A 263,164-nucleotide genomic window follows, 5' to 3' on the forward strand; every position below is an offset into this window, starting at 1 on the left:
GACTGGGATCCATCTTGGGCAGGCTGGCTGAAGGCAGGCTGGGAGAGATGCCTTGGACTCCAGTGCTGCACTGCTGTGGGGGAACGAGCCCCACTTGAGATGACCATGCTGTAAGATCTGGACTCCCTCCATGCAGACTGAAAGTGTAAATGTGTGTAATTAAACCATATTTCTTAAAGCTCCAACAGCCTCCGCCGTGTCTCAATTCTCCAAAGGAGCACAGGCCCTGGTTGAGGGCCAAGACCTCTGGAATCCTGTGCAACAGCTTGGCAGGGATATCAATATCAAACCAGAGCGGAATAAAGTGTCCCTCCCCTCCCCTTGTTTACTTCTCTGTGTACTCTTCCCCTTTCTGTTTTAACAGTACAAATTCTGCAAACACCTTCCGTATCTCCTCAAAATCATTTCTCCTGTGTATTCCCCATCTGCGCAACCACTGAGCCTAGGGCTTTGCTGATCAGAAGGTCGGCGGTTCGAATCCCTGTGACGGGGTGAGCTCCCGTTGCTTGGTCCCAGCTCCTGCCAACCTAGCAGTTTGAAAGCACGTCAAAATGCAAGTAGATAAATAGGAACCGCTACAGCGGGAAGGTAAACGGCGTTTCCATGTGCTGCTCTGGTTCACCAGAAGCGGCTTTGTCATGCTGGCCACATGACCTGGAAGCTGTACGCCGGCTCCCTCGGCCAATAATGCGAGATGAGCGCCGCAACCCCAGAGTCAGTCACGACTGGACCTAATGGTCAGGGGTCCCTTTACCTTTACCTTAATGGCACACGCTAACTTATCATTAATAGCTATATTTCACACCTCTTTATACCAGCGTTTCTCAACCGCTGTTCTGGTGTGCCACGACGTGTGGCGACGAGAAGGGCGATTTGCATTGTCACATGCCTGGCGGCCGCCAATACACAACACTAACCCGCCAGAAAGCAATATTTCTCCTCCTCTTTCCCAAAGCTCACTGTAAACGAGCCTGGCGGCCGCCAATACACAACACTAACCCGCCGGAAAGCAATATTTGGCAAGTGTTTCTTACAGTCATAATTATAATATAGGGCGGCACAGAGTTAAATTTTTAAACTTTTTTAATGGTGGTGTGCCTCACGGAACAAGTGTGCCGTGGCCCAAAAAAGGTTGAGAAACACTGCTTTATACCATTCTTCCATTTTATATTCACCTTGCCCCTTCCACTTCCTAGCTACAGTGGTGCCTCGCTTAACGAATGCCCTGCTTAACGAAATTTCCGCTTAACGAAAGGATTTTTCGAGCGGAGCTTGCCTCGCTAGACGAATGCGTTTTACGAAAAATTCGTCTAGCGAATAGCGGTTTCCCATAGGAATGCATTGAAATTCAATTAATGCGTTCCTATGGGCAAAAAAAAATTCAAAAAAAAAAATTCAATGCATTCCTATGGGATTTGCTAGACGAATTTTTCGCTATAAGAAAAGACCCGTGGAACGAATTAATTTCGTCTAGCGAGGCACCACTGTATCCTAATTCATGCAGCTGTCGATAAAGTGGTGAGGAAGTCCTTCATAGCCTGCGAACCTTCCACCCCATCGTAAATTGATAATAATGCTACCTCTGGACTTTCGGTCAGCTTTAACCCAGTGGTTTCTGTTATCTCCTTAAACACCCTTTGCCAGAAAAAATTGTACATATTTACACCTCCACCACATGTGAAGATAATTCCCGGTTTCCTGGCATCCCCTCCAACACCGTATATTCCTTGTTTATTTGATTTAATCTGACTGGGTGTTAAATACCATCTCCAAACTAATTTATAATGATTTTCTTTTATTCTTATAGACAACATTTTCAACGTATGATTCTCCCATATTTTCCCATGCCTGTATTCCAAGAGATTTTCGCAGTCAGCCTCTCCTAGTGATGGCCCTGCAGGTTTCCACAGCATGGGGTCAACATTCTTGATGGAAAAACACAGCAGAATGACTCATTCTCAGAGGAAGTGGCAGATAGTACCTTTCTACATGAGTTACTGTACTTCTCTGTGGGCTGCTAGTTCCTGCTGCTGCGAACTTTAAAAAAGTAAACGTTTTCGACTGTTAAGATGGACGACGTTTTTTATGTCAGAAATCTGAAACTGAAATCTTCCACAGAGATAAAGAAAACCGGGAAATACTGCGCCCCATAGCTTGTGGTATTTCTAATTACAGTGCAACAGAATATGTAAGAGGCAAAAAATAAAATAAAATTAGGGACACAAACCACTTTAGATCTTAATGAGAAAATAATCATAGAGAACGTTAGTTTATCACCAGTAGGCAAACATTTATCTCAACGCGACCACTCCCTTTCTGATACCTTGTCTCCTGCCCTGATCTAGACAACACCGGAAAGGGTGTGTCCCTAGGAACTAAAAGACTTTTAACTCTTGTTACTGGCATGAGACAATTGGTTTAAAAAAGATACCATTCCGCTTCTGAAGTCATTGTAATAGTTTGTAGCCCCCTGCTGGTCAATGTATTTTGTACAGTATCTGAAATGTTGCCTGATTGACACCCAGACATGTCATGGCATTTGCTCGCTTACCTGATTTGCCTTCCTTTACAGTTGCTGCGAAGCTCAGGGAAAGGACGCAATGAGGTGTGTCTAACCATTTTCCTCCCATGCTTACCCTATATATGCCAACTTGACTGCTTCAGTCCAGCTATGCTGCTTCAGACCTTGCACTTTTAAAGGTGCTATACAGTGGTACCTCAGGTTAAGTACAGTACTTAATTGGTTCCAGAAGTCCATACTTAACCTGAAGCGAACTTTCCCATTGAAAGTAATGGAAAGTGGATTAATCCGTTCCAGACGATGAAAAACACCCCTAAAACAGCAATTTAACATGAAATTTACTGTCTAACAAGACCATTGATCCATGAAATAAAGGCAATAATCAATGTACTGTACTATAAAATAAATAAGACAGTATTGTAGATGAAAAAAAATAACATTTACAATGGTACCCCGGGTTAAGTACTTAATTGGTTCCGGGGTGCCATTTGCACCCCGAAAAGTACTTAACTCAAGTGGCGATAGTGCGTGAAGCGCTGATAGAGCGCTTCTGCGCATGTGCAAAGCGAGCAGACCGTTTCTGCACATGCACGAAGCATGCAGATCACTTCTGCACATGCACACGCGGCGGAACCTGGAAGTAAACACTTCCTGGTCTGTGGAGTACTTAACCTGAAAGTACTCAACCTGAAGCATACTTAACCCGAGGTATAGTTTGTGTTCTGCATTTGCTAGAAATCTGCTAGTCTTTTAGCGTGCTCTGGAATCCCTCACCTTTGCTGTTCTGCTTTCGACACCTGCTAATATTTTGTTTTGTTTAGGCAAGCCTACACAGACATATAATTTACTTATGTCTACAGTACTTGTTTTTAAATTCTGATTTTTATCTATAATTATGATAACCTTGTTATCTCTACTTGTTTTTAAAGTTCCTTGATCTTGCCAGTATTTTTTTAATAAATATTTTACACTATTTTTTATATTAAGGGGTCTGGTCTATAAATTCTCTTAAATATAAAATGACATGCTATTTTCATTCCTACCTCCCCTGGCTGGCAGCTTCACCTTTTGGGGGGCATGCATAAATAACTATTTCTGTATCTGTGTGTGCATCTTCAAGACATATTTTTCACAGAAAGTGCACAGAGCAAAATTTATCAGCCCCTGCCTATCACACTTCTATATGGGCAAATGGAGCTTTTAAGGGCAGAAGGCAGCAACATCCATTTACATTTGGTGCTTTAAAAAAATTATACAGAGCTTTTGTGCAAGACTGATATTTAGCTATACTTACATGCTGGTAAAGAGGTCTTGCACAAGACTTCTATGGTTGGTTTTTTGTTTTTTTGTTTTGTACTTCAGGTCTTTCACACTTTCGCTTGCCCCAAATTTTGTTCGCATTGTATACCAATTAATTTCCCCCAGGTCTGAGAGCTTTCCTTGCTGTTCCGCAGTTGTGCCTTGGGAGAATCCAGTCTTACCTGCTGAATCAGAAGCTCGGTAAGCAAACTCTCTCTTTGGATTTTCCGTGCATGGAAAGTTCCAATTCAGCAGGTAAAACCCAATTTTTGCAAGGTGCAGCCGCAGAGAAGCTCTTAGACCTGGAGGAATTAGTCAGTACACAATACAAGCAAAATACAGGTCAAGCAAAAGTATAGATGAGCCCTCAGTTACAATCTCCAATCTCCCATGCATGTTACAATCTTGAGAGAATAGTCCTTCCGAACAAAATTCAAACATACTCTCAGCATGCAGCACTTGGATAAAAGAAGTACAATATGCTCATAATACTTGGGCTCATGGAAACAAAATGGCCAGATCACGCTCAGGTGAGGAGCAAGAGGAAGCAGTGTGACAATTGACGATAGGGACCACCCGCAAAAACATTGTTTGTGACTAACTGCCCACCCAGAAAAAGTGTGTTAACAGACTTTTACATCAGCAATGACTGTGGATGTATAGTCTCTTGTTTTTACTTAATGGGTTCTTCACAGGAAGAAGTAACCTGGATTAAATGTAAAAAATAATAAGTATGGGCAGGCATTTTGATTTTCCATTCTGACTGATGAAGATTTATGTGTAACTCAAAAGCCTTCTTTCTCCTGTATCAATAAGGCGTTGTTCTGTCTTGCTACCTATTTTGTGTCTTTTCAGAACTTCAGTCTTAAAATGTTACACATACCTACAAAGTGGATAGCCATGAATTTGTTTTTGTCCCTCCCACAAGCCCCCTGTGAAATGGACAACTTCCCCTCTTGCTTTGCTGCTTCTACACTGAGGTCCACCTCCGAGGGCCTTCCGGTGGTTCCCTCACTGCGAGAAGTGAGGTTACAGGGAACCAGGCAGAGGGCCTTCTTGGCAGTGGCGTCCGCCCTGTGGAACGCCCTCCCATCAGATGTCAAGGAAAGAGACAACAATCTGACTTTTAGGTGTCTGAAAACAGCCCTGTTTAGGGAAGTTTTTAATGTTTGATCTTTTATCGTGTTTTTAATATTCTGTTGGGAGCTGCCCAGAGTGGCTGGGGAAACCCAGCCAGATGGACAGGGTATAAATACTGTATTTTTCCGTGTATAAGACTATGCTCCCCCCCCAATTTTTTAAAGTTTAAAATTGGGGGTCATCTTATACATGGAATGTTGCAATTAATTATTTCTTAATTTGGGGCTCAAAAATAGGCGTCGTCTTATACACGGAAAAATATGGTAATAAATAAATAATATATATATAAATAATAATGCCGCCTCAGAGATTACTTTTGCTCCAGCCAATGTGGAACTGATTCTCCAGACTGGCATGAAAACATGGCTTCCTGTGTTATTTATTTCCTTAAACTAGATTCATTGAGCTTGCTCTACAACTGATCTGCAAGCCTAAATTAACACAGAATAAATTTGTTCAGCAGAGGTGGCAAATACATGCTTAGAGGTCGGAAATTTGTATGTTTCATCTTATCCAGCCACACATTCGTGTGAGAACATTGCGCTGAAGAATGAATGGTAACTGACCAGCGTAGCTACTGGTACTGAATGGTTGGTTCAAGAAACCAGTATTAACTTCAGATCAGTGTATGTGTGATCAGGCTGGTGTACTGTGTAATTTATTTGTAATATTAGCTATGCTCGACTATGCCAGAATGGACATTGTACAAATAATCAGGTACTGCTTTATCTCCAGGGCATGAGAATTTCAGCCCTGGTTGGATGTGTTCCTGGAGGTTTCATGGCATGATGTCATGGCTTTAGATTTCATGCATTCCTGGGGAATCTGTAGTCTCGTTGGCTTTGGAAAAACAAAGACATGGAGAGAACTAAGAAAGAGCCAATAACACCAATAATTCCTGGATTATTCCTCTGTGATGTCCCCCCTCTCCCCCGCCCTGGTTATTTGCAGCGCAAATATGTCCTGGAAAGATGTCTACCATTCTTGGGAGACTTCAGAACAGTAGAAAAACGATTTATCCACCTTTCAGGATCAAAGGGATTAGATTATAATGAAGCAGTTAATGGGATAGGGGAGAGATACACATAGCCTTTGGTGACTTAAAGTCACATTAGTCTGCACAGCATGACATGCAGCAGCCGTGGTCAGGATCGGTTTCCTTGTAAGCAGCATACTAAGGGCTTCCAGACAGTTGCTGTTTTGGACAGGATTCTGTCACATAACTAGCAAATTCAAGTTGCGCAACTGTAGCTCGTTGGAAGGTCTTGTGCAACAAGCCAGCTTCCCCCAAAGATCAGTTTTGTTTTGTTTTGTTGTGCTAAGTAAAATGATTAGAAAGCGTACTGCGAATCATAGGATAATGCTTGCTTTGGTGCAAATGTCATCTGGCTTCCCCCTCAAACAAATCGGAGTGGATGCTCATTAAATAGCAAACGTCGTATACTCTCCCTGCAAGCCAATCAGGATGAATGCTCCTTATACAGATTCCCCGGAAGTGCCCTAACTTATGCAAAAACGCATAAAGCTTAACAAATGTTAAACGCAAACAAACCACACAAAGCAATCTCAAAGCAACTATGAAAGTGGACAGTTTAAAACAGCTGCAGAATCGAAAGGCTGAGAAAGCAGCAGAGTAAGGCTCCTTCCCAATGGAAGGTTTAACACAAATGGGTCATTTCAGACTTTCTACAAATCCCCGTTTTAACTGTCACTGTGCTGCTTGCTGTCCACATCAGGGGGCAGAGCTTGGTGGCATATGCCTCTGGATGTGCCAGGTATACAACTATTTCTACACCTGTGTCTGCACATCTTTTTCTTTTTAACATTATGCAATTGGCAAAATGGAGGCTTGCACATTTTCCAAGGTGGCTGAGCAACATCCATGCCTTTTTGGGTTTTTAACAGAAGTTAAACACTTGTCTTGAACAAGTGATATTTGTGTAAGACTTACACGACACAAGAGTGATAAAGAGGCCTTGAACAAGACCTGTGTGTGTGTGTGTGTGTGTGTGTGTGTTTCCAACCCAATGTATGCACTACAATTACAAACTCCGAGGCAATTCCCCATTTGTGTTTTGTGGTGAACGTGAGAGAAGAGGTCCTGAAGCTTCGGCTGTTGAAATTCAAACATGCCTTCAGCCTGTCGTGATTGGTAGAAATAGACATTTGAGCTGTCTGAAAAAAAACAGCTGGGTTGTGCTCTGGTGAGGAGCAGACAGGAGTCGGTGTGTGTGGCATGCCCACTGAAACATCACATATATGATGAACCACCCTAAAAAAAATTTAAAAGTCCCAACCCACCACAAACAATATTCCACATCAGCAGTGACTGCAGATCTACAATGGGTGGTGCTTGCTTTTTGAATTTTCCACAGAAAGGGGGAATTCAGATTAAATGCTTACAAATATGGCATTTCGCTGACAGAGATTGTGGCACAGCTGCAAAAAACTTGTGTGTGAGCGGCACTCCTTCCACAACAAACTCCCACCCAAGTTCAGTTCTCCACTGCCTCGCAACCACTGTCTCCTTCAGGAACAATGCCCCTCCTCAGCGCACCACTGGCTACCTCTGAGACTCAGGTGGACAGATCTGCTCTGACCACTTCAGTCAGCCAGGATGGGAAAGGCCAGAACCTCAAAGCAGCCTGTGCACATCCTCAGGGAGAACAAACCGAAATATAGCCATTGCAACATGGACAGATGGTGCCTTAGCAGCTCCCACCTCTGACCGTGCCCCCAAAGTGGAACCCAGGCATTTTTAGAGCATTTCTGTGCAACATCTGCTTCCGTCGGGACACACAGGCAGGAATATTCGGAATTGTGCGGGGCTGCCCCATGTGGCAGGCTGCTGAACTGCATGTTGCAGCAACTGCATAAGCAGTTTGATATGCTCATAACCCACTAACACGGCTTCCCGATCCTTAGCATCAAGACTTCTCTGAGCTCTTGTTTCTGCATCCTTTGATTGCTCTTTGCTTCCGTCTTGTTTCTGCCTTGTTCTTCTCTACCTTTATTTCTGGTCCTGGCTTTAGTCCTGATTGGCTCTGTCCCATGGTTCCTGGCCCATGGCCCAGCCCCATCGGGTTCCTTACAAATATACGAGTTGAGCATTGGCACAGGTAAGCATCCAGACAAAACGCTAGCTTTAAAACCACATCAGTGCCCCTAAAAGCAATCAGCATCCCAGCACTGTTTGGCGGAATGGAAGGATACAAACAGAAGAAGCAAATATACAAAATGACTTGGCCATGTGAACTGCCAAAGAGTCTCCATCATCTGCCCTGGCCCTGAATGTCGTGTGTGAAGTAGCTAGTAGCCACCAGCCCACAAATGACATTGAGCAAGCACCTCCTAGCCTTTAGTGCCTATTGAAGAATCACAGTTGGCTCTTGCACTTGACACAACATAATACATTTATCTGGTGCTGTGCCTAGTTTCAGGGCTGTGGTTGGATGGTTCAATGCAGCTGTGCTCTGCATGTAGTGAAAGTTGTGAGGTAGGAGAGTTGGAAAAAAAGTTCACATCTGGCAACCTTGGGTTTCAGAAAGTATATAGGTCAGGGGTCAGCAAACTTTTTCAGCAGGGGGCCGGTCCACTGTCCCTCAGACCTTGGGGGGGCAGACTATATTTTTTTGGGGGGTGGAATTAATTCCTATGCCCCACAAATAACCCAGAGATGCATTTTAAATAAAAGGACACATTCTACTCATGTAAAAACACACTGATTCCCGGACTGTCCGCGGGCCGGATTTAGGTGGCGATTGGGCCACATCCGGCCCCTGGACCTTAGTTTGGGGACCCCTGATATAGGTAGATGAGTCTAAAAAGCCTGGGACACAAATTTTGACAGCCCTCTAGCAGCAATCCAACCATCTGGTAATTTCAAACTTGCTTGCTCAGGATTCCAGCGAATTGGGAGGTGATGACAGATTTGTAACCTTGCCTTGACCTCGAAGCAGATGGGCAGTCTCCATAATATGTACATGGGACAAAATCTTGCAGCTACGTCACAAATGGCAGCAGCCCTCAAGTGTGGCAACCTCTCACCATAAAGCACAAGAAAGGATGAACTGAAATTTTAAATGTCCCATAAACAGAGAATAAATCTGAACCACTCTCCCGATGTGGGAGAGACATGTTTTGTTGTAGCTGAGGCAGATGTTGTGCTGCTGCAGATCCACCGTGCCGTTTCTTCTCCTTGAGCTCCTCCCAGCACACTGGGAGTAGGATTTTTAAAAATCTGGCATTATTTCGGCTATGGCTTCAGATAAAACCTGAACTGGCTCAAACACAGGAAGGAAATCCTTGCTCAGCAATAGTGCCCCTGATTATTATTAAAGCTGACATCGGCTGGAACTGTGGCCCAGGGTTAAGAATGTGTCTGTGCAGAAGATCATGCACTTTTCCCAATGGTTGTATACAGACTCCAGTGTCAGAGGGAGGAAGACTAAGAATTGCAGGAGCTGGGGGGGGGAGAATATGAGTGGCAACCTTGCTATGGTGCTCAGGTCTTCCTTGCATGCAGGACTAGATGAGCCCTTGATCTGATCCAGCAGAACTCGTCTTATGTTTGTATGTCATAAGAACACAGGTGAACTCACTTGTCCATCTAGCCGAGACTGGCTATCCTGTCTGGCGGCGACTCAACAAAATCTTAGATTTGTTGTTGGCTGGATTGATCCTGGGACCTGCCAAAATATGTGCTCTGCTGCTGAGCTACCTAAGCCACACATACCCCACAGCTCTGTTCAGTGCTGCACCCCCCCCCCCAAGCTTTTTGCAGTTTGGCAATGGGAGAAGGAGGAACTTAAGAAGCTCCGTTCTCATTGCTGTGATTAAAACAGTATTTGGGCTGTACCGCTCGTTCTTAAACAGGGGCGTAGCCAGGATCAAAACTGGGGGGGGGGGGCAAGCCATGGTCGTTCAGGGGCGGAGCCAAGGCACGGGAGGGGCCACGAAGTGGGAATGTGGGCGGGGCTACAGGGCCAGTGGGCCCAATGACATTGTGGCGGCGGCGGCAGCGGCCACCTTGTGCTTCTGGGGCTGGCAGCGTTGGCAGCTACCCTGCTTGGCTGGAGAGGATGGGAGGGTCGGGCAGGCAAGAGGGGGTGGCAGGGCGGGCGAGGGCGAGGCAAGGCACGGCCGCAGCCACGACGGCTCCAAGGCGTTGCTGCATATCAGCATAATATTTCAACCATGTCGTGGGTTCAAGCCCCACCTTAGGAAAAAATTCCTGCATTGCAGGGGGTTGGACTAGATGACCCTTGTGGTCCCTTCCGACTACAATTCTATGATTCTATTGATATATTACCATAGCATATGCATCATTCTGCTTTCTTGAATTGTCCTACTCCTAGGCATAGCAGCCAACTCCTAGAGGCCTAGGTGCCTCTCCCCTCCCCCCCCCAATTACTGGTAAATACCGTATTTGAAAGAGTCACCCCCCCATGTTGATGGGCTTTCTATGTGGGGCTTATCTGCCCCCCCCCCAGTATTTTATTAAGAATGGAAGAGGGAGGGAAGGAAGGAAGAAATAGAGAGAGGGATAACTCATATTTACGGGTGTCTCTGGGTGACGCTGTGATGCTGGAACTCTGCAGCAAGAGGACGGGAGGGTCGGGCAGGCGAGAGAGGGTGGCAGGGCGGGCGAGGGCGAGGCAAGGCATGGCCGCAGTCACGACAGCTCCGAGGCATTGCTGCATATCAGCATAATATTTCAACCATGTCTTGGGTTCAAGCCCCACCTTAGGAAAAAATTCCTGCATTGCAGGGGGTTGGACTAGATGACCCTTGTGGTCCCTTCTGACTACAATTCTATGATTCTATTGATATATTACCATAGCATATGCATCATTCTGCTTTCTTGAATTGTCCTACTCCTAGGCATAGCAGCCAACTCCTAGAGGCCTAGGTGCCTCTCCCCTCCCCCCCCCAATTACTGGTAAATACCGTATTTGAAAGAGTCACCCCCCATGTTGATGGGCTTTCTATGTGGGGCTTATCTGCCCCCCCAGTATTTTATTAAGGATGGAAGAGGGAGGGAAGGAAGGAAGAAATAGAGAGAGGGATAACTCATATTTTTGGGTGCCTCTGGGTGACGCTGTGATGCTGGAACTCTGCAGCAAGAGGAGTCTTGTAAGCAGCTTTCTCTCTGCTTGATTTACAGCAGGCACGTCCAACAGGTAGATTGTGATCTACCAGTAGATCACTGGATGTCTGTGGTAGATCACTGGTAGGTCACTGGCACCCCTAAAAAAAGCTCACCCAAAATTTTCCTCCTCCCTAAAAAAAAGTTGAACTATGACCTGAAGCCCTAAACAAAAATGGGCCTCCCTCCCTCCTAAAAGAAGCTCAACAAGTTTGACCTAAACCCCCAAAAACAGGGCTTCCCTTCCTTAAAAAAACTCAACAGCTTTGACCTGAACCCCCCAAAAGGGGGTAGATCACTCCCAGTTTTTAACTCTGTGAGTAGATCAGAGTCTCTTGGGAGGTGGCCACCCCTGATTTACAGTATACAGATGCAGGAGGAGGGGCAGGCTGGAACACCTGTGTTTTTTATAAACATCACTGTGTCTGTCAAAGCTACAGCCCCCCCTTTCTTATTCACTTCCTTTTAGCCTTGCAGAGCCACCTTAGTCAAATTGAATCCTCTGCACCCTCATTAAATCATCAATAGAACTCTTAATGTGATTCCTGAATGCTCATTAACAACTCCCACTCAAGAACAATAGGGTGAATTGGTCAGCTATCGAAACTTGCCTGGGGATATCTGCTCCATTGTCTTAACTGCTTAACTACTGGTAGCCACTTTGCTTTATTTATTTGATGTGTTTTTGTTACAGCTACAGGTGTATCTGAAGAAGTGTGCATGCACACGAAAGCTCATACCAAAATATAAACTTAGTTGGTCTTTAAGGTGCTACTGAAGGAATTTTTTATTTTGTTACAGCTGTGTGTCCCCCCCCCCCAGCAAGCGGAGACTTAGCTGCTCTTGCTAAAGCAAAGCCCTTTCCACTTCAGTTTTTGGAGGGGAAAAGTGCTGGTTATGGTCTGTAAAATACATTAATTTTTTGCTTCTAGGGGGGGCAGCTGCCCCCTCCTGCCCCCCCTGCCTACGCCCATGTTCTTAAATGCACCTTCAGAACAAAAATAATAAAATGAAATGGGCATGTTAAGGAGTTAAGCTAGGACACTTCTTCCTGGCAAGGAGCTTTCAATGGGGAAGGATCCCATTGGAAACAGAACAAAGTCCGCACTAAGGTTGTGGGTCGACTAGTATCCAGAGATAAAATGCATCTCCCACCCGAACTCCCAACACCACTTGGGGGCTCCAATTGCTCAACATCATGCCTGCTAGCAGAGCAGTAACAGTTGTATTTGTAAGCTTTGGAAATGTTTGGTTTGTTGACCTTTATTCACCAGATGTCTCTCTCCAGCTATCATCATTGGAATAGCAATGCTCATTAAGGGGGGGGGGGGTGGCTCCTATGGTCTAGGGCAGGCATAGGCAACCTTGGCTCTCCAGATGTTTTGGAACTACAACTCCCATGATCCCTAGCTAACAGGGCCAGTGGTCAGGGATCATGGGAGTTGTAGTTCCAAAACATCCGAAGAACCAAGTTTGCCTATGCCTGGTCTAGGGCAATCACAACCCTGCTGGGGGATCTGTGAAAGGGCGTTGTGAGGCAGCCATGCGCACCTGATGGCAAGTGGGTTCTGGTCCAGGCAAGACTCTGCCCCAATATATCTGTCAGTGTTTCAGGGTGCCTCTTTCGCCTCCCCCCACCCCGCCCCTGCAAGAGACTAACTGGGCTGCTGTCTCTCTGGCATTGGGCCTGCAGGCCCCATCACCCCCACCCACCCACGTGGAGAGATAAGGGCTGCCGGCGGGTCTCCCGCGCGTTCCCCGAAGATCAGGTCGCCGGAGGAGGGGCACCTTTGGACCGGATCGACAGCGGGGAGCTGCTCTGGTCGTCCCGGTAGCTCGCTCCTCCCTACCCGTCCCGGCTGGCTGCCGCCCTCCTTCAAGCTCTACGTCAGATCTGCCTGCTGGTTCCTGGCTCTCGAGCGCGCGCCGGGGATCCCCTCCTTCGCGCCCCGCCACTACCCCCGGCCTCCCCGTCTGGCAAGGGCAGGAACCCCCCTCGCACGCGCTGCAGACAATGCGATGGATGCTGCCGCGCCGTCCACTGCGGGTGTGGTGCGTGCTCGGAGGCGCCGCTGCACTTCCCGGCGGCGGACGCGAGGAGGCTCCGGCGCACGCGCCTCCTTCTGGGTCAGAGGCGCAGAGCCCGAAAGCGCCACCAAAAGAAAAAAGCGGCCCCAGCTCTCTATCCCTCCCCGTGCGCCTTCTGTCTGCCCGGGGCAAAGGGGGTTTGCCAGGGGTGCCAACTTGAAAAAAATAATTGGAGAGGGGGGCAGGTAAGCCCCGCCTCGCATAATCGATCGTTTGGTGCGATGCACGCACACTATTTCAATGGCAATGCCCGTCAGCTCTTGGGGGGGGGGAAATAAAATATTTGAGAGGGCTGCCTTCCCCCAAGTTGACAGGCATTGCCATTCAAATAGTGCGCGTGCACCCCACGTGATCTAGTATGGGGGCGGGGCTTGCCCACTTCACCAATATTTCATTCAAGTGGGCACCCCTACTCGCCAATATTTTATTGGGGGTTACTCGGCCCCTAGGAGCTGGCTGCTGTGGCTATGGGGCTTGGGATGCCCGGGAGCTGGCATCGCCCATCCCTCTCGCGCGCTCTGTCCCGATGGGCCTCGCTGTTCTTCTCCTGCAGCGCCCCCCTGCGCACGTCGACTCGCGTTAGGCGCGGGCTTCCTCCCTGGCGAAGGCCGAAGACGACTGCAGTCGTAGCCGCTCTTCGCCGGCTGCCCTTCTGTGCGCAGTGCCCTCTCCCGGGAGCCAGGTGGGCGAACGCACAGGCTTGGCAGCCGCAGCCAACCAGCGGCGGCTCTGCTTCTGAACAGGTGCGGATTACAATAAAAAAAATTCCTTCAGTAGCACCTTAAAGACCAACTAAGTTTTTATTTTGGTATGAGCTTTCGTGTGCATGCACACTTCTTCAGATACCAGGTGCGGATTACGACACCCGCCGGACTCTCCTCCCCGACCCTTGACCCGAGGCGGCGACCCCGGCGTCTGAACCCCCGCCACGATGCCACCTATAGGATCCAAGAACTGTAGAGTTGGACGGGACCTCCAGGGTCATCTAGCCCAACCCTCTGCAACGCAGGAATCTCGACTAAAGCATCCGTGGCAGATGGCCACACCACCTCCTAGGGACAACCGCAACAACCCGTGTGAACACTCACGGCTAGCTGGCTGGCTTTCTCCACCCACCCACCCGCCCCGTTTGCTCCTCGGTGCCGTTTCGTACGGCGTCGGCAGCATGCCTCAAAATGGCCCCCTGGTAAAGAGCGGAGACCTGCTCTGCTTTCTCGTGTGAACGTGCCGACACGCTGCTTTGCAGCTTCTCCTCCTCACCAGCCACCCGCCCCCCTGGCATGGCAGGGCGTGTACCAGGCCGGCTGCTCGCTCGCAGGCAGCCCCCCAGCAGCAGCAGCAGAGCGCGTCTCCTTGCCGCCTTGCGCTCCTCGCCCGCTCCCTCCTTCCTCCCGCCGCGGCTCCGGCTCAGCCAATGGCAGCGCCGCGCCGGGCTCGGGAGCTGTTTACCCAATAAACTGAGCCCTCCTCGCCTCCCTCCCTCGTGAGCCCCGGGAGCATCTTCCTTCCACCGAGCCGGGCAGAGAGAGAGGGAGACGGCAGGCAGGCAGGCAGGCAGGAGGCGGGTCTGGCTGCTCGTCGGGGAAGCGTCTCGCACGGCTCCCTCGGGGCGCCTCGGCCTGCCGGGCTCGCGCGCGCCTTCACCCCTAGGCGCGGTGATGAGCAGCCTTGCGGGGGCCCCGGCGGGCCGCCCTGGGGACTCGCCGTGACGGAGCCCCCGCTCCGCAGCCCCGCCGCCGCCTCCTGCTTCGGTGCGCACAGGCTGCGGCGGCCGCTTCCCCCGCCGCCTCCTGCTGCACCTGCTCCTGCGCGCCCTCCCCGACGAGGGAGCCCCGCGGGCCGGAGGAAGGATGGGTTGCATCGGCTCCAGGACTGTCGGTAAGGAGAGGCGGAGAAGCGAGGCGGGGAAGAAGGGGCCTTAGGCTGGAAGGGCCGTCTCCCACCGCCCCCACCCCTGTCTGGGTGGAAGAATGGGCCGCTTCACTGTGCCTGAGTGGGGAGGGGGTCTCGCTGGCTGGCCCCACGTCTGGAGTGCGTGGTCTCCCCTTTGCAGCCCGGGCTGGCTCTCAGCTGCTGCCAGGATGAGAGCCCCCCATCCCCAAGGGAGGGGAGCTGAGCGGGGTTGGCAGCGGCAGGCGCACTGGGAGGCAGGAGGCGTGCTTCCCCTGTGACAAGGGGAGACAGAAAGAGAGGAGAGTCACCGCCTCCGTCTTCCCCCAGGAATGCCCATAGCTTGCTGGCCTAGGTGCCTTTGGCGTGGAGATGGATGGAGAAACCCTTCAGGTAAAGAATAAGGAATGGCAGTGGCGAGACGATTCCACCACTCCTTGAGTGAGTTTCCGACCAGCGCCTGGGTTGCCAGCTGATCCCTTCCCCTCCCCTTCGTGGTTATTGTTATCAGATTCTCCATATCACTGCAGTGATGGCTGCTCATCCCTCTCTCCCTCCCTCCCTGTGGCTGCCCACGCCTCAACACAAGGAGCAGCCACTGGATCCCTCCCACAAGACTGGAGTGCCTTGCCAAGGGCACCCCCCCCCCCCGCTTGCCTCGCATCCCTCTAGAATCTCTAATGGCACCCGCCCACCACGGTCTCCAGCCGGGTTTACATCCTGCAGCCTCAGGCATTTCCAAAGAATTGCAAAACGAAAAGGACATTTTCGGGGATGAGTCTTTCCAAAGGCCCTTCCAAGCACGAGGCGTATCAGGGGGGTGGGGGGTGGGCACCACTTCAGAGGCGTCCAGGCTGGGCTTTTGACCCATGTGCCACAATCTTCCGGGCAGGCTCAGTGCAAAAGGGAGGAAGGTCAGGAAATCTGTTGGATGAGTATTGCCTAGGAAACCCGTCCCAGTGGATTGTGCCCCACCCACATTGTCCATTAGTGGTGGTGCTGCCATTTAGCTTTTCCAACCCTGGCACTGAAATGCTTTGGGGCGAGCTCTGCCTCTTTCCCCCCCTGTGCGATGTTTGGCATATCGGTTAAATTACTCTTTCGCGTTTGTTTAACATTCCTTCCCTGCCGGGGCTCGTGGTGCATTGCAATATAGATCCTGTTTCACCCTCACAGTGCAAGAGTAAATTAGACGGAGGCAGCAATTGCAACTGCACTTGCCAGTCCCTTCACCGACTCTTGTTATTTCCAAGCAAACATGCTCAGGAATAACAGTGGCTTGCCCGTTGCGTTGCCCACCCAGTGAACTTGGTGGCTTGGCAGAGATTTGAAGGTGTCCTGACTGAGTCTCTTCCTTCTTCCCAGTAACCAATACATCTCCTTCCCCCTTTCACTTCAGAAAGCATAGCAGTCGTCAGCAGGGAATTGGTGCTTTATTGAATATGGTGTCATTATAGGTAGCAATTTGTTTGGAGGCTATGGAAGCCTTGCTTCTCCCTGATTCATGGCACCTGCTTAATAGGTACCGGTAGTACCTGTGGCCTCAGTATGGGGCAGTGAGACCTGAGAACCCTCACCCCTTAAATGTGCTATATAGGAACATAGGAAGCTGACTTACACTAAGTCAGATCATTTATCTAGCTCAGGGTTGCCGGCTAACTGGCAGTGCCTCTCCAGGGTTTCAGGTGGGTCTATCCCAGCCGTACCTTGAGATGCCAGGGGTAGAACACGGCACCTTCTGTGCATGAAGTAGGTGTTCCACTGATGAGCTTCCACAACATAGTGTGGTGTGCCACGTACTAAGGATGTGGTCCTCCTGCGTTGCTGAAATGGAGTTGTACCCCTGAAATGAGTTGTACCCTAATTTTTTATCTAATGTCGGAGTTTTCTTCTAGCCATGCTAGTGTTGGTAGTCTGCTATACCCTTCCTTGGAAGTGAGATCTCATGACTTTGCCTGTGTAGGGAATCTGGTGACTCTTACTGGTGGCCCTAACCTTTGGTGGCAGAGCGGGAGATCCATAAGCCCCAGGTAGGAGCCATTCATTAATGTCGGTCTTGCCTAGCTTCTGTTTCCTTCAGTGAGGCTTATGTAGGAGAGCTTTCAGTGCTGCATGCCCGTGAATGGCGTCTAGGTATTTTCTGCCTCCGTCACTCAAATGCTTAGACTGACCTTTACTCTAAAATTTCAATATTTTGTAAAATGACTGTTGTAGTGTTTGTTGTTGTTTAGCCGTTTAGTCGTGTCCGACTCTTCGTGACCCCATGGACCATAGCACGCCAGGCACTCCTGTCTTCCACTGCCTCCCGCAGTTTGGTCAAACTCATGTTCGTAGCTTCGAGAACACTGTTAAATGTATGCATTTGACAGCTACATAACAGAATGTTGAGCTGTAGGGATTGAAGTATTTTGGACTTAGTTTTAAGGTGTTCCACCAGACCTCAAGGAAACATCTTGCACATTGGGTGAACCCTTGCTTATTAGCATGTTAGGATCCCCTTGAAAAGTTGCCCGTGCACCTGATAAGGCAGCATCTTTTGCACACACACACACACACACACACACACACACACAAAACCACCCCAAAAGAACCACCCAGTTGCCATCATAAAGGCATCAGACTTCCAAGTTGACATAGGATTTTTTACTGGTTTTGCTGTGACACACTAAAGGCAAGCATATATTAAAGTCAACTGGTTGCTGCTTCTGATTGAAACTACTTGTGAAAATTGGGGGAGGGCGTTATTTGCAGCAGAAAAGTGACAGGGAGGAATGCTTGCAGTGATATCTTACCCATGGCTATTCAGAAGTATGTCTCATTTGAGTTCAATGGAGCTTTCCCCCAGAAGTGTATAGGATTGCAGCCCTAACCCTTTCCCCCATGCACTGCTTTCCCCATGTTTGCAAGGGTTTAGAAGGGCTGATAAGGCAGGTAGGCGAAAACATCTGGACTGCTCCAAGTTGGCGAGGACTCTCTTAAAGGCTGAAGACTGAGCTTTCACAATGCACTGGTAGCTATTGGTCTGTGCTGTGCACATCTGTGCCACGGTTGCCTTTAGATAAATAGATCTGATAGGTTTTTAGAGTGCTTCGATCATTCTGTCACACTATATCCCGCAACCAATGGGTATAGTTGGAGTACGCTGCTTTTGTTTATTTGTCTTTCAGATTCTAATCTGTTAAGCTGAAAATAACAACATATTTATGGGAGATGATATACAACCGGTTTGAGCCAGGGGGTGGTCGAACAAAGGAATGAATGTTAACACACCATGGGTAATAATGACTCTGTCATTCACATAGGTATAAACAAAATCTGGAATATAGGCTAACCCAGTGTTCCCCAGCCTTGTGTCCTCTGGGTGTTTTGGACAACAATTCCCATCAGCCCCAGCCAGCATTACCAGTGGTCAAGGATGATGGGTGCTGTAGTCCATAAAGGTCTATATAGAGCACTTCATTGGGTAAGGTCAAGTGGTCAAGGATGATGGGTGCTGTAGTCCATAAAGGTCTATATAGAGCACTTCATTGGGTAAGGCTGGACTAACCTGTGGCCCTGCAGGTGATGTTAGGCTGCAACCAGTAATCCCTGGTCATAGGCTGTGCTGACTGATTGAAGTTGGAATCCAACAATGTCTGGAGAGTCACCAGTTAGCCACTCCGGGCCTCAAATGAGATGTAGTCTGTAGTTCTGGTAAGAATGGAATGCCACCATTAGCTATGGTTTCCCTTGGTAGCATTGCTCTGTTTCTTGGGAAATCTCTGTGGTGCAAACCACTTATTCTTTGCACTGGGTGCGAGAGTGTGGAGAACAAGTTGATTCTCCACCAAAATTTCCAATAAGGACTGTGACAGTAGTCATTGTGTATGACTCTATATCTTCTAGATCGCTGGTAGTGATGGGCAGCCTGTGGCTCGAGGGACCATATGCACCCTAGATCTAATGTGATTCATGTGGAAAGTGAATCATGTAGCTTGGTACCACTGACCACCAGCTGCAGCACACATCCCCAGAGGTATAACCCCTGACGGAATGTGTCCTTGAGGGGTGAAGGAAGGCTCTCCATCTTCGAACTACTCTCATCATGCTAACTTCATCTCTCAAAAATCTTGCTTGTCTCTGTCCCTATATACTTTCTGTCCTGTTGTCAGGTGAGCAATAAATTACACAGAGCAAGTGAAGTTAACTTTATAGTAGAAGAAACAAGGTAATGCCAGGCCTAAAGAGCACAGCAACTCTTCCCAGTAGGTCTTGCCCCATGAGGCAGTTGTGGGGATCCCAGGTGCTTCCCAAGCAACCTGAAACTTAGCCGGCACTCCTGTCTCTGCTCTTCCCTCTCTTCATACCTCTTCTGGTCCTGGGAGACCAATGGGGGAGGGAGAGCTTGTCGCAGCAGGAGTGGGAGACATCCTGGTTTCTTCACCAGGTAGACTCATCTCTGCCTCTTGGCTTCCCTCCTCTTCTGCTTCAGCTTCTGCCTCTGATTCTGGTCCCTAAGCCCTGTTAGCTCTTCAGCTTCCTCACCTCCTTCTCTCCCAGTCTTCTCCCTCTGACCACTTCATCTTCCCTTGGTGGTTTCACAGCTGGTTCCTCCCACCATTCCTCTGAGTCTACCCAGTCCATGACACATGGACATATGCTTCTGTTTACTAAGATGAATTGATAATGTCACCTTTTAGTTCCCCCTTCCTGAGTTCTTAAAAGGTGCTAGCTTCCGACACCTCCTCTTCCCAGTCTTCTCCCTTGGACCACTCATTGCTGTCTCACCGCCACTCCCCAGGCTCTGAGCCTTCTTCCCTTGGGGGTTCCCCAGCTGGTGCCTCCTCCCACTCCTCTGCGCCCAGCCTGTCACTGACACCTGTTGAGGCCTTTTCCTTATAACATTTCAGCACATAGTCCAAGATGGCATAGTTCAGGTATATTACCCATTAATCTAAATCAAAACCAATCTCATCCGTCTCCCCAAACATACCGCACTCTTTCTCTTGCGTACGAATCCACAGCATCTGATGATCTTCCTTTCCGTATCACCCACGCATTCTCCTAAAATAACAAGCGCCCTCCCCGGTGACACCCACTCTTGGTTGGCCAAGCATTTATCCGAGCTGCTCGTAATTATCCGTTTAGGAGACTTTTAAGGCAAATTAGGACCGAGTGCCTGAAGCAAACAATATTGTGAAGGGTCAAGTTTATGCATATTCCCACAAGGGTTCTCCTGCTGAATTTGTGTAGAAGAAAGTGGCAGTCATGGTTGGTGATGGCGGTGGAGAAATCCCCACTTAAAATCTCACCTCTGTCGTGAGCTCACTCACCTCCTCCTCTGCCTGCCATCTGAAGACCATAATGCTCCCATAAATTTGTTCATGGCTGTGCTGTTGCTGACTTGGCTGCTGTCTCTTTCCTCCCCCCTTCCAAACCGACTGCACAACATTACTGAGTCTGGGTAGAGGTGGAAGCATTGCAATGCCCTTGCCTTGCTCAACCTGCCACTGTGAAGCATTCTCATCTCTGTGGGGGAAGCACAAATCTCTCTGCTGATGCGTCTTCGAAATGCCAAGCTGGTCGGGGGGTTTAACAGGCTCTGAGCAATGTGAACAAGGCTCCTGGTAACATGGGATATGATTCAGAGCTTGCTGTGAGTATGTGGTTCTCTGCCATTGCAGTCTCATCATCTGGGAAGCACAGCGGCTGTGAAATGTGAGGGTGGTAGAACTGATCATAACCAGGGATGCCAATTTCATGCTTTAGTGTGTGTGTGTGAGAGAGAGAGAGGGGGGGGGGGATCTTCTTGAAACAAGGTACTACATGGTGCTGTTTTCTTCAAAGTAAGTCTTGTTGTCTTCAGGTAGGTGTGCACAGGATTGCAGCCTCGATCAGATTCCTTTTCCTGTTAGGTTTTTTTTTAAAATAAATAAATAAAAGGAACATAAAATGAAATAAGCAAGAGCAACATGGAACAAAATGACAGTGGGAAGCGTAGCATAGAAATAAAACCAAAAACAACATTGTTATAAAACTGATGGAAAGAGAAGAAAGCAAATCAAATAATTATTACAGCTTGTTCATAAAGACAAGGTTAGTTTAAGAAACGGAGAGGGCACCTCCTAAATAATGAGCAACAGATCTGCTGGTTTTCAAGCGCTAATACAGTAATATAGAGCCTTTCTACCCTGATCATTTAACTGAGGCTGCAGTGGCACACACGGGAATAAGTCCCACTGAACTGAGTAAACATGTATAGCATGTCACGAGGTCCATTGCTTTTCTAATCCATTTCATTTTTTTGCTTTCCTGTCCTTTGCGTGTGTCAACCTGGCAACAAGATGTGTAAGAAAATATTGCTGATAAAAAATTTTTATTGAGAAATGCTGCCATATAACTTGCCGGTAACACTGCATTAAGAAGGGATATTATAGGCGATTCGCTGTATTGTGAAGATCTCATGAGGCACATGAATTCAATGTGTGTGTGTGTAAAAAAAATAAATCACCTTTGTGTGCTGAATCAACACCTGTAACATGGATCTCAGTTCTGTATTGTCAAATGACGATTGCATTGGTAATTGCCTCCTAATATTTGTTGCATGTAAGTGAATAAAAAGTGCTAAAGTTTCGAAATATTTTCTGGTCTCTATTCTATCTAAACATCTACTACTTTATTTGCTCTTCCAGTAAGGTAGGGTGCACTTCAGATATTTTGTAAGATTCCTCTGGGGATACCTTTTTAGTAAAATTCAAACTCTTGTCTTTTGTCCAGGTAATATAGGCTTGGATCCAGAGATCCTGCGGCCCACACAGGCGGTACTTTCATTCTTGCAGGGTGGGTTGCTGTTACACCACAACAACACTACACAAATGTCCCTTAAGTAGCTAATCTAAAGGATTTCCGAATCCTCTGGAGCTAGTTTTCGTTAGGAGAGAGAGCAGACAGGAGGACATCAGTGAATCCCCTAAATGAGAGGAACTGACTCCAGCTGCTTCTTTGCATCTAGCCCACTAAACCTCTGCTATAAAAAAAACAAAAACAAAATATTTGGAAGTATTGGTAGAAAGGGATGGGTCTTGAACTCACTTTATTCATGTATTGTAGGAATTAAGACTCTGGTCTCTGAAGGCTTTCATAGATGCTTGTAGTACTTGCAACAAGAAACAATGAAAGAAAACATTAAAGCCAGCAGAGCAGCCGTAAAAGCAGGGGAGAATGTTCATTTTTAATAATTATTCTCCCAATGAAAGATCTATTGAAATCAGACCATAACCATATCATTCTGGACCCCTTTCCAGTCATTGGGTATAATTTTTAAGCACTCTGATTGTCATTATAATAAAATTAAGTGGTATATCAGGGCTTTCAGTCGGGGTTGTTTAAAAGCAAGGCTCCTGTGTCTTTTAACCAGAAAGGCAGCGAGGTGGGGAAATAGAATGGAAATCTACTAATGAAAATAGTTTGGAAGTTATTTAGAAATAGCTTTCGAGGAGGCTATTGAACCCTTGCTCTGCCTCCCTGCGAAGATAGTAGTTTGATGACAAATTATGTGGGTCTCCAGTATGTTAAAAGATGCCGCGCCGGTGATACATAACTTCTCCCCTTCCCCATACACAGATAAAGGAGGCTGGAAATTTGATCTTGGGATGAACGATTGGATACGATTAGTGTCTGCTATTTGATTTTTGACAGTCTGCACATCACCCGTTCCTTCTATCCTTGCTTGGAAGAAGTAGAGCTGGAGCAAAGGGTAATATTCCAGCACATTTTACTCAGAGTAGACCTACCGTACTGCAATTAATGGGCCTAACTTAGCCATGTACATTCATTTCAGTGGGGTCTGTTCTTGGTGAAAGTTAGTTGAATACCACCTGGAGAGCTAAAATGTCCTATTCTGTCTGCAAGGCACTCTTGAGTCTATACTGGGTCAGACTCTTTCTTGACCATGTGCAGGAAATATATTATTTTATCTGGGGCTCAGTCACAGATGGCCTCAGCACTGGAAGCATGTCTGCTTTCTTGAGATCAATTATAAGATGGAAATAAACATCAGATGCTGAACATTCATTACGAAGTAGTAATATGTCCAGCTCTGCCTTGAGAGTTCTTACAACAAGCATTTGGTTAGCCTTGTACTGAGGAGGGCCTGTCATTCTTGTGTGTAGAAGCTGTGTTTAGATGTCACACCATAGCAGGGTTTCCCAAACTTGGGTCTACAAGTGTATTTTTGGACTACTGTTCCCATCATCCCTGAGCACTGGTCCTGCTAGCTAGGGATGATGGGAGTTGTAGTCCAAAAACAGCTAGAAACCCAGGTTTAGGAAACCCTGCACTATAGTTTAGTGACACCTGAATAAGCCTAGCCTCTTCTTAGGGTGACACATTCCGCCAATGTGTTCAGATGCTTCTGCTTTTAGTTAAACATAGCTTGCCCTGTCACCCAGACCCAGAATTATTGATAACTTAAAACAAGCCATCTTCGGAAACCATGACTTGAAGCTGGTTTGTTTTAAAACTAACCATAGTTTGTCAGTTTGGGTGACATGGCAAACCATGGTTTGCCAAAAGTGGAAGCAAACACTTCCAATCGCCTTCTTGAAATGATTCAGAAGGAAGAGGGGCGAGGTATTAGTGTGGGAGCACAAAGGGAGTGTACACTTGTTCATGTCTTGTTAAGCCACGTTTTTTGTATAGCATCTGAACACATCCAATCTGTCTCTGCGCAGAACCCCAAGAGACCCATTGCCTCCTGGTTCCAGGTTCCTCACCATATAGAATTTCACTGTTCCTCCTGCTGTACTCCATATGCCCCTCAAATAAATGCTCTGAAATATATTCTAATTTTCAGGAGCTGATCATCAGGGGTGGGAGCACTGAAGTTGATCAGTGAACCCTACATGAAGATGTGCCTGAAAGGATCTTTGGATCCAGCTTACGGATACTCTGTTCAGCATGTTAAACAAGATTTTATTTATTTTAAATATTTGTAGGTGAATGGAGTATTGGTCTGGTCACTTGCTTGGGTTTGGGTTTATAGCCAGGTTTAGATAGAGCTGCACTTCTCTTGGAATTTTAGGTCCATGGCTTGGGGTGTTGCTTTATCTGCTGCTAGGGAAGTGGGTGGCACTGTGATCTAAACCACCGAGCCTCTTGGGCTTTGCCGATCGGAAGGTTGACGGTCCGAATCCCCGCGACAGAGTGAGCTCCCGTTGCTCTGTCCCAGCTCCTGCCAACCTAGCTGTTCAAAAGCATGCCAGTGCAAGTAGATAAATAGGTACCGCTGCGGCGGGAAGGTAAACAGTGTTTCCATGCACTCTGGTTTCTTTCACAGTGTTCTGTTGCATCAGAAGCGGTTTAGTCATGCTGGCCACATGACCTGGAAAGCTGTCTGTGGACAAACGCCGGCTCCCTCAGCTTGAAAGCGAGATGAGCGCCGCAACCCCATAGTCGCCTTTGACTGGACTTAACCGTCCAGGGGTCCTTTCCCTTTACCTTTTACCTGCTGCTCCTGCTTGATGTGTGGCCAACATTGGTAGTGAAGGTTGCTTGGTGCCAGCTACAGCTCTTCCAGACGACCTTGGACTTTTCAGCAACCATTCACATTCCAGTAGCTAGACTACTGGAAGACACTTTACACAGGACTGCCCTTGGAAGCTGCAGTGTGGAAACTGCAACAAGTTCAAAATTATGCTGCCAGAATGTCTTGGGATGCTAAGAGGGTTTTATTCCATTATGCCAGTTTTGCATGATATATATTGGTCACAGTTATTTAACTGGGGCAAAGAACTCCTGACTCGTGACATATTTTAACATGGTGCAATGTTTTTGATTTGTTACCCGGTAGCTGCCTGGAGTCTCTTTTGAAAATTAGGCGGGATTTAAAATAAATAAATAAAGTATGTGTAATTAGTTCTGGTTCTCAGTGTAGTTACATGACCCTTTTGAGGATCATCCAAAACAAAATTGTTTTTCAAACTTCGTGCCTTCAAGGGACTGTTTTCCAACCAGTGTGTCTACTGAGGTACTCCGTGTCTTCCATGAACTTCTACGGATTGTTGAAGTTTGCGGTGTGATGGTAGGGTGCATTGTCAGTTCGGATGGAGTGCTGGCAACGTCTTGGCCCTCACTGTTGGCACTGCCTGAACTATGAGATCACCGCAGAGCCCATCCAACACTCTCCAACAGCTGCAGATTAACAGGAGAAGATCAACAACGGTAGACAAACTATCTTTCAAGAAAGGATTGCTGAGATAAGGCAAGCAAAGTGCCCAAAGTACAGTATAAACACAAAGTAATTTGCTGCTGTTTATCATAATCAGTCTACCAAGTCATGTGGTATTCATTTGGGAGTGGTTTCCTGCTTCTAGGAAATAAGTAAGGCATTGCTTAATCTTAAGATGTGTGTTTTGGAGGTCTGATTGAAGGACTGCATTTGGACAATCATATATTGGCTTATTAAGATGAAATACACATGAGCCGATACAGCTGCTTCTCTTCTCCGTTTGTGCTGCATAACAATAAAACCAGGAAGGCTCTAATTAACTCTAGTTTGTCTGAACAGGGAAAACCATGGTTTATCAGTTTCTGAACGAGCCAAGATCTCAAACCACAGTTTGAAGTGGCTTTTTGTTTGTTTGTTTTTGTTTTGCAATCCTAGCTTATACTAAAGGTTTTAAGTATAGTTTTCCAGGTTGGACTAAATGAGAAACTATGGTTTAATTAGAGACTTTCCTAGTTTAATCATGTGAAGGGAAGAGTGTTGGGGTTGCGTGCACAGGGAACAGGCCAACCAAATGAGAGATGATTATGTAAACCAGGCCAGTGGAAAGGACAGCGGGGCAGGAAGGATGGAGGCCCTTGAAAGAGAAAGAGCTAATCAAATTTGGCATTATTAAGAGACCAGAGCTGGGTGGTGATAGCTCCATAATGCATTAAAGCTGATTGGGGAGGCAGTGCCAAACCACAGCGTGCCTTCAAGCAGCGAGGAAGGGGAGGGCAAATGGAAGAAAAGAATACAGCGGACCAGGGGGATCTATCATTAAAAAGGAAAGGTTAGCTGTGTTGGGCTATAATCCTAACTCACTTTACCTGGAAGTAATCCCAGTTGAATTCAATATGGCCTACTTCTGAGGAGACATGGCTAGAATTGCATTGTTAGTCTTGTCATGGTAAGAAAGCAAAAAGCGCAGGCCAGAATCTAACTGAATTACCTCTGGCATGAGTTTTCCATCTAAGGCAGCAGCCTTTTTCATCAAACCCAGGGCATTTTCCCACTAGGACTCAGTTCCGGCATCTCTCAGGTGGGCACCATTGCCATTATAAGGGAGGCGTTCATGGAGAGTTCCAACACTTCTTTGTCTATAAAAACAGCACTGATCAAACCTGGAATCGAACAAGAAGTAGGTGGTGACTTTAACATGAGGTTTTTGAATGTGTAGACACCGCCCTGGGGCAGGAACTAACTTGTTTTATAGCTCTGTAAGCCATTGCAGCAAGATGAACACATACTTAAACAAAGGTCAGCTTATCTGTCTGACTGAAAACCATGCTTTTACATGTGGCAACTGCATATTTTCTGTTTTGCTTCATGTTCATTCACTAGGAAGCACAATCGTAGCTTCCTGGTGGTGCCTGTTACCTGCATGCACACAGCAAAACATGTGTGCTGTCATCATGCTATCATTTACATGTGTTTTCCCAACACACAATAACTGTGTGCAAGAGTTTCTTAATGTTTGAAGCTGCCTGTCCATAGAGAGAAGGCAAATGACCGTGGAGCTGAGTATACTATGTGAACTTGTAACTTGGGTAGCAGCAGCAGCAGGTCACCAACAGCTTGCACTGAGTTATTCCCTGCCTTGTGAGTCCTGGAGCCACTTTGTCATCCTGGCTAGGGCTGATGGGAGTTGCACTCCAACAACATCTGGAGGGCTCTTGGATGGGAAAGGTTGATCTAAGGCAGTGTTTCTCAAACTTGGGCCTCCAGCTGGTTTTGGACTACAGTTCCAATGATCGATGACCATGGGTCCTGCTAGCTAGGGATTAAAGGTAAAGGGACCCCTGACCATTAGGTCCAGTTGTGACCGACTCTGGGGTTGTGGCGCTCATCTCGCGTTATTGGCCGAGGGAGCCGGCGTACAGCTTCCAGGTCATGTGGCCAGCATGACAAAGCCGCTTCTGGTGAACCAGAGCAGCACACGGAAACGGCGTTTACCTTCCCGCTGTAGCGGTGCCTATTTTTCTACTTGCACTCTGATGTGCTTTCAAACTGCTAGGTTGGCCGGAGCTGGGACTGAGCAACAGGAGCTCACCTTGTCACGGGGATTCAAACTGCCAACCTTCTGATCGGCAAGCCCTAGGGATTATGGTAGTCAAAAAACAGTGGGAGACCCAAGTTTGGGAAACACTGGTCTAAAGTATTGTACTACTCTTGCTTATGTGTTGGTTCAGTCGTTGGCACTTTATTTTCTCCCCCTCCTGTTTCTCCTCAGTTTGCCTTCATGCTGCCAAAGCACTGTCAATCTGCAAATACATTTGTTCATCTGTTTTCCTTCCCCAAACAATGCTGCTACCCTCCATTGTTTAGTCTCATCGACTGTTTTCCAGATCCCACGAAACTGAAACTGTCCCGTCTAATTTCTCTAGAATGGTTTCCGCTTAGCGGTCATACAATGCTGTTTAGCTTGTATAAATCCAGTTCTTGCGCGGTGACATCATTCCAGCACATCAAGAGATGCTATTACACGTAATGGTATTAATATAACATTGGACCCCCACCCTTTCCTCCAGCTAGCTTCATTCCCTGGGCTAGCTAAGCTCTTTCTGATTTAGTGTGGTGAGAGAGAGAGACAGAGAGAAACAGACTCTTGTTTTTCACTACAGGAAGCAATGTTTATTATTATTATTATTATTTTATTTATTGCAAGAATTTAATATATCACGGTTCAGTTTAAGTGACTTACAAAATGTAAAACAATAAAATAAAAATTATTGAAACCAGCAGAGTACCTTGAATTCAGAATAATAAAAGAGTGAAAAATAAAAAGCGAAATTCTGCACCCGGCACAAAAAAATAACAAGGCTTATTATGCCAGGCAAGCCTCCCTTGGGGGAAGCTTTCCAAAACTCAGGTGCTGAAGTGGAAAAGGCTTTAACCCTGCTCACCGCCTGCCTCACACCTAAAGCTTATGGGGGACCCAGAGAAGGCCCTCTGAGGTCAGTCTTAATACTCTGGCAGGTTCATAAATGAGTCCCTAGAGTACTGGCTTTAAAGGTAAGATCAGCATTTCAAATGACCAGCAGCCCAGAGCAGTTGTTTCAAGCCTGGTGTGATGTAATCCATATGACCATTCCCTGTCGGCGACCTACGGTAGCTGCTGCATCTTGTGCCAGCTGAAACTCCCGAGCAGTCTTCAAAGGCAGCCCTTGTGTAGAGTGGATTACAATAGTCTAAACAAGATGTTGCCAGCCAGAATGCTAATGATTTTGGCTAGGCTATCTCTGCCTAGGAAGGCTTGCACCCGGTGAAAGTTACTTTCATGCCAGAGTTGCAGGGATTTCCAATACTGAAGCTGTGGACCGGACTCTTTAGGGCAACGGTTGCCTTTCGGGACCTGTGGGCACGTTTTGAATTCTGAGAATGTGCTGTGGACGCCAGTCATAAAATGGCTGGCAAGAGCAGCATCCTCCTCCCAGTTCTGCAAAATAGAAAATTTTAAAAACTTAAAAAGAAGTCTCTTGACACCCTCCCACATACGAAACTATAATAAGCCATAGCAACCTACCTGAACTCAGCAACCACCACTTGGTCTGTGCATCATGTTGTCCCATCCAGAATGGGAAGGATGGAGGCTAGCATCCAATCAGAGTTGCCCTCGGAAAGGGTGTGTGGTCAGTCTACATGTGGCCTAGCCTAGCAAAGAACTTTGAAACCTGGTTTCTAGACAAGTTTTCAAATGCGGTTATGGTGGTTAGTGGGTGTCGAAGCAAGTGCTCGCACAGATGCCGTTCTACCTGTGGGTGTCACTTTGATAATCTCTGCTTTAGGCAATGGAGTGCAACCCTATTTAGAACATCACCTCCCCAAATCTGGTAAACCATACCCAGCATTTTGTGGATTCAGTTTATGCTGCCCTTCATTCAGTTCTTTACTCACTCCATATTTCAGCAGAGCCTCGCCTGAATCGGAGGAGAAGTAGATATGGGTGTCACCAGCATGTTGAAGACACCTCCCTGAAATTCTGAATTCCCTCATTCAATGGATTCATGTGGATGCTGAAACAGCCTAGAAAGAGTACAAAATGCACACAATTCCATGGGGGAGAACAATCGCTACCTAGAGAGCCTGATTCCCATCCTGGACAGACAGTCCAGAAGTTGACTGAGCGGGTTGTGGACAGAGTCAAATGGATCTAGATAGCTGAGATAATCTAAGAATGCCAGGCCTCATGTGGCAATTGGAATGCCCATGGTGTCCAAGGGAAAAGTCACCATGTGAGAGGACAGTGAGTGGCCATGGCTGTTAAACATCTCAATCTCTGACACTTCACGCGTAGGGAAAAGTTCCACTGAAATTAGTAGGGCAGTTCTATGTACCAGCTGCATAAAGGAACAAGTGAATGAGTACCATTGGCACATGAGGGGCTTTCCCCGTGAAATATTTTAATCTGGTATTTACGGTTCTTCATCTTCCCAGCTGACACTTGGGCCTAACAGTTCAGTCTTCCAAGCTGTGTTTACATTGCAAATTGTCTCCTGTGCCTTTATAAAAATGTTGGCTAGATCACTTATGTTGCATTTTTGTCTTGCTCTTTCCCAGGCATCCCCAAACTTCAGCCCTCCAGATGTTTTGGACTACAATTCCCATCATCCCTGTCCACTGGTCCTCTTAGCTAGGGATCATGGAAGTTGTAGGCCAAAACATCTGGAGGGCTGCAGTTTGGGGATGCCTGCTCTTTCCTATCCTCCCATAGCTATGTGTAATGGTGTTGTTGCGGCTACTCTTGAGTAGGGACGCCCAAAACCGTGCTTGTCTTTAAAGGTTTTATTGTGCATAGTATTTACAGTGCAGAGATAGCAGAAAACATAACCTCCTAGTCACTTGCAGAATCCGGGAGTAGACGTTTCCTGTTGCGTGACCAGCATAAGAGTTTGGGCACCCCGAAACGCCTCTTCCCGACCTTACGTTTAGTGGCGCGCCTTAATTTGGGCGCCGGAAGGGGCTGCCTGTTCCCCTCCACCTCTTGGTCAAGGCTGTCCAACATCACTGAGCCTTACCACCTATGTACCGCTAACTTCCTCATTCCCCCCACCTGACCTACTGCTGCTGCTCTCACTGGGCGAAGAGCTGGTCAACAGGATGGGGGGAGGTTCCCTGTAGGAAGGTCCCCTGACACTATGGCATTTTTGAACTACCTCTTTTTTTAAAAGTATCTTTCACAGGGTTTTTTATTGCAGCTTGTGTGCCCTTGTGCCTTCCTTGTAGTAGTAAAGGGCGGGGGGGGGGACTTGGCACAATTTTTCTGTCCATGTATACCACTTAAGATCACCCAAATGCCGGGCTAAGTCTTAAGACATTTGTCTTCTGGTGCAAATTGAGCCACCTCCAGTTGTTTTATAGGGCTACCTTGGATAGATACTGGAAGCCAGTCCTGTGTTAAGTTGGTTTTAACTCAAGACAGCTGGGCAAGCTGACCTCGTAAGTGGAAGACATTAAAGTGGAATGAACTTGTGCAGGTCACTTTTCGGGGCCGAGGTCATACCATGGCTCTGCATATTTGCTTGCCATGGTGAGTATTCCACCCCCCAAGATCAGGAAAATGCTTGAAGTTTGCAATGTTCACCAGTGATGCAAGGAACTCCCAACATGAGACTTGGTGGGTGAACCGCAGGGCATGAAGACACAGATTGGTCAGAATTGCACTAGAGGCTTTTCATTAGTACTGAATTCTAATCTTCAAGTACATTTCCACCTTTCTGGAAACGGGGGTTGTTTTGTGGAAAGGAGAGACAGACATGGGACAGTTCTTCCTCAAAAATTCCAGGCACTTAAAGCCGGAAGGCAGGAAGTTTGCTAGTAGTATGATCTACAAAGATACTAGATAGAAGAAAAACTAAAAGGACTGGGATGGATTTTCGTGGAAACAACCAAATATAGAACATGGAAGCACTTTTTTTGCTATATGAAAGGATGCTGTTATAAAAGGAAGAGCCCAATTTCCTACAAGCAGTGAGGGGAGCACAAGAATTATGGGCTCATGTTGCAGCCAACCAGATTTAGGGTAGATACCTGGGATTGCTTTCTAATCGTAAGGACATTTGGACAATGGAACAAGAGGCATAGAAACTTGTGGCAAACTGAATAAGCTTGTGTTTGGAGTAGTTAAGATCCAGGGGACACTGCCATTGAAGACCAGGCTGTGGAGTTGAGCCCCCTTGTTATAAGCTCCAATTTCGGTGACCTTCTAGTTGCAATAGAAGCCTGAGTAGGGATCTCTAGTCCAGCTTTGTGTTTAAAGAGTTGTCCACTTACATGCTATATTCAGCAGTAAGGGCACAAAATAGGTTTATTCAAAACCTTGTGAAATTCTAGCTTACAAAGCTTTGGAAAAAGAGACAGAGCCTTAGCTTTGTAGAACACTGTGAAACTGAGCAGGCTGTAAGTTCGAAGAGAACTGAAGACTTGCAGAGGAGAGAATTGCCTCTGAATTAAATACCAAGTGAATTTCTGCCTGCCCCATAAGCCGGATTATTTGCATTATGTGGCTCTAACCTACTTATATTTGTAATATGATATTGGGGGGGGGGGGGCAGAGACCAGCAGGTCAAAATGCATCCGGCAAGTGTAGCTGTTTTTAAAATCATGTTTGTGATGAGAATGTTATGCTGGCCATTTTATCTCTATTCACTTGTACACTGACAAATGTGCATAATGTTATTCCTGGATAAGTAGAGCTGTCATTTCTCAGTGCAAAGAAAATATACTTTTAGCAACATAAGCGGCTGCCATATAGCAAGCCAGATCATGTGTATTGCCTACCCCAGGGGTGGAAAATCTGTGGCCATCCAGATGTTATTGGAGCTCCATCAGCCATCAACCTTGAGCATGGTCAGTGGTCAGGGATGGGGGGAGCTGGAGTTCAAAAACATCTGGAGAACCACTGGTTAGCTAATCCTGATTTACAAAAGAACTAGCAATGGCTCTCCAGGGTTTCAGGCAAGAATCTTCCCTAGCTGTACTGCAGATAAAACCCGGGACATTTTTGCATGCAAGGCATGTGTTTTACCATTGATCTGTGTTATTTCCCAGCTTTTAGCAACTTGCAGCATGCCTATATATATATATATATATATATATATATATATATATATATATCCTGTTCTTCAGAAACGTACTCTCAAGGCAGCTGGCTATGAGAACAATTAAAACACAATAACCAAAATAGCAAAACAAACATATTAAAACAGTATGGGGAGATGAAAAGGTTTTCAGCTGGCACCAAATGGTCAAGAAAGCCAAACACCTGACTTCAGAGACCTGCGGCACCTGCAGAAGAGTCTTTGATGGAGACATCTGTACACAAGACAGGTTCGGGTGGAAGAAAGCAGTTGTTCAGGTTCCAAGCTTTAAAGCAGAAGCGGCTAACCTTTGGTCTTCATATGTTGTTGGACTCCCAACTCCCTTCAGCTACAGCCATTATGGCCCAATATTCAGGGATGGTAGGAGTTGTAATCCAGCAACATTGGAAGGGCAGCCATTCCAGCTTTAAAGGTGAGCACCAACTCTCTGAGGTGCCCCACTCAAAAACAGAATGGCAGCTGAAATAATTTAAAAAATTAAAATTGTCCAGTAGCACCTTAGAGACCAACTAAGTTTGTTCTGGGTATAAGCTTTCGTGTGCATGCACACTTCTTCAGATGCACTGAAAAAGAAGTCACCAGACCCTTATATATAGTGGGAGGGTGGGGTGGGGTTTTCCTCAGGAGGGTTGTAGGAGATGGCAGCTATTGCAGTTGAATCAAAATTGGCCAGTCTTGGAAGTGCAGCAGCTAAACTAACTAAACAAAGTTAAGAGTTCTGTATTTTATGGACCGCTTTAAGTAAATAACATGCTGTGATTTTGAATAAATAGTCATATCATTTTGAACCCCAAGACCTGAATATAATGCAGATTTTTTGTAAAAAAAGAGTATTGCCATAGGGCACATACCCTTTTTAGCTAATGCACAAGCCTCTATGCATATTGGCTGTGCATACTGAGTTTGTAGAAGGTTGCACATGGACTAAACACCTTTCAAATGTGATGCAGACCTGCAGTGGACCCTATACCATACCATGCCACCTCCCCATTTTAAGCGGGACACCCTGGGTTTAGAGAAGCCACCCCAACTTCTGATCCCAAACTTGGATCCCCTCCCCCATCCTGCACTGTGGTGCAAGTCAGCTGCCCCTGCGTGCCTCTACTCTTCTTCTTCCTCCTCCTGCTGCAGCTTTCCAGCCAACATACTTCCAAAAGCTTCTGGAAGTATGGCGGAGGCAGAGGCTGTGTGATGGTTCTGGCTGCTGCCACTGTAAAGGCGGTGGATAAAGGAGTGAAGGGGGGAGGCAATCGAGGGTGAGTGAGATGGGTTGCAGCCTCTGTTAAAGCTGTTTCCCAATTTCCTTCACCCAAGTATTGGAAGGTATGCTATATGAGCTGGTGCTTTTAGCACAACTCATTTAAATTAGACCTACTTACTGAGAGGCAGACTAGAGGTGAGGCAGTGCCATGTGCTTTAAACATAATAATGCTCCAGTTGTGCTGATGGCACTATATAAAGTAAAGGTAAAGGGACCCCTGACCATTAGGTCCAGTCATGACCATAGCTGCCAAGTTTTCCCTTTTCTCGCGAGGAAGCCTATTCAGCATAAGGGAAAATCCCTGTAAAAAAGGGATAACTTGGCAGCTATGGTCGTGACCGACTCTAGGGTTGCGCGCTCATCTCGCATTATTGGCCGAGGGAGCCGGCGTATAGCTTCCAGGTCATGTGGCCAGCATGACAAAGCCGCTTCTGGCAAACCAGAGCAGCACATGGAAACACCGTTTACCTTCCCGCTGTAGTGGTTCCTATTTATCTACTTGCATTTTGACATGCTTTCGAACTGCTAGGTTGGCAGGAGCTGGGACCAAGCAACGGGAGCTCACCCCGTCACAGGGATTTGAACCGCCGACCTTCTGATCAGCAAGCCCTAGGCTCAGTGGTTTAACCACAGCGCCATCTGGCACTATATAACTGATGATAAATTAGGGAACAAGTTTCAGCGTGGAGTGCTCCAGGCAGTCAGCCTTGCCAGCCTCCACCATCTTCCATTTCATTCCCCCCCACACCTCATTTCCCACAGATGTTGGATACTCTTTGATATGATTTTCTGACGTTGATTTAAAACCGAGCTTCCAAAACTTTGATTTATCTGAAGAAGCCAGATATCTGGGTTTGCCCGTTACACTTTCCATCCTTCCTTCAAGGAGCTCAGAGTGGCAAACGTGGCCGCTTCCCATTTTAGCTTTACAACCTCTCTTGGAGTTAGGCCGAGATAATGATTTGCCTAAGGCTGCTGCCCAGGAAACTTGATGACAGGCTGACCAGATGCAGTGCAAAGTATCATATAGAAATTGAAAAAGACAAATGCCGCCTATTGAACCAAAGGGAACCAAACAGAGATGATAAGTTTAAATACATAGGTTTTGGTTCGACCAAGTATGTGTGGCGAGGCATCGAGCCATACTTCAGTATCACTGTATTTTGTAGGGAGAAAATTCTTGGTGTGTACACACATTTATCAGAAAGTTGGAGCTGCAAAGTTTTCTCTGTAATCTGGTACTTTTTTTAAAAGCACCAATAGATCGTGCCTGTGACCTTTCCCATAAATTTCCTGCACTGATGTGCCAGTGAGCTGCATCTTGTAGTATGTTAAGTGTAGAGCAATAGCACATTAAGGCACCCATGCAGATGAACCTTCAAAACTTACTAGCTGCCAGAAATGTTTCCACATGTACCAATTTTAGTCCTTTTGGGGGTTGTAAACTCATTCCCAGTTCACAACAGCTTCCTTTCGGGGTTGAAAGGAAGCAATTCTCACTTGCCACAGATGACCAAATTAGTAGCTATACACAAGCCTGCTATCTTTAGTGAAACAAATCTATGGGGCAGGAGAGAGCACCTCTCCTTTCTTAGACCACATATTAAAAACCACCAGGCTTGTAGCAATTAATTTTCGTTCTGATTTTGTTGATGGAAAAACTTGTGTTTTGTGCAAATCTTCCAAACCACACAAGATTTCTATCAAAAAAATAAACTTTAAGGAACTACAGCAGGTCCATGAAAGCCCTGTGTTAACAGTGGCCAAAGCTGAGCAAATAAATTAAACCAACACAATGTTTAAGAACAACTGATGTGTGTGTTAATTAAATACTCCATGGAAACCCGTTCTTTTCCAGAGTGACAGTGGCACAGTTAGGAAATTTTATACGCCGGGTTTATTAGCCTTTTGAGCTCCTCCTCCTTAGATGGTAATATATATATTTTACTTCACTTGTTTCCAACCCTGGTACATTTTCAGGGCCATACTATTTGGGCTGCTATCTTGCCAACTTAAGTTCACACCAAAAGGCGAGGCAAAAATTGTACACTCCCCACCCCTGGAGCGCCTTGCTTTCACTAGGGGGCACCCAAAAAGCAACAACAAAAGCGGGAGGCAGCCTTAGTGCAGCCCAAATGGGGCAACTCCTCCCCTTTGGCCCACCACAATGCAGCTGCACTGGTTATAGGTCCATTGGCTGAAAGGGTCCCTAAAAAGCCCCAGGTATCTTCCTGCATCTCCTCCAAGTTCCACCAGGCTTGTTGCTTCCTGGCTAGTCCAATGTGCAATGCTATCAGTGGCAAATTGCTTGGACTCTGGAGGGATGTTGCTTCTGCTGATCCACAGCTCCCTTTGTCCACTGCTTGTTAGTGGGGCAGGAGAGCTGAAAATAATGCCAATGTATTTCACATCTGGCAACCCTTTTGTTTTAGATAGTACTGTACATGGATAGACGAGTCTAAAAAGCACGGGACACAAATTTTCACAGCCCTCTAGCAGCTATGTCGACTCATTTACCAGAAGCAATGTCTTTATTGTTAACTCTGGAAGTGTGTACTCCTAGAAGACTAAGTCTGGTCAGAATCGAGCATACACTTTCAGAATTAACACTCAATACATTACAGTCATACCTTGGTTTGCGACCGCAATTCGTTCCGGGGAGCCGGTTGCTCCCCAAGTTCGTCGTAAACCAAGGGACTCTTCTGCGTGTGCGTGAAGCGCCAATAGAGCACTTCTCGTATGCACACGCTGTATAGATCGCTTATGCGCATCCGCGCGCCGCGGAACCCGGATGTAAACACTTCCGGGTCCACGGCAGTCGCAAATCAATCGGTTGCAAACAGAGGTATTACTGTACTTCTGGTAAATGAGCCACCATAGAGGGATGTGAAAATTTGCATCCCAGGCTTTTTAGACTCATCTACCCATGTACTATCTGAAACCAAAGGGGCACATTGGTTGCCAGATATGAAATATATTGGCATTGTTTTCAGTTCTCCTACGCCATGATGTGGCAGATGGTGAGTTGCTGGGTTTGGGGAGCATGTGCCACCGCCGTCTGATTCTTGGGAGGCAGGTATACCTGGCGCTGAATTCTTTGGCTGCCAGGTACTTCTCAGCCTGCATCAGGCTGGCACTGGAAGCAAAGGGAGAGAGAAATCTGTCTCTTTCCAGTCCTCCCGCTGCTATTTCAAGAGAGATCAGGAGTGATGGCCTTGTAGGCAAGTTACTAGTTCTAATGCCTTTTTCTACTCTGTCAGCCAGTTCCACAAATAACCCCTGTCATCTTTCTTTTAATATACTTACTTTTTAAAAAAATCAGAGGGAAATGGGAGCTGTAAGGAAGCCTCTAATAATGAAGAAAAAGCATATGTATATATATGGTGATAGTTTTAAGAAAACACCAAAGACTGGGGACAGAGCCAATAAAACAAATTATGGCTTAGTGGAACAGAATCTCTTGGCATTCACCTTTTAAAGTAGGTAGACATAATTGTATATTGCATACTGTTTATTATATTTACTGTATGTGGGCATAATTTAATTAGTTGGCTTTTAAAAAACTACTTTTAGATGTGTTTCTACGGCCTTTGTTAATTTCTGCTTATATCTGCTTCCTGTTGCTATGGTTGTACTATTTTAAGGAGTGTGTACAGGTTTGATGCTGTGAAAATGGTAGAGGCAGTTTTGCTGCTTTTGTAAAACAAGCGTGCTACTTCTGTTTTGAGGCAAGTTTTGGGGGTTTTTTTAAGTTCCATAACATGGTAGAACTTAAATATCAAACGATCTGCCTAGAGGCGGTGTCTTGTGGCACAATGAATTTACCACTCTTCACAATCTCCACAGCAATTTTTCAACGTTGTACGTTTTAGGGGAAAGGAGGAACATGGCTGAACACTTGATTGAATAGTTTGCAACACTAGAATAAAAAAATAAATCTGACTAGCAGCCACTTGCTCAGGGTGTTGAAAATGTATTTCACAAAGAATAGATGGAGAAAGGAGATGGTAGTTGACAATTGACAGTTGGAAATTGGCAGTTGGCTGTTGGAAATTGGCACTTGGCAGTTGGTTGGTTTTTTCTGTTAGTTCTATTTTGACTGTGAAGGTGAGGGGAATGGAGACTTCGATCAGACCATGTCTGGAGGGGTTTGTAAATAATACTGTTGCCAGCCTGACAAGTAAAAATTAAAAATGTATTCAACTATTTGTATAAGATATACTTTTTTTTTCATCACAAATAGCCAACATGAGCTACTGTCAAGCAATGTGGTATTGAAGCTGGGGACTCTGCAGGTAGCAAGTCCCTTAGCTTTGAGCAGCCAGGATTGTGAGTTGAAGGAGGGAGCTATGGCCACATTATAATTATTATTATTATTATTATTATTATTATTATTATTATTATTATTATTATACCGCTCTTCATCCTAAGATCTCAGGGTGGTTCACAGGATAAAAGAACAAGTTAAAAGAACAAATAAATACTTTAAAACCAAACAAACCAAACCCTTAACCTGCCCTCCCACAAACACATTTAATAGGCTGTATAATATTCATCAGCCAAAGGCATGGTTGAAGAGAAACGTTTTCTCCTAAAGATATAAAAGGAAGGCACCAAATGAACCTCCCTGAGGAGAGCATTCCACAAATGGGGAGCCACTGCAAAAAAGGCCTGTTCTCATGTTGCCACCCTCTGGACCTCTCATGGAAGAGGCACATGAATGGCCTCAGATTATGAACGCTGAGTCCAGGGCAGTTTATATGGGGAGAGACAGTCCTTGAGGTATTACAGTCCTGAGCCATTTCCCATCAGGCAACAGGCAGTATTGGCCAAAATCCTCCTGATTTCAGAAGTCAGGTGACCTAGGAGAGCCAATCCTATATGCCTTTGCCATATATATAGCACCAACGTCTGCTGCACTTCTCATTCAGGATGAGTTGCTGGCTCTCCGTGCTACTAGAGTCTTCCTGTGCCTGTTTTTTTATGACTCTCTTAGGTTTCTCTCTTAGGGACGCGGGTAGCACTGTGGTCTAAACCACAGAGCCTAGGGCTCGCCGATCAGAAGGTCGGCGGTTCGAATCCCCACAACGGGGTGAGCTCCCATTGCTCGGTCCCTGCTCCTGCCAACCTAGCACTTCAAAAGCACGTCAAAGTGCAAGTAGATAAATAGGTACCACTCCAGTGGGAAGGTAAACGACATTTCCGTGTGCTGCTCTGGTTCACCAGAAGCAGCTTAGTTATGATGGCCACATGACCCGGAAGCTGCACGCTGGCTCCCTCGGCCAATAAAGCGAGATGAGCGCCGCAAGCCCAGAGTTGTCCGCGACTGGACCTAATGGTCAGGGGTCCCTTTACCCTTTAGGTTTCTTGGCCTATCCATCCTCCCAGATGCTGCAAACACAGGAATCACGTCAGTGGCTTTGCCACCTTCATCTGAGCTATGGACTCTACAACCCTGGCAGGCCTCATCTGCTTTGAAAGCCTGACTAGATCACCAAAGCAACCCTGCCTGAAACAAATTGCCTAGACTTGAAAAATCAAGGTGGGCTCCAGGCACCATGTGTACAGCAGCCCTTTGAAAGGAGTAGGTGTGAAGCTAAGTGGGGAAAGAGAGATCTACCTAGGTTCCTTCATAGCGAGGCACAATTAGGGCTGGATTTTTTTTTCCTTTCACCCAACCCCCTGCTGTGGTGCTTTTAGCAGCCGCTTTGACCTGTAGGAATTAGCAAGTGAGATTGTAAAATCCCTCATGCTGCAAAAAGCTTCACCTGCTGATTCCTAAAGATCAAGCCATTCTAACAAAGAAACAAGAAGCAATTCACCACTTTGGACTGCATGGATCGGAGATGGGTTAGGAGCAATTTGGGGACATGCACAGACTTTGTGTGATGGGTTTCCCTACTTCCTCAAACTGCTGGCTGCTGGGAGGATGACAAGTGAAAGTAGGGTGCTGTGGGTGGGCCCTAACCCAAGCAGTGGAATGCAAGGAGGCTGATCTAATCCCTCTCCCAACACTGCATAGTCAGCCATGAATGTTGAGTGTTGTAATATTATGAAAGTGGTATAGAGGAAGGGATCAAAACTCTCTCGCTAGTGCTATGTTGGCAGGTTCAGAACCAGGTGTGCAGCAAGCTGTGTTGCATTGTTGTAGATTGTTGTTGTTTAGTCATGTCTGACTCTTCATGACCCCATGGACCAGAGCACGCCAAGCATTCCTGTCTTCCACTGCTTCCCGCAGGCCGCAGTTTGGTCAAACTCATGTTCGTAGCTTCGAGAACACTGTCCAACCATCTCATCCTCTGTCGTCCCCTTCTCCTTGTGCCCTCAATCTTTCCCAACAATCAGGGTCTTTTCCAGAGAGTCTTCTCTTCTCATGAGGTGGCCAAAGTATTGGAGCCTCAGCTTCACAATCTGTCCTTCCAGTGAGCACTCAGGGCTGCTTTCCTTAAGAATGGATAGGTTTGATCTTCTTGCAGTCCATGGGACTCTCAAGAGTCTCCTCCAGCACCATAATTCAAATGCATCAATTCTTCAGCGATCAGCCTTCTTTATGGTCCAGCTCTCACTTCCATACATCACTACTGGGAAAACCATAGCTTTAACTATACGGACCTTTGTTGGCAAGGTGATGTCTCTGCTTTTTAAGATGCTGTCTAGGTTTGTCATTGCTTTTCTCCCAAGAAGCAGGCGTCTTTTAATTTTGTGACTGCTGTCACCACCTGCAGTGATCATGGAACCCAAGAAAGTAAAATCTTTCACTGCCTCCATTTCTTCCCCTTCTATTTGCCAGGAGGTGATGGGACCAGTGCCCATGATCTTGGTTTTTTTTTTGATGTTGAGCTTCAGACCATATTTTGCACTCTCCTCTTTCACCCTCATTAAAAGGTTCTTTAATTTCTCCTCACTTTCTGCCATCGAGGTTGTGTCATCAGCATAGCTGAGGTTGTTGATATTTCTTCCGGCAATCCTGTTGTAGATTAGGGGAGGGGAAGAGAATTTGGAGGTAGTTGTGCAGTAAACTGTTCAACCAGCTCCCAACCTGAGAGTAATCTGATGTGGAAGAGAGCTCTACCCACTCCTCTCCACACAGGGGCAGAGTGTGAGGGAAGGGAATCTTCTCTTTCAGGTCTAGCCTCTCTTCCCCTGCTTTCACCACTGCCAGAACTTTGAAACTGTTCTCCAATGTTCTTCTTGTATAGGAGCAATTTGAGCACGTACAGCCCTCTTAACAGGGGTGCATTCTCTCTCTTAGCAGAATAGTATTTTCCCGCATGCCTGACAAATCCTCTAGCATGCAGAACAAAACAAAAAGCCTAGTATGTATCACTGTCCCACTGTTTGGCTGGCATGCATTCACTAATTTGAAAAGGGAGGAGATGATTTTCAGGTGCGTGTGGTTCCTCCCACCAGGCCCTTGCAGAGCTAGGCAGAGGCCTGTGCCAGGTAGATAATTTGGCCCCTTTTTTTACCCTGGGGATCACTGAAGTCTTATAAATAAATAAGTATACAATTAACTAGCTGGCCCTGCCACGCGTTGCTGTGGCTAATCCCTGTGACTGCCCCCACCCTGTCCTGACCCATGCCGTATCCCATTCCCCTCCCCCGGCCTTATCCTTCTGATTCCCCCCACCCTGTCCCGACCCATGACATATCACACCCCCTCTTCCCCCTACCCTCCAAGCGGTTTTGGTGAAACATGGATACTAGCGGACATGGCCAGTTTACATTTTTATAGATATAGATTTTCACAAAAGTTATGCTGACCAATAATTTTATTTCAAGGCTTGAACCGTATCTGCATATAAAGACAAAATGGAAAAGATTTCATTTTACAGATTGTGAATATCCTGACCGAGGCCCCCTTTGGAATCGGAGGCCCGGGCCAAGTGGCCCATATGCCCCCCCCCCGTCTGGGCCTGCCTCCCACCCCTTTGGTTGCATTTATACAGTTTATGTCAACCGACTCGTCCTGAAGTGAAGGTTGGTGTTGTGGGGGGGAGTTGCTCCCATTTGGATTTTGCAAATCACGTTTCTGCAGCCTAATGCTACCAGAACTTCCTACGGGAGCTTTAAAGGATGTAGCTACAGTCGTGGGTAAGTGTATGTCATCCTACAAGGGGAGGAATCTTCTTTTTTATGTGCCACCACCTCTTTGAATCTTTGTGGATGTTTTGGCTCTGGCTGCAAAGCAGAAGGCCAGCATATTATTTAAGTAGCTGGGCTCCTTCCCTTTGAGGAAATCTGTCTGGGTGGGCTGCTGCCTGCTACCTCAGGCAGAATCTGCTCCAGATCCGCTTCAGCTCTCCTCCCATAGGGAACATTTACTAATGGATCATTTTTCTGACAGGGGTGGAGCTCCATCTTGCCGTTTAAAACCCTCCCGGTTGACAGATCTACCTGATAAATGGCTGCAGCAGATCTGTCGGAGCTGGGCTCCGTTTCAAGCCATAAATGGGAGTCCTTCTCAGTTGGCAGGTCTGATGGTCCCGTTATGTGTGTGTTCTAGGGCTTTTGCCCAATTTGAAGAAATGGTGTAGCCTAGTGGCAAAGAGACTGACCTTGCAGATCAGAAGGTTGCTGGTTTGAATCTCGTGTCTGCCATGAACGCACTAGGTGGCCTTGGATGACTCACTCTCCCTGCCCCAGTTGGTAATATGGGAGATAAAGACACTTGTCGTGCCTCACAGGATGCTGTAAGAATTACATCTAGATAATGCATGTGAAGGGTTTCGAGCACTGCATATCACTATGCAAATGTTATTATTAATTGATTGATTAGCTTATTAAAGCTGCATATATTTGCATATGATTAAAACAGAGATCAAGAAGCAAAAACAACAACAACAGTAGAGTACTGCATGTGTCACACTAGACACTGTGTATGTATGAGAGAGAAGAAGATAGGATGCTTCTTCTGAGATGGTACCACCGTGCCAAGTTTGTTGTATACAGTACTTGTAATAAATATAATTTAACACATTTAAAATGTAAAAATCTGCCTCATTTATCACATAGGTCTTTTAAAATTTATCAGCAGGTTTCTTGATGTTTAACTGGTTTGCTGATTTTTTTTTTAAGTTGCAATGCTAGTTTTTTGTGCCTCTATAAACAGCCTCCTTACAATCTGGAGTGGCCCTTCCTTGTCACACCCAACTTTGGGTTTTACATTTTCCGTTCTCACCGGCAGCCTAATTGCAGAAGCTGCTTTCCCTGTGCGACTTTTAAAATGTCAGTAATCCTCTTCAATTTTCTGATTCTGCCCAGCTTCACTAATGGCTGATGCACCGAATGAGTCAGACACTCTTGTCTAATCAGTAGCATCTATGCACAGAGGCAACCTGTACCGCTTGCTTCTGTGCCATAATTCAGAGCCAACTTGAAAATTATCTAAATATTATCTAAATGACACTTCTGTTTCCAGTGTATCTGAAGAAGTGTGCATGCACACGAAAGCTCATACCAAAATAAAAACTTAGTTGGTCTTTAAGGTGCTACTGAAGGAATTTTTTTATTTATCTAAATATTGTAATTGCTTTTCTCCTATATTAAAAAATAAGAATTTTTTGTCGTTTAGCAGGGTGCAGAATGATGCATGTTGACTCTGAGAGTCCACTCCTAGCGTATCTGGCCAATGATGGCTTCATCTTATATGAAGCAAATGAGCTGAGTTATTCCGTATGTTGAAAGCCAGCTGGGTAAGACTCGGGTTAGAAAGGCAGGACGCTCTTTGTCACTTGAGGCAAAACAGATAATGCCGTCCCGGTCCCACCCTCCAATGCCGCCTCCTCCTCTTCCGCAACCCCCTGCCCCCAGTGCTGAAGGCAGCAGGGGAGTTAATAAGTCTGGAGAGGAGCAAGCGACAAGCATTGCACTCCTCAGAGGCTGGATCTGCTGCCTGAAGCAACTGCCTCACCTCGTCTCATGGTTGGGCCCAGTGCTTTTTTTCCAGACAGAGTGCAGTCTCAGCACCTCTCAGGCGGGCGCCATTGCAGGCCAACACTCCTCCCACCCGCTTCTTGCCTTGGCATACTTCCAGGAAGCCCAAAGCAAACATTTCAACTCAAAACGGAAGCCGGCCAGCATATGCAAATCTACACTTTTTAAAAATAATAATCCATGACTTCACCTAGCTTCTAGCTGCTGCTAGCTGTAATTGGTTAGGCTACGAGGTGGGGCCATGTCACACTTCCTTTTCTCCCATGTGGTAGCAGCAGGCTTTAAGCTTTCCACCCAAGCCTCTAACATTGCACATGTGTATGTTTGCACGAGGGCCCTTCCAGGCTACCCTAGCCATCCGCCTCAATCTAAGAGAACAAGGGAGGTGGGGTGCATTTATTCGACCTGCGCCAGAACCAGGGGCAACTCCCAAACCTGTTAGGGACAGAGTTTGCCGTCGTTTTTAGCAGCTCTGTGGGTGGTGAATGTGGCTGTTGTCAGATTGGCATCTGTTCAGGGCTGCCCCACGGTGAGTTCCGGCCCACCTATTTTTCTTTTTAAAAAGCACTGGGCAGGTCAGCCCTGTAGGTAACTTGCAGAATACTAAAGGTGCAATATCCTGCGAAGTTCTCCAGTAGTAGCCACATGGTAAGCAATGAGCTTTTGCACAACTCCCACCAACTTTCATAGGGATTGCGCTAGAGAATATCCCTGGGCACTGATCCCCCAGAGGTGCTTCTAGAATTTCTTGGGCATTAAATGGGCACATAGATGCACTGCCCACCTGCGAAAGACAAGTCCAAGTCCTTTGCGGGTCCAAATGACTCTGGGCTACGAAGTGGCTGGATCTGGATGTGACACTGGTTGCCCCTGAATGGCAGAGAGGTTTGGTTGCCTAGCTATGGTAAATAAGTTCCTGCTAGAAAATGAGAGCAGCTGCAGGAAAGCCACATTGCTGCCTTTTCCATAGTGATGGGCTTCAAGCCAGATTCAAGGGGAACCCTGTTTTAACCGCAGGTGCCGCACACTTCAAAGTCAAGATTATCCTGGTATCTATAGAGACCTCATGCTCCTGTCCTGACTATTCCCTGCTGAATTCTACATTTGCTAGTGTTTAATATCTGATGCCGATGGGCGATACACAGAAAGAACTCAGTTGTAATCCTGTCCACAGGTTGCTGTACTTGTGTTTGCAGAAGCACATTTTTGGAATAATATATAAAATACAGGATTTGTAAGCATCCGGGAGGGAAAAAAATACTAGAGGTTTTTTTTTAGCAGCCAACAAATAATTCCAAGCCAGTCTAGTTATTCTCATGCACTTATATCTGACTTTTCTTCCATCATGGAATCATTGGCTATGTTCTACCTCCACTGTTGGAGGCAGTGGGCCTGTGGATACTAGTTGCTGGGAATCCCGAGAGTTGCATTCAAGTTCTGCTTGTGGTCTTCCCATAGGCATCTTGGTTGTGAGTCCTGGAAGACCTGCTCCATGTCTTACAGGCCTCTTTCCACCTGACCTGGGAGGATGGGGCCTTGACTGACTCCATCTGCAAAAGCGGAGGCTTCTGAACAGACACTTGGGCTGGGGTGTTGTTTAGGGGGTTTTGGTGTGCAGGGATTGTTGCCGTTATTGGTATTAACTTTTGTGTATCCTTATTTTAGATGCTGTTGTGATTTATGTGGAAATTGCTTCAACTTGGTTTTGTACTTTTGGATGTTTTATTTATTGGTTATGACTACTTTTGTTATGTTTGTAATTATGTATTTTTCATGTTGTAAGCCGCCTTGAGCATGGTTTTAACAATGCAAAGGCTGGAAAGGCAGCATACAAATAGAATTATGTATGTACTGTATCTCACAGGACGCTGAACTAGATGGGTCTTTGACCTGATGCAGCAGAGGTTCTCTTATGTCCTTAAGGTGGAATACATGTGATTTCCAGGAGGTCTCCTGTGAAAGAAGCTGACCAGGACAAGACCTGCTTAGCTTCAGCAAGATGATGGTCGTGTGCCTTCAGTTCACACCATATCTTGAGAGTTTAAATCCTTTAGGTAGGACAACTGGTTTGCTGTACAAAGGCAACACACTTTTACTTGCAATACGGGCAATGCACTTTTACTTGATTATAGAGAATGGCAAACGCTAAAGTCGTGTGGGCAGAGAAGCTGTGATTAATGCACAGGTAGAAAATTAGGCTTATAAAAATGCACTTGAAAATATGAGCTAATGGACCATCGCTGAGCAGGAAATGGACTTACTTGGATGGGAAATAAAATATAACATCTGTTGCTGCAAAACATTATGCACTCAGAGCCATGAAATAAAATTAACATTTTAGAAGGTAAAGTTCTTAGGGATCTGGGTCACTTTCTCTTTCAAGCTAGTAATGGGAATCTCTGTGTCTATATTATTGTCATCAAGTCTCACAGGTGCTTTGTGTGACTGAAGTTTCTTTTGGTTTATCATCGTCTCTCACCTCAGGATCAGATGTTCTGCTTTCTCAGTTTCAAACCTTCTTTCAAGGCTACCTATACATGCATCCTCAGTCTGAATCAAATGTGATCTTTGAATAGTTGGTCTCATGGTCCCTCTCGCAGGCTTCTACATTCCTTCTTAACGGATGAGAACTGGCTTTATTGCATTCAAAGGAATGAACACAAGACAACACGATATGTGGCATTCAAGCTGTTTTTCTTTTAAAACCACCTCTCTTGTTTGAACTCTCCTTTCAGCCTTAAGAATGATGGTTAAGGAATTAGACATTTGCAAATTCCTAAATGAAATGACCTGATCCACACCTCTTGGACTAATGTGCAGGTCAAAATTTGTCTATCCTTCACATTTCACACTCCTCCAAAATCTTCTGGTGCAGTTCAGACAGACTCTTGAGTAAGCTTAGCAGTCATGGAATATGAGGAGATCTCTAGATGTGGATGAGTAACTGCTTAAGAAACAGGAAGCAGAGGTTAAGAATAAATGGACAGTTATCTCAATGGAAGAATGTAGAAAGTTGAGTGCACCAAGGATCTGTATTGCATCCTATTTTTGTTCTCGAAACAAAATTAAAAAATTCCTTCCAGTAGCACCTTAGAGACCAACTAAGTTTGTCATTGGTATGAGCTTTCGTGTGCATGCACACTTCTTCAGATATTTTTGTTCTAATATTTTTCTGTTTAATTATTTTATACCAAATTTAAATTTATCTTTGTAGATTCAGTAAGGATTGCAGGTAGGCTGTTTCTGTTTCTGTTTGGCATTTGATATTTGATATTTAAGGGTGTGTACAGTCCTACATTATTTGAGCAGTTGAGTTGCTGTGGAACATGGCTCAGAATACTACAAACATATAAGGCTCCCTGTTCAGGATGAAGCTCAGGTGGGAAACCGGTTAAGCCAGTTTGTAGCTGAAGCTGGTTGTGAACTGTACTAGTTGACCAGCATATGGGGTAACACTAATCCTTCTCCCTAGAAATGTTTTGCAGCTCACTTAAGATGGATTTTGCTTTAACAGCAACAAAAACAAGAACACATTCATGTTTAATGTATAGACATACTTTAAAAAATAAATAGGGTAAACGGCCAGCCTGATGAAGGAGTGAGGAGCAAGAAATATGCTTGATATTGCGGTCTGAATTGCTAGTAAGGAGGACATCTGTCAAACGCATTTTGAAAGCCAAGGGAGCTGAGTTACCTTATGAGAGGTAAAAAAGTAGAAAGCCCTCCACTAAAGGTCTGTCTGAACACATCCTATTTGAAGCTTGCCTTCAAGCAATACTGAATAACCTATGTTTTATCATCAGTCACATTTAATAATCTGTACTGTATTTTAAAACAGAATTATATTTTATGTATTCCTTATTTGATTGATGATATTGGTTCATAGCTGCCAAGTTTTCCCTTTTCACGCAAGGAAGCCTATTCAGCATAAGGGAAAATCCCTTAAAAAAAGGGATAACTTGGCAGCTATGTATTGGTTGTTGATAACCAATATTTGAACTTAATATTTAGAGTTTGTGCTGATTTCATTGCACCTGGAGCAAAGTTGTTTTACCTCTCCGCTTGACTAGTATTCTGCATTGAAATACATCCGTTGTCTTTAGTGGATAGTGAGCCCGGGGATTTTTTTTGAAAAAGAGCCTTTCCTGGACCTCACAGGTATATCTCCCGTTGCTGCCTTGTAAGATTGCAAAGTAAAATTGTGGTCTTTGACTTGTTAACCCATAAAACAACTCCCCATCCTCTCCTTAATTTTAACAAGAGCGTGAGTTATTGACCCAACGAATGGCTTGGATAAACACAGTGGATGTTCCAGTTTTGGAATGAAATGTGTATGATGGAAGCAGCAGCAAGCTCTGACGCAGTTTCTGTGCGATTGCAGGAAACGAGGTGATTGCCGTGGACTGGAAAGGGCTAAAAGATGTTGACCAGATCAATATGGACAGCACCAGCTCACTCCATGGCAGCAGCATCCACCGGCCGTCCACCGAGGTAAGAATCCGTTCCGTGTCCTCTTAAGAAGACAGAGTATCAGGATCAAGTTTGGAGAGCATAAAGTGTGCTTCTTTGTTTGCATTAGAGAATGAGTCCCAGACGTACTTTGTTTTATTCATTTTCTGCACAATTGAATTTTGAGTTGCAGCAGACTACTTGATTAGAGCCAAATGAGATTGATTCCAGGTACATGAAACTTTGGAACATCTCAGATGTTCTTCATGAAGTGGGTGTCTGGGACAGTTTCTAATCTAAACAATTTGCCCAACGGTCTGGATGTGTGTTGGCAATACTGTGATATTTTCTATACTGTGGGCCAGATCATTATCTCCCCTACCCCTCATGGGCCGAGTATGACAGGTGTGACCCACCTGTCATCATCTGATGTTGCAATGATGTTGATTGTCCTGTTCTGCCTGCATGGTTCTTAAGGAGCACTTTGCAGAGTGCTTCACAAGATAGCCACTTTCAAAGTGCCACTGGTGGCTGCCCAGTTGGCAGTGTGACAGGGCCTTTTCAGTGGTGCTTCCCCTTTTGCAGAATACCCTCCCTCATTATTGACTTTTGGAAGGAATTTAAAAACATTCCTGTTAACAGAGGCATCAGGTGGCTGAAAGCCACTGTTCCTGGCAACTCTGAGATCTCTTGTTGATAATGTTTGCAATGTTTTTTTTAAGAATGCTTGCAACTGTTTGTTGTTGTTGTTGTTGTTGTTGTTGTTGTTGTTGTTGTTGTGTTTTTAATGTTTTACTATGTTTTATAAATACCTTGTGGGGCACTTTATAAGACCTGGCAGAGACGTGTGCACAGCACTTCATATAGGGATATGCAGGCATCACCTTTTGGCTAAACCAGGTTATTTACCTGCTCCATACCTGATGTCATAGACAACTGATAACAAGTTGGCATGGCTTAGCCAGCATAATTAGGCCCGTCCTTGATATAGAGCGGGGGTGGCCAACTCCGAAGAGACTGCGATCTACTAACAGTGTTAAGAACTGGCAGTGATCTACTCCCTTTTGGGGTGTTCAGGTCAAAGTTGTTAAGCTTTTTAGGGAGGAGGAAAGCCCCATTTTTAGGGGTTCAGGTCAAAGTTGTTGAGATTTTTTAGGAAGGAGGAAGTCCCATTTTAGGGGTTCAGGTCAGAGTTGTTATGGGGAGCCAAAGTTGTTGAGCTTCTTTGGGGGGGAGCCAGTGATCTACCAGTGATCTGCCACAGACGTCCAGTGATCTACCAGTAGATCACAATCTACCTGTTGGACGTACCTGGTATAGAGGCAGGGATCTGATAGCGAATTTTCAACAAAAAGAGGAGAAGATTCCTTGGATGGCTGCAGCAATGCAAAAGGATGCTACAGAATCTATAGCATATTCTTGCCTTGCTGTTGCCAAACAGAGAAGAATCTCCACTTTTTGCTCAAAATTTGCTGTCAGATATCTGCTGTTTGATAACCAGGCAGTGGTTTCTGTAGACGGTGTTATTTTTGTTGTTTGGCAGCCGCTGCGCCATCTGTAATTTTTATGCATGTGAGTTATCTATGTAATAAGCTTCAGTGAATACAATCTGATGAGACCTTTGGTCTTTTCAAAAGATGAATACTATTTTTATTCAAACAGGCCACTTTAGCTGTATGAATCTCTCACCATTGCAAAATGCAATGAGGTTGAGAGTTTCATTTCAATACATCTCTGCTAAGCTGTAGGGGATGACTCCAGAAACCCCTCTCTTTGTGCGATGATGGTGTCAGTGAGTTACCTCAGGATGCCACCTAACCCGCTGGAACTAGAGTGGCTCAAGTGGGGACTCATTCGGTGCCATCTTGCTGATCTTGTGAACTTTCCATCTCATTGCCCATTGTTGGAGAGCAACTGCTGGACCAGAGAGACCCTTGATGTGATCCAGCATAGGTGCTGTCTACTTTGACTGGCAGCACCTCCCAAGGTCTATGTTTAATATTAAAGACTTCTCTTTAGAATAACTAGCTAGACAAGCTCCCTCCCTCAGCTAAGGAGATCCATGCATATAAGCAGGCCTGTGAGCACACATCTACTGCCTGGATTTGGATAAATTGGATGTGCATTCAGAGGCGCACTATGCATGAATTTGAATGGTGGGCACATTTCAAATGCGCATCCTCATTCCCCTTTACATGCAACTAGCTGCGCATTATCGTCATGTTTATTCACGACGAGCTGGATTGTGCATAGGGGGTGTGTCACAGTTTTTGCCTGCAAGTTTGTAATTTGAAGAAAACGGGACAAAGCACGAAAGAAACTGAAGAGGGGAATTGAAGGGCTGAGATGGGGAGGGAAGAGAAATAGTCCAGTCAGGGCAGGGGTTGTTAGCTTGTGGCTCTCTAGGTGCTGCGGGACTACAACTCTCATCAGACACAGCCAGCAAAACCAACCATTGGAGTTGATGGGATTTATATCCCAACAGCACCTGATTTGGGGACAGAAGCATGTGAGAAAAGCTAAATGTTAATGTGCGTATAGCCAATGCAGAACATATATTTGCAGTGAAAGAGAATTCTGAAAGTAAGATAGCACAATAGAAAATGGAGGGCTAAAGGAAAGAACAAAAGGAAGACAGGGCTATGAAGAGAAGTTGGAAGCAGCAGAACCAAAGGAGCTTGAATGAATGTAGAAAAACAGGGGGGGAAATTGGGCAGCATGCAGGGGAGCAGAAGAAAGCCTCTAGCCTCAAGGTACAGAGAGCTCCATATTGTTGTATAAATCTATATGCACTTAATCATCCGTTACTGTTGTGAATAAGCTTTTAATCTTGCACATTCATCCCCTTTGAATGTACGTCTGCTGGTGCCAGAGATCTGGTGTTCAGCCATAAAAGACTGAAGGTGTTTGATCGCCATGGGATTCCCAATCCCAGAAGAGTTTTATCTATATTTTCCGCATGTCTGTGGTTCTCTCTCCCTTTCTCCCAGCCCGCTTCTTTTCTTCTCTTTGTCTGTTCATCTTTCTTATTCTTTATGTAGCACATGATGGCTGCACACGTACATTTGTGGCCATCAGGAGCAAATTGGGCTGGGATGCTCTCTGCCAAGCTTCCACCCTGGAAGTGAAGGAGTAACACCCTTTTTCAATAAGTGATTAAGTAGTACATAGCTGTCAAGTTTCCCCTTTTCTCGTGAGGAAGCCTATTCAGCATAAGGGAATTTCCCTTGAAAAAAGGGATAACTTGGCAGCTATGGTAGTAGGTTGTTCATAGTAACCAGTAGGATCATCTGGTAGAGGAAGCAATGTGTGTTATATGCAGAGAACTCACATGTGACATTAACTTGGCCTCTTCTTTCTCCATAGCAAACACGGACAGATTTCTCCTGGGATGGCATTAACGTGAGTACCGTCCCCATTCCCTAAGACAGAGGTTGGCCCTCTGGGAATTGCTGGAGAAGAGAAGGTTAAGGGGTGATATGATAGCCATGTTCAAATATATAAAAGGATGTCATATAGAAGAGGGAGAAAGGTTGTTTTCTGCTGCTCCAGAGAAGCGGACACGGAGCAATGGATTCAAACTCCAAGAAAGAAGATTCCACCTAAACATTAGGAAGAACTTCCTGACTGTAAGAGCTGTTCGACAGTGGAATTTGCTGCCAAGGAGTGTGGTGGAGTCTCCTTCTTTGGAGGTCTTTAAGCGGAGGCTTGACAGCCATCTGTCAGGAATGCTTTGATGGTGTTTCCTGCTTGGCAGGGGGTTGGACTGGATGGCCCTTGTGGTCTCTTCCAACTCTATGATTCTACATCTCCCATCATCCTTGAGCACTGGCTGTGCTGACTAGGACTGATAGGAGCTTCAGTCGAACCACAGATTTTCTTGCATAGACTCCATGTGTCTTTGTGGGAGCCTATCTTGCTACTGGTGGGTTTTGGATTATATCTCAAGATGGGTGTATTGCTGCTTCCAGTCTGACCCATAGTGATTACATGGGTGCCTGCTGAACATTTAGGAATCACATCAAATAAAAATTGGCCCTCAGCGGGCATGTGAATGGCCCTCCACATCTCCCTGCAGTCATTCCACTGAGGCCTGGCACCTCCTTGCCACCCACTCCTGCTTTGCATTAGTTACCCAGAGGCAGGGAAGCAGCAGCAGGGGTCAGTACTTTTGAATTAGGTGGATGGATAAATGAATATTTATTTTGCTAAACATTTTAATTATGCTTTCCTGCGTTTAAGGATTTCGGTTATGAGGGCATCTCTGTGGCACACAAGCACTATAATTTGAAACTTTTCTCTGTTGTGAATGGATCCAGTAATAGAAGTCGTGATTTGCCTCATACATTTTAGTTTAACTCTTCATATTGCACTCTTTCTAAACATAGGAGGTGCTCCCATTTATTTTGAAATTTTGTCACTCTCTTTTAGTCAGTTTGGACATCATGCCAAGCTATGGTTTGCACTACGTATAGTTCAGAACAAAAGCCATGGGCTTCTCCTTCGGAAAGGCAAGCACAGAGTTAAAGCCATAGTTGTGTAGTGGTTAGAGTACTGCCCTAGGACTGGGGAGACCAAGGTCCAAATTCGCACTCTGCCATGAAGCTCACTGGGTGACCTTGAGCCAGTCACTGTCTCTTGACCTAACCCCTGTAGGGTTCCTGTGAGGATAAAAATGGGGTGTCACCTTGAGCTGATTTAAAAGAAAAGTGGGATACCAATGAAATAAATACATAAATAATGTTCACAGGAACCCTGTGCAGTAGGTTCGACCAAGTGACTGGCCCAAACTCACACAGTGGCTAAATGTTGATCAGAATCCTTGTACACGGAACTTCCATTCTTAGCTATCTTAGCTAATAGCTGCTGGTGAATCTACCCTCTGTGAATTTGTGCCTCTAACCCCTTTTAAAAACAACCCAAGCCAGATTCAAATAGGAAATAATAATAATAATAATAATAATAATAATAATAATAATAATAATAATAATTTATTATTTATACCCCGCCCATCTGGCTGGATTCCCCCAGCCACTCTGGGCGGCTTCCAACAAAATATTAAAATACAGAAATCCATCAAACATTAAAAGCTTCCCTAAACAGGGCTGCCTTCCTTGAGATGCCTTCTAAAGGTCTGGTAATTGTTGTTCTCTTTGACCTCTGGTGCGAGGGCATTCCACAGGGTGGGTGCCACTACCGAGAAGGCCCTCTGCCTGGTTCCCTGTAACTTGGCTTCTCGTAGCGAGGGAACCGCCAGAAGGCCCTCGGCGCTGGACCTCAGTGTCCGGGCAGAACGATGGGGGTGGAGACGCTCCTTCAGGTATACTGGAGCAGGAAATGCAAGTAAAGCTTTCCTTCATTTTTTTTAAATGAACAAATCCCTTCCATTTTTATACAAGAATAATAAATTCCTGCTGAAGCAGGGCTGGCTCTAGGTAGACCCCTGGTGGCGTGGTGAGTCAGGGCGCCGGGCCGATAGGCCGGGCGCCGCGCGGCAAAGCTGCGCAGAAACCATGCTGCGCCCGGCGGGGGCGCTGGAGCGATCTCCGCCCCTCAGCGCCAGGGCGGCCAACCTGCTCGAGACTGCCCTGTGCTGAAGTGAACTTGATTGTGTTTGGAGAAATTAGCTTTATTCTGTTGGGCAGAGCCTGGAGTTGCAGAGCTGGGATGGCCTGGAGCTTATTGCCACATACACCTGTACACATGCTGACCTAAGATCAATAGTTGCAAACAGCTTTGCTAGATAGCATGGCGAGCATCCTCAGGAATGGCCAATTCAGACACCTATCAGGCGAGGACATGGATACAATGGCATGAGTGGAGCATGCTGGCATGGCCTGAGACTCACCTGCCCGGTATCGCTCACCCTTGTGATTCATTTTTTTAATCCCTCTTTTTCACAAAGAGATTTGTGCTTCTCCGAAGAGGCGCTAACCTTTCAACAATTACTTTGTACATCCCCTCCCCCCCCACACACATCCAGAGGGGTAGCTGTATTAGTCACTTCCACAAAAGCTTCTGCCATAGAATACATTTGTCAAATCTTTTAAATTGCCACAAGATCCTGGCCCGTTTATTAACACAATGTTCCTCACCCCAGCCATTATTCTAGTCTTCTTCATTAGCAAAGCCTTTTTTATTTAGGGAGGGAGGTGGAAATAGAGAGAGATTTTCTTTTGTACAGATCGACTGATTCACCATCAACACAGCGCTTAAGATTCTGTAATGGTTTTGTTCAAGGGCAGGAAAGGAAAAGGTTGGATTTTTTTTTACCCCAGCGTCACATTCCCATGGAGACATCTCCAGGTGATAGAAATCCTTATACAGAAGGCTTTGAATACTCAGCAGAACTATACTATAAATGCAGCCCCACAACCTCAAGAATAAGAAGCATGTAAGCTTGGGAAGAGTATGAAAATGAGGGCCACCATATAGATAAACACAAAGCATCCCCTTTCAGGTTATCTCCTTTCCCTTTGTAACATTCAGTTCCATTTGCCCCATGGCCCATGCCAATTGCACTGAGTGTTGCCCCTCCAGTGATAGCCAATGTTTTGGGGGCAGAGGCAAGGAAACGAAGAGCACAGTGACGTCAGAATGTTAAGTACGTTATGCCACATGTTGCTGAACTTAAGACCGGGCTGCAGTTTTCAACAGCAGTCCTCTGTTTATTGTAATTTTAAAGCCCTGCTCTAAACATGGGGCAAACTGAAATGAAAAATGTGTGGCACCAGGGACACTGGCCTGGACACCTGCTTAGTTACATTTTTAAAAATACCTTTCTGACCTCCTTTCCTCAGTAATATCTTCATCCAGTCAGTATTAATCTTCTACTCCCATTCTTCTCCTTTCGCTCCAGTGCTGTGTATACAGAACAATCTTACTTTAGGGTTGTCGTTGTTGCTGCTTGTTGTTGTCTTCATCTTTTCATAAATACTTCACTTGAACAAATTTCTGGCCAAAAAAGCACACCCGACTAGTCGTGAGATGCATCTCAGCACACCAGGGCTGGCCCAAGACAGGAATATCCAAAGTGGCATACACAATCCAATAATTCCCTCCCATGGGCAGTTCCTGACCGAGCTCCATGCAGGTTTTCAGTCTAGTTACTAATTTCCCCATCTTTATTTGTCCCTTCTCCTTTGGTTTCTTCCCAGTTCCTTGTGTTCTTAGAAGTCCAGACCCAGACTGGAATGTCTCCTCCCCCCCCCCCTCTTACCTTTTCATTCCTTTTACATGATCTCTCTTTACAGCTCTCCATGGAAGACACAACCTCCATCCTCCCCAAGCTGAAGCGAAACTCCAATGCATATGGGATCGGAGCTCTGGCAAAGTCTTCCTTCTCTGGTGAGGATCTCATCCCAGTGGCTCTCAAGCCATCTATCTCACTTTTTACCAATCTTGGCTTTATCCTGCGCATCTATATATGGTTCGGTGTAAAGTAAGGGATATATATATACTCCTGCGTATAAGACTACTTTTTAACCCAGGAAAATCTTCTCAAAAGTCAGGGGTCGTCTTATACGCCGGGTCATATTTCTTATACGGCAAGTAAATCCCAAACTCTATATTTTAACTGGAAAAGTTGGGGGTCGTCTTATACGCCCAGTCGTCTTATACGCCAGAATATACGGGGTATATATATATATAGAGAGAGAGTGTGTGTGTGTGTGTCCCATGGACTGCAGGAAGATCAAACCTACCCATTCTTAAGGAAATCAGCCCCGAGTGCTCACTGGAAGGATAGATCCTGAAGCTGAGGCTCCAATACTTTGGCCACCTCATGAGAAGAGAAGACTCCCTGGAAAAGACCCTGATGTTGGGAAAGATGGAGGGCACAAGGAGAAGGGGAAGACAGAGGACGAGATGGTTGGACAGTGTTCTCAAAGCCACCAACATGAGTCTGACCAAACTGCGGGAGGCAGTGCAAGACAGGAGTGCCTGGCGTGCTCTGGTCCATGGGGTCACGAAGAGTCGAACACGACTAAACAACTAAACAACAACAACTACCGTGTTTCCCCCTTTTTAAGGCGTAGTCATAAAATAAGCCATAGCAGCATTTCTAAGCATTTGAGAAATATAAACCGTACCCCGAAAATAAGCCATAGTGATAGGCGCTGTGCGGAAGAGATCACTGAGCTCCCCGAGTCAGCAGCAGCAACGCCGGCCGCAGCAGTGTTTGCTGAGTCCTTTCTTGCTTTTGGGACTTGGTTACTGTGCTGGCTTGGGATGGTGTGTGTGCAATTGCTGTTGCTGCTTCGTGTTTTTCAGCTGGATTCTCTGGGTTCTAAGCACTTTCCCCCGTTTGTTTGTGAAGCAGCACTCGGCTGCAGCCCCTGCCTCTCCCGACGGCTGCATGAATGCGAGGCTGGATTTGATCGCTATCTCCTTTTCCATTTCTTTTGTCTTTGAGCACCCGGCCCCGCCCCCTCTCCCCTTCGTGGAATGAAGAACGGAGTTTTAGCAGCATTTCCTCATTATAAAAAAAAGGTCAGGAACTTTTACTTTAACCTCAAAAATGGGATATTTCCTCTCTCTAAAAACAACTCTGACCTGAACACCAATATAACGGGGGTAGATCACCTCCAGTTTATAAATCCGCAAGTAGATCGCAGTCTCCTAGAAGTTGGGCTCTATACTTTGGCTGATTGCAAGCCTTTGCATCTTTAAAAAACAAAAACCATGCGCTTCTCAGTCTTAATTTTCCTTTAATTCATCCCCCTATACCCTCCTCCAACCATTGCCTCCTTCCATTCCTTACCCCCCTCCCTCTCTCCCCACTTCCCTCACTCCTGTGCGATCTCATTTAGTCATATACTTGCTTTTTCTGTTGTGTTGTCTATTTTATATTTAATATTATTACCCTTTATGATGTTATTTTTCCCCTTGCGATAATTATTTATTTTTTATCTTTAACTAACTTTCCTTTCCATATTTTTCCATATATAACTCAACACTTTCCCATTCCTTCTTAACTCTTTGGATAGAGTGCCCCCCCATTATTGTTGTTAATTTTACAATTCCTGGATTTTTTATGGAACCGAACAGCTCGGGTGCTTCAGAATGTGCCTTCTGTTGCTACAGGGCTATGGGGCTTCACTATTTGACCCCCCCCCCCAGGTTGGGATTTTTAAAGTAGTTCTGTGGGTCCCAGGGCACAGAATCACCCCCGATCCTTTCCTTTGTCTAAACAGACCTATTCCCCCCTGACTTTGGAAGGCTGTGCTTCAAGGGTGATACCAGGGGTTTTTTAAGACCTGCGCCTCTTAAGGATTGTTACAGTCCATAACTTCCATTGCTTTCTACAGGGTTGGGGGTTTAAAGCACTGCCACCCCCACCCCACCCTGCAGGCGCTCGGAACTGGCAGCGCCAACAACGCGCCCAGCAATGTGCAGAAGAGAGCACCGAGCATCCTGAGCCAGTGGGTCCCAGTTGTACCAGCACTTTTTTTTTTAAAAAAAGACACCCCCTGAAAATAAGCCACTGTGTGTTTTTTTGAGGGAAAAAAGTTATAAGACGGTGTCTTAAAAAAGGGGAAACACGGTATATATATATACCTTACTTTACACTGAACCACACATACCCTTTTTAAACCTGAAGTGACTTCATTACCCACTCAAATTCCAGGCTTGTGTGTCAATATACTCACCAGTTCCATTAAGACTTGCACTACTACTTCCTATGACAAATTTCCATTGTGGAACAAGTGAGTACTGTATGTCAAAATGTGTGAATAGCAGAACACCTGCCCCCACCTCCAAAAGACATTGTGACAACTCAAATGCCTTTAGTAGCATATGGCTTAATTGCATTTCATATGCATGCATTAGCGAAAGAAATTGGATACAGGCCACCACGGACCCATGGAGATTTGTGAAATGATGTGTTTGCATAAAATTTCTCTCCAAAAATATCCAATTGCTTATATGTTGTCAATTAATGGAGAGTGCTTAAGATGTGGGGAGGGGCTCCTTTATATTTGCTTATGCCTGCTTAATGTTATATAAAATCAGTAAACTTTTTTTTGAAAAAGAAGGAAATTGACTAATATTGTTTTGATGTGAATGATCTTTAGACCACGGGGAGGTTGAGGTTTTGTTTATTTGTTCATTAGTGGGTCTGAGTATTGCTTTGTTCACTATTTGAGTATTTTTAATGGATTTTATATGAAATACTAATGTATTATATGACTCCCCTCTCTTCCCCCCCTATGGTAATCTTTTTTCTCTTTTTTTGCTGTAAGTCGCTTGGAGGCCCTTGGGTGACAAGCAACTAATAATGAAAATGAAATAAATATCAGTGATTACACTGTGGCCCCCAATAGCCAGATGCCCAGTTCATTTTCCCCTTTGGTATGATAAAAGGCTGCAGTATCCACACTTTGTCAGATTAAAACATGGCAACTAAGTTCATTATGGGGCCCCGTGTCTTAGGACTTTTATGTGTTTCCTTACTTAAACCAGTATATAGATAGAGTTTTGGAAGCAGGCGTGAAGGAGGAATGGGAGAACTGGGTGAAAATGGGCCCACCCTAGGTTGACGATCAATGTCTCTGGAGCTGTATGATAGCCCCTTTTTGTTTTCCTAATGTCTGGCGCCTTAGGGATATCCCGCACCATGAAGGATCACGTCACCAAGCCCACTGCCATGGGGTCGGGTCGCGTCGCACACATGATTGAGTGGCAAGGTTGGGGCAACGGCAACAACCAGCAGCAGCACCACACTCACGAAACGGTGCGCAAGGACGCCGACGCTTACTCTGACCTGAGTGATGGGGAGAAGGAGGCCCGATTCCTTGCAGGTAGGCTGCTACTGTTTGGCCGCCAATCAGTGGATGGTTTGTGGTGGAGCAGGAGGGTATGGGGGGAACAGTTCAACTGGACTGGATTACTTGAGCCACCCGGATCCGTTTTCTCTGAATGCATCTTCTCTCTGGATTGCATAAACATTAACCCACTTGATGTTGTGGGTGCAGGGGAAACTTAGAAGGAATGACCTTTCGATCCCTTCCAGCTTTCTGGGAGCAAAGTGGAAATAGCCCAGGAGGCATTTCAAAGGAGAACATGCATGCTGAGGAAATGGTTGTTGTTAAAATTAATATGCTGCCCTTCATCAACAGATCTCAGGGAGGTTCACAGAATAAAATAAAATAAAAACAAGTAAGTAATTAAACCAAAACAGCAAAGCAATACCTGCCACCCCTCTTCTCACAGACACTTTAAAAAGGCTATAGGATATTAATCAGCCACAGGTCTGGTTGAAGAGGAACGTTTTCGCCTGGCGTCTAAAAAATATAATGAAGGTGTCAGGAAAGACTCAGCGCACTTATTGGGCCAGATTTAACTCACCATCCTCACCAGCGAAAGCTTGCATGACGTCTTCCACTAACACAAAAGGGCTTCTTCCCCCCCACTCATGTGCCCACGGTATTGACTTGGGGGGGGTGTTAGGAGAGCCCCCTAGCGGGGAAGGAGAGGGGAGATCGTTTCACCAAGCAAGCCAAAACGCTTGTGCTGATGGAGCGATCTCCTTAGTGCTATACCGAATTCCTTTGGTTATCTGGCTGTGAGATACACTGGGCACTTCCCAGTCCCATTCCATATTGCTGGCCTGCCACTGGTGGCGGGGGGGGGGGTAGGGGAATTCTCTAATAACATCAATACATGGGGTAAGTACTACGCACTGTAGAGCAGGGAGGGGGGAGCTCAGCACAGGGCTGCCGTTTGCCACTCTCTGCCCTGCGTTCCCTATTAAGGTGCAGTTGCAACAGGATGCTTACAAGGGTTACATTTCTTCCACGGCCCTTTGCAGGCATGCTTGTGTGTGCAGTGGGAATTAGTGAAACCAGGGTAACGGCAGCTATTGTGGATTATGGTTCTGAACCCTTCAGAAAACCAAATCCTGGTACTTGGGTTGGGAGCCTGGGCAATTGCACGGAAGATCAGGCTACTCCATATTGCTAAGTTAGGATCCCAGCCAGAGTTTCTCAGGAACTGGCACGAACTGGGCAATGGGACCCAAGAGGCAGGATCTGTGGCTATTGGCTGGGGGAGACGAATGGGGCAATTCCATGTACCGCTATCCTTCTCTCTTCTTTGCTCAACACAGGGGTAATGGAGCAGTTTGCTATCTCAGAAGCCACCCTCATGGCCTGGTCTTCCATGGATGGTGAGGATGTGAGCGTTAATTCTAACCAGGAGAACCAAGCTGGCAACTACAACGAGAACTACCAGGAGATGATGGAGAACCAGGGTGAGCATTGGCTTTTCCTTCTGGATTGGTTGAAGTGAGCACAGGTCCACAGAGAATTATTCAGCACAGCCCATTGGTGTAGGCAGCTTGACTTCCCTGAGTTGGCTAAGGCTATACAGCGGTACCTCGGGTTACAGACGCTTCAGGTTACAGACGCTTCAGGTTACAGACGCTTCAGGTTACAGACTCCACTAACCCAGAAATAGTACCTCGAGTTAAGAACTTTACTTCAGGATGAAAACAGAAATTGTGTGGTGGCAGCATGGCAGCAGAGGGAGGCCCCATTAGCTAAAGTGGTACCTCAGCTTAAGAACAGTTTCAGGTTAAGAGCAGACCTCCAGAACTAATTAAGTTCTTAACCTGAGGTACCACTGCATTGCATTTTTTGGGGTGGGGAGGGAGAAGCCTTCATTTCCCAAACCTGCCCACTGTTTACACTTTTCCTTTTAGGACATCCATCTGCCCCATTCTAGCCATTGCTAGTATAGTATCGTAGCTGAGAAGGGTGAACTGTGCTCTTAACACCAGCAGGGAACATAATAGGTGGTCTTAAGGAAGCTGCTCTCCTCCGTCAGGCGCACAACCCTGCCTGTCCCCATCTGCAATTCGGGGTGGGTGGGGGTTAATGATAAGGACCTAGATTATATGGATATTGTAAGAATTGTTGAGATAATGCCTTGGCAATAAGCATTCTGAGATAATTCTGATAAAATAACACAAGCCTTCTCCACAACAATTCAGGGCAAGTCTTTCATTGTAGCTGCCCCTTTTCTGTAGAACTGCATCTCCTCTTGAGATACAATAGACCAGTTGTTTCCAATTGGTGGTCTACGGACCCCAGGGGGGTCTGCGGTGCCTTTCACATAACAAAAACTATGGTAGAGATACCAAAATTTTCAAAAGTACTGGGTCCATTGGCTAGGCTTTTGAAAAACCAGGAGTCTGTGCAGTACTTAGCTATTTGGGAGCCACTGTGGTGCCTCTCTATACTTCCCAGAAGGCACTTTTGTTTCCACAAGTTTTTCCTCTCTGCCTTGTGTGTTTATTCTGTACTGTTTTAAAGCCTGCATTTAATTTGCTTATTTTGCACCATTTCAAAAGCTGCTTTTAGTTGTTTTGTACGTAAATCACCTAGAGATTCAAGTGGATGAAGATTCGTAAATTAATAATGTATCTAAACACTAAAGCACTAAATAAATGCTAGATATTTGTTTATTTATATTTATATTCATATTTATAAACCTCTTTCCCCCAACCCTTTCTGGGATCTGTGAGTCTCAATCCTCTCACTAAGAGGAATTTTGGCCCATTAAAAAACCCTTTAAAGAGGCACGGGAGCCTCCATAGAAGCAAAAGAGCTCTCTGTAAGAGTTAGAAGGCTAATAAAAATGGTTGAAGGGTAGAGCTAGCACATTTGTTCCCATTACACATACACACACACACAGGGTGTTTTATTAACCCTATTTGTAACGTCTGGAGATGACTGGACTCTTATTTCCTTTCTTCTCTTTTTTAAAAATGTATTTTTATTAAATATTTTCTTGGTTTACAACTTTCTTCCATTTTTAAATTGTGTCCCCCCCCAATTCCCTCCCTGCAGAGCATCTGGCCCAGGCACAGTATGACAGTTGGCCTCACTCCTACGTCTCGCAAGGCATGTACTGCCTAGGTTCCTCCGACGCCTGGGAGACCAGCGACCAGTCACTCATTGCGTCCCCAGCAACTGGCTCCTATCAGGGCCAGAACTTTGAAGAGTCCCAGCCCAGCTTGCAGGAAAGCGTTCTGATCCAGAACAACCTTCTTCAGCAGCATCAGTTGTTGCAGCTACAGCAGCAGCAGCAACAGCAACTACAACAACAACAACAACAACAACAACAGCCACAACAGCAGCAGCAGCAACTGCTCTCTAATACTAGCCTTGTGGATGTATGGCCTGCTCAGACAGTTCCTAGTGGCGGCGGCAGCAGCACAGATTCCAGCACCTTTGTGGGAATCCACACAGAGGAGGAGGAAGGCAACCCCTTGCTGGAGAAGGCTCCCTTACTGAACAAGAAGCCCTCGCCCGAGGAGGACGATGCTGTCTGCCGGGACCTGGAGTCCCTGTCCCCCCGGGAGGAGCCGGAGCCTGCCGCCCTCAGCCGCAAGGTCTCCGATGTTACCTCGTCCGGGGTGCAGTCTTTTGACGAAGAGGAAGGTGAAGCCAACAACTGATGCTGCCATGGAGGAACCCTTTGCTCTTATGCATGGGAAACACACGGGTGGGGTGGGGGAAAGGGATAGGAAAACCCCCTCTCCAGCTCCTGAAGTCCCCAAGCGCACACGAGCACACTTGTTTGTTTGTTTTTAGTTTCATGGCAAGGTAAGCCGAGGACCAAAAGTGCTGGGCAATGCTAAGTCTCCCCCACCCACCCAACCCTTCTTCTTGCACATGTGGGGCTGAGCCTTCAAGACCTACTGCCTTGGACACCCAAACACAGAGAGCTCAGGGAATGCAAGACGGTGGCCTCCACTGGCTGTGTGGTGGATACAGGTTGTGCTTTTAGCAGAGATGTGGGTTTTTCTTTGAGGGGAGGCACACATTCGTCCTTAATTCAGCGACGCAGAAGATGCTGCTACAATCTGCCTTGGCTCTTGGGACTGGAGGGTCAAGAGTTTCAAACGACAGTGTTGTGGAGCAGGAACAGCGAGGGCGTGCGGCTTTGTAGACAAAAACGTACCGCAGCAAAAATTGCAACCCCAGGGCCCGTCCTAAAGTGAGGTGCTACCTGGAGAGGCACTCTGGACTTGAGTCCGGGAAGAGAGTGATGTGTGGAGAGACTCTGTGGATGTGCAGGCCATGCACCAGAATGAGGCTCTGTGGGTACCAACTATCTTTGATGTGGACAGAGCTGCTCTATGAGTCCAGCCCAAACCTCATTCTCCAGCACGTGTGCGTTGTTGGCCTCTGCAGAAAGCTTCCTTGTTAACCCCCCGTTACCTCTGCCTACCTGGGAGCTGGAGAGAGGGGTTTCTCCCCCTATTTAATATTGGATACTGCATGCAGGGGAGGGGGGGAGGGGGGTCATCTGCCAGTTTTCTACTTTATGCAGCTGTGGAGTCCTCTCCTTCCAGCAGTGTGCAGGTGCAGAAACCAAGGGAAGCAAGCATGTGTGGCTTCAGCACCACCCTTTTCCAGTTTATGTTAGAAGTTCTGTCGCTGTTCCCCTCTCCCTGACTTTTTTTTTTGTATTTCCAAGTAACAGTTTTTGAAGCAGAAGCTAACGGAGAGGGAATAGCCTGGGTGCCACTTAGTGTGAGGTCATATTCCTTTCCTAGCACCACTAGATCTTCTGTAGTGCCAAAATATTGATGAAGCAGAGACTGGGGAAAGGGCGATTTCCCTCTTTCCGTTGAAATCTCTCTGTCTCCTTTTTTATGTTGACAATGTAAATATTTCTCAGGCTTCATCTTGGTTAGGAACGAGGAAAGGGTGAGTTGGGGGGGGGGGGTTCTTAAGTTTTGCAGGGCAATTATTTCTTTTGACCGGGAGTGATTTTGTGAATGAGAAGTCATGGCTTATGGGACATACTTTTTAGTCTAAAGCCTACCCTCAATTGCTGCTTTGCTGAAAAAGACAAGAGGCGTAGTGTTTTATCAGCATAAAAACCACATTTTTATCCTCCTGCAAGTCTCCAGAAAATTATTTTTAAAAAAATGGAAGAAAGGGGTGAACAGCTACATTTTGCTGGGCAAAACCACACATTTGTTATTGAAGCGGTGGAAGCTTATTTCTGATGAGGAAAGTCTTGCCAAAGGTGACTGTAGGGCTATCTGATGAAGGGAATCCTTCAGGAAAGAGCCCGGTCTCTCCTCCTCTCTGGAGGCACTTCTTCAAGCCTGACCTGTTCTGAGGCTTGCCACTAATTACTTCCGGCAGACTATCAGTTGCACAACCGAGGAGTGAACCAAGATTGAGGGGTGCTTTGCTTACCCATTTGGGGCGCTTCGTGCAGATAAAGAAGATGAGTGTTCAGCCCAGAAGGTAACCTCTGGTTTGCATCCAGAAGTTGTGAACAGAAGGTGAACAGGACACTATTGTTCATGCACTTTTGACGGAGAGAATAGAGGGAGGTTTTTCAGTTCATGGATTTCAAAAGCTAAGAGGGGCCCAGTCTTCCCTTTCCACTGCACTTTCCTTGAAAAAGCCGTCACGACCACGGACACGTGCTCAGGCAGAAGTAAGCGAAGCAGAATGAGAAGCCTCTTGGCGACCCTTCCCCACCTTCTCTCCTTTCCCTTCCTCTTCCTGGCTCCTCCAGTGGAGAGGCGGCTCGGATTCTGAGCTCTGGGGAAACCACCTCTCTCTTTTAAAAATATGTTTACATGCTACAGTGCCAACCTCTGAGGGCTAAGAGGATTGGATACAGCACTGCTCTGAATATGAGGGCGAACCCTCGTGTTCCTGCATTTATATTAATTGCTGCGTTCTGGCTGGCTGTCAGTTTTTTGAGGGGGAGGGGGGATTGTGCTGGTGATCATGTAGAAGCAAGAAAGCGCAGAGCAAAACTTCTCTGCAAGTGAAGAATGGATGAAATTCCAGTTGCCCCAACATTTTAGAGCCTTCAGGTTCTCCAGAAAGCTTTGAGATGTCCTCAGTATTGGGGTCGGGGCGGGGGGGGGGGCGTGAGTCAGGCAGCCTGCTACTTCTTTCCTCCAAACCATTATTGCTCCACGTGCCTATCCAGGACCAGGACTAAACCTGGATGTTTACGGTAATTCTGTTTCAATGTAAATGTACCCTGCTGTCATCTTGGCACTCACCGGACTCGAGACAAGTGGGTTCATCTTGTCCAAACCTGTTCTTTTATTGTCTGTCTTTTTTAAAAAACAAAAATGCAAGCAACTTATGTGCATTTGGTAATATTACGTGACACTAATGTTTTGGGAGACCTATATTTCATTTTTTCCTCTGTCTGAGATATGGTGCATAGAGAGAGCAGCTTCCCCCACCCTTGGGTCTCCCAGGCGTTGTTGGGCGCTACAACATCCGTTGTCCTTTAACCAGCATGGCTCAGCCCCCTGGATATTGAGGGAGGAGGCTGAATCGCCGAGCTGAGCATGGCACAGCATCAAAAGCAGGCTCCTCCTGAGTGTGAGACAGGAGGAGCTGCAGCCATTGAAGTGGACGCTAGGCAAGGCGTGACATCACAAGCATGTGACATGCAAGTGATGTCACACATGTGACGCGTCGCTGGGGCCCCCCGATCTTCAGCCACAAGCGGCGTTTCTATTGTAGTCTAACAACATATGGGGACAAAAGGTTTGGGAAGGCTGCTATGGAGGAGCACACGGCTTGGCATCTAGCAAAGAAACAACAGGAGAAAGAGAGAAGGAGGCTAATTTTGTGTTTTGGGGGAACCGTACTGAACATTTCTGTAGAGTGGAATAGAGAATCACAACTCTGCTGTAGCCTTCTACAGCCTGCCACTAGAAAGTCCTACTAAAAACAGAGACTGCATTCTCTATTAAACTGTGCAATTCCTGGAGAAGGTTTCTAAATAAACATTATTTCAGGACCACTCAACTCAATTTTAACTTATTTTTTAAATAAGGGGGGTCTTGCCTTGCCATTCTGAAATTCTCCTGACATTTAAGGCAGTGTGTGTATGTTTCTAACTGTCCTCAACCCACTACCGAAACCTAGCAAGAATCCCCCCCCCCATTTTATACTTCTTAATACAGTATATTCTTAAACTTCTGCCCTCTGTTGGTGTTGCCTTCCAGGCTCTCAAGAGGTAAGGGACTCGATTTGTTGAGCCAAATTCAGAGAGAATAGTCAGTGAAATCACTGCAAGATTGCCTTGTGGCCTCCTAAAGACTAAGCCACGTGTCTCGTGGCATCAGCTGAAATGGATGATGGCAGCTCAAAAGCAATTCCCGATGGATCGGATCGTCATTAGCAGCAGATGTCCAGAAGGAGCTGCTAAGATAAACCCGGGACTCCATGTGGCAAGGTTAGATCGGTGTCCTCGAAACGTAAGCAAGCCGCAGTAAAGTGGTAGGTAGAAAACTTGCTCTCAGCACTAACAGAGAAGCGGCAGATAGGAGAGTGTAATGAACCCCACCTCCGCCACTCCCCTCCCCTGGCCTCACTACCTCCCCCCAGGATGCTTTCTCCATTACCTCAGTTTATTTCTGAACATGAAGCATTGCTGAGAGAGAAGGGGCAGAGTTTTGCAAGGAGAAAGTGGCAGCAGTGTTCCTGTGTTTGAATCCCCCAAGCCTGAAGTTTAGTTCTTGTAGAAAGCTCAACGAGTGAGAAAAACTGAAGCTTTGCTTGTTTGGAAAGCAACCATCTAGGTCGAAGGGTGCCATGTTTCTTGACTCTCACTGATTATAAATTAATATCTGCATGTGCAGTAATGGGTCCCAGTCCGTCCCCGCCCCGCCCCCCGTATTTTGCTATGGTACCTGAGTAATGTACATGCAGCACATCTGAACTGCGCATGCATTTATTTATTTTTAGTTGCTTGGTCTCTCCAAATACACGTGAGCAGTGAAGAGGATCTGGTCTCCAAGGCCAGCTTGGAATCCACACAGTTCAAATATATGGTCCATGGCAAATGTATTTTGTACTCCCATATGGCTTCTGTAAATCTATCAGCAATGGGCTTTAAGCAGTGGGTGTTAAACACGCTGAGTGACTGGTCTTTGGTTTGTAGAGTAACATCAGTAGAATTAACCATTGCACATGCACAAGACGTTACAAGGTGTCTGGAGGCTAATGCCCAAAATTATCTGATTTATATCCCTTTTCCACATAGAGGGACTATCTTTGAAATAATTAGAAATAGCCAGTTGTTGATGAGGTGAAATCTGGCACAGCTGTTTGTTTTCAGCCCATTAGAAGCCTTTAAAAAAAATTCTGTCGCTTAGTCCCTTCGTAGGAATGCAACAGTACCATTCAGCAGAGCCTAGAAAGCAAAGACTAGCATATCTGTATGACTACATAATCCACTCTGCTGCAATATCATAATGCTCACTTTGCTACATAGGCTATATAGTTTTATTTCAATTTTTTGCTTCAGTTTTAGAAAAAATTGCTTGAATGGGTAGTAAAAGCATTGCCAGAGCATTGTGGCATTGTGGAAGGGTAGCTTTGTAAAATGTCTGTTACTGAGAGCCCTGGTGCCTTCAGGGTTTGGGGACCCAGGTTAGAGACCTATGGCACTCCCCCAACCCTGCAGCCAAGAGATGTATCCTTTTCACAGCAGGAAAACATGGCTTGCTCACTCCACGAACCTTATCCCACCATCCTCATTGCTGGAAGAACAGGAAAGCAGACTAGGAGTGGAGCATGGGTTTCAGATCACACCCAGCCTCTTGTGGGCTCTTAAAGCAGCCACAGATATCAGGCACCTATTTAGCCTTGCTGCATGCTGGCACTGGGCATAGTAAACTAAGAAATTTAGGAATAAATCCCTTTTAAAAAGAACCAGTTTTTGTCCTTTGAAGCCTGAGGGTCAAATTAGAGGTGATGTTTCTTTAGGTTCCTTGAATTTGATGAGGCTGCTGCTGGGAGAGGTACTTAGCCTTTCAAATTGACCCAGCTATGAGGGGAGAAATATGTCGAGTCTTTTCCCTTGTGAGGGGAGAGAAGCAGATGGGAGTGTTTTGTTTTTGGAAAGCTAGACGCATGCAGAGAAAGGGTTAAGCCAACTCCCTCCACCCTATAGCTCAAATAAAAGTTTGGAGCTCTCTGCAGCTGCACTAAAGGAAATAAACAAGATGAAGGTGTTTTATTATGCCTCCTTCATCAAGCCTAGTTTAGGCCTGAGTGCAGTGCATCCATCATTCATGATTCTCCATTTCTTATCTGGTAGCGTGTTGTTAAGCAGCACCTGCTGTCTCTGTTTTCTTCCTTAGCAAGGCATGTAGTTAAACCAACATAGTCATACATCCTGCTACCAATGGGCAGGAACACCCAAGGTGGCTTGGAAACCTTAGGAATTCTACTTCAGTTTGTAGAATATGTAAGACTTTCCCCAAGCGCTCTGAATAATTCATGTACAACCTCTGCTTTGTAAGACTTCAACAAATTATCAGGGTGGCTTGCACAAGGTGACTTGTGCAGTTAGAATACCAAGTAGCCAAAGTGCATAATAAAGAATGCATACCTTAGTATAGGCAGCATACAGCAGAGTTAAAAGAAAATCAAATTAGAAGAAAAATACAACAAAAGGCTGGAAAAACAGAAAAAGAACTGGCTTGAAGCTAGAATGACATTAAGGCAGGAGCCAGCCGAGCCTCTCTAAGGAGAACATTTTCAACCGCCATCATGACAAACCTATAAGTTAGACAAGTATGTCTTGGCCTCATTTCATCACTGGAGCAGATGATGCTGGGGGGGTAGCAGTTCACCCAAATGCTGTTGAACATAAAAAGCTGCCTTACACAGAGTCATACCGTTGGTCCATTTTACTCCATATCGTCTGCACTCACAGTGGTCCTCTTAAGATTGCATCCTCGCCCTGCTTGGAGATGCTGAAAATGGAACCCAGGGCCTTCTACCGCCTAAGCTATGGCCCGCCCCAGGATTTCATGGCAGAGATACTTCAACCCAGAACTTCCCAACTCGCAGCACATTCTCTTCACCAGTAAATTGCACTAGTTTCTTTGACAGCTTGCCCTCGGTAGAGCAGACTGAGGCTGTGGTAATTTCCATGTGTGATTGACGAGCTCGGAAATGGAATGGCTTAGACAGAGAGATTTCAGGCTAATATGTGTGGCTTTAGTTTCAGTGTGTTTGGCAGGATAGCCTGGGTTTAATAGGCTTTGATAACCCTGTTCAGGCATTCACCCCACATGTGGGTCAAATTGCAGGGGGAGCGGAGGGGCCCTTGTTGGCCTTGCTGCCTTCTGCCACATTTGTGTTGCTCCGCTTCCCCTCGGTGAGCTAGAGAGGTGACTTCAATGACAGGGAGCCTGCCCTAGCCATGCGTGTGGCATAAATGCCTCAACAGAGGGCTTTGTTAGCTGCTTGAGTGGCTCTGAGCACAAGCAGGTGCTGCGATTGTGTGTTTCCTCTCTTGATCCAGCTTACAGGGCTGCATGTATTTAGTCTCAAACATAGTGCCCAAAGGGGAGGGAGGGCTAAGATGACTCCACCTCTTCAACAGACACACTCAAGTTTGGCCTGATCTGAAATGAAACCATCCCACTTCCACTTCCGGGACTGTTCATCCAGCAGTTGCTAATGATGCTATTCAGCAGTGTTTCCCAAACTTGGGTCTCCAGCTGTTGTTGGACTACAACTCCCACGAGCCCTAGCTAGCAGGACCAGTGTTCGGGATGATGGGAATTGTAGTCCAAAAACAGCTAGAGGCCCAAGTTTGGGAAACACTGCTATTCAGGACGGAGAGGGTGGCATCTTGGTTTATTTCCCCCTTACCAAACAGCTGATCAGGGTGGTTTCTGGGAAGCTTTTCTGCATAAGTTCCATCAAAATGAGCCAGTGCATAATGGATCCTCTTCATTTCAATGGAACTTGTGTTGTTCTGTTTTAACGAATTGCACTTTATGGGTTTCCAGGTATGGTCTGAAAGCACATGAAGCCGCCACCTTGTTGAAGCTAAACAGGTCTGGCTCTGAGCAATGCCGGCATGCCAGGCTATCTGGGAACCACAAATATAATGCCTTGTGTTCAACGATGAACACAAGAAAAATGGGATATAGATGTAAGAAAAGAAATAAATAAGATACGTTAGTGGGAGGGTGTCATTTGGGGGTTTTTTTCCAACGCAGTCCTATCTTAGACTGGCCTAGAGTGAAAATAATTTTCTGTAGTTGTTGGACAGCCTCTAAAACAAGAAGTGTTGTACAACCAGCCATTGTGGCCCACAAACCAGCGTGCGGTGGAAGGCAAAGTTGGACGTTGACTATTGCCTCTGTTTACCATCCTTTCTCTGGCTCCTTTGATAAGATTGAAGTCTGAGTCTCAGGTAGCTAAGCCGTGGCTGAGCTGGTGCCCTCGTTTCAGGGTTTTGTGGTCATGTAACAAATAGGTGGCAAGACGTCATATGGAGGTGGGTGATTTGGTTGCAAAAGGAGTGGAATTCTGTAGCCGATTTCCACCTGAATGTCACCTTTTCATGCATCAAATCAGCTCCGGCACCAGAGGTTTTGCTGCAGCCTTGCTCTGGGTCTTCCTTTGATTTCATATGCAGGAGGGAGGGATACTTATTCTGGAACATCCACTTACCCAAGACCTTATTTCTGTTTTCTTTTTTTTTAAAAAAAGCATGAAATGCTTAGGAGAAGTTTTTATTGTAGCTATACAAGAATAGAGCTCTTTATTTAATGGTGGCACAACCCTTGGCTGAGACCAATTCATATAAAAGCCATGGGAGTGGGAAGTGAGAAGGAAACATGCAAGTACGGTATTTCCACCCTCTCCTCCCCAAACTGGTTTCCCCCCAGTTGTTTTCTCCTTGCAGTGCTTGCACGGTCTCAAGCCCCTGTAGGGAGTGACATGGCAGAGTAAAAAATTTTAGTGGAGGAAAGAGAAAGAGAGAGAGAAGCACTGGAAGTGTTTACTCCACTCTTGTCTGAACGCTCCTCCAGACAAAATAGAGGGTTCTAACTTAGACTTCTCCCCAAAATAGTTTTTCCATGTGCAAGGAAGTTTTTGTATGGAAGAGTGTTCAGTCACGTGGACCCCCAGTTGTAGCCTGAAGTGGTACAGTCCGTATGCAGACTTATCACTTCAGTGCTAAAAAGAAAGAAAAAGGGCTTCCGTGTTCTCTGAAATGGGTTCAACTTTCTTTCCACATGTTCCAGGTCAAGCTTACCCAAACCCTTTTTCCACAGCCATCTCTTCAGATCCAGAATGCCTTTTCCCTAAAGTCAACAACCGTTTATGTCTGGGTTTTGTTCAGAATTCCATTTGAGCAACTTTTGCTCCGATTCCTTCTGTTGTTTCCAGAAACCATGCTATGTGTGAGACAGAAACAATTTTGTGAATATAAGCTACTATCCTTTAATATTTATCTGGTTTATTTGGTGCTGTGCATGAAGTGGTGGAATCCTTGGGGTCCTCCCAGCTACAAAATGAGCCTCAAAAATAATTTTGCAATGAGCAAATTCTCTTTTTTTAAACAGCTCTTTTCAGGGGTGGGCAGGGGGGTACTACAGATTACAGGGGTTGTGTGCAAGGGAGCAATGGGGACTGATCTATTTAAGCACGTTTAAAAGTTACCAAAGGTTTGGGGCTTAAGTTTGGGTGGTTTCTTTTTTAAAAAAAACAAACAATATATGAATTGCATCAGGAGATTACGAGGAGGGGGGGGGGCAGCTCTAAGTCCTTTTCCTGCTCTGAATTTCTGAACAAGGGGTGAAGCATAGAATTTTCCCATCCTTTACGGATGACATTTATTGAGGTCTGTGACTTTTCAGGGAGAAAGGAGGGTAATAGGAAAGAGCAGGACAAGACGTGGGTCTACAGTTGTAACCCTCTCACCACTACCGACACCCCTTCTGTCTAGGGGAGGGGGAAGCCCCCTACCAGACAGACAAACAAACAAACAAAAAAACAGATTTGCCTTTGGTCTTCCAGCTCCAAAATGTCTTCGCTTGAAACTTTTTCGCTGGTTATTCTGCGCATGTTTTGATAATGTGACTTATGAGAATTATATCTTCTATAAATATATATTATATATATACCATATATATAAATATATATATGTAACTATACAAATAGATATAAAAAACTATACGGCGCCCATGCCTGGTTGTGGTTCACACCCACTGAGGTTGAGGGAACATGGCCTGGAAGGGCATGTATGAACCTCGTGAAGTTATTGTTATTAAACAGCACGTGGTTTTGCCATTGTGGTTGGTGGAAGTGTGTTTTATTTCTGTGCGGGAGGTCTTACCAGATGCACTGTGCGTATTCTGAAAGGGAAGGGGTGGGGAGCAGGAGAAAAGGATGGAAAAATGTGGCCGGGCTGAAAAAGCACCAAAGATGTAAAACCCACCCACCCACACTTCCACAAAATCTCTCCTTTTGCGTAGACAAAGGATTGCTTTTCTCCATCGAGTTAGAAAAATGGCACTGTGGTATTCTCAGTTCATGTCTGGCAGACATTACTACCTTTTTGACTTGCAGAATACTGGCCATTTCTAGGTCACCGAATGGCCGTAAACACCATCCAAAAGGGCAACCATGTTTCTCCCCTCCTCCATAAGGTCTGTAAAACTTGCCTTAGTTCATGTCACAATAGCACACATTTCCCTGCCAGTAGAGCACGAGACTCTTAATCCCAGGGTCGTGGGTTCAAGCCCCATGTTCGGTGAAAGAGTCCTGCATTGCGAGGGGTTGGACTAGATGGCCCTCATGGCACCTTCCGACTCTACGATTCTATGAAAAGCCAATTGCAGGGTTAGGGGTGGTAGGAAAGATAGCGAGGACATAACGATGGCATAACCTGAGGTAGTGCCCACTAGACCTTTTTGGAGGGGAATGGGCTGGGAAATGGACCCACGGTTGCGATTTCTGACTGTTCCCATCCTGGTGCCCTCCAGCTGCTTGAGACTACAAATCCCATCAGCACCAGGTCGGGAAAGGTTGGTTTATAGTGATGTTGTTTGGGGGGCTTAGGTTGTGTCTTTGCATTGGCCAAGCTCCCAAGCAACTAAAAGATGTAGTATATTTAGCCAAACGACGCGGTGTATATTTTAAAATAAGACAAAGTTTAATGTTTCTGTTCTTTAACTTTACATACATTGTTAGACGTTAGGATTTTCATTTTTGGGCTCCCCCTTCAATCGATGGAGATGATGCTCAGACACTGCCTGATACTAATGAAAGGTAATATGACCTGTTGCCAGAAAACAGCCTTTTTGACAGTGGAGATCCTGGCCTGGCCCAACGAGCCTTGTAACTTCCTTGCCCTGTCCCCTCCCCTGCCTCAGAATGACATTCCATTACAGTCACATTGTATATGAAACATTGGGGATGGGGGAATCGATCCATGAAATAATGCAGCATGACCCAGAAGAGGAGTACAGTTCTAAGAGGCAAGATCAAGAGGCAAACAAACAGAGCGGAGCAACTTCCAAGAAGCACACTTCTCCTGCATGCTAACCAAGGCCTGTGCTGTCAATGAAGACACTTCCGTCCATACATGTGAGCAAGACCATTATCAGAAGAATTCCCCCCCCCCCAACTCCGAGAAGTGCACCTTGACAGGTACTCGACATTTTATGTATCCCCTGCATAATAATAATAATAATAATAATAATAATAATAATAATAATAATAATAATAATAATATACCACCTGTTGAGATTGTTGGCCTAGAAACCAATAACCCAACCTGAAAAGCTAATGGGTACATCCCAGACCCTTCAAAACATAGGGAAGACATCTGAAGGCAGCCCTGTTTAGGGAAGTTTTTAATGTGTGACATTTTAATGTATTTTAATCTTTGTTGGCAGCTGCCCAGAGTGGCTGGGGAAACCCAGCCAGATGGGTGGGGTACAAATAATATATTATTATTATTATTATTATTATTATTATTGACACACACAAAATACGAGTAACATACATAACATTCTTGCAGTTGTGTTGTGGTTTCTTTTTTAATCCTACTTTATACCTTATTGGCCTACGTCTGGGCTGTACAATTTCACACTGCTGACACTGCAGAAAGGGGTGCTCGGTAGCTTTACCTATGAAATCCTATATGGAGGTGCATTCAGTTCTATAAGTCCCCACCCACTCCTGCTCCCGAAAGCAGTGGGACACAGACATGGGCTGATGCTTTCCATGAGAACCAGGCCATATTCTGTTTGGGTTCTGTTTGTTTTCTTAAGTAAAACGTCCAAGTGCTGTCACTGTGTTCACAGAATGTGTATCTTAACATTTGTATGTATTAATAAAAATATTTTCTATGTGTCATTGTAACTTGGATGCATATTTTGACATATTTATTTATTGTATGGATTTGTGTGCTGCTGCAAAAAAACCCAGGTGGCTCACATTAGTTAAGCCAAAATTGTTACTATTCTCCAAGGTGTGCACATATGCAGCTGCCTGTGAGTTTGCCTTAGCTTTCCACTAGGAGCTTGCAAAAGCTTGCAAAATCCCCAGAGGACTCAGCGTTTGAGATGCTGGCCTAATTCTTACAGCGGCAGTAGCCCCGCATCTGGACTGTAACACCCGCCTGATGCTGAGTTTTCTATGCGAGAAGAACTTTGGGGTGGAGAATTCAAACATGTGAACTTCCACATACAGTCTGAAAGGGTGCTTGCCCAGAAGCAGGCTTCCTGCTTCAAGAACTAGGCATCTAAAGGCAGGTTTGCAGGGCGCTGATGGTAGGGCTACAGGTGCAGCAGACATGAGAGGCAAGTACAAGAGGAATAAAAACAGTTTTTGCTGTTGACTCCCTGTGCCATGTTTACTGCTTGGCAGGCACTATGCAGTTCTTGCCTTCCATATCCACAGCTGGAAACTGCAGAGCACTGAAGTGCATGCAGATGGCAAACAAACTAGGCACGTTTGGTAGCAGACCTCTCTATTTTTGCTTCCCTTTCCCCACAGATTTTGGAATCTGCCTAGAGCTCAGAACTGTCTAACCTTGAAATCTGCCCAGAATCACGTTTAAATAACTGGGTTATTTTTTTATTACTAAAAAAATCACTATCCCCTTTGTGATGTATGCATATGTCAGAATCCCCATTCCACGCACACTCCTCTTTAACAGCAGTGAATGTGTCACCAACAGGTTGCTTAAATGTTAAGATGCAGCTGACCTGTCATTAATCCTGCGCATACACCCTTGGGCCTGACCACATGGGGATTTTGTCTGCAACCGAGCATACTGATTTGCCACAAGCTCCCTGGGAACTGAGATGCTGCTCATATACTAGAACAGGTGAATTGCTGGCAAAGGACAGCGAGCTGTACCAAAACGCTGTCCAAAATGGTTCTGATGGAGTTGGGGTAGGTAGACAACTGATGTCAAGCCCAGTACAGACAGGATTGCCACCATCGATCTCTCTCCCAGAAGGGCTCCTAACAACTGCATGGCAGACAAACTCAGTAGGTTATTTGTTTCCTAGCGGTTACTGAATTTCCAAGTAGCATGCAGCTGTTGAAAACATGCCCACGCACACCCAAATGTGCCATTTCTGAGCCTAAGAAACTACCATCACATGAGTGTATTCATAAATGTCCTTTCCAGTGTTTTCTCCATGTGTATGAGACAGCTTTCGGGCTGGTGATTTCTGCTTGTAATAACTTTGTTTTTATTTCCCCATGGAACTGTCCAAGAGGGCTGGAGAATTCTAAAAACGGTAAACATTGCATGTTATCCATTTCACATAGGCAGGCCAGGCACTTTACTCCTCCAGGTGGTATTCACCTGCATGTGCAAGAAATGCCAATGCAGATCCTCCTCTCTAGTAAGCCAAGGCTTGCTCAGGAGTAGGAGCATGCATAACTGAGACCACTTCACAGCCAGTGGCTGAGGAGCTTGGTGAAGCTGTGTGGAGGCATTGGGGGTTGAGCAAAGGCAGATCTAGTTGAACTTTTGGGGCGTCGCAGCTGCAAAGTCCAACGGATGGTGCCGGATGTTAGCGTTGCACAGAGAGCATATATACTGGTGTAGAAGAGTGCACAAAAATGCTAAACCTAACATACAAAATGCATTACATTAGGGATAATTGCATACAAAAATGTGTGTATTAGAAATTGGCCCTAAAGTGTTGGTGAATTTTAATGAGGGCTTTTTTATTTTTATTTTTTAAAAAAGCAAACAGATGCGGTGAACTGAAATTAGTGCAGGAAAAATGAGGAACCGAGAGGAACCAAAAGTGACTGATTCACCCACCCTAACTGAGCAGCGAGGGAACTGGAGTGCAGGATTGGAGGACACAGCTAAGACTTTGGGGAGGATCAAACTGTGTTTGTAATGGCTAGCTCAAGAGGCAGGCATTTCCCCCCCTTTTAGATACTACCCACTTAAAACAGGGTCAGCCGTCATTCTCTCTCGGGAAATGTCATTGCAGATTGTTCATAATAGAATGTTCAGCACCTTTGCCAAACTTCAAGTTTTGGGGAGAAGCCATGGCTGTTAAACTGGTGGAAAGCCTATAGGCAACTGTAATAGAGATGTGCTCACGGAAGCAGCAACTGTTTCTTCTTCCACTTGCCACACCTCTTGTCACATCCGTTTCTTCACAGGAATTCTAGTTATTAAGACAACTGCTTTGCGTAAGTGTCCATCATGTCGTGATAAAAACGTAAAAAAACACAAAACCATTTAAGACTGTGTGCTACCTTGCTCAAACTTTTGCCTTGCTAATGATCAGAATACTTCAGAATACTACCCTTTCTAGTTGTATCATTTGGCTTACAACCTTCAGATAAAGCTGGAGCCATTAGGTTTGCCAGAGATGGCTTCTGCATAGGTCTCCCTACCTGGGTGGGAAGCTATATGGGAACAATGCGCTGTGCATATTCTCATTTCTCTATTCCAACAGATGTGGTGGTGGTGGTGGTTGAATTTGTTTTTATTAATAGATTTCCTGGGGTTGAGGTGGGGGGCACTAATTGATTGGCTTGCAGGGAGTCAGATTAATTCCCCTTCTTCCCTCTCAGCAATCCAAAGCAGGATTTTAAAAGACTTCTGCAAACAGAGCCCTGGTTGTGTTACCTTTCCTACAGTGAGTCAGGGCACTGCGTTTTTCCTTCATTTAATTTTCACATCTCCAAGAAATATACAAAACAAGTGATCAGGCTGAGCAACTGCCTTCCTACTGCTGCCTTCTGTTTCTCCAGTGGGCGGGGCAGAGATTGAGCTTGGCTTTTAAATTCCATAACAACCCCTGACCTGAACCACACACTTGAGTGGGATACTGTACAGTATATTGGAAAAATGATGTGATTTCCGGATGGGAACATTGGACAAGGATGGGTCCGGAAAAGCAGCAGAAAAAAACACAAGTGGCTTCAAGTTGCAATTCTCAGGAGAGGGGCTTCTGAGATGTGCAAAGTGGTAAAGGCGAGGCAGTTTCACACCGGGAGCACGAAGGGAAGGGCACCATCGCATAAATTATCCAATTATGGGCCTGTTGACAACCTGGGTTGCATTCTTTCCACAGCCAGTCTAGGTTAAATCCTTTGTCTACTTCCTCTCTAAGCTAAGTATTTAATCAAGCAAGGCGAGGAAAATGTTGGTGGCCATGTCATTTAGTCTGAAGAGAGGTTTCTGCACTGCCTGCCGTGACCATCTCTCCACAGGGGATGGAGCCCTATGGAATGCCTAACACAGCATGGTAATCAAAGTACACCCCACCCCATTGATAGTGGCAGAAGGAAGAGTCAGCCCACGGAGCCAAGGCTCTCCAGTGCGAATTGCCATCCATTAGTGCCAGAGAAGCTGCCCACAGGCCCTTCCTCGAAGCGCAAGTATGGCAGGAGTAGCTTGGGTGAAGGGGCAAGATGGGCGCCTCCTCTGTACAATTATAGTGGCACGTCGTCGTCGTCGTCATCCTCAGACACGTCTCTGGGGCGCAGGTTGAGGTCCTTCAGGATGCCTGAGATGTTCTCAGCAGCTGGGCCAGAAAGCTCCATTTCCTCCAGTTCCATATCAGCAGCTGAGGCAGAGCGTACCACCGCCTTCCCTCCACTGGGGGCAGGAGAGGGTGGCGGGAAGGGAGAGCTAGGGGCCACCGGGCTCTCTGTCCCTGAGTCTGCTGCGGTACTGCTGGGAGCTGCTGCTGCCGCCGCAGCCGCCGCCGCTGCCACATCACTGTCCCGCTTGCTCCACATCTGTGCAGTCCACTTGGCCTGCTCCTTGCCACCCGCCGTCTGGGTAGTGTCACGGAAGCTGGCCAGGGGAGGACGAAGGTGAACACCAGAGCTTGTGGTGCCCTCAATCGCTTTCTGGAGCTGAGAGTTACAGAGACAGGGAATGAACAGATGCCCCACCACCACCAAATAAACAAGTCTGCAGTTGTTCAGGAGACCTGGAAAACTCCAACATTCATTGAGTGCTTGGCACCTCCTTGGCAGATGGAGGTGGGTATGGCTATAAATGAGTCCATCTCGAATCAAAAGATCAGAAAATATCAATGCAAAGGATGCTGGGTCTCAATTTGTGGAAATTGTACTTGGCCATATCTACACCACAGATATCAGTGGTTTGAGCAGATTTTGTGTCATCCCAGGGAACCCTGACAATGACAGTTCTAGAAGCCTTTAATAAACAATCATAAGCACCGTCACTAAGCTAACATCCCAGTAGTGGGGCAACTGAGACAAAACAAGCAGGAACTCACTGGAACTAAGTTCCGGCACCTCTTTCTAGAAAGATAGGACTGGATAAAACCAGTGTTAATGTACAAACATGGCAAGACTGCATTGATCATACCTCTCTTTAAAACTATTTGTCTGCCTTGAATTGTAGTGGGTGAAACTTTTACTCCTCTAGGCAAGAGCCAACTGGCATTGGACAATGCAATGGCTATCTGAGACTGATCAAAGGAATACAAAGGTAGCAAAGTTAAATTTACCTCTTCCAGGGCAATCACGCCTCTCAGCTTCCCCATACTGGTTACATAGGCATGGCTGAGTCCCAGCAATGAAAACAAGGTGTGTGTCTGTGAGAGGGGAGAGATAAGACAGTTTCTATCAGTGAGAAAAGAGAACAGGCCGGTCATTGTAGATTCATGGGGAATCTGAATCGGACGTGGTGGATTTTGTTGCACCCAAGTCCAGAAGAGAAAATTCAGCAAAGCCAAGAGATGAAATCTTTGTGCTTGGACTTGAACCATTAATGGTGCAGATCCCACCTACTTTAATGTTTTGTTGGTGTTGAGAAGAAATTGTGGCAAGCCAGCTGGTATTAAGCATAACATAATTACTGGTAATGTAGCATAAGAACCATAACTACAGAAACTGAATTACAGATTATGTTTTTGTCTGAATCTGATGAGCACTTCTGTACTAAATGTGACCCTCCAAGCTCAACCCAGGTCACTGCCAGGTGTGTTGACTTGTCAGGTGCTTGAGAACCTTTTGTGTCTGCCCCTCCTCCCCCATAAGTCCAGGCAAGCAGCATAAACAGACGAATGGCACCACATAAGTTGGGTGACCCACCAAAGGTTCAACAAACCCAGGGCTTTTTTTCAGGGGGAACTCATTGGCACTCTCAGGTGGGTGCCATTGCCATTCTGTGAGAAAGGGAGAGGCGTTCATGGTGAGTTCCGGCACCTGAATGGCACTGAACAATCCTCTTGTTTATGGAGCTCACCTGAAACTAAAAAACCCTAAAGTTCTCAAATACCTGGCAGCTCACAGTAGACTGTTGGTGATGGCTGTGCTCCACTTGGGAATCACAAGTCATCCAGCTTATGGTCAGGAATGGCTGTGCATTCCAGGGGAGGTGGAAAGGGAGGAGAGGTGATGAGGCATGGATGCATGTCTTTGTGTCTGTAAAATCATGGCATGGCCCCTACAACAGGAAGGTCTGAGAGTTCTGTCTTTGGCTGTTTGTCTCTTGCATATGTGAAAAAGGAGCACCAAGTAACCCCAATGCCAGCAATTCTTGGCTTTGTGACTATGAAATACAATTTTGACCAAGAGTTGTTAAAAAAAAAGTAGACAAGATTGGAAAGCAAGAGGAGGGCTGGGGACTGTGGGGGCTGGCCAAAGAGGGCGGTGGAGGACGGAAAGGGACAGGGCAGCGACACTCACCTTGTGCAGGGATGTCCTCTCCACCAGCTGAAAGGGCGAGGGGTCTATGCGGCAGCTGTTGAAGCACACGTTTTTCTCTAGCTCCTCCTGCTCCCAAGCTTCTATCTGACACAGGAAAGATGCATTCACACACAGAGGTTGCACTCCTATCTTTTCCCAGGCTGCTGCTGCTGCCCATATCTCATATAGACCATATATCCTCTACCTTCCTTGGGTCATTTCAGGCAGGCTCCTCAGACAACGTTTCCTGCACTTAGTGCCCTGGAAGCCTGCCTGAAGCCATTTCTAATGGGGATGAAGTTCTCCTTATTTCCTGTCTTCCTTGCAAGTCTCTCCTACCCCTTTCACCCTTGTTGCCTGTTGTGCTTGGAACTCCTTGTCAGAACAACTTCCCCTCTTCCCAGCCGACCTTTTCCACAAAGCCTATGGGTTTAACTCATTAGTCCTCATCCCCACTACGGAAACTAATTCTTCTTTGGAGATCACTCATAGCCGAGTAAAATTGTCTTCCATAAACACAGTCTTAACAGTGAGTCCGTAAGTGACTGTGGAGGCCAATTCTGGTCCCACATGTCCTTCCACAGTGGGGACATAGGTTTCCGGGTGGGAGTTGATCATGGTGAGGGTTTGCCAAGCGTGCCTTCCTCTTAGCATGTTTCTTCTTTTCGTCCTGAGTTTGAGTGTCTTCAAAGCCCATGACACCTTTGGTAAAGGCTGCTCTCCAGTTGGAGCACTCTCAGGCCAGTGTTTCCCAGTTGTCGGTGCTTATACTGCATTTTTTAAAGATTTGCCTTAAGAGAGTCTTCACTGAAACTAATAAGTTTCATATCTGAAGCATTTTCCCTGCCTTGAATTCTGAGCACTGCAATTTGTTATGGATTACTGGGAATTGCAGCTCTATGAGGGGTAAACTACAGTTCCCACCAGAATTCTTTGGAGGGGGAAAATGTTCTTTGAAGGTATAGCGTGTACACAGCTCAAGTTTGTCCTGGGTCAGACTAGACATCAAAGTAGCAATTTAGACCTTGTGTCCTCACCAATATGCCACCTGAGCAAATAATGAGAGAAGGTATAAACCCTATGGCTATGCTGGTTTATGACCGTGATAAAGAATTGATTTCATTTGTTATGGACCCTTCTCTCAGGACATTATAGGCACACTAACGAAGAGTTAATGATCTAGGCTGCAGTCCTGTTCATGGCTATGTGGGGCTGATGGGGTATAAGAAGCAAGACAGATTAAAATAGTTTCATTTCCTTTTTTGCAAATTAAATTTGAAAGGAGCTGTCTCCCTAAACCTTGCTGACAATCTTTATTAGAATCCACTCACCCAAAAATATCTGAGACGGTTCTCTTAGTTCACATCTAGGGCCGTGTATGCAGTTTACCTTTTTTATTTTATTTTAAATAATTTTTATTAAATTTTACATAATTTTATCATCAATGTATCATTCACAAAACAGAAAAGAAAAAATACTATTCCCAAATCTCCCCCCCCCTCGCGACTTCCCTCAACTTCCTCTTCTGTTTGTTGTTGGTTTTTTACATATTAATTTCTCCTGCTTCTAACTTTAAATGTCTTTAAAATAGTTATTATTGTCCTCTTGGTATTTTAACATCATTGTTATATTTTCTGTATCTATTTTGGTAATTGTAAGTGTTTAATCAAAACCTACTAGTGAGTCCATTTCACAGCATTGTTTCCGTAGGTATGACATAAATGGTTCCCAATCTTTCTTAAAGTTTCAGCATATTCCATCATTTACGCAACTTACCTTTAAAACACATTTCCTGCCTCAAAGAATTCTGCTTTAGAGGCAGAGCAGAAGCTTCAATATGTGTAGCTGACCTGAATGCATATATGTGTCGTCCTACTTTTCCCTCCATCTTCCTCCCTCTAGGTTAAATTTTAGATTGTAATAATAATAATAATAATTTGTTATTTATACCCCGCCCATCTGGCTGGGTTTCCCCAGCCACTCTGGGCGGCTTCCAACAGAAAAATAAAACACAGTATTAAACATTAAAAGCCTCCCTGAACAGGGCTGCCTTCAGATGTCTTCTAAAAGTCTGGTAGTTGTTTTCCTCTTTGACATCTGTTGGGAGGGCGTTCTACAGGGCAGGCGCCACCACCGAGAAGGCCCTCTGCCTAGTTCCCTGCAACTTGGCTTCTCGCAACGAGGGAACCGCCAGAAGGCCCTCGGTGCTGGACCTCAGTGTCCGGGCAGAATGATGGAGGTGGAGACGCTCCTTCAGGTATACTGGACCGAGGCCATTTGGGGCTTTAAAGGGCGCTGCTTACTGTTCATTGTTATGCAAAGCACAAAAGCCCCAACTTCTTGCCAACTGAGAAAGGGGGCAAATCTTGCAATTTCTTTCCAAAGCAATCCCATGATTGGTCCATGGCATCTCCTGACATGGGGATGGCAGCCTGGTCCCCACCCCTCTGCCCCCTCTCTTATGCTTCAAAACATACCTCTTCTGGCTTCATTGGGTCTTCAAACTCTGGGGACTCCTGATGGGAACAGAAAATAAATCCCAAGATAAGATCAAGTATTAAATGCACATCATATTCTCAGGACAGGAGAAATACAGTATCTTCCTTAATAAGCCTCCGGGTTTTCTAATTTTTATTCATTTTCTTTACATAGTACAAATATGCAGAATGTTGATGTGAATTTTCATCTGGTTTTAGGTCATCGAGGATTTCTTTTTTTAAAAAAGAAAAGTTTTCAATGTTTTTACTGATCGTTTTATTGTTACGTTCTTTTATTTTATTTTATGAAATAACAAAAAAATAAATAGTGCCCTGGATATAACGGCACAAGGGCCCCGACATAGACAGATGGCTGTTGTTATAAAGCCCAAAATGCAAATTATATACCTGTGAGGTGAAATTGTCTGCAATCCAATAGTACAAAAGCAAAACAAAAGAAACACAATAGGGACCAAAAGGCAGTTTTATGTCAATCAAATGTTTTAAAAGGCTCCCCCCACTGCCATGGCCGCCATTTTGGTCACACGCCTGGACCAACCAGTTCATCATTTTGAGGTGTCATCTCTCTCATTACATTACTTTACTTCTCTATTTTCAACCCAACAAATGCTCCTGTCTTAGAAGGCAGCAGCCCCTGCCTTCTGGTCAGGCACAAAGGCACTCCTTCTGGCCTCCTCACCTGCTCAGCCATCTCTTGCTGATGTGAAGGGTGGTAAAGGCACAGGAGGAACCGCACCAGTCTCCTCAAGCGCCAGAATCTCCGTCCTGTGGGAAGTAAGACCAGAGGAAGGAATGTGTGGTCCCATCACCTACTCCATAATCTAGACCAGGCACCCCCAAACTGCGGCCCTCCAGATGTTTTGGCCTACAACTCCCATGATCCCTAGCTAACAGGACCAGTGGTCAGGGATGATGGGAATTGTAGTACATAACATCTGGAGGGCCAAAGTTTGGGGATGCCTGATCTAGACCAACAAACAAATGTACTGAATGCTAACTGAAGAGAGCTTGGCCAATTCTCTTTTATTTCTGAAGGGGCAAAGAAGTTGCACAAACCATTGCAGAAAACAATGTCAGATGTTCTCTACCGTAGGACAATAAAGGCTAAGAAACACCTCAGCTAAGAAAGGAGATGGGAAGCAACGTGACTGAATTTGTGAAACAACAGAAATCGTGTAGCAGCATGAAGGGAAGCCTTGGCAGGAGAGGTGACCAAACTATAGGGCTTCCTGTAACTTCAGTCCACATGTCCCAGTTTTCCTCCAAGTGAGCAAAGATGAGTTGATGACGGGACTCATGATCCACTCTGTAGCATCACACTTGCGGTCTCTATTCCCCTCCCATTTCCCACAGAACAGACGGGCAAGGGCAGTCAAGCTTCCAAGTGCTGACTGGGATGGCCACCAGCTTTGATGGCTTTAAAAGAAGATGAGACAAAGTCGTGGAGCAATACCAGTTGCTGAAAACCACAGAAGAGGAGAGTGCTCTTGTGCTTGGCTCTGGCTTGCTTGGTTTCCCATAGCTATCTGGTTGGTCCCTGTGAGAACAGGATGCTGGACTAGATGGGCCACTGGCCTCATCCAGCAGACTCCTCTTACACTCTTCTGTCCCACCCCAAGACAACAGGGCATGTATTTCTGTACCTGGAGTTTCCTGAGGGGTTGGTGACTCTGGCAATGGCTTGTGAGGAGCCACTGGGCCATTGGGTGGTTCTGAGAAACTGCTGATGAAAGCAGGCTGTTGTGGAAGCTGCAGGAGAAAGACGAGCAAAACAAGGACCAGGATTTAACTTTAAATATTTTTCATCTATTTTGCAACTTTCCCAAATACCCTTCGCCTACATTATTGAAGCAATCTTTGAATTAATCTCTCCAAACATACATTACAAACAAAGTAGGACTTACGTTGAATGAGAGGGTTCCCCACGAGTGAATTCTCAACAGGTGAGATTTTAACCAGGGACCCAATCTTATCTACACTTGTTTTCTCCCCCTTTCCTTCTTCCCACTCCTGCTCCTCCTTTCACTCTCCTCTTGGGCTCTGTTCCTCACCTTTTCCTTCACTACCTCGGGCTTCTCCTCTTCATCCTCATCCTCATCCACAAAAGCAAAGGATTCGTGCTTCCACCTGTGCCCATCATATGGTGTCTCGGCCAGTTTCTGCTGCTGCGTTTCCCTGCCCAAGCGCAGGCGGCGCTCAGTGCTGAGGTGCCTGAGCAGAAGGGCCTGGAGCTCTGGCCGCTCCACGGAGCCCAGCAGGATCATGGACTCTACAGCAGGAGAGGGAAAGAACGAAAGCAAGTAAGGCCAAGTAGGGCTTTCTTCCCTTTTCCCAGGGACTCAGCTACACTTGTCAATTATATCATTACAACTATGTTATAAACAAGTACACCAAATGGCTCTGTAGAGCAGTGATCTGTCACCAATGGAATTTTGCATTGAGAGCTTTTATAGCGTTTTTTTCTATAGCGTTTTTTTAACCAGTACAGATCCAGCCCAGCACACATGTGGCCTGGCAGCTAGTTGTTTAAACCACAGGGATTATCACAAGAAGAAGGCCCCAAGTGGGCTGCTGAGTCAACTGGACCATCAAATGGGTGGAGAAAGGGGGTGCGGGGGGTGCGGTGTGCCCCAGGTGTCACCATTGAGGGGGGTGACAAAATGCCAGGCGGCACTCACCACGGGGCCTGCAGCGCGCCCGAGCCACGCGTCTCTTCTGGGGGAGATGTGGTGGCTTGGGCTCACGCAGGCTCTGCGCTGCCCAAACGGTCCGCCCACTACCTCTCCCCAGTTGTAGGGCGGCTGAGTGGGAGGAGGCAGGCAGACTCCAGAGGCCCCACGGTGCACCCCGCCCCTATGCGCAGCTCACCCTGCCTCTATGAGCGGCTTGCCCCATCCCTGGGCATGCCGCCCCAGGCGCCCGAGTGGTCTCCTCTGCCGCTGATATCAAACCCATATGAGGAAGACAAGGTCTCTATAGAATCACCCATGGGTCCTGACATGCATTTTGTCTAGAACGAGCCAAGAACCAGGCTCTAGCCATGCAGCAAACAAGGTGCCACTGAAGCAGAGATTGCCAGCATGGTCAAAACTGCCAGTCTCATCAGCCCCACCAAGTACAACTAGGGATAGTGAAAACTTTAGTCGAACATGGGGAGAGCTCAATGTTGGCTGCTACTGCTCTGAAGGCTGGACCACCCTCTAGTCCCTCCGCAACAGCCCAGTTCTGTGTAGTCCCAAAGGCAGAGAAGTGTCCACTTAGTATCTCTAGGAATGCCACTTCAAGGAGGGTGACCACCTCCGCAAGTTCTAGAGCACTAGTCTTTTTGAAAAAAGAAAACAGTGTTCAGAGGAGCTCTGGTGTCTCTTGGAAGCTTATGTTTGGCTCCTCAATGAGAAAACCAGTAATAGTAGACATGTTTTCATAAAAGACAACTTCCCTATCTTTACTAGCTTTCATCCTTTGCAACATGTGGTGTCAGAGAAGTGTTGGTTGCATTCTAGGCCTCTGGGGCTCATTCTCCATTCATGTGGGGTAAAAGTTAAGACTCAACAGGGTCTATTTTCAAAATAGTTTCACCCTGGAGGCATAGAGCGTACAAACTAGACTTGGGGAAGTCTTGGCCCTTTAGGACTAGCTTGAGAAACCATTCATGAGAAAATACAGAAAAGACTTTGGAGAATTAGTAGAACATCAACAGGAAGAGGTGGAAGAGGGTGAAAGAGAAGAAAGTGCAGAAGGAGAGGAGACAGGTAGATAAAGGAAGAAGTAGGGAGGAAGGGAGAAGGAGGAAGGGGGGGAGAAGAGAAGAAGAAATAAAAGTAAAGAGGGTAAAAAGTTAAAGTTAAAATATAGGAGGAGAGTAGGGGAAGAGTAAAGAGAAGGAGAAAGGATGGGTTTGAAAGTACTATCATGGAATGTAAATGGTTTGAATATTAAAAGCAAAGAAACAAAATAGCACATACTTTAACAAAAACTAGATATAATTTGTCTACAGGAAACACATGTAAAAAGACAAGACAGGCGTTTATTGGTAAACAAAGGGTTGAGCCAAGAATTCATTTCATCTTCTTCAGGCCATGTCCCCCCAAATAAATAAAATACTAACAGGGGATAAAAAAAATCCAATGAAAACCAGAGTTGTGTTTAAACAAAAAGTGAGAATGAACAGTTTGGCTTAGTACTAATTGAGTTTTCCTCTGCCCACCAACAATATGTTACCATGCCAAGGAACTGACCAGGAATTAAGTTCTTAGAGTTTGCTGAGCACCAAAGTGCTTGGAAACTTTTTGGGTGGGCGGGACGGATGTGAGCTAACTCTGAATTCATCAGTAGGTCTGGTCCCTCGCCCATCTCACCTGGTGAATCCACAAGAGGAAAGGTCTTGACAGTGGTGTGTTCAAGTGCATCCTGCAGGTCCCGGTATTTGCAGTTGGAGGAGATGAATTTCACATCACACACCATAATATCCTCCACAAAGATATTGTATTTGCTTAAGTGGCCGGAAGTTAAAATCAAAGGGAAGAAAATGAGTAAGTTAAAGAAAAAGGAGGGGTTGACTTAATTAACTAATTTGTCAGCTAGTTAGTTAATAGCCCTCCACCCACCCACCCACCCACCAACAACAACAACTGTATTCTGCTCGAAGAATCCTCAGAGCAGCTGCTACATATAAGATTGTAGTAAAATTCAGACAATGAAAATATAGATGGCTATGAGAGATAAAATAGTAGTAAAATCCATAGGAGGAGAAATTCCACTTAAAATAACTTCAAATGTCTGCCAGAATTATATATAGGAGATGGTTACAGGTAGGTAGCCGTGTTGGTCTGGATCGAAGTAAAATAAAAAAATTCCTTCAGTAGCACCTTAAAGACCAGATCTGAAGAAGTGTGCATGCACACGAAAGCTCATACCAAAATAAAAACTTAGTTGGTCTTTAAGGTGCTACTGAAGGAATTTTTTTATATATAGGAGACTTATTGAAACAGGGAATTCCCTAAACATGGGTCCCCCTCCTGAGAAAACACTGCCTCACACCAGTTTAATGCTGCTGCCACTTGGAGCAGGACCCTATCTGATGACTGAAGAACCCGGGGAAGCCCATATGGGAGAAGGGAATTCCTTGAGGTAGCCTGGACGCAGGCTATTTGCTTCAGGAAGAAGAGGAGTTAAGGTCATAGAGAAACAGAAGCAATGCAAAGAAGTTCACCTCAGATGGAGGCAGGAAATAAGACTGTGGGCTTATCCACACTTCCTCTTGTCCTGCTGCTCTCCCCCAGGGAACACCACTCTTTATTTTTATTTTCAAATAATTTTTATTAATTTTACAATAAAAAACAAAACATACATATCATATTCAACCACCCTCTTCCACCACCCCCTCACGAGCCCCCTCCTGCCACGAGAGAGTCCCATGCAGGGCGAATAGTCGAAGGTGTTCCATTTTATAGCTGGCTTTATCCCCTCCCCCTTCCTCCCCCCCCCAGAGCCCACTTCTGCCACCAGTGGGCCCCCGGATACGAGGGAAGACAGAGAAGGGTGTCCAGCCAACCCTCTTTCCTTACAAAAGAAGAACCAGGGAACACCATTCTTTAGCACTCAATTGGAGCAAACAGAAAATTGATTTTTCCTCAGATCACCATTTGATGTGCTCTATTGCTAAAGAACAGGATTTCCCTCGGAAAGAGGCGGGACAAAAAGGGGAAACCACTCGGACAAGGGTGGTTGCCCCGGACATGAAACAGGGCACAAAATTTCAACACCCAGCACTGCCTCAATACAGTCGTGTGCTTCCACCACTGGGCTCCATTGATAATAGCTTCTCCATGCAAACTAGGAAGTGACCTCTCCAGACAACGTAAATGAATCTTCTTATCACTGCGGCTGCAATCTCCTGGGTGACGCAGATACTGTTAGGCAGCTGAATGTGCATGCATACCCCTGTCAGTTTTCCTCCCCTGCTCTGTGCTGTCCTGGGCAACATGCAACCAGCCAAGTGGCACCCCCCCCAGAGTGGAATCCGGGGCAGACCACCCCCATCGCCCCCCCCACGCTACACCACTAGGTGGACTCATCCGCATCCCCTTCTCATCATCTCATCATTTAATTCCGTTCCCTCCCTCTCATCTCCTCTTATTATTATAATACCTTATTTGATTCCATCCCAAGTCCGGCAAATAGGGCAATTTCTTAACTTGGATGATGCTGTCGTAGAGACTTGGCTGCAAACTCTGGGCCACCATGTTGGCAAGGATGACGGCCACCATCATGGGCAGGATGTGGGAGATCTGGCCTGTCAGCTCAAAGCAAATCACTGCTGTGGACACCGTGTGGCTCACTGCACCAGTCAAAGCAGCGGCTCCTTTTCCCAATTGCAGAACATGGAGAAAAAGCGGGGAAATTAGCAACGTATGGACCATCTGTAGCTTAGATTGAGATTTCAACCTAAGGAAAAAGGGATGTGGACTTACCAATCACGGCATAACCCCCAGGTAAGATTTTGTAAACAATGTCATCAAAGAGAATCCCATCAGGAAAAAACCAGGCCATGATTTCACCAACCAGGCGTCCAAAGGCAGCCCCTATAAGCCATCATGAGATGACTGGTTAATACAAGATCAATAAAAATTCTTTCCCCTCCCTGCCTTCGTAGCTGTTCTGTGTCTAAGTGTGTTCTGCTAACAATGTACAAGAAAATATTGGGCACTGGATTCAGTTAACTGGATTCAGAGTCCCACTAGCAGAAGGCAGCAGGTCTTCCATCAGCACAATCGAGCTTTTCTCTCCTCCTCCCCCTGTGCCTCCCTCCCACCACCACCAATTAGCCCTGGGGTATTGGGGAGAACCCCCAGAACAGCCAGGGGGTGGTTCTCTAATACCCCAGAAGAAGAAGAGAGGAGATAATTCCATCTGGCAAGCTGAGAGACTTGCGCTGACAGAATGATCTTCTAAGTCCTGTGTTGAATTTCCCCCTCTGCCTCAGGATTTGCTAGCAGGCGGCATAATTGATACTTGTGTAATATAATAGATGCACACAGGGCTTGAGCAAACTAACCCACACTTTAAAACTGTATGTCTGCAGAGGAAGAACAATGAGCTTACTGCCGCTCCTTTGGCTCAAGAGGTCTATGCTTCAGCTCAAAGGAAGAGCTACGGTAGCTTTTCATTTCTATCTTCCTATTCTGACCACTAGTAAGTTTTCTTATCGAAGGAAGGTATTGTGTTGGAGCCACATGGACAGGAGTGGTGCAGTCCAGCGTTTGTGAGTTGTAGGAAGTGGCTAGTGAGTGAGAAGGAGCAGGGAGTGAGAAGCCGTCTACTAGCTGAAATGTCAAGGGATTCCCTAATGGGGACCGGGGGGGGGAGGAGAACCAGGGTCCCAATCATTTAAAAGAAGCGCCATCCAACATGAATTTGCATCTCCAAGCAGATCAACACCATACATTTAAAGCACATTCAAGTGCACCTTTAAAGCATTCTTCTTCTTCTTTGGCGATCACTCGTAGCCGAGTAAGATTGTCTTCCATAAACACGATTTTAACAATGGGTCTGTAAGTGACTGTGGAGGCCAATTCTGGATCCGCACATCCTTCCACAGTGGGGACATTGGTTTCCATGTGGGAGTTCATCACGGTGCGAATTTGCCAAGCGTGCCTTCCTCTTAGCATGTTTCTCCCTTGCGTCCTGAGATCGAGTTTCTTCAAAGCCCATGACACGAGTTTCTTCAAAGCCCAACTGGAGCGCTCGCAGGCCAGTGTTTCCCAGTTGTCAGTGTTTACACTACATTTTTAAAGATTTGCCTTGAGACAGTCTTTAAACCTCTTTTGTTGACCACCAGCATTACGCTTTCCATTTTTAAGTTCAGAATAGAGCAGTTGCTTTGGAAGACGATCACCAGGCATCCGCACAACATGACCAGTCCAACGAAGTTGATGTTGAAGAATCATTGCTTCAACACTGGTGATCTTTGCTTCTTCCAGTACACTGATATTAGTTCGCCTGTCTTCCCAAGTGATGTGTAAAAATTTTCACCTTTAAAGCATAGTTTCCCCCTCACAGACCTACAGTTCCCAGCATGCACCTTTAACAAACTACAGTTCCAAGCATTCTTTTTTTGGGTGTGTGTGTGTGAAGTCACGTGTGTCAGAGGTGCTTTAAACATGTGGTGTGGATCTACCTTCGTTCAGTTCTCCCCTCTCTCACAATCCCAGTGGCCAGAAGGAGTACTGCAGTTAACTTAATACATAACACCCAGCCTCTGAAAAATTCCCCTCTGAGGAAAATACAGAAACTCACCCAGCACAAACACAGGCATGAAACCTCCGCAAGGTATCGGCATGGTCGTGGCAATGACAGACATCCAGAACTAGGACAGAGGTGACAGGCGGCAATAGTTAGTGTGCGGCACTGGTGGGGCCTCTCTCACAGCTCCGCTGAACTTACTCAGAAATGGACCAAGAAGATGACAGATGTGGGGAAGGAGAAAAGGAGTTGCAGGTTTGGGGGAGCATAAAAGCAACAAGGGCAGTTCAAGCAAGCCAGCCGCGTACCCTGGGGTGGCTGACTGCCCAGGACAGGGATGGCCAATCTGGCTCATCACTACCACATTCCCTGTCCCTTCTCAGTCTCAGTCTCTAGTCTGGTTAAAAAGGAAGTAAGTGTTCATAAAGGTATTCTGGGATCAGACCTGTGTACAGTGGTGCCTCGCTAGACGAATTTAATTCGTTCCACAGGTCTTTTCTTATAACGAAAAATTCGTCTAGCGAATCCCATAGGAATGCATTGAAAAAATTTTGAATTTTTTTTGCCCATAGGAACGCATTAATTGAATTTCAATGCATTCCTATGGGAAACCGTGATTCGCTAGACGAATTTTTCATAAAATGAATTCTTCTAGCGAGGCAACCTCCGCTCGAAAAATCCTTTCGTTAAGTGGAAATTTCGTTAAGCAGGGCATTCGTTAAGCGACACACCACTGTATATGAGCGCACAGAGAATAAGCTTGTTAATTTTTTAGTTGTTTCGAGTATGTTGAGCCAGTCTCTCTTGCTGGAAGTATCACATTTTGACACCTGTTTTCTCCACCCCACCCCCCGCCATGTGTAGATCCACCCTGGGGCTGGTGCAGAGGTGCAGGGAAAGAAATAAAGGAGGCTCGATTTTGGAAAGAGGGTGATGGGGAGTGGGAGGGGAGAGTCAAGTGTTTATAGTTATTTGACCCTTGCAGGGTGCTGCAACTGTGGCTCTCTGGGAGTCTGTGGCATTGTTGATGCATTAGCTGCCTGCAGTAGCAGTTCTTTTTGCCCCCTCTTATACTCTGTTTGTTGCTGAGTTGTAAACAAATAAAATATTACAAAGGCACCCTAAGGGTTCTGTGCTCTCTCTCATCTAAACAAAACCCCATAAGCACTCCCCCCGGAATTTCCCACTGCTCCGAAGTAGGAAACATGTACTGTAACTACATTTTTTCCTAGAGGCCTTTCATTAAGCTATGGAGGAGGAAGGACTTCACAGAATTGCAGGCATCCCAAAAGACATATTTAGGTTAATGCTAGCAAAGTGATTTCTAGTTGATGGTACAAAAGCAGTGCACCTAATGGAGAGTATTCACCATTAAAATTCATAGAGGATAACTTCGTGGCGCAGGGAATAATTTTGCCTCTGCACGAAGCCCATCTCATTCAGTAAGCCTCCCTAATATGTGTAGGTTGGAAAATATTGGTGCCCATTGTGTAGTTTGCTCGATACTTTCGACTTCAACACAAGAGGTTATTTTCTGTCACCCAGAAGATGGAGCAGACTTTTCCTGCAGGACTGGAACTCCCAGGGAGACAGGTTTTGGCTAAACATCAAGAGTGAAATCAGCAGTGGAATGATTGCCTTGGGAGGAGGTAGGCTATCTCTCCATCGCCAGAGATGTTTTAGCAGAGGTGGCAGACCATGTCTATGATTCTGTGAGCCAGCTGATAAATCTCCAATAAGGCAAATAAAACCTGAAACACTCTCCGTGAACACTTTGCAGAATATCTGTCTTCATGGCTGTTGCCAGCCATGTAAAAGCAGGGTCCCCCGGTGCTTATTGTCTATGGCTCCCAGTTCTACCTACAATGGTGGTTTCCCCAGCCACTCTGGGCGGCTTCCAACAGAAGTATTAAAATACAATAATTTATTAAACATTAAACGCTTCCCTAAACAGGGCTGCCTTCAGATGTCCTCTAAAAGTCTGGTCTTGTTTTTCTCTTTGACATCTGGTGGGAGGACGTTCCACAGGGCGGGTGCCACTACCGAGAAGGCCCTCTGCCTGGTTCCCTGTAACTTAACTTCTCGCAGTGAGGGAACCGCCAGAAGGCCCTCGGTGCTGGACCTCAGTGTCCGGGCAGAACAATGGAGGTGGAGATGCTCCTTCAGGTATACCAGACCGAAGCCATTTAGGGCTTTAAAGGTCAGCACCAACACTTTGAATTGTGCTCGGAAACGTACTGGGAGCCAATGTAGGTCTTTCAAGACTGGTATAGTGTTTGGTGTGCTTGTGCATCCAACACAGCCACATGGGTGGGGAAGTATAGTTCCCCTGAGCTTTTGAACCACTTATTTCATTTGCACAATAGCACCTTTTAATGCAATTCCAAAGGGAGGATCATATCCTACCAATTACCACGCCCATCTTCTTCCCCTACTCTGGCTGCAGGACAGATTGAATAGAGGACACGGTGTATTCAGGTTATTTCCACACCAGGGCCCCTTAGTGCCCCTGATGCGTTGCTTTTAAACAACCACATGGAAGCAGAATTAACCTAGTGATTATACACAGCACTTTATACTGGACTATATTCTCCATGACAATCTCGGAATGCCCCTCCCCATACGGGCAAGTTCTCCTTACGTATAGTCAGAAATAAGTTATGTTCAGCTAAGCTCCCGCATCCTTTAATTAGTGGTTTCCCACTTTCTTTTGAATGGTTATGATAAAAGATTAATTGGAGTCATTAATGTTTCAGGAAGGGACCAGTTAAAGGGCAATGGCTGCAAATGAACAGGAAGCAACTAATTAACTACTTTAAAATAAAGGGCTACCAAAAAAACAGCTACTAATTAAAGGGGTAATAGCCTGAAAAGCTTCCATAGCACTTGAAAAGTCCACACTCAATAAGGCTAGCACTGCAATTGTACTTTAAAAAGAAAAAAAAGAGCCTGAAAAGAAAGACAGAAGGATATCACAGAACACACTGGGGTGCAATTATTTGACAGTGACACTATCTGGATTGTCCATAGCAGCTAAGTGAACAGACATTATCCCTATTCCAGACTAAGTGGCTGATGTGAAAGAAACCCCCATTATCCCTGAATGTTCTCCTGCATGATCTGGGGTGAATCAGGGTATCTCATCCACTACATTAAACTCTCTCCAATAAAACCTCTTCAGCTGGCCTGGTCCAAAAGAACATACCAATTGCCTCAGAAAATAATGAGCGACTTTACAGCTCACTGCTCCTGCTAAAGGAAAATAGCTGCAAGGGACCAGGAGGAAGCGATCCACATTCAGCGTAATCGGGTGGGCTCCCTACCTTCATGACGAAGAAGAGAAGAATGATGACAAACACGCTGACTTTGGGATGGATCCAGACTGCAGACCTTCCCAGGATCTGGGGGTCCCCTGTATGCTTTACCCAGGTGAAGTTATCAAAGAGGCTGCTAATGGCTTCTCTGGGCATCAACTGCAAGGAGAGACAAAGGAATGAGGGACTAGGCTTTCGCCATAAAGGGAACAATATTCTGTTTGGAACTGTGTGTATTAGGTGCTGAGAAACCGTGTGTGTGTGTGCGTGTGTAGGCTCTTTGTGACAAGGTAAAACAAAATTCAGCAAGGACTGATATTTGTGACCTGTACAAGTTATACAAACTGAACAAATAGGCTTGCCTGGCCTTATTTTTGCTTCCTCTCGCCTCTGAGGTTTCATGAGAAATTGCCTGTACACTTTCAAGCATATCTTCACAACCATTAAGAGCTAGGAAAACACTGCATTGGCTTCTGAGTTTTTGTCTTTTCTAATGAAACCTGAGAGACTCGGGAAGCTGGTTTCTGTCGCCAGTACCACACTCGGCAGGTCTCTGTACTCCAATGAAACCATGGCATACACAAAGCCCTGCTTATATCTGGATGTGAATTGCAGAGGCTCTTTCTGCACTTTCAGAAACAATTCTATCTTCGACATTCTCCTGTTCAGTTTGTTCTTATAAATACCTCGTCATGCAGCTGAGAGGTAACAATTGTTCAGAAACCAAAAGGTTTCCAAGGAGGAAATCCAAGATGTGTACACTCACTAATTCTGCTTCCATTGTGCCCCCACCAATGGTTTGGGCAGTGGTGTACACGCACCATACTCTGTGTATTGCCTGTTGTTTCTTATGAAATACTGTGCTTTGATGACATTGCCCCCAAACTAGCTTCGAATTGACAAAAAGAATGACGTAGTTATGTTTTAAGCCAGTAGCATGTACAGAGTCCCATATTTTGCAATATAATTGTGAGCAGATCACAGTTCACAGAACCACTGTGTATGTGCTAATTCAATGATTCCCAAACTTTTCACCACGCACCACTTGGAAATTGCTGAGGATCAACAAATTTTCTGTTGTGGGAGCAATTTCAATGTACTGTAAAAGGGTAAAGGACCCCTGACAGTTAAGTCCAGTCGCGAATGACTCTGGGGTCATGGCACACATCTCGCTTTACTGGCCGAGGGAGCCAACGTTTGTCCGCAGACAGTTTTTCCGGGTCATGTGGCCAGCATGACTAAGCCGCTTCTGGTGAAATCAGAGCAGCACACAGAAACACTGTTTACCTTCCCACCGGAGTGGTACTTATTTATCTACTTGAACTTTGACATGCTTTCGAACTGCTAAGTTGGCAGGAGCTAGGACACCCCGGCGTGGATATTCAAACCACTGACCTTCCGAATGGCAAGCCCTAGGCTCAGTGGTTTAGACCAGAGTGCCACCTGCGCCCCTCAATGTACTGTACTAGTACTGTACTAGATGCTATATAACTTTAATTGCATTTTTTCTATTTATTCTATATAATGTACTTTACTGTATTGTGATTTGAATTCCACATAAATTCAAACTAATAATATAAATATAGTATGAGAAATAAAAGAAGCAATAAAAGAAGAAGAGGAGGAGGAGTTTGGATTTGATATCCTGCTTTATCACTACCCGAAGGAGTCTCAAAGCGGCTAACATTCTCCTTTCCCTTCCTCCCCCACAACAGACACTCTGTGAGGTGAGTGGGGCTGAGAGACTTCAAAGAAGTGTGACTAGCCCAAGGTCACCCAGCAGCTGCATGTGGAGGAGCGAAGACTCGAACCCGGTTCACCAGATGCGTCATCAAGGGCACATTTCACCCACAGCAAAGTGCTCTGGGGACTGTGCCAGTGGGAGGTGGGGGAGGGGAGGTGACTTGAGGGCCAGACATATAGGTCCTGAGGGCCATATTTGACTCCCGGGCCTGAGGTCCCTAACCTGTCTTAGTCAATGCAAGGTAGAATGGGATTACTACTACAGTACTTTCCTTCTTAGCATGCACACAAAACAGAGAGGGATGGTGCTTGTTCACTCCCCAATGGAGTGATAGCACAATCAGTAGAGAAGTGTGTGTGTCCCCCCGCCCAGCTGATGGAAGCTACTGCTGTTGGAAAAGGAGGCACAGACAAATTCTAGGTTGAGAAAACTGTACCCCTCATTCTGTGAAATAGGCTTTAGGCATTTATGGACCTATAACAATACTCTCACCTCTCCAGCCATAAACTGCCCGAAGCCTGGGGGGAATGTCAAGGACGCTATCACAAAGGTTATAACCCCTGGATATATAAGGCGGCTAGAATAGAAAAGAAGCAGAAGTTAAGTGCCAATTCATACATCAAACCCAGAAAAAAAACTGCTGCAAAAGCCCCTCTCCCTTGTTTAAATTGAGCCAGAGAGCAACTCTGCCCTCGCCCCTCCTAAGCCCAATGAACTCTGCCAGGGTCTCTAGCCTGACTTCAACAATATCTGCTTTCTGCAAAACAAGAAGGCATTGTGATATTTCAGTTGGCAGCCTCCCTTAAGCTTATTTCAAAAGAAAAAGCGACACTCATGAAAGACTATTGTTTACTTTCTACATTTAAGAGCATTTCCTGTGTCATGTTTTGCCCGACCAATACAGTTTGCATTAAAATGAACATCCCAATAATCTTCCCAATAAAATAACCTGAGATCAATGCAGCACAGGGTATTTTCAGATGCTGCTGCTGAACATTTACTTCACACAGCGGCTCCTACTGGCTGGGATTCAGAGCAGGGTCATTATTACAGTGGCTGGGTAGGTCCTGCTGCCGCCATCATTGAGCAAAGGAAGAGAATAACTCTATAAAAGCATACTCACTATTTGGTTAGGAATTGACTTAGGGCCGTATGTCGACGTACACACAAAACCACCTGCCGGTTGAAGTAAACAAAAAACGCTCCAAGGAACCCAGAACAGATCCTAAAGCAAAGGAAATTTTTAAAAATTAATAAATGTGGGCATTGCCAACTTTTAAAAATGGTTTATGTATGAATTTACAGGTTCAGGGTCCATATGAACCCTAGGACCCTCTCCCCCAAAGCCTAACTTTATTCTTTAAGCAGGGATAAGCATCAAAGGGATGCAGGTGGCGCTGTGGGTTAAACCACAGAGCCTAGGGCTTGTTGATCAGAAAGTCGGTGGTTCGAATCCCTGTGACGGGGTGAGCTCCCGTTGCTCAGTCCCAGCTCCTGCCAACCTAGCAGTTCGAAAGCACGTCAAAGTGCAAGTAGATAAATAGGGACCGCTACAGCGGGAAGGTAAACGGCGTTTCCGTGTGCTGCTCTGGTTGGCCAGAAGCGGCTTTCTCATGCTGGCCACATGACCTGGAAGCTGTACACCGGCTCCCTCGGCCAATAATGCAAGATGAGAGCCACAACCCCAGAGTTGGTCATGACTGGACCTAATGGTCAGGGGTCCCTTTACCTTTACCTTTAAGCATCAAAGTAGGCAGCTGTCAGGGACTGGGCAGAGGAGGAATGGTGGAGACCATCTCCCCAGCCTGACCCTTCCAGAGAAGAGGAAGACAGTTTGGAATTACAGCAGGGGTTTGAGGGAGGTCACAGCTCAGAGGCTGATGAGGGGAAAAGTTGGGAAATAATGGGAGAGGAGGAGGAGGAAGAAGCACTAGGAGGGCGACAGCTGACAAACACAGTGTCTTTACAAAGCATTCCAGACTCCCCCCCTCTCCCAGAACCTGGCGAGCCTTGAAAGTAGGAGAGCAAAGAGCTCAAAAGCAGAGGGCGCTTGTCAGCACCCGTAGGGATGATGCATGAGGGAGTAGGAGAGAAGGAAGGGGTGGAGATTCACTTGGGACAACGCCATTATCTAAGAGGCTGTGTTCCAAAGCCTCTCACTGAATAAAAAGCGAATGGTAAGGAACTTTTCCTTGTCTTTGTACATTCCTGGGCAACCGGCCGTGGGAGTTGCTTGCAGCTGCCTGACAGCAGCATATCCAGAAACTATATACAGTATGAGTAACCAAAAAACAAACAAACCCTAGAGCCTGGTCTGTACAAATCCAGCAGAATGAGATGGGTCTTGTCCACTTCAAGCTGCAGCTGGTTAATACTATTTTGAATGCTCCTCCATGTAAACACAAACTATTTCTCTCTTGCTTGCTCTCATTAAAAAAATACCAAGCCACATCAGTGAGCTCAGACCGCTTTGTGTACCCCTAATTTTCTATTTGCAGTAAGGATTATTTTAAAAAAATCAAAAATCAGGAGAGCTCTTTAAAAATGTGAGCCACTTTACAGGCCATTCTACCACCTCAGGATGCCACAACCTCATTCCCACCCCACAGCCCTTGGGCAAGCCCTATTATTTTGTCCATGGGGAAGATAATAAAATAGAGGATTGTTTCTTTCAGCTCAACAAGCATCTAACACCATTTGCAACTGGTGAACTTGTTTTTAAATGGCTTTTTTTAAAAATAAAAAGGCCCCTTTTCCTCAACCCAGCCCTGATAACTGAACGAAAGCAAGTTCCAGGGCTGATTTAGGGGGGAAATGAAATCCATTCTTTCCTGTAGTGGCCAGGAGCAAGCAGGATCCCAGAGTGCCTTTGAAAGTCGTGTGCAAGTGGGAATTTTGCCAGGCGCAGCTTTTCTCAACCCTTTGCAACAGCAAGCTGCATCCGCAAAAAAACCCACCTAGATGCCATTCAGGGGCGCTGTTCTTTTCCTTTGCATCTGGCCACCTTGCAGCCACAATTTCTCATGAGAAAAACATGACAATGTTTCTGTTCCGAACTGAGTCATTCAGTGGAGGACTCTAAGCAAGCAGTAGCTCCGCTTTATACAGAGAGTTTTCAAGTGGGGGGGGGGGGCAGCCTTACATCGTTTTGCATCACAATTAGCCATGTCCCTTTGGGCTTACCCTATTACGGCAAAAGCTGGCAGCTCCTGAAGGTCGAAGGGGAAATCCATGCGGAAGTTTGTTCTGAAGAGGGCTGTGATGGTGACTGCGAAGCGGGGGTGAAAAAGGCAGGAAGAATTACGACCGTGGAAAAATAGAATGTGAGAGAATTTTAAATGTGTACTACAGAAAGCAGGAGCCCCGGGGGTGGCGGAAAGCCTAGAAAAAATATGAGATATCGATGCGCAAGCACAAGGGACAGCAAGGCAGCATCGCAGAAGCCTTCTTGCAGCAACTGCCACAGTTCTTAGCACCTCACTTGAAAAGACTTGGTAATGTGGATGTTATTTTGATATGTTTTGGGACGGGCCTGGAATACTTCTAGCCTCAAGAACACTTCATTAAGAAAAGGTTTTGCTGTTGCTGTCATCAGGAAGTAGTTCTGGCTCACAAGCAGCACCAAATGGTATATAGTATTTTGATTTGGCATCCTTTCGCATTTTTCTCTTTCAGTTTAATAGAACAGGAAGAGGGAAGCAGTTGCCCTGTCAAAAAAATTTCATCTTGTTTGCTGTTGTTTTGGTTTGAATTCCTGCATCATGCCAGAAAAGTCCAATACTGAATCCCCTTTAAAATCCCCTCTTGAAAGTAGCCTGCCATTTATATGGATATCAAACTAGTAGAAAAATCTCTGTGGCCTCCTAAAACACCACAGCACAGCAATGAGAAAATTGGAGGCAGGTTGAATAGGGCTGACAATGTTTTAACAGTGGGGCCAGTGATGGTTTCATACTACTGTTCCTGCTTGTAATGTGAACTAATGTTCTAGCCAATGCAGGTTTCGCAATTGTTTAGCAAAGCGGTCAAAGCAATTGGCTCCATATATGCATTAAACCAGGGGTAGGCAACCTACAGCCTCTGGGCCGGATGCGGCCCAACCGCCTTCTCAATCCGGCCCGTGAATGGTCCAGGAATCAGCGTGTTTTTACATGAGTAGAATGTGTGCTGGGTTATTTGTAGGGCATAGGAATTTGTTCATTTCCCCCCTCAAAATATAGTCCGGCCCACCACATGGTCTGAGGGACGGTGGACCTGCCCACGGCTGAAAAAGGTTGCTGACCCCTGCATTAAACTATCCTGAGGATGATGTTTCTGACCAGGGGTGCCAACTTGAATAAAATTTTGGGGAGGGGGCAAGTAAACCCCACCCCATGTAATCGATCACACAATGCAGTGTGCACACACCATTCAAATATTTTATTGGGGGTGACGAAGCTCCCTCAGCCCCTAGGAGTTGGCTCCTATGCTTCTGCCTGTGGTGTAGATCAGGGGTCAGCAAACATTTTCAGCAGAGGGCCGGTCCACTGTCCCTCAGACCTTGTGGGGGGGCCGGACTATATTTTTTGGGGGAAATGAACGAATTCCTATGTCCCACAAATAACCCAGAGATGCATTTTAAATAAAAGCACACATTCTACTCATGTAAAAACACCAGGCAGGCCCCATAACTCTGGGTTGAGATGCATTTTAAATAAAAGGACACATTCTACTCATGTAAAAACATGCTGATTCCTGGACCATCTGCGGGCCGGATTTAGAAGGCTATTGGGCCGGATCCGGCCTCCGGGCCTTAGTTTGGGGACCCCTGGTGTAGATGAATTTAAGAACTGGAACAAGGAGTGGGTAGCAACTCACAGCACTAGAACAGCATGCAAAAAGAGTTCACCTGGCTCTCTCCCTCCAACCCTCCAACCTTGAAGAAGTCGCTTGTGCAGTGACACCCTTGGGATGGGGGAGGACATACAGTCAGAGCAGACTAGGAAGGAAGTCAATTATGGAATCCTACCTGCATCTTTGTTCCAAACAGCAAAGACTCGGAAAACAAAGGCACTGAACGTAGCCGCAAAAAATCCGCGCCAGTAGTTGCGAACTGCAAAGTAGGTGGAAGTTACTTCGATGCTGAAGAGCACACCTATGGGGAAGAAGGATGTTCTCAGCAATGCATAAGAGCTCCTCTCCCCAACCACAAACCTGCTCCCAAAGTCACTTGAGAATACCTTGAATTCTATCCCCCCAGGGCATGAATTAACAGGAATTTGCAAAAGTAGTAGAGAGAAAATTATAGGAGGGTTGTGGTGTTTGAATTGTTTCACCTTAACATGGTTTCCTTCAGCTAAGGCTAAGCATGAGCGAAAAGAAACAATGCCCTTGATTCTGCGGTACTGTGGGGAAGGTATGGGGGTGTACCATACACCCAGAGAACTTGTCATTGTGCCATGGGCGTGGTTGAGTCCACCGAACATATTCTCCTAACTTGCCCTTTTTACACAGAGCTTAGGCAAAATCTTATAGCTCCACTTCTACCCCAATTTAGCTTTCTACCCAGAGCAAATCAGGTTTTATACTTGCTGAACAATGCTACTAGGAATACAGCCTCATTGGTGGCCAAATCTCTTTTTTTAGCTTTCAAGCGTTGTAAGACTAAAATCGACACTATTGATTTGGGGCTATCCGTTTAGCCCTTTTTTTAGTGTTGGCTGTGTTACAAACCCTTTCAGATGTTTTAACTTTGTATGAATAATTGTATCTTTTTTCTGACTGATGGTCAAATAAAAAGAATGATGATGATGAAACAATTCCCTATTTCAACAGCACAGGGGTTTCCAAACTTTCTGCTTTGAGGAAACCATCTCTACCTCTGCTGAAGGGAACCCTGTGCATTGCAGAGGATTTGTGGATCATATTCTGTGCATCACTTCACATGAAATTATGGATGGTGTTAGTCTTTACTGTGTGAACTGAAAACTTTATAATAGCGAAACAAGCTGTTTTCCAGGGAAGCTCGTCCACCATTACGGATTGTCTCACTGAGGAACTATCGATAAACTTCCAAGAAAACGGCAGAGTTCCCCAGAAAGAAGGTTGGAAACCGCTAGCTCAGTGGAGTGGGAACTGCTTCCCAACTGGTTTCTTTCCATACTGCTACACTAATGGGTGCTTCTCTGAATCACAGCATCAGTCCTGGACACATGATTCCAAGATAAGTGCTTTTTTGCTGGAATGGTATGAGAAGAAGCCAATATGGAAACAGCTTCTGTGCTGGCCAGTTATCCAAAACCAAATGCTTTAAAAAAATCAAAAAAGAGGAGGACAAATAGCTAGAGAAGAAGGTACGTAGATTGGAATCTACCAGTAGATCTCTGGGTGATTTGCTGTAGATCAGCAGTGGTTTCTGACTTCCAACCGTTTAATAATGGCAGGAACAAAATGGCTTTCCCCACATAAATTAGGTTGCTGAAATGAAGAAAGCGAACCAGGAGCAGTCTTTTGTGTTCAGTTCCAGTACTAAAAAGCAAAATCCTACGTTCAGAGGCACCCTGGTTTTTTTATTCACTTGCGTGTCTCTCGCACTTAGCTCCGGTTGGTATATTGTGGGTTTCTAGTTTAACAAAACAACAAACCAAGAGTCCTAACAAGCCTGGAATCTGCCTGCCTGCCTGCCTGCATTAGAAAAAGGAACTTAGAGGATGGCTTATAATTTGGGGTGGGTGGGGAGGAGGAAGGATGTGATGTTTCAAGCAAAAGTTAGACGACAGTCAGCATTCACTTGCCTCCCAGTGGTGTCCCGAAACAGCAGCCAACCCCTACTGCACATCCCACAGTCAGGACATCTGTGTAATAATATGGCTGCTACTGGTGGAAGAGACATGAGCGAGAGAGAGAGACAAAGACACACACGGACACACAAAGTGAGACACAGAAGCAGAGAAAGGGAAGAATGAGTGGCAGAATTGGTAGCTAGTGTCAAAGAATGATCAATACCGTAGATGTTATCTAACAACGCACACTGAACCCATTGGAAGATCCTGTACAGTATATGCCAAGAGTTCCTGCCTCATTTCTCACCAACACACAAGCTTGGGTGCACTTAGCAAGAAGGTGATGTAATACCAAAAGGGATTCATGCAAGAGACAAGGCCTCAGCTCTTGTAAATGCAGAATTATCCCATCTTTCCAGAGTCACATGGGAATAATGTATTCAGGTGTCAATTGTTCAAGGGGTTAAGAGATGTAGTGTATGTTACAAATTTCACAAATCACACAGCTCCAACCCAGAAGTGTGGGAAACTGCAATGATTTATCAAGTAGATGGTCATGCGTGAAAATTCGGGGCATGTGTCAATGGCTGCATGTAAACGTGCTAGGAAGCTACAATAGGCAGCATCTTCCCAGTGCAGCACTTGGCACATGTGTAGGATATCCACAGTTTCCTGCAATAAAACGAGAGATGAGCAGTTCGGAGACATTCGATGGAAAATGTCGGAATAGGTATACAACATTTTCCTTGCTTTGTTGAAGTTTGGACAAGGAAAGATGGGGAAGTTAGAGCCACACTCCATGTGCAAAAATATAATATGGTTATGGAATTGTGCTGCTACAGAAGGGAAGTGTGAATATGGAAATACTGTAAAGCTCCCACTCATTTCTATCTGGGAGAAGAATGACAGAGAAGGTGCTGCTGTATCCATGCTTAACAATGTTATTTTAAAAGCACCTCAGATTTTCCCCCCAAGATGCAAAAGAATAGGGGTAAGGGGAAGAGAAACAGTGATTTACGAGAGAGAGAGAGAGAGAGAGAGAGAGAGAGAGAGAGAGAGAGAGATGGAAAATAGGGACTGTCCCTGAAAAATAGAGGCAGCTAGATCATTGGCATATGTGATTTATACTTACCTTCCAAGTCCCAGACTGCAGAATCCGGGACTGGCAGCCGCGTGACACTGGAAGTTGTGTCGACACAACTTCCGGTGTCACTTTGCCCTTCTATGGGCACCAAAAATGGCTGCCGCCGGCTTCAAAAGTCATGTCTACGCATGTCCGGAAGTGCGTAGACGCAACTTCCGGTGTCGCTCTGCCCATCTATGGGCACCAAAAATGGCCGCCGCCGACACTGGAAGTCGTGTCTATGCACTTCCGGACATGCGTAGACGTGACTTTCAAAGCCGGCGGCGGCCATTTTCTGTGCCCATAGAAGGGCAAATCAGGAAAAAAATGGCAGGAGAAAATAACGGAGAAAAACGGGAGATGAAATGATATGGGTGACAGCCGGGAAAAGGTAAGTAAAAACGGGGGTTTCCCGGGGGAAACAGGGTACTTGGCAGCTATGGATTTATGTCATTCCCTGGAGGAGCGTCTCCACCCCCATCATTCAGTACGAACACTGAGCATAGCTGTCAACCCTTCCTTTTTCTGCAGGAAACTCCCTTATTCCAAGACACAGCTGTCAGCCCCCCCTCCCCTTTTGCTAGAAATTCCCTTATTCCAGCGCTGTTTCCCGCTGCTATCCTGGATTGTTAGATATACAGCATAGACTGTCCCCGGGACAGGTGAGGCTGCTGCTGATCCCTTATTTTCAAATCCAAAAGTTGACAGCTATGACACTGAGGTCCAGCACCAAGGGCCTTCTGGAGGTTCCCTCTCTGCGTGAAGTGAGCTTACAGGGAACCAGGCAGAGGGTCTTCTCGATAGTGGAGCCCGCTATGTGGAACACCCATCTGATGTCCAGGAAATAAAGAACTGCCTGACTTTTAGAAGACATCTGAAGGCAGCCCTGCTTAGGGAAGTTTTTAATGTTTGATGTTTTATCGTGTTTTTTAAATATTTTGTTGGGAGCTGCCCAGGTTGGCTGGGGAAACCCAGCCAGATGGGCAGGGTATAAGTAATATATTATTATTATTATTATTATTATTATTATTATTATTATTCCCTGCCCAATGCATCCTTCCACCAAAGTCACTTTCTATTTCCCTTAGTTGCATTTTCTGTTTCTCTGTTGGGTTACGCGAGGTAAAAGAACCACACCGCAGCGCCACGACGGTTATCAGTTGAGCAGAAAACACGGCTTCCATTCCAGAAACTTCCTCAGTCGGGAGCAGGTGGGGTGGGGTGGGTAAACACCTGGTATAAATACGGGAATTGCACTTGCCTCCAAGAGGAGCGCCGAAGCAACATCCAACTCCAACTGCGCAAGCCGCCACCAGGAGGTCGAGCTGCCTGTGCACATTCTGGAATAGAGAGCCCGGCCAGAGAGAAGCATGCCAGGGTTAGGAGGGAGCACGGCCAGGTTAGTCCTCTCCTCCCTCCCCCTCCTCCTCCGGCACAAAGCAACAGCGAGCAGCAAAATCAGACTTCTCTCATAGAGGAATTGAGCAGTGAGCCACACAGCCAGCACCTACGGCGACCCCATTCCTTTCTATGCACCACCAAATACTATATAGCCTATGTGCCAGTTCTCCATACTAGCCTGGCAGTTGTTACCAGCTATTTGGAACGGTATTGCGCAGCCAGTCACCAAGCCAGCCACTGCTACACAGCTCGAGCCTCTTTAGTCGTTCAGCCAGCGTTGTGTGCAATAAGCTTCCGGAGCCACGCCAGCCTCAAGACACAACTGCTTACAACAACCACGTTTCTTAGTGTAATGTTTATGTGTTGTTATTTATTTATTTTTAAAAGGTCCCACCACCCCACTGGATGCCTCGATGCCTGCTGCTAATGCACTAGCCTCGATGAAATCATTCGTGATTATTTACAGCTGCTCAACCACAGAGTATATCCCGTATATATGGGTAGTAGTGACCAACATTTGCACCTTGTGCACCAAAATACAAAACACTATTTCTGGGCAAAAGAAAGTGAAATTCCGCAAGCGGAATAAGTTGTGCCAGTGTACGCTGTTTTACATACATTCCACCCGTTTTGCAATATTTCGCTTCCAAGATTCAGGCTTGCGAGAATGCGGATATATGTTTTTACAAGGTCAGGTGTTGAACAGGACAAGTAGAGCCATGGGTGAGGAATAGGAGGACGTGCAGATTATCAAAGGCTCGTCCCCGGCTATCAGCAGGCCTGTTCAAACCCTCTTTGTTTTCTGATCCTTTGACAGAAGTCCTTTTAACTTTTTCAGCAAATGGTCTAGAAACCGGCAATTTGGTTTACAAAGAAGCTATGGTTTTCAGGGAGCCAAGCTTTGCTTCCGATATTTTAGAATTGGTTCTTTGTTTTTGTTTTTTAAAGAAGAAAAATAGGGTGACCCTAACTCTGACTACAATCAGGCATGGAGTGGTTTTAGCTTCCAAAGCATTTTTGGTTCATGGTTCTTGGAGGGTTCCTCTGTATTTTATATTATTGTAACGGACAGCTAAACCTGCCACTTGCTGTCATTTCCCTCTTGCCAGCTAGTCTAGAATTATTCTGTTTTTATTCATTCTGGTCCTGCCTTCAATATTCTGGGCCTCTGAGGCTCCCCCCCCCCTTGACAGCCTCCATCACAGACCAGATGGAGCATGCAGAACACTTACCTCATACACACCGCAAAAGATGGACATGAACTTGCTCAGGACGGCAGCACAGATGCTGGCAATATGCACAAAGGGGCCCTGCGGAAGGAAGGAAGGAAGGAAGGAAGGAAGGAAGGAAGGAAGGAAGGAAGGAAGGAAGGAAGGTTGAGGAGCATCGCTCAATTCAGTTTTATGCCAAAAAAGTAGCAAAGATTCTGCCTCTCCTATCTGTTTTTATCACTCCCATCACCCACCAACATCTTTGTCAGACTCTCTCATGCCACTGAAAAAGCACACTTTCTAAATCTACCTTTAGGCAACCCATGCATGGTTGGCAAGATCATAAATGTAATCAGAATGACACGGTGAGTTAAAGGGTCCTTAACAGGAGAGGAAGAAGGTCCTGCCCTGTTCTTTCTCCCCAGCCCTCCTCCTCACCCTGTCCTCATTAGGACTGCTCCATCTTCCAACCTTACCTTCTACCAGCCTCCTTCCCCAGGATTCCTGCATCGTAGGGGGTTGGACTAGATGACCCTTGTGGTTCCCTTCCAATCCTATGGGTCTGCCTACTGATCCTGCAGCCACTACACCCATAATTCCCTATGCCCCTTCCTAGGAGCTCAACCAATGGCAACTCTTGTGCCTGAACTGTCCCTCTAAGAAATTAGAGTGGCTAAGTTAGCCACCATCAACCTCCTAAGGCAATATGAAACAGACGGCCACAAGTGGAAACTGCAACAAAATGTTGCAGTGTGGGTTGCCGCTGTTCTGTATCCCCGCTGTTTCATTCTATTCTCTCTTCCTCAACAGCTGAACAGCACTCCATGGCCACTAAGCACCCTCAGTCCTCAATGGGCTGTTTTGGGTTCCCCTAACAGAACATCTTTCACTTTAAATACATTCGTACCTTGGTTTTCCCTCGCTGTTCCCTCGCTGTGAGAAGCCAAGTTACAGGGAACCAGGCAGAGGGCCTTCTCGGAAGTGGCACCCGCCCTGTGGAACACCCTCCCACCAGATGTCAAAGAGAAAAACAACTACCAGACTTTTAGAAGACATTGAAGGCAGCCCTGTTTAGGGAAGCTTTTAATGTTTAATAGATTATTGTATTTTAATATTCTGTTGGAAGCCGCCCAGAGTGGCTGGGGAAACCCAGCCAGATGGGCGGGGTATAAATAAATCATCATCATCATCATCATCATCATCATCATCATCGAACAACTTAGTTCATGAACAACTTGGAACTCGAATGCTGCAAACCCGGAAGTAGGTGTTCCAGTTTGCAAATTGGATGTCTGGAAGCTGAATGTCCGGGGGGATGGCTTCCGCAGCTTCCGAATGGCTGTAGGGCACTCCTGCAGCCAATCGGAAGCCGCGACTTGGTTTCCAAATGTTTCGGAAGTCGAACGGACTTCTGGAATGCATTCTGTTCGAAAACCAAGGTACAACTGTATATGTTTCTATTTTTGCAAACCTCAGGGTTACCCCAAGCCAGTGAATAATTCCCTTATGTGTAGGTGGTTCTGTTTGAGCTGCATTAGCAACAGCACCCATAGCCTGAACATCAGAAATAGAGGTGATGGGGATGAAATATGCCTCCCCAGCACTAATAATAATAATAATAATAATAATAATAATAATAATAATAATAATTGCATACCGCCATATACCTGAAGGTCTCAGGGCAGTTACAACATAAAATCACAACATACAATCACAAAATACATACAGTCATACCTCGGTTTAAGTATGCCTCGGTTTGAGTATTTTCAGTTTAAGTACTCCACGGACCTGTCTGGAATGGATTAATCCACTTTCCATTACTTTCAATGGTAAATTTCGCTTCAGGTTAAGTACGCTTCAGGTTAAGTACGGACTTCCGGAACCAATTACACTCATACCTCGGGTTAAGTACGCTTCAGGTTGAGTACTCCGCGGACCCGTCTGGAACGGATTAATCCACTTTCCATTACTTTCAATGGGAAAGTTTGCTTCAGATTAAGTACGCTTCAGGTTAAGTACAGACTTCCGGAACCAATTGTGTTTGTAAACCGAGGTACCACTGTAATAAAAACAAAATCAAAAACAACCCAGTAACCTCTCCCCTCCCCAACACATTTTTAAAAGGCATTGGACGTCAATCAGCAAAAGGTCTGGTTAACGAGGAACATTTTTGCCTGGCACCTAAAGGTGCATAATTAAGCGTATAATGAAACCACACACCCTGCCTTCTGCGACTTGCCCTTCTCCCCTCCCTGTGCCCCGGCGGTGCTCACCTCTTTCCCGACAGGTATCCCACTTCCTAGGCCAGCTGTCAGGCTTACAACTTTGGCCACGAAAGCTTTAGGTGTGAGGTATTCCTTGAGGACGACTCCCCGCATAATGGTTTTCAGCTCAGGGATCCCGGAGCCTGAACAAAGGAGAAAGGGCAGGTGAGCAATGGTGCCACAAAATGGACCCTGTGCAGAGAGACTGTGGCTCAAGCTACAGGTGACAAACACCTGTTAGCTGAAAAAAAAGGTTGGCTCCTATTGCAAAGAAAGTAGGGGGTTCTGAACAAATGGGGTATGTGGGGAGCCAAATTCTTCCTCCTCTCTGCAGCTCATCTCCCCCCATTGTCCCTCTCCTGATGTCTCCCACCCCCCCCCCAATCCCGGGAGGAAAGCGCCTAAGGGAATTAAGAGGCAAGAGCAGAAAAGATCAGCTCCCTCTGACTATGCTCTCTTCTTGCTCTATAAATGGGAGGAGGGGGAGCCTAAATACATGACTGGGTCAAGCCTAGGCTTAAAAGAAATGGATTTGTTGCTGCTGAATAATTGTTGCAGATTATAATCTAAGGGCCCCTCCAAACTGGTGTTTCATTGCAAGTATATTTTCTGCAACATGTTCTTAACACAGTAACAGTGCATTGGCGGTGGGTTTATTCTGCTTTATAGTATAATAATAATAATAATAATAATAATAATAATAATAATAATAATAATAAGGGACCCAGGTGGCGCTGTGGTTAAACCACTGAGCCTAAGGCTTGCTGATCAGAAGGTCGGCGGTTCGAATCCCTGTGACGGGGTGAGCTCCCGTTACTTGGTCCCAGCTCCTGCCAACCTAGCAGTTCAAAAGCATGTCAAAATGCAAGTATATAAATAGGAACCGCTACAGCGGGAAGGTAAACGGCGTTTCCATGTGCTGCTCTGGTTCGCCAGAAGCGGCTTTGTCATGCTGGCCACATGACCTGGAAGCTATACGCCGGCTCCCTCGGCCAATAATGCGAGATGAGCGCGCAACCCCAGAGTCGGTCACGACTGGACCTAATGGTCAGGGGTCCTTTACCTTAATAATAATAATAATAATAATAATAATAATAATAATAATAATAATACCCCACCCATCTGGCTGGGTTTTTCAATGCTTCCCCTATGCTACCACATTATTGCTTTCTGGAGGAGCAATAGACAACAAAGAAGCGACAAAAAATAAACTAGAACGTTTGTGATGTGGAAAGTGACGGAATTCCAGCAGGAAGTTAAAGTTATATCCTGACTAGAAATGAAGCAGTGCACACCGTCCAACTTTTTCAGATTAAAAAACGGGACACGCGTCTTCAAGGACGAACTCCCGGGCAAGTCACGTGATTCACGCCGCAATCACGACCCCCGAAGTGCTTGGGGGTGGGTGGGCGAGATTGCAGCGTGAGAGTACGTAGCACCCTAAATGGCCGCCATGATCTTGTGCAATAAAATAGGATTTCCCATTTTTCCCAGGACACTGGACGGGTATGGCAGTGTGACGGCCACCAAACTTTTGCAGGTACAAACTGCACTGAAAGAGGGGCTGTTTGTGACCTCCCCGGCAGCATCACGAGCACAAATTGTCACAAATGCATAACGAAAAGGAGGCATCCTTAGCCTTAGACAGACAGGCAAGTCTTCCCATCCCTTGCTCTCTCTCTCTCACCCACAGCCTGCGGAGAGACAAGTTGGCAGAAGAGGGCAGCAAAGAGGATCAGGACGAGGGGGTAGGTCACCCAGGCCAAGTACTGCATAGGGATACTTGGGTGCAGCGAGTTGTACATCCACTTGTAAGCTGTAGTGGGGGCATAAAAACAAACACCAGCAGCTTCAGAACCTGGAAAGAATCCCGTGAACAGCAAACTAAACCAATTTCCCCAACCTGGCACCCTCCAAATGTCGAGGATTACAATTCCTATCAGCCACAGTGCTGGAGAGAAATGTTCATTGCGTGCTTCGTAATTGATTGGAGTGTTATGGGCCACCCAATCTCTTAGTATGTGTCCCCTGCCTCCCTGAAATACAGCAGGGGGGGGGGTTAAGTTGACTGTAGCAGTAGGGACGCGGGTGGCGCTGTGGGTTAAACCACTGAGCCTAGGGCTTGCCGATCAGAAGGTCGGCGGTTTGAATCCCCGTGACGGGGTGAGCTCCTGTTGCTCAGTCCCAGCTCCTGCCAACCTAGCAGTTCGAAAGCACGTCAAAGTGCTAGTAGATAAATAGGTACCGCTACAGTGGGAAGGTAAATGGTGTTTCCATGTGCGGCTCTGGTTCACCAGAAGCGGCTTAGTCACTGTACACTGGCTCCCTCGGCCAGTAAAGTGAGATGCACCGCAACCCCAGAGTCCCTTTACCTAGCAGCAGTATACAAACAGGGGTGACTGGTTGCTTTCCTACCCGGGGCGGGGAATGTGGGGGTTCTTGAGAGTGAGTTGATACTGCAGATAAAACACTTAAATGCTTTTGTTGTTGTTGTTGTTGCAAGGGCACCAAGTCCATGCTGAGTGGAGATTTCAAATCCTATTTGCACAGAAATGAAAAATGAAATTTTTTTTGCTGTGCTTATTCTGTAGTATTAATAAACCACTACGACAAATGAATAGGGTGCCTGTTGTTTAACTATTCATCCAAGCAATGAGCATCTAAACAAAACTACCCTAAATTTAAAATCACTTTTGACCCCCTGCACCTGAAATGCCATGCCTGGTCTTGCACTGAATGTAGCATTGCCAGCTGAAGATGAGCTGGTGAAAGACCTATGGCAGTAACATAACTTATTTTACAGCTCATGAAACTTGAGTTCTTTGCATGGTTTTAGGGTTGGCATTGGGGGAGAGCAGGGCTCTTGTGCTTTTAACAGCTATGTGGCAGCAGATATTAAATATAGAAAGCCTTTTGTAATATGGAACTCCAATTAGGAGGAAAACTTCACCTGCTAATATTCTGAGTACTTAAAGGTAAAGGTAAAGGTACCCCTGACAGTTAGGTCCAGTCGCTCTATAGGCCGAGGGAGCCGGCGTTTGTCCGCAGGCAGCTTCCAGGTCATGTGGCCAGCATGACAAAAAGCTGCTTCTGGCGAACCAGAGCAGTGCACAGAAACGCCATTTACCTTCCCACCAGAGCGGTACCTATTTATCTACCTGCACTTTGACATGCTTTCAAACTGCTAGGTGGGCAGGAGCTGGGACTGAACAACGGGAGCTCACCCCATTGCAGGGATTCGAACTACCGACCTTCCGATCGGCAAGCCCTAGGCTCTGTGGTTTACAATTCACAGAAACCAGCAACAAAATACAGAGCCCAGAATTCTCTGAGGGGAAAGAAGCTGCTTCCAATGTGCTTTAAAGGTATAGGGTGTGCACAGTCACAGTGGGAGATGGAGGAATAGCAATCGTCAGATATATGCAGAACAATGGGTTACAAAAGTTGGGTGCCTCCTCTTCTCTCTGTCGAACGGGGGGCAAGAGCCCATGAGGTTCCAGGCCCTCACCCAGGGGACGGAAAACTGAGACACAGCAAAGACTGCCATAGCTTTAAAAAATATGGTTTGTTCACCTATTTACACCTTCAGTCTGCATGGAAGGAGTCTAGCATGGTCATTTCAAGAGGGGCTTGTCCCTCACAGCAGTGCAGCCCTGGAGCACGAGGCATCTCTCCCAGCCAGCCTGCAGCCAACCTACCCAAGATGGATCCCAGTCTTTTTTCTTCCCTCTTCCTTTTCCCAGACCATCTTGCTCAAAAACTCTTCCTTGTCACCTCAAACACACACCCCATCACCTTGGCAACACCTGTCTCCCCAGGCCAAAGGATTCCTCTCCGATGGCCCATCAACCCCTTTTATCATGTCAACAGATTTGCTCTTTGCTAGGCCAGCCAGGCTGGTTTGCATAAGCCAGCCCAGGTATTCCTTGTCTGGCACAGTTCTGCAGCTTGTACTTTCATTCATACCCCAATTTATCGAAATCCTACAATGTATTAATTTCTAGGGTTTAGGGGTGGGGGTCCACCAATCTATAACACCTGCTTATGCAGGAGGTACCCAAAGCCTGCCATAGCTGTTTGCCTGTGTCACTGTCACCCGCACCCCATCCCCCTAATTCTCTCGTGACTGCTTCAGCTCTGAGTTCGTATTGCGCACCTCAGCAGGGGTTGGGGATTCCCCTCAGGGGTCACTGAGGCTGGAGCCACATGCAGACTGAATGCTGCTCTCCGACTCTGTGTAAGGTAAAGGCAGCCATGATAGCTACCGGTATTACTAAAAGCCTGGATTCAGGAACAGGGATCTGGATGCATTTTCTTCAAATTTGCAGGTGAGAATTGGTGTAGATTGGTGAGGAGACACCCTCCGTCTGCTCATAGTTGTCTACACAAGAGTACATATATGCTTTTGCAAACCTGGTCTGTTTTTTTTTACACAAACTTCACGCAGATCTCCTCCCTTTTTATTGCTCTTCCCAGCAGCCTGTAGCATGGATTCAGTGTGTGTGTGTGTGTGTGTGTGTGTATTCAAGTTGTGTTTTCTACAGATCAGTTTCATTTGTTGTGAGACATTAGTGTTACATGCACCAATTACATGCCCTCTTAAACAATCCAGTAGTAAAATCAGCAGCAACTAGACCCTTGACAACCTTCGGAAACCTCCTCCTAACAACAAAGGGACATGGCAAAGGGATGGTATCCACAATAGACAAAATACTGCTCCAAAATCCCACAAACCCCCTCGACGTAATAAAAAAACAATGGGAGGATGACATAGGCTTATGAGGTTGACCCCACCCAATGGACTAGAATGTGGTCTAAACCTCCCTTTAAATACATATCAGTAAAAAGAACTCACTCTGAAAGTCACTTACAGATGGTACCAAACACCACATAAACTAGCGCTGATACGCCCAGGAGCCTCACCAAAATGCTGGAGAGGATGCACCTCCACAGGCACATACTTCCACATGTGGTGGGAATGTCCTAAAATCCCCAACTCTTCTAGATTTGTGTTATTAATGGAGGGTTTTTGGTGCAAACAATGTACCCCGTGAACAACCACTGAGTTTGGGGAGGGATCGCAAAGGATCAGTCCACCTACCTTGCAGGCTCTTGGCACTGGAGTAATCCACCCCCCAGCTCACCAGTGCCATGACAAGACCCAGGAGGATCAAGAAGATCCAGTCTTCTCCCATCTTCTTGGTAACATAGTTCTGGATTCTTTTAGCACAGGCTGTGGAGGATAAAGAAATGTCAGACCATAACAGTGCGAGGTGACGAAAAGCTCCTGGACACGAACCAGCCGAAGTTCAGTATTTCATAGTCCTATTTATTTCATTGGGAGAGTTGGCATGTGCCACTGAAAAGAGCCAAACTGACACCAGGCTATGCTCTTTTCTTCTCGTGCAGATGATGGTGCACCTTAAACTGTCTGGTGGTCCACTTCATAACTCAGGTAAAGCTGCAGTACGGTGGTACCTGGCAAGACGAATGCCCTGCAAGACGAATTTTTCGCAAAACGCATTCGTCTTGCGATCTGATGGCGACTTGCAAGACGAATTCGTTTTGCGAAAAATTCGTCTTGCGAATCGCGGTTTCCCATAGGAATGCATTGAAATGTAATTAATGTGTTCCTATGGGAAACCGCAATTCGCAAGACGAATTTTTCGCAAAATGAATTGACTCGCGGAGCGAATTAAATTCGTCTTGCGAGGCACCACTGTACTCGAATATCAGTTCAATCAGCTTCAATGAATTCAACAGGATCAAATCAGCTTCGATCCATGTACTTCATCAAATATTGACTGTGCATTTGGCTGAAAATCAGCAAACAGTAGGCGTAAAACAAACAAGGAAAAAAATAAGAAATGTTTCCCACTTCACCTAACCTTTGAAAATTGTAAAACTGGCAGACCTGAGCAGTCCATCTAAAAAGGACATTACATGTTGTGTATTCAAGAACAATATAATTAAAGCCACATCATGGTGTCATTCCCTGGTCTCCTTCCATGAACTCCTACTTTCCAGAGCTCAAAAATACGAGAGGCACTTTGAAGAGTAAGTTAGCATTTCTGAATTATCTCATTCTGTATATTAATGGCCCTGAACACCCTTACACTCGCCCAATCCTTTTCTTGAGCCAATTTATTCCACTGTCTTCCTACTGCTATGGCCAGTCATTCCTGGTGATAGCTTCCTTTTGACTGTAAGAGCATTTAAGCTCTGTTTCTACCTGCGTTCAAGGTGCTGGGAAACGAGTAGCACAATTTAACCAGTTAGTCACTTGTGAAAAGTTCCTCAACTCTTATCTCAAGCCTGTTTCTGGAAACCTAACCCTATCCTCTGTAACCCATGCAGCAGATGTGGGGAAACTCTGGCCTTCCAAATGTTGTTGTGGTACAGTACGTCTCCCATCAGCCTAGGCCAGGCATCCCCAAACTGCGGCCCTCCAGATGTTTTGGCCTACAACTCCCATGATCCCTAGCTAACAGGACCAGTGGTCTGGGAAGATGGAAATTGTAGTCCAAAACATTTGGAGGGCCGAAATTTGGGGATGCCTGGCCTAGACTATTGTCTATGCTGGCTGGGGTTGATGGGATATGTAGTTCAGCAGCATCTAAAGGGGCAGAGGTTCCCCACCCCTGCCACAGTTATTTGATGGACAATGTGCAGCTCCTCAGTACACAGCGGTGTAGTAGGAAGGTTCTCCTGAAGGTAGATAGCTTCCAGAACATGGAATGAAAATTCTGTTCACCTCTGGGATTTGTTTCATTGCATCCACACAAACACACACACCCTGACACAATTAGCTCCATCCATTTTCACGCTGGATAGTGTACCAGTGTGGAAAGCCCATTGGAAAAGCAGGGCTTCACTGGGGCCTACCATGGCACTTGGAGTAGCGTTCTGCTTTCACTTCAGCCTGGCTGACTCGCTTCAGGGGCCCCTGGCCATTGCGTTGGGGCCTCTTCTCCCCCAGGAGTTCATCTTCTTCCTTCCGGGAAAGACTGCAGAGGTTGTCTGTGTACTGGCCATAGAGCTGAGGACAGAGGAGTGGGCAGTTAGCACAACCAAGTCACTCATAAGACAACAAGAAGAGGCCAAGGGGGACTTGATAGCAGCAAGACCCCATAGGTGGTTTCCCTAGATCTGTGCAGCCTTTAATTTACATCTACTTTAATGATGTGTAACTAGCATGCAGACCGTAACCACCTGATGAATATGCATGTGTGGATCAAGCCATATCTCTGGAGAAATGTTTGGTCCAAACTAGACAGGGCCGTCTCAAGCCGGTCGGGCGCCCTGGCGCCCTGGTGCGGAGATCGCTCCGGCGCCCCCGCCCTGGTGGGCAGGCGCAGCGCACAGCGCACAGCACGCAGCACAGCTTCGTCACACAGCGCTCTCCTGCCGGCCCGGCGCCCTGGCACCCCACGCCACCAAGACTACCCCTAGAGTCGGGCCTGAAACTAGGTACCTAACAGTCTCCAAACTTGTGCTTGTACTTTAAAAAATGAAAAACTGTATTGGGGTGTATAGCCCTTTCCTGTGGACCATTTTTCCAATTACGTATGATGCTTTTCCATCTGTAAGGGAAAAGATATGAACAAAGCCTGTGTGTGTTCTGTGTATACACAGATCCTGCTTTCTGAACAGAATGCATTCCCAGGAAAATCATTCATTAGGTGAGCATTCGCATAATGAGCTGGCGATTTCCATTATTTCCCACGGAAACATTTCTAAACCGTGATTTGTCTCCCTCTGTCCCTGGTTTCTGCCCGAAAAAGACAAACAAAGGTGACTTGTCTGATCTCTCCTGCTCCCTGATCTTGCTAATCTCCCTCCTTCCCTCCATGGTTTCTGCCTGAAATGACTGCCAGTGACCAGCAAAACACAAACAACTAAGGAAGTGGGCAAACTCTGAACATTTGGATATCTGAATCAACCATTTGTGTAGCAGAGTATAATTCTTTGTGTTCAGATAACTGAAATTTTGCATGATAAGTATTCCGATAGCCGGACCTACGTGTACAATCCCTGTAACCCACGTGATCATATCATTATCATTTACCACTGTGTAATTAGTTCTTTGGCATTAAAATCAACAGACCAGCCAGACACAGGAAATGTGCTGCAGCCAGTGCTGCAGAGCAACAGGAAGAAAATAAGATCCCTTATTTTAAAAATGACTATGATCAACAATAAATGGAAGATGCCGAGACTGCCATTTTAAAATAAATAATAAACAATAATAAATAATAAGACAGCCCATCAAATGGAGCCATCATACCCAAAAGGCAATTGTTCCTCATACTTCTGCAGAAGAAGCTCGGAAAATTATCGTTCCAACTTTCTGTGTAAACACTTCTGTCCATGTAGTCTTTCCACCGCCCATGCCAGCGAAACAAAATATAGCTGCCCTCACAGAGTGGCACGGGGTTGAGCCGCAGGGGTGGCATGAGGATGCAACAGGCAACCCCCCCCCCAAAAAAAAATGCCTTTAAAAATGTGCCAAGGGCTTCTGCCCTGGCTGCCCCAGCCATGATATGCCACTGGGATAGCCAGCCACCCACACCCCACAAAGACTAACAGATCCAACAGATTTCCAAAATATCAAAGGATGATGCTATGACACCACCTCTGTCGCTGCCCTGGTGGAGATGTGGAACGGAAGACGATCTGGAGCAGGCATCCCCAACCTGCGGCCCTCCAGATGTTTTGGCCTACAACTCCCATGATCCCTAGCTAACAGGACCAGTGGTCGGGGAAGATGGGAATTGTAGTCCAAAACATCTGGAGGGCTGAAGTTTGGGGATGCCTGATCTGGAGCAATTTGACAAGGTTGCTTCTCAGCATCCTCTCACCAAACCTCTCCATGACCAGGGCAGGGAGGAAGCTTTATGTGAGTTTGCTGGTCTATGAGGCGGCAGGAGGGATGGCAATGAAGAAATATTTATCTGCTGCTGCCATGTACCCAGAGGCGGAGCTAGCTGCTCTGGTACCCGGAGCGGCGCACATGCTGTGCACGCGGGAGCAGGGCACAGGGGCGGCACTCGCAGCAAGCATCCCAGGGGGCGGTGTGGCAATGTCACACACCCCTCAGGGATGACACCTGGGGCAGGCCGCACCCCCTGCACCCCTGTCCTCCGCCAGTCCATGTACCCAGTGAAGCTCATCCTTTCAGTCTTCCAGTGGAATTATCAGCTTTCTACTACTAATATTGCACCTTCAGCTGGTACTGAGAATGCCCTGCCACTATTATGTAGTGCAGGCATCCCCAACCTGCAGCCCTCCAGATGTTTTGGCCTACAACTCCCATCATCCCTAGCTAACAGGACCAGTGGTCAGGGATGATGGTAATTGTAGTCCAAAACATCTGGAGGTCCGAAGGTTGGGGATGCCTGATGTAGTGAATGCTTTGGGACCAATTTTAGGGCCCGGATAAAGGGGTGCGACTATTATGAGGTGGTGACGATGATGCGGTGGAATACGGTATTTTGTTCCAGCCCCGGTCTTTCTGCCTAACCTGCCTCACAGGGTTGTTGTGTGGATGCATCCAGGCAGCCCTGACCTCACCCCTCCCAACTCCTGTTGGAAGTCCATTTTGGAGGCTTCTCCCCACTGAGCAAACCACTCCTGGTGCTAATTTAAACGTGGCCGTCGTTTGAAATTGCACTTCTGTGAATTATGCAATGCAGTTCTCCAACTAAATAGATGTGTACAAAAACATGCCTATCATATCACAAAGCACAGGCAGAATACTTTAGCACTGAACCCCAGAAGGAAGTACTACCATACTATTTTCAGCCACCCAAGAGACCAAGCCTCTCCTGGTGGGAAATAACAGAGTCTTCTAGCCCATGCCTGCAATATATTTTATAATGGGGCTCAGTGAGGAACTCTGAAGTGGCTGTGTCTTGTGCGTGATCTTACCCCTAGTGGTTTTAGGTGAGTTTTGAGTTGCAATAAAATATAGGAGGAGTAAAAGAGGATTTTCCACTGCAGCCAAAAAAAAAAGTAATCAAAAGGTTAGTTTCTTCCTGTTCTCCCTCTTGCTTCTTTTCTCCAATTTAACTTCTGATCATGAATGCCCCAGGGGATTGCAGGCAAGATTGTGGAGTCTAGGTGCGGTAGAGTTCAGAGTTCAAGGTGCTCTTCTGCTCTTGAAGTAGTGCTGTGGATCAACAGGGCTTTGAGCTAGCTGAAGATGCTGTCTTACACACCGAGTAGATTTCTGAATCCCGTTTCTCCCTTTCTTTTTGCATGTTCCCCCAGTTCTCAGTGAGTGGCCTGGGGAAGGATTTCTTTGAGAACATGCAGCTCTTTTGTCACATGCCCTTCAATAACCCAGCAGTGGCTAGAACGCTCACTCGGAGGCTCCTGTTCCCCCACTAGCAAATGTCCTGAGCTCTTGGCAATTCACACCTCGCAGAACACGGCCCTCCTCCCCATCTTCTGCACACACACACACACACGCAAACACACACATGCTCCAAGTGCCAGGAGGAGGATGGGCGATGCTTGAATCAGCAGAACAAGAGACACTGCCCTTGTCACTATTGCTGGGGAGGGGCAGAGAGCACTGAGCCAAATAAAACTCAGCTTCCCTGCTCTGCATCTCCTATAAAAGGATGGTGGGGGTTGGTTGGTTAGGGGTAACCACACGTTGACAAATGTGACGCTGTGATTCTTACAGGGAGAGGGGGAGAGCCATTGGATTTGCAGCAGAAAGGGTTAAGAATACATAAATCGTCTGCTGCTTATTTGCTCCAAATGTCCTCCTCCTTGCTTTTATTAAAAAATAAACCATGATGTTGGGGCTTTAAAACACAGATCCGAGCATAATGCGCAGTGAGACTCCCTGTTTGGGACATCTTCATAACTAGTGATGGTTTTCACCACTCCTAAATGTACCAATTATTTCCTCAACCATCTTGTCCTAAGGACCTAAACAATTTTTTGGGGGTGGGGGCATGGAATTGTTTCTTTCTGATGCTGTTGGTCTCCCCTCAGCCCCATCCAGCAAAGGACAAATGGTCTGGGATTGTGCAAACTGTAATCCAAGATATACCTCCTTCTTGTCTGGATGGAGAACAGAGAGTCGTGTATACAGGTGTGTGCAGAAACAAGCTTACTATACAAAAGTAAAATTAATACCTGTTGTTCCACCTGCTTTGGGCCTGCCCCACACACCGCTGATGAATGGCCCACAGATAGTTGCCCTGAAGGGTCCTTGGGCTGAAGAAGGTTCCTCCCTCTTGGAATAAACCATCATTTATCAAAAGGGTGGGCAATCTCCCCCCCCCCACTTTTCTTCTTTTGAGAGTTCCATTTCCTCATCGGGGGACATTCCCATGCCACCAATGTGTGGAGCCCTCCTCATATAACCATAGAGTTCAAAGGGACCGCGAGGGTCATCTAAGTCCAACCCCCAGCAATGCAGAAATCTTTTGCCCAACGTGGGGCTCGAACCCACAACCCTGAGGTTAAGATTCTCATGCTCCATCGACTGAGCTCTACTAACAGTTGGTGGGGTGTTTGCATGCCAGTAAGGGGCAGTTTGCCTAGCAGTTTGAAAGCTTGTCAAAGTACAAGTAGATACAGCTGGAAGGTAAACAGCGTTTCCGTGTGCTGCTCTGGTTCGCCAGAAGTGGCTTTGTCATGCTGGCCACATGACCTGAAAGCTGTATGCCGGCTCCCTTGGCCAATAACACGAGATGAGTGCCGCAACCCCAGAGCCGGTCACAACTGGACCTAATGGTCAGGGGTCCCTTTACATTTACCTTTAAGGGGCACAGCCAAAGCCAAGGACGGGCAGAACTAACCTGGAATAAATACCACAGTGCATTAATTTTCACTGTGGCTACCTCAGTGAACGATTCTGAATCCTCTGTAGATTTATTCAAAAGTAAGCCCTACTGTATTTGACAGAGTTACTCTCAAGGACTGCCCACACTCTTGATCGTCCCATGCGTAGAAGGCATGGGTCCAAGCAGTTTTTCATCTATCCCGTGCTTTCTAGACACAGGTCTGAACGGTTTTTCACCTGTCTCACCACTTTCGCAGAGAAAACAGGCTCTTTAGTGCTGAATTGGAGCCAACGTCCATCTGCGAAAAACCTGGTTGCTGTTTGTTCCGATCCAGCACTAAAGAGCAGGTTTTCTTGGGGGAAAGCAGCAGGACAAACAAAAGCCTGGATGAGCCTTCAAATAAGTATACAGAGATTTTATTTTTATTATTTTAGTAGAATGGACCAATACAACTATTGTTCTGGAAAGCAAGTGAAAATAGTTCCTTTCTGACTTTACTGTGCCACAAATACACAAACGCACATGGCGGAAGCCTACCAATTCATTCCCAGAGAGCTTGGAAACAATTATGTCTTTTCCCCAAGTCAATCAGGAATAAAGTAAAAAGCCATCAATATATCAAATAATACCCTTCTGATTGTTTTTAAACTGCATAGAAAGAGGAGAAAAACACTCTTTAAAGCCAAGAAATATAGCGGAAACAAAGAGGGAGGGAGGAAATATGATGGGGTAGAATAACAGAGCAGCTTCAGAAAGCATTGCAGACGGCATAGAATGTAACTACCTATGATGTTGACCTACCTATGATGATGCAGCAATAAACAACTTTAAAACAAAAAAACAAAGTCCTTATACTTATACACTGTAATCTATTGTGTCTTATTTCTATTCAACCATGCCTGTTTAGGCGAAAGTTAGCTCCAGCTACCCTAGAAAGCAGCAGGTACACCCCAAATTCCCATTTGCACTTATGGTAATTTATTCCTCTTTCCCCATCCCCCTCCTTGTTCACTTGCACCATAATGCTAATATACAATTGCTGTATATTATTCTAGTTGCTGTAGGATAAATACTGTATGTGATAATATTGGAAGATGCTGTGGTGCAACAGAAATGCTATGATAGGCATTGATGGTGTCTTAAAACATATGGACTAAAGCATGCTTAGCTGAGGACTAAACCGTACTCCTACAGCTGCGTACACACTATAGCTTTAAAGCACAACTGAAGCACATTCTTTCCCCTCTAAGAATTCTGGGCACTGTAGTTTGTTAAGGGTTGCTGGGAACTCTTTTCTCTGTGTGGGGTAAACTACAGTACCCAGAATTCTTTGCAGGGGGAAATGTGTTTTGAATGTGCTTTAAAGGGACAGTGTGTGTACACTAAGGTAACCAGATGTTTTTCAATGAATCCAGGGAGACTTTTCAACTTCAATGGATTTTGTATGGGGACTGATTTGTAAAGCTGCACTGGCTCCCAGTGGAGTACAGGACCAGGTTTAAGGTGCTGGTTTTGACCTTTAAAACCTTATGCGGCTTAGGACCCTCGTACCTAAGGGACGGCCTCTCCCAGTATGTCCCGCAGAGGACATTAAGGTCCACAAATAATAACATACTGGAGATCCCGAGTCACAAGGTGGTTAAGCTGGCCTCGACCAGGACCAGGGCCTTCTCAGTACTGGCCCCGACCTGGTGGAACGCTCTGTTTCAGGAGACTAGGGCCCTGCGGGATTTGTCATCTTTTCGTAGGGCCTGCAAGACAGAGCTGTTCCACTTGGCCTTTGGACTGACGCAGTCTGACCCCAGGGTTACCCTCCCCTAAGGTTTTATCTTATAATGGTTTTATAAACAAATTATTGCATGTATGCCCAAATTGGACCTCAGGTTTCTGGATTTTATGACGGATGAGTAAGTACTAATTGAGGGGAGGGTGACAACAAGACAAAGCACCAATATCCTCAAGCATTAAAAGGGCAAAAATGTAAAGGACCCCTGGACAGTTAAGTCCAGTCAAAGGTGACTCTGGGGTTGCGGCATTCATCTTGCTTTCAGGCTGAGGGAGCCGGCATTTGTCCACAGACAGCTTTCCAGGTCATGTGGCCAGCATGACTAAACCGCTTCTGGCACAACGGAACACAGTGATGGAAGCCAGAGCGCATGGAATCGCCTTTTACCTTCCCGCCACAGAGGTACCTATTTATCTACTTGCACTTTGACGTGCTTTCGAACTGGTAGGTTGGCAGGAGCTGGGACCTTCTGATCGGCAAGCCCAAGAGGCTCAGTGGTTTAGACCACAGTGTCACCCCCATCCCCCATCAAGCATTAACCCACTAGTGTGGAAGGGAAACATGGAGGTGGATTTTGGAGGAATGAAACTCAAAGCACTCATGTGGGGATGAAGACACTTAAACCCATGCACATGGAAACAGCAACCCATGTATGTGTGGATATGCCCTGGTAAATGCCCTATTCTGAAACTCTCTAACACAGGCACCCCCAAACTTTGGCCCTCCAGATGTTTTGGACTACAATTCCCATCATCCCTGACCACTGGTCCTGTTAGCTAGGGATCATGGGAGTTGTAGGCCAAAACATTCGGAGGGCCGCAGTTTGGGGATGCCTGCTCTAACACTTACACTGGAATAAATCCAGTAGGACTTGCATACAAATAAATCTGGATAGACCACTGTTTGTCTCTATTTGTCTTACTTGCTGAATTGAAAGGGAGAATATGCTGGACCTGGAATTGTGCCTAGAAACAGGCTGGGGCATCCATCAAGGAGACCAAGCAAGCTTTTATGCCAAAAAACCAGGTCTGAAACATGATGTAGATAATTGGTCTCATCCAGGAGCAACTGGACTTGAACTGCAACCAAGCACCTTGCCCAGGAAGGCAACATTTGCAATTTGCCAATATTTATTACAATCTTCTGTGTCTCTGAAGGGCTTTATCATTCCCCACTTATGAGGTTATTCACTATCTCCCTGGTCCAGCTGATCAAAGTCCCTCTAGACTTGGTGTTATATGCCAGGAAGGGCGAAGGTAGGGCACCTGTCCAGACTGGTTCTATACCACATTAGGTTCAATAACAAGCTTTCATCCGTGTTTGGCGAGACACACTGTGAGTCATCTACCACCTTGTGTTCACGCCACCTCCCAAACTGCTTCATAGCTTAGAGCGTTCCAGTGAAGTAGGGAGCCAGCTGGACCTTTTTCAGTGGGAGAGGATATTTGGATCAAGTACACCTATTGCCCAAACTTCACAGGGAGACCAAGGCATCGGCAGTACTGTATTGGAAATCCTGCAAGAGCTCCCAGAAGCCTCTGAGATTCCATTATCTTCCAGGGTCCAGCAGCCCTTCAGAACAGAATAGTCGTGCAAAAGAGAGAGCGCAAAATTTCAAAGATGCTAAGAAGAACAGGAGGTCCTTTAGTTATGCAATATGCCCAATGTGTTTTGCCTTTTGCCAAGGGCTTATCTTAAAAGATTAAAAAAAGTAACATTTATTGGACAATTGTTAAAACCACACTTAACAATTAAAAAATTAAATTCTATGTCAATCCAACGTCCAATGAAAAAACTATTTTAAACTAAAAAACAGCTGTAAAACACACAGACTTAGCTTTTTTTTCTTACTTCTTAACCAGTCAGTCTCAAAAGTTTCCAGAACTGGCCCTATTGAATATTTTCCAAGACAATAAAGCATACTCACGCTACGAAGAACTCATAAGTCACCTACTCTTAGCAGCCAGGAGCATCATAACTAGACTCTGGAGGGACCTATCAGGAGGAAACGTGGACCACTGGTACCAAACCATATGGGAAACAGCCCTACTAGAAAAGCTAACCAACAGATTGAAACTAGAAACTCATCTGAACATAATAAAGGAATCAACAAAACACCCTTTACCACCAAGAGTGTGGCCAGGATTTTTGCTAGGGGGAGCAGGCAGGGGGGGGCAGAACCTCAGTTAGCTATTTTAAATTATTTTTATTGATTTGGGGTGGCAGCTGCCACTCCCTGCCCCCCTTGGCTATGCCCATTACTACAGGTCAATTCTGTGTCCAGGGCAGCTATCTATCAGCTCCATCTGGTACGCAGGCTGAGACCCTACCTGCCGGTGGACTGTCTCGCCAGAGTGGTGCATGCTCTGGTTATCTCCTGCTTGGACTACTGCAATGCACTCTACATGGGGCTACCTTTGAAGGTGACCCGGAAACTGCAATTAATCTAGAATGCGGCAGCTAGACTGGTGACAGGGAGCGGCCGCCGGGACCACATAACACCGGTCCTGAGAGATCTACACTGGCTCCCAGTACGTTTCCGATCACAATTCAAAGTGTTGGTGTTGACCTTTAAAGCCCTAAATGGCCTTGGTCCAGTATACCTGAAGGAACGTCTCCACCCCCATCGTTCAGCCAGGACACTGAGATCCAGCGCCGAGGGCCTTCTGGCGGTTCCCTCGCAACGAGAAGCCAAGTTACAGGGAACCACGTAGAGGGCCTTCTCGGTAGTGGCACCACCCGGTGGAATGCCCTCCCACCAGAGTTCAAAGAGAACAACAATTACCAGACCTTTATAAGGCATCTCAAGTCAGCCCTGTTTAGGGAAGCTTTTAATGTTTGATGGATTTCTATATTTTAGTATTTTGTTGGAAGCCGCCCAAAGTGGCTGGGGAAACCCGGCCAGATGGGCGGGGTATAATATATTATTATTATTATTATTATTATTATTATTATTATTATTATTATCACCACCACACCACCCTTTTCTGAACCAGATGAGACCAATTTAAGAATGTGATCTCCTGCATGTGTTAGAGACTGATGAACAGCACCTTGGTTGTCTTGGCTTCCAGGAAATCTGGAGCCTTCCAAACAAGGCAGTGATGACATAAATTTTGAAGGTCCAATGAAAAATACAGACTGTAATATGTGGTTGGTAACACCCAACCACATATTACACCCATTAGCTCAGGTAGGTAGTTTGTTAAGAGTACAGCTTTTCCTATTTGAGGATCATGCAGCAATAATCATATGAAGGAGGAAAGCTGGACCCTGTATACTCGCCCCACCCCCTCCACTGGTGCCTCCCAAAATTTCCTATGTGCATTCGGGGCATGCCCCCCAATATGTAGAAAGAGCTGGTGAGATGTCCAAGGTGCATGTGTGCTGTATTATCTCCTTTTTGTGCGATCTTGAACACCTGGATAGGGCTAAAGGGAACCCCCAATCTGTTTTGTGAGATCAAGCATTCAAAACTGGAACTCATCTGGACCAGAAAACAGGTGAGGAAAGGCCTCTGTCTGTACCAGCCTTCCCCAAACTGCTGCCCTCCTGATGTTTTAGACCAGGCACCCCCCAACTTCAGCCCTCCAGATGTTTTGGACTACAGTTCCCATCTTCCCTGACCACTGGTCCTGTTAGCCAGGGATCATGGGAGTTGTAGGCCAAAACATCTGGAGGGCCGCAGTTTGGGGATGCCTGTTTTAGACTATTGCTCCCATTCGCAGGTGGCACTGTGGTCTAAACCACTGAGCCTCTTGGGCTTGGCAATCAGAAGGTCGGCGGTTCGAATCCCTGCAACGGAGTGAGCTCCCATTGCTCTGTCCCAGCTCCTGCCAACCTAGCAGTTCAAAAGCACACCAGTGCAAGTAGACAAATAGGTACTGCTGTGGCAGGAAGGTAAACAGCATTTCCATGCGCTCTGGTTTCTGTCACAGTGTCCCGTTGCACCAGAAGCAGTTTAGTCATGCTGGCCACATGACCCAGAAAGCTGTCTGCGGACAAATGCTGGCTCCCTCGGCCTGAAAGCGAGATGAGCACCACAACCCCATAGTCGCCTTTGACTGGACCTAACCGTCCAGGGGTCCTTTACCTGTTTACCTTTATTACTCCCATTATCCCTGGACATATCTTATAGCAAAAAAACCAAGCAAACCCACCATCCCTCAGTGGCTATTTTCTCCCTCCAATGATGGAGACAGTATGCCTCTGAATACTGAATGCTGGGGACCACAAATGTGGAGAGTGCTGTTGCACTCAAGTGTCCTGTCTGCAAGTTTCCCATAGGCATTGTGGTCGGCCATGGGGAGAACAAAATGGTGATCTAGATGGGGCCTGTGGCCTGACCCAGCATACTCCTCTTACATTCTCAAGCCTAGAAAGCCATAGAAATACTCTTTTTGGGGGGAGGGATGACAACTAAATTCATTATTTTAAAGCTATAGAAAATTATATGGCTTTGACGAAGATTGACTTTACATCCATGTTTCCCAACCTTGATTCTCCAACTGTTTTTGGACTACAACTCCCATCACCCTTGACCACTGGCCCTGCTAGCTAGGGATGATGGGAGCAGAGAAAGGGTGGGTTTTTTTGTTGTTTTGTTCCATATTGATTGATAAGCCCCACTTGGTCACAAATATATCATTAAGTTCTCCACCACAAAAATCCTGGGTACAGCCTGGAAAGGATGTGACTCAAAAACAAACAAACAAACAAACAAACCAAAAACCAACCCTCTTCTGATCAATATTGAAAATCAGTCCAACTGCTTCTCCCACATGAGAGCTCTATAATATTGTGCTTGCAAGTTCTAAAGAGAGCTTTTGCAGTATGTTGTTATGCCATGGCGTGGGCACAGGGCCAGAAAAGGCCTGCAAAAATTGCAGGAGATCCTTGGACAGCAGCTGGTGAGACTGACCTGAGGAGAAAGATTAAAAGAGCTGGCTAAACGATGACTAAGAAGCAATATGATAACAGCCCACAAATATCTGAAGGGTGTAAACACCAAGCAGGGAGAAGCTGAAATTATGAGTAAAAATGCAAAAAGAAAATAAGGATAAAGGCACACATTGCCACCTGGTATTTTAAATAACCAATTCTTAACACCAGAGGCTGCTGAACTGCAGGACGTAGTTACACTGGAACTGGGGAAACCCAAGCACTTGAGATGACTCCGGTGCAGCCTGAAGCTGTAAGTGCTGTGGATGGTGATGACCTCAGAAGGTTTTTCATTTACTATTCTCATCTTGGGCTCCACAGATAGCAGCGGGTACACAAAGTTCAGACCCCTTTCCATTATTCTCAGCCTAATCCGTGAGCTCATTTTCTCTCCTGAACTCCTCCTCACCCCTTGCAGTGGCTCTCCCAGAGCACATCAGGCCAATGTTTATCGCTACACAACCTTGCCGATTGCTATTTCTGTCCTGGGCTCCCCCCATACCTCTGCCATTGCTCTTGGCCTTTTATTGCTTAACCCTTCATTAGCAATGCACACACTTCCTCTTGGGACTTTGAACTGGGAGTCAAAGCAGCCAAGGCGGGGGTGGATCATCATTATTTTTCTCCAGTATCCTTAAATACTAAGTCAAGTCTGCAAACTGAGTAGCTGAATAATAGTGATATTGCTTTCTTCATTTTTCCCACTGTAGTTTCCTACACCTCCATTCAGCAGTTCTCTTCTCCTAGCTGAGAAAATTCTCCATTTTTCATCTCTAGAATCAATTTTAGAGGTACATCAAATACGCTCAGGTTTACTTTTTAAAAAAAGCAGAAATACTAAGTGGAATCAGGGGCAAAGCTTCATGCTCCGCCACCGGGGGCAGAGAGCAGGCGCGCTGCCCCCAGGGATGTGGCGCACGTTCTGGGGGTGGGGGGCACCGCACGCAGGGGCATGATGCGCGTTTTGGGGCAGGGCATGCCACGCACAGGGGGGACGTGCGATTTGGGGGTGGGGCGCGCTTTGGGGGGCAGTGGCGGGAAGCTGTGATGGCGCCCCTGGGATCGCGCTGCCCAGGGAGCCCCGCCCCCACCGCCCCTAACTTTCTACGCCCCTGAGTGGAATAGCATCACCCCACCCCCACTGCACTGATATTTAATTAAACTGTGTGAATATTCACACATTCACCCAATTTACAGGAGGTGGGCAGGCAGAGTACTTCTTCCACTTGCATCTCGCATATGCTCCAAGTGTCCCTATATTCCAGAGGCTGTCCCGGAAATTACAAAAGCCATCCCGGCTTCTGATTTGATCCAAGAGTGTCCCTATTTCCCCTGCCAGTGCCATCACCACCACCATCTTGCAAATGAGCCAGCGCTTGCCCTGAGTGGCGATGGCTGCAGCAGTGGAGCCTGCGAGGGAGCATCCCGTTGCCTCTACCTGGCCACCACTGCCAGCCTCCTCCCTTGGGCAGCTTGAAGCGGCTGCTGGAGAGTGAACGAGCAGGAGGGGAGGTTGTGGCCACCGAGGCCCAGCCCTGTGTGATGTGCTGGCTCCATAGCTGCCAAGTTTTCCCTTTTCTCGCGAGGAAGCCTATTCAGCATAAGGGAATTTCCCTTTAAAAAAGGGAGAACTTGGCAGCTATGGCTGGCTCAGAGGGGCAGGCAAAGAGCAGGCCCACCCTGGCCAGGAAGAATGGCTGAGGGAGCCGACGTTTGTCCGCAGACAGTTTTCCCAGATCATGTGGCCAGCATGACTAAGCCGCTTCTGGCAAAACCAGAGCAGCGCACGGAAACACCATATACCTTCCCGCCGGAGCGGTACCTATTTATCTACTTGCACTTTGATGTGCTTTTGAACTGCTAGGTTGGCAGGCGCTGGGACCGAGCAACTGGAGCTCACCCCGTCGCAGGGATTTGAACTGCCGACCTTCCAATCGGCAAGCCCAAGGCTCAGTGGTTTAGACCACAGCGCCACCCGCGTCTCATATATATATATAGTACATCCACATCTAATCTTGCCCCTTCCTAAAATTTATTTATTGGTGTGTTTTTCTTTTTATAAATCTACCAAAGAATAGAATAAATCTGGATTAAGGGGTTTTCTCAGGATGGTGGAGGGTGTCTGTGCTGTGTCCCGTTGATGTATTGGTGGTGGAAATGCTCGGGGTGGGGAGGGGAATGGGGGGGTCAATGAGGGTCAGTGGAGAGTAAGAAATGTCCCTATTTTCATCTGAGGAATGTTGGAGGGTTGCCCAATCAGGGATCATAGAGTGAATGGAATTACTGTATGTGATAACACTGCATAACGAATCAGATCTGGTTTGGTTAACAATGGTTAATGAATGTGAACATTTTCACAAGGCGTGCTGGAAAATCACTTTTTAAAGAAGAGGGGGGGGTTGTCACTGCTGATTACCTGGAGTATGATTTCTGACATAAAAATATTTTAGCATCAAAATGATGCTTCAATAAGGCATATGAAATTTTTGACTTGTGCACGTACTTGCCCAGGGGTCCCCAGACTACGGCCCGGGGGCCGGATGCGGCCCAATTGGCCTGCCAATCCGGCCCGCGACGACCCCCGCTGCCCGCCGCCACCCGCTCTTACGGCGCGCAGCGCAGCAGCGCTCTTCCAAGTCGGGAAAAAAGCGCCGAAAATCCTTTGTGCGCATGCGTATGGGCCTCTCCCGACCCGGAAGAGGTCATTTCTGGTGCACTTCCGGGTCGGGGGAGGCCCATACGCATGCGCACAACAGATTTTCGGTGCTTTTTCCACCCTGGAAGCGCACCGCCGCGCCAGGAAGCGCGATCGGCGCGGTGGGAACCAGCCCAAACGCCGGTAAGTCTGGGGACCCCTGTACTTGCCTATCTGCAAATATGTAAATAGTGTAAAATGTATTTGATATGTATTACAAAGGTGTACAAAGAGACCTGTTTCTGCACACAGAACTCATGCCTGGTGCTGTTTCTTTGGATTCTGTTGGGTTTAATTCTGATGAAGTATCAGTTTCCTTATTCGCATGCCAATGGGTTCTCAATGAGTTGGCTGATGAATGTAAGTCAGTGAAGGAAGAAGGCCCTTGATTATCAAAGGGATGTTGTCAAGACTCTTCTCAGCTGCACTCAGATCCCAATGCCTGCAAGAACTGCCACATTCAGTTACCAAAAAAATGAATGAATGATTACCAATTCCCACTTCAAACAAAATATTCCCAGGAAACCAGCCTAAGTAATTTATGCGAGCTTCATCTAATCTGCATTCATCCATGATGCTTTTACACAGGGCACCAGTTTGCAAAGCCCCAGAATATGTGAATTCTAGTTGCAAAACTTGCCTATGTCCAAAATGCACCTAAGGCCCATATGTGAAGCAACCGTGATATTCTTGGCCAAACCGTGCCTTCCATCCTCCTAGAGCCGCTTTCCCCCCTTCAACATATACCAGGTACACCTCATCTAAGTCATTAAAAAAAACAGAGCCATTCTCATGGACCAGTGTAGCCCGCTTTGGGCATTAAAAATTCAGAGCATATATATTCACCCTGACTTTGCTGTGATGAGCAAGCTCTAAAGGGAGGCTTACAAACATGTTCACCTGAATGCCCTTCCAACCTGATTAAGAACCCCTTATGCAGGGATCACATGGAAGCATGTTTGTGCACACAGGCAAATACATTTATTAATCCCCCTTTAGACTTGGCTGCTAAGCATGGCAGATGCAGGGTTGGCAAACGTGCCTCTTATTTTGAATATTGCAATCCCTGAAGAGGACTTGTAGAATTATGGGTTTGAATATGGGGGGGGGGGGAGAGAAGTTCCAAATCCCTCCTACTTTCTGGGTAGCTTGGGGATAGGCCCTATTTCTCAGTCTAGCCAAGCCATGTCCCAATACAGTTTCTGTGGGCAGAACTGTGTCACTGAGCACTTTCCTTGGTGCCTGCAAAGCTTCCAAGTTCCTAAGGAGATGAAGGGGGCTATCTGATTCTCCCTTGAAAAGAACATGGAGATAAAAGAGGAAGTGGTAAGGATGGTACTTGTTCCCACTTCCTCTTTCAGCTCCATATGCTTTTCAAGGCCCAGATAACCATCGTGGAAGCTGAGCAGAGAGTGGAACGACCAAGTGGGTTGGAAGAAATGAGGAAAAGGAGAGAAATCTGGGAGACTAGGGGGAGGAAAAGCGAGTGACACAGGAGTCAGGAAAGAGAGAACAGACTGCAAGACACTCTTTATTGCCCCCCACACAAGTTGAGCCCAGTAAAATCAATCCTCTAGAAATTGTGGGATTTTTTTAATGGGTCTCTCCCCTCACACACACACCCAACCACCACCGCAGACCATAAAAATCATGGATCTAGCGCTTTCCAGGTTTGCCTTGGTATAAAACCATGGGTCCAAGGAAGATCCTTATGAATCAATGTAACTTTGAAGGGAGTCTTTCAAAGTCACCATAAAATCATAACTCGCCTCTTTGTACACAGATGCAGCCTTTGATTTGTTGGAAATTTTGCTGCTATCCAGCCAAGAGAATCCATACCAAATGCTGGATCTGTGCTGTCTACTGTGCTGTCTACCAATGTAAGCTTTAATTTGACAGTAGGGTTTTTTTGGGGGGGGGCTGTAAAATTAAAAAAACCTCAAGGGATTCTATTTAAATTATACAGGATCCAAATTTTACCCATGCACCTCGGAAAAGCATGGTGTGTGCTTTGTGTGTCTACGTCTATTCTTTCATTCTTTTTCTCCAAGGCAGTGAGAGGCTGACCCTTGGGATGGCAGAGAGAACTGACCAGAAGAGGTGGCATCCATGGCACTTGTTCAAAAATCCAAATATGCAATAGGCCCAAATTGGTTGGAGACCCCTGGCCTAATCTATCGCACAGGATTGTTATAAGACAACAGCATCACTCTGTGCTTGTTGGACTGAGCTACAGATAACACGCTAACCAGATCCTCAGAAGCAAAATACATCCATTTGATATAGAAAGGCGAAAGGACTAAACAGGCTGATCTTTGCTGTGCATAACACCTATAGATCTTCCTTAGAAGTATCCCATCATTGACTACTTTATACTACGTTTTATTTTTGCATCTCAAGGCCAGATTGTTACTTTCCACACCGAGAACTCCAGTGTGGCCTGGTTCCCCTGACCAGCTCCTAAAACCACTGCAGAGGACTGGCCATTTCAACCACACCCCGTGTTAAAACAAAACCCCAAAGTCTTCTATATAACAAACTTCCAAGTTCATAAACAACCTTTCCAAAATTCTAACACTGAATATATGTATGTAGAAAGAGTCTGGTGAAAGGCGGGAAATAATAATAATAATAATAATAATAATAATAATAATAATAATAATAATAATGGTCCCTGTACCAGATAAGATTGAACTGTGGCCCAGATGTTCAGGTCTAGACTTTTCCTTCTGCATCATCTCCAAGGAATCCATTTGATTGCTGTGGGCGTCGTGGTAGAAGTTACAGTGGCACCTCTGGATGCGAACGGGTTCCGTTCTGGAGCCCCGTTCACATCCAGAGCAGTATGCAGCCTGAAGCGCCAAATCTGCGCATGCTCGTCGCGCGATACAGCACTTCTGCGCATGCGCATGACGTCATTCGGCACGTCTGCGCATGCGTGAATCGCCAAACCCGGAAGTAACCCGTTCCAGCAGTTCCGGGTTCAGCGCGTTCGTAACCCATGATGTACGCAACCCGCAGCGAACGTAACTAGAGGTATGACTGTACTAACACTTTCATTCACTATATTACAGTGAGACAGCCATCTTTCCCACATTATACATACATGTCTCCTGGTCCACTTGGTGCTCAGCAAATTTTTAGGAAACTGAGAGGCCTGCCATCAGGACCAGCATGCATGTGACGGGCTCCATTCTGACACATCCGCCTTTTATTATTCCATACCATCCACCCTACCTTCTCCTGGTACTGCACGCCGTCCCCAGTTGCCCCGGTCTCGTGCCCTGCCTCGGATGGGATCCCATAACTGGTGCAATTTTCATAGTGCATATAGTCGTACTGGGGGGCACCGCCCCACAACGCTGGGCCCTTCTTGGCGCCATCCGCCTTGTGCTCTGAATGCTCCATTGCGCTATACTCGACTTCTTCTGAGCTGGGACACAGTTGCTGCAGGGCGAACGCCGAGCCCCGCAAGCTGTTTGGCCCAAGGCATGGCCTCTTGTCTGCCGCCCGCTCCTTCCCTATCCCTTATGTCTTTCTCACTTTCTTCTCTTCCTAGCCCCCAAAGGCGTCTGGGGTAGTGATAGCTGGGTTTAACTATATTTAGAACAACCTTCTTCTGTCACATGACCCCCACCCCCCCCACCAAAGCCACATCTGATCTGAGCAAGAGGCATTAACTCGGCCTGGATTGAATATCAGGTGTGTGACAGGAGGGAATCCTGAAGGAGCGGGGGTGGGGAGCAGAAGGCAGCAGCGAGGGAGATAGGAAGAAGCGGCCAGGCAATTCAAAGACGGCAGGATGGGAGTGAAGCACACAGAGTTCTCCTCTTGCTCAGAGTCTTCCCCTCTGCATATTTACGTATTCATATGCTATGATATGCATTGTTATTGGCAGTTCATTACGTCAGCTCCTAAAGTCCAAATCACAGCACAACTAAACGCATACCTTCCAGCATTTTTCCAATGAAAATAGGGAAACTCTATTCTATCATCATCATCATTATCATCATCATACCCCACCATCTGACTGGGTTCCCCCAGCCACTCTGGGCAATTTCAAACATCTATAAAAATATTAAAAACCTTCCCTATACAAGGTTGCCTTCAAATATCTTCTAAAGCATGGGTAGGCAAACTAAGGCCCAGGGGCCGGATCCGGCCCAATTGCCTTCTAAATCCGGCCCGCGGACGGTCTGGGAATCAGCGTGTTTTTACATGAGTAGAATGTGTCCTTTTATTTAAAATGCATCTCTGGGTTATTTGTGGGGCCTGCCTGGTGTTTTAAAATGAGTAGAATGTGTGTTTTTATTTAACGTGCATCTCTGGGTTATTTGTGGGGCATAGGAATTCGTTCACCCCCCCCCCAAAAAAATATAGTCCGGCCCCCCACAAGGTTTGAGGGACAGTGGACCGACCCCCTGGAAAAGTTTGCTGACCCCTGTTCTAAAGGTTGCATAGTTACTTCATCTCCTTGGCTCAGGGGTTGCATGACTCCATACCCTCCAACATTTCTCTGGTGAAAATAAGGACATCCTAAGGGAAAGCAGGACGTTGCAGGATCCAATCAGAAACATGGAAGGCTTCTGTAAAGCTGGGACTGTCCCTGGAAAATAGGGACACCTGGAAGGTCTGCTAACGCCACCTTCACACAATCATACCCACTTGAACTGGTCATGGCTCCCCCCCCCCCCAAAAAAATATGGGAGCTGTGGTCTACAGCAAGGGTGCTGAGAGTTGCTAGGAGACCCCTAGGGACCTCCCTGAACTACAGTTTCCAGAATGATGTAACAACAATCAACCCCTCTTCACAGGGAACTCTCGGAAGTGTAGCTCTGTGCTTCAAATGTACAGGGGTGGATTCAACTAACTTGTGCAAGTCAGCTCAAGGTTTCCAGCTAGAGGAGGAACAGGGCTTTCTCTCCGCCCCGCCCCCCCATCCCCATGCTTCCTCTAAATCTGCTCTGGAGGGTCATGAGAACCCCCGCAAAACTGCACGGCGGGAGGAGAGGGAACATTGTTTTATCTAACAAGCAGAAATGTTTGTGCTTATGAAACTATTGAATCAGAGCAGGGTTGAATTCCATGCATGGTGTGTACGCAACTCTAGTTCCTGCAAAAAGAACAACTAAACTGAACTGTCATGACAGGACCCTCAAGGATGCATTTTTGAAAGTGAGGTTACCTGGATTTTGCTTGGCGTTATTAAAACCCGTCGGCACTTCGCATCCTGAGTTTGCTAATGAAGCAATGACTGTGCTACTGCCATTTGGTAGCACATGCATTTTGCAAAACAGGCTTTTCAGCAATGACTGCTAAGAAGAGAAAATGCAACAGCCGGCCGTACATCAATAATGATCTGAGACCATGTCTGACACCCATCAAACCTCACATTGACCTACTCATTGGCAAAATGCAAGCTGTTCCACCGATGCTTGCCCATATTTGTGTAGCTGTATGTTCTTAGAAGAAATGTTTATCGCTTATGAAGAAATATCATGCAATAAGATCATTGGTGTTCTTACACACACAGCCTCAAACAACTGTGATTAACTTTGAAAGTACTATAAATACATCATTGAATTCCACATATAAAAGGGGTGTTAAGGAACTTTTTGCTTGCAAACCTCAAGTAATGTTTATCCCTTTCTTTGCTTTTTAATTGTTCTTAACTTGTTTACACTATTTTGTAGTTTTTTTAAATGTTGTAAACAACTTTAGATACATTTTTATGATCTAGAAGTATATAAATATTTTTATGAATAAATAAAAGAAAAACAATATTAATGGTTATAAAATAGCCAGTTAAAACGTACGAAACTGATGGCTGCCAAGGATGTAAGGTCCACAATTCACATGGCAACAAATTGATGGGTCATCATACCAAAGAGGCTGGGAAACACTGAGGTCGAGTGTCTACTGACAGTCAGAATGCCACCTTCCACCCAATCCCCAGACTCTATGGTTCTCTGCTTAGAGAAGCACATGTTTCTTGCTGCTTCTTTAAACCCATAGGTGTACCGCTATGGGTGCAACTGACCCCAGTGCTGTTGTCTAGTGGCTGGCTTCCCCAACATAGACTTTCCCCCTTTCTCACTCTGTTTTCTACTATATACAAGTTCTATCTGCAGCAGCTGGGAAGGGACCAGCTCACTTATTTGCTTAGCTGTGAGAAGAATGAAGGGCACATTTTTTCCACCCTGATGGCTCACTGACAGCTCTTGAACCTGCTGACGACTTGGCCTGTCTGTAAACAACACAGCTCTTAGAAGAGCAATTAATAGGAAGAAAAGAGGAAGTGAGTGTGGGACCCCCAGATCATATTCCAAGCAGGAATTGTGTGCAGGGAAAGAAGACTTCTCTGCCAATGAGCAATTTTCAGCACCTCTTTTTTATCTCTCGATCCCAAAGAGAGTAGGACAAAAAGATAGCGGTGACAGAAGAAGGCTGGGGGGATGTGGAAGGGGAACAGGAGGAGAAAAATACATTTTTGTGCCAGTGAACTTAGTCCCCACTTGTTCAGTGGAGGGATAAAAAATTGGGGGCATTTTCCTGCAGGAATACCTGTCTCCTGCTGATTCTCCCCTACTTGCCCCTCTATGCATAAACAGTAAAACCTCCAACTACTGGTTGGAGGTTGATTTACACTAAAGTGTAAAGTGTCAGTACAGTAATTTCTGCTTCCCGGTTTGCTAGCAGCAGCAGAAACAAAATACCCTCCCCACCATAGCTGTCAACTTTTCCCTTTTCTCACAAGGAATCTTATTCAGAATAAGGGAATTTCCCTTAAAAGGGGGGGAAAGTTGACAGCTATGCTCCCCACCCCTCAAAAAAAAAAAACTCTGAAATGAAGAAAACTTGGAGCAACCTGTGGATTTTTTTGCATGGAAGGAACATGGACTCCATTCAATTCCAGTACAGTCATACCTCTGGATACAAATGCTGCGGGTTGCGTACAACACGGGTTACGAACACACCAAACCTGGAAGTACCAGAACGGGTTACTTCCGGGTTCAGCGGTTTGCGCATGCGCAGAAGCATCGAATGGTGTCATGCGCATGCGTAGAAGCGCCAAATCGCAACCCACGTGTGCACAGAAGTGCTGACACGGGTTGTGTACTGCTCATGTTGGGGATTGGGGGTGGGGTTTGGGAATCACCAAATAGGGAGGTCATCTTTCACAGTGGACAAAAATGTTCACCAGACATTGCTCACTTTTCCTTTTGGCACACCACTAATACACACACACACACACTGTGTGTGTGTGTGTGTGTGTGTGTGTGTGTGTGTGTGTGTGCAAATTTGCATTTCAAAGCATTGTAGAGTTGGAAGGGACCTGAGGATCGTCTGGTCCAACCCTCTGCAATGCAGAAATATGCCATATTTCTAGAATCTTTCTTTTATAATGAAACTCAAAGTTGTTGAGATTTTTTAAGGAAATGAAGCTCAATATCAGTTATATTAAAGCACTTAAAACACTTCCATATAATCTAGAAAGCTGAAATGTTTTATGCATGTGGCCCAAAGTGCTCCGATTACTGGTAAAATCTGAAAACGGGAGTGATTGCAGACAGGGGCTTAATACCACATTGTTGCGATATCACACACTGGCCATTGAGATATCGGGATTTTTCAATTTATAACGTTTTCTTGATAAACAGAAACAGAATATGAATGGGGGACATGGATTGACTGGCATATTGGTGCCACTAATGTCATGTGGATGCTGGGGGGAAAAACTTCTATGTATGAGCAGCACTGATCTCACAATATCAATCAAATTTACCCCTTGCCTTTGACACCTGAAATGCATATCTTAGGACCCACCCTATTCTCTTGACTGCAGCTTGTTTTTAAACAATACTAACAACCCCTCATATAGAACTAACTTGGTATTCTTGTGCATGTCTCCCTCAAAATTAGGATGGTCCTGTGTCTTCCTTTAGAGAGGGCTCTCAGAGGACAGCCATCTATCTGAAAGTGTCCTTAGTCTGAGGGCTCTCCAATTCAAGTCTGGTTTGAAGATAAGGAACCAAAAAACAGGACGAGAGGAGACTTGATGTTGCTCAGTGACAGTTGGCAGATTCTAGTCATCAGAGCAAGCATACAAGTCGCCTGGTGTTTTCCCCACTGGGATCCGATGTACAGTCATACAGTACCTCGGTTTAAGTACGCTTCGGTTTGAGTACTTTCAGTTTAAATACTCCGCGGACCTGTCTGGAATGGATTAATCCACTTTCCATTACTTTCAATGGGAAAGTTTGCTTCAGGTTAAGTACGGACTTCCAGAACCAATTACACTCATACTTCGGGTTAAGTACGCTTCAGTTAAGTACTCCGCGGACCCGTCTGGAACGGATTAATCCACTTTCCATTACTTTCAATGGGAAAGTTCACTTCAGGTTAAGTACGCTTCAGGTTAAGTACAGACTTCTGGAACCAATTGTGTACTTAAACCGAGGTACCACTGTATTATATTTCTATTCAAATTGTGGTAATTATTTCAAAAACATGCATCTATACATATACATTTCCATATGCATATGTTATGCATATTTGTGTTGCAAATCCTCTTCATGACTGGCCACCTCACTCAACATGACTGTTAAAAGTCCTTCCATACGACCAAGAAACACGGAATTGGTCCTCAGATAACCCATGTGTGCATGTGATTAAAGAATGGGAGAGCCTTGAAAGGAAAGGAAAGCGGGGTGGGGGGTGGAGCTCACCTGAGGTGGATGTTTCTTCCGGGCAGCCATATCTGTACCTACCACTGAAGCCCAATTCTCCTTCCTTTCGCCTGTTTCACAGGCTGATATTCAGGCTGCTCTAATATAGTGCCCGGCCTCTTACTCCTCCCCACCTTCAGGTCATCTGTTTCAGCATTATGAGGAAAACCCTGAGACTTCCCCTGGCAACCCCTGGCTCAGTGAGGAAGAAGAAAAAAATATACAGGTTGACCTTGGGTGCCAATGCCTCTCCCATAGTTCTGCCAAAGGGGAGATTTATCACCTCATAGGCTACCACTATCTATCACTTGGGGGAAGGATTAATTTTATGTTCTCCCCCTCACTTAACACCTATTTGTTTTCCTACTCATTGGGTTAGTAAGTGCCTCTTGTTCCCATCTAGAAGCTGCAGAATTAAAAGGTCTGTGATTTCCCAGGTATTCCTCTCCCTGAAGGATACCAAGGTGTTTGCTTGGGGTGGAAAAGATGGAAGTTTTATTATAGCATTGCAGCAGAGGTTTTGCATGGTGAGGGTGAAGGCAGTGAAATCTGGCTGAGGCACAGAAAACAGCCATTATTATTATCAGTGTTTTTTTTCCCTGGGGTGATGCAGGGGTACGCATACCCCTAAACATTTTGTAAATCTAAGTTTGGCCTCATGGAGGGGCAGTATTTTTAAAGAAAAAAAGCACTGATGATGATGGTAACAAGTAGGGCACAGAACAGGGCCTTCTCAGCACAGCTGTCAAGTTTTCCCTTTTCTCGCGAGGAAGCCTATTCAGCATAAGGGAATTTCCCGTAAAAAAAAGGGAGAACTTGACAGCTATGCTTCTCAGTGGAGGTCCAAACTCGACAACTTCCACAAAACTGAGGTATTTTCGTATAAGAAGGCCCCCGACTTGTTACTGCCTGATTATTATGAACAGACCACCAATGGAGTTGTATGTTTTGTTTACACAGCTCACATTTCCCCCTCATTGACCATTTTATTTTAAAACCTTTTCACTTTATTGGTTGCTTGTTTTGCTGCTGGTGTGGCTGCTTTTGCTAAGATTGGGTGGTGAGACACAGCCTGAAGTCCTGTTACACCACCTTGAACAGGGAGGCCACTGGATTGTCTTCGGCTGTTTTTACATGAACTGACTGCAATGCAAGTTAAAGGATAAATCCAGCTTCCTTCTTGTCACAGAGGGCACGTTGTGGCTACTCTAGAGTAATGACTCTCCAAACCGTTGCCTTTTCATGCTTTTATTGTGTGCAAACTATTTACAGTGCTAGAGCTGTACAGGATACATGTTCTCAGTCTGGGTCAGAACCCTGGAATGGGGATTCCCGCGTTTTCTTCCAACATAGAAGTCTGGGAATCCCAAATCTCCTCCCTCGTTTCTTTCTGCGCAATTCCGGAACGGGAGGGAAAGGTCTTCTTTCCGTGCTTTCCCTCCTCCCCTTTTCCCTCTCCCTTTCTTCCTCTCCCAAGCGGAGCAGGGGCTCTGCGACCCTGCCAGAGCCATGTCCTCTACTTCCTGCTTCCCCGCTGGACTCTTCTCCCTCTCCGCTGCACCTGGTACTCAGGGAGGAACTGCTTCTCAGGATGGGAGGGGGCTGTCTGTAGTCCCTGTCCCTTACACTTCTTGAGGAGGCCTGGGAGCCTGCACAGAGTAGTAACTAAAAGCCTCCAGCTAGGCCACACCTTGGAGGACTTGTCCACTGCATTTTCTCTGAGGAGGTTTCTCGTTTGCCCGGTCACTTTTCTGCTGAATCGGAACAAACGTCAATCGGGTTTTTTCTGCGGATTGACATTTGTTCTGAATCAGCAACAAACAGCTTTCCCTGGGAAGGTGGTGTGGCAAACGAAAGATCGCTCGAATCCATGTTTAGAAAACAGGGGCAAGGGGAAAACCTTTCGGACACAACCTTTCTAGGCATGGGGAGAAGTGTAGTTTCGGAAGAGTCCTGAATCAACTACAGTCATATACCTCGGTTTAAGTACGCTTCGGTTTGAGTACTTTCAGTTTAAGTACTCCGCAGACCCATCTGGAACGGATTAATCCACTTTCCATTATTTCAATGGGAAAGTTCGCTTCAGGTTAAGTACGCTTCAGGTTAAATACGGACTTCCAGAACCAATTACACTCATACTTCGGGTTAAGTACGCTTCAGGTTGAGTACTCCGCGGACCGTCTGGAACGGATTAATCCACTTTCCATTACTTTCAATGGGAAAGTTTGCTTCAGGTTAAGTACACTTCAGGTTAAGTACAGACTTCCAGAACCAATTGTGTACTTAAACCGAGGTACCACTGTATGAAGAAAAGATGCCCTCCTGGGTCACAGCTGTTTGTCTCAAAAGAGCCATGTGCCAGATATTTAGTTGCTAATACATACATTGCACAGCCACCACAGGTCTGGATAGGCACAGCGCATCATGGGAGGTGAATTGGACCTTCCTAAATCCACAGGTCTGAATCTCTGACCACGTTGCCCACATCCTAGTTCCAGCTATGAAGGTTTCAGTCCTGACAGCTTTATTAATACTGACGTCCAGGGCACTTTCCCATGTCTTTTCAAAATAGATTTATCATGCCCAGGGCTTGCTTTCTTTTTTCAGGTGGGCGCCATTGCCATTCTAAGAGAACAAGGGAGAGGTTCATAGTGAGCTCCAGCGCCTCTTTTTCTAGAAAAATAGCACGGATTATGTCTGTATTGATGTTTACCTCACAGTCTCTTTGTCTGGCAGCTATAAAAACACTGAAGTGGAAGAACATGCCCTGAATATTGGCTGGGTTATGCTCTGAAATGGGAGTAAAAAGGTGCGAATGAGCCCTACGGAAAAACTAAGATCCATCCTTCCTTTGAGGCCGTTTACCTCTGTATTCCTATCTATTTACCTGGAACTAAGTGGGTCTTCCTTCTGAGTAGGCATGCATAGGATTTTGCCATAAGATTCTGAGATTTTGGCTCAAACTCCAACACCTGTCAACCCTAGCTACATCTAAATTTATATGCAATATGTTTCCAGTGCCCAGAATAGCAGATGTAATAATGTGGGTTCTGCTGATAATGTTAGAGGAAAGACAGAGCAAAAGGAGAGAGAGAGAGAGAGAGAGAGAGAGAGAGAGAGAGAGAGAGAGAGAGAGAGAGAGAGAGAGAGAGAGATCCTGTATGTGGAGGAGAGAGAAAAATATCAGGATTGTTAATTAGGGTAGAAAGAGGAGGAGGAGGAGAGTTAATGTGGCTCGATATTTTGATGTGGCAGCCTGCCTGGGATGCCAGAAAGATATGTGAGAGATTATTTGAGAAGCAATAATCTGGGGCTGGGCTGTGTGGGAGGCTGCAGATTTGCAAAATGTTCTTTTTGCAAGGGCCGGTTGGAATGGTGGACTGGATGAGGTCAGTGGGAGAAGAAAAAAATACTGAGGGAAAGTATGAGGAATAGCATATACTGGGATATCCACAGGGAAGAAGGGCTGGGATTGGGAGGAGGTGAGAAAAGACAGGTTGGGAGGTTTGCAGACAAAGGAATCGGTGGAAATGAGAAAGCAAAGAAGATGGAAACGCTAGAGGCATGTTAGAGAAAGAGGCCCATGTGACAAATACCAGAACACAGACTGAATTAATACAAAAGCTAGCAAAATGCCTTGTCTGTTTATGAGTCACGATTACAACATTTTGTGAATATGAATGGTTCTAATAATGGAGACAGAAGACACAAATGATATAAAGGGTAAAAAAAACCCAACTTAAAACAATTCATACAAAATAATTTATTAAACACCCATTTGGTCTTTATGTTATATGACTTTGATATCGGAAATATTCCATACCAGTTGCAAAATTCAGTATATTTAGAATATCTTATATTTATTTTCTAGTCCTTATGCCTGTCAAGGCGTGTTTAAAGTGTGGGGGCATTGACAGGTGAAAGGGATGTCTGGGTGGTGTTTTCCCAATAGGGCAAAGCTCCAGTGCCTCCCAGCTTTTTGCCAAGACCCATTGACCTATAAACATAAATGGCACTCCAGTCCTCTATAGAGCTAGGCATGCCTTAACTGAACCTTACCCAACATTGGGAGGGCATCAGGTTAAATAAGTTTGCCTTAGCCCACTGAAATCTAGGGGCTTAGAACAGGGGTAGGCAACCTAAGGCCCGTGGGCCTTCTCAATGTGGCCAGCAGATGGTCTGGGAATCAGCGTGTTTTTACATGAGTAGAATGTGTCCTTTTATTTAAAATGCAACTCTGGGTAATTTGTGGGGCCTGCCTGGTGTTTTTACATGAGTAGAATGTGTCCTTTTATTTAAAATGCATCTCTGGGTTGTTTGTGGGGCATAGGAATTCATTCATTCCCCCCCCCCCAAAAAAAATATAGTCCGGCCCACCACATGGCTGAAAAAGGTTGCTGACCCCTGGCTTAGTAGTACTTTACCCTTAAGAGAACTGGGCTGACCATATATGCATAGTTGCTTGGTTCTGAATACCCTATGGAGACCATAGAGCCCAACTTTCCATGGCATAGAATTTTATTAATATTTCATGTTAATAAACATAGGGAAACATGTAGCAGCTTCCAGAATTCATGTGCCATATTAAAATACATAGAAAAAATCCAGTTTGATTTTCCCCCATTTCATTTTGGCAATTCCAACATGATTTCTTCCTAAGGGTTGTTAACTTAATACAGGCAGCAATGCATGGGTGTAGCCAAGGGGGAGGGGCAGGGAGGGGCAGCTGCCCCCCATCAATAAAAAAACATAGCAGAGGTTCTGCCCCCCCCCCACAAAAATCATGGCTATGCTATGCCCATGCAGCAATGCTACATGAAATGTATCATTTAGGACCCCCAAGATGACTAATTGATTGAACAATCATCCTGATTTGCTTCCACAAAACTTACATGGAGGTTAAAGGTCAAGGTAAAGGGACAGTTAAGTCCAGTCGCAGACGACTCTGGGGTTGCAGCGCTCATCTCGCTTTACAGGCCAAGGGAGCCGGCGTTTCTCCACAGACAGTTCTTCCGGGTCATGTGGCCAGCATGACTAAGCCGCTTCTGGTGCAACGGAACACTGACACCAGAGTAGTGCATGGAAATGCTGTTTACCTTCCCGCCGGAGCAGTACCTATTTATCTACTTGCACTTTTTGCGTGCTTTCGAACTGCTAGGTTGGCAGGAGCTGGGACCAAACAACGGGAGCTCACCCCATCACAGGGATTCAAACCGCCGACCTTTTGATCGGCAAGTCCAAGGCTCAGTGTTTCGTAGACCACAGCGCCACCCGCGTCCCTACATGGAGGTTAGATCATGCCTAATCTGTTGTGATAATGAGCATTCATCCTGATTTGTTTGTGGGGTGTTTACATGTCTTCCCATCAGCTGTTCGTTCATCCCATACTTTTCAATGCATTCCTCTGTCACTTTCCAAACTGCAAACAGTCTCTGTATTGTCGTTTTTAAATAGATTTGCTGCGCTAGAATGAAAGAGCTCTGTTAATCCACTTTAAGTGTGCAAACCTAAAGTTCTGCTCTGTGCTTGAATCCTGCAAAATAGTGACAGTCTGGAGATGCTCTGCCTCTTGTAAATAAAGCACATGGAATTAAACCATAAATGTTTCCCTGAGTAATTAATCAAGGTTTTGAGTTTTGAGTCATCTGAAGGTAGCAGGTGTTCTGTCTGTTTTGTAACCAGAACAATCCACTCCAGAAAAGCATATATCCTGAAGACAGGTCCCCTCCTAGTGCTCATTCTCAGGAATCTCAGTAAGGGTACCTTTTAAAAACGGTGCCAGGACTCTGAGGTTGCTACAACCTTAAAATAACAGCTGCCTCCTGGAAGAGGGATCAGTTTCAACAGCTCTCCAATGAAAAGAAGAGGCAATTCCTGAACAGTATCTTGCTATCCGCACAGCAAATCACAAACACAATCTGTTAGAATTTGTCTGTATCCTGCCACTGTGACAGCTCCAAGCTGTCCTTCCTCACCTGAGAGCGTTTGGCTGTGTGGGCAGGCACATCTTGACACAGAGAGCTTGGCTGTGGGCACCTTACAGCTTACTTTGCATTCAGTGCACTCCCCCTGCTAGTTTTTGAAGCCACGTACATACAGCGTATTGATCCTATAGTTTCTTGAGAAATACTGTCGCTTGATGCATTCCTCCCCCCCTCTCAACCAGCTTCAACCCAAGAAGAAAAAGTAAACCTTGTCGACTTCATACTTAAGTGTGTACATTTGATGCAGCATTTGCACATACACACGGGAAAGCTCACTGGGTTGGGGAAACCAAAGAGATTGTGCACTCTCTAGTGTGTACAGCAATGTGCAAATGAGACTTGGGTGAAAGGTCTGCACTGCATTTTAAGCTGCTAACATGTACAGAGCCTTAATCTCTTAAGTGCTTATAGCTAAGGATGACATTGAGACATTATACCCTCATGTGCATACTGTCAGGAAGGCCAATGTGATTCGCAGAAAAGTCTGATTCTGGAAAGGAAAATTCATGCTTTTTAATGCAGAGATTCCGCTCCGCTTTTAATGCAATATTCACCCACCCCTACCTTCCATATTCTGGCCCAGGACACCCATTCAGGCCCTATCAAGTGTCTCTCTGTCCTTCCCACCTGCCCCTTGGCTCTGCAGAGGAAAGAGCGTGCCAGCTTCAGTGCCCAGCAGGTGGCTCCCCTCGGCCCTTGCCGGCTGTCCCTCACCCTCAGGTCTCACTGCAGCAGCCACAGTTTTCCAGCTGCATAATCTTCGCCAGCTTTTGGTTTTACGAGCTTTGCAGACAAAGTGCCTGATGTGCCAAGCAATAAATTCAGCGCCAGCCGGAGCTCCCTGCTCTACCACAGTTTCAGCACAGCCTCACAACACACGTCCTAAATGCTTCACTGCCCCTGCTATGAAACTATTCGCTGAAATCTCTCTCTCTCCTCTCTCTCTCTCTCTCTCTCTCACACACACACACACACACAAAATCCCAAGCTCCACAAGTGTCACAGTGTGTTTTGCTATCATCCCCTTATCAGAGGCCGGTGACAGTTGTTTTACAAGATGAGTAGATTGCTTTGGCCTTGCCTGTGTGGGATTTATTACATTTGGCAGACTTGGAAGTTGCTTCCCCCCTCCCTCATTTCTCACTTGCTGTGACATGATCGTTGGTAATTCCAACGTGGGAAGCAGCACAGACTTTTTTTTTATTAAAAAAAATAGCCCACTGGAGGCTAACCAATTTCAGACCTTTTGAGTGTCCCTATTTTCCAGAGAGTTTGACCAAACTGCGGGATGCAGTGGAAGACAGGAGTGCCTGGCGTGCTCTGGTCCATGGGGTCACGAAGAGTTGGACATGACTAAACAACAACATTTTCCAGAGACCCCCCCCCTGATTTACAGAAGCCGTCCCGGTTTCTGATTTGATCCCGGAATGTCTCACTTTTCCTTAAAGGTAAAGGGACCCCTGACCATTAGGTCCAGTCGTGACCGACTCTGGGGTTGCGCGCTCATCTCACATTATTGGCTGAGGGAGCCGGCGTATAGTTTCCAGGTCATGTGGCCAGCATGACAAAGCCACTTCTGGCAAACCAGAGCAGCACACGGAAACGCCGTTTACCTTCCCGCTATAGCAGTTCCTATTTATCTACTTGCATTTTGATGTGCTTTCGAACTGCTAGGTTGGCAGGAGCTGGGACCGAGCAACGGGAGCTCACCCCGTCACAGGGATTCGAACCGCCGACCTTCTGATCAGCAAGCCCTAGGCTCAGTGGTTTAACCCACAGAGCCACCTGGGTCCCTCACTTTTCCTTAGGATGCCCCTATTTTCATTGGAGAAATGTTGGAGGGCGTGCAATTTGGGCGAGTGAGATTGCAGGGCCAGTCTGGTCCTTAAAGAAGGCCAAACTCGGCTTGGTGGTAGAAAATCTGTTTAAATATGGAGATGCCCCAAACACATCAAAATTGTGTGTGACCATTTTAACAGCAAAGAAGCGTTTGTTGGTGAGGGGTGCATAAACTTCCCCAATCCACTGCTTACTTCCCCACAGCCTTTCCTTCAAAGTCCTTTTCTCTCACTTGAATACCTGTGAGGGATAAGAGCTTAAGTGAGGAGAATGGCACTTTGGAGGGCAGGCTGCAGAAGAGATATGCTGCTGTTGTTTGGGGTTCTGCCTTCCTTACCTTCCTATTAACTTTGCTATTAAAAACTGGCCCCACTCCCTCTTTTTATGCGGCTGGGTCAGATTTTAGAATTCTTTTCAGTTTTGGCCAGGTTTGGGAAGTGTGTACCTGCTGGTTTTGCTGGAACAATGGCATTCACATGCCCTCCAACATTTCTTCAAAGAAATTAGGGATGTCCTATTCCATTATTATTATTATTATTATTATTATTATTATTATTATTATTATTATTCCCCACTCTTTCTGATTGGTTTGCCCCAGCCACTCTGGGCAGCTTCCAACATACAGTGGGACCTCGACTTACGAGCTATTCGACATCCGACGTTTTTGAGTTACGAGCGGAAAAAGTGGCCACACGCTTATGATTTTTTCGACATCCGAACGGAAAACCCGTTCGCAGCTAGATGCGGTTTCCTCGACTTACGAGTTTTTAAATGCGGTTTCCTCGACTTACAAATTTTTCCGTTTCCAATGCATTCCTATGGGAAACTCGACTTACAAAGTTTTCGACCTATGAGTGTGCATTCGGAACGGATTAAATTCACAAGTCGAGGTCCCACTGTATATAAAAACATAATAAAACATCAAACCTTTTAAAACCTCCCTATACAGGACTGCCTTAAAATGTCTTCTAAAGGTTGTATTGTTACTGTACTTATCTCCTTGGCTTGGGGGGGTCACATAAGTCCATACCCTCCAACATTTCTTCAATGAAATTAGGTGTATTCTAAAGAAAAGCAAGTCGTTCTGGGATCAAATCAGAAGCTAGGGCAGCATTTGTATATTTGGGACTATCCATGGAAAATAGGGACGCTTGGAAGTTCTGCATTCAATACCAATGACCATAATATCTTCCTGGGTCATTTGGTTGACATGGGCTGTGGAGCATTGTATTATGGTGGTTCTCGTCATCCTTAAATGAATATTCCCAGGTGGTGCTGAGGGACTTATTCTCGGCCCCCTGGGCACTGGTCTGTGAGGTTCCTCAGGTCTTTATTTTGTCCCACATGCAGTTGCTGGGAAACGACACCTGCAGTTTTAAAGTTAGGTATCGCCAGTCTAGACAGGGCAGAGGTCCTGATGGTCAGTAGACAAAGTGATCCAAAACTGTACAATGTTCTCTGAATGTGGTGGCACACCCTCTAAAGGGATCAGGTTTGCAATTTTGGGATGCTTTTGAATACAACATTGATTTTGGATGCCCAGGCCACTGCTGTGGTCAGAAGTGCCTTTGCTTAGCTTCAACTGCTGTGCCAACTGAGCCCCTTCCTGGAGAAGATGGTTTTGGTCACAGTGACATTTATGGAACACCCTCCCATCAGATGCCAAGGAATTAGACTGAAGATATATGAAGGCAGCCCTGTATAGGGAAGTTTTTAATGTTTGATGTTTAATTGTGTTTTTAATATTTTGTTGGGAGCCACCCAGAGTGGCTGGGGCAACCTATTCAGATGGGCAGCTTGTTTGTTTGTTTATATTAATATTTCTATAATAGATTATATTACTGCAACATGCTCTACCTTGCATCTACCCAGTTTGGAAACTGCAGCTTATGCAAAACATTGTGGCCCGTATGCTCCCTGGTGTTCAGCTTTTAGGCGCTGTGGGTTAAACCACGGAGCCTAGGACTTGCCGATCAGAAGGTTGGCGGTTCGAATCCCCGCGACAGCCGTTGTTCGGTCTCAGCTCCTGCCAACCTAGCAGTTCGAAAGCACATCAAAGTGCAAGTAGATAAATAGGTACCACTCTGGTGGGAAGGTAAACAGCGTTTCTATGCACTACTCTGGTGTCGGTGTTCCGTTGTGCCAGAAACGGCTTAGTCATGCTGGCCACATGACCTGGAAGCTGTACGCCGGATCCCTCAGCCAATAATGCGAGATGAGCGCCACAACCCCAGAGTCGGTCATGGCTGGACCTAACGGTCAGAGGTTGCTTTACCTTCATGCTAGACTTGCATCTGGAGCATGCTCACTCCACAGCTTCCTACCAGTTGCACTTCCTGAAATGCCCTGGAAGCTTGTGCAGTGCAATGCAATGTGACATGACATCACTCCTAAAGCATTATGGGAAGTATAGCCAGCAGACTATTGCAAAGACACGACTCATGCTGTTGCAGGCAGTGTGGGGCTTAATTCTCATTCTCTCTCTCTCTCTCTCTCTCTCTCTCTCACACACACACACACACACACACCTTCCCCCCAACTGACAGCCAACTTGCAAGGTTAAGCAAATGGCAACATCACCGTCACCCCCTTAAAATACCCCACTCCAAAGAAAGCAGTAGAAAATCAGACCCCATTTTCAGGAGTGGGTGATGACGACAGTGTTTTTGAGGAACATGGGCAGAGGGGATTTCAGCCCAGCCTTAATTCTCAACCACAACAAAACCTGAGAGTTTTCTTTTTCATTCATGAGGCATAAACACATCTATACCTCACAAATAAAATGCCTGAACATTATACAAACAGAGGAAAAGGCAGAATAGAGTAATTTGTCATGCAGATGAGCATTCTGGGCAATAGCCTGCCAAACCCTCTGGCTCTGGATCATGTCTGACCTTGCAGGGGGAAATGATACTCTAGTACAAACAGGAAGGTGATATAAAAAGCCATTTAAACACATTTATGATAGATCAAGGCCACTGTGATGAAGAGGCCGTTCTGGTGGGACGTTACAGTGCGAATTAGCTGTACAGTACTGTATATTTTAAGTTAGGTCAGTTAAATTGCCCAACTCCATGTTTCTGTGTGTGGCCTAAAAATCTCATCCGAGAACAACCTCCTTGCTCAGACGTGTGTGCGCGCACGCGCAAGAGGGCACACAATTCCCCTTTGTGTGTGGGAGCAAACGCCTCCCAGATCTTTCCCCATCTTTCATCCTGTGAGATGTGTGCTGTTTGACTAATGTGCTTAATTACAGGAATGTCTGGCTTCATGGCTGGATAAGGATTACCCGTTGTGAAGTTCAAGTGGGTGAGAGAAAGGCTGTTGTCGCGTCACCCCTGTGGCGATTGCTCAACACTTTGCACAGAACTAATTCACTTTCCCCATCCACTATCAGGAGACGGAGGGATGCAGCCAAAGACCACCTCAGAGCCTGCACTGTCTAGATTGCTTCTTGTACATCATAGGCCCTTTCTGCCCCCAACTGCTCTGTGAGAAGCAGCTGTGTTTGTTTTTTTTAAAAAAACAACCGTTTATGTTAATAGTATAGTGGTGCTTTTAAATTCTTATTTATTTATTTATTTATTTATTTATTTATTTATTATTAAATTAAGAACATAAGGAAAGCCCTGCTACGTCAGGCCAAAGACCCCGTTTTCAGGCCAGCACCCTGTTTTCTCATAGTGGCCAACCAGATACCATGTGGAAGTAAGCAAGACTTGTGTGCAGCATCACATTCCCTGCTTGTAAATTCCTAGCACCAGGGAGAGGGTAGCACTGTGGTCTAAACCACTGAGCCTCTTGGGCTGGTCGATTGGAAGGTTGGCGGCTCGAATCCACACGACAGTGTGGGCTCCCGTTGCTCCGTCCCAGGTCCTGCCAACTTAGCAGTTTGAAAGCACACCAGCGCAAGTAGATAAATAGGTACCGCTCCGGTGGGAAGGTAAATGGCGTTTCCGTGCCCTCTGGTTTCCGTCATGGTGTCCTATTGCGCCAGAAGCGGTTTAGTCATGCTGGCCACATGACCTGGAAAGCTGCCTGTGGAGAAACGCCATCTCCCTCGGCCTGAAAGTGAGATGAGCGCCACAACCCCAGTGTTGCCTTTGACTGGACTTAACCATCCTGGGGTCCCTTACCTTTACCTTAGTTTCTAGCAAGTGGCATTCAGAAGCACACGGCCTCTGACAGCCAAGTAATTTCATGTTACTGGTAAGCTGCCTTAGAAGGATTTGTATCCTGAAAGGTAGGGTGTAAATAATTGCAATAAGTGCATAAATAAATACAGTGGTACCTCGGTTTTCCGGGACGCAGGTGGCGCTGTGGGTTAAACCACAGAGCCTAGGGCTTGCTGATCAGAAGGTCGGCAGTTCGAATCCCTGCGACGGGATGAGCTCCTGTTGCTCGGTCCCAGCTCCTGCCAACCTCGCAGTTCGAAAGCACATCAAAGTGCAAGTAGATAAATAGGTACCGCTCCAAGCGGGAAGGTAAAACGGTGTTTCCGTACGCTGCTCTGGTTCGCCAGAAGCGGCTTTGTCATGCTGGCCACATGACCTGGAAGCTCCCTTGGCCAATAATGCGAGATGAGCGCCGCAACCCTAGAGTCGGTCACGACTGGACCTGATGGTCAGGGGTCCCTTTACCTTTACCTACCTCGGTTTTCAAACATAATCAGTTCCGGAAGACCCTGAAACGTTTGAAAACTGAAAACTCAATACGGAAGCCGTGTGGCATGTTCGACTTCCGAGTCATGTTCAAAAACCGAAGCATTTACTTCCGGGTTTACGGTGTTTGAAAACCAAAATGTTTGTCAACAGAGACATTTGAAAACCGAGGTACCGCTGTATTTGGTAGCTTAACACCATGCAGAATTGAAATCAACAGGCTTACTAACTAACTTTGCACTGGTCTTTGTCCATAATGCCAAAGGAAGGAAAGCAGACACAAATATCCAGTACTTCTGGAAATCAGCTGATTATATAGAGAGTGCTGTCTCACACGAACACATTAACAGTCTCCCCAGAAGAACTGAATTTTTTCTCCAAGTAATGTTTCTGAGCACCGTGTTAAAAAAAAATTAAAAAATAGGCGGGGTAATGAATAACATTTGGATTTAGTTAGCAGTTATCTCTGGCCAAGTGCCCCTGTAACAATAAAAGAGATTTTTTTTGTTTATTGGGATTAAGCCGTATGCTGGTGCCACATGCTGCGCCTATTTCCAACCCCTGGCGCGAGTGGAATAAACAAACCAGCAAGCCTTGTCTTCCTTTTATATTTGAACTAAGGATCCTGGTTTGTTGCTGCCCAAGAATCAGCAAGCCATGGCTTCAGATTAGATAGCGATCATGGTTTTCTTGGGTAAAGCAAACCACAAACCCTAATTTGGATATAAGGAGAAACCAAGGCTTCCTAATTTGCCCCCTACACACTTGCACCAGGGAAGGAGTTTCTGATAAATCACCGTAAACCAACAAAAGTTGGCTTATCATTATGCATGAGTTTTCTTTGCCTAATGCTTTCCCGCTTGAGATTTTAAAAAATGTCTTGTCTCTCACCAGTCGCCGCAGTTATTATTCTTGCCGAGCTCCCTCTAGTGGGAAGTTCTGCTACGGTTACCTTTGGGGAAAACAAGTCCCTTGCAAAAGGCCTGCATCACTCTCAAAGAGGGGAAGGCAAGTGAAGCCCACCTTCGAGTCTGCTGCGTCCGGACTGTGCCCACACACACACACCCCAACACCACCAATAACTGCTTCACGAAAAGGATCCCAATTACTTTTCATAGGCTGGTATTCTTTATTTTAATAAGTGTGGTTTGACGTTTCTTGCACGCTGCCTCAAAAGTATCCAGAGCCTGAAATACAAGATGTAAATAACTGTAATATAACTAAATAAACATGACCCCTAGGCAAAAGCATCCTAACCAAGGATTTGGTGAAATAGAGAATTCATAAAGGCAAAGATGGAACAGAAGGGTATTAACCCAAAGCAATATATATTTTCTCTCTCTCTCATATCCTTATGTTTTCAGGTTTTCCGTATTGCCACATATTATTTCCACATCAGTCGTGATGTTGGCTATAGTAAAAAAAAAAAGCAGAGGGGAGTGGTAATGCCTCTTTTTAATTGAGAACGGAGATCTCACGTTCTCTTTATATGTCAAGAAAAGCAACTAAAGGACTGGGGAATAACAGCCACAGCATTCTCCATGGGGCTACCCTTGAGGGCGGTCCGGAGACTGCAGCTGGTGCAGAAGGCGGCCGCGCATGTTTTAAGTGGTACGGCAAGAAGGGATCACATAACACTGACCCTGCACAAACGGGGCACGGGTTGCCCCTTTGCTACTGGACAGAAGCCAAGGTGCTGACTTCAGTTGTACAAAGCCCAGAAAAACACTCTCCCTCCCCACTCATGCAAGAAACTAAAGATCATCGCAGCCAACCACAAATGAGCAATCACATCCTAAGATGAATCCTGACCTCTCTCACCAACAGAGAAGCACGAACAAACAACAGAGAACCTGCACAAACGACGCTGACGCCGAACCCCTACACATATCAAGAAAAACAAAAACATCGGCAATCCACCACACCCAACTCCCCATCCCACTCACCTCTTTCCCCCCTCCCTCATAATGTCTCAACAAGTAAAATTGATGTGTAAAAATAATGCATGAAAAAAATGAGACATTGCACTACCTTTGTAACCCAAGAAAATCTTTAATAAAAATAATTATAAAAACAAAATACAAAAAACTTAGGAGACACTGAGTGGGATTCAGCTAAGGAGTCCTGCAAGCAGTAGGACCCCCCAGCGCAAGGACTTCCACATGCACCATGGGGCTTTCCCCCAGCACCCTCCAAAAGTGGCTCGGGGGTGAGAACCCCCCCCCCGGGGGTAAGGAAAGAAGTGAATATTCAGTAAGGCAAGCTGACATGCTTGCACAGATGGAAAAAAATGTGGGAGCGCAATGTTGAATTCCACCCAGGGACTTGATGGAGTGCCTCCCTCCATGTCTGCCATGTGCAGGGGAGGTGTGTCTCTTGTTCCCATTGGTAAGCCAAATTCAAATCACTTTATTTCAGCTTTAAGCTCATAGACATAATAAAACAAGAACAGAAAGGCACATGATTTGATTTACAATTAAAAGGTAAAAGAGCTTAAAGGATATACAGAATTACATAAGGATATAATAAAAGAATTTCAAGTTGTATATAACAATCCATTCCGTCTCTTATATGTCAAAACAGAAGTTAAAAATTTTGGTTGGTAAGCATGTCTCACTATGTGGTGATGTGGGAGAGGGTCTTCCCTGCAACTACCTCCTATACAGATTTTGTGTGGCTTTTAAAACATCTCTTTCCAGCCACCAGTCATTTGGGAGGCATGTGCGAGTGGCTGTGGTTATTTCTGCTGCCGCTACTGAACTGTATCTACTGGACTAGTGTGATATTAAAAAAAGAAAACGATGGTTGAATTAGTTTGTTGTGGTGTGTGTTCACCAACTTGTGATCCTACAGGATATGGGAGTTTATAAATGTAATAAAAGATACAGTCAAGAAATAGGGGTGGGAGTGGGGTCTGTAGGTGCTGTGCTTCTGTAAATTTAAAGGGACCCCTGACCATTAGGTCCAGTCGTGACAGACTCTGGGGTTGCGGCGCTCATCTCGCTTTACTGGCCGAGGGAGCCGATGTACAGCTTCCGGGTCATGTGGCCAGCATGACAAAGCCGCTTCTGGCGAACCAGAGCAGCACATGGAAATGCCGTTTACCTTCCCACTGTAGCGGTACCTATTTATCTGCTTGCACTTTGACGTGCTTTTGAACTGCTAGGTGGGCAGTACCTAGGAGTGAGCAATGGGAGCTCACCCCATCGCGGGAATTTGAACCACTGACCTTCTGATCGGCAAGCCCTAGGCCAGGCATCCCCAAACTGTGGTCCTCCAGATGTTTTGGCCTACAACTCCCATGATCTCTACCTAACAGGACCAGTGGTCGGGGAAGATGGGAATTGTAGTCCAAAACATCTGGAGGGCCGAAGTTTGGGGATGCCTGCCCTGGCTCTGCGGTTTAACCCCAAGCCACATTTACCATCCACATCTCGTAAGGAGTAATTTTGAGAAAAATATAGCAAAACAGGAAAGTGTTAAACACAATGACTGGTGCAGATCAGCCGTCTTGAACTTGTGGTAGCCATGAGTGGTGGCAGCTGTAGTCCAAAACATCTGGATGGCGGCAGGCTAGGGAAGCCTCGCCGATTTCAAAACCCAGTGTGAATATACTAGCAGATCTTACATTCTCTAAATCAGTTTTTCGTCATGGCACTTGTTTATCTTCTTATCTACAACACGTTCAAGGCTGTAACTTACGCAGAGAGCAGATCTGGAAGAGGATGTATAGATGATAATGGCTGAACTTTGTCCCCCTGTTGCATTGTTCATCTAGGATGGGCTTGTCGTTCAGGTGGCATCAGGACACTCATCGGGAATGTCAGAAGTTCCCCAGAGGGGAAAAAACAGGCAGCTTTTGTCCTGGGGCACTCCCATGCTTAGTCCGGGAAGCCAGGCATACAGAATGCACAGAGTATGCTGTCTCTTGCCAACCATGAGGGCTGTCAGAGAGCATCCCTGGGTAGCTGTACATTTAGAAAGGGGGCACATTAGCAGAGCACAGAGTTGGATGGCAGAAGGCCCAAGGTTCAATCTTCATCCTTCAAGTAGAAAGGATCAGGGCTGAGAAAGGAGCCTTGAGCCCTGAAGGTTGGGCCCTTGGTCATGCCAGAAATGGCCATGATATTCCAAGAGCAGTGCTAGGACTTGCAACCTGGTTGTCTCCTTCCGCAAGGAAACCTATGTCATGCCTACTTGGGTACAATTCTGAACACTGCACCTCAGAAAGGATATAGCAGAGGTGGGAACAGCAACCAAAATGATCAAGGGGTAAAGGAATTCTCCTTGGAGGAAAGGTTACAACATCTGGGTTTTTCTTTAGTTTTTTGAAAAGACACATCAAGGGAGGCATAATAGACATGTTTAAAATTAGGCACTTTGTGAAGAAAGGAGATAGAGGGGGGGGGGCATCTTCTCCCTCTCTCATTTAACCTTTATTAAAAGGAGCTTAAGGCTGCAATCCTAATCATGTCAGTCCAGAAACAATGAATTCAGTGGTGCTTATTCCCAGAGCTAGGATTGCAGTTTACAGGTTTGTATTCAGGACTAGTGGATAATATACCTTTCTGTATGAAATTACAGCGGTTTCCTACCAGCAATATGAACCACATTTAGCTGAAACTGACCATTAATTGAGGGGGTGGGAATAGAGTTTTCCTTCATGTCTGCATGCCGTTGTATTTGTTAGATTCCTCGAATCTATCATTTGACTGTAACTGGCTGCAATGTACATTCAGTTTCAGGTTGACTCCTTCCTGCTTTTTCTGCCCTGCATTAGCAACATTCACAAGTGTCTTAGCACCACTTGCAAAAACGCTGTGGGTTGCTTGGCAGCCAGTCTCATAGCAACCTCAAACATATTGCTTCCCTGGTTCAACTGTTGCTCAGGGCTGTAATCTGATACCCTTCCTACTGGAGCCCGATTTGGCTCCTGGAGATGTCAGACACTTCCTGACTTAACTTAAACTTAATCAAAACAGAAGCTTATGGGGATAGGAAGAGAAATGAAAAGTTGGTCTCTCACGTACACACAGACTTATTGTCCTTTCCCTCGGTGCACCAAATGCAGTTAGACAATATACATTTGATACTATGGGATGACGAAGTGTCTTAAGTGCCTCCTTCAGAGAAGGTCATTGGTCTCCTCGTTTCATATAACATCTGACTTTCCTAGAGACTACCTATATTTTTATCCATGTCAGAGGGTCAATACACTGGAGGTTCAAACAACACTCTCTTGAAGGTTTAATCTTCTTTTCCTGCGACTACGTGTAAAGGTAAAGGGACCCCTGACCATTAGGTCCAGTTGCGGACGACTCTGGGGTTGCGGCGCTCATCTTGCTTTACTGGCCGAGGGAGCTGATGTACAGCTTCCGGGTCATGTGGCCAGCATGACAAAGCCACTTCTGGCGAACCAGAGCAGCACACGGAAATGCCGTTTACCTTCCCACCGGAGATGTACCTATTTATCTACAGTGGTACCTCGACTTATGAACAACTCGACAACCGAATTTTTCGACTTATGAATGGGGGTAATGGCCGCATGCTTATGAATGTCTCAACATCTGAAAGGAAACCACGGCGGTTTTAGATAGGGATTTTTCGACTTACGAATTTTTAGATAGGGTTGCTTCGACTTACGAATTTTTCAGTTTCCAATGCATTCCTATGGGAAATCATGTTTCCAATGGCGTTTTTCGACTTACGAATTTTTCAACTTACGAAGGTGCCTTCGGAACGGATTAAATTCTTAAATTGAGGCACCACTGTACTTGCACGTTGTGCTTTCGAACTGCTAGATTGGCAGGAGCAGGGTCCGGCTCACCCCATCGCGGGGATTTGAACCGCCGACCTTCTGATCACCAAGCCCTAAGCTCTGTGGTTTAACCCACAGCGCCACCCGCGTCCCTACGACTACATGTATTCTCTTGCAAAGCAGTCCTGCAGAGTTCCAGCTTGATTTCCAGAATGGAAGCCTGGTTAGTCTGTTGCAGCAAAAATAAGAGTCTTGTGGCTCTTTAAAGACTAACACATTGATTTTTTGGGGGGGAAGGACTTTCTTTCCTACTTGGTATGAGTGTAAGAATGAGATCTTGCCTTATTTATTTTATTGGCCCTTTCTTGCGGTGAACTGTGGAGCCACTAATTCAGACTGTTCAGTATGTCTGAATTAACAATAACTACCTAAGTCATCTCAGGCATGGGTGTTCACAGGGGAATTGTGTCCCCTCTGCTGTGCCCAATTCCTTCAATTCCATTTTCTCCCCCCCCCCTTTTTTACCAGAAAGCTTCTAATATTTGTAGAACCCGGCATATGAGCCAAAAATGAGCAGGCTCCATCCAACTCATGTTTGTTTGAAAAACTAGCCTGCCTCCAATATTTTAATCGAGGAATGTAGCAAGGACTGACATTTAGGAAATTGGATCTATGCCATTAGTCAAATAAAAGGCTAAACACCCTTTGATTTTTGGTTTGTTTTTGTCTTTACCGCTGGTCTTCCCTGGTGGAAAAGTAGATTGCTTCCCCATAGAAAACAATGAAGGTACCTGGATTATAGCATAGCAGTGACTGAGATGAAGTGCTTTTATTAGGGGACGGGGACAGGGACACAGACCCCTAAACATTTTGAGAATCTTTGTACTTTTGTCCATTTACTGTATTTATTTTTCCTGATTTGAACTATAAAATGCTGATTTTATTGAGTCAAAATGAGAGTGTACCCTAAACATTTTTAAAAGGAAAAAAAGCACTGTTGAAATGTGTGTAATACGTCAACTCAAAAGCAAAATGTAGCAGTAAGGACAGGAGCTCATGATCATTCCAGCTCAGGTTTATTCCAAAAGTGATTTCCAGTTTCCTTAAAAATAATAATACACTACTAATGCTGGTGTGGAGGAATCCAGCATGATTATGCTCATATTACAAGAGGCATGCAAAGTAACCCAGTCTTGTTATACTCATATTACTGAAGGAAGGGTGATAACCCTGATGTATTGTTCATCTCAAGTAGTTAACCTGGCACATTTTTGGGGGGCGGGGATGAAATGGAAAAGGCGCTGTGAAGTTTATAGTAGTGCAATTAACAGAACATTGCATTTCCATCCTCTTTCCCATATGCCCTTTAATACATTTGGAAGAATCCAGTTATTTTTGTAAAAAATAAAGCCTTTGTTCAATACTAATTTTCTTCAAGCCTCTAGGAAACTGAGAAAGGCTGCAGCCCTGGGGGCTGGAGGTGGGAATTGGGGGCGTCTGTCTTCAAAGCAATCGCTTCTTAAATGCATCAGTTCAACTCACCAGAAGCTAAATAGACCCTGCTGGCTCCCTGCTCTTCCTTTTCATTATGGTATCTCTTTCTTAGCCCTGCACACCCCAAAGGCAACTATGACAGTGTTGTCAACAAGTCCAGGTTAAAGTGGTTGGGGGCCCTGGTGCAGGCCTCATAATAGCGGGACCCTTCCCCCCAAAAGGAATGCATGAAATAAGGTAACAGAAAATACGTTTTGAGACAAACTTATTATTACGTACGCTTCTGTGAGTTACCAAAAATAGCCTGAGCACGTGCAGTTTCACAATCCTCAACAGAATGCAAAAACATTTTAGCACCCTTAACAAACAGAAAGGAAATACTCTGAGCACGCGCAGCTTCTTATTTTAAACTTACTTATTGTCGTTTTTGCTCCCTTCTTAACTTGGGTCATTCACCAACACTCAGCCTAACCTGCCTCACTATGCAGAAGGAGGCATAAGACAGCTGCAAAAGGGGGTAAATATGTAGACTGTTGTATTATAAATTAGCTTTACTGTGAACTCTCAATGACTAGATTTTGGGAAATTATGCATTTGCGGAAATTAACTTGCAGGGAGTAAGTTCTCTCAGCCAAAATCACATTGGAGTAAAGAAAGGAGTTTGGATTTGATATCCCGCTTTATCACTACCCAAAGGAGTCTCAAAGCGGCTAACCATCTCCTTTCCCCTCCTCCCCCACAACAGATACCCTGTGAGGACAATGGGTGATTCCATTACATCTTTAAGAACTATTGAAGTCCCAAGGACTGGAAAGAAAAGTGCACTAAAAAGCAGCAGGAAAGAAAAGTACACCGAAGAAGGCAAAACAATAGCTTTTTAGGACACCAGGAATTCCTATAGCCTATTGCTCAAATAACTAATTCATCCATCACCTCACTCATTAGCTAAAAACACTGACATATGGGAGCAATCAGGCTGGCTTATCTCGCAGAAATAATGTAGAAGCTTGCCTACACATTTTGTTTGACAACTTTCCTTCCATCAGGGCTAGAGGCTTACTTAGGTCCTGCTGCAATTGGACCACTTGCACCATTATAAATCTGGCCATGGTGAACAGAAAGGTGACAAGGGAGGCCAAGGAGCAAAGTGGGCAAGTCCAGTTCCCTCTTGCAGACAACCAAAAACATAAACCATTTCCCTTCTCCACCCCTGCCTGCCTCCACGAAATGGGCACCATCCATTGTTTCCCCACCCCTGCAGTGCAAGATCCTGGCAATATTTCCTTGAGAGCAGTTCACAGCACTTTTTAATAACTCCCATGTAATGTCTGATCCCACCAAACCACAGCATGAGGAGAAGTCTCAATCCCTTCTCCACTGCTTGGAGCAAACACCTGGCATTTGTTTGTATCCTTGTTTGCATAGTTTGGCTCAGTCTTCATCCGGCTGGTTGGCCTTTCTCTCTCCAAGGCTAGAATTAGCAATGGGATCCCCTGTCAGTTCTGCCCCTTGCCCTCCCTTCCTTTTCCACCCTCCAATATTATTTTCTGAAGCACACAGGCAGAGAACAATGTGCCAGAGGATCCCCACCCTACCCCTTAGAAGCAGAGCATGGTGGAATATTTTTAGAACTAAGTCTTGCAGCAGTGACGCAGCCAGGGAGGCATACAGCAGTGAAATGTAATTCTCTCTCTCTGTCTCTCTCTCACACACATACATATATACTAATGGAGAGTGACTGTGTGTGCAAATTTAGAATATTCCTCAGGGGAAAGTGGGAGAGAGGGAGAGACATAAACGAAGGAGGAATATAGAGCATCTTCTCAGAAAGAAAGAATTAAACATATTGGAAAGGGGAGGTGGTAAACCATCTGACCAGACCTGGCTGTTCATGTTGAGTAAATTAAAATAGAATCATAAAATGGGATGCCCTTCTTTTTGAGTATTTCTAACCAGGGTATCTCACCTAGTAGTTCCTTAAGCTTTTTGAAATCAGCCTTCTTAAAGTCCAAACTGCATGTGCATGTCCAACTGCACTCAGCTCTCCCTCTTGCCTCTGCATCATGAAACCCAAGAGGACATGATCATTTCTTCCCAAGGTATCCAGTATTTCCACTTTGTCGATCAGTTCCTCCTTGTTGGCGAGGACCAGTTCCAAAACAGATGACCCCCATGTTGCCTCTTCCACCTTCTGGGAAATGAAATTGTCAGCGAGGCAATCGAGGACTTTCGTTGGACCGTACATTATTTGCAGAGTTTGAGTTCCAAAAGATATCGGGGTAGTTGAAGTCTCCCATGACTACTGTATCTCTACTTTTTGAACGTTTGGTAATCTGCTCTAGGAAGGCATAACCTAAATCTGCAGTCTGGCTTGGGGGTCTATAGCAGACACTCACAGTAAGGTCACTGTTGTTTTCCTCTCCTACAATTTTTACCCATGCCGTAAACATGGAGAAAACAAGTCATATCCAAAGCATCTCTCAACTTTCACAGATGTAACACAACCCCACTATCTGACAGCAAAAACCAAGAGGAGACATGCCCACCCCACAAGGTTGAAGCAGTTTTGCAAAGTATTTATTTGCACAATGAATGTCAAATGCACTGGTTTTAAATGTACTCTGAAAGATAGTGAGGAGGAGCTGGCACTTTAAAATATCTCATCCCAGTTTGCTCTGTTTTCTGTTATAGTATATTATGGTCCTCCTGTGTAGCATTCCCTAATACTGGTCTTCACTTCCCTTTCATGGTGAAGTTGCCCCCTTGTTAGTTGGCCCCTTTGAACTCAGTTGGATTTACTGTAGAATAAACATACGGTAGGTATACTTGTGCCACACTGAGAATCTTTAATAACAGGATTTCTGAAATTAGTAAGTAAACCCAGTTAACAAAATGTTCTGTAACACTACAGGAACAATTATTTATACATCCCTGGGGCTGAAATGTGGTTTGCAAAATGAGTTGGTCCAAAGCTACGAGCGTTGCCACATTTAAGGATGTGAGGGGTTTAAATTTAAAATGTGACTTAAAACTCCACTGGGAGTCTAGTGCTCTCCTGTGGAGCAGCTGTAAAGAAACTTCAAGGAGCCAGGCACGTCAAGCCACTGACAGCTTACAGGAACAATTTCACCTGACTAACCTGGATGCGAGCTACAGGTAGGTAGGTAGCCATGTTGGTCTGCCGTCAAAACAAAATAAAAATAAAATAGAAAAATACCTTCCAGTAGCACCTTAGAGACCAACTATGGATGTGAGCCTCTGTGATGATCTGTGGCAGGAACTGTGAAAAGTGTCATGCAAAATTAGTCTCCCGGGCAAACAAGGTGAAGGAATATTGACAAGGAAATCACATGTCTGGGGTATCAAATTGTACTAACAGCAGTGAGGTGTATCTTGGTGCATTCAGGATGGTGATCAGGACAGGGCTCCCATTTGGGAATTAATAGTTTTGACTCTCAATGCAATACGGTACAGAAGGAAGTGTGCAGTTTTAATCAGTTATCCTTTGCTAACCAAAGAGCTCAAAGCACAAACAAACAAAAACAAATCGCAGCATAAAAACAAGATGAGGACTGTTGTGGAAACTTCTTGGATGACTTCCTGCAATGCACTCAACATGAAACTGCTTATGAAAAGTGTGTCAAAATCTTCAACTGGTCCTAGTCGGCCAGCCATGTACTATAAATATAACGACTAATGACTTCATGAAGGAATTGCCATTGATAGATGGGCTCTGTCTACACTGAACAAGCTTCTCCTAAAATTTCCCACAATGCACTGGAGTTGCAGGGGGATCATGAAATAAGGCCATTGAAAGAGTGAACATGACACTGAATCTCATATTTTTGAGGCCAAGGAATTTAGCAAACATGTTTTCATGACTGTCATACACATTGCAATGAATTAATTACACATTGCAATTAATTAAGTATTAAGATATGTAGCTGAATCCAATGTTAGCCCTATTCAGAGGGGATCCACTGGGCATGACCAACATATATGGATACAACTTGTGGGTTTTGGGCTTTATTTCCACTGTTTGCACATGACAGCGCAGTGCAGACCTAATACTTAAAAAAATTGCATGGACAAGTTTTGTTAGAAAGCATTTATATCTATCATTTGAAATAAAGATTGTGCAAAAACAGATCCTTGTGTTTTGCTCTTTTGGGGAAGCCTCTTCAATGAAGGCAGCCGGCCCGCCAGCTATCACCCACACATAATGATTCAATTTGTTGTTCAGCTGGCTGGCTATCTAGAATGCAGCAGCCAGGTATTTAAAAGTGAGCACGTTTCACCTGTCCTCAAGAGTTTCAGTGAAACCCAGTTAGTTTCAATTCACCCTTTGGTGTCAACCTTTGAAGCCTGCGTGGATGTCCAATGTGGCTCCCTGGATGCTAAGAATTTCAGATGAGGCCCTGCCTCAGGTGGCTTCACTGTCAGAGACAAGACAAGCAGCAACAAGAAACAATTTCCTCCTCAGTTTGCTCCCTGATGAGTGAGGCCAATTTGGACAGTACACTGAGGACTGACAGGCAGCCAGTAAATATATTCCTGTTCCGAACTTAAAATGGAAAGCGTAATGCTGGTGGTCAACAAAATCTTTAAAAATGTAGTATAAATACTGACAACTGGGAAACACTGGCCTGCGAGTGCTCCAGTTGGAGAACAGCCTTTACCAAAGGTGTCATGGGCTCTGAAGACACTCAAACTCAGGACACAAGGGAGAAACGTGCTAAGAGGAAGGAAGGCACGCTTGGCAAATCCACACCGTGATCAATTCCTGCCCGGAAACCAATGTCCCCACTGTGGATCCAGAATTGGCCTCCACAGCCACTTACGGACTCATTGTTAAAACCATGTTTATGGAAGACAATCTTACTCAGCTACGAGTGGAAGAAGAAGAAGAAGAAGAAGAAGAAGAAGAAGAAGAAGAAGAAGAAGAAGAAGAAGAAGAAGAAGAAGAAGAAGAAGAAGAAGAAGAAGAAGAAGTAGTAGTAGTAGTAGTTTAGGACCAAGCTAGGAGGAGAATGGCTATCAAAGCAGGGCTGCATAGATGTGCTTGTTGGGGATGAATGATGGGGGAAAGAAGTGCAGGCGAACAGCAGCAGGAGGGTAAGGGCTAAGTAACCCATCCTCTGCCTTCTGCTTCTCCCCTCCAGATTAAGTGTTCACTCTCACTGCTTACTTCTATTTTCAGCACAAATGAGGGCTCCTGATCTTGGGAATCTGGCGCACATTTAGTTTGGCTGTTTGGAACGCTCTTTCCAGTGCTGGCTGGCTGTTTTTAATACTTTGTAAGGTTGCTTGAATTATTCATTTGTTTAATATTTTATTGTTTGAATCACTTTTTATTGCACATCTATTTCTGTTGTTGGTTAGATGCCATATCCGGGCCAGCTGGTAGGATACACCTTTTAGCATTAAATAATAAAGCCAAACAAAGGGCAACTCAAAGAAGGAAGGAGGAATCAAAGTTGAATATTCAGAGTGATTTTTGGATAAAGTGTGGGATCCAAATAGCCACTTTAGGTTTATGTAGTTGCAATGGTTTCTCTGCCTCTGTCCACCCCCAGACATAAACCCAAGTGACTTTTTTGAGAAGCTGCTCAACCGCAGCTCCTTGTCCTGCATGCATAGCTGCTCAACAGCAGCTTGAGATTCTCTATGAAGGTGACCTAAATTTCAGTGTACCTAAATTTCAGGTAAATGGCATTTCCGTGCGCTCTCTGACACTCATCATGCTGTCCCGTTGTGCCAGAAGCAGTTTAGCCATGCTGGCCACGACCTGGAAAGCTGTTTGCAGACAAATGCCTGCTCCCTTGGCCTGAAATGAGATGAGTGCCGCACCTCAGTTGCCTTTGACTGGACTTAACCATCCAGGGGTCCTTTACCTTTATCAAAATTTCAGTGGCACTTTTTCAAGCTGCCCAGTGTGGAACGAAGTAGCTGTAGAGGTAGGGACTCTAACCCCCCCCCCTTACACCTTAAGAAGCTGGTATATAATGGCTGGAAACACTCAGATGAAGTGCCTAATCAAGTGAGAAGTGTCACATGCAGGGCCGGCTCTAGGTATAGTCCCAGTGGTGCGGGGTGCCAGGCCGGTAGGTGGGGTGCGGCGTGGCGAAGCCGCGCAAAAGCCATGCTGCGCGCTGCGGGGGCGCCGGAGCAATCTCAGCGCCTCAGTGCGAGGGCGCCCGACCTGCTTGAGACTGCCCTGGTCACATGGGAGCGGCACATTCAGTAAGTTTGCCTTTTTTAGTGCAAATTAGTCAAACCTGACTCACAGGGCACTAACAACAAGACGGTCACTGTTTTGGAGTGGGATTCAATCACATTCCAGCAAATTCAGCTTGCACACAATTAAAAGTTGATTTGGTGCTCTTGTACAACAAATCAGAAAGACTGCTCTTTAAATTGCTGACCTCATCTAACCTCCCTGCACATCTTGTGCAAGCAAATCAGGATGAATGCTCAACAAACAGGTTGTCTGGAAGCAACCTGAGACACTGTTAACAACTTGAAATTATCCCGGCAACCAAATGAGGACTTTGCTGTTGCCCTTGTCCATGCAGGAGTAACTTAGGATTCTTAAAATGTTCAGTGGTGCTGCTGCTACTTCTAGCATACCTTAACTCTCTATTGCCTGTGCTCAGACCTGAAAGACAATGAGCATTCCATGTGGTCAAAATATCAGCTGGGTAATATTAGATCCAACAATAAATAGGAACATAACAAACAGGAAACACTGAGTTGTATTCAACCCAGTTCTATTCAGAGTAAACTAACTGAAATTAATGAACCTAAGTTAGTCATATTCATTTATTTCAGTGCATCTAATGACTAAACATTTGACTAATGTGGGGTGTCTAGAGCAATAATCCATTTTGGAAGTTACCAGAGTGCTTTCATATTTGTCTGCCAGCATATTTTGGAACAGCCAAGCTCAGCCATCTTGGTTCCCTGAACATCTCTCAGTGCTGGAGATAGTTCTTAGCTAAACAAATGCCCACTTCAGGCTTTAAAAATGAGAATGAAGGACCACAGATATACAGAACACCATACAAATGGATCAATAGAGCCCTGACATACATTTCTAGATTGGAGATGGTCTGAATCAACTTAAGGTGTTCGGAAATAAAAAGACTTCCATGATCTTACATGTGACTATTGCATTTTTTAACAAGGCTGAAATTGCAATATTAGCTTTAAGGTTGAATGAGGTAGATCCTCTCTCATCCTATATGGGTGTACAAATAAAAACAGTTTATGTAAAAATGGCATCAGCTGTTTTCAGCAAGTGGAGTAGATTTGTTACACCACCCGTTGAGAGAACTCTCTGCTGCCATTCCTTTATGGCACAGAAACTGGGACACACCCAACACCCAAAAGAAATATAGCTTGACACATGGACAGCTGCATTTGGCGCTGGCTAAAGCTTCCAAACAGCCCTAAAATGGCAAATAGTTCCTGCAACTTTGAAATAGCAAAGGGAGCGGCCACCACAGCGAGGTCTTAAGCATGAGGGGAAAGTGGTGGACTATATAAATGGAGCTTTAATAAGATCTCATCTATCACTTTTTAAAAGGGTGTCCAGCAACAGCTGGGCATCAAAATAAGATGCACTGAGATTGCCTGCACAGCCCATCAAAAATCTCTTCTTCCTTCTAGCTATTTGGTATTTCCCTTTCTACCAGGTCCTCTCCGACTTCCACACAGAGTGACCAGGGCTCAACAAGGGTACCACTTATGCAAACTGGAAACTATTCAGTGCCCTTCAGAAATCCAGGAATCTCTGGAGGTGGCTGTCATAACCGGTCCACCACTCATGTGGAAAGTCAAAAACATCACATGTCTAAACCTCACAAGGAAGTGATCTGTCCATAACGAACACTGGAAATTGAAATCCCGCATTAGTCCTGATTAACTTGGAGTCTCTAGCTTAGTTTGGTCACTAAGCACATTGCCAAAATTGAAGAAATGCATCTCCCAAAAAGAGACAAAAGGGGTCACGGATTTGAATATGTACATATACTAGTTTACAAGTATAGATGCAGATTTAAAAATTACAGTAATTTAAGCAGAAATGCAATGCCTCTTCCAATAGCAAAGAAGTTCATGACGAGGTGACTTATGTGCCTCCTCAGCCTGCTACCCTAGTGTTAAACTGGGAAACTTCTAAACCCTCCCTACTCTCCAAACAGGGGACATACCTCTATAAAGTAGGGTATGTGGCCTTGAGCAGAATGTGTCATAAAGTGGTGCCAGTGTTTCTCTTTTACATTTGAGATGCTTGCATGAAAGTGGTTGAGTTCAGACTGGTGTCTGGTCTACTGAACGTTACACTCACCAGAGTCACAGAGAGAGTCGCCATTCTCAAAAAGCATTTCCAAAACACAAATGAGTCAGTGATGTATTTCATATACAGCAGAGCCAGCTCAAGCTATTTTTGCTGCCCTGCATGACAATTATTTTAAATCCCTCTCTTCTGCTTTTTTTTTAAAAAGCACTCAAGGCAACTAACAACAAATTCATAAAATAAATGTAAAAATACATGACAACAGCTCCCTCCATTTTGTGGGCGAATGGGGCATGTTTTCAGTGTCTTGAGTTTTCCTGTTTGCAGACACAGGAAGGCTTTTATTTATTTAGAAAAAAACAGTAAAACATCATTAAAAATCTCTAAGCGATATACAAAAATAAAATAATTATCAGTAAATAGATAAAATCAGCAAGATTTTAAAAGTGTGTAGTTGATAGTTGCTCAAGACAGATGGATGCCAACTCAAGTCTCTGGGTGGAGAGTATTCAGCAGGCATCTAATAACACAGCAAGGACTATTGGCTAAGATAGTACAATTGTTCTTTCCCCAAAGGAAATATACCAATTAGCCTGGCAACCCTCATAGCCACAAGTACTGCTTGTTGGTTTGAACCAGCCCCTACTTACAGGCCAAATATCTCAGCTGAAGAAGAAACTTACACCAATTCATAGCCCAACCCACATCACAACTATGCCAAAATGCTTCACTTTGTGTGAATAAATCAATGTGATTAAATTTTTATACTATTTTATTTTCACCTTTAGAAAAAATGAGCCTAGTGGATGACAGCTGGCACAAAGTATCCCTGGCTTCAAGCTGAAGCTTTTCTGGGTATTTGGCATTAACTGTAATGCAATAAAGCTGCCTTGAGTTATTGCTATGTTATGAATTACTGTATGGCCTGTCAGTCTCTCTCAGGACCTGTTAAATATCGCTTGTTCTGGTAACCTATAATAACGCAGTCTTAACTGTAGGCCCACTCTACGATCCTTTCCATAACAAACACTATCCCACTGAACTTTTAATGGGCATGGCACCTTTATTATGTCCACAAAACACCACTGCCCAAATACGCTAACAGCATTTCCACAGATCTACCGCATCCACTGAAATGAATCTATGCCATGAGAATGCATGAAGGGTTATTGTTTGGTGTGGCATAGGGAGGCCTGCAGTGGGCTATTTAGTCCAATATCCTGCCCCAAGAAAGGATATCCCTTGCCAATAACTGGCTTATTTTTAATTGAAATTTACAAACCAATACAATTTCAACATTTTTATTAGTTTGTTCCATTACTACCAAAACATTTAAGTAACAAGTTATGTTTCTAACCAGTGTTTGAAATTAACCAGGAGCCAGGTGCATTTTGCACCTGGCTATCGGCCACTTGCAACCAATTGAAGATACCTGGGTGCCAGGATGGTGCCTGACACCACCATCTGGAGGTGCATGCCTGGGGATCGTTAGATCTTGACTGTTTTCACACACTAATACCACAACCTGTAGAATTTTATCAGTTGTATTTTACCTGCACCATCAAAATGAATTTCAAGAGCCAAATGCTTTTTCTGTGCAGCCTGAGCAGAAGCAGTCACCACTGTTTAGGGAGGCTTTTAATGTTTAATACCGGTAGATTACTGTGTTTTATTTTTCTGTTGGAAGCCACCCAGAGCGGCTGAGGAAACCCAGCCAGATGGGTGGGGTATAAATAATAATTATTATTATTATTATTATTATTATTATTATTATTATTATTATTAAATAAGTCTGTATAGGTCAATATGTATATATGGACTGTCCCTGGATCAAGTAACTTTTCTTCTCAAAGCTCTTAGCCTAGCTCAAGATTGTCATCTGAACTATCCAGATGTTTAACTGAGAATCAATCAGTCAGTCCATCATTTGAAAAATAAGAATGTAGAGCCATCTTGTCCCAAAATGGCAACTAGACATTCCGTTTTGGTGGCTGCAACCTTGGTTTAAAGAGTCATTTGGCACGTAGCTTCTATATCTGAATTTCTAACACCGTTTCTAAGGTGTATACCAAAGATTTTCTCAGCATACAGTATATCTAAAAACATGCAAATACAACGAATGTGTCATGCAACCACTTTCCCCACATTATCTGTCCATCTCCTGTGATTCCATCATTCAAATTTTTCTGGAGTGGTGAGAATTTAATTTTTTAGATTGATAATAATGCCTTTTCACTGACATGCTCAAGGCAGCAAACAGAATCACCATTCAGGTATCGCCAGTTAAAAGACTCTCCAGTAACAAGCTGGGAAAGACCTCTGCCCAAGACCTTGGATAACCACTGCCAGTCTGAGCAAACTGCTTAATCATTTCTGCACAACAACACAGAGCACTCATTATTTTGCATTACAGTATACAGGTCACTGGCAGTGATCATTCAAAGAAGTAGCTAAGACACCTTCAATAATATTCATCAGTAATTCCCCATGCATACCCTGGAGAAAGGAATCTTCCAAGATTATACAAATAAAAACAGAATCCATAATCTAAGAGCTGAACATTTTCCTGCTTAGCAACATAGAACAGAATACTAATGTAACCTCAAACCACTCAAACATTATAGCTGCCAGCACAATAGATGGAAGACAGAAGAGTAATTTTACTGCAACGGGTGTTACAAAGATTGAAGCACTCAAGCATTAGTTTTATTGCCTTTTCCTTATCCTGGGGCAACTTTTCACCTCAACTGGAAGCTAAATGGCACTATTTCTAACTTCTAACCTCAAACAACCTTACCTCCCGATCCAGCACAGGCAAAAACCAAACTGCAAGTTATCTCTTAAGTGAACTTAATTGCTTGGACATCTGTTTGGGGAGAGAGAAACGCTGTTTTTTGTTTTTGCCTCTCAAACAATCAAAGGATTTTCTCTCCACCCAGAAAGCGTAGGAATGACTTTTCACGTTTTACATTGGTTTTCCGTGATGCTTGGACAACTAAACGCATCCCAAACAGTGGTTCTCAAGTATTACTGGGTACGAGACAACAATTGGAAGGCTCCCTGGCTGGTGCCCAAGGTAAATGAGAAATATGCAACACTAGTGTACTCACCACTGTCTGCTGATACCGTAAAGTCCTTTTTGGACGGTTGTCCCCAGTCATATCCAGTGTCTGCAAATGGGGAAACTGGGCATCCCGGGGGAGGTGCCTTCCCTTCTGCTTCCCAGTTACAGGATCATGGAATGGGACAAAACTGAAGTTGCGAGTGCTCCAGCTAAAGGCTCACTGTGGGGGGGATGTGTAACCAGATACCCTGGTTCTGCTCATGCTCTGACACAGTAGTTGTGTCTCTGCTCTAATGCCTCTAACTGCTGCTCTGGCACTGAGTCAGCCCAGTAAATTAAAAGGTGATAAGATTTCTTTCTCCTGGCTCCAGTGGGGTTGTTTCTGTCCAAGGCCAATGATTCCAGAACTGGAAGGGTGATCGGTAGGGTTTTGGTGGAGGTGGACCGGAGGTCGACATTTGCTTGACTCATGGAAAAAGCATTGGAAAGAAGAATGAAGAATGACCAAAATTATTAGACTGAGAAGGATATTCTAGTGGCAAAGGTGCCAATGCACGGCTATTACCATTACAGCCCATAATCCAAAGCTTTGTATATTTCGAATGCCCTTGTTGACAGACTCTCAACAGCATCCCCTGGGAAGCTAAGTTTAAATCCCACAGGCTTCACAGATTGTTCTCATAATATATTTGTGAAAGTGTTTCCTTTCCACTTTCCCTAAGGCTACAATTTTCCTTATTCTTTGGCTGTTTTCTTCTGAAAAACCTAAATGGCTTTTCCTTTGGTTTTTAAATCCTTTAATTTGGGTATTTACAAATTAAGACATTAGATGTTCTTAATAAGCAACCTCCAAATTCAAAGTATGCTGTGGGCCAGATAACCGTATGGAGGAAAGGACATCAGATCCAATGCAACCATGTTAAGAAGTGCTATACTTATTGGGGGTAAATTGACGCAAGCATGGCGGTTTTTAAAAAAGATTAAGTGTGGTCACATGAGGTCAGAACCCTCTCTATACAGCTATCATAAACCACATTCCTCTCCTGTAAAATCAACCAAGTGCAATGCAAGATTACACAGGTGTCACTAAGGAGGATGCCTGTTTTGAATGCTCAGGGGTCAGCAAACGTTTTCAGCAGGGGGCCAGTCCACTGTCCCTCATACCTTGTGGGGGGGGGGCAGGACTTTTTTGGGGGGGGGGTGAACGAATTCCTATGCCCCACAAATAACCCAGAGATGCATTTTATATAAAAGGACACATTCTACTCATGTAAACACGCTGATTCCCGGACTGTCCGCGGGCTGGATTTAGAAGGCGATTGGGCTGGATCCAGCCCCCAGGCCTTAGTTTGCCTACCCATGCTCCAGACATAGGGCTCATACTCACAACTACACAGAACTGAAAACTTTACCCACATTCAAGATTTCAGGTTAGAATCGATCATGTTTTGTACCAGTGCTCTTTGGTAAAAGGCCTGTTCTGTAAACTAGTTGCAGTGCAGATATAGAGAAAGAGACCATGCCGATTGGTGGGTAAAAAAAAAAAAAAAGCACGCCAGTTAGAAAACAAGGTAACGTTTTATTTTGGCACATGGAGATCATAGTTTATATACAAAGTTTATAAAAAGTGGCAGTGATAAAGACCTGCCCTCTCCTTTCTCAGACTAGGGGGAGACGTCTGTACTAACACAGTTATCAAGCACCAACTTCCAGAGAGGACTCCCATGTTTTTTTCTATTTTTACCCAGAGGAAAGAACCTTTGAGTTGTCATCCTGAGATGTTCACTGGCCCTGAAATGGCTACTGCTTGACAGGTGTGGTACGCAGTTCAAATGCACTAGGGCAGGACAAGAGGACCTTCTAAGCTTCTGGCCTCTTGTTAGATTATTCTGCCTCATGTTATTTTCCTAACCATTATTTTTGTTTTTAAAAATATATATCAAAATCCTTATAAAAATATTTTTTTCAAAATCTTAGGCAAAAGAGAATGATAAAGGCTGATCAAGGGCAGCTGGTTCAAGCATACAGTCCTTGGCTGCAGGGTTATTAGGATGCCGAAAGGCAACTATATACAAGAATGTAACTGGAAAACCTAGGTGTGGCATGCAACTTTTAAAAAAAAGTGGTGGGGGAGAGGGACTAGAGCTTATTTCCTGTCCTCTGCAGCAAACATAACCACCAGTTAAAAGCCCAGGCTTTTAACCACCTGTGGCTACTGGGTGGCAGGACTGTTGCACCACTGGGGGTATACATTTGCACATATAAATAAGACTGGCTCCTGAGGATTGTCCTCATTTTGCAAGTGAGTTTCTTAAAATTGCAGGTCCCGCAAAAGGGGGCCGTTACAGTACTGGAGAAAAGAATGCATAATTAACTGAAGACTTCCTGAATTGTTTGCTCACACAATGGGAGGAGCAAAGCAGATGTGCAAATGAGCATGCAGAGATGATTTCCCTAACTCTGCCAATGTGTAGATTTGCCCTTAAAAAGCCATGTGTGGCATCTGAGAAGCCGGGGGTGGGGGTGGACTTATAGCCATGCCTCTGCTCATGAGGATCAATTTCACCCACAATGAATAGGGAATCATGGGGTGGGTGGGCAGAAAATATAGGCAAATACGGTGTAGGCAAACATCTAATAAAATGACAAGTCTACAATAGACATCGTATGGTATGCTAACATTGAGAATAATGGAAATAGCAACAATAGAAGTCAAAAAGACAAACTTGTTATATAAGTAGAAACACCTTGTGGAATGGAAAACCTGTTTCAATTGTTTCCAAGTCCTGGTGTGAGTTTGTGCTAATAATTATCAACTTCTTTGATAAAATAAGCAGAACAGATTTTTTGGGGTGTGTGTGTCTTTTTTAGCAAAATAGAAATTGCATGTGTATTTATTATTATTTTGGGGGGAAGGGGGTGATGAAAGATATAAAATGACTTTAGCATTAACCTAACTATTCCAAACTGTCTTTATTAGTCTGCATGTCCTTCATTTATTTAGAGCAGGGATCCCCAAACTTTGGCCCTCCAGATGTTTTGAACTACAATTCCCATCTTCCCCGACCACTGGTCCTGTTAGCTAGGGATCATGGGAGTTGTAGGCCAAAACATCTGGCGGGCCATAGTTTGGGGACGCCTGATTTAGAGGGTTCCTTTTCAGTTTAGCTAGTCGTTTTGCCAAATTTGCTTAGCTGCCCACAAATTTGTCTTAAAACAAAATCAAATTATAAAGCATGTTTTTTGTTTTATAAAAAGCTTTATGAATGCTATTTCTCACACTCCTGTTTGTGATAAATATTCGCTACCTAGGTGCTCCCCATCAACCTCAATGTTGGCACATGAACACAATATTACACATATAAACCCTGAACTGGGTGGCAAGCATCAACAAGTTGCCAAAGCCTGTCTGAAAAAGTGTTATTAGAGAAACTTGCACAATGAGTAAGAAAGCTGGCTTAGCCAGGCATGATCAACTTAAAGACATTTATATGCTAATTTCCATAGGTCACAATGTCTGATAACATAGGAAATTCCCAATAAAATCAGACAAAGTGTTAGAAACAACAGAACAAGTATCATATGTTCATCAGTCAACCGCTTCCTAAACAGCTTAACGCCCCCTACCTTCCATATGAAATGCTGTAAGGGAAGAGTAGCCCTAGACCTCTACAGGAGGTCATCCTATGGCACAGAGTATTTCATGGACTTTGGCCTTTGAGGTAGTGGCCCCCTTAGATGACAGAGTTAATTCCTGGGAACAAGTAAAGGTCCCTGCAAAGAGTGCTACAATACTCTGACATCTCCTTGCAGCGGTGGAACTCGGTGCCTGGGGCATGACCTTCTCGATGCTTGATCATTCCATTCACCTAAATGAGAAGGCAACAAAAGGCAAAAGAAAGGTTTAGAAATTTAAAACAGTATTTATTTTTGAATAAAAATATTTTTTATATCTTGGTTCAGATGCTCTACTGAAATTAAAACCAGACAGGATATTTGTTTACTCCAGTTCTGAGGATATCCAATTGAAGAATCATACTAGGCATGCAAATCTGTTTTGGACAAAGCACAAACTGAGTTCAGGCCTGAATCAGGGAGGGAAGGGAAGAGAATAAAATTACTCTTACACAACCCTTCTCCTCCATATACTGTATCTGTTTGAAATTTGGGAGTTTCATCCCCTCAGAAGAGGTACCCATGCCTGCAAATTTAATTCTGCAAATAGCACCTATACACATCCCACTTAAAAAAAAAATCATTCACTCAGAAAGGGAAACTATGCCTACAAATTTCATCAATTTCTGTCAAAACACAAGAACGTTACAGCGGTTTGTTCATATTCTCATTAGTCATGCCTTGGGTAGTCCAAGCCGAAGTTATCTGCTTACCAAGACAATGAAGTAGGATCAGAACTGTACCATATCTTGCACACCCCTAAATTATATCAAATGTCTGTTTGCAGAAGTTGCACTTTGCTTCCCAGAGGCCCCTAAAGGGCACAGTAATGCTACAGGAGGTCCAACAAAAGTTAAACAAAAATGTATCTCAAGAGTGCAGAACCTTTTAGAAGTTAGTTGAGAAGCAAAAGTGAATCCCAGCATCCCAGCTCACCTTTACAAGCATGTCAGCCACATGTGTTTTTCTAGAATCTTCAGCAAACACAGAGGTCAGAGCCTCTACATACCACGACCCACGTTTGGTGTTTCTCATAGCAGCTGTGCCTGTAAGTAAATAAGTAAGTAAGTAAAGTCAATGCAAAGTAGAAAAAGAGGGATAAGTGCAAGATGATCCACCAACAGCATCTCAGTTCAAAGGTGTAAAACCACCCTTGAGCGGTTCATTAAAATAACGCAACACAAAGACCTTTAAGATACTATCCAAGATACCTCTCAGACAGGCATAACCACATATCATATCAGAGCAAGTGGGAAGACGCAGCTTGGGATTCTCTTTCTTGTTGGCATCGCTTTCTTCGCAACCTGGGGAGTCAGCACGCTCATTGCCATCTATTTGGTCCACTCCACGGTCTGTCTCATCTAATAAAGAGAAAACAATAAGGCAGGAATTTCACTCACCTCTGCCAAGCATCTTTTCTAAAGGTACATTTCTAATTGTATGTTCAATTAGTAGGGTTGACTATTGGGCATCATCTACATTCCCTGACCTTCTTACTTTTGGCAACTATGACCAAATTTGCCTACAATAGTCTTATTAGCCACTTATCTACCTTGCAGTAATTAAATCATCACAGAGCACTGGTACCACTCTCCTGGTACACATGGAGTTAAGTCTGGGAAGTCATGTTCAAAGTAGTCATGTGTAAATCAGGCTGATTTAAGAATCCCAACTGTTTTCACCTTAGCTTTCCCCTTCCCCATCACCCCCTGGAGAATCACCTGCCATAGAAGAGGAAAATCCCATTGATTATACCCCCATTGGCATAGACTAACCAACTGAGAATACTTCATGCACCTGAGTTTATGCCACAATTAATTTATTAAGTCTTTAAAGTCTACAGACTCTTTGTTCTTTCTACTCTTGCCAGACCAGGCATCCCCAGACTTCGGCCCTCCAGATGTTTTGGACTACAATTCCCATCTCCCCCAGCCACTGGTCCTGTTAGCTAGGGATCATGGGAGTTGTAGGCCAAAACATCTGGAGGGCCGCAGTTTGGGGATGCCTGCGCCAGACCAAATAAGAAAAAGCAACATGTACAGGAAGAGCAAGAAAAAAGAAAAGGAACACTATGGTTATTGAGTAATATTAAGCATACTGTATTTAAGTGAGGCGAAGCAAATCTGGGAATAAAATTACAAGAGAAAATATTTATACATCTTGGAAAGGTTGTACCAGCTGCTTTCCCTCTGTAATCACCATACATCTTAACAAACTGTACAAAAGATGTGTATACATAGGTTAGAGGAGATAAAAGGAATGAGAAAAATGTAGGACAGAGCCCTTGATCATTTTTTAGATAGACTTGAATGAAAACTGCCTGGTTTCAAACAGCACAATCTTCTTGAATTGCATTACAACTTTTGAAAACATCAAGCATCCACCAACAAATAAATTGGACACACAAAACCATTTTAAGAAAGACTGAGAAGTTATTTTTGCTCTCGAGCAGCATCACCGACATGTCTAGTAAGATATACAGGCATTAGCCACTGTGACTTTTGGTACTTAAAACTTCAAATCATCATCATTTAGCAAAAGCATGGCGAGAAGGGAAGATCTGACTCAGGACCAACTATTTCAAGTGACACCCTCAAGCTAGTTTCTAATGATGTCCAGTAAAATGAAGTCTGATCAAGTAATGCTTGCAAAGTATTTTCACAATGTATTGCACCAGCAGTGAGCTTGCAAAATTGGATTAAACTGCCAAACGGTAAACTGCTGCCCAAAACTTGCTTCAAGATCAGAAATTCTGCTTTATTTTTGAGACACTAATATCTTTCAATTTTGCTGCTTTAAAGCTCATCTGAATAGCCCTGAGTCTCCTGTATCAAAGTGATCTCTACTCAGGTTTAAGCAAAATTTAGCAAACCTGCACATTGAATTTTCTGTAAGTGGCCGCAGTGTTTCTGCTTAGAAGAAATTTAATTTGGTAGGTATGAGGCTGACAGAACCTTCAAGGTAGATTCATGAGCACAGGATACTATAAATTTTCCATTTGTTTCTTAGAATAAAACCTGTGTGTTGTTTTTTCACTATCAAGGTAAGACTGAAAAGGAAAATATAAAAGCATGAAGGAGGACTATAACTTTCGACTGTTGGTGAAAAGGAATGGCTTCTGTTTTTCATTACTTCTCTTATCAGCTGAACTGTTCACTTCTTCAAACCATTTTCTCTTCAAAAGTTGGAGTTGGACAATATATATGCACTCCAAGCATACTGTGCAAAGGATGTCCAGGTCATAATAGTTTTATAGTGTCTATAGATTTTTTTATTAAAAAACTAGGCCTGCATTGAGCACAAATATGTTGCAAAAGCTCCATTTGGTTTAGCCCATCCAGAGGCATCAGAACTGAATTTTGGAAGAACTTAACCTTCTATGTTAAGAATTGCTTAAAGACAGATAATCCACAGTTGGAAATGTGATTGTTAACTTGGAAGGCCTAAATCCCACTTCTGCGTGTCTCAGTCCCATTGAATACACCATTTTGGGATCGCTTCTTGCATAATTTGAACAGGTCAAAGTTGAGCAGAGTGGCGTTTTAAAAGACAGAAGAAGCATCAAGAGCAAACTGACCCCTCTTCCTTCTCTCACAGACCAGAAAAACAACTGGGAGAACATTAGCCCCCGAGGCACTTGTAGTGACATTTGCTGGCGGGGCAGGTGGTGAGGGAAATAAAAGTGTGAGGGAGGCAATTAAGAAAGAAGAGCACAAGCTTGGAGCAAGGTAGAAAAGACGTGGTGCGTGTACATGTTAGTTTTATTACATTTAAGAACTGGGAGCCATTCTGGGAGCCTTTTCTTCGCTGAAGGGGAGGATTCATTAAGGTGCTGTGCTTGAATTAGTAATGTTACTGGGAAGTAATGCTACATTTCTTGTAGGCTTATGTTCCAGCATAGCCTCAAATGGCTAAAGAAAGTGACCTGTTTTGTGAATCTCCTATACAAGTTACGGTCTCTTAAAACACGGTATAATTGGAAGATGTGCTAGAAAGTTTATGCCAAGAAGCTTATGCCCGTCTTGTGTTTATTGGTACTTTACTTCCAAAATTCCTTTCACTGGACTTAAGTGAAGCAAGTTTCTTCCATGAAGGATTATGTCACTGAAGACGGAGAGATTAAGCTTTGAATGTCTAAATTTTCTTGTACATGCTCTAAATGCAGCTGGAGACCCTGTTCCCCATCTGATTTTAAGGAACTTCATAAAAGAGTTTTTCAATGGAATCTCTCTTCAAAGGAATTCATAGTGCTTGTTTTACAGAAGACTGGTGTTATGGAAGATGGGTTACTGGCCCTCAGACTGCTGCTTTTTTCATTTCCCCAAAATCCAGAAAGATACGAAAATCTATAGTCCAGACCAAAGAGCAACTGTGATAAAGTTCCAGGATGTAGATAAAATCTCCATGCTGGGTTATGATTAGTGTGGCTAACAGCCCCACACCACACATGCAAGATATGGGAATTATTACAAAGCTCCCCTTTTTCACGGTGCTGCAGGGTCTGCAATCTGCTGACCACATGCCATGCAGAGTGAGAAGCACTTACAGAGAGAGGTAGTGGCAACAGCAAGGCAGGGAGGTGAATGTGGGTTCCGCTTATACCTGAGAGAAGCAAAGAGGAGAGTTGAGCGCAAGCTGTGTAGAATGGAGAATGTTTGTGAAGCACAGGTAACCCCACCCCCAAACCCCCAGCCCCTCCTCCTTGGGTTACGTACCTCCCCGGCATGCTTGAATGAAGAACATTTTGGGCTTGTTCTGAAGCCTAGGGCAGTTTGCGTTATCAAAGAGCCTGAAAATCTCCTGCAACTGGAAAAAAAATACCCCACAGTAAACATTTGTTAGAAAAAACTGCTAAACCAGTTTTATCTGAATTATGCTTTTTAGTTGTTATATACCGTATGTTATTCTGTAAATCATCATGAGAATATTTATATTGAAGGGTGGCAATGAAATAGGCAAGCAATCACAATATTCTAAATATCATTCAAATATACACTCTGCTCCTATATGTTTCCATGAATTGCTTTCCAACTTCCAGAAATACCTTAATTTCTGCTTCAGGCCAGAATCCATTATAACTTTATTTGCCAGTAGCTGGTTGCCAATTTCATCATCCTTAGATGACCACGCCTTACACAAAGGAGGAATCCACAAAGGTAAATTACCTGAAGCAGTTTGCCATCCACTCCATAGACCCCACCCTCTATGCCATGTGAGAGAAGTGATACAATGCAGGAATCTACATCTCGGTGAACTGGAAGCTTTGAAAAGTTTTCCAACTCCTTATGCATTTCCTGAGAAAAGAAATAACTAAAATAAGCAATCCCTGAAACTGCAAATACCAGAGAAGTGGAAAATGTACAATTAACAGAGCAAAGCCATGTACTAGTAACAAACTTAATAGGGAGCCAAAGAGGGCTTATTAATTATAAAAAATGGTTGAACATGGCCCAATTTCCAGAGAATTTTAAGATTTTATATTCTGTTTAATCCAAGTATTCAGAGATAGTAATTTCTAAAATTCTGTAACCAGGCAGCCAGTCTTCCTGGGGTGTCCACTAATAACATCCACGGACTCCAGAGTAAGAAGCGGAAGATTCCTGATGGCAGAAACAGCCCAAGTGGCACTGGCTGTCTAGGCAAAGGCTGAGAGAAACTTCTTGTTGCTGTGCCCAGCCTCTACAATTCTGGGGGACCAAAGTTATTTAATCACTATAACTAAATTATTGCACTAAGCAATTTTCTGTAGATTTTTATTGAACGTGTGTACGAGTAATGTAAGTGAAATGCGTTAAAATAAATCAATTTGCTAATAAAATTGTGAGACTAAAGAAACTAAATACAGTAAAGTACTTAATAAAAATACGGTAAATTATGCTATCTAGATAGTAGTAGAGATAAAAATTCTACATGGAAATAGATTCCTTAGTACAGCGTTTCTCAACCGCTGTTCCGCGGTACACTAGTGTGCCGCGAGAGGCTGGCTGGTGTGCCGCGACATGCCGCGGCGAGAAGGGCGACTTGCTGCCTTGTCACGTGCCACCGGCCTTGGGCAGCCCCCCCCCAAAAAAAAAGAGAGAGAAGAGGCCAGGTGCTGCAGGGCGCTCCGAGCGCTTGGCACTTTGGAGCGCTCCGCTCTGCAGCCGCCGGCCTTGGGCAGCAAAAAAGAAAAGAGGCCAGGCGCTGCAGGGCGCTCCGAGCGCTCGCCGTTTCGGAGCGCTCCGCTCTGCAGCCGCCGGTTCCAGGCACAGAGGCGGCAGGCCTCGGGCAGCCCCCCCCCAAAAGAAGAGGCCAGGCGCTGCAGGGCGCTCCCTGCTGCTACAGCAGCAGCAACAGCAGCCGGTTCCAGGCCCCTCTGGCTGGCCGGGGCGCTCGGTGGTCTCGCTCTACAGGGCATGGAGGTATGTCTTATGGAGGTGGTGTGCCTCGTGATTTTTTTCACGGAACAAGTGTGCCGTGGCCCAAAAAAGGTTGAGAAACACTGCCTTAGTATACCGTACATAAAATGCTTGCTCTAGTATACCCAGATTCACATTAGAAATGATGTCAGTTACCCAATTTATTGTGAGGAGCCAATTATTAAAAAATGACTTCTTGGATGCAGACATTCATCATGCTTGTTCCATTCTCGGGGCTCACCTGCGCAGTCTGATCATGCCGTACCACCACTTGGTACCCAAGATGTCTGTAGAGCATTTCTAGGGCAGCTTGGTCAACATTGCCACCAGAACGGAACTCTAGGTCTGTCTCACTGCTAAAATGCACATTGCTAAGTATCAGCGCCAAGCCCCGTGGGTGTGATTTCATCTTGTATGCCTGTGAAAAACAGGTAACCTGATGGATCCAGATTCCTGGTATATTATGTAAAATATCTTTTACATAGCAAAATCACAAGATACTTATTCATGACAGTGAGAATCCTGTTGCATACCTACATAAATAAATACAAAGTGAGAGGACACCTTACATTTCTAGCAGAAAAAACACTGTAGTTTAAAAGGATTCGTAGGCTAATGGCCAGAAAAATCCCAGCAATGTAAGGTTTCATGCTAACTCCCAAACTATTTCATATTTGTTTCTATCAGTGTACAGGATTTCCATTTATAAATTTAATGATGATTTTAAAAGTACTTTATTCTGTTGCCTAAGGAATTAGAAAAAAATGTCCCATTCTTGTAGAAGCACCAGTGAGAAGAGAATACCTGGCAGAGACTGTAAGGGAAGGATACTTAAATCAAATGACTGCAACGGAACCCATGCTATCACACTTTAAGAACTGGACTCAAAATCAACAGAAGTCCAAAATGGCATAAGCTCCTAGGAAAATAAGTGGCTTTGGGAAGAAAAGACAGGTATCTAAAAGAGAAGCACACATCAAAATAAAACTTATTAAACCACCTGCCTCTATTTTTTTAGAACTGCATGCGAAAGTAAAAAACGTCATCCCCTGAACAGGCATTTATTTCACATTTTGAAGCTGGCTTTCTGCAGATTACCAATAAAAGCATCCAATGCTTGGGTTTTTTGGGGGGAGGGGGGGAATCATGAACTTCCACCCTTCAGGATACTCACCATGTGCTCATGCTCATGATAGAATTCTAGGGTGCATCGCTTCACCTGAGGATAGTGAGGACCATCTCCATCATCCAAGGAATGCTCCATTGGTTCTGCTGAGACACAGACCAACAACCAAAATGTAAGTGGCTCAGCAACAAAATAACTTCTGTGCAGGTGTAAACTTGGTATTTACAACTATTTAGGGATACCAGATTAATAATATAACCTGCCAAATTTTTAAGCACTGGAGGAGTAAGTCCAGAATGGACTTTCCTGTTACAGTAAAGAGGTCAAAATGATTGCAAAACACCACTTTTTGTGATATTTGTGATATTTAGAACATGTGTATATTAATAGATTAAGTGGGGAGAATCCCAGGATTAAATCAGACTTGATATAAAATAAAAGTTAGGTCTAGTCGCGGACGACTCTGGGGTTGCACTGCTTATCTCGCTTTATTGGCCAAGGGAGCCGGCAGACAGCTTCCAGGTCATTTGGCCAGCATGACTAAGCTGCTTCTGGAGAACCAGAGCAGCGCACGGAAACGCCGGTTACCTTCCTGCCGGAGCAGTACCTATTTATCTACTTGCACTTTGACGTGCTTTTGAACTGTTGGTTGGCAGGCTATAAAGTGTATGAATGTAATTGGTGTGCATTTTTTGTTATGAAGGCAGCATTTGCAGGAGGAGCTGCAGAAGCCTCGTGGCTGTGGAGATAAATTTACTTTCTAGCTCTGAAGGATAGTTCAGTTGGTAGAGCATGAGGCTCTTTAATCTCAGGGTTGTGGGTTCAAGCCCCAAGTTGGGCAAAATATTCCAACACTGCAGGGGTTAGACTAGGTGGTCCCTTCCATCTCTACAATTCTCTCCCTACTATGGTGCTAACAAAAATAGCCTCTGATGCTGCTTTCTACATTTCAAGGGAAGTCCCCATTGACACTTTGTTGGGACTGTATCAAGGAGAGAAAGGGTTGAGGCTACCAGTGAAACACAGACAGAGCCATGGTTAGAAAAACCCACCAAATGTTCTTGGATTTCAACACCCATCCTCTGTGACCATAACCCATGTTGGCTGGGGCTGATGGGAGTTGGACCCTAATAACATCTGGAGGGCCACTGGTTCACCATAGCTGGTTAATAAATAAGTTAAACTACTATGACTTGCTCAAGTCTAGGCACCTTGCCCTGTGCAACCTGTCAAATATAATGACTAATGGTAACCAATTATAGTTTTGTGATTATTTCTGTGTTACAGTTATTGTTAATAGTCATGGATAAAAAACGCATATACTGAATAATTTATCTGGTTGCTAGTTAATAATAAAACAGTTTGCAATTTAGCAGATCAGCAGGATGCAACCGAAACCAAGAGATCAGGCCATAAAATTTGGATGTAAAACCTAAGTCAGCTTTTTAAACATAGTTTCACATTATTCTTGCATGGAAAATATAACAATGTTATAATCAATATATTATATTCTTAGGAGCCACCATTCTGAAAACAATAGTCTGGGGACTGAAATACAATCTGCCACACATCCCCGCCAGGTTCTATTAAAAACACGTCACCTAGTTTTAAGTATTTCTGTTATGGAGATGTGAATCTCAGGCACATTCTTCTCTTTAATTTTATTTATATCTAATTTATTTATAATGTATCTCTGTCCCTTCAAAATATATAGGGAGAAAACAATTTCCCTCAAAGAAATCTGGCCATGAACAATATGCATGAGATACAAGTAAAACAAGAGAAAAATACAAGAGCCTTTTGCAGCATTCATTTTCCAAGCAACCTGCAGCCCCAAAATGGTGCACTCATGGCACACCAAAGCCCCTCCCATTGCACCCTAGCCTCTTGCCTCTCCCAATTTTGGACATTTATTTTAAAAATTGTGCTTTTTTGGCTTTGTTGTTGGGGTGGTAGGTGAAGAGCCAACTTTTTGTCTGTTTATTTGTCTTTTGTGTGTGTGTTTGGCTCATTTCTGAGCACCACCAATTGGGCATTTTGTAGTGCTCAAAACAGTTTATTAGATTTCTGAATGTGCCCCCAGGTCCCAAAAGGTTGGGGACCTCTTCAAGCTACAGTTTGGAGCATAACATCCAAAACAAAGAAACAAGTGTAATATTAAAGTGGGAATTTCTCCTTATAAATAGAATTGCAGGCAACCTTTCATTACAATTTTGAAGGTTACATTAGGTCAGATAATATTCTTTCATAGGCTGGGTCTGAAAATCTGAAAAAATAGGCCACAAGTTGCCTATCTTTATGTGATTTAATATATACTATCTTTTCTACACATTATTCTTGGCTCCATGTATGTGGAATAAGAAAACTGGAGTGGAAAACCACAAGGGTATCAAAACTTAAAATATATAAAATCAAATATATATTTCAAGCAAAAAATAGCATTTCATCAGTGGACACATTCTGGCAATTTTCAAAGTATCCTATACAGTGGTACCTCAGTTTATGAACACAATTGGTTCCAGAAGACTGTTCATAAACTGAAGCGTTCATAAACTGAAGCGAACTTTCCCACTGAAAGTAATGGAAAGTAGATTAATCTGTTCCAGACGGTCCGCGGAGTACTTAAACTGAAGCGTTCATAAACTGAAGCAAACTTTCCCATTGAAAGTAATGGAAAATCTTTAATCTCTTGACTTACGAGTCTGAGCTCGAATCTGTATGATATTTCATTTTTTACATTATTATTTATAATATTGTTTGCTATTATTTGTTATGATATTGTTATTATTTATATTGAGTTGAGTATCATTAATTTACGCTATTGGTTATATCGGATGTTTTGATTTGAGTGTGTAAAATATCATTTCAATTTTCGTTTTGTATTTTCTTGATTTTCGGTATAGTCATGATTTGATCTGTTTTTGTTTTGCTATTTGTCCTTTTTCTTTTGTATTTGTTTGTGAAATTGAAATAAAGTTATATTTTATACAAAAAGAAAAAAGAAAGTAATGGAAAATGGATTAATCCGTTCCAGACGGGTCCGCGGAGTACTCAACCTGAAGCGTACTTAAGCCGAAGCATGGGTGTAATTGGTTCCGGAAGTCTGTTCATAAACTGAAGCGTTCATAAACTGAAGTGAACTTTCCCATTGAAAGTAATAGAAAGTGAATTAATCACTTGGCTCCATGGCGTTCGTAAACCGAAAATTCGTAAACCAAGGTGTTCATAAACCAAGGTTCCACTGTAGTATTCTACTACTTAAAATAGCCTTTATGAGGGAGGAATATATAAACATTCCAAACAAATAAAGCAGCCAATCATGTGGCTGCCATAGCAAAAGCAATGGGGGGCAGGAATCTATTTTGGTTTCAAAAGCCTTGCACACTGATCTCTGACTTTTGTTATTCATATATTTAAAAAATAGCTCCTTGGGGCTAAACGTTTTCAGGCTTGCTCTTACCTAACAAAAATGCTCGATCTTTTCTTAACCAAAGGCAATACTGGAAAATCAACATGCATTTTCCAACCCACACAACAGAAATCTTTTTTCTTTTGTACATTGTGTGTCAGATTAAATAGTATGCTAGTAAACAACAAAATGAAGTTTTTAGCCATTACAATTGCAATAGTCACGTTTCACAAAAATAAACCTACCAAGTTGCCACCGTGGCCTTTTTTGAGAGATTCCTGATTCAGATATAGGAAATGGGAGCTTTTCCTCATAGCCAGAATTCAGCTGAAAGAGACCACACAGCATTGTTAAACAGAAGTAGAGAGATGTAAAGGAAAAGAACCACCTTCTGTCTACAGGGTGTCTATACACACACCAATCATCCTAGGTAGTCTTTACACAAAGCACAGAAAAGATAAGACACATGTAAGTGTATATCTACTGAGGTTTGGATTCCTGGTCCTCTTTTTGGGAATATTCATTTCAAGCCAGGTGTGTAAATGTATTTACTCTCCCTCCCCACACCCGTCCCCAGCAAATAATCATCATGTAAAACACCACATGAATCATGTGCCACTCCAGTGTAACAACAAAAATAGAAGTGAGGGTATTCAGGAGCATGGAGAGGACAACAGGAGATCACTAAACTAATATGGGGTCCCCCCACCCCACTTTTATTTGATCCTTCCTTACCCTTGCATTCCCATTGCTATGGCTGGGAATGGTGCTCAGGAGCATTTCCACTAAGTGTTGCTGTTTGGTTTCTTGTAAAGCTTCACAGAAAGCAGAGAAGGCTTTGGGACCCCTCTTTGGGAGCAGGTTCAGGAACTCTATGTTTTGGCTAAAACTTCCAGACTTGCCCTGAATTCAGAAAAAAACCAAACATGTTAAAAGATCACTGAATTAGATAGGTGAACCAATATCGTTCCTATGGAGCTCTGAAGTGCTCTCACCCTGGAAGTGCAATCCTGTACGTATCTACTCAGAAGCAACTCTGACTGAGTTAAATGAATCTCACTCCTAAGTGTGTATAGGATTGCTGCCTAGTTAGAAATAATGGAATTATGCAAATGTTAACATACATTTAATAATATATTCAATTTCACTTTTCTTTCCTCCAGTGTATTCTTTTGTCTCCATATAGAAACCCTGTACAGAAACCTCCAAGGAAATTGCACAGGGAGGATTAAATATTTTACATCACAGAACAATCGCATCTTGCACGCGATTAACTTGTGGGATTTCAAGCCTACATGGTTGTAAAATGGCCAGCTGAAATCCCACAGATTAATTGCACATAAGGCAAGGGGTTTAAAAGCTCCTTTTGCACTGATTTCCACAGCAAAGAAAGACCTCTTAAATTCTCTGCCTTGCTTACTGGGCTTTGGGAGGTTCTCACAAGATAGCTGGTTTGGTTATATGTCTCTTTGCATATATGCGCCATCCCCAAGACATAACTCCTGGCCAAGACGTGTTACGCAAAACACAGAGCGGCTGCAAAAAAAAACCTACATAACGTTACACATTTATTCACACCAGTGGTCGAAACTCCCATTGTTCTAGGCACATTTTGCGACAGAGAATTTCATTAGCACAAGCAGTTTCTGAGCTCTACTGGGTGTAGTACAGTACTGTGCCTATGATTTCAGATTAAAACTGCACAGTGGACGGAAAGGAGGACCTTCTTCTTCCTCCCCACTTCCAGCCACTCTCTGAAGACTGGAGAAGAGATCCTCTTAAGGATATTAGGGGGGTGGGCAGGGGAAGCATGGCTTTGTTTTTTGCAGTCTTCAGATGAAGACTAGCCCAAGTGAAAAATGAACATAAGATTTTAGCTGCAGTTCATTCATTGTCAGCTTTGTATTCTTGTTATAAAAAAGCGTGCCTAAATAAATTGCGCCCAAAACCTAGGTTTAGCTCCTAGCTTTCATATCTCAGATTCTAACACTGATTCACACACAAAGAAGTTGTCATCCCCTTGATCTGGCAATTTAAACATAATGCTACAGTTTAACATACATTTTGTATTAAAATATTTGTTCTTTAGAAATACATGGAAATAAATATGTTTGTGATTTATTACTGGAAAAGTCTGCCTCACAGCTTGGGAACTGGAAAAATTATTTCCTTCTCCAGCATTCTACATTATTTCAATTTATTAGTTAAGTCTGCATCATCCAACAACACAGCTGACAAAAGGGATGCTTGGATCAATAACTGTTTGATTACTTATGCCAGCATGGGCTTTTAGAACTTAGCCAAGTGCCTCATTTCTGTTTGTTCTCTTGCTCTTTAGCCCAGCCTCACAAATGTCCTTGAAAGTTATTAGCCTAGCCTTTATATTTTCTTAGAAGGCCTACCTTAGTCTTTTGGAACACAGTGAGTCTGAAATCAGAGGGTACTAACCCTTTTCCATCTTACAAAGGTCACTTGCAGGCAGTTCTTACCACATAAGAAGCTAATCACAAGACAAAAGGCTTAAGGATTTAGCTCAGTCCATATTGTTAAGCAAGCTACCCTGATTTCACTTGGACTAATACGGGGGTTGGTTTTTGCACTTCTCCAATTTTGTGGTATGGTTTTCTATTTCAAAAACATAGCACAAGGCATATAAAGTATGCATATTTAAGATGCGTACCAAAAACTGAATTGAAAAGAAAATTGCAGACAGAATGGACTTCTGAATGTACACATGGGAAATGGACTGGAAATAGATTGATCTATTTCCCTAATTACAAGTCTTAGTCTATGACATTTGTTTTATCTAGTTATTTGCTGCCGAATACTACTGATCTCATTTAACATGCAGGAATAATTGCAGCACTTAGAAGCATAAACAGCAACGATAATTTAACTTTTAATTCCAGTTGCTGACAAGAGTAATTGTACCTGTATCATCTCCATCATTGCTTCAGTGATCACATCCTTTTCTATGAGGTGTTCCATCAGTTCCTTCAAAACTAGCTGCTTTGCTAGGGAAACACGATTCTTTTTCAGAGCCTCTTGGTGACATTTCTGCATGCCACATGCGCCTAGCATCCTAGAAGAGATAAAAATCCTTTGTCTTCTAACAATCTACTGGAACAGGTTTTCACATTAATCATACACTAAACGAGGAGTGAAACTTGTGTGTTTCCATTATGAATTCTTAGGAACACAGAATTTTGTCTGGTAAATGGAAGAGAGGTATCATTGGGGAATTCTGAATGAAAAGAAATCTAGCTTTGAAACACTTGTTTATTCGATTGCACAGATGTTTTAGTAGAGAACACACACCTTTTTTTAGTGATTCCTGAACATTCTTTCCTCTCTCCCTAATTACTGTACAGTTTTGCATCAGCAATATCCAACAAAGTTTGGTGAAGGATCTGCTGGCTGGAAGAAGGAAAACAAGAACTTTTGTGATCACGCCGATGGGAGTGTGTAGGAGTTATAGAAATAACACCAGTTAGAAAAAAGAGCTGCCCTGTTTGTAAATTTCCTTTGCATGAATTATATTCATAAGAATAGTGGGCTGCCTATTCTTGAAATTTTGTAAAAAACAGTATTTTGAATTAGGGATTCTGGCAAACATACAGCAAATACAGATCTAGCAGCTTTTCTGTCCCTGGACTGCAACTGATAAAAATCATAATAAAAATGTTTTCTGTATAGAGGCCATTGATGACTACTGAATAAGCATATAGATAAAATACTGGAAGATATGGGCAAAGGACCCAGCAATTACTTTGAAGCCAGCAAAGGGTTGAAGTATTTGCTCATGCTATTATTTGAGCTTTTGGCGCTATGGTCTAAAACAGGGGTCCCCAGACTTACCGCGCAGCGGGCCAGTGCCCGCCGCGCCGACTGCGCGGCGAGCCGGAGGGTAGGGGAGTGCGCGCGCAGCGTATGGGCCTCCCCCGACCCGGAAGTGCATCGGAAATGACCTCTTCTGGGTCGGGAGAGGCCCATACGCATGCGCACAAAGGATTTTCGGCGATTTTTTGCCGATTTTGAAGATCGTCGCCACGCCGCGCGCCGCAAGAGCAGGCGGTGGCAGCGGGCGGCGGGGGTCATCGCGGGCCGGATTGGGAGGCCAATTGGGCCGCATCCGGCCCGGGGGCCGTAGTTTGGGGACCCCTGGTCTAAAACCACTGAGCCTACGGCGATGGGGTGAGCTCCTGTTGTTCAGTCCCAGCTCCTGCCCACCTAGCAGTTCAAAAGCACGTCAAAGTGCAAGTAGATAAATAGGTACCGCTCCAGCAGGAAGGTAAACAGTGTTTCCATGTGCTGCTCTGGTTCACCAGAAGCGGCTTAGTCATGCTGGCCACATGACCCGGAAGCTGTATGCCGGCTCCCTCAGCCAGTAAAGCAAGATGAGCGCCGCAACCCCAGAGTTGTCTGCGACTAGACCTAACAGTCAAGAGTCCCTTTACCTTTACCTATAGACTACACAAAGAAATATCTGAATTATTTATACTCCACTCACATTTCTGAGAAATTTACATCTATATAATCTATAGTGTTATTTTGTTCCAAATGGAAAAGGTTGCTATTCCAGTGAAAAGCAACAACAAAGATATAGTTGCAAAAAAGTTGCAGAATTTTTGTAGGCAAGCATATTGCCCTTCCAACTCTACAATTCTGTGATCGTAGGAGCCAACTACTAGGGGCTGAGGTCCCTTAAGCCCCCCTCCAATAAAACATTTGGGGAGGCCAGGTTCCTCCAGAGTTGATGGGCATTGCCATTCAAATGGTGTGCACGTGCCACATCTCGTCATCGATTATGCTGGGCAGGGCTTACCTAGACCCCCCCCCCAATATTTTATTTTAAGTTCACACCCCTGCCTTATGTTTCTCCACCTGAATTTTATATTTGCAAGCCACACCAAAACTACCATCATTTCACAGCTTGCCCATTAAACTGCTGTGAGGCGGATTAATTATGCCTGAAACGCTTTGAACAATAAAAAGCAACGTTATATAAACGCCAAGCATTATTTATTCGTGGCTCTGCGGAATCACTGCATTATATATTAGGAGCGATGGAAAGAGAGGCGGTGATGGCGGCGGAGAGGCCCATCGGTGCCAGGGAGGAAACGCTGAAGGGGCCCTGGCAGGATGCGCGGCTGTGTCAACCTCTTTCCCCTCAGCAAAAGCGGCTCTGCCCCTGCCCACCGGGGGATCTGCCACCAGAGGTGTCTTCCTCTTCCCTTGGGATCTCCAGCGTCCCATCCACCCGCCTCCACTCCTCCCTTGAGGGGCTTCGCCCCCTTCCAGCTGCTCCCCCGTCCAGCTCCCTCTCGCTCCACTTCCCCACCCCACCCGGCCCCTGCCGCCTCAGCGAACCGCGAAGAAGAGTAAAAGGCACTCACTCGCATCCGCCGTGGCCTGGCGCTTCCCGGCGCGCGGTAGGCCGCAGGGGCGCGAGGCAGGAGGCGCGGGTTTTCCCGCCTAAAATTTCTCCTTCCTCCAACGGCCTGCAAGTAATAATACGGGGGGGTGGGGAGGAGGGGGGCGAGAGGGGAGGAGGAGGAGGAGGAGGAACAATTCCCGATCACGTGGTTGCAACTATGTTGGGTGGGGCGCCTGCGCAGAACGGGCGGGACTATGAGAGCGAATGCGCGCGCATTCCAACCCACTCGCTTTGCCAGTCTCTTCCCCCGCGCGCCTCGATACGACCTCAACGAAACTACCCAGAACCCACCTATTATGGGGCGCATGCGTGCCTTTCTCTTTATTCCTTGGGGATTCCGCTGGGTCCGTCCGCTGACCTCTACTGCGCAGGCGTGCTTTCACCCGCCGTGGTCTCTTTTTTTTTGCAGCATTCTGCCTGACCTTACATTCTGTCTTCACTCCCACGAGGATGGCGGTGATGGTTTTTTATTTAAAAGAACTGAGCAGTTTCAAAAGTAGTTCTGCTAGCTAGCTAGTTAGTTAGTTTTAAGTTTTTTAAAAGAGGACTTGCTCCAGCAATATCATCATCATCTGTTTATTTGTATGCCACTTTCCCACAAAATTGTGCCCAAAGTGGCTCACATCTCATGTTACAGGTAGGTAGCTGTGTTGGTCTGACGCAGTCAAAACAAAATAAAAAAATCTATCACATCTCATGTGATCACTTAAAAGTACAACGGTTCAAAAAATGTGTATTAGAAACAATTAGAAATAAGATCAATCAATTTTAAAAATTAATAATTTATTCCACTCTGTCCCCGCCTGCCCTCAATGTTCAAGAAGCTTCTATCAGTGGATTGTTAGGCTGCTGAATGAAAAATAACTGAAATAATGGGCTAATGCCAATTTCTTCAAAAGTCCAATACAATACAAGCAGCACGTAAGGGCACAAGATTAAATCAAGTTTCAATCAAGTATTATTAGTACAAAAAGAAAACAATAAGAGAACTGTGTACAAGTGCTGACACAGAAGTCAAAACCAACCGCCAAGCAGATAGCAGATGAAAAATAACGGCAACTGACTTTCGGATTTGGTAGGTGTGCATCAGTGTTGTTGTTGTTTAGTCGTTTAGTCGTGTCCGACTGTTCGTGACCCCATGGACCATAGCACGCCAGGCACTCCTGTCTTGCACTGCCTCCCGCAGTTTGGTCAAACTCATGTTCGTAGCTTCGAGAACACTGTCCAGCCATCTCGTCCTCTGTCGTCCCCTTCTCCTAGTGCCCTCAATCTTTCCCAACATCAGGGTCTTTTCCAAGGATTCTTCTCTTCTCATGAGGTGGCCAAAGTATTGGAGCCTCAGCTTCACAATCTGTCCTTCCAGTGAGCACTCAGGGCTGATTTCCTTAAGAATGGATAGGTTTGATCTTCTTGCAGTCCATGGGACTCTCAAGAGTCTCCTCCAGCACCATAATTCAAAAGCATCAATTCTTCGGCGATCAGCCTTCTTTATGGTCCAGCTCTCACTTCCATACATCACTACTGGGAAAACCATAGCTTTAACTATACGGACCTTTGTAGGCAAGGTGATGTCTCTGCTTTTTAAGATGCTGTCTAGGTTTGTCATTGCTTTTCTCCCAAGAAGCAGGCGTCTTTTAATTTTGTGACTGCTGTCACCATCTGCAGTGATCAAGGAGCCCAAGAAAGTAAAATCTCTCACTGCCTCCATTTCTTCCCCTTCCATTTGCCAGGAGGTGATGGGACCAGTGGCCATGATCTTGGTTTTTTTGATGTTGAGCTTCAGACCATATTTTGCTCTCTCCTCTTTCACCCTCATTAAAAGGTTCTTTAATTCCTCCTCGCTTTCTGCCATCAAGGTTGTGTCATCTGCATATCTGAGGTTGTTGATATTTCTTCCAGCAATCTTAATTCCGGCTTGGGATTCATCTAGTCCAGCCTTTCGCATGATGAATTCTGCATATAAGTTAAATAAGCAGGGAGACAATATACAACCTTATCGTACTCCTTTCCCAATTTTGAACCAATCAGTTGTTCCATATCCAGTTCTAACTGTAGCTTCTTGTCCCACATAGAGATTTCTCAGGAGACAGATGAGGTGATCAGGCACTCCAATTTCTTTAAGAACTTGCCATAGTTTGCTGTGGTCGACACAGTCAAAGGCTTTTGCATAGTCAATGAAGCAGAAGTAGACGATTTTCTGGAACTCTCTAGCTTTCTCCATAATCCAGCGCATGTTTGCTATTTGGTCTCTGGTTCCTCTGCCCCTACGAAATCCAGCTTGCACTTCTGGGAGGTATCGGTCCACATACTGCCTAAGACTGCCTTGTAGAAGTTTAAGCATAACCTTGCTAGCGTGTGAAATGAGTGCAATTGTGTGGTAGTTGGAGCATTCTTTGGTGTGCATCAGTAAACGAGAGGAATTAAGACTAAGAGATGAGTGGGGATGCTTGTGTAATCTCACTGTATACAAGTTGTACAATAAAGTACTTCAAAGTACCGTATTTCAGTTCCAATTCAATATGTGACAGGATTGCTGGTGAAATCCCAGTACCAATAGTTTGGATATAGCACCAACTTGCAGCCTAGAGAAAACAAGCTGCACTGGTGTTACAAGAAACAAATACTTGGATCAGTAAATTAGCTAAAGGGAGGAACTGGTGCTGTTTTGCATTATAGTTGCGTCCCTATGGATGGTGCTGTGACACAGGTGCTGGAGAAAGTGTAGTGCTGCTGTCTGAGACAATGCATATTGCAGCCAATACCTTTTGGTAAATGAATCTTCTTGCAATATTGCTTTCAACAGCCTAATAATACCCTGAGCAATAAGATGTGCAACACAAAATATGGAGGTATTTATCCATTTTATTATAATGTACATGCATGGGGAAAGTGCACCAAAAAATCAGAGCAAATTACTAGCATTTAGACATTTCATAATGAAAATATGACACTAGGATATATTTCAGGCAACAGAGATTTCTTTTTGGTAGTGCCAGTTTTATTTGCCAAAAATGCATCAATCTACAATTAGGCATATGGTTCAATAATGTGTTCTCTGTGTGGCAATGTCTCCTGTATTTATTCATCAGAACTCTAAACCCGCTTCAACAACAACATTAAAATATAGCTTGCTATCCCTAGTATGCTTTTTTTAATGGCAAATGGAATTTGTCTCATTACTATATTATATCAGCAATAATTGTACTGATATTTTTCAAGCACCTTGCAATCCACATACGTAGCAGCATGAAAATACAGAAAATCCCAGGTAAATGGATACTATATTAGTTTCAAATCTTTAAGCTGCTTTTAAACCAACACCTAGGACTATTACTCTGTAAAATAAGTTATGGAAAAGAACACAATTATCTTCATGGTCTGACAGTATTCCCTCTAAATTTATCACTAACCCTAAGACAGAAAAATGTCAGTTGTCTATCTTCTTGTTATGGCTGCACAGGACTTTTAATCTAAACAGTAGAGCTATTGACAGGCCACCAGAGTTATGCTCAGGCCATTCACTGGGATGTTATTTCTTGCTCACCCATGACACCTACCTACCCTGAGCTAAGAGGCATTTCTCATTACTGCCTAGCTTCTACTGCCCTCATCCCTGTCTTCCCAAAGAGTAAAAGCTGCTTTGTCAGGCCCCACACCTCCACAATAATATTTAGTCTTTTGACATGGCAACTTTACATCTTTACAAATTAAATTACTGGCTGTAATAAGCCAATGATCGGTGGGAGTCTGTTGTATGCAGTTAGCTTCACATAAGATACTGCACCTTGCTCATTTTACTACAGGGGAAAGTTTGGCAATCACAACTTCCCAAGATGCAAAAGTTAAATTGGATACCCTTCATCTGAGCCATCACCATCATGTGGGCCACAGCCATCAGATGAGAAGGAAGAACAGGTTTCCAAGAAAATAAGAATTAATAATAAGGAATGCTCAGTAACAGCTAGAGATGTCTTTCTGACAGTAAGTTTTCCCTAATCATGAACACAAAATATTGCACTTAAAGAAACATATTAGCGTATTGGAACAACCCCAACCCGGCAAACAATTAAAAAATGAAATTAAAAAACAGCAGCATGCATTTAAAACCTTTTGAAGTACATGGCATGCACTTTTATGGCAGCTCTTTGCATTTTGCAAAACATGTACATTAAAGCCATTATAAATATTCCATATTATACAGGTATGAAAGGCAGTGGAAAACAGGCAAATACATAATGTTTATCTTTTTTCAGTTTAGAAGAAGCTGAGAGGTAAGAGGTAAATATGCTAGAGTTGAAGAGGAAAAGTAGAAATTTGCCACTACTACCCTTATTTCAGTTGTGGTACCAACTAAGTTTGTCTCTAACCAGTCCCCTCCCCCCAAACTGCTCAGAAGCATTGGAGATCCGGGAGATTTTTATATGGCTTTCACTCAGTAGCTCATCAGAAAAAGCTTGCCAATTGCTCCTTACCTTTCCTAATTTGCACTCTGTTTGACTTGCACCAGTGTTTGACAAAACACAGTGCAACATGCATGGTGGGTGACATAATTAGCAATAGAATAGTCTTGCCCGACACTTGCTTGGCACTTTTGATTACACCATCTAAAAGTACTGCCACATTGCCTGTTCCATGCCTGTGTTGAAGTGCTTAAGATGTCACACAAGTTTCTGCTGGCTTTGGGGGCAGGGAGAAAAAGCAGATGGCACTGTTCATATTACCAAACACACTAGAAGCGATAGTCCTAAAATTACGTTTGACCATTTGTTTTGCAATCAACAGTCCCTGGACAGAAAGGAGGAAATGGAACGTGTCTCCCAATACCACACACACGAAGAAAAATTATAAACCAATATCCTCTTAAAAACCCATTAAAAGTTGTCCTCAACTTTGTGGTTTCGAAAATGCCATTAAGTTAACCTTTAAACAAACCACACCAATGTTTACTCTCCCTGTAATCAAAATGGAACATCTGATGCATGCCTAAGTTGAACTGACTCGATTCCAGTAGCAACTGGTGGGGTGGCACAGGGTTGTTTGCCTGCTTTCCAAACACAGAATATTGCTGCCAGCTCCCAAGAGGGAGAGGCACAGGGAACAAAGCGGCATGGTGGCAGAGCCAACCCAACACTCCTACTGCCAAACCCCAACCACACTGAGCTTCCTTCCCCTCTCAGGAATCAGCAGTGGCACTTGGTGTTCAGAAGGCAGGTGAGAAACCTTGCTCTACCTGGATTGCGCAGGTCTAAACAGCACTCTCTGACTTTTTCTGCAGCCTTCCCCGCAATGATACCCCGCTCCAAACATTGGCAGACTACAACTCCCATCGTCCCTGACCACAGGCCATGTTGGGTGGGACTGATGGTAGTTTGAGTCCAACAACAACAGCTGGACGGCACTGGGCCGGGGAAAAAGACTGTTGTAGTGTTAACCACACATTCTGTTGCACCGGACCACAACACGTGTTTGTGAAGAGAAATGCTATATTCCCTTTAAACAATACATTTGAGAAGCATTGTGAAGAGATACCAACTCACATAAAAAAAATAAACCTCATTAGAACGTCATTAGAACGTCGTGCTCTTGCACGCTAGTGTAGAAAGAACGGCCGAACAGAAATGAATGCAATCCCGGCTTGATCTTCTCAGCTAAGGCCATTATTATGTTAAGGTCACCCTCTGCCCTCAAGTCCAGGTCTATCTTCAAGCTACGGAGCGATTTAAAAGGCTTCTTGCCTTTTTGCCTGTGGGGAGGGGGAGGGGAAAGTGTGGTTAAACGGAATGATTTCAGTGAAAACTGTGCCAAGAAAACACACTGCTCCCTTTAGCTTCATACTTACGTATCGTCTTCTATATATTTGATTAGGGTCAAGGCTTTTCGGTGAAGGATTAACAAGAACTGTGCGAGGAACACACGCCTCAGGGACAATCCAGGTTTCAAATGAAAGACCTGTTCAGAATTGCCACATAAAAGATCAGTACACATTACATTAAATGGGGAAAGAGGGGAAAGGGTTCTGTTTAGTGGCATTCTCCCGCATGGCTCACCCCATATACTGCCTTCTGTTATAGACTAGTAAAATATACATTATGATCGGAGTTGGTTACAGAGAGGACAAGCGTGGGATATTGCAGGGACTCGGGGGGGGGGATGCAGTGCATCTCAATGCTCTGCATGTACACATTATGCTCTTCTGTAGGAACCAATGGTAAGGGCAGGCTACCCATAGTTTCTGAAGAAACAGCACTGTCTGCCAGTATGCTACTGGGCTACATTTAAGGTTTTGCTGATGGTATACAAACCTCTAAACGGTTTGGGACCAGCTTACTTGAGGGACTGCCTGTTCTCTTATGTGCACTTACTTGGCTACTACGGTCTTCAGGAGATGCACTTTTGGCTACTCCATATACTCCTGAGGTTCACTTCCTAGTCATCTGGAGCAGGGCTTAATTTACTTACTCCCTTTGAATATCAAGCAGGCACCCACAGTACTGTTTTCGGCCCTTGCTCAAGAAGTGTTTATTTACTGACACAGGCTCTCCCTTCGCCGTGACCCAGCCATGTGCCTTGCTGAAATTTTCTATTGCGTTTCATACTGAAATTTTCTATTTTAGCGTTTCGTTTTAGAAAATCATACTGGTTTTCTTATATTCCTGATATTTATATGCTGAGTGGGATAGGATTTCTGTAAATAAAAATAAAGAGTGGAGAGGTGGTTTGTTCTTGCTGCAACAGCCACTCTCAAGTCCAGTGTTTTACTTTTACCTGTAGGAGGTAAATGGCAGCAGCAACTTAAAGCAAATGTAAAAGGATGTGCACAGAAACTCTATTTGGGCCAGGATTAAACTTGCTTCCTGTCCTGGTAATTTCAGCCATTGAGAATCAAGTCTGCTCATGTTTGTAGTTCTGCTGTTTGTGTTTGGCAATGCTGGGAACCAGCTTTTGCAAAGAAAGAGATTCTGCAGATGCACATATTTAGGTATCAACAATAAACATACAATATTTGAGTGAGTTTTTGGCCCAAGTCCCATAATTTCACTGAAGTCAGTGGTCTGTTAACTGCTGATGCTACAACAATTACAACTACAATTAATCTGCTAAATGCTAAATGCATACTGAACAAAGACCTTTTATTCCTACATCCCTTAACTATATTTGAAGCTTTCCCGCACTTTCCCGGCATTGCCACATGACTTGACCTTAGAGTGCAAATACAGAGAAAAGACAGGCAGTAGGTAATTAATCTCATTAGTATTAGATTAGAGCACCTTCTTTGAAATCACGCTTTAAAATACTACAGAAAAGAACCACTTGAGAGATGTTTTTTTAAAGCTACAACTACACAAAATGAACTCATTAAGAAAATTAAAATAGGTGATGTTTTGCTCATCAGTTTTAACTGATTAGAATGGACAGTTACCTGATCCAGAAAGGCTTTTACTAAAGTGTCTTGGTGAAGGACATCTTGGAAAACGTTCCTGTAAAAATACAGAGGAAGCATGCAGTAGTAATATGTTGAGTTTCATTCACAACGCAAAGCTGAAGTAGTATCTATACAGTAATCAATAATTCCTTACAGCATTTAAAAACACTGTTCTTATATGTGATCTAAAATATAAAGTAGGGCTAGTAAAAAAAAATCATGCAAACTCTTTTATATACTTTTATAGAAGTGCACAATACTTTGCATACAAAATGAGACTAAACTGTACAGATTGCAATTAAAGGATAACCCATGATGAAGGCTGGCTCGTGACTTGATTACTACAGCCTCAAGTGCTAATTTGTGCTTATGAATGAGCTATCACAGACCAAATACCAGAGAACTTCTTCTCTCATCATCTCAAACACCATGGGTGAAACTCAGTGTCGCGCGAAGGCAATCATTCCATCAGTGCAAGCATTTTTGCTTACTATATGGAACCTCTCCTCTGCCACTGGGGGGGTTCTCCAGATCTTCCAGAGCAGAATTGGGGGAAGCACAGGGGGGCAGAGACCGGGGAAAGCAACAGTGTGCTAGCAGGAGACCTTGAGCAGGCTTCCGCTAGTGCACCTGGTTAGTTGAATCTGGCCCTGTGTTTTTCAGTGGAGCCATCCCATACGCATGCATGTATAAACTGGACCTGAGTGTTGAATGAATTGTGCGACAAGTCTACCTGATCACTTCTTGCTGCTAGTTTATGAAAAAAGCTAAGAAGCTTCCAAATCTTGTAGAGGATAACTACTTTGGTGATCCTACTTCTCATGCCATTAGCCTCCCAAAGGATGGCATCTCAGAAGAGAGTTTGGTGGAGACAGAAATCAAATCCTCATAGCTGCGGAAGCATCCTAAGAAACTCATAGGGAGCAAGTGCTCAGTTGTTTTACAATTCTTGGGAGAGAACAGAAGACTCCCCATTCGAAAGGTACAGGTGAAACTCAGAAAATTAGAATATCGCCCAAAAGTGCATTTATTTCAGTAATGCAACTTAAAAGGGGAAACCAATATATGAGATAGATGCATGACATGCAAAGCAAGATATGTCAAGCCTTTATTTGTTGTAATTGTAATTATTTGTCGTTAGGCGGGTCAATTATAAATGGAATGTAATTAATTAAATGTAATAGCGATGTTTATTTTTGCATTATTGTAACTATTTGTTTTATTACTGTGGAATTTCCAAAAGAAAGCAGTTGTAAAAAAAAATTTTTTTAAGTTGCATTACTGAAATAAATGCACTTTTTGGCGATATTCTAATTTTCCGAGTTTCACCTGTAGAATCTCGCCCGTGCAAAATGGAAAAAAATGACTGCTGGCTTTCAATATTGCTTGGGTAATTGGGTCCTAATTTCAGGGCAGAAATTTTGCCTGGATGGCAAAACAGAACCAAAGCGTTATATAGACACTGCATTTAAACCATGATACCGGCATCAACATCTGAAATTCTGTGACTCTACAGGAACACATACAGATCAGGGGTGAAGCTCTCGTCTGTATGGATAATGGTATCCTGAGCCATCTCTTCATCTGAAGTGGCTCTCCAGAAAGCTGTGAGCTCCGATCTCATGTACCGCCGCTGATTATAGATATGTTCATGGCAAGGAGGCATCTGTTTCACGGTGTTGATATCTACATCAATGTGCGTGGTAGGATACGGAGCATACATGACTTGACGGAAAGGCAATGTAAAACTTCCAGTGCCATCCTGTCACAGTGAAAACAATTAGTCCAGTTACTAAAAAAAGTCAGAGGAATGAAAAACTGTAAGGCGCTATCAAATTACAATTTGAACCATTTTGATTTATTGTCATAATATGGCAATAAATTAAGACAATTCTCTCTCTCACACACACACATACACAAACACACACACATATATAGATATAGATATAGATACATATGTCACACTGAGGATGTGTTCTGTATCGACAGCACTCAGCATCTTACAATTCAATTCTTAGCACATATACAGTCCCAACAAATTCAGTAGGAATCCAGGAATTGTAGAATTGGAAGGGACCCTGAGGATCATCGAGTCCAACCCCCTACAATGCAGGAATACGCGGCTGTCCCATACAGGGATCGAACCTGCAAACTTGGCATTATCAGTGCCATGTTCTAACCAACTGAGCTACTTAATCCCTTGGGTGCAGGTTTAGGATTTCTGCCTTGATATGCATGGATATAAGCTTAATTGAACTTAGTGGGGCTAACATACGAGTAAACTTGCTACGGATTGAATTATAAGAGTTTGAATGTTCTCCATACAGAAAGTAGACTCTGTTACAGCCTTACATTTGGGCTTACTTATGAGTAAGCATGCATAGAAACTCCATGAATGCACAGGGGACTCCAGATTGTGGATAACGAGTATCCTTATAGAAAACTCAGAAGGAAATATTCCACTGAAATCCCTGAATTTTTGGTGTTTACAATTACTTTAGCTGGTTTTATATATAAAAAAAATTCCTTCCAGTAGCACCTTAGAGACCAAGTAAGTTCTCAAAGGTGCTACTGGAAGGAATTTTTTTATTTTGTTTCAACTACGTCAGACCAACACGGCTACCTACCTGTAACTGGTTTTATATACAGTGGGAGCTCGGTTTGCGACCGCAATCCGTTCCACGGAGGCGGTCGCTCGCCGAAGGCACGCTTCTGCGTGTGTGCCGATAGAGCGCTTCTGCGCACGCACGCACTGCGCAGATCGCGTCTGCGCATCCGACGCCACGGAACCCGGATGTAAACACTTCCGGGTCTGCGGCGGTCGCTCGCTGAAGCGGTCACTCACCAAGGTAGGCATAAACCAAGGTTTGACTGTATGTTATACTGTAATTCACTTCATGATGCCTAATGAGAAGTGATTCATAAATGAAATTAGTATTAATCATAATAAGACTGTGTTAGAGAGGGAAACACAACTGCATTTTGTAGTTTTGTTCACTATTGTTACCAGTTTTCTTCCCTCCACCCTGGGGATTGTTTGTTTGTTTGGCAATTATTGCTTTTAAAGGTTTTTTAAAGTTTTATAGGTCCAGTCTGGACTGCCATTTTTAAAAAAACAAAAAAAAACCAAACCTATTTTTTACATTAAACATTTCTAGTCAATTACCAATATCACTTTCAGAAAAAGATTTCTCCAGTTTCCACTATATGACACATTTAAGTGTGAGAAGGAAAGGACAGGTGTTGATTTATCTTCATTCTTCATAGCAAGGGAAGAACAGACAGGAAAGTACATTTTCCTTTAAAAAAAATAGTAGTTGTGTTAATGAAAATTAACAGTTTAATCTATGCTTCCTTTGTCCTGCTGGATAAACACTTCCAACTTCCTCACTTATAGGAAAAACCTACCAGTATTTTAATTTTAAAGGACATTAATAATGATGCCAACAAAATAAATAATTTATTAATCTAAGCACAACAATACTTCATTTGATTAGAAGACCAATGACTAAAGTTACTGGCTCCTGACAAAATGTAGTTGAGCAAATCAAAGACCTCACCTTCAGTAATCCTTGCACAAAAAGCCCCGATTCATACTTAAAGGAAGTTTCATTTCTGCACAGCCTAGAACACTTTCGCTCTGCTGAAGTAAGAAAGAGGCACAGTGTCCGTACTATCTGTAATACAAAAATACTGTAAAAATACTGATAGGCAGGGAAATTTAGCAAAAAAGAAAACTTGCAAATGAAAATTGTTATATGATATAGTAACTGGGTAGTTGCTACTTGCCAATTACAGGAACCCAAATGACTTATTGCCAGTTATTTTTGGGAGACCTCATTTTCTAAGTACACAAGCTTCACATTTTGTTGCTAGAGGAATACCTCCCCCCCTTTACAGGTAATATATGAAATCAAAGGACTAACGCTTATGATTTCTGGCAGCATATTGTTCTGCCTGGTAATCTAACCTTTATAAGATAGGAGATGCTTACTTTATTAACTTTTTCTGCACTGCTTCCTATAACTACCGAGCAGCCACACGTCTGCAAGTGTGAACTGATGGCTCTGCAAATTGAAAAGAGAGGCATACAAAGTAATATGAAATACTTCACAAGAAGTTTACATGCAGCAGCTAAAAAGACTCTGCAAAGCTTTTTCTTGCCAACAATACTAATGTTTCCAAATGTGGTAAGTAGTCTGTACTAAAAATCAAACACCAAGGGCCAGAACTATATGGTTAGTTGAGCCACCTGAAATTAAATTGCTACAAATCTAGACTTCAGACAAAATGATACCATTTAATATCTACTCACATTTTGGGGTAAGTGTATGAATTGCCTTAAACTCCTATGTGAATATCTTGTTTTACTCTGCAGTAATCATTACAGTGCAGGACAAGAGAATGGAGCCACAGACTGCTAACTAGTTATCTGATTACTGTATTTTTCCGTCTAGAAGACGCCCCCATGTATAAGACCCCAACCCCTCTATTTTTGGGGACTCAGTTTTAAGAAAATGAGGGGAGATGGCCCAAAGTTGTTGAGCTTCTCTTCCCATACAGCTGCGGGCAGGAAACACTAGATCGTTTCCCACGGGCAGTGGCATCGGGGAAAGTTGCGCTCCCGCCAACCAGCTGGCTGGCAGGCGCGCAGCTTCTCCCTGCCCCCGCCTGCCATGCCACTATCCATGTATTGGACAACCCCAGTTTTTTGACACAATTTTTGAGTGAAAAAAACCTCGTCTAATAGACAGAAAAATATGGTACTTTCATTACATGTATATTTTATGGCATTTGATTTCATAAGAGTGAAGAAACCAAAGCTGAACAGAAGAAACTATTTCTGAATTTCAACCCCCCAGAATGCAAGAAAATGCACTTGTATGAGGATCAAACCCGTAACCTTGGCATTATCAGCACCATGCTCTAACCCAGGCATGGGCAAACTCGGCCCTCCAGGTGTTTTGGGACTACAACTCCCATCATCCCTGGCTAACAGGACCAGTGGGCAGGGATGATGGGAGTTGTAGTCCCAAAACATCTGGAGGGCCGAGTTTGCCTATGCCTGCTCTAATCAACCAAGTTAACCAGCAAGGTTACAGTATGCAGTCTGAACTTTCAATTTTTGGACATGAATGAAAAAGCTCTCTATTTTCAAAAGGTGCCATATTGGGGGAAAGTAGTTAGCAGAATGACTCCCCCTTTTTCCCAGGAAGATTTAACGAAACCCCAGTTCTGTTAATAGACTCTGCTTTATAGGTCTCCATTGACTGAAGTACAATGAAACCTGTGGCATGCCTTTCATTAACTCTGCCAGTGACAAACAGAATGCAAAGTATGAGAGTGGAGAATTATTTTTCCTTCCAGCAGGAATGATGGCACACCCACAATGCCACAGATCTCAAAGTTAGGTTGGTCAGATTTTTAGCTATCAATGCCAATGAAATACTATTTTTAACCTAGAAAACAGATGTACTGGGTGGTATGGAGAAGCTAGAAACACAGTCCTTTTTCGGTTTAGTGAGAATCTATTTCTCACCCACTGCCTCGATTCAACTTAGTTTCCAAGCTTCCATATGCATAAGTCTTAATATGTTTTCTTAACAAGGCAACAGGTAAGATAAATAACTGTCAATATAGTGCTACACAAGCAGGTTAGTAAGTGATCACCCTAGTTTTCACATCAATTCATTTTTACTCTAAACTATTTAAAAGAGGCTTACTTATAGGCAAAAACACTACCAATAAATAAAAAGGATTTTTTTTCTTCCCCACTCATCGTCACCTATCTCCCCCCTCTTTCCCCAAATCTCTGCTTTAGAAGTAAGTACTTTCCCAAAAAACAAATGATCATACTTAAGGAGGAAACCTTCGTGACAGCTGTCTCCAATGTCATCATCGCTAAGCACTGTGTCACTTATCTGGAATGTGATAAAAGCACAGGGAGGAAGATTAGTCATGGTGTACATGCTACAAATGACAAACAGCCCAGGAACCAACCCTATTTAAATGCAGAAATAAAGAAATAGATTTATTTAAAAAAAAATAAGGAAGTACGCAAAGTCAGAATTTTAATACAATTCATTTATTTATTTAATTTCTATCCCACATCTTACTCCAAAGGACCTTTATCTTCCAGGAACCTGCATGGACACAACAAGCTCCAATCCTTTCTCACAATTCAAGCAAGGAGGAGAGTGACTGTGGAATTAAATGTTCATTGCTTTGCCTGTATAATCCCCCCACTGCCAGCTTTACAAGCTCCACACCCACTGCTGTATCAGTATGTATTTGTTTTGTTGGTACATTAATGATCCAGTAAAAGAATGCCTAGGATCTAAAAAGATCCTACCTTTGAACTCTCCCTAGATGTTTTTTTTAAAAAAAAACACCTGTGGAATGACTCACAATTTGGATTTGGATTTTTTTTGCACTTTAAAGAGCTACGTACAGACCAGACAACATGCAATTTAGTCCGGTAGAGTTTAAAAGGTGCTGTGATGTCTGTGCGATGTGCCCTTGGCTGCAGATCCTAGAAGACCTGCTGTTTGCCTTGCAGGGCCTGGAATGACTCCAGCTACAAAAGCTGAGAATGCTGAACAGATTCTTGGTCTGGGGTGTTGTTTAGAGGTTTGCCGGGGGAGGGGCTTGCTGTTGCTGTTATTGGTTTTAATATTTGGTATCTTTATAATGGATCTTAATATGATTTATATTGTTCAATTTGATTGTGTGCTTCTCAATGTTTTTAAGACTACTTTTGTTAATTATGTATTTTTTTCATGTTGTAAGTAGCCTTAAGCAGGGTTTTAACTCTTGTAAGGTTGGCATACAAATAAAATGTATGCATGTACCCTGGTATAAATTCTGTACTGTACTGGCCAAAAAAAACCCCAAAAGCTAGAAATCCATTGACTGATGAGCTGCAATTCATTTCATTAAAGGCACTTCAAAAAAAGAGAAAGAGTGGAAGACTTGCTTCCTTTCATGATGCAGCTAACAGTAAGACTTACATCTATTTCTTCTGGAACACTGTGTGATTTCATAGATGAAAGGAGCTCCATTACAGGAATAACTTCCCCTGTCAGCATTGGAATGATGCTCTGGCCCTATGCAATAAATAATGGTTTATGAAATGAAAAGCAGAGTGTGCACTTAAAGAACAGAACCTGAATAGGGTGAACATTTTTTTTGGAGAGGAAAGAAAGAGTAACAAGAAACTAGTAAAACAATTCAATGTTATGTAAGTAGACGTCTGCTTGTGTGACAGGACTTCACCTTCCACCCAACCCAACAGCTTCCCATGTCCCCAAAACCATGAATATAATTTTTGAACTGAATGCAATTTTAAAACTGAGTTTCTCAGCTATAGTGTTAGACTACTGTACTTGGTTAAATAAAATTCAAGAGCCCGGGCAGATATAGGACATACAGAGAAAAATGATTAAGTTAATGTATTGCTTAGAATTTACAGTTGATAAAGAGAAAATACTTGTGGTTTCATTCCTTGTTAAGTACCGTTTTCCTAAGGTCATCTACAACAGGGATGGGGAACCTTTTTCAGCCTGAGGGCCACATTCCCTTCTGGGCAACTTTCTGGGGGCCATATCCCAGTGGTGGGTGCGGCCAGAGGCAAAAGTGGGTGGAACAGTGACAGTAAATGTTACCTTTGCTCAAGCTCGTTTCTGTACACATTCACACATACCCTTCGATCCTCCATGCAGGCAACGGAAAGGTGCCATCAGAATTCAAGGAAATATTCCAGCCAGGCAAAAACATTTTGGGTGGGTGTGAAGCACAGCCGTTGAGAAGTGAGTTAGAGAGGGGTGGTGGTTGGAGAAAGTCCCAAGGGCTAGACAAAGATGCCTGCAGGACCACATTTGGTCTCTGGGCTTGATGTGTCCCAACCCTGCTGTATAATAAATCCTCTCCCAACCAGCTGTAGCCCAAAACACATGCACTGCCAGTTCTTTTGCCTGATAAACCAATGATCTAGTAAGATCTTCTGTTATGACAGGAGGTTGATAGTACAAACAAACTGAAGAAGCCACTTAAAAAAAAACACTCTTCATTTAGATGGCCTGTATACAAAGAGAATAAAATACCACTCAGAATTCTACTTCGCTCCACAATGGCATGGAGCTGGCATATGTTTTTTCAGTTTGCTCAGTGTTTCTATTCCATCTTCATGGAACTCATTCTCTTATAGAAAGCATTCACGATACCCAGAGGAAGCAACTTCTACAGGTGGATGTGGCTAAATGGGAAAGGAGCAAGAACACTTGTAATCCTTCCACTTGAAATTGATGGGATATGAAGTGTCAGTATTGAAATGTACACAGAGTCTTGCCGCTTGCATCATTCTTACCTGGTCTTCCATTCTCTCTGTGCCCTCCAGGACAGCCTTCTGAATGTGTTCTTGCCTTTCCTAGGCATGGGGGGAAATTGTTACTTGTAAAAGAAAGTTTCTAGTACATGTGTACATGTTTTAACCCACACACCGTACAACCAGCATTCTATAAAAAGACAATCAGATCCACAACGACCCAACGAAGCTGCAGTATCTTAGTCAACACAAAATCACATTCAATTCTAAACAGGCTAAAAGAAGGAGATCTGTGTTCAGCCATGATCTCAGTGAGTAGTGTCAGTCTGCCCAGATGCTTTCAGCCTAACCTAGTCCACTGAGTTCTTGTGAGGTCAAATGGAATAATATCACCACATATGTGTGCTGCCTTGAGCAGCTCTGTAGTTGAGTAGGGTCGAACAAAAAAAAGAGAAAAACTTCTGATTTGAGTGACTTACTTCCACACAGCTGCACTTCAGATCATAAGATTCTTCCAATAAAAAGACCAAGTGTCCGATTCAAAAATGAACTGGAAAGATTATACTTCTTGGAAAGACCAATGCCCTGGATATTTTTCAAAGTAAAGCCTTGTGCACTGTGTATTTCTTTTGCAGGCAATGATCAAGAGAGTAGACCACCTTGTTATTTTTCCATGAAAGTGTGGTTGATAACTATTTAAATAACTGAAATAAATAAATGCACATGGCCATCAAAGTCTTGAGCAGCGTACGGAAAAGTCATACACGTATTTTACTAAGTAAAAATAACACACATTATTAAAAAATAAAGATTGTTCTTGTAGGTCATGTTAAACTTCTGGGGGAATTCCACCTGGCAGATAGAGCAAATTGGCTTTGTGTGTGCAAGGAAAAGGCTTACTCTTGTGTAGGCATAATAAATTGAAAAATGATCATGCTGAGCTATGGATGAGAGTGTCAGGGCTCCAAAAGTCAAGAGCAGGAGGAGGGAGATCTTGAATTTATTTGGCTAGAATGCTAGATCACCATCTGCTGGCATGTATTATGCTTAGCCAATCATAAGGCTCCAGACTTAAAAGTGGTTACCATGAAGAAGTATCCTACCTTGTGCATCCATATCCGTCCTTTTCTTATAATATGTGTCAGCCTGTCGACACATACTCTGTGAAGGGGAAGGTAGAAGCCAAGCTCACTTTGTGGAAGGATTATCGATAGTCCATATGTACTTCTGTCCCCGTTCCAATTCCCATCAAAAATTAAGGACACGATAATGACTCCTTTCTCAGCCAAAACAAAAAACTTCACATCTATTGCACCACTTTCTGCATTACGAAGTATTTCCCCATTCAGAGTATGGTTTGCAAGAAATGTTATTTCTCCATCACTGAGAAGCTGCTGGTCTGTTTTGGGGGCCCAGATGTGTCTGACCCTGGGACCAAGAATATTGTCCCAGTAGGCAAAAGTAGCAGCCAGCAATGGGGACTCTCCATTCAAGGCAATCTCAGTCTTGGCAACAGCAGGAGAAGGAGGAGGACACAGAGCAGACATGGCGACCCCGACTGTCACATGACCGATACCTAAAACCTAGAGTTTGAACAAAGCAGACAGTGAGCATAGCAGGATTCATATAAAACATCTGTCAGTAATATATACAACGGAGATACCATATTTAGCACTAGTGAAATTGATGTTATATCATCACATACCAGTGTCAGAATAGATTAAATACCATAAGTTGTGATTGTACTTCTAGTAAATAAGGAACTTCAGAAACAGGAGGAACGGCATCCAAGTAAACATGCTTTACTTGGGATGTGGGTAGCACTGTGGGTTAAACCATGGAGCCTTAGGCTTGCCGATCAGAAGGTCGGCGGTTCGAATCCCTGGGGCGGTTGCTCGGTCCCTGCTCCTGCCAACCTAGCAGTTTGAAAGCATGTCAAAGTGCAAGTAGATAAAAAGGTACCGCTCCAGCAGGAAGGTAAACGGCGTTTCCGTGAGCTGCTCTGGTTCACCAGAAGCAGCTTAGTATAGTCATGCTGGCCACATGATCTGGAAGCTGTACGCCGGCTCCCTCGGCCAATAACGCGAGATGAGCGCCGCAACCCCGGAGTCGGTCATGACTGGACCTAATGGTCAGGGGTCCCTTTACCTTTACCGAAACATGCTTAGGATTGTGGTAATACAAAAGAAGAGTTGGTCTCCACCAGGCATCCCCAAACTGAGGCCCTCCAGATGTTTTGGCCTACAACTCCCATGATTCCTAGCTAACAGGACCAATGGTCGGGGAAGATGGGAACCGTAGTCCAAAACATCTGGAGGGCCGAAGTTTGGGGATGCCTGGTCTCCACTATAACGCCTTATGTCGTAAGTAACATTTCAACATGTTTATAAGGGCCAAGAACCCACACTTACTTGGAGTAAGCCTCATTGAACTCAGAGAGATGAGTGCACAGCTAGCAGAATAACTCTGAGACAAACCATGCAATGCTTCTGCTCATGCATGAAATTGGTGGTAGGATGAGACTCATCAATTTATGATAGCAACATCAGCCAATAAATAAAAAGCGTAACAGAAGAAGAAAATGCTACTTTAAATAATGTTTCCATGTTATAACACCAACAAATGCATGAAGCATTGAGGGAAGCAGAAGGCAATCAAGGTCAATGCTTTTCAAAGTCATATTCTCACGCAAGCAAAGCATTTCCAGTGGACTTTGTGTTGAAAGCGAAGAAGGAAGTCATGCAATAGTGAGGAAGTTCCGTAATGAAATGCAAGTTCCATGTTTTCAACATATTTCGCATTGATTTTGACCTACATTGCAAGCGATCACAAGACTATAAACAACAGCATATGACTGTCTTGAACCATTTAGTCAACCTGAGAGCAACTTCAACTAATTTCAACTGAATTTACTTCTAAGGAGCAAGATTGATCTGACTACTGCCATAATATAAACATACAGTAATGAAAAACTTGAAACAGGAGTCTCTATATCTATATACACAACTGATCTGAACACAAAAAAGGAAAAAAATAATTTGAACCAAGAGCTTAATAAAAATAAATGACATATGCAGGATAATCTAGAGCAGGGGTGTCAAACTCAAATTCATCGGGGGCCGCATCAGCAGTTTGGTCACCCTCAAAGGGCCGGTTGTATCTGTAGGACTATGTGTCCACTCTTAGTATCATAAATTATTGTCACTGCATTCAATTATTACTGTTTTTTTGTAATAATGTAAGTAATAACTAGCTCTGAAAGCAGAAACATAGTCAGAATAATGGCAAGTAGATATTCAAATGTACAATTATTGTACAATTTATTGAAAAATGATTTTTGGTAACTGCACTGGGTGGTGGAGGCTCGCTAGGGTTTCATGCAGGACCTTTGCAGAGCTACTAGTACCTGGAGATGCTGGGGTCCTTCTGCATGCAGGACAGATGTTCTGCCAGTGAGCCACCACCCTTCACCAAAGGGACTGGCTGAGGTTGACTCACTGGAGCTGCTCTCCTGGTTCCAGGGTTTAAGGGCCAGAAGTAGCATCCTATGTTTCTGAGGAGAGGGAGAAGGAGGGGAGGGAAGGGGAGGGAGGAAGGAAGGAAGGAAGGAAGAAAAGAGGGAGTGGGAGGGAGAGAGGAAGGAAGGAAAGAGGGGAGAGAAAGAAGAGTAGGAAATAAGGAAGGGAATAAAGAAGGAAAGAAAAAGAAAGAGGGAGAGAAGACGGAAAGGGAGAAAGAAGGAAGGAAGTAGAGGGAAAGAAAGAATAAGAATGAGGGAGAGGAAGAAAGATGGGAAGGAAGGAAGGAAGGAAGGAAGGAAGGAAGGAAGGAAGGAAGGAAGGAAGGAAGGAAGGAAGGAAGGAAGAAAAGAGGGAGCAGGAGGGAGAGAGGAAGGAAAGAGGTGAGAGAAAGAAGAGTAGGAAAGAAGGAATAAAGAAGGAAAGAAAAAGAAAGAGGGAGAGAAGACAGAGATAAAGAAGGAAGGAAGGAGAAAGAAATAAAGAATAAGAACGAGAGAGAGGAAGAAAGAAAGGGAAGGGGGGGTCGCCGCCTTGATTCAGCGCCAGAAAAGAGCGCGAAGGGACCCAGGGGCAAAAAGCATTTCCCGTGCAGCGTGAGGCAGCGGGTGTCCGTTTTAGGAGAAGTGCGTAAAGCCTCAGAGTTGCACGTTCGTGAGGCTGAGCCGCTGCTGAGCTCACGTTCATGAGGCTGAGCCGCGGCAGGAGGAGGAGGAGGAGGAGAGGCAAGAGGAGGAGGAGGAGGCAGTTTGCCGGGTCGGTGCCCGGCAGCGCCGTGCGGAGAGTTCCGAGCCTCTGGGACAAAGCAGTGCTCTGTAGTACTTTGAATCCTCCTCCTCCTCCATGCGGCGCTGCTGGGTGCTTTGTCTGTGCTTCAGCAGCAGCAACAGCCATTTCCAGGCACCGAGCCATGGCAGGAGGAGGAGGATTCAAAGTGCTATAGAGCACTGCTGCGTCGCAGAGGCTCAGGACTCTCCGTGCGGCGCTGCCGGGCGCTGACCCGGCAAGCTGCCGCCTCCTTCTCCTGCTGTGGCTCGGGGTGCTCCACGCAGCGCTGCTCCGGCCGCCTTTCTACCCCCCCCCCGGCCCCAGCTGTTTGTCGGCGCTTTGTCGGTGCGGCGCTTCAGCAGCAAGGTCCCGCTGCTGGGTCCCGCTGGCTGCGGCGCTCGGCGGGCCACATGACAAGGTCTGGCGGGCCAGATTTGGCCCCCGGGCCTTGTGTTTGACACCCGTGATCTAGAGTATGCATTACACACAGCAGTGTTAGAAACTCATCGATATATAAGCTAGGCACCAAATGGCTCCTTAAACCAGGCTTACAGTCGCCAAAATGGAATGGCCAGTTGCCATTTTGGGGTCAGAGGACTCAAAAGTCGTATTTTTCAATATGACTTTTTGGTTCCTGAACTTAATTCTGATTGTGCTGATAAAATATAGTGGACAGAATTCTACAGGATGTTCTGCTAGTGTGTAAAAGCAGTACAGATCCAAAGATCCCTAGGCATGCACCTCCAGATGGTGGAGACGTTAGATGCCATCCTGGCACCCGGTCATCTTCACCTGGTCGCAAGCGGCCAATAGCCAGGTGCAAAATGCGCCTGGCGCCTGACAGATTTCAAATGCACAATGGGTTTTTTGTCAAGGCTACCAAGAAATAATTATTTCAATTCTACTTAACAAGTTTTAAAAATCAACTGTGACGATCAAAATTATTTCAACCTTGCACTTTCAGACGCTTGATCAGTTTTCAATAATGTTACGATGGGAAATCTAAATCTAAATTGCCATGTACATTCAGGCAGAGTTATAGATTTGGACCCTTGCACTGGTTATTACACGATCCAGAGCAAAAACAACTGAGTCGGGAGAGGCTGTGTCCAATTTGGGCGCGGCGTTGGACAAACAGAGGGCCACCACAATGAGTTTGAAACCTGAGGACACTAAGGCGCACAGTGTCCGCGAAGCTCTTGTTTCTGGGAGATTGCTCACATTTGGATTGCATTCCATCATGTTCATAGCTTGATGGGTGCTCATAGATTGATCGTACCCTGCAGTAACAGCACCCCACCGCAGAATCAAAAGCATAGGAATTAGGCTGCAAAGCCTTGCTTCGAGCAAGACCAGTTATGATGGTAGCACAGGAAGGGGCTAAGCCCCCAAAATCTCCAACCTTCAATCCAGTAGCCTTCGGTGCCACGGGCATAGCCAGTATTTTTGTTGGGGAGGGGCGCACGCTTTATGTTGGGGGGCGCAGAACCTCAGTTAGTTAAGTATTTTTATTGATTTTTAGGAGGGCAGGTCCCCTCCCTGTCCCCCCTTGCCTATGTTCGGTGCACCTTGAAATCTTCCCTGTTCTTGAAAACGAGCGCAAGGAGGCTGACCTAGCGCACCATCCTGCCCTCTCAGCATCCAGCCAGGTAGCCATGGGAACCCCTGCGAGCAGGATCCCACCCTCCCAACCCTGCACACCGGAGGCACAATTTCGGCACACCTCCCTTGGAAGGGGCAGCCTGAAGAACCCGCCGCCGCGGGGCTGGGAGGAGACCCACCCACCCCCAACCCCACCGCACCCACAGGTGAAACCGACCCACTCACCCTCAGACGTCAGCGGAAAGGCACGCGGCCACCTGAGGGCCGGAAGTATCGCCCCCTCACCGGCCCGGGCAGCCCTCGATTGTAAACACAGCGCATGGGAGGGCGCCCTGCCACTGCGCGTGCGCGCCGACCGGCCCTTCGGAGACAGAGGTTCTCTCACGCGCTCCTATGAGGAAACGGAGAGCCGACGTAGAGGTATAGGCAAAAACCAGTCGTGTGCGCCTCAGACTTTCGGCTCCCCTGTTGCAGTTGTTGTTGCCGTTTCCAAATGTTTTACAGTATATTGAAGAGAATAGAGACAAGCATTTTCCACACCTGGGAATGAGGTTGGCAGGAATTCGCACTCTCCTATTCTCAGGAGCCCTGCCTTCTTTTTGCTTCTGCATGAGGGGGAAAGGAGAAGAAGCTCCTGCGGAACGAAGTTCTCTTTCGGGCTTTGAAATTATGTTGATAATATATTCATAGTATTGTGGAGTTGAAAGGGACCATGAGGGTCATGACAAATTTCCACTCACACATGTAAACGAAGGGCAGGGAAAGCCTCGCGACAGGATGGGCAGCTATTTAACAGACAGCTGAAAGGACCCCATTTTTTATTCACTAGGCTAAAGGCACTTTCAGCTCTCCTGCCCCGCATATGGAGGACGCTAAGTTCTGTTACTTGGGAACCGGACGTCTAGAGAGAGAAAAAACCTCATTTAGAAACTCTTTTAAGCCTGACGCTATAAGACCCGCCTCCTCGATGTTTGGGCAGGTACGTTTTTCCCTCTTCGTTGCTGGTTCTTTAGTCACTTTACAGGTGGGGCAGCTCAGTCGATAGAACATGAAACTGTTAATCTCAGCGTCGTGGGTTCGAGCCCCGCTTTGGGCAAAAGCGTCCTGCATTTTAGGGGCTTGGATTAGGTGACTCTCGTGGTCCCTTCCAACTCTACAGAGCTATGATTCTGAAGGTATTTTTGCCTGTTTTCCAGGTGCGAGATGACTGCCTTGGGACCTTTGCAGATTGGAGAACTGGGCCAAAACTAAGATAATTAATTTCAATAGGGACAAATGCAAGGTTCTGCGTTTAGGCAGGAATAACTGGCTGCACAAATATAAGATGGGGGACACCTGGATTGCCAGTAGTACCGGTACATGTGAAAATGATCTAGGGGTCTTAGTTGACCACAAGCTTAATATGAGTCAACAGTATGTGTTGCAGCAGCAAAAAAGGCTAATGCTATTCTAGACTGCATCAACAAATGTTGTCAAGACAGTTGATAGCAAGCTTCCTTGAGTATGCTTTTTTCTTTTTTTAAAAAAGGCAAAGCATATTTTTAAAGAAACAAATAAACAATAAACTGGCACTGTAGCTGAAGCTGCTAAACCGCCTTCAACTGGGCATGTAAGAATAGCCTTAGGTATAGGAGCAATATAGCCAAACCTATAGCCTATACCAGAATCAGTGGGACCCCAGACCAATTAGGAGGGATGAGCAAGCCCTGGGGGGACAGGAGAATCTTTCAAGGATTTGCTTACTCCCCACCCTACACTTATTTGACTTCCACTGGTAAGATCCTGCTAGCATAAGACTTCTGCTTAACAGTGTGATGAGTCAACAGTGTGATGCCGTGGATGCAGTGGCAAAAGAAAGTGAATGCTAATCTAGGCTGTATCAACAGAAGTATAGTCTCCAGATCAAGGGAAGTAATAGTACCACTCTATTCTGCCTTAGTCATCATACCACACCTAGGAAACTCTGTGCAGTTCTGGGTGCCTCAGTTTAAGAAGGATATTGACAAGCTGGAATGTGTACAGAGGAGGGCAACCAAGATGATCAAGGGCCTGGAAACCAAGCCTTACGAGGAAAAGGTGAGGGAGTTGGATGTGTTTAGCCTGGAATAGAGGAGACTGAAAAGAGATAGGACTTCCACTGTGGAAGCTCCAATACAACCAGAATTTCCCTTGCTTTGTTGCAGTAAAAGACTGTTATAGCAGGGCAAGACCCTTTAACTGAAGGGGCACCTTTCAACTAAGCTGAATATTGCAGTTGGGGTGGAACTCCTATATGGTGCTCATTCTAAGGTTGCCTTAGAATGATGGTGGAGTGGGATGGAGATCAGATTGGGCTAATAGGGTGGTGGAACCCTTCAAACAATAACCAAAGCCCAATGAACCCAGTGTCTCCTCATGTTTCATGTACATATTCATTAGATTTCACTCATTTGGAGTTAGGTTAAAGAGACTTGCCTGTCTGTTTCTCAGTTACCAGCAATTCTCCTCTTTCTTCTTATAGCCACAGATAAAATTGCAGTGCAAACCCATACTTGCCTGTTCAGCAGTAAATCTGATTCAGCGAAGAGTTCAGCGAAGCTTACTCTCAGATTAAGTGGACAGAGGGCTGCAGTCAACTGATTTTAATGTGTGAAATTGTGCAGAGGATTGCTGCCTAATTCTAAAGATAGGTGCTACCATCTGTTACAGGGCAAAGCATCATCTGCTTAATTTCTGCATGTCAATCAGCTGTTAAAGGTGACAGAGTGGAGCTGGTAGAACAACATTTCCTTTATTTAATAAAATTTACATACCACTTATCGTACGAAAATCTCTAAGCAGTGTATAAAAATATAATATAAAATACTGAAATTATTGATAAAAACAGATACTTAAAAACATTTAAAAGATGATTAAAATCAACAGTAAATCCCTTGGATATCAATGGAATTTGCTTCCACATCTGGAAGTGGATTCATCCACACCCTGTAGCCTGGGAGAATAGTCTCAGTTTACCTCCGGACTGGGTCGGCCCTATTTCCATCCAGTCTGGACCCAGTTTCAGATGACTAAATACAGAAACATGCTCATCTTTACCCATTAAGCATTCCATTTCCAGGTTTCCATATTCTCCTATCCCTTGGCCTGTCATCTGTTTTTGACACCCAGTAGCGTACATGATAGGTTGGACAATAAACACAGCTGTTATACAGATTGTCCTGTTTTCAAGTTTCTTAAAGTTATACTGTTTGCAATGTTGAGGAAAAGACTATGACATCCATCAGTCTGTATCCTGGCTGCAATAGATTTTCTGTGATCAAATAATTTCATATATTCTTTCATTACAGAATTCCTTGGTAATCAGCTAGTATGTTTCTTAAAAGGGCAGGAAGCAATTGCATGTCTCAGCAACGTTATTCAATTGTAAATCAATGTTTATGATTTTACATACCTACAAATTCACTGTTCTGTACCATAATATGCAGTTTGTTCCACAATAAAGAAATATGGATTGAGTAAGTGCTATTTTCAGAAGCTGGATTCCTTAATAATCTCAGTTTGCTAACTCTCAGACTCAAAGCTTTTAAACAGGTTTTGGAAAACATTAAGATGTGGTTTGTAGTTTTGATCCCAGATTTGCCATCTCAGTTTATTTGGTTTCAGGTGTGGTTTTTTTTTTTTTTTTTTTTTTAAAAGCAGCAATCATTACACCAACCAGTCCAGCCTTCTTCAAAACCAGGTTCCGAGCAGCCTATACTGTTAAGTCCAATAACATTCTGGAAATGTCAGAAAAAAACAAGTTCATTTTTTTTATATACTGTATATTTTTATTTCCCATGAGAAATTCAGACCTGTATGTGCACATTTCTCAGGAGAGTTCTTAAAAAGCAGGTACAGCAGCTAACATCCTGCACACAGGCCATGTTTCTCATACCGTATGGATTGCAACAGGACAGCCACTGAAGAAAGTCTGACGAAAAAGTGTCCACGGTGCCCCGTTCTCATAGCCTGGAGGGCTCAAATTCTTCTTCAAAGATCTCCTCCACCGTCGCGTTCTCATAGGCAGGAGGGGGGGTGAGGGGCTCCGGGCGTTCTGCCCGCTCTTCAACACCTTTGAGTTCATGGGTATCCGAGACAAATCGCTGCAGTTTCGGCGGCCTGAGCAACCTGAGGCGGAACCTGGACTGCAGATCTGCCTCCGAGGCACGCCGTGGGCCTGGTGCCACCGAGACACTGAACGCCTCGACCACAGTCTCTCCGTGGGCAGGAGGCTCAATGACCACGCTGTACGGAGGGGGCTCCACTGGCATTGTCCCTGGACTGGATGTGATGGTCCAGATGGTTGGTCCTGATACGTAGCCAGTAGTCACCACCTCCTCATATGCTGGTGCCTCATAGGCCTCATTGACTGTGCTGGTAAAAGAGAGGGGAAGTAGTTAAAAACTCAAATCATTATAATACCTCCATACTTCCCACAAAGGAGGATTATCTGTGCTCTCAACAAGGCATAATATCTACCATAGTCAAGCAATGGGATCATCAAGTGCACTCTGGCCCCCACTATCACAGTCCTCCTCTGCACCATGCATTTAAAACACTATGATACCAGATGTGCGTGGTATAAATAATAAAATTATTATTAAACAGTGAGGGCTTCCCCCAAAAGAATTCTGGGAACTGTAGCTCCAGTGAAAGGAGTAAGAGTCCCCTAAGTTTGCTGCGGAGAAGGAGTTACTATTAAACCTACTGGAGAATTTGATAGACTTTTAGGGTGCTTCCAGATAGAATCCCACCCAAAAATAACAAATCCCTTCACTCTTACCCCTGGCTTTCTTGAGGTTGGTTCAGATGCAATGCCAATTCATGGTTTTCATTGCTTTTAACAACCAGCCACAAGCAGTTTTGTTAATATGATCCTGCAGTCCTCCCCTGGGAATATTTCATACAATGCATTATTTGATTCACTGACCCAAGAGGATGTGGTAACTGGTAGCTCAGGAGAGCTTTTAAGACTTTAGGCCTAAGTCAGTGGAGAATATATCAATTTGCCACTACAGTTAAGTATAATCTCGAGCCATTGTAGCTAAAAATCTGAGAAGTAATAAATCTCAGAATGGGCTGTTGCCTTCATGCTCTGCTTGTAAGCTTCCCAGAATTATTGGTTGGCCACTTGGAGTGTTGGTTCTGCCTTTTAAAGCCCTAAACCCCCATCGTTCAGCGGCCCAGACACTGAAGTCCAGCTCTCAGGGTCTTCTGCCATTTCCCTGAGAAATGAGGTTACAGGGAACCAGGCAGAGGGCCTTCTCGGCAGTGGCACCCTCCCTGTGGAATGTCCTCCCTTCAGATGTCAAGGATATAACGTTTAGAAGACATCTGAAGGCAGCCCTGTATCAGGAAGTTTTTAATGTACCGTATGATGTTTTATTGTGTTTTTATATTTTGCTGGAAGCCGCCCAGAGTAGCTGGGGAAACCCAGCCAGATGGGTGGGGTATAAACGATATTATCATTATTATCATCAGCATGCAGGACAAGACAGATCCATGGTCTGGTCCAGCCATGCCCTTTTCATGATCTACCACAATCTGCTCTTTGTATAGACTACCTCTAAAGGGTCAGCATATGCAAAGGAGAGCAACGTACGACACAGCTGCTTACCCAGCCTGGCTTTGTCTCCGTGAGCCTGGATTATTTTCTTCCGCTGGATTGCGTTGCTTCAGGTAGAGCTCCACGGCCAAACTAATGAGGTAGCCAAGCAAGCACAGACCCCCCACTGCAATGAAGAAAAATCCAACAGGGTTGATGTCAGTAGAGAGGGCCAGCATGGTGATTCCAATGAGAATTGTGGCGGTGAACAGCACCATTAACGTCTGACGGAGGCTCTTCCAGTGTGAGGCGGACAACATGGCAGAGGGAATGGCAAGAGTGGCAGTCAACGGGAGAAAGCTGGGCAGCGGCAAGAATGGGCATCTGTCAAAGAGATGAGAAGGCAGTGATGCTGATGAAGAGACACGGGCATATGCGACTCAAGCACACGACAAGGGTCTGAAATGACACTCCATGTGCTAGCCTAGTACCTGATGACATGAGTGCAAATATATACAGGCAATCATTCCAATGAAGTAACCACTTAGAGCTATTGAAGCACTAGCCTTCATCCATGATAAATATACAACATAATGAAGGATTAGGGCAGGGGTAGGGAACCTTTGGCCTGGGGCTCAAATGTGGCCCTCTTTATCTGGCCCCTGGGACTCCCCAAGCTATACCCTCCCACCCCAAGCCATACCAACCCTCCTCAACTTCTTTTGCCTACTGGGACTGAGATAATTCCTCTTGCTGGATGGATGGAGAAATGTGTGTGGGCCTCTGGTTGTGGATACAGCTGACTTTTGCATGGCAGGAATGTGGTCTCTGTTGCTCCACCTGCCACTAGTATGTGGCTTCCGCCCTTGAGCTGAAAGACATCCCTCATTCCTGGAGTAAGGAGATGAGCAGAGAGCTTGCTCTTCCTTAGACTTCGCTCTTGTGCAACTGTGGAGAAGCTTTGGCTTGCCAGATAATGCCAAACTCCAACTACCATAATCCTTGGCCATACTTGCTAGGGCTGATGGAAGTTGTAGTTTAGCAACATCTGAAGGGCCAAAGGCCCTGCTCTAGTGGATTCTCAAAGGAAGAAAGGGGGGTGGGAGATGAAAAATGTTAGGTCATAGTTGAGTGAAAATAGATACCCTTAAATAAAATTGTGCTGTTACTTTAAAGGGTTACATGAGTGCTCCTGTGGATATCTAGATAAGCAAAAAGCAAATATATTCTCATATATAATTTTAAAGTTTAAAACTGGTCCAAAATTGCTGAGAGTTGTTAGGAATTGGAAGTGGGTGACTTATCACGAGTGCCATCTTGTACACTGGTCTTCAACTGGTGGGTTGGCAACCCAAGCCAGGTCATGGCCTGGTCTAAGGTGGGTTGCAAAAACAGCACTACCACCACACAAATAGATTGTTGTTGTTTTTGTAAGGAATTGGTTTTCTTTTTAAATTAAGAAATTGATTAAGAAATTAGCCCCTGCATGCATGATTGAGTTAAAAGTGGTCTGATAAGGCTGAAAACTACTGATCCTAGTAGATGTCCACGATAGTCATGCTAAGATGCAGACAAAAGACCAAATGTAGCACCGATTGCACTTCAGAGAACTAATTCCAGCTTTCCTTGTGGAACCTGAAGTGCAACAAAGGCACACTAAACTGACCCTAGGCAGACACAAGAAATAAGCAATGGGCAACAACAGCTTTTTGCGTCTCTCAAAAGGTAAAATACCACACACAGCCACGAGGAGATACCCAATATGCAATATGCATCAGACAAAAGGAAAGTGCTGCCAGGTCAAATTCCAAGGGAGTCAAGCAACTACCCAGAAAAACATAGGGTGGTATTCAGCTAAGCTTTACTTGGAGTAGACGCGTTGAAATTAATGGCCCTATCTCAGTATGTTCATTAATTTCAATGGCTCTTAGTTGAATGCCACCCACACATTTCAGAACAAATCCCACACAACTGTCACATTGTGTGAGACTTCCCAACATCAGTTGTCCCTCTTTTCCATCCAACCATCCAAAATAGCCAATTGGACTTCACAGCCTGGAATCTCTCTGCTCCTTTGAAAGGCAGCACCTTTTGGCTAGTGGGATGGGCAAGTTTGAAAGCCAATGCAGGGAGAGGAGAGCCAGGTAGAAAGCTGACGCAGCTGTGGGTTGACTAACGATGAAATCACAGTGGGGTGCAGTTGCTCTCTGGGAATCTGGCACAAGATCAGTGGTTCTGCTGCGCACCGCAGGAATCCCCTTGCTTCCCATATGTTCTGTCTGTACAGTACATTTAAATTGTAAATAAAAAACATGACGATGATGATGTCGTAAGTCTCCTATGCTGTTTTACACAAGAGAAATGAAACCAGGGAAAGAAGAAGAAGACGACTTTGGATGTGATATCCCGCTTTATCACTACCCTAAGGAGTCTCAAAGCGGCTAACATTCTCCTTTCCCTTCCTCCCCCACAGCAAACACCCTGTGAGGTGAGTGGGGCTGAGAGTGTGTGACTAGCCCAAGGTTACCCAGCAGCTGCATGTGGAGGAGCAGAGACGCGAACCCAATTCCCCAGATTACGAGTCTATCGCTCTTAACCACTACACCACACTGCGGTCCACACCGTAGGGGTGGGGGGTGGGGTCTGTGAACCAGGCAAAAAAAATAGAAGGTAAACGGGTGAAAAATTTTCCAATGCAATCAATAATAATCATAATAGTTTACTTATACCCACTGCTGATTAAAAAAAGCAGAGAAGCTCACCCAGTCTGAATTAACTGCATCCCTGGCTCCCCAGGTGAAATAAATGGCTCTCTAACTTTGGCTTCACTTGCATGTTCACAGCACTGTCATGTTGTTCCCTTTGGTGTCTGGCAGCAATACAACCCCTTTTAAACAACTGCTTTCGGGCAAGCATGCACGGTCATCATGAGGCAGGCTGTGCCAGTCATGGACATTGCTCCTTTCAGGCTACAGGGAAATCCCAGATGGAGGAAGTTCTGCTATTGGCCTCTAATAGCTTTCTTACTGGACTCTCGTTTCCCATGCCTTCAAAACAAAACCACCAAAGCTGTGTGTGTGCCTGAGCTTAGCAGCAGTGCAGGGAAATTCCACTCTGCAGAGTCAGGGAGGGGAAGGTTCTTACAAAACCCAAACAAAGGACAGGGGAAGAAAAGGAAGTGAATAAGAAAAAAGGAAGAAAGGGGGAGGGGTGGCAGGAGTTGTCTGAAAAATTTATCAGTCTCTCAGCTGCACTACCCTTTCCTGGTATCACACCTTCATGAACCAGCATGAACACATGTCTATTCCATAGACAATAAACATGGATGCAACCCTAGATTCTGAAGGATGGAGGGGAGATGGAATAATAGAATTGTAGAGTTGGAAGGTACCCCGGGGGGTTCACCTTGTCAAACCCACCTGTAATGCCATCCCAGGGTAGGCTCGAACCACCAGCAGCCAAAAACATTGACCCATATGTAGATACAGCTGGAAATTCTGGACATTTTTACTATAGTCAATCATCTGAACAGACAAGCAGCTTTTTGACTTCAAACTAGCTCACATGCTCAGTAGGATTAACAGCTATGGTTTTTGGGTTTTGTTTTTTAAACCACTTTCAGAGAGTCTCTAACTTAGGGTTGCCAGACTCAATAGAGGACAGGACTTCTGTGCCTTTAATTGCCCTGCTCTCTTTTGAGTCTGGAAAACCTACTCTATCTTCCAATTGCGCTTAGGCTATCCAAGGTGGCTGAAAAATGGTCATGTAAACACCATGCATGGTATGAAACAAACACTTGGGCAAAAGAAAGCCCAAGCGAATCCAAGCATACCTATAATTAACATAATTATTATAATTAATGTGGTGTAGTGGTTAGCGTCCAACTAAGACCAGGGAGGTGTGAGTCCTGAACTCTTCTCAGCCATGAAAGCCACTAAGTTACCTTAGACCAGTCACCATCGCTCAGCCTAAACTATTGGGAAGATAAAATGGGGAGGGGAGGTTGCTTAACACCACATTCCTTAAAGAAAGGAATGTTAAATTGTAAATATGTATATATTATAAATGAATCTATTTACACGCAGAGAGCCAAATCTTCACTAATTAAAAATATAGCTAGTCTTTACTCTTAAATCACGGAAAACTTTTTTAAATCTTAACAATAGTATTCAAAACTTAACACCAATTTCTTGGTTAACCTTTAAGATACATTGCATTTATGATTCATGGTTATTGCTGCAACGTAACGATGAAACATGCATAAATTATCAATGCAGCTCACAGCCTCTTGCTTTGAGATGCTGTTAAATCTGTATATTTAAAAAAAGATTAAGAAATATTGTAATAATGATGGCAGAAGACAAAAGTGGCAACAGTAGTTTGAAAATGCTGACTCAACTTTACAGGAATAGTTAGTTTAGTGAGTTTGTCCTTTTACCTCCCTATCTACTAATCAAGCTTGTTCATAAATCAGGCTGCAAACCTAAACAGGCTTAGAATCATTGAATCATAGAGTTGGAAGAGACCACAAGGGCCATCCAGTCCAACCCCCTGCCAAGCAGGAAACACCATCAAAGCATTCCTGACAGATGGCTGTCAAGCCTCTGCTTAAAGACCTCCAAAGAAGGCTTAGTAGAGAGTAAACCACACTGAGCACAGCTTACACCCGAGTAAATATAAATGTGATTGCAATGTCTGAGCACCAGCTGACTTCTTGCACAGGACAGAAGGAAGTACACCCAGGTCATTTAAAGATTTGTAAAAGGATTCTACCGCTAAACAGAAACTCACATGTGACCGATGCTCTCAGTATTTTTCATTTTATTTTGTCGCATTTGCTCACAGGCATGTACACACCTCGGCTACTTTCGCAAGCAACACTCACACAAGTCTCTGGCGGTAGCAGCAGCCCCACACCAGCCTTGGTCACTCACCAAACTTGGATGCTTTGCACCAGTCTCAGCCATGAGCTCTTCCCTCCTGTTGTCATCCCCAGGTAACTGATTGCAAGCTCCTTTGCCAGGGCTCCCAGCAAGAGAGGAAACGCCAGCAGCTTCGCGTCTTCACCCTTTAAGGGCACATCCAAACACCCAAGGAGGAAGTTGCGAGTGTAGACAGAGAGCTACCCCTCCTTAGTAAGCAGATTCCACGATCTTTCCCCCCAAATAGTACTGTATTGTCTCTGTCCTTTCTTCAGGTGAGAACGTTTTTTTCTTTCCTCTTTTGCCCTCCCCGCTGGGCCTCTTTAAAAGAACAGGAAGGCAGATGAGGAAATGAGTGGAGTATTGCAAAGAGTGAGTAAGGGGTGTGTGTCAATCTGCTTCTACAGCTTCTTTTTCTTACTGGGGCGAAGATCTCTCACTCTCTTTTATCTTGTAGAAAGCTTTCAATGACACCTCCCTCAACAGGGTTGGGCACTAGGCCCATCCCTAAATCACATGGCATGTACATAACTATTTATGAGCTCTGTAAAGATATAAACTATGTGTTCTTCCTACTCAGATTGCCTGGCAGGTACCAGTTTTAGTTTACACTCTTGACTTCTGTGCTATATGGACAAAGAGGGAATGGAGCTGCTGTCAGGTCAGTAACCTTCCCAGGTGACAGCCAAGGCAGAGTGTCTCTGTGTGATTTAAGGAAAACACCTGGGGATTAGGAGCACAGAAAAAAAGCAGCGAAAGTTCTTGTAAAATTACAACTGTGCTGTTGAAATATTGACAACTGGGTGAAGGATCACTGAAATATTACCCCAGCCCAGGATCTAAACTTGCAAAAAGAACTGAGCATTAGGGAGGTGATTCAACACTGTAGATCAGTGGCTTTGAAACCTTTTGGCTTCTTAAAGGTAAAAGGACCCCTGACCCTTAGGTCCAGTCGCGGACGACTCTGGGGTTGCGGTGCTCATGTTGCTTTACTGGCCGAGGGAGCCGGCGTACAGCATCCGGGTCCTGTGGCCAGCATGACTAAGCCGTTTCTGGCGAACCACAGCAGCGCACGGAAACGCCGTTTACGTTCCCACCGGAGCGGTACCTATTTATCTACAGTGCTACCTCGGTTTATGAACATAATTGGTTCCGGAAGTCTGTTCATAAACTGAAGCGTTCATAAACTGAATTGAACTTTCCCATTGAAAATAATGGAAAGTGGATTAATCCGTTCCAGGCGGGTCCGCGGAGTACTCAACCTGAAGCGTACTTAACCCGAAGCATGGGTGTAATTGGTTCCTGAAGTCTGTTCATAAACTGAAGCGTTTTAAACTGAAGCAAACTTTCCCATTGACAGTATTGGAAAGTGAATTAATCCATTCCAGATGGGTCCACGGCATTCGTAAACCGAAAATTTGTAAACCGAGGTGTTCATAAACCAAGGTTCCATTGTACTTGCACTTTGACGTGCTTTCGAACTGCTAGGTTGGCAGGAGCAGGGACCGAGCAACGGGAGCTTACCCCGTCGCGGGGATTAGAACTGCCGACCTTCTGATTAGCAAGCCTTAGGCTCAGTGGTTTAGACCACAGCGCCACCCGCTTCTTACTGGCCAGCAAACAAGCCTTTTCTCTTCACAGAACTGAGCTACATGGCACATGCTCAATTCCTGAGCTTGGAGTGCCACAGAACAATTTTAAAACTATTATCTGAGATGATCAGCCCTTCCTGGACTGGATAGGGCTCATGGGAACTGTATTTCAAAACATCTGAAGGCACCAGGTTGGGGAAGGCCAGTGTAGATTATTGTGTCTTGACCCAGCTAATGGGGAAACCCCACATTCCCTGCTTGGTACTATATCTATCTGCACATCAGGAACACTACCAGGAAAAAGCCAGAGACTCTTCCTTGTGGAGCAATCGTGCATGCATTTCCATGAAGCCATGCACACTTCACAGCCTGCTATCCTAGTCCCTGCTAACAGAAGAGCCCTACAATCTGGAGCAGGGGTTTCTCAAAGCACAGGGCCCACTTGAGAAGGTTGAAAATTATGGAGGCCCAGCAGTCACAAATTGATGATGCAGTGGAAGAACCAGTCACCAAACGGCAGCTGACTCAGTGTGGAGTTTGGCATAATCATCTGGCAATTTGCTGACATAATTTTCAATTTAATTCTAATCCCTCTTTCGAAATTGTTTCTGTTTTTCTTAATCCCTCGGTCCTTCCTGTTCTCTCTCGGCCCACTGATGAGGTGACTGCCTCAGGTGGCAGAGTCCACAAGGGCAGCAGATCCCAACGTAGATCTTTTGTTTCTCCCTTGTTCCTGATTTAGATATTCCCTTACCCCTTCATTCCTGGGTGGGGGAGGCACCATTTGGTGGTTTGCTTCAGGCGCCAAAATGTCACATGCCCAGCATACTATGCATTGCTGTTGCTGTGGAAAGTCCAAACAATAGCAAGCACTGTGGGATAGCTCCGTAGGTAGAGAATGAGACTCTTAATCTCAGGTTTATGAGGCCCACATTGGTGTGAAGATTCCTCCATTGCAAGGGGTGGGACTAGGTGACTTTTGCGGTCCCTTCCAATTCTACAATTCTATTATTCAAGGTGGCTTATCTAATATTTGACAAGAGGCTGTGCCACTGAGGCTCACCTCAAGGTTTGCCTTAGGGATAACATCAGTGGCAATTCTGCCTGGATGTATCCTGTCTCAAAGGCAACAAATGGATTTGTGTGCAACCTGATGTTACATTAACAGGACAAACAAAATAAAATAAAAATCCTTCCAGTAGCACCTTAGAGACCAACTACCGTAAGTTTGTCATTGGTATGAGCTTTCGTGACAAACTTAGTTGGTCTCTAAGGTGCTACTGGAAGAATTTTTATTTTATTTTGACTACGGCAGACCAACACGGCTACCTACCTGTAATTAACAGGACAAGTGAGCCTGTTGTTCTCCAGAAACACCTTTTGGATGGAAAGCATGGACACAGAAGGAAAACTTACCCAACAGAATGTGGGAATGATAGACAGCCATCATGTGTTCTTAGCTTGAACTAGATGTATACCCGCAGGGAACACCTCCAAAAAGAGACAAATCTAATGGCGATTTTGTTAAAAACTCTTCAAATGATACACACAACAGGGAAAATGAGATCATACTGTATTCGCCCCTAGGACAAAAAGTTCAGCTAAGGAGTTCTTTTTAGCTATCTTAGCTGTGTACCATTTCCTGACAAGTGTGGATCGCAAGGGCAACTGAATGAAAACCAAATGCCACCCAGGTGAAAGAAGAGACCAGGCCATTCATATGCCAGTTGAGGCTCTGTATGTGGATGACCAATGCTAATGTTTTTATGGTTTTCCATCATGGGAATGTGTTGAAAACACTCCCATGAATGACTGCTCACTTTACAATTCATATTCACTATATGACACATGGAGGGAGGGACACGGGTGGCGCTGTGGTCTAAACCACTGAGCCTCTTGGGCTTTCCAATCGGAAAGTCGGTGGTTCGAATCCCCATGATGGGGTGAGCTTCCGTTGCTCCGTCCCAGCTCTTGCCAACCCAGCAGTTCAAAAGTACACCAGTGCAAGTAGCGGGAAGGTGAACGGCGTTTCCGTGCGCTCTGCTTTCCATCACAGTGTCCCATAGCACCAGAAGCGGTTTAGTCATGCTGGCCACATGACCCGGAAAGCTGCCTGTGGACAAACGCCGGCTCCCTCGGCCTGAAAGCGAGATGAGCGCCGCAACCCCACAGTCGCCTTTGACTGGACTTAACCGTCCAGGGGTCCTTTAGCTTTATGACACATGGAATAGAGTTGGTTTAGTGTCATAAGTAAGAATGTTAGCTGGGGAGCCCATGGTTCAATTCCGACTTTAGCCAAGAACTCGCTAGAACTGTGTGGCTTGGGAAAGACTGCTTTTCATCTCAGGCCCCCTTTCCTTCCATGTGGGAATAATAATGCTGGCTTATCTGGAAGGGTTGTTGACCATGTATATAAAGCAGATATAAACCACACTGTATCAATGATAAATATTATTACACCAGGCCTACTGTCTTGTAATACAAGTTGGCTGCGTCGGCTTTTAAAAACATAAAAAATATACAAGTAAGTGTGCCGTATCTGTGAAGTATGTCAGCTGCACACCGCTCTGCCTCTAAGCAGCTCCTAACTTTCCCTCTCTTTCCAGTCACCCATTAAATTCTCCAGATCACCACTTTCCTAGGCTGCCATTGATTTGCCTTATCTTATCGTTTGGGTATCCTGAGGCATTTACCTGGCTCTCAATGGGAGGGCCCTTGGCCCAGCCCATGAATTCCATTACGTTTTTAGTCAGTGACCAATTTCAAGGCTGCGGTTTCTGTTCTTAAGAAACAGTCACCACATGCAGGAATGCCTGCATTTGTTCTTTCTGCCCTAGGCATATATACACACTGCGATTTACTTACTCCAGGGCCAGGGCACTATCAACACAGGTGTTGGAAGCCAAGCACAAAGGATATTAGCTAAAATCCATATGCATTCTGTAGTTCCTCGAAAAATGCTTCCGTTTGATGTGTTTTCCCTCAAACCAGCTTCCATCCGATTTGAAAACACATGCTGTAGCTGAAGTGTACACAGTTTCATCAGCCATTGCACATGGGCAGGTGACAACAGTTTCCTTGAATAGGAGTTGTGGGGACGAGACAACTCTTTAGTGTGTACAGCTAGTGCAAATGTGTGTGGGGAGATTACCTTACTTCACTGTATTTTAAGTTGCCTGTGTGGACATACCCCTAGTTCAGGTGGTCAAATTGTGTCTGACTAGTACTATTTCAGAACACAAAGGGCTTGCATAGTTGCATTTTATTCTATTCAAACAAAATCATTTATAATAATAATAATAATAATAATAATAATAATAATAATAATAATAATTATTTATATATACCCCGCCTTACCCAGTCAGGGCGGCTAACACCAATAAAATTACAATAAGACATAAAAGAAAAGAAAAGAATTAATTAAAATACAGATTAAAATACAATATTAAAATTTAAAATGCAGCCTCATTTTAAGTAGTCCATAAATCCAAACCATGAGGGAGGAAAACACAGGGGTCAGACTGAATCCAACCCAAAGGCCAGGCGGAACAGCTCTGTCTTGCAGGTCCTGCGGAAAGATGACAAATCCCGCAGGGCCCTGGACTCCTGTGAAAGAGCGTTCCACCAAGTTGGGGCCAATACTGAAAAGGCCCTGACCCTAGTTGATTTACACATAGAAGCCTCAACCTCATCCATGGCACACCAGTTTTCTACATATAGGGAAATTAAAGTTAAGGGGATTTTTTTTATCTGTAGGAAAATTCAGCCATGGAGCCCCACTTGTAGCCTGAATTTATACAACCAAGCAGCTACAGACTTTACCACCTTACATCTGATTTTAATTCTCATGGTTCTGTGGTCTAAAAACACTAATTCTTCTTTTTCCCTTTCACAGGTTGTTTCCTTTCTTGCATGGTGTGCTGAGTCATGCTGATGGAAGTGGACTTTGTTTTTCAGCTACTTAGAGACAGACAATTGTTTTTATGAGTACTGAAAGTAGCTTGAGAGAGATAACATTTCCCATGGTGTATGCACATGGTGTGTGCATATAAATAATAAAAGTATTATTATTATTATTATTATTATTATTATTATTATTATTATTGAATAGGGTGTCCCTATTTTCATCAGATAAATGTTGGAGGGTATATTCTTATGATAGTGTGTACACCATAAGCAGTGATCTTCTTTCAAACTGCTTTCAGCTCTCCAAAAAAGACTTGTTATTTCTCTCCAACTGTATTGGTTCCAGGACAGAAATATGTTGAGAGATTTTCAACAAGAGCAGTATCTTCCAGCAGTAGACATGTTTCCGTGTTTATCTGCTGCACACACATCCCTTGGCACTTAGTAGATTTTAGATATAGGGCAAAGATGGGCATAACGAGTGTGTTCAGATAAAGCACTAAACTCTGGTTTAGCAAAGAAGTGGCATGTGAGCAGGGGTGTGTGGGGCAGTGGTACTCTCCGGGTGGCGACCCTTTGTTTACTGGGACAGAGACAGAGAGATTGGAGAGCTGTAGCTTGAGAGTCTTGATGTCCTGCAAGCATAGATGCCAACATAGCTGCCAAGTCTCCCGTATTCCCCGGGAAACCCCCGTTTTTCCAGCTGTTCCCAGCTGAAAAAACGGATTTTTTTTGTTTCCCCCCGGTTTATTCTGGCGCGGCGGCCATTTTGGAACTGGGCAGAGCATGCTCCGAAGCGACTTTTGATGCAGCTCTGCCCAGTTCCAAAATGGCTGCAGTGCAACTTCTGGCACGGCGGCCATTTTGGAACTGGGCAAAGCAGCATCAAAAGTCGCTTCGGAGCATGCTCCGCCCAGTTCCAAAATGGCGGCAGCGCTACTTCCGGTCGGATCCCTTATTTCTCTGACAGGAACTTGGCAGGTATGGCAGATGCCAACCCCCACCCCCTGAGCCATGCCGCCACCTTGCCACACTTCATCTCTGCCCCAGTGAGTGCATCACCAATAACAAAAGGATGTCAGTGCCACTTCCCCCCCCCCCCTTCATGAGCTACAGATGGCTTAACAGAACAAGAAGGAGCCCCATTGAGCCTTGACATCCTCCATGCCCCTCTCCGGGGCAGCCACAAATAAGAGATCATAAACACCTATTTCAGATTACCTCCAGTTTTGCCTGTCATGTGAACACAGCATAATTACCGTATAAGACGACTGGGCGTATACGACGACCCCCAACTTTTCCAGTTAAAATATAGAGTTTGGGATATACTCGCTGTATAAGAAATATGACCCGGCGTATAAGACGACCCCCGACTTTTGAGAAGATTTCCCTGGGTTAAAAGTAGACTTATACACAGGAATATACAGTAACCCCAACTATGGTTAGTTGAAACAAGTTAACTTGGTAAACTCTGGCTTGACACTGGCCTGTTTCAACTAGCCTAGTTTGTCTGGCAAGCTGTGCTTAATCTGAAACAGAAGCAAAAGCGTCCAACTTCTTTCTCACAAGCCAGGCCAGTGGGATGGGGACTGAGATTACATCTAAATCAACCCAATATTTAAAGACTAGTGATGGCAGGTTCTTCACTCGGGTTCGAAATGCAGCTTCCTACGGGCTTTGCAATTCATCGGATAGAAGTACATTATTTTGGCACATTGAATCCTCCTTCTTAAAGTATAGATATATTAATTTAAACATTCATGCTTTGCCTTTTTTTTAAAAAAAAAAAAGAGGAAGTGTTTTGAACAGAAGCAGAAGTGCCCCGAGGATGGTATGAGGGTAGGTAGGAATCATAGACTGGATAATTGGTACCCTCATCCACAGCCAGTTTGGGCTGCAAACTTGCAGGACTGCCTCTCCTTGCCCCAGAGCACAACCCCAGAGCAATAATTGATATGCCCTTATTTCCCCTTTGAAGGAGTCGTAATAAATTTTGTAAAACCTTCAGAATACCATCTGGAAGCAGAGGGGGCTCTCAAGAGGTTTAATCTCTAGGGTGGAACAGAAGCATCTTGGCTAAAGTGAGGATCTATGTAGATACAACCACATAAACAGTCTGGGATTCATTCTGAACTGTCAAGTATGACGGCAATTATATTTTTCTAGGACATTTTTAGAGCAGGGAGGCCACTCTAGAAACACCCCAAATATGTTCAGTCCAAACATTTATTCTCTTGAGCTTCAAAAACAAAGAGTTCTGAAAGGGTAAATCACTGAGGACAATTTCAGATAAATAGCCAAAGCTTGTACAGATTATCAGCAGGGCTAAAGCTCACAATGTGTGTAAGGCTTATTAGGGGTGTTCAAAATAACCAAAAGGAGGGAGTTTGTGTGTGTGTGTGTGTTTTGCTGTGTTCAGGAAATGGTAGGTTCACAGTGTGAAGGACAGAGAAGTGTTAGCAGGTGACAGGGAGCAGACAGGATTGCTTCAGTCTTCTCACACAATGGAAACTGTGCTTGACCTCATAAAAACAGATTAAGCAATAAATGGACAGAGTTGCATCCCAAGATAGGTGAAGAGATGATACAGGAGCCCTTTCGGGGACTAGCCCATTGAAACTACCGTAATTCAAGTCTTCAGGGCCTGGTGAATTGCACCCTAGGGTACTAAAGGAACTTGCAGATATTATGTCAGTGGTTAGTTACACTTTTTGGAAATTCTTAAAGAACCACAAGACTGGAAGTGGGCAGATGTTCCTACGGTTGGAGCACTACTACTCAAACTATGAAGGCAGCCCTGCTTAGGGAAGCTTTTAACGTTTTACGGACTATTGTATTTTAATATTTTGTTGGAAGCCGCCCAGAGTGGCTGGGGAAACCCAGCCAGATGGGTGGGGTATAAATAGTAAATTACTGTTATTGTTATTGTTGTTATTAACATTTCTTTATCTTTAATAATAATAATAATAATTTATTATTTATACCCCGCCCATCTGGCCGGGTTCCCCCAGCCACTCTGGGTGGCTTCCAACAAAACAGAAATTCTAAAATACAAAAATCCATCAAACATTAAAATACAGAAATCCATCAAACATTAAAAGCTTCCCTAAACAGGGCTGCCTTGAGATGCCTTCTAAAGGTCTGGTAATTGTTGTTCTCTTTGACCTCTAGTGGGAGGGCATTATCATTTCTTTATCTTTATTCAGAAGATTAAGAAGGCAAAAAGGAATTAATATCATTATTATTTTTTATCTGGGTTTGGGAATTAATCCAATACAAAAATGTACCTGGCACATCAACACCTCTTCATATTGCGTTAAATAATATTTCCAATTTCCAATTTCAGAATTGAAAAGTCTTTGTGTTGTTGTTGTTGTTTTTAAAAAAATAAAAGCTAGAAAGACCATTTTCTACCTGCGATCCCTTGGGAGATGTTTGTTCATGATGCCACTTTCAATTACAACTGGATAGAAATTATGGGAGGAACGAGAACATCTTGGGAACAAGAAATTATGGGAGGAACGAGAACATCTTGGGAACAAGAAATTATGGGAGGAACAAGAACACCCACATCCCCCCCAAAAGAAAACTGGCTCTGGGATTCAGGGTCAGGGGAATATCCAGAAAAAACGCCCTGTGGAGGAGAGTTTCCCATCTCCCGCTCAATGAAGAATTTGAACTCAGGCTGCAGTGTCTACCAAAATCTTTAATGCTCAGATCAGTGTGATACATGGGCAAAATGCAGGTGCTACACATAGCCAGGCAAGCAAAGGCATTGATCCAGGAAGAACACATACCCCCAGCTTAGGAGTTAACTCCTCTTAAACCCCCTCCCCAATAAAATATTTGAAGGGGCTGGGTCTCCCCCCCCAAAAAAAAGTTGATGGGTATTGCTATTCAAATGGTGTGTCTGCTGGGTCATGTGATTGATAATACTGGCACACACACACACACCAATATTTTATTCAAGTCGGCACCCCAGCAACCTTGTTATTAGGGAGTGGGGTGGGCACTAATTTCTCACCCATGCGCAATGATCCCATGTTGAAAACAAACACATTTGTATCCACTGTATTAATGGGCTGAGGGACTTTTTTATGTGTCCTTATGACCAACAGGTGGTGGGAGGAGCGGCCCAGATTCTAGTGAGTGAGACTGTCCCTGGCTGTATACTGGTTTTAGCCCTCTCCGTGGCCAGAGCTGGAGGAGCGAATGGGCAGAGGGATTAGGGGAGGGGGGTTAAGAAGTAAACAAAGGAATTGTACAGCATGGAAATATTATTATTTACAACTTTAAAAAGAGATATCGAGGGGAAACTAAGACAAATGGAAGAACACAAGGGGCGAAATCAAGTTTATTCACCTTTCAGCCATCTGGTCTTTGGATGTGAAGAGCACAGGAAAGGGTAGGTGGATATGAAGTCTGCTAGCAGAGTGAAGAATAAATACTGAAAATAGAAGGCTTTTCTTTTAAAAGGCAACTGGAGAAGCCATTTCATAAAAAGAAGGCTGGGTTTTCTGCTGCTAAAGTTGTTTGTTTGTTTGTTTGTTTGTTTAATTTCTATACTGCCCTATACCCGAAGGTCTCAGGGCGGTTCACATAAAATATCAAATACACAAAAACAAAACAATAGCAACCCAATAAATCCCACCCCCCAAAATCAGAGCCAGCATTTTAAAAAGGGTATAGGATGTAGATCAGGTCAGGCAAAGGCCTGGTTAAAAAGGTTTTTGCCTGCCGCCTAAAAGGTGTATAATGAAGGTGCCTGGCGAACTTCCCTGGGGAGAGCATTCCACAGGCAGGGGGCCACTGCAGAGAAGGTGCCTTCTCGTGTTGCTCCTCCCCCCCTCCTGACCTCTCAAGGAGGCACACAAGGAAGGGCCTCAAAAGATTATCTTGGGGTCCGGGCAGGTTTATATGGGAAGAGGCGGTCCTTGAGGTATTGCAGTCCTGAGCGATTTAAGGCTTTATAGGTCAAAACTAGCACTTTGAATTGGGCCCGGAAAGTAATTGGTAGCCAGTGCAGTCAGGCCAGGATTGGTGCAATATGCTCAAACTGTCTTGCTCCAGTGAGCAACCTGGCTGCTGAATTCTGCACCAGCTGAAGTTTCAGAACCATCTTCAAAGGCAGACAAACAGTAGTTAGGCTATCCCTTTCCAGATAGGGGCGTAGCTGGGCCACCAGCCGAAGCTGATGGAAGGCACTCTGGGCCACTAAGGCGACCTGAGTCTCAAGCGACATACCCCCAAGCTACGAACCTGCAGTGTAACCCCATCCAGAGCAGGTGACCTCCCAGGGTTAAACAACATGGGGAACACGGGAGGGAAACTGCAGAAATGGGTGGAAAGAGCTTTGTGGAAGCTATGGGAAAGGGTGGGTGTGGGTCAATAGACTATAAATGATTTAAAGAGATGGATGAAATGGTATGGCCCTATACTGGTATGTTTTATGGATCTTGCTGTACACTCCTGGAGAATCTGAATCTGGGGGAAGGGGGAGGGAATTATGTTATTATTGTCTGAAATAATATTTGCAATAAGAGTTAATATTAGAATGATGATTCGTTGTTAATAAAAATTATAGGCAGAGGGAAAAAGTATTAGAGAATGAATAAAGGGAATTAGAAATATTTGGTTTGAAGTATTAGAGTTAAGGGGATTGTATCAATATTCGGAAGAAGAGTGGAAAACAAGAGTAAAGGATTGAGAGAATAATATTTAAGATATGTAAAATTACAATGAATACAGTTTAAATTATATTGTAACAGGGACCCAAGGTGGGGGAGGTCGGGGGAGTCCAAAGGGTAATGATTAAGATTTAAGTTAGAATTTTTGTTTTTGATATTTTTGTATTTTGTATTTTGCATTTTTTTCTTTTTTCTTTTTTTTCTTTGTATTTCTTGTGTCTTGTATTTTTGTATGTGTGTGTGTTGAAAATCTTCAATAAATACATTTTTTTTAAAAAAAATAAACAACATGGGGGATGGAATTGAGCCCTGTGGAACCCCACATTGGAGGTTCCACGGGGCTGAAAAGTAACACCCTCTGGGAGCAACCATCCAAGTAGGACTGGAACCACTGCAAAGCGGTGCCACCCACTCCTAGTCTGGAGAGTCGCTTCAGAACGATACCATGGTCTATGGTATCGAAAGCTGCTGAGAGGTCGAGAAGAATTAACAGGGACATGTTTCCCTCGTCTCTCTCTTGACAGAGGGCGACCAATGCCAAAACCAGTTTCTGTGCCAAACCAGGGCAAACCCCTATTGAAATGGATCCAGAAAACCAGCTTCTTCCAAATGCACCTGGATCTAGTCTGCGACCACTCGCTCCAGAACCACTTGCTCCAGAACCTCGCTCCAGAAGTTAAAAAAACCAAGATTGGGAAGATTTTAACACAGGTAAAACTTAGAAGTGAGAAGGCCTAGGGCGATACAGGGGGAAAGAAAGCTGTGCATGTGATAAAGAGCAAAGCAGAGGGGCAGAAGACGATATAGTTCCATTTAATTTCATGTTAGCTCAGGTTGCCTTCTTGACAAAAATGCTTTGCAGCCATTTTGTGATAGCTTCTTTGGGACTATAGATAAACTCCTTCGCTAATGTGCAGAACTTCATTTTATTTATAATGTGGCTTCCAAGGAGTAGAACAGGCACCCCCAAACTGCGGCCCTCCAGATTTTTGTTCTACAACTCCCATGATCCCTAGCTAAGAGGACCAGTGGTCGTCAGGGATGATGGGAATTGTAGTCCAAAACATCTGGAGGGCCGAAGTTTGGGCATGCCTGGAGTAGAAGAACAAACCCTCTTGAGCACCAGGCTTAAAAGTGGTGGCATTTGGCATATGAAGCTAGGAAGAGGCATTATAGTATTATTATTATTATTATTTTATTTTATTTTTAATAATAATACCCCACCCTTTTCCCTGATGGGAATCAAGGCACCTGACAAGCATTCCGGGAGCCACTTCAGATTGGTGAAGTTAGAAAAGAATGAAGGCACGAAAAGAGAAATAACTATTGAACCAGAAAAGGTTTGGAAGCCACTAGGATCAAGAATTCTGGGGTAAGCAAAAAGTGGGGAAATAACAGAAAGCCACAAGGAGGAGCAGCAAAAAGCAACCAGCCAAGGGTGAGAGTATTATACCTAATTGTAGTTACTGGGCAACTGCAGAAGAGAGTCACCAAAATACAGTATTGTTGAGTTTTTGTTCCTTCAGGTGTATATAAATCCAGAAGGTTCCAAACATGCCAGCAATTTGGATTCTCGCCAGTAATTCTGTTCCTAAGGTAATACATTTAGAATACCCATTTTTAAAGCTGGTGCATCAAAACTGCTTCCTTTGTCTGTAAAAGTTGCCTTGCCGATTTCAGTGTGAATAAGCAATTAAGGCATTTTGAGGGGGAATCTACTGATGGCAATGGTAGAGGCGGCCTGGTAGAGGCACTGGAGTGAGTAGAGGTTTTCACCATTTTGTCGGCCATTTTTAAGCAAAAAAAAAAAAAAGCAAACGTTTAAGCACATACAAATTCATAGTTAGGGAGGATGAGCCTTGACCATTTTTTCCTGTACATAAAGGGCAGAAAATTATGTCTGCTAATGGTAAGGCTGAAATGACTGAGAAAATGTTTGGAATCTTATGAATCCTGACTCTCTGGCCATTTTTACTCATACATAAGGGGGTGGCTGATTGTTCCACTAATGACCAGAGTGGGGCCACACAAAATAATAATAACCCACATTTGTGAAATGTTTTGAAATAGAGGTCTGTACCCTTAAATCCTGTAGATAAAGGAGGCATGTAGCTCCCAATTTCCTTTGCCTGGGGTACAGGTATGTCTGTTTACTGCAGGAAACATGATCCATAAATGCTGAGACTTTATTAGAAATATAATTTGACCCAAATTGTATTAACTGGCTTTTTGGTGAAAACTTGCACAATAGGGTTGATAGTTGCTGGGTTTCCGACAAAGACTAAAATTTGGATCCTCACCTGTAACTTCTGTTCCTAAGGTAATATATTTAAAAACCTGGTGTAGCAAACTGCTTCCTTTGCCTGTAACCTCTCACTTGGTTACCTTCAACTGCAATCGTAGCTTCTATTAAAAAAAAACTTTTGAATCATCAGAGGTGGCGATAGTCACTAATAACTAACAAGTAATCTCTAAATGCTCTATCGTAATTATAGCAGCAATACAGTTGTGTGTCTTCTGGCTGAAAGTCAACTAGGTGAGTATCTTGTGCTTGGGTGAGGAGAAAATATCTGTTGTGTTCTGCCTGCAACTATTTGTACAAAGATTCTTTCAAGTCGCAGTGAGGGGGACCATTCAAGCACTCTGAGCCTGTTGGAGAAAAGGTAGGCTCTAAATGGAATAATACATCAAATATATAAACTAAATATTCCAAAGAGCTCGTATTGAGCAATGTTGGTTATTCAATCACTTTTTCAGAAGAGCTGCAAACTCGAAAGCCTAATGCAGACACTCTCTGTTCTTCTACCTGGACGGACTTCTTTTGTCGGGACAACACTGCAGGAGAGGTTTTTTCCTGTGCCATCACCACACAATAAGGTACATCTTTTGGTGGGACAGCCACCCTTGTTTTGTTCCAGCTCTTTTTTTACAGACCTCACAGAGCTACCTGTGCCTGAAGCAGATCTGCTGCAATGTCAGAGCTCTTGATACATCAAGTGAACATCTTCAGTGTAGGATTAAGAGGCACCTGCATCTTGACTGCGCTGCTTTAGGTAACCTGCTGTTTTTGCTCCTGTGTCTGGAGGGGAGGGCTGCTGAAGACCCTAGTCTCTTCCAGGTGCATCTCAGTGGCACAAGAAATAAAATTTTGCAAGCCTTCAGGAAACTTAACGGCAAGTGAACTCCACACTCCACAATTCAGTGATCTTTTTCATACAATCCTTTTGTGCTGGCCTCTCCATTTCCCCCCCGCTTGATCTCTTCACGGTTTTGTCCAAGAGCCCACCACAGTCGGGTGAAGTCAGCTCTTCCGGCAGAAATCAGGTTAGTAAGAACAGCTGTGTTCAAAAAACATTTCTCTGGAATTGGCGGGAAAGGGCCGGGGACAAACTAAAGTGTCCAGATTGCTTTTCACAGACCAGCAGAAGGAAACTTTCAGGCCCATGAATTCACACTTCAGAGGGACAAACAAGAAGGTGAGCATAAAGGCAGAGTTTGAAGACTGGAACCAGTCTCTGTTCTGCCCTGCAAATTAATGGCAGTGAAAATGGCACTCTGTGACTTAAACACATCTAGGTGAATATCCCTTGCTTGGCAAGGGATAAAGCCTCAATTGTGTTCTATCTGCAACTTCATAAACTCTTAAGGGTTTTCTTTTTTCCTGAGAGAACATTCTGTATTCAGAGTGTTCTCTCAGGTTTTGCTTTTCACCTTGTTGCATTGCCAAAAAAAAAAAGCAAAAGACGCTGGTGGTCGGCGCTCCTGGTTTCCAGGACGGGGTTCAAGCCCCTGCGGTGTCCCTGCTTACTTCCAATGCAACCTCTCTCTCTCTCTATCTCTCTATCTCTCCCCCTTAAGAGCTAAATGAAGCAAGGTGCTCCTTTGATGCATCACTGGTGTGTGTCTAAGACAAGCTGGATTACATGGATGCTTCTCATTCTAGCACTCCTTGCCATAGGGAACAAAATACTTACTTCATATATATATATGAATATATATATATGTATATATATGTGTGTGTGTGTGTGTGTGTGTGTGTGTGTGTGTGTGTGTATATATATATATGACTGTATCTTAATTTTGCATTGTTTGTTTAGGAAGTAACCTAAATATACTAACAAACGGATCCTATTTAGATTATTCAGAATGTGGAAAAGGCCGGGATGAAAGAGGAAATGGCATGACGTTCATTCATTAGCAGAAGAAGAACAGCAAATATCAGATGCTCAGGTGTCCTAATTTACAGAAGACAGTTGTCAATTTTCAGGGCTATCAGAGGTTTGGGGTGAGGACAGGTGGAAGTTTGCTGTATGAAGATGTCCTCTATTTGAATGGCCGTGTATTCCAGGTCTGGTTTAAAGATACACAAGGAAGAGTAGGGACACTGAAGTTGCCCATCAACAGATAGCACATTGGCAGCAGACTAAGCACAAACACAGGCCACGTCTTCCCCACTACGGTGAGATGTATAGTACAGTGGTACTTCTAGTTGCGGATACGATCCATTCCGGGTTGCTGTTTGCACCCCAAAAAGTCTGCAACTAGAGCGGCTCTTCTGCGCAAGCGCGCAGCGCAATAGAGCGCTTCTGCGTATGTGCGAAGCGCGCAGAACACTTCTGTGCATGCATGTGCGGCGAAACCCGGAAGTATACACTTCCGGGTTTGTCGTGTTCACAAGCCGAAAAGACGCAACATGAACCTAACGCAACGCAAGGTATGACTGTATGCCTATGTAGAATTATAGGATGACATAACACATCAGTCCTACTCATGTTAATATCATATACTGTACCCAACTAAGTCATACTCGGAATCACTGAAATCAATGGGACTAATCACTATGACTTAGTAGGATATAAACTACTAATGTTTTTTAATCCACATCTACACACAGCATATGCAAATTGGTGTCCATTCATTTGTCAACGGCTACTCTAAGCAAAGACATGTCCAATTTATGCAATTGGGAGTATCTAGGGATGCAATACTGCATGTTCAGTCAGGCCCTTTTGTTTTCTCATGATTCTGAGAAATGCGGTTTGGCCCTAAGTACGTTTACTTAGAAGGAAGTCTGTGTGCTTCCAAAGACTTACTGTAAGTCTTAGAGTAAGTTTACTTACTGGAATGAATTTTTTTATTTTGTTTCGACAATGCTAGACCTACATGGCTACCTACCTATAACTTTACTTAGTAAGTTTACTTAGAAGGAAGTTTGTGTGTGCTTCCAAAGACTTACCCCCTAGTAGCTGCACTTTGGGGTAGGGCTATATAGCATGTGTTGTATGCAGGAGGTTGGGTCCCAGGCATTTCCAGATAAGGCTGCTAGGAAAGATCCTTACAGAGCCACTGCAAGTCGGCGATAGCCAGACATTAGAAGAACTACTATCCACCCAGATCTTCAGGACGGCCAGAATTGCATTTTGCAACATTTTCCACATTAGCTTGTGGAAATTTCTTTCTTAACTTTGGGGCGGTATATTGCTGAAGGGAACGGCACACCTTCCCCTGCAGTGAGATTTTCAAATTCCACACTTATCTGAAACATGCACATTTTTGCTAGTTATTTGAGGAAACATTTACAGTAAACTGAAGAGGAAGTGTGAATCACTGTTGCTCCCATTCCCCAAAATGTACATATATTATATATACAGTACTGGGCAATGAATGGGAGCACCAATGACTCACACTTCCTCTTCCAATATATATTTTAGTGCATGTGATTCCCCTTTTTGAGAAAGTTCCAATATTACTGAATTAGAATGAAGTGCATGTGGCACTAAATGTGACACTCGTTTGGTACCAATGTTCTGGGCCTGGTTACATGCCACAGAAGTGCTCTGGCTTGGCCAGATACCAGCTTGGAAAGTTATGCATGATTCTACAAACCATAGAGTTCGCCATAAATCTACAGCAGCACTCATAAACCTCTCTGTTTGTTGTTTTACAGCTTTCTCAGAAAATCAAGCATTTGTCAAAGGTCACAGCCACGCCGTAGATGCGAAGCACATTAAAAACACACCAGAAACATAGCAACTATAGTTTAGCCCTCACAGAGCTACAATGCTCAGCGCCTTTAACAAACTACAGTTCCCAGGATTCTCTGGGGGAAGCCATGTACTTTAAATGTATAGCGTGAATAGGACCAAAGTTCCATCCACATTTTGTTGTGTCTCATAGATTTCTCCACTGACAGAGTTGGGGAAGAGCACAGTAGTTTCCTTGCACATTCCTTTCAGTAAGGCGCAAGAGAACTTTACGGCTGGCTGTGCCCTTAAAATATAACTGTGCCTGCAAGCTCTGTTGGAAGATAATAGTCCAGTATATGATGTATGTTAGGCTGGAACTGGAATTTCAAACTATTGCCATTGCAGTATCGGCTGTCGGCAAATTCCAGTTATATAATGGGACGACAGACTGGTAAGCAGGTCCTGTATTGCTGTAACTGGAATGCTGCTGGGTATCTAACATGAGTCATGACTCATATTCTGAATGTTAACACATCATCTGGGGAAATTCTACTAATGGCACTATGCTCTAAAGAGTATCATAAGGCAATCACCAAAAAATGGGCATTTTCTGCTGTTCCCCCTATGCTATGGAATAACATCAGTTTCTGCGGACAGCTTGTAAAGTCTTTTTACCTTTCCCTGACCCATAAGATTGGGCCTAGTTCTTTTGTGCTTGAATCTCTTCCATTTTTATTTGCTCTTACATACTCTTGTTTTACTGGTTTCAGGTTGTATTTTGGTTTGAACGATATTGCTTTGTTTTTATGCTTTGTACCTCTAGGGGTTTTTTTGTTTTGTTAACATATTCAGGCCACTTATAAATGCTTTTAAATAAATATGATATTCTTTCCTTCCAGTCTGTCCCTTCCTAATCTTGAGATAATTTACAGACCATACAGTGATATAAAAACCAGAAAAAATATCAACACTTATTTGGAGGAGGAGGAGGAGGAGGAGGAGGAGTGACTAACCATCTGGCATGGAATTGATATAAGCAAGATATATTAAAGGCCATTTAAAAAGAAGTATTTTACTTATTTAGCTCATGGCCAGTTATCCGACCCCTGAGCTAAGGAGATAAGTAACTATACAACCTTTAGAAGACACCTGAAGGCAGCCCTGTATAATGAAGTTATTTAATGTTTAATGATGTTTTTGTATATGTTGGAAGCCACCCAGAATGACTGGGGCAACCCAGTCAGATAGGCAGGACAATAATAATAATAATAATAATAATAATAATAATAATAATAATAATAATTAATAATAAAAAATAGGACACCCCTATTTCTATCAGAGAAATGTTGGAGGGTGTGCAAGTATGAGGGATTTAAACAATTAAACCTCCAAACTACCCTCCGTGTCCCAGCTATGCAGATGGCAGAGTAACCATCATATCGCTGTGCCCGTTTCCAAGTTCACATAAACAGCTCAGGAGAATTGGCGATGGCATGAAAAACTGCCAAGAGAGCCATAAAAATAAATAGGGTTGCCCTCCCCTTGTCCGTCTCTAAGCCCAGGCCATCAGGGCAACCAAGGCATTTTTGGTGTTGAAAGTGGAACTGAAACTCGATTAAAATGAGCCTATAAATCAGCTTCATGATTGATGGAATGATCCACCTCCATCATTCTGCCCGGACACTGAGGTCCAGCACTGAGGGCCTTCTGGCAGTTCCCTCGCTGCGAGAAGCAAAGCTACAGGGAACTAGGGAGAGGGCCTTCTCGGTAGTGGCACCCACCCTGTGGAATGCCCTCCCAGCAGATGTCAAAGAGAAAAACAACTACCAGACTTTTAGAAGACATCTGAAGGCAGCCCTGTTCAGGGAGGCTTTTAATGTTTAATAGATTATTGTGCTTTATTTTTCTGCTGGAAGCCGCCCAGAGTGGCTGGGGAAACCCAGCCAGATGGGTGGGGTATAAATAATAAATTATTATTATTATTATTATTATTAATTGACCAATTAAATTGGATGAAACCAAATACACCTGTTTGCCTGTTGGAATACTAACTTTCCTGATGTGGTACCAGAACAAAAAGCTTTGTTAAATATATAGAATGCAGAAATGAGCTGTAGTACATTGAAAACATTTCACATATGTGCCACTGTACATCTGCTTTCTAGCTCGTAGGGAATGACACAGAGCAAAAGTTTCAAGTTTCTGCAATTCTTTGGGCAGAGACAAAAAGCAGCCACCTGATCTTGTTTGTTTTCGCTGCTCATTTTCTGGGATGTAAAACCTGTTTTCCTAATCCATCTGATCAAAGTTGGAAAGGGTGAACGTATCCTTTCTGCAAACAATCATCCGGGCAAAAACAAACAATGTCATGTTACAGCAAAAGAAAATACTTTTGATTCAGTTTGATTCAGATATGATTCAGAATGTAAAAACTGTGTTGCTGCTGAATCAGCCCAAGAGCCACAAACTCCCATGTTCTGTTTAGCAGATTCCCAAGAGCAAGTGGATCCCTTCTCAGCATCTAGTATTCTGAAATATGCAGCCTTCTACATAGATATGAAATCTAATAGGCACTAACAGATTGTTTTTGTACAGCACTGTTGACATGTAAACATTTCAGTACATTAAAATACATTGGGGGGGGGAATACACGTGAGCCAGTGCAGTCAGGGGTTCGAGTGTCGGACTATGACCTGGGAGACCAGGGTTAAAAAATCCTTGTTCTTGGCGATGAAGCTCACTGGGTGAGCTTGGGCCAATTACTGCCTCTGGGACGAAAATGTACCGGTAATAAATACCTAAGAAATACAAGGCATGCAATGGCATTCAGATTTCAGACTGTCTTGGAGCAAAAGGGAACTGCAGGTTCTTTTTTGCTCATGACTGCAGAGTCCTATTTCTTCTTTTCCAGTTGCAGGGAGATCACCACTCATTTGTAAAGGACTCTTCCTTCACATGCCATAGTTGTGAAGCAGAGGGGATTTCAGCAATGTAAGGGACCCAGGTGGCGCTGTGGGTTAAACCACAGAGTCTAGGGCTTGCTGATCAGAAGGTCGGCGGTTTGAATCCCTGCAACGGGGTGAGCTCCCGTTGCTCGGTCCCAGCTCCTGCCCACCTAGCAGTTCGAAAGCACATCAAAGTGCAAGTAGATAAATAGGGACTGCTCCGGCGGGAAGGTAAACGGCGTTTCCATGCGCTGCTCTGGTTCGCCAGAAGCAGCTTTGTCATGCTGGCCACATGACCCGGAAGCTGTCTGCGGACAAACGCCGGCTCCCTCGGCCTATAGAGCGAGATGAGCGCTGCAACCCCAGAGTCGGACACGACTGGACCTGATGGTCAGGAGTGCCTTTACCTTTACCTAGTCTGCATGACAAGCATCCAAGACCCCTGAGTGCGTGCCACCTACACAACTGTTTAATAGCGCAGTATCCCCATCTTCTCATCTGGCTATCTTAACTTTTCTCCTCTATCTATATCTTTATTATTATTGCTTCCTCTAGCTATGATTGTGTCTGCTAGGTTTTGGGAGCTCAGGCACAACCCTCAGTGTCCAAAGCTCTTGCAGAATGTCTGCAAGATTTGTAGCTGAAAACCGGAACTCTGTATTTGGAAAGGGAAAAGCCCCAATCAGGTACCAGTAACATTTTATAGTGCAAGGAAACCCTCAGATAAACAGGTTTGAAATAAGCCAGGATTCCCAACAGCTGAAATACAAACAGACGCACCGCTAGAATTTTCAATAATACCTTTGTACATTTCTCTGCCTTGCCGGATCATTATCACTAGTTGGTACCAGGCTGATCCCGGAGAGCAGATTAATTAATTAGTTAATTATTTAACTGTGGCCCCGAAGAGTAGTCGTTAATGATTTAATTGTGGCTTTGAAGATACGGAGAACTGTATTGTTAGCAGCAATAAGCATTTAAGGAATTCAGCAGCGTACTTTACAAATCTGAAACTGAAGTTTTAGTGCCTGAGGTGGAAAATGGAAACGGTGTTCCCTGTTTACACTAATTTTTTTTTTAAAAAAAAATATTTTTATTAATTTTCCAATTAAAACCAATTATATCACATTCAATATTTCAAATTATACACATATATATATCAATCAAACCGAATGTTATGCCAAATCATCTAAAGAATTTTTTATTTGGGTTCCCATGCTTCAAGAAATTGGGAATTCCTCGCAACTGTCCACTGCCGTCTTTTTTCTAAAGTTCAAATCGTCCTCCAAGTTCATAATAATCCAGATCTTCCCCTTACAGTCACATAGATGTTTTCCACTTTCATCCGATTGTTTCCCAGCCACTGAGATAAATATCAAACAAAGTTTCACAGATGTTCTTTCTCCTGTGTGAGTTAATCAGTCCAGCCTCCCCATAAATCTTCTTAATGGAGCTCCTTGTTGCGTCGAAGCAGCCCGAAGCAGCGCCATCTCAAAAAGCTCAAATCACTTTCGCTTTCTCTCATAGCCATGAAAATTCACGATCATTATAGAATTTACAGCTTTTTCAGGCAGGAGACCCAAACATCAAACCATAAACTCTTGGTAAATTAATGGATCTCCTTGCCCTATAGCTGAACTTAGCTTCAGGTCGCTGCTCCAATTTAAAGTGCGTCACAACTCATAAATCCTCCGAGCGCGTCCAGAACCCCTTCCGCCCGACTAGGGGGAGGCTTTTCTCATCGGCAACTCCACATCTTTAAAAAAATATGCTCAGTAACAACAGTTATAAAGTTCAACTCACACAGTCTTTTGCTTCTCTTTCACTCCAAACAAGCCAGGACATCGCGTCCGGGAAGGTACGATGCAGCAATATGAAGGAAAAAAAAATAAAAACTCACTTCCCTTATCGCTCCGTCCCCATCAATCCTTCTTCCAGATGCAGTACAATCTTTGACTCCTCTCCTTTCAGCAGCATAAATTTCTCAGCAGTAAACAGCGCTTCTTCCCCTCCTTCTGAAGTATGTCCATAGATTTAAGCCTAATTATCTTCTTTAACCATGGAAATCCCCGCCATGCAGATTAGCGTCCGGGAGTCCTGGCCCTCGTAAGTGCTCAGCCCAAGCTCCCCCCACTCCAAAAACAGTCGGAGTGGGTCAGGGGGCATCGCGGGCCAGCGGCCCCTCTCCGTAACCCCCGGAGAGGGTAGGGGGTTGCCATTTACTCCCCTAGCAACCGCCAAATTCCTTACGAAGGTCAGAGAGATGGAAAACAGGTCCGCCATTCCTGCAGGCGGAAACCGGAACCCCCTGTTTACACTAATTAATGTGGTGGAACACATTCTATCTACTGGGGGATTCTCCGCCAGCCCTATTAAAATGAACAGAAATTAAACAGGAACATGAATGACAGAGTAATTCTTGTTCATTTCAATTGGGTTTTCACAGAACGTTCTGGTGAAATATGCTCCATGGTTGTTAAGGACAATCAAATAAACATTTGAACATTTTAGTGTAGGATAGGATAGGATCAAAAAAAAATTTTTAGGATATACAACCAGAACCAGTATCCATGCCTCTCTTCAAGAGCATTGGCTATTCTTCTACACTTCTCCATGGCATATTGTTGTGAACAGGGATTTTTAACTCCGACGAAAATGAAAAACCAGAAAAGAGAAAGGCTTTTTGTTGATGAGGAGATGAGTATAATTGAAATTATCCAGCAGAAGCAAACTCACACTTCTCATTGAGCTTGTATACATACCTAAGGTACATACTGTATGTAAGAGGCTTGTTTATATTTTGGGAATTATTCATGTTCTTATGTAGCTCTGATGTTTTCTATTTTCCGGATGTCCCGTGATCGTATTATAAAACAGTTGCATTCTATGTTTTAAATCAAGCACTGCTAGGAATTGTTGCCTTTTGTTTTCAAAGCTATTTATTATCAGTCTTGGAATGGTGGTCTGCCTTCCTGCCATGGATGGCCATACAGTTCTTCGCAGTCTAGGAAGTGCTGAAGCCACATCATTTTCAGTTAGAAAGTTAGAAAGTTTCCAATTCTGAACAGGGACTGGAGTCTCGTTGCAGAGCTCTTGCTTGTGGTGACTGGAACATGTTAACTTTGGTAGGGCAGCAGTTTTTAACCATGCTGTTTTAATCACAATAAGACTTGTACAGCGCTCAATTAGGGAAATACACCATTATAGATATGCAGAGTGCCATTGTCTCCTCACTACATACATACAGTACATCCTTGTACAGGCACCCCCAAACTGCGGCCCTCCAGATGTTTTGGCCTACAACTCCCATGATCCCTAGCTAACAGGACCAGTGGTCAGGGATGATGGGAATTGTAGTCCAAAACATCTGGAGGGCCGAAGTTTGGGGGATGCCTGTCTTTGTACTTCCACAGACAGGAGAAGAACTTTCATGGAAAAGGGAGGCCAGTATTATTTTCAGACAATATTTCCTCCATACCTCTTATTTAGAAATTAAGCCATACCACATGACATAATTTTTTGAATTCATGTGTTGCTTACACTTATTACATATCCCTTGCTAAAAAGCTACACACACACACACACACACACACACACACACACACAGTTTTAAAATGTGAGGGAAACTTTCTTCTGGTTTGATGCAGATATTCAGCCTTTCTGTTCCTCTGCACCCGTCCTTTCTGTTTAGGCTGTGCACTTTAATGGAGCACAAACACAGATGTTTTTTATGCACAATATCCTGAAACACTCCGGCTGCTGATTCCTGAAGGTCACGCTCCTCTTAAGAAACAGGCCAGAAAAGTTTTATACACACACTGAGGCAAAACAAAAGCAGTCGGCAACATCAGTTATATTCCAACTGGCTTCTAAGCTGACTGGCTACAAATGAAAACTAACACTTAAACTTTAAACTTTGTGAAAGAAAAATTATAATGCAGTGGTGACCGTCACCAAATGCACACGATCTTGTCCTTGGAGCCAGCCCCCCCTCTAGGACAGCTGGATAGTCTGCAGCTCTTGCCTCTTCCTGGCAGCAGGGGCGAATGATGTGCGGAGCAGAGAGACATGCTGCAGAGGTAAGTGGGGAGCAGAAGGGGCTCATCAAACTGTGAAGCGGCAGCCCATTTAGGAGAAGGAAAACTGGCCCTAAACCTCTCTTGCCTTGCAGGATTATCTTCGGGAGAAGAAAAGGCCAGGGAGAACATCCTACACAGATCCCGAGCGGATTCCCCAAGACGGCACCCTGTACGCCTCCTTTTGGCAATTCCTGGAGCCCAGCTGGTGCCAGATGCCTTGCTCTGCTTTCCTTTGGACCACATCAGCGAGGCCAAGAGGAGGGTCTTGTTGTCTGGGCAGCCCAGGATCTCCACACACACTGCCCAGGCCTGTACCCTGGAGAGGGTACTTCTGAACCAATTGCAGCTTCTGAACTATTCTCGAGGGTAGCCCCACATTAGGTGCCTTGCAAGAAATAAGTTATGCCCTGTCCTGGTCCAGGAACGCCAGTCTTTCTCCTGAACTGGACGTATTTAAAGGTGCTTTTTTGTATTTTTCACATCCGTAATGTGAATAGAGTTGCTAGCTGTTGTCAACAACTGTCTGGCCTTCTCTTATCTTTAACAGCAACATGACCTGCATAAATAAGCCGGTAGTACTTTTCAAGATACTGTACAGAGATAAGCAGAGGTAAGCAAACCAAGCTTCTGTCAAAGGCACAGAAGGAGGAAGAGCAGGGGGCCCATAAAAAAGTTGGCAGCCTTAAGAGTACACCTTAGATTGTTAAAGTGTACAGGTATACCACAAAAGTGGAAGGTGTGGCTATGCAAATACAGGTGTTTGAAAGCATGTGTACCCTGCAAGTGACCTGTGCCAGAGAGCCAGGATGGACTTCATTTCTCTGCTTAGTGAGCGTACATTGAATGTCAAACTCAGGCTTATTACTGTGTATCGTGGGATTAATGTATTATTTTCCATGGGGCATTATGATTTTATTAATGTTAGTGGAATGCACATAGTGTAATATAAGCAGGAAAGCAGTAGCAGCCACAGGGAGCCTTTCCTCGGTTGGTTAGAGCATGGTGCTGATAATGCCAAGCTTGCAGGTTCGATCCCCATCTGGGACAACTTCATATTCCTGAATTGCAGGGGGTTGGACTAGATGATCCTCAGGACCCCTTCCAACAGTGCCTGGATTCTATTATTCCATTCTGCATCCCTGGAGCAGAGTCTGTTTTGGAGAAACACTAAGTGAGGATTTGAACTCCAGCCTCTATTTCTGTTAGCCCAACACTCTTAAGGCGCTCTCCCTATACCTGTTTCCCCTCTAGGCGTTTTGAACCATGGCTACCTCCAGACAACCTGTTTATTGAGCAGTCGTTCTGATTTGCTTTCAGGGAGAGCCGAGCAATTGCTACCTCACAGTTTCGAGTGTGATTTTCCTGTCACTTTCCTTGCTCCAAAAAGGCCCGTTTGCCCTGGAAGCAGGTTTGTTGCACAAGAGCACTAAAACAAAAACAAAAAAACCCCTTTCATTGCACAACTTGAGTTTGCTGGTATGTGATTGAATCCTACATGAAAAAAACCAACCGCCTGGAAGCAGCCTAAAATTCCTATAATCCCCAACTGGCCCCACTGGAGAGCATTGGGAAGTCTAGCTCTCTGAGGCAAACAGGCTTCTCTTAACTACTCTCAGCAGGCTGAAGAAACTGCCTTGAAACTGGGGAGCAGAAAAGACGCAAACTCTGGTTTCTGCTATTGGGTCAGGGGACTTCACAGCACTAGGAAGCTGCTGCTCATCCAGACTCCCGGCAATAGCGTAAAGGCAAGAGAGAGACCAACTTGGCTTCTATCAGAGCTTGCTTCTGCCAGAAAGAACACCCAGCTCCAGTTCCCTGTTACTGCCCTGGGAGTGCTGTGGGAAAGGACACTCTGGCTTCAAGCATCAGCCAAAAGAGCAAAATCCGCCAACTGTTATTCAAGCAAGAACACCAGCAAGGGCAGGTCTGCTGGGTCCCTAGTAAGCTATAAATGCTTGCAGTGCTTATAGCTCACCATTCTGTTTTGGCATTAAAAACTGATCCTTCAGCTCCCTTTCGTTGTGCGTTTTGTTTGGCAGGTCCCCTCTCCCTCTTTTTTTTTTGCTGTGAGCCGCTTTGGGAGACAATAATCATCTGAAAAGTGGGATAAAGTAAGTAAAATGAAACACTGAGCTGTACGTATATTATTGTCTTAGGCCAGGCATCCCCAAACTGCGGCCCTCCAGATGTTTTGGCCTACAACTCCCATGATCCCTAGCTAAGAGGACCAGTGGTCAGGGATGATGGGAATTGTAGTCCAAAACATCTGGAGGGCCGAAGTTTGGGGGTGCCTGTCTGCCTTAGGCTCTATCTGCACTATAGATTTAAAGCAGTATTATAACACTTCAAACAGTTGTGGCTTCCCCCAAAGAATTCTGGGAAGTGTAGTTTGTTAAGGGTGGTGAAAGTTGTTAAGAGACCCTGCATCTTCCCCTTGCAAGAGCTAAAATTCCCTGAGAGGTTTAACAGCCAATCCCTCTTCCCAGGGAATTCTGGGAATTGTAACTGGAGTGGCAGTGGAGCTGGCACGGAGCCGGGCAGCTGAGCGTGAGAGAGTGCATGAACGAGAGCGTGTTCCTGACAGCCGGGAACTGCAGAAGTCAAATTGGGGCAGGGAAGCCTTATATTCTTTTAAGTTGAAGCTGCTTAAGTTGAGGTACCTCTATTGCAGGGGGTTGGCCTAGATGCCCCTCAGAGGTCCTTTCCAAATCTGTGATTCTGTGATCATCCCATACAGTCGTATTCTCAAACTCTGCTTCCAACTCCATCCCACAGGTTTCTCTCCTCCGTACTTCTCAAGACAGGAAAAAAAATAGGGATAGTAAAGCAGGTACAGTAATTATTATTATTTTTAAAGTGTCCCCAGATTCATTGGAAAAAAAATCTGGTAACCAAAGCATACATCATACATTTAAAGCACACACCCCCTCAAAAAAATGAATCCTGGTAACCGCAGTTTGTCAAGGGTGCTGGGAATTGTAGCTCTGCCAGGGTAAACTACAGTTTTTAGGATTCTTTGGGGGAAGGGATATGCTTTAAATGTATGGTGTGTACATATTGCGTGTGCACCAGTTCGCTTCCATGACTTCCCACTTTTCTGAGTCACAATATTCATTTGTTCTTCCCCTGCTTGACATTTAATTTTTTTAATCCTCCCCGAAAGCACTAAGCACTTTTCCCACACCCTCCATTACTGTACCTGCTGTCATTCTGGGCATGCACACATGAGTATTCAAAACAAAAAAACAACAACAACAACCAATCTCAGGAAATGCACTTGAACAAATGTTACCAACTTTATCCAGCCTGTCTCGCAGTGAGTGAAATTAGAGATTTGCGCTTTGGGGTTTGTGGGCGGGGGGGATCAATATCTGCAATATATTTCCATTTGGTTATTTATTTATTTATTTTCATACTGCAAGGTGGAATAGAGGTGGAGAGGTCTTCTGAAGAAAACCCTTAGTGTTTTTTGTTTGTTTGTTTTTAAATCCCCATGTATGTACTATGATTTCGGCCTTCCAGGAATTCTCCCTCATTTCCTGTGTTAGGATCTTGATAGAATATTTCCCTGATCTGGTCAGGCCTTCAGCATGTGGGCAGCCACTGGAACTAAGTGTCTTTAGTTCGGTATCAGAAGCTACTGAAAACAAAATGGTTAGGTTGTGCCCAGCTGAGGAGCACATAGAAACAGGGGTGTGGTGACAGAGCCACCACCCACAAAAATGGCCCCACCACACACAAACCAAACTGTTCACATACACTAATGAGTTTTTGCCCCACCTGTGACTGAAGATGTATAATGAGTTATTTTAACTTATCAGATTTTCCACAGTAAGTGTCAATCTGGATTAAATGTAAAAAGAAGACGTAGTAATGGCTGGCTTTTTGAAGCAACAGTGTCATGTTAGACCTGCCAAAAGAGCAACACAAAATTATTGGCGTGAGCAGCGCTGGTTCCTCAATAAACTCCCATTTCGAAACATTCCTAGCCATTTATTGCTTTTAGGCGATAACCAGCACTTTCAATGGGTTCCAGAAACAGATCAGAAGTCCGCGTCTGTTCCGGAAACTTACACAACAAAAAGGCTGCGATTGCAAGTAGTGTTCTGCTCTCTGATTGGTTGGGTTGCGTGCCATTAGTGAGAGAGCTGCACATACAGTACTGCATTTGCTTGTTGTGCTGCCCTTTTATTGAATTTGTAAAAAGGCAGGTTCGTATTTTGTTACATACCGAATGTCGTTATTTACGTAAAAACGTACGTACTGAGTTTCATTTATAAATCGGAAAGGTCATCGTATATATAAATAACAGTAAAACAGTAACAGCAATGTATATATATATATATTTTAAAAATCCATAAAACATGATTTTAGCAACCCCAGTAGTCAGAACTAACAAAGTTATCAGCTGTCAGGAAATGCCCAGGTACACAAAGAGCATCCCAACTGCAGAAGCATCCCATTATTGATGCTCTCTTGATCTGTACCATGTGGGCACTGCAAAGGAAAATGCCCTTCTCCAAACCCAGGTGAAAAAGGTGGACTCATTGCATTGGGTCTTTACAGTAGGCAGAGAGCCTTACTTAGTGTCATCGCCTCCTCCGCCCAGTTTTCCACTGTCAGTCCACATTCTGATTTTGGAAACAATTGTTCCTTTAATGGATACTGATGGCTAATAGATGCTTGCTTAAATTAAAAGGTAAAGGTACCCCTGACTGTTAGGTCCAGTCGCAGACGACTCTGGGGTTGCGCGCTCATCTCGCTCTATAGGCCGAGGGAGCTGGCATACAGCTTCCATGTCATGTGGCCAGCCTGACTAAGCCACTTCTGGCGAACCACAGCAGTGCATGGAAATACTGTTTACCTTCCTGCCTGAGCGGTACCTATTTATCTACTTGCACTTTGACGTGCTTTCGAACTGCTAGGTGGGCAAGAGCAAGGACAGAGCAACCGGAGCTCACCCCGTCGCAGTGATACGAACCGCTGACCTTCCGATCAGCAATTGTAGTTTTAAAAGTTACGGCACAACATAAAATAGCATCTGCTTGAATTTTCATTGATGGGGGCGGGGTGGGGAGATGCTGAATCTAAGTCATAGAATCATAGAATTGGAAGGGACCCTGAGTGTTATCTAGTCCAATCTGGTGTAATTATGCAGGAACCCCAACTAAAGCATCCATGACAGATGGCCATCCACCCGCTGCTTAAAAACCTCCAAGGAAGGAGAGTCCACCACTTTCCTGGAGAGCATGTTCCACTGTCAAAACAACTCTTGCTGTCAGAAAGTTCTTCCTGGTGTTCAGCCGGTATATGCTTGAGTCGGGACAAGAAGGAAGCAATGGGGACACACAGTCAATAGGGAGGAAAGTTTCAGTTTTGCACCTTGTCTGACAAGCGCTTGAGGAACTGCGTGCCAGCAGCTTTAAAGGCTAGCGCTGCCCATCGCCTGCAGCCCACTTCTCAGCTTGCATTTTTGCAACAACAGCCTTGAGCACTTTACACTTTCCTAAGACCAAGCCCAGTCGGCAGAACAAGAGACTTAATCACAGGGTCGTGGGTTCGAGATTCCAGCATTGAGGAGGGTCAGACTAGATGACGCTTGTGGTCCCTTCCAACTCTACAATCCTATGATTCTAGGAAGCCCGGTAGATCACCATTCCCCAGTCAGATCTTTTAAAACTTCATAGCGGCCAAAACAACTGCACAAAACCTACAGGCAGTCTCGGGGGCTATATTCGTTTGGGAATGTGGGGGCGGTGCTTTTTAACCCTTTCGCCCTCGCCGCTGCCAGCGCCCAGCGGAAGGGCAGAGACTGCGGCTCCTCTTCAACCCTCGACGGCCGTATGCCCCCCAAAGGTGGTCATCAGCCGCCTGGGTCCCCGCGAAGGCGCTGCAATGCGGCGAGGCCGCCTCCTCCGTGCCTGCCTCCCGCGTCTGCTGCAGTGGATCGTGCCGTCCACACTAATCAGCCGCCGCTCCGGCAGGCAGCGCCGCCTCCCTCGGCCCAGACGGGATGACGGCATCCTCGTCTCAGCTGGGGGAGAGTGACGTCATGCCGCAACATCAGCCGCAACCGGGATCTGCAGCAGAGCAGAGCAGAAGTGGCGGCGCTCTCCTCCCTTATTCCTTCACGGGCTGGTTTCTTTTCAAGGCCTTTTGAAGTGTGGTGAAGCGGCCACTCCAAGCTAGGGCACACCTTGGCAGGATTTGGGTAAGGCAAAAGAGAAAGAGAAGGTGTTCCTTTGCTTTCTCTGCACTCACCCCTGGGCCCTGGGTTTCCCCCCAGAGCCCATTTCTCACATGCTTCCCGACTGAGGTTTAATATACAGGTGAAACTCGGAAAAGTAGAATATCGTCGAAAAGTGCATTTATTTCACTAATGCAACTTACTATTTTTTATTTTTCTTTTAATTTTTACAAATGCTTTCTTTTGGAAATTCCACAGAAGTAAAACAAATACTGTAGTTACAATAATACAAAACAAAAACAAAGACATCGCTATTACATTTCATTAATTACATTCCATTTATAATTGACCTGCCCAACGACAAATAATTACAATTACAACAAATAAAGGCTTGGCATATCTTGCTCTGCATGTCATGCATCTATCTCATATATTGGTTTCACCTTTTAAGCTGCATTACTGAAATAAATGCACTTTTTGACGATATTCTAATTTTCCAAGTTTCACCTGTATATGAATGAGTGCTTAAATATCACTTTTGTTTAGTTTTGTTAAACTATTTTTTTTCTTCTGGAAAGGAAGGACGTAGATTAATGGGCATGCACAAAGTTTTTACAATGGCAAGAATTGGATCACGAGAAGGCAACAGGAAGGGCACTTCTGATTTTCCACAGATGCAAAATCAACACTCAGGGTTGTGGGTTTGAGCCCCACATTGGGCAAAAGATTCTTGCATTGCTACAGGCCTAGATGACCCTCATGGGCCTTTCCAACACCACAGTTCTATTAAAGAGCACCCATCCCATAATAAACACCCAGGCGAGAAGCACCCTGAATGCATTTCTTGCTCCAAATTGGAAACCGGAGACATGGTTGCACACAAAAGTGGGTCTGGAAAAGTAGAGTGTGGCAACTTATCTTGGCAAATTGCAAGGTATAACTCAGATGCAGATATGACGGAAAGGTCACCCCCCCACACACACACTTCATTACTTTAAGCAGGGTGCCTATCCAGACATTTGTTCCAATCCACATTCAGACCATTCTTGAGGTCAGACAGGCCCCCCTGTTGAACTTCTGACTTGACTGAAGGCTTAAAAAAAAAACAACAACACTCCAGCAGGCTTTTGAACAGAACTCTGATTTTATATTTCGAACTAATTTTAGTCTTATTGCGTGGGGTTTCTTGCACACTGCTTTAGAGACAACTGTGATTAGGTAGCTGTAAACCACCTTAATATTTCAGAATAGGTGGTATATATTTTTAATTTTTAAAAAGTATATTAAGTGCTATGGGCTCCAGTGATTATAATTATCATAATCACAAATTTACAAGCTGAGAATGGGGAGAGTTAGGCAGGCATTCAAAAAGACCGTGCTCTGCTGTAAAGCAGCACACAGTTCCTCAAAAGCCGAACAGTCCTTCCAAAACAGCTTGTTCTTGCCAGACTGCTGCAAAATTCAAACTTCCCTCTCTTTTGGCAGAACCCCAATTACTTTTCTCTCACCATCCAAGCAAGTGAAATATGTCCAATAGCTGCCAGCCTTCAATTATCATTTAAAGCAAGCATCTTCTAGCCATCAGTGCCCATTAAATAATATTAAATAAGAATGTGGACTCAAGACAGTGGAAAGCTGGGTGGGTGGAGGAAATATGATGATTGATGAGGGCCGCCTTAGCATAATGTAGAGACTAGCTTTGCTAAAGCAACGGATCAATAAGAAAACAGGGACCATCATTTATCCTCTGATTGCGGTGGTGCTCCTGCTTGCCAGCTTGGTGGCACTGGGCTCAGGTGAACACACACCTGCACCCTCTGCTACCACCGACCTGGTGCTCCCTCCCCATCACCACCAGCCCATCCCAGTCAGGGCAGCAGGGCAGCATAAACTGTGGATACGCAGGACTTTCCTTTAAGTGGATTTCTTCCCAGCGTAGTTGGTTTAGCATTAGGGCACCTGGTTCACAGGGCCCTTACTTAAGGAATCCCTTCTGCCATTTCACTACTTCCAGAATGCCCATAGTGTAGATAGGGGGAATGCTTCAGCCCAGTGGTCCCCTGCTGAGCTTACATATGGCTGATGGGAACAATCTGGGAGCTATAAATAGGCGTGTTGTTCGGGGGTGGCCCAGAGGGGCTGAGCCCTAGGTCTTTTGCCCTGGGGCTTTCTGCCCCTTCATACACCTACACACACACACACACACACACACACACAATTTGCTTATAGGACAGCTAGGCATGCTGCAAAACACACTGCTGGTAAGCCCCACCATCTAAGAGACTAAAATCTGCATCTATGCATATAAATGAGCACATGCAGATTTTATGCAAATTTGTGCCAAAGCCCTGTGCCCTTTATGTACCTGGGAGCACCCCTAGCTATAAAGCCTCTACAGCTGGTGTCTTGCCATGCATGAGCACATGACTTCCCCCAAAGAATCCTGGGAACTGTAGTTTATCCCTCACAGAGGGACAATTTCCTTTGCCCTTAAAGTTCCCATGATTCGTTTTGGGGGTTGCTTTAAAAATATGCTGCGTACACAGCCCTAACAGACCTAGGAGGTTCAGTGGCACCTGCTCCAACACCCAACTATCTTAAACTTGTCCTCAAAGCAGGGGCAGGTTGTTTGAGCAGGCACATAACATTTCAGACGACCTGAAATTCGGCTCCATTTTGGGAAACATGATAGATAGCCAGCACACAGCTATGGTGACCACCAGGAAAGGAATGTGAGGGCTTTGGCACTGTTATGTCAGCAAGTCACTCTTTTGTCCTTGGGCTTCTTTGCTGCTTCAAGGAAAGAATAATCTCTGCCAGCAGTATTGACTGGCTGGATGGCACAGTTACTGCCATCTTCTGGAAATGGTTTGTTTCGCAAGCCTCAGTCTCCTCAATCACAGACCAGAGAAGGAAGCTACCCAGGCGTTGCCTCATCATGCAGTTTCATTGAGAAAGATCTTGCGTCAAACTTCGGGGAGTAAAGCAATGGTTTACATTAAGCATGTGAATGCTCGTTCTAATAATGTTGCGTTACACCCCTCAGGAGACTCTAATCCCCACCTAAACACCCTTGCATGATGAACACAGCCGAAAGATATACGGTAGTGGCATACGGAATCTATATTGGCATAACAAGAGCCTTGTGCTAATGGATAATATAAGGGATGCGGGTGACGCTGTGGTTTAAACCACAGAGCCTAGGGTTTACCGATCAGAAGGTTGGTGGTTCGAATCCCCGTGATGGGGTAAGCTCCTGTCGCTCGGTCCCAGCTCCTGCCAACCTAGCAGTTCGAAAGCACGTCAAAGTGCAAGTAGATAAATAGGTACCGCTCCAGCAGGAAGGTAAACAGCGTTTCCGTGCGCTGCTCTGGTTCACCAGAAGCAACTTTGTCATGCTGACCACATGACCCAGAAGCTGTCTGTGGACAAACACCAGCTTCCTCAGCCAGTAAAGCAAGATGAGCACCGCAACCCCAGAGTTGTTCGCGACTGGACTTAACGGTCAAGGGTCCCTTTACCTTTAATGGATAATATAGGGAGCATAGAATCATATAAATGTAGAGTTGGAAAGGGGCCAAAGGGTCATCTAGTCCAACCCCCTGCAATGCAGGAATCTCAGCTACAGCATCCATAGCCGATGGCCATCCAGCCTCTGCTTAAAAACCTCCAAGGAAGAAGAGTCCACCATCTCCTGAGGAAGTCCGTTTCACTGTCAAACAGCACTTGATGCCAGAAAGTTATTCCTGAGGTTTAGTCAGAATCTCCTTTCTTGTAATTTGAAGCCGCTGGTTCAACTTCTACTCTCCAGAGCAGGAGAAAACAAACTTGCTCCATCTTCCATGTGACAGCCCTTGAGATAATTTGAAGATGGCTATCATCTCTCCTCTCAGTCTCCTCTTTACCAGGCTAAACACACCGAGCTCCTTCAACTGTTCCTCATAAGGCCTAGTTTCCTTACCCTTGATCATCTTGGTTGCCTTCCTCTGCACACATTCCAGCTTGCAAACAACCTTTTTAAATTTTGGCACCCAGAACTGGATGCAGAATTCCAGGTGTGGCATGATGACCAAGGCAGAATAGAGTGGTACTATGATGTCCCTTGATCTGGACACTATACTTCTGTTGATGCAGCCTAGATTAGGATTCACTTTCTTTTGCCGTTGCATCACACGGCATCACACTGTTGACTCCTGTTAAGCAGAAGTCTTATGTTAGCAGGATCTTACCAGTGGAAGTCAAATAAATGTAGGGAGGGGAGGAAGCAAATCCTTGAAAGATTCTCCTGTCCCCCCAGGGCTTGCTCATCCCTCGTAATTGGTCTGGGGTCCCACTGATTCTGGTATAGGCTATAGGTTTGGCTATGGTGCTCCTATACCTAAGGCTATTCTTGCATGCCCAGTTGAAGGTTGTTTAGCAGCTTCAGCTACCGTGCCAGTTTATTGTTTATTTGTTTCTTTTAAAATATGCTTTGCCTTTTTTAAAAAAGAGCAAAGCATACTGAACGGTGCTTGCCATCAACTGTCACAACAACAGTTGTTTTAAATTACGTACTTTCTTTTGACCCCAAGTGCTCGGAAAAATCGGTCAACATCTTCAGTCATTTGAAAACTAGCAAGTTAAATTTAAAAATTAGCACCAGGGGAATAGCTTTCATGCGGTTAATGAGTTTATTTTGCAGAATTGCAAAGAAAACATCTTTTTATCTTATTTTTTTAAAAAATCTAAACTAAAACAAGTTTTCTTGGATTTGCTGACACTGTGGTCTAAACCACTGAGCCTAGGGCTTGCTGATCAGAAGGTCGGCGGTTCGAATCCCTGCGACGGAGTGAGCGCCTGTTGTTCGGTCCCTGCTCCTGCCAACCTAGCAGTTCGAAAGCATGTCTAAGTGCATGTAGATAAATAGGTACCACTCCGGTGGGAAGGTAAACGGTGCTTCCATGCACTGCTCTGGTTCGCCAGAAGTGGCTTAGTCGTGCTGGCCACATGACCCAGAAAAACTGTCTGCATAGGGGACAAATGCTGGCTCCCTCAGCCAGTAAAGCGAGATGAGCCCCGCAACCCCAGAGTCGTCCGCAATTGGACCTAACAGTCAGGTGTCCCTTTGCCGTTACCTTTTTCAGCACTTCTCAAATTCCTCATCCCCCCCCCCCCACACTACATCATCCGGGTGACCTCAGTGAGCATTTCAATTTCAAATGTTCTGAGCATTTCAATTTTAGTAGTAAGTATTTTTATTTATTTACTTTGTGGGGCAGCTGCCCCCTGGGCATACCCACGGTTTATATAGCCCTTACTACATAGCTTTAGGCAGTGCTTTTTTTCAGGGGGTACTCAAGGGTACACAGCACCAGGACCTCTTTTTGTTGTTGTTAAAAAGTGTGGCACTTCATAGTGAGTACCAGCACCTATTTTTCTAGGGGGGGGGAGCACTGACTTTAGGGACACTTAGGGGAGAGGTGGGGTGCAGATCCCTGTGTCAGGTCCTCCAGATTGGCTGGATTAAAAAGAAAAGTGATCAGTTTTCTGTATTGTTGTAGGAGAAAATAAACAGAAAGGTAAAGATGGTAGGCTTGAGACTAGTTTAACTGTATTCTATCAGGACTTATGGCATATTCTGGTTATTCATCCAGTGCTTTACCAGCTTCACTGGCTCCCGGTGGAGTACAGGATCAGATTTAAGGTGCTGGTTTTGACCTTTAAAGCCCTCTGCGGCTTGGGACCCTCCTACCTACGGGACCGCCTCTCCTGGTATGCCCCGCGGAGGACCTTAAGGTCCACAAATAACAATATTTTGGAGATCCCAAGCCATAAGGTGGCTAGATTGGCCTCAACTAGGGCCCAGGGCCTTTTCAGTATTGGTCCCGACTTGGTGGAACGCTCTTTCACAGGAGACCAGGGCCCTGCAGGATTTGACATCTTTCCGCAGGGCCTGCAAGACGGAGCTGTTCCGCCTGGCCTTTGGGCTGGACTCAGTCTGACCACTATGTTTTTCCTCCCTTATGGTTTTGATTTGGGCCATTGTAAAATGAGGCTGCATTAAAAAAAAAATTAAAATCTGGATTGTATTTTAATCTGCATTTTAATTGATGGCTTTTCTTTTTTTACGTTTTGTTGTGATCTTGTTGATGTCAGGCGCCCTGAGCCTGGCTCTCGCTGGGGAGGGCGGGGTATAAATAAAAAATTATTAGTATCATTATCATTATTATTATTTTGAACCAATGGTAGCAATTGGTGTAGGTAACAGGCTTCTCTTCGCAGTCTCGGATTGGGGGACACCCCCCCGCCCCCCAGTTCCCCCTCTGGCCTTTTCTACATAGAGCTAGTTTTGGAAGAGTCTGAAACAAATCCCTGTGTTTTTGATAAGGGCATAATTCCAAGCATAGTAGAGAACTCCAACCAAGATATAATAATATCTCCCTTCTCTTACGCGGATTCAAATCTTTTTTGACAATTGCTTAGCCACGATTTATGTTATGGGGGGGGGGGGGCAGGACACCCACCTGTCATCATCCTCTGACTCTTTCTAGCAGATTTGGAATCAAATCTCTCAATAACAGTTGTTTTAAATTACTTTCTTTCGAACCCCAAGTGCTTAGAAAAATCAGTCAAAATCTTCTGTCATTTGAAAACTAGGAAGTTAAATAAAACAAATTAAATATAAAAGGGTGTACCTTTCATGTAGTTAATGAGTATATTTTGCAAAATTACAAAGAAGAAGATGCCTTTTTCCTCTTATTTTTAAAACAATCTAAAATAAGTTTTCCTGGAAACCTTTCACAAAATCATCCAAGTGACCTCCGCAATCATTTCAATTTCAAATATTCCGTTTATTTCTACTTTTAGTTAAGTATCTTTATTTATTTATTTATTTATCTACTTACTTACTTACTTACTTAATTTAGTAGGGGCAGGTGCACCCCCCCCCCACGCCCATGAACCAAAGTGGTCCTGTCACTGCATATGGAAGCCCATGGTCTGTGACTTCAAGCAGCTTCCAGCCCTGCAACTTTTTAGTTGCAGTGTTAAACCTCAGACTTTAACCTGGTGGATGCCTTCTTGAGTGTCAGAAAGAATAAGTGGAGTGTCTTTAAGAAAGAGACAGATGGCATGATCACGATCTCCAGTATGGTCTTTCTGATCTTAACATCAGCTCTGATCTTATCAGCCAAATAATAATAATAATAATAATAATAATAATATATAATTTATTACTTAGCCCTAGCCACTCTGGGTGGCTCCCAACAGAATATTAAAAACATGATAAAACATCAAACATTAAAAACTTCCCTAAACTTCCCTTTTAGAAGACATTGCCTTCAGATGTCTTCTAAAAGTCGGATAGTTGTTTATTTCCTTGACATCTGATGGGAGGGTGTTCCACAGGGAACACCCACAGGCCACTGCCGAGAGAAGGGCCTCTGCCTGGTTCCCTGCAACCTCACTTCTCGCATTGAGGGAACCACCAGAAGGCCCTCGGAGCTGGACCTCAGTGTCCGGGCTGAACGATGGGGGTGGAGACACTCCTTCAGGTATACTGGGCCGAGACTGTTTAGGGCTTTAAAGGTCAGCACCAACACTTTGAATTGTGCTCAGAAACTTACTGGGAGGCAATGTAGCTCTTTCAAGACTGGTGTTATGTGGTCTCAGCAGCCACTCCCAGTCACCAGTCTAGCTGCCGCATTCTGGATTAGCTGTAGTTTCTGGGTAACTTTCAAAGGTAGCCCCACGTAGAGCGCATTGCAACAATCCAAGCGGGAGATAACTAGAGCATGCACCAGTCTGGTGAGACAGTCCCCAGGCAGACTTGGTCTCAGTCGGCATACCAGGTGGAGCTGGTAGACAGCTGCCCTGGACACAAAGCTGCTATTGCGCTAGTGTGAAATGAAGGCGTGACAGGGGACATCCTTGTCTTCCTACGTAGGGTGATAAAGGGTGTATCAGTGGCACTGTGGCCATTGGACCATGAGTACATTTTCGCCTCAGGGTTCAGCAACCTGCGGCCCAATCCCACATTTTGGTACAGCATAAAAAGCCATTAAAGGCTGTCAATAGCCCCAAGTATATCCAGAATGAAGAAGAAGAAGAAGAAGAGGAAGAGGAAGAGGAAGAAGAAGAAGAAGAAGAAGAAGAAGAAGAAGAAGAAGAAGAAGAAGAAGAAGAAGAAGAAGAAGAAGAAGAGTAGTAGTAGTTTGGATTTGATATCCCGCTTTATCACTGCCCGAAGGAGTCTCAAAGCTGCTAACATTCTCCTTTCCCTTCCTCCCCCACAACAAACACTCTGTGAGGTGAGTGGGGCTGAGAGACTTCAAAGAAGTGTGACTAGCCCAAGGTCACCCAGCAGCTGCATGTGGAGGAGCGGAGACTCAAACCTGGTTCACCAGATTTCGAGTCTACCGCTCTTAACCACCACACCACACTGTTGACCTATGTTTGGCTGTGTTGCACTATATTGAGTGTCCTTCAAACAGAGCTCTCTGTATGCCTCCCTGGCACGAAACCAGATTGATTGATCTTTGTTAATAAAAACATCCAACCTTTAAGCCATTACCACTGTTAAAATATTGGCATCCTGGTTCACTTAGGCGAATTGGCCTACAGAAGCTCAGCTCAGTTGCATCCTTCCTTGGCACTGGGATCAACATTGTCAGTCTGAGCTGCTTCCAGGGTTGTGGGATTCCCTCTCTAGGACTGCAGTGAACAGGGCTTGCAATCTAGGGACCAAGGTTCCGGGGACCAAGAGGCGTGCCAAAAATACCACACCCTCTGCAATGAAAGGAGAAACATTAGGGTTTGCCAGTGATATCTGGGGAGTACCATTTGTGTAATATTTTCAGTGACAGCTCCTTTGTAGTAGTTGATGTTGTTTCTCTACATGGGCAGGGGGGCAGCTGCCTCCCGCCTAAATCATCATTAAAAATCAATACAAATCTGAAGTTTTCTAACCCCCCCCCAATAAAAGCCTTTCCTCCCCCCGCCCCACAACAATCCTGGCTACGCCCGTGTTTTTGTATGGTGCGGTTTTCAAAGAATGACTATATTTTGGTTCCCAAATGATTTGGGAAAGTGTGAACTGGGTAGATTCTCCTTTAAATGCCTGCAGAATAAAAATTCCTATCCATTCCCTGTCAGACTTGGACCAGGGAGAAACAAATCTCCACATCACCGCCTTAGAGCCAAATGAAGTTGTTTCTCCTCTCTCTCCCCCCCCCCACCTCCCCTGGTGCATTTCACAGCACTTCCCCCCCCCCCACAGATGTTCACATCAACAGGACTTCATTAATGTCGGATTCGTTTCTGTTTGTATGCACACCAGGGGGGCATTGACAGGGACAGGGATATCTTTATGCTATGAAGTGGTGTTCATGCTTTGCTAGGAGCTAATTAGGAATGGTAGTGATGTATGGAAGTGAGAGCTGGACCATAAAGAAGGCTGATCGCCGAAGAATTGAAGCTTTTGAATTATGGTGCTGGAGGAGACTCTTGAGAGTCCCATGGACTGCTAGAAGATCAAACCTATCTATCCTGAAGGAAATCAGCCCTGAGTGCTCCCTGGAAGGACAGATCGTGAAGCTGAGGCTCCAATACTTTGGCCCCCTCATGAGAAGAGAAGAATCCTTGGGAAAGACCCTGATGTTGGGAAAGATTGAGGGCACTAGGAGAAGGGGATGACAGAGGACGAGATGGTTGGACAGTGTTCTCGAAGCTACGAACATGAGTTTGACCAAACTGCGGGAGGCAGTGGAAGACAGGAGTGCCTGGCGTGCTATGGTCCATGGGGTCACGAAGGGTCGGACACGACTAAACGACTAAACAACAACAACAACAACAATTAGGAATGGCTTGCAGGCATGTCCAAAGTCCATTTCAGGGGCCTAATCCGGCCCGCCGGACAGCTTAACCCGGCCCCCGTGGCAGTTTATTTCCTGGGGTAAAATCCTAAGAAAACCTTAACAACTTCAATCCTAAAAAAAGATTAACAGCTTTGGTTGGCCCTCACTGCACTTCACTTCATCAAATCTGGCCCTCTTTGAAAAAAGTTTGGACACCACTTAAGGACTCCCAACTGGTATGATGCTGGTTTGAGAAATAACGGATGAAGCAGCAGTATTTCATAACAAAGTATAGGATACATATGCATTTTGGATAACCTATTCATAGGAACACGGGTTAAAAGCCCAGCACTGAAAATTCAGTGGGTGCACAGTAAACAGGAGTGTGAACACAGCCGAAATTACCCAGCAGGTAGGTGAAGTATAGTAAAATGGAGCCACTATAGTATAGGCTTAGTGTGGCAGACTAGGACCTGGGAGACCAGGGTTCAAATCCCTACTCAGCCATGAAGCTTTCTGGGTGACCTTGGGCCAGTCATTGCCCCTCAGCCTAACCTACCTCACAGGGCTGTTCTGGGGATTAAATGAGGCAGAGAAATGTATGCCACCTTGAGCTCTGTGAAGGGGAGGTGGGTTAGAAATATAATCAATAATAATAATAATTCTTCTTTGGCGATCACTCGTAGCCGAGTAAGATTGTCTTCCATAAACACAATTTTTAACAATAGGTCCGTAAGTGACTGTGGAGGCCAATTCTGGATCCACACGTCCTTCCACAGTGGGGACATTGGTTTCCAGGCGGGAGTTGATCACGGTGTGGATTTGCCAAGCGTGCCTAATAATAATAATAATTATAATTATAGAATCATAGAGTTGGAAGAGACCACAAGGGCCATCCAGTCCAACCCCCTGCCAAGCAGGAAACACCATCAAAGCATTCTTGACATATGCCTGTCAAGCCTCTGCTTAAAGACCTCCAAAGAAGGAGACTCCACCACACTCCTTGGTAGCAAATTCCACTGCCGAACAGCTCTTACTGTCAGGAAGTTCTTCCTAATGTTTAGGTGGAATCTTCTTTCTTGTAGTTTGAATCCATTGCTCCGTGTCCGCTTCTCTGGA

At 44.8% G+C, this 263,164-nt stretch overlaps 5 protein-coding genes and 1 long non-coding RNA gene across 18 annotated transcripts; 2 read left to right on the forward strand and 4 right to left on the reverse strand.

Annotated features, from left to right (window-relative positions):
* The first annotated feature begins 14,720 nt into the window (after window positions 1-14,720).
* On the forward strand, window positions 14,721-65,183 carry FAM131B (family with sequence similarity 131 member B). The gene is made up of 7 exons (XM_060269037.2): window positions 14,721-15,074; window positions 48,008-48,117; window positions 51,442-51,477; window positions 55,329-55,418; window positions 58,667-58,877; window positions 60,185-60,328; window positions 61,929-65,183. The coding sequence occupies exons 1-7, from the start codon at window positions 15,047-15,049 to the stop codon at window positions 62,537-62,539; spliced, it is 1,230 nt and encodes a 409-aa protein (XP_060125020.2). The 5' UTR covers window positions 14,721-15,046; the 3' UTR covers window positions 62,540-65,183.
* Window positions 65,184-76,617: 11,434 nt separating this feature from the next.
* On the reverse strand, window positions 76,618-169,915 carry CLCN1 (chloride voltage-gated channel 1). 7 transcript variants are annotated; one of them, XM_035140599.3, is made up of 23 exons: window positions 169,733-169,915; window positions 115,515-115,668; window positions 113,731-113,862; window positions 110,317-110,445; window positions 108,639-108,772; window positions 106,387-106,464; window positions 102,643-102,721; window positions 100,878-101,003; window positions 99,053-99,137; window positions 96,993-97,094; window positions 96,362-96,446; window positions 94,135-94,284; window positions 90,866-90,935; window positions 89,041-89,151; window positions 88,718-88,931; window positions 86,926-87,059; window positions 84,619-84,836; window positions 84,211-84,316; window positions 83,247-83,332; window positions 82,547-82,585; window positions 80,070-80,174; window positions 78,887-78,973; window positions 76,618-78,263 (listed from the first exon to the last, which is right to left on the reverse strand). In XM_035140599.3, exons 1-23 carry the CDS (start codon window positions 169,781-169,783, stop codon window positions 77,835-77,837), a joined length of 2,904 nt encoding a protein of 967 aa, XP_034996490.3. In that variant the 5' UTR covers window positions 169,784-169,915; the 3' UTR covers window positions 76,618-77,834. The 7 variants fall into 7 exon arrangements, with proteins under 7 accessions (XP_034996490.3, XP_034996491.3, XP_034996488.3 ...); XM_035140600.3 differs by lacking the exon at window positions 169,733-169,915 and adding an exon at window positions 138,588-138,665; XM_035140597.3 differs by lacking the exon at window positions 169,733-169,915 and adding an exon at window positions 133,096-133,410.
* A 1,330-nt stretch (window positions 169,916-171,245) lies between these two features.
* On the reverse strand, window positions 171,246-189,897 carry CASP2 (caspase 2). 6 transcript variants are annotated; one of them, XM_088658584.1, is made up of 12 exons: window positions 189,691-189,858; window positions 187,613-187,711; window positions 187,226-187,376; window positions 185,030-185,197; window positions 184,540-184,621; window positions 180,934-181,031; window positions 180,001-180,177; window positions 178,527-178,655; window positions 178,077-178,167; window positions 174,573-174,722; window positions 174,298-174,407; window positions 171,246-173,555 (listed from the first exon to the last, which is right to left on the reverse strand). In XM_088658584.1, the coding sequence occupies exons 3-12, from the start codon at window positions 187,373-187,375 to the stop codon at window positions 173,421-173,423; spliced, it is 1,290 nt and encodes a 429-aa protein (XP_088514710.1). In that variant the 5' UTR covers window position 187,376; window positions 187,613-187,711; window positions 189,691-189,858; the 3' UTR covers window positions 171,246-173,420. The 6 variants fall into 6 exon arrangements, with proteins under 6 accessions (XP_088514710.1, XP_034952914.1, XP_034952912.1 ...); XM_035097023.3 differs by lacking the exon at window positions 187,613-187,711 and having other exon boundaries at window positions 180,934-181,028; window positions 189,691-189,897; XM_035097021.3 differs by lacking the exon at window positions 187,613-187,711 and having other exon boundaries at window positions 189,691-189,884.
* A 2,678-nt stretch (window positions 189,898-192,575) lies between these two features.
* Window positions 192,576-211,768, reverse strand: C9orf72 (C9orf72-SMCR8 complex subunit). The gene is made up of 11 exons (XM_035140979.3): window positions 211,591-211,768; window positions 206,581-207,060; window positions 205,520-205,579; window positions 204,165-204,260; window positions 203,011-203,075; window positions 201,149-201,221; window positions 200,715-200,831; window positions 198,681-198,916; window positions 197,152-197,209; window positions 195,571-195,680; window positions 192,576-195,474 (listed from the first exon to the last, which is right to left on the reverse strand). The coding sequence occupies exons 2-11, from the start codon at window positions 207,022-207,024 to the stop codon at window positions 195,288-195,290; spliced, it is 1,446 nt and encodes a 481-aa protein (XP_034996870.1). The 5' UTR covers window positions 207,025-207,060; window positions 211,591-211,768; the 3' UTR covers window positions 192,576-195,287.
* A 2,346-nt stretch (window positions 211,769-214,114) lies between these two features.
* On the reverse strand, window positions 214,115-222,373 carry TMEM139 (transmembrane protein 139). 2 transcript variants are annotated; one of them, XM_088658589.1, is made up of 3 exons: window positions 221,863-222,373; window positions 217,001-217,312; window positions 214,115-215,757 (listed from the first exon to the last, which is right to left on the reverse strand). In XM_088658589.1, exons 2-3 carry the CDS (start codon window positions 217,246-217,248, stop codon window positions 215,346-215,348), a joined length of 660 nt encoding a protein of 219 aa, XP_088514715.1. In that variant the 5' UTR covers window positions 217,249-217,312; window positions 221,863-222,373; the 3' UTR covers window positions 214,115-215,345. The 2 variants fall into 2 exon arrangements, with proteins under 2 accessions (XP_088514715.1, XP_088514714.1); XM_088658588.1 differs by lacking the exon at window positions 221,863-222,373 and adding an exon at window positions 219,691-219,831.
* On the forward strand, window positions 221,648-227,521 carry LOC132591236 (uncharacterized). The gene is made up of 3 exons (XR_009556850.2): window positions 221,648-221,924; window positions 222,431-222,511; window positions 227,338-227,521. It is a non-coding gene; the product is annotated as an uncharacterized LOC132591236 (long non-coding RNA).
* The last annotated feature ends 35,643 nt before the right edge of the window (window positions 227,522-263,164 follow it).

The sequence above is a fragment of the Zootoca vivipara genome, chromosome 15 (genome assembly GCF_965207765.1).
Source record: "Zootoca vivipara chromosome 15, rZooViv2.hap1.1, whole genome shotgun sequence".
NCBI classification, from domain to species: domain Eukaryota; kingdom Metazoa; phylum Chordata; class Lepidosauria; order Squamata; family Lacertidae; genus Zootoca; species Zootoca vivipara.

Coding starts and splice junctions, on each gene's coding strand:
- FAM131B (XM_060269037.2), top strand. CDS start 15,047: ATGGGTTGCATCGGCTCCAGGACTGTCG. Junction 48,118..51,441: donor TCCACCGGCCGTCCACCGAG/GTAAGAATCCGT, acceptor CTTTCTCCATAG/CAAACACGGACAGATTTCTC. Junction 58,878..60,184: donor GGAGGCCCGATTCCTTGCAG/GTAGGCTGCTAC, acceptor TGCTCAACACAG/GGGTAATGGAGCAGTTTGCT.
- CLCN1 (XM_035140597.3), bottom strand. CDS start 133,266: ATGGAGCATTCAGAGCACAAGGCGGATGGCGCCAAGAAGGGCCCAGCG. Junction 87,060..88,717: donor TTGGGATGGAATCAAATAAG/GTATTATAATAA, acceptor CGGCCACTTAAG/CAAATACAATATCTTTGTGG. Junction 84,317..84,618: donor CCGAGGTAGTGAAGGAAAAG/GTGAGGAACAGA, acceptor TTTCTCCTGCAG/CTTCCACAACAGCCTGCTTT.
- CASP2 (XM_035097021.3), bottom strand. CDS start 187,375: ATGCTAGGCGCATGTGGCATGCAGAAATGTCACCAAGAGGCTCTGAAA. Junction 184,622..185,029: donor ATAGCAATGGGAATGCAAGG/GTAAGGAAGGAT, acceptor GGTCTCTTTCAG/CTGAATTCTGGCTATGAGGA. Junction 174,723..178,076: donor CATTCAAGCATGCCGGGGAG/GTACGTAACCCA, acceptor TCTCTTTATTAG/ATGAGACAGACCGTGGAGTG.
- C9orf72 (XM_035140979.3), bottom strand. CDS start 207,024: ATGTCTGCTCTGTGTCCTCCTCCTTCTCCTGCTGTTGCCAAGACTGAG. Junction 203,076..204,164: donor GTGTTCCAGAAGAAATAGAT/GTAAGTCTTACT, acceptor ATCACATTCCAG/ATAAGTGACACAGTGCTTAG. Junction 195,475..195,570: donor AAATATATAGAAGACGATAC/GTAAGTATGAAG, acceptor CCCTCCCCACAG/GCAAAAAGGCAAGAAGCCTT.
- TMEM139 (XM_088658588.1), bottom strand. CDS start 219,710: ATGCAGTTAATTCAGACTGG. Junction 217,313..219,690: donor ATGCAGTTAATTCAGACTGG/GTGAGCTTCTCT, acceptor TCTCTTTGACAG/ATGCCCATTCTTGCCGCTGC. Junction 215,758..217,000: donor CGGAGACAAAGCCAGGCTGG/GTAAGCAGCTGT, acceptor CTCTTTTACCAG/CACAGTCAATGAGGCCTATG.